General features: G+C 37.7%; 4 protein-coding genes and 1 long non-coding RNA gene across 9 annotated transcripts; 4 read left to right on the top strand and 1 right to left on the bottom strand.

Annotated features, from left to right (window-relative positions):
* The first annotated feature begins 35,163 nt into the window (after positions 1 to 35,163).
* Positions 35,164 to 36,399, top strand: rhol (rhodopsin, like). Its single transcript, XM_056240794.1, has one exon. It carries the CDS (start codon positions 35,229 to 35,231, stop codon positions 36,294 to 36,296), a length of 1,068 nt encoding a protein of 355 aa, XP_056096769.1. The 5' UTR covers positions 35,164 to 35,228; the 3' UTR covers positions 36,297 to 36,399.
* Positions 36,400 to 40,463: 4,064 nt separating this feature from the next.
* On the bottom strand, positions 40,464 to 186,440 carry magi1b (membrane associated guanylate kinase, WW and PDZ domain containing 1b). Its single transcript, XM_056240786.1, is given in 24 exon segments — positions 40,464 to 42,300; positions 45,609 to 45,747; positions 46,741 to 46,884; positions 47,317 to 47,404; positions 47,987 to 48,080; positions 51,231 to 51,434; positions 54,245 to 54,547; positions 57,438 to 57,630; positions 59,174 to 59,265; positions 62,207 to 62,450; positions 64,258 to 64,289; positions 75,834 to 76,469; positions 76,552 to 76,737; positions 78,393 to 78,509; positions 79,889 to 79,992; positions 80,949 to 80,973; positions 80,976 to 81,005; positions 84,474 to 84,509; positions 85,193 to 85,275; positions 86,281 to 86,497; positions 88,703 to 88,909; positions 90,444 to 90,563; positions 119,290 to 119,406; positions 185,620 to 186,440. Coding segments are annotated over 24 exon segments (4,884 nt in total). The 5' UTR covers positions 185,918 to 186,440; the 3' UTR covers positions 40,464 to 41,125.
* A 19,699-nt stretch (positions 186,441 to 206,139) lies between these two features.
* On the top strand, positions 206,140 to 221,518 carry phtf1 (putative homeodomain transcription factor 1). Of its 2 annotated transcripts, XM_056240788.1 has the most exons (19): positions 206,140 to 206,383; positions 206,414 to 206,508; positions 206,733 to 206,824; positions 206,912 to 206,968; positions 207,069 to 207,138; positions 209,197 to 209,355; positions 209,558 to 209,738; positions 212,194 to 212,317; positions 212,403 to 212,582; positions 212,660 to 212,908; positions 214,753 to 214,881; positions 215,097 to 215,366; positions 216,688 to 216,819; positions 217,410 to 217,496; positions 218,798 to 218,848; positions 220,395 to 220,550; positions 220,699 to 220,794; positions 220,878 to 221,003; positions 221,299 to 221,518. In XM_056240788.1, the coding sequence occupies exons 3-19, from the start codon at positions 206,795 to 206,797 to the stop codon at positions 221,317 to 221,319; spliced, it is 2,118 nt and encodes a 705-aa protein (XP_056096763.1). In that variant the 5' UTR covers positions 206,140 to 206,383; positions 206,414 to 206,508; positions 206,733 to 206,794; the 3' UTR covers positions 221,320 to 221,518. The 2 variants fall into 2 exon arrangements, with proteins under 2 accessions (XP_056096763.1, XP_056096764.1); XM_056240789.1 differs by lacking the exon at positions 218,798 to 218,848 and having other exon boundaries at positions 206,141 to 206,383.
* On the top strand, positions 217,823 to 218,688 carry LOC130075950 (uncharacterized). Its single transcript, XR_008805589.1, has 2 exons — positions 217,823 to 218,079; positions 218,110 to 218,688. It is a non-coding gene; the product is annotated as an uncharacterized LOC130075950 (long non-coding RNA).
* Positions 221,519 to 222,913: 1,395 nt separating the features above from the next.
* pfkfb2b (6-phosphofructo-2-kinase/fructose-2,6-biphosphatase 2b) lies at positions 222,914 to 235,292 on the top strand. Of its 4 annotated transcripts, XM_056240790.1 has the most exons (17): positions 222,914 to 223,075; positions 223,461 to 223,607; positions 226,769 to 226,894; positions 228,238 to 228,334; positions 228,736 to 228,802; positions 228,993 to 229,067; positions 229,169 to 229,225; positions 229,349 to 229,473; positions 230,386 to 230,593; positions 230,672 to 230,821; positions 230,908 to 231,012; positions 231,124 to 231,253; positions 231,513 to 231,575; positions 231,658 to 231,722; positions 233,244 to 233,438; positions 234,436 to 234,458; positions 234,967 to 235,292. In XM_056240790.1, the coding sequence occupies exons 2-17, from the start codon at positions 223,520 to 223,522 to the stop codon at positions 235,034 to 235,036; spliced, it is 1,644 nt and encodes a 547-aa protein (XP_056096765.1). In that variant the 5' UTR covers positions 222,914 to 223,075; positions 223,461 to 223,519; the 3' UTR covers positions 235,037 to 235,292. The 4 variants fall into 4 exon arrangements, with proteins under 4 accessions (XP_056096765.1, XP_056096767.1, XP_056096766.1 ...); XM_056240792.1 differs by lacking the exon at positions 233,244 to 233,438 and having other exon boundaries at positions 222,915 to 223,070; XM_056240791.1 differs by lacking the exon at positions 234,436 to 234,458 and having other exon boundaries at positions 222,915 to 223,070.
* The last annotated feature ends 3,886 nt before the right edge of the window (positions 235,293 to 239,178 follow it).

The raw sequence follows: 239,178 nt of genomic DNA, 5'->3' as shown, positions 1-239,178 counted from the left end.
ATAAAGCTACCACATTCGGTAAGACAAACGCAATGACAATCGTGATTATCTGTAAGAAATGTATAACACTATCAAAAACAATAGCATAATACAGATCTGTATGTTAGCCTACAGAATGAAATTTGCCAAATAACTTACTGGCCAGCTGGAAGACGGCTCATGCTGTTTAGTTAACCTTTCACAAAGTCATCATAAAAACATTAATTAAAGCAGTGTTTCTCAACTAGCAATCTATTCAGTCAGCATATTTGTGTTTGATCTGTGTGAATTACAGAAATATAAGACTTGCTAGACCTACTTTTTTCTATATTTCTTTGCACAAAACTCTCCAGAAAGTGCCATTTTCCCCCCTAGTGAGAGTACCCCACACATAATTAAATCCAAATTTAACCCCTTTATATATATATATATATATATATATATATATATATATATATATATATATATATATATGCCAAATTACATTAAAAAAAAAGGGTCACACAGCTTAATGTCCATGGGGAAATGTGGGTCCAATGCTAACCATTATTATAGCAAAATTCTTTACACAACACCCCGGACCTCACTAATTTTCAAACCCTGGTTACGGCCTTGAAAACACATTTGGAAATGGAGGCGCCCTTATATGGGCAGTAATGGAGTCTGGTTGTCATCTAGTGAAAAAGTTTGGTACTGCACCCAAACAAAATCTTACTGAAAGCTAATTTTTGAGATACCAACCTAAAATTTGAAACACAACTTGTTCAGATTTTTGACTTTTATTTTTTTTTGCAGTTTTAGAGTCGCCCATGTTTTGAAAATATATATTTTCTATAAAATATAAATAATTTAATTTTTTACATTGTACATTTTCATAAACTTAAAACTTCTATAACTTTTTTTCTGTTTCACTTTCTTATTTTATTTCACTTCTACAAAAATCTACCAAATGTCTTCTTTAAAACGAGACCAATCTTACGTCTATATTCCAAAGCATTCTTGAATTACAACCATTTAAGTTTGAAATGTGCATTTTCATGTATATTCAAAAAATTACTTTTAACATTCAAAAACAGACATGTTCAAAATCCAAAGCTTGGTTGTATTGGTAGTAGACTGACTTACTACAGCTGACTTTTTTCCAATACCTCCCATCATGTACAGTAGGCCTAATCAATTATCTTTTAGAAAATTTCTGATAATATAAGAAGTTTTTTTTTCTTTTATCATGTTTAAAAAGTTGTACTTCCTATTAACCAGACTGACTGTGAAATTGTGCCAATAGCTCCCTGTATGCACAGTACACAATTTGTTTTTTTATTGAAACATTAGGCCTACTGTAATTCACCTAAAGTTAATTTTCTTTTTTTTCTTTTCTTTTTTTGATGTCCCAAAGCTTGTGGGTAGGTTCCTAGTGACCAGACTGAGAGTTTGCGCTGGCGCAAGCTGTTAGTAAATCTGGTCTTTAAAGTCAAAATTTCAAGAAACAAGTTCAAAATTGCGAGACATATAGTCAAACTTACGATAAACAAAGTGGCAATTACGAGAAACAATGTCACATATAGTCACAGTTCTGTGGAAGTCACTTTGTGAGAAATAGTCATAAATTCAATTTTGAGATATAAGATATAGTGACCTTATAAGATATAAAGTCACAATTATGAGAAAGTAAGAAAATTCTGCTATACAAACATATGCATTTAGCAGACACTTTATCGCAATTATTTTTAACTCGGTGGCAGAAACAGGCTTCCGTATGTAATGTGTTTCACACTCAATAGCATCTCTTTTATGTTGATCTCAAACAAAATTATTTTTAGGCCACACCCTCCTACCACAGTGGTCTCTGGATTGTGCCCTCAGAATAAATTCCCAGAATATTGCATTAAAAAAAGCTTTCTTGGGAACTATCTCAAAATAGAAAATAGGGGCTGATTTTTAGTTGTTGAAATATGTCTATATCAGCTAGATGATTTTCATTTAGTGCTTAGAATTGCTGAATCTTCTATCACCGTAGGGGGAAATGTGTGTGTTTTGTCTTAATAAGCTTTTAAATATCAAATGCATAGGTCAGAGTGCTGACAGAGCTAAACTGAACATGGACACTTTCCAAGATCTAGAGCAGCTGCTTGGGGTCTTTTCCAAATTCAGACACTTCCCCAATTTCATACTGCTCCATGGAATAGGAAAACTACAGATTAAGCAAAGCAGGGATCCATCAAGATGTGCAAACAGAGATAGTCTGATTAAACTTGCTAAGGTTGGAAAGACCTTTTCTATGCCACTTCATAACAAAGCACATCTGTGTTTCTAAAACTCCTCTGCTCTTCCAAAAAGTAATTTGTTTAGACTCTTTAGACATTTTCTTTTGACCAAAATGGCCACACTAAATCATCATCTTGTAATGTATGAGAGAGCTTTTTACATATGGTATCGCTGCTGTGACTGACCATGGCGAGTACTTGGAAAAACGTGTGGGATTGGGCATCCAGATGGAGTCAGACAAACTTTGATTAATATGAATTGTTTGTGACAGCTAGTTTAAGAAAAGTGGTTGTATTGTTGATCTGAGCCTTCGTGGCATTGCATTACGGCTGCCTGACCCATCTCCTCACATATCTTCTCGTGTCAAACATAAGGACAACATGGTGACCTAATCACTCTCAGCTGTGATAGAAATTGAAAAAGATAACTCAATGCCCAAACTGCTTAAGCCTCCACGCTGATACAAAGCAGCTGGACAGAAAGAGGAAGAAGGGAGGGGAGCAAATGGGACCCACAGCATAACCACAAACTATTTTCTTTAGCTGTGCTTTATGTTCCTTGCACCAAACATTTAGTATCATTATTAAGGATGACAAATGCAGAGAGTCATTGGTAAAGATATATTCAATGACATAATTCTTATGATTATACATTAGTCTGCTTTGTGGGTTATTATAACATACGGAATGCAATGTTCCTCATATCAGTGCAGCTCTTAATTTCCTTCTGGTGAGTTCATCTTATTATTAAATTTAATGGCATTAATGCAAATAAACTGAAACCACTTCTTAAAGGAGAACTCCGGTCAATTTTAACATTGAGCTCATTTTTTTGTACATTTGGAGTGCTGTCAGTACAGACAAAAACGACAAAAATCGGTGTTGCCTACACCGTGTTATCCTCTTTTTAAAATTCGCACCCTGTTGACTTCAATGGGGCAAGTTCTAAACCTGCTTTTAGCCTCTTAACATCCTTAATGTGTCATTACAAGTGCACAGCCATGTGAGTGGTGTTATTAAGAGTGACCACGGTCAATCTGACTGCAGTAGATCTGAAAGATATTAATAAAAATGATGTTAATTCAGCCAGCTCACATACCTGTTTACTTCCTGGTTTCGTTCGAAGTCCACAGTAGTCGATTGTCGAGTTCGCGCGCGCGATCATTGGTAAGTAATATAACTAACGATCGCGCGCGCGAACTCGACAATCGACTACTGTGGACTTCGAACGAAACCAGGAAGTAAATACAGGTATGTGAGCTGGCTGAATAAACATCATTTTTATTAATATCTTTCACATCTATCTATTGCAGTCAGATTGACCGTGGTCACTCTTAATAACACCACTCACATGGCTGTGCACTTGTAATGACAAATCAAGGATGTTAAGAGGCTAAAAGCAGGTTTAGAACTTGCCCCATTGAAGTCAACATGGTGCGAATTTTAAAAAGAGGATAACACGGTGTAGGCAACACTGATTTTTGTCGTTTTTGTCTGTACTGACAGCACTCCAAATGTACAAAAAAATGAGCTCAATGTTAAAATTGACCGGAGTTCTCCTTTAAGGTAATATTCCGGGTTTAATAGAGTGGTGCAGGTATGACATCACTTTGTAGGCCAAAACGCGGAAGCGAGTTAGCATTTTAGCACTTCCGGTTCCATCGTCCCGAAGTCGATGGTTTTTTTTAATGGGATTTTGGTTGAATGGCTGAAATAAGGTCTGTGGTGACCACAAGCTCAAGACAATTTCACCTTTTATTCTACGGCCTATAATACATCAGTATTGGCCCACTTGTGATTTTTTTAAGCTGTTATGTGTCTTGAAAAAGGTGGTTGCTAACAAGTGGCTAAATGGGAGGACAGAGACAGTCAGGGAGATTAAACGCCATCACGATTAACGCGTAACACACGTACGCGGTGTAGTTCGTTTAACCTTTAGCTTGTTACCTCTGGCAACTGCATTTAGGCTTCAAAATTAATAAAAGTTGTATTCATCGGTGAAAATTACGTGGACAAAACATGCAAGTATGATATACTTTTGTTGATCGCAGAACTTGTTTTAAGCGATAATCCAAAAGCATGGGAAAACCCTATTGGGTTTTTGTCAAGTAAATCAGTGTGATGCTAACTGCCGGTTGGCCAACAAAGTGATGTCATACCTGCACCACTCTAAGTTAAGCTTAATTTAAAGTATTTGAGGTATAATGTTGATTACATTTTCAGGTTACAGTGAGGCAACTGAAAGTAAATTTTGGGATTTAAAAGCTGAATCATGAAACTTATTTTATAAAACACTTACCGGTAAATTACAGTTCAATTCAGGTTTATTTGTATAGCGCTTTTCACAATACACATCATTTCAAAGCAGCTTTACAGAAAGTGCATGAGTCCATATTACAATTTAGAGTGTTCTGTTATCAGGTAAGTTATGTATTTCAGAAATGTACATATAAAATCACAATGAGCTAATTGAAGTAATGAATACTTGTTTGTTAACAAATGATTATGACATTTAGAAAATATAGCATTGGTGCATGTTGATTCTGAGTTTGCGTCATCTGAAGTCTTCGCAGGAGTTGGCTCCGTCTCTTCACAGGTGTTGGGCATCTGAAGTCTTCATAATAGGCTGGATCCAAACTGGAGCTGACATACTCGCTAGTTACTTCAGGATGGGCATCCCAGGATAAAACAGAGAAGCAAATATAAAATAATTAGCGTAGCTGCTGTTCATAACATTAATCAAGGATAATCATGTGCATTTGATCTGATATAACTGTATAGGAAAATGCATTATATGAATGCTAGGCTAAAGAGATGCGTCTTTAATCTTTTTAATCTATTTAAACTTGGAGACTGTGTCTGAGCCCCGAATATTATCAGGAAGCCTATTCCAGAGTTTAGGAGCCAAACGTGAAAAACGCTCTCCCTCCTTTAGCACAAATAATACAAACTTTTTCAAAGAAGAAAATTGTTCACGTCATTTTTATGGTTGGTTTAGTGTTTTAGGCAGTACATTGTCATAGCAATGTAAAAAAAAAAAAGTATTTTTTTCTCAAATCATGTTAACATGCATATAGTTTACATATTATGGTTGAACACATATACTGGTCCCATATTATTTCCAATGTAAATGCCTCAATGTAAAAAGAAAACAAGGAGGAAGTCAAAATAAATGTTTGTGGTAATCAGCATTACAAGTGCTGTCAGTAAATCTTATCTTGTATATAGAATACTCCTTTAATCATAGTTAATGAGAAGCCAATCAGATTATGCCTCCCCATTTCTTACAAACAGGAAAACTCTTTCTCCAAACTGTACATCTTTACATCAAAGCCATGTGCCTGTATAGAAGGAGGAACCATGGGCCAATATGCCTGCCCTCTGCAGATGCATTGGCCTGGCCTTTTGTCATATCATATATAGCTAAAAATTCTGGGTCACAAACTCCATTCTCTGGTTGTCACTTGGATGAGAATGGCCAGGCCAGAGTCCCGCTGGCAGGAGCTTGGAGACCCAGGACTGACTGTGACTTCAGCCCCTCAGCGTCTGACAGGATCGCAGCGGTGCGCGCTGGGGCCCCCGCTGGAGAAAAACGGCAGCCCAAATTACCTCTACGCTCCTGTGTGACTGTGGGCATTCACTGAAAAGAGACCAAAGGGAGGGGGGAGCTCGAGATTCTGAAAGAGTAAGAGAGACATGCTGAGAGAAATCCTCCATATTTACAAAAACGTTTCAGAAAATTTCAGAACACAGTCAGATGGACAACCTGGCTGAGTTTCAAGACATCAATGATGATGATCATGAGCATTCATTCTTAGCATAAATTGTAACGTGGCTGTATGAACATAAGAAAATTAGTCATCTTTTGTGAAATCGTGCCTAGGCAATGCTTCTAATCACTGTGATTGACAGATTTTCAGTCCAAAACATCAGAAGCTGTTGTTGCATGTCAGATGATCCAACTGTTATAGACGGAAAGTTCCACAAACTTGAGGGAAACGTGCTTCATAATTGCAATCTGTTTGAGCTCCTCCTGGCATTATCTGAGAAAAACTTGCCTCATTAGTCAAGATCTCAATGCAAAATTATTTGAAATTATTACCTTTAAGCTTATCCTATTTTTCAGAACAGGAGAGACCAAAATAGATTTTATAATTCAAGACCAATAAATAAACCAAAAAATGTCCAAAACTCGGAAATGTCAGATCTTTCTAACATTAGCTTCTTCCACATCAGTAGCTCCTTGTAAAACTAACCTCACCCAAATATTTAAGACAAGACATCTTAGGACATTTCCAGAAGATTGCGTTAACATCTTCAGCCAAATCAAAAAGCTGTTCAGGTGATCAAGATTATTTCACACTAAACTTTTTATATTCCGCTATTTTGGGGGATAAGAAGCACCAAAAAGTACCAAATGTAGAAGCTGAAAATCACAATGGATCCTCTCTCTCTTTCCTAGCAGTAATGACATTCTGGCCAGATTGTTTTTTTGCGTATGTTTCAGTTGTGAACTGGATGACTGGAGAAGTACAGGAAATATCATATGACAACAGGCTGAAATTCCTATACTTGTATACCCTGAAACACTCATTCTTCAGGAAAAGGCAAGTAAAGCACAGTACTTTATTAAACAGCAAATCCTTTTGAGGCCAAAAACATTATATGAAACTCAAAATAATCCGTTTTTATAGTGTAAGCTTGGTCAGATATAAAAGGAATGCTGTTCTGATTAAAAGAAGCAAAAGTGGGAGGATGTTGTGCCCCATTAATATTAGTAGTATAAACTACAATCAATCATACACCCTTCAGAGTCTCACTGGGAAACAATGAGAGACTACAGATTGAAACATGCTTTTCAGAATATCATAATAACAAAGTCTTCTGAAAGAGTGCAAGATGCAGCAATTTGAGTGTGCTCATGAATGCTGAATTTCAGAAAGAGTGATCCATGAAGTTCACATGTCAAAGGTCCACATGCTGTGAGAGTGGGCATTATCCAGAGGTTAAGAGGCAAGTTACACTGATGTTGCATCAGCTACCACAAAAATAGTCATGTTCATACTGAAAGGAACACTATTATAAGGAACCATCATCAGACGGAATGGTTATAAGCACTGTTCATGTACGATTATAAAACATTCCCAGCTCTAATTTCTTAGCAATAAACTTTCTTACCATAAACTTAGCCAACCAAGGTGAATCACAACATTAAAAACTTTTATTTGAAGCAAAAAAGTATTTGAAAATTGGACAAAAAGAAAAAAAGACTGTTCTCTTAGGGGCTTTAGTGATCCCATTAAGCATTGTGCTACGATAGAAAAAAAATTAATAAAACTACTAACTACTTAAAGTTATTGATTATATCAAACAATACATTTTAAGTATATTATAAAATAACAAGATATATACAATTATTTAAGTATGTTGACAGCATATAGCTGTTACGCTGCGGCTGATGCAGAAGCAGGAAGCATGATCCACGTGCAGCAGTGTTTTTTATTAAATAAACTTGAACTAGACAAAGACTCAGACTCAGACTAGGGAACCGGACTCGCGGACAGAACAACCAACATACAACATAACAACATTAAGAACTCACAAAGACTGAACAGGGCTTAAATACAAAGGCAAACAAGATAACAAGGAGGCGTGGCTAATCAGAAACACCTGGGAAGACTAGAAAAACTACAAAGGACTACAAAACATGGCACAGAACAGGAAATAACAAAAGTCTACACAAGACAAGGGGAACACAAGACAGGAATCACAACAAAACCCACGCCGTGACAATAGCAGACCAACTCAATTACGCCATTCATGCTTCATTGGAGTGGGCTTTCCCTGCAATCACTTTAGGCATGATTTGTTTGCAACAACACAACTATCTGATTGGTGGAAATTTCTGTACAGAATCACGGGTAATGAAGTTTTTTTGCAAATTCAGCTGTTAAACATGATTATTTTGGAAGAAAAAATATATTTTTTTAAATACTGTGGGCTAATGGCTTCAACAAGCCATCGATTTGCCATCGATTAACAACCTCAGAACTAAGTTTTCCTAGGAAGAGTTAAGTTATTGTTAAAAAATCAACTTCTTTTTAGAGACAATGAATGGATTTTTACTTCCGGAATCTGACTGTTGCACTTTATGTTCACAGTGTCACTCCGTCGCATATACTCAAGCCTACGTGAGGTTGCTCATCGTGATCGTAGCAACACTGTGGAAAAATAAACCACAGAACTGGTATACCTTTTTGCACATTCCAGACAGGCCAGTCTGTGAAATAGTGTGAAGAATTTCAGTGACTCTTTCTTCACGTTACATCGTTACGCCAGTAGGTGGCAACAAGTGACTGTTTCTATGAGTGAGTCATTGAATCATTCATTCAGCCAATTCATTCAAACACACTGATTCATCCAGGAATGAAAAGAGATTGATACATTGATATTGACGTGCAAAAGTTAATACTGCTGTGACTTTGTTTGCAACAATTTTTGTTGGTGGAGCAAAAACAGACAAAGTAACTGGAAATACTGTGTCTAAAATGTAAGTTTACTTATTATTAACTTCTTGTTCATTGAACTGTTGTATAAAAGCAACATCACATGATTAATGGAGCAACAGAGGTAATGTGTCCATTAAGACTATAACCCAATATAGCAAGAATGCTTTTGTTTCAATACAAAGGGATTTTCCCCTCCTAATTTGTTGGTATAGTCATTGCCCAACAAAGAGCACAGTTTAGGCATGTTGCATTCACGTGGCTATGTACCTATTCATTATTAGACTGCATCTGGCCTGAAGAAATTGTTTAGGACAGGTAATTATCAACGATCAGGCGAAGGAGAAATTCCACAAATAATGCCGTTCTAATGAGGCTTTGAAACTTGGCAGGAAATCAAAGAGCAAATAGTTGCTTACCCCATAATTCAGATGACCCACCTAGTTCAAAAATAGTTCCTTAATAAATTCAGTCCTAAAGGTTTGCTGCTCATACTATATGCTGCAAATCCTAGGGGAAAAAATATTTTTTTTTAAAATTAAAGGCAGATTCTCTCTTGCAGCACACCACATATAGTCAGTCTACGAGACATCCTATAAGCCTTCAATTTTATTTCAGCTTTATTTTAACTCTTTTTACAAGGGTATGGTGTTTCCCCTTTGTAGTTTGCACACCAAATGCTATGCCAAATCCCTTCTGGGCTTGCGGTTTCCTGTGACTATCCATCTGTACCAGCTCTGCAATGGACTCAAAAGGAACACACAGATGAACTGATGTAAATTTGAGCTGCAAAGATACGTTTCATCTCCCAGGGACGTTATATTTGATTGGGCTGCTCATCAGCATTTGTGCATAGTGTCTTATCACATGCAATGCAGTCATGTTTTACTCTTTCTGAAGTCACAGAAAACTGTCATTTTGTGTCTTTAGAGAGGTAAAATGTTGCATTAGAAAATCTCAACTACCCTAATGACCTACTTATCTCTGTTAGAGGGAGGGGACCGAAAATGAGAGGAGCAGTGAGCTCAACGGAAGCTATAACTGATAAAAACATGAAAAAGGACATTCTGTTTTATTACTTGCTGCTATCAAAGCTGCACAAAGGAAGTTGTAGGATATCATTTAAGAGTAGTCTTTCTTGCTGCCTCTCACTTCAGTTCTAGCAACATGACCTAAAGAGTGATGGAAAGGTGCCATCAGGGCCGGCGATTGCTATAGGCGAACTAGGCGGTTGCCTAGGGCGACAAATGTGTTGGGGGCGCGGCGCGCGGGCGCCCTCTAATGTCGCCCTTGGCCTACTTCCCATTAATCACAGAATTAGAAAGACAAGCGAAACAAAAACACGTTTATTAAACATGATCATCCTAAGGCGCCCCCTCAGCCACACGTTTATTGTCGATAGTTTCCTAACGGGGGGTTACTTACGTTACGTTACGTTAAGTTAGGCAAGTGCTCAGCTGCTGGCGCGTTGATCGAAACCCTCTGATGCACAGGGACGAAAACGGAGAAAGCAACGAGATAAAAAGAAAGCCCAGTATAGAGGCAAGTCTTCTCATCTCAGCCATTTAGGTGTCAAACGAAACATTTTTACTTAGTATTGTGCACAGCACAGGCATGCTGACCATCGGGACTACCGGGAGCGGATTCTTTTCCCCCAGGATGGTAGAGATTCCACGTGCTTTTTGGGCCGATACATTATTCTTTTACTATTTATTTATTTTGTCTTAGTGGCCCATAAAACTCGTACATCGGCCCATTCGTTTTGTTTTGTTTTGTTTAATTGGCGGCGCTGGGTTACTTCCAAGTAACAAAATTAATTATGAAAGTTTCCTTTATTTTTCAGTGCATTTGTTTTACAATAGCTTATGGCTATTACTGTCATGGGATTAATATTATAACTATTATTATGTAGTAGTGTAATGTAGACAGACACTGTAACTAAAAGAGGTTTGAATTTTTCTTTGTTCAATTTGCACACTGAATAAGGGTTGGAGCTTTTAATTTTGAACTCTCAAAGTGCACCAGATTGATGAATTTACCATTAAAATGCACAAAATTTTCTTACGGGGGGCATACCCCCGAAACCCCCTTAGTCTTGTAGCAGCCTAATAGATTAGTAATAATAGTAGTGGTGGTAGTAATTGTAATATACTACAAGTTACATGGTCAGACAAAATGTATTTGTACAATGCAACTATGTAGGATGATAGAAATATCATTGAACGTTCTTTGTAGCATTTGTATGAACAATTTATTATACAGTTGAAGTCATAATTTGCTTGTTGAAGTTTTGGAGAGACTAAAACTTGGGGGGCGCAAAACTCAATCTCGCCTAGGGCAACCAAAGGGCTAGAGCCGGCCCTGGGTGCCATATTATAAAACATGCCACATATTAAATAAAATGGAAACCAAAGCATTTTCGGAACTCCTTTGTTTCAATAACTCTTTCTGGTGGACCATGGATGCAGGGAATTGGGGGATCTGGCTTGTATTTAGCATTTCAGTTCACCCTGAAGGTGTTCAGTGGAGTTCAAGCGTGGGCAGGCCAGTCAAAGTCTTCCACGTTAGACCCACAAAAGGGTCCCATTAGACTAAAAATGTTTGTCTAAGGAAATTGTTTGGTTGTATGCTTGATTTTATACACCTGTTAGTAATGAGTGTAGCTCAAATATAGCCAAAACCTGTTAATTATAATGGAGTGTTTACATGTTTTTGTCCTATTTTGAAGCACATCTTTACAAATGAATAGCATGTGATGGAAGATCAGAGCAATGTAGAGTCTTTAGTTATGTCAAAGCACTTATCCTAGATAATTGTGGTCATTTTGTTGAAAAGTCAGTGTATTAACTAGCTGCACATGGTCAGAGCATTTAATGGATGTTAAGGGCCATGCTGTTTATGCATGCTGTGAAAGAGACAATAATAAGTGTAAATGTCAGCCTTTGAATCGCCATTTCCGCATCAAGAACACTGCACGTAAAATGTTTGGTTTTTGTTCCTAAATTACACACCCCATCATTTTGTTATTCTTTTTCTAAATTGAGAATTTATTTGAAAGCCACAGCAAAACAATCTGGAAAGAAAATAGCCTGAAATGTTATAACTTTCCTTCCCACGTATTCCTGCCTCATTGTGGAAATAATTAGAAAGGGAAATAAAAGAAGTGTATAATTAAAAAAAAATTTTTTATTTCTCTAAAAGTAACTATAAACTAAAATACACCTGGTTAAGAAACCAACCAGAACTGTCATAAATTAATATTTTTATCCAGCAAGGATGCACCCAATTGATCAAAACTGATAGTAAATTTAAAATAAATGCTGTTATTTTGAACTTTCTTTTCATCAAAGAATCGTGAAATAAATTTTCACGGTTTCCACAAATATATTAAGCAGCACAACTGTTTTCAACATTAATAATAGTAAAAATTATTTTACATGAGCAGCAAATCAGCATATTAAAATGATTTCTGGATCATGTGAAATATATATATATATATACTGTGTGTGTGTGTGTGTGTGTGTGTGTGTTTATACATATTTAACATTGTAATAAGATCTCTCAATATTTATTTTTTCACTGTATTTTCGATCAAATAAATGCAGTGAGCATAAGAGACTTCTTTCAAAAACATTAAAATCATTTTTAAAAATGATTAAAATATCCCAAACTTATGAATGGAAGAGACATGTATTTACAATGCAGTTTCATTTTTGTTCATGCAGAAAAAAAAAACCTGCTCAAAATTTATCATTCAGAATCAGAATCATCATTATCATTCATGTTTATAGAACAGACTGGTGTAGCTTAGAAATGGGTGGGATGTGAATCCCTATTGGGATTGTGACTATCACCCTCCCATCCTGCCGAATGAATCTAATGGGAGATTACATCTAACACTGCAAACTTTCAGACTCAAATTTTCAACCAAGGCCAAGATAGAAAATGTATGAAGCTAATATCTTTCGTTTCTATTTGGCAGAGCTGCTTATACTGTAGCGAGTGATTCTCAGTAGGTCATACAGTGCGTGTTTAATCTTGAGGGACTTCCAGATGTGCAACTCAGCTCTTGAGGAAGCAGCTTTAGTTGTTTATGATTATATTCCTTCTCATCTCATCCTACAATACTTTTAAGGTTACATAAATATCATCCCAGTGGTTTGAAAAGTCAATCTTTGTGGTTTGTTTAAATAAATACTAAATTAAAGCATCCAGTCTTTGAGACATACCTAAAGTCTCTTGCTGTCTGAATACTCAAAAGAAGCCACAGGCAACATTTAAATGCCAAGACAGCAATACAGTTTTTATGAGAGCTGAGTTTTTAAATATAATGTTCTGAGATCACTACCATTAGTTTAATTTCCAGTGAAATTGTTGTGCAAGAAGATTTTTTTTAGCCACAAAGCATGGCTTTCTGCTTCATAAAATGTGAGCTGACTGTGTATATAGAGAAAAGCAAAGTGCATCATAAATAAAAAGGAATTACTGCATTTAGTGGAATTTGACCTATTTAACCTCTTTTAACACACTGATTCTTGTTTTTCAAACAGAACAATCAAAAGCATCTGGCTGAGCATATTTCTGAAACCCCACAGAAAGCCAACCTTTACAGAAAAGAATGGAAAAGATAAGGGGCTTAGTTCACAATCTCCCAAAACAGGTCGTAATATTGTCCTTGGATGTTTAAGAGAATCAACAAAACTGTTCTGAAATCAATATAAGGCAGCAACATTTCAACCATGACCAGAGGTACCAGATGACACCATATGGATTTCTGAGCTATTTTCCAACACATTCTCATCCCAAGGCGTCATCTAACTGACACTTTTGACCATGCGTCAACATGCCGACGCACATGGTACCCCTTAAGCGTCAATATGAGACGCTCATCCTCGGGCGTCATCTAACCGACGTTTTTTACCATGCGTCTAAATCCGACGCACATGGCACCCTTTCTTTGAATGATGCCACACTCTTTGAATGAGTGCTAACAGGCTTATATATGGCATCAGCGTCTTCTCTTTAGTAAAAAGAAAGCTGATATACTGAGTCAACATTCAGTCTAGAGATGGTACAGTAGAAACAACCTCATACTGGACATTTAAAAAGTCTGCTGCATTGGGAAATGTCAGTGTACATTTAAAATACACCTCATACTGTACACCTCTACTGTACATTTAAAAAGTCTGCTGAATGTTTTGTGACATTGGGAAATCAGTGTCTAAAACCATATGTGGTAATTATTATCACCACAGTTGATTAGCGCGTACGAAATGAAAGTAAATTCCCTGAGGTTCTGCAAAGAAGAAAGTTGTCCAGACATTTGCATGATGTGGGATGTTTGATGATGATTGATGCCTCGCAGCGACAGTGGTGCAGTTAGCAGAGGTGTTAAAGCTATTTTATTTATTCACTATATTAATCATAAATAACTTTTTATTAGTAATATTCCAGTTGCTGATTAATTCAGATCCAGAATAAAAGACTAGCAAAAAAGCCATGAAACGTCCACGCCAAATACTGGAGAATTTTGTAAATGGAAAATACTTTGGTGCATATAAGCTCAAAAAATTCTTCTGCTAATTGCAACACTGTCACTGCGAGGCATCAATCATCCGTAAATGAAAATGCAAAAAAAAAAAAAATGCATGCATTCATGCTAAGAAACATGAAGCTAAATCATTCCGCTTAGTTTTCTGCTACTATACTATGTGAAACTCAGTCACAGTTGCCTGCTTTATTCATTTTCCCATGAACTATTATTTCAATCAGAAGCAATTAGTGTTAGTGAATATCCTCTGCCTATATACATATACAGTACACACATGCTGCTCATCTGCTCTCTCACGCTAAAAGATTTGCAGAAACTGTGTGTCCCCAGGACATTTGGGTGCATCGCTTCAGTTTCCTTGCTTGCTAAGTATACAGTAGCTTCCAAACTTCTGCCCCAAAATCAGAAAAACGCTTTTAAACACTAATCCGTTATCATTTATGCCAACTCTGGTAGGATCATTATTCAAGTGAGTGATCAAAAGCAATTTTGAAAGGTCATTTATGCAGCACAGTCTATGATGGATGTGAGTCAACAAAAATCAAAGTTTCTCACTTTACTTAATACTGTCTTTTTGAATGATTCTTGCATTCTAGCATTAATGAAATACAGATGTTCTGTATTTCATTCTCAATATCAGAGAGAGGGGACGAAGAGGAACAAAGAAAATCAAAACCAAAACATTTTCAGATGCTATCTTCACCTTGATAGCCCTCTCCAGATACCCAGCGTACCGCACACAGAGCTCAGTGCAGCAGCACCTCATTTTGAACTTCAGATAGACACTTCAAACAAAAATAATCCATGAAGCACAGATATTTTGTCTCCCTAATCCATCCCTCCTGCAACGCTATTCAAAAATAAATAAATAATAGCAATCTTGTGCATAAAATATATAATATATATCACCAGTGATCAGTAAAAGAAAAGGAACTGTAAAAAATATATAGATATTTTGATAATTGTATTGAATTAAACTTAAACGTACAGAATTTAATTAAATTATTATTTGACAAAATTATTTAAATCACAAATTATTTTATTTTATTGACGGATGAAACAAACTTTTTTCTCACAGTATATATTACAATTTCTATTTGAGGAAATTAAAAAGTTTGAAAACATCAGCTCTAAAGCGGTTATACTTTGTAATTATTAAAAAAAATTGTAGTATATATCTGTAAGACAGGAATGTTTTGTCATCATTCTGAATCTGTCACGGTGTTGCACGGACGAGGAGAGATTAGATTAATTGAAGAAAGTTTTATTGAAGAAAACACACAAACAAAGATCCAATCATCTTAGATGAACAAAATGTTCCAGGATGAGTGTTGAGGAGTGCATTTCATGGCTTGAAAAACCGCTTCAGAGACATTTCACATATTCTTCTTCATCTTGTTTTGTAATTAAGAGTTTTAATTATAAGCCACCCTTAATCTCACAGTGTGTAACCACAGCCCTCAAACACCCAGACAGCCGAACAGGCCTTGAATTCTCCCGAATGTGAAGGAATCATCAGCTCCTCATTCACTACAACAGATAATCTGTCTGCAACACCCAAGCACTTTTGGGAAATATCAGATTACTAGTCTAGCGTTAAAACCATTACAGTCTATTTTACTGGGCTGTGATGAATAAACATTCAGGAACCACTTTTGAGAGCGAGAAAGCAGCGTGAACTGACACGGCATGATGAATTTGAATAAACAGATGTGTTTGCATACTGATTGGCTCCCAGCTATGTGTTCTTGAATATTAATTCTTCCTCCCTGCCGTTTCTCCGCTTGCATTGTGTGAAAGTTCTCCTGATCAACAGGACTCGACCCACGGGTGCATGCAGGTGGTGATTCAGTGAGTGTTCAACAGCACTGGCTCGGGTTCAAGGCAGGCTGCCTGGGTCATTCGGTGTTCTGGTTAACCACTTTAAATCAGCTGACATGCAGAAGGTTCAAAAAGCCTTTGCTGTGGGCTGTTGTACTTGCTGACTTTCTGAAAAGTAAGACATTTTTAACAAACAAAACACTGTAAGGGGCATGTTGAGTTCCCATGGCATCATAAAAAGCTTGCACTAGTTTCTGTGATAAGGAGCCACATACCGGTTTTCGCAAGAATTCAAAGAATATTTTTGGTTCCTTTGGGAAGGCCACAGGAATACCAGAGCTGTCTCAGGTCTTTTCTTTTCCGGCTTATCGATCCACTCTGAATGCACTTTCAAAATCAAAGAAATCAAGTCAACACTTGATTAACATACACTGTAAACCCGAATAAATTGGCACAACTCAAAAAATGTAAGGCAATCAGTTGCCTTAAATCAGTTGCAGAACTGACATATTTTTATTTTGTATTTGTACATTTGAATTGTTCTTAACTCGAAATGTTGGAGTACACTAATTCATACATTTAACTTAAAATTTCATGTAATCTCAATGTGAACACTTTTATTAGTATAAACTTAGCTAGCTTTAATTGCTAACATACTATTTTGTTAACATCTTAACAATAGTATGCTATACAGTAACACTTGCTGCAATATAAAGGTTTTATTTGCTCTCAAATCAAGCTCATGCACCACTTGTCACCATGATGGTAACTATCCTAAAACCAACATTAACAGAAATTCTTCTAAATTAGCATAACGAAACATTAATCATTACTAAATCACCCGCTTAACATTAATCTTGCACAAAAAAACATTGTATTACACTTAATTTTAGCATTTACTCTCCCTTTCGAGTGCCATCGGCAAAGCATGCTGGGAAATATACATCCCAGCCGTTTCAGTTAAACTTAAGTTCGTCTAAATTAAAAGAAATAATGGTAACACTTTACAATAAGGTTCATTAGTTAACTACCTTAGTTAACATGAACTAATAATGAACAATACTTCTTCAGCATTTATTAATCTCAGTTCATGTTAATTTCAACATTTACTAAGACGTTATACAATCAAATGTTGTATTTGTTAACATTAGTTAATGCACTATGAACTAACATGAACAAACAATGAACAGCTGTATTTTTATTAACTAACATTAACAAAGATTAATAAATACTGTAACAAATGTATTTCTCATTGTTAGTTCATGTTAGTTAATACATTAACTAATGTTAACTAATGAACCTTATTGTAAAGTGTTACCGAAATAATTTCATAAAACTCAAAACAATGAAACAGTTCAGTTTACTTAAAATATATCCATTCTGTGAACTTGAAAGAAAAAGAAAGTGCTAAATACTCATACAAGTTAATTTGACTGCACTAATTAGTTTAATTTAAGTTTTTCCTACTCAAACCAATTAAGTATTTTGAGCGTTAGGGTTTACAGTAGCTAGCTACACTCTAAACAATGCTGGGTTGTTTTAACCCAAATTTGGGTCAAATATGGACAAACCCAAATGTTGGGTTAAAAATTTAATTTAAAATTTTAACTAAAATTTTAAATTTAATTTAAAATTTTAACCCAACTTCAACTTTCACTTTCAACTGTACATTTTTTAATTACATTTTTAACCCAACATTTGGGTTTGTCCATATTTGACCCAAATTTGGGTTGAAACAACCAAGCATTTTTTGGAGTGTAGGTAATGATAAATGATTTTCTGGCACAGATGGTTTAAAGGTGGTCGTTTTTGGTCCATTGTATTAAAAATAGCAGAAGTTGGGCTGCATTTTGGAGACAATAATACCTCGTGTGTGTTTATAGTGTGAACTGCAGAATTCATTGTGGGAGAAGAGATGAGCAATAAAAGCATGTTTGAGGTTAGTGCAATTCAGAACTGCTGGTGCGGTTGGTAAAAGATGAGCACACTTTGCAGAAGGGTGATGTCAGAACGCAGCCACATTTCATGTCAAGAAGTGGGCAGTCAAAAGAAGTGACACACATAAACAAGTGTACTTCACTCAGCAGGGAAGGAGACAAACCACAAACTAAAGATTACATATCCAATTTGTGGCCAGATTACAAGTCCCTTTAGCAAATGTTAGAGAAAATGATTCAGATTTATGGATAAAGAGAGGACAGAATTGAAGATTAAATAAAGAAAGAGTCGATAGGAGGATATGCAGTCCCATCAAGAGCTTTTTAGTATGCTTTTTTTTCTTTATGCATCCGCCATTGTCACAGTATGTTGATGAACTCTCATGTGCAAAGAAAATGACAGCATAGGCTACGTCATATAATCAAACCAGTAAGTTTGAAAACAGCCGTTGCATTTTTATGACTGACAAGATGACTGACAAGACTATGGCAGAGTATTTAACAGATCCTGAGCATCATTAACAAATATTTTGTAAAATGTTAGGTAATGTATAAAAATGTATTTTCTCACCGTTGACATCCCTACCATCCCTATTTCATTGATCATGTCAATCACAGCGCTTATTGCCCACACGGCACTGAAACAAAACTCATCCTAAATCCTAACCCTACCCTGAACCTTAACTTTAGTATAGCATTGGTAGGACATCCTGAAATCATTACAATTCGACACGATTGGATCCATCCACACATCTTCTGAAGCCTGACCTTTTCTTGACAGGTGGGTTTTGTGACTGAGTTGACCAACAAAATCAACTGTGGGACTGGGTTTGCGCTCAACTGATTGAGAAAAAATAAATCAAGTTTAGCAGGGATCACACAGACACAAACCAACAGGAAGCAGGATCCCAGATAGACAGGTTCACTTGTGGAAAAAATGCTTGTGGAGAAGCACATCACTCTCATTCTCTCTTGCATCAAAAAAAATCCCATACTGAATTGCACTCAGAGAAATGGAAAAACTCTTGCTAAAATTCTGCCTCACTCTTCTCACAGCATCTTTCTGGGGCTGCTGTATGTCATTCAACACCACTGAATTATGTTCTTTGTTAAGAATGAGGTGTCTAGAGAGCTGAAAGAGGAGTGTGTGTGTGTGTGATATGGCGAGTGGGCCTCCAACAGCTGGCATTGTTGAGGTGGCAAACTCTTGGAATATCTCACTGGCATCTGTAAGTACGTGACAGCGTCTCTGGTAAAGCCTACAAACAGTTAACTTCAACTTTTAGTCACATACTGAAAAATGACCCACATCTCATTATTTCATGAAGTCTTGACATGCAAAGTTGCAAGTGCTCAATAGAGGCTTATCGTAGAAAATTCTGCACTTATTTATGTTCGTGTCTGTAAAGATGGTTAATTCCATAATAATTTAGCATAAGAAATTAAACTACTCCAGTGCTATGGTAATATCAGTGTAAGAGCTGGGCGTGTTCGTCTCTCAGACCTCGATGGCAGTGTGTTAATGCTTCTCTGCGTGGTATGAAGACGATTATTTACAAAAATCTTTGAAGGTAAAAAAAGAGACAGATGGAGAGAGAAAGAAACAGAATAAGAGGGGATGAAAAGAAGCAAAAGAAACTGATAAGAGCAGCCAGATGCCTCACAGGGAATTTCAACATAGTCGCTCTGTTCCAAAACCTAGTGAGCAGCACCGCTATCTACTAGCTATATAGGCAGCTGCCTTCGAGGTAGCATTCTAACTAAAACAGAAGCTCATAAGTCATCACTCATAGGTGGTTTGACGTGCTTTACATAGCAATAACATTGCATGTCACGCAAATAGCGCTCCACACAGGAGACTTGGCTGACAGTTGTTTCCAGCAAAGTTTGACATTCGAATTTTAAGCTAATCACATTTTGCTAAGCTAATGATAGTCGAATAAGCAAATGCACAGCAAAAAGAAAATTCGGAGTAAAACTACAGTGAACTATGATACTTTTAAAATATAATTTTCAGTATAAAATTAATGAAGGACCACTGGAAAAATGTGGCTGGGGTTGAAATTTCTCTGAAATGATTTTACATTGCTCTTTCAAAGTGAAATGTCCAGTGAGTGAAGCTAAAATCGAGTTTAGTTATGCACGTTGTGTCAATGTTTTATTATGCTGGTTGTTGTACGTATCATGGCAGTTTGGAAAGGAGATGTCCCGTGAGTGTCGCGTTTGAAAATAACGTACTAAACCTACTAAACCATAAACTAAACCTATACCGAACAAAGATTTTAACAAAAACAAACGTAAGATAAAACACATTTGCTGAAGCTGCCATGGCATTTAAGCTTACTTCTACAAGTCTTTGATCTGTTTTATTGTGACTTTTATAGGTCTCAACTGCGTTATAACAAGTGCAATGCTGTACAAGCAAGTTTAGTACGTCGGAAAAGCCATAGCTGCTTATGTAATGCAATTGTCAAAATGAACTACAAAACAAGCAGTATGGTAAAAGCATTTTGAAGTCATAGTAGGCCTATTGTGTAATGAATCACACAAATATACGTTTAATTGATCATTTGACCCTGTAGCTAATCATAATTTGTGTGAGCAGGAATAAACGTTGTTGGTATTATACTGCCATTTAAGCTGGAAACTACAGTGAATTGTATGGGTACAATTTTAATAAAAAAAAAAAAAAATGAAGTTTGTCAATTTTGATAAACACATGTTTTGCCAATGAGCCAGGGTTGTAATCAGTGGGGGTAACGCATTACAAGTAACGCGAGTAATGTAATCAGATTACTCTTTTCATTACAACTAGTAAAGTAACGCATTACTTTTAAATTTACAAGAAAATACTTTTTCAAATAAGTAACACAAGTTACTCTGTTTTCCTGTTTATTGACTGACACCTCACCTGTCCCCATGTTGAGAGAAATCGGGAGTGAGGTGCAGAGGCGTTGTGTTTTGTTTGAGCTGCGCCCTCTACTGGCATGATTATGCATTTCCTTCAGCCTGAGGAATTTTCCTTCAGCCTGAATTTCCCACCAATTCATTTCACTTTTGGTGGGAAAGGGCCTTTACAACTTTCAGTTGCTTTTTGTTATTAAAAAAACAAACAAGCAAGCCCAGCCCAGATGAGAACTACTAACACAAAAGTAATGTAGTACATTACTTTCCATAAAAAGTAACTAAGTAATACAATTAGTTACTTTTTAGAGAGTAACTCGATATTGTAATATGGTTGTAATATGGCAGGACTTATTCCTCCATAGTGCACATGTACATTATTTTGAAGAACTTTACGAATACACAAGTGACAAACAAAGTTGAACAAAGCTCAACTTTATGCAAATGTGCTGTGGTGTGTCGACAGTGATCTACTACTTGATCCTGCAGGAATGGCTACTGGCATAGCACAGAGTACACATTTGCAATGTTTTGGAACAGAGTGATAGTTTCCACTTGAACATTGTATATATAGTACTGTGTATAAAGAATAGCAGTACCATATTTTTACTGTGCACCTGTAATGTCAGAGTATTCTCTGTAACATGAACTGTCTTCTGCCTCTTTGAAACGGCTCTTTCTAGCTGGGCTGGCATATCTGTCTCCACTCAGCTGTATGCTTATACACACAAACAGATATAGTACGTCTGTGCTATTCACTCCATCGTACAGGCTGATAGCACTAACATCCAGGGAATGTGCTTTTACAACAACAGTCTCCCTTGCACTTACCTAATGGCAAAAGCAAGAACAGTGGGTTGTATAACATATCTGTTTCTCTTCCTTCACATGTCCTCTCGTTTTACTCATCCCTTTCTTCTCAATCTCCCTCCCTTTGTAGAAGATTCTGGAAGATTCAACAGTCTGGAAGACAATCCTCCAGGCTATGCACACAGTTATAGATCACTTTCAGACACTCATCATGACACCTACCCTCTTACAAAACCTCAAACACAAGCTCACACACAGACCACAACTCAAAACAGACATTCCAGCTAATTATCCGCAAAAAGCCACCGTCTCACATCTGCTCAAATGCAGCAGCAAAACTATGATTAAACTAGTGCTTATTGTGAGCTGTAAGAAATTGTTAGGCCAGTGTGCTTAAAGGAGACAAAAGTAGAAGCACTCTTGGCTGTAGTTGAATAGATTATAAAGAGGCCAAGTGTGTTGAAGAGATTATCCACTTGTGCATATGAACAGCACAGACCTCCCACACGCCGTTAATGTGAGTTTATTCATTTATTAATTTTCCTCAGACACATTGAAATGATACTCTCTGTCCTTGTTTTTAAACACCATATGTTTTGGTGCATTGTCACCATTATCATTTTACAGGAATCCCTGAACACATAATACTTCCTTTGGGAGCAATTACACATGTCGGACTTGTTTTGGGAAAGAAAAATATTCTGAAACAGAATGCAATCTGTTGAGAAATATTGTATTGAGTTTGTCCTGTTCTTGAATGCTAATGCTAGAGAACTTTTAAAAGTATTTTGCAGTGTATCGTGTGTAATTTCTGCTCTAGAAACACCAAACAGATTTTTTTAAAAACAATGACTATGTTTACATGCAGCCAAATTTCGGGTTATGGTCGGGTTAAGGTCACTATTCGGGTTTCTGAAACATTAGGGATAACCCGTTTACATGCGTGAGCAGAGAGAGTTAAGGCCAATTTATACTTCTGCGTCGAGTGTACGCCGTAGTGTACGGCGTACGCTACGCACGTAGGCGACGCCGTCATGAGCATTTATACTTCTGCGTTTAGGTCTGCGTTGCTCTGCAGTACAGCGCCGAAACGCTAGTTGGCGGCGGAGGGTTTTAATGTTCCACTGTGTTTAGATTCCTCGCGGCAAGAAGAAGAAGATTCCTCGCGGCTGTTTTGAGTTTAGGTTACTACAAGCAATGTCGACTGAAAGAGAGCAGATCATGTTGGAGTTGGAGCTTATCGAGGTGGAAAAGGTAATTTTTTTGTTTTTTTTTAACAGTTTCGCTGTACTTTCGCGGTGCAGAAGAACACGCCGGAAATACATAGGAGGAAACGCGATGCTCCCAAGCCGACCAATCACAGATCTTGCGGTCCGCGTCGTCGCGACGTGTAGTTACATTTTTGAGGAGGTGCGCGTCAGGTTACGGCGAAGGGTACGGCGTATGGTACGCGTCTGTGCGTATGCTACGCCGTACCTACTGCGCGCACCCGACGCAGAAGTATAAATTGGCCTTTAGGGCCCTTACATAGTCAACGCATCGGTACGCATACGCGTGCGCAAGGCTACACATCGCTACGCTTCGGCCGCCATTATGCGTCGATGCGTAGCCAAATGTGTCATCCTAGTTTTTGATACGCGACGCGCCGATGCACGCAATACTATGCGTTGTCGGTGGGGGCGACATTGCAAGTAATGTACATAAAAAGGTATATTATTATGTTTACAGAAGAAGAAGATTTGAATACAATGGCGGGCGAAGAGGAAAAGTTATGCGAGCTTGTTCGTATACATCCTTTGTTGCCGCCGATGTAAAATCAGCAATATGCACTCCTCTTCAGTTGCCATTTTGATCTGAATATTACGTGACCCGACTCTAGACTACCCCCTGCTGCGCGATCGGTGTATTGCATTTCACGCATCGCCGGTGACGCTTGTGTACTATGAAAAGGAGCGCGTCGCTCGCGTTGCTTGCTCGCGTTGCTCGCGTTGACTATGTAACGGCCCTTACTCCTGTATACATGGAATTGCAATATCCCGATGTAAACGCGACGCGCGGTTAGCGTCTGGACGTACGGACAACCTTAAGACGCACTATGCGTCATTTCCGATTCTTCTTCCTGTATCCAAAGACAACAACAACAGCAGCACGCGGATAATGAATAGTTCGGGGCAGATAGCGATCGCCTTTGTTTGCGCTTTGGTGCTGGTAACGTTACTGACCTCGCTCCAAAAGTATGCTGTGCTGCGTCTCGCCATGTTTACTTCCGGTATACTGCACGCGGGTTTTTGTATGCGCCGAGAAGTTTCTCTACTCAAAAGACCAAGATTCCTTGCGAATAGAACATGCACAGAACACACATCACTATGGGGATATGCCGATGCGCGTTTACATGACCAAAAATTATTCGGGTTAGAAAAGGGGTACCCCAGGTATAATATCCCGGTTTTTAAAATCCGGGATATGAGCATATTCGGGTTTTTGCCGGTGTTTACATGGCCGTTCGTGACCGGGTTATTGCTAATATCCCGGTTTTGAACGGGTTATTGGCTGCATGTAAACGTAGTCAGTGATTGTTATCAAAAAGTTTTCCCTAAACATTCCCGTCTGTCTGTCATTGGTCAAACAAACAGACAGCACCGCCCGAAACTCGTGCCATTGGTTAAGCCAGCGTTGCTGTTGCCGGGCTGGCCGTGATGCTCAAACAAACAGAGCAATGATGGTACATAGAGTCAAATTGTTTACACTTTTCAGGGAAATCAACCTATGAATGGATTACTTGCTGTCTCTACCGGAGGAAGTATTTTAATGGACTTTTAGCAAAGTATTTCACACAAAGCTGTAATGCTAATCAGATTTTATGTGCAAGATTCAGAAAAGTGAGTGGGAATTTATGCAACCCTTTCTCAAGCCCCTCTACGTTGTCTTCCCAGAACTGCTCCCTTCACATCCCTTTCCTTTGCCATCTTCCTCTTCTCTACTCGCTGGTTAGTTCCAAACACACTCAGTAGCTGCAGACGTCACTGTGCTCATACACATGCACAGAGATATGAGAGGACTCCGTCATTGGGCTCCTCTGCATCTGGGAAATGACGCCGCTAGAGCGTTCTTTCAAGGCATTGGCTATAACTCTACGAACAATGTGGATTTTACAATAATCTGTGTAGCATCAGTCTGAAACAATATTTGTTCAGCAGAGATGTGTTTTATAATAGCTATGTACTTTTGTGCATTGGTGAAGAAACAATAACACTGAACCCACTGCACAAATTAATAGCAAAATAGAACAAAGTTGCAAAATAAAAGCAAAAATAATAATTATGATATAAATGTTAGAAATAACAGCCATAAAAATATGTCCCATTTAAATTGAGTGTCAACTAAAATAGGAGACTGGGCTGGTTGTAACATTGGGTGCGTTGTAACACTGCCACCTCTTAGGAATTACACCAACGTTCAAAAGGGTCAGTAAGATTGTTATATTTTGAACAAAATGAATAATTCTATGTAGCAAATATGAATAAGATGAGAAAGTGATAGTAAAAAGACTTTTACTTTACTTAAAATTTAAATTAGTGCTGTCAAATCGATTAATCGCATCTAACATAAAAGGGTTTTGTTATATTATTTGTGTTTATATTATTATTATAATATTTATATATTATATATATATGTCTCTGTGTGTGTGTGCGTGCACGTGTTTGTGTGGTTATACACATATATATATGTCTAAATATATGCTCACACATATACACAAATATATATGTCTAAATATATGCTTGTGTGTGCATATATATGGTGGTGTATGTTCAAATAAGGTTTAGATATCATATTTGAGCAGACGAGAGGGTTGTTTTATGTATTTTTCAATATTCTTTCACACTTGTTTGATAAAAACCTTTACCTATTTTTTCTTTTTTTCTTAAATGGGATGGAGAAAGGGGTTGACATACAAATAATCTTGAACAAGTGTGAAATAATTTACCCAGTTTGTAGATTTCAAAAACAGCTTATATGGAAACAAATATGGAAACATTATGTCAAAGTTTGAAATAAATGTTTAACACATATTTAAAACAGACATTGAAACAAGACGTCACAGTCATCCCTGGCCTCCCCTTTTTAGTTCACAATTTTTGGCTTTACTCCTGAAATCATGGTCTACACAGAAATGCTCAGTGTATTTTAGCCACGGTTTGTGTGTATTAACAAGTGTGTAATAGTTCTATTTTTTGCTCTCACAGCAAGCATGCTGAATGAGATCTGCTGCTTGTCCCGAGAGGCGCAACCCAATGGCCTTTGTTCTACAAGGAAGCTGAGCATGCTCACTTGGTTTTTCCCACAGAACTGGGCTGATTCGGCCCTCATTACATTCACACCGGCTCCCCTCCCCTCATGTGCAACGTCAGAAGCATTTAGCCCAGTCACTTCCTTCTGTCAACCCAACCTATTATTATTCAGGACATCCTTTGAACACCTCCATATCCAGCATCCCTTCCTACCTCTTAGGTTTAACAATGTCTACAGGTCATGAATGGGATATGACAGTGCCATCCTAGCACAAGTGACCCCACCTCACTTTCATTGTGCAGACCTTATTCCACACGCCTCTCAGCAGTCCAGCATTGTCATATCAGAGACGTAATCATCCTGGGAGGATGCAACCTCCTCCCTACTAGTTCTCCTTACTGTAATAGCTGAAACATAAACCAGATCCATTAGCTGAAACATGTAGGCAGGCTCTGAGATGAATTTGTGGAAGGAAGTCCTGGCAGACATGGAGAATAGAAAGATCCGAAAGGGAGAGACAAGCTGCCTTGCCAATTGTCTCGAAGCAGGAAAGAAGAGAAGCTGACCATGCTTGATAGTGTTGAAGAAGAAAGTGGATGATTAGATCAAGGGATGAAGCACATAAATGGTGCGTCTTCTGGAGGATATTACCTTTCCAAAAATGTTATCTTCACCTCTCAAACTTGTGTGAAGACACCATACCTTACTGAGCTGGGCTGTGTTTCTCAAAAGTATCATAGGCCTACCCATGGCCTACGATCAACTTAGATCAACTGAGAAACGCAGCCCTGGTTGATAACATCACTTTGAAACCTGACTTTCAAATGTGTGCAGTCACAGATCTACCAATAAGGAAGTGTGTTAAAGAACATTTACAGTGGTTTCCAAAAGAGGGATTCACTTACAGGGCTTGTCCCAATACCCAGACTTGCTGTCTGTGCACTTGTCTACTAGCCTGGTTAAAACCACACCATTCTCGGTTGTATGAGTTATGGTCTGGCAAAGCGTCATAGACAAATCATTTCCAGAGGGGCGTCACCAACGGACGTCGCGGATAGACCTAAAACCAATCAGAGCGATGAAGGAGATGACGTATGCAGAGCGGCGGAGAAATGTCTCCGAGTGTTGTTCTTTGCTCGGTTTTAACTAAAAGGAAACGTTCAAATCGCTTAAAACAGACGTGATAGCTGATTCGAACGAGTGATGTTCGACGGCGGCATCCATCTTTGTAATGTAGGCTACAAAATTTGCTTCAAAATCCCAGCGCTGTCGTCATCGTGTAAAGCCCGCCCCAACGTTTCTGATTGGTGCCGCGATTTCGACGGATTGGAAATGGGCTTGAATGAGCTCTTTGCCAGACTAACTTTCAGAGCAAATCTAAATTTGCCGGAAGTTGTCTGGGTTTTCCCAGGCTACTTGTCTACATGACTTATTTCCAGAGTTTGACCAATCAGAATCAAGTATTCCAGTGTGCTGAGTAATACATAAATCCTGCACTATTTCAAGCTAAGTTGCTTAATCTGAATGATAGCATATCTCTCAAACATTGCCTCACTGCACAGTGAAGTGAATTTATTATTAATAAGATGTTAGTAAATGACAAGGATAATGTCCCTGGAAGTGAAAATTCAGTTGACATCTGAGACAAATATCTTCTGTAGTCATCTTATCTAACTTATCTAATGACAGTCTCCAGATATCATTTTTGTTCTTCACTGCCAAGACATTTTGGTCTGTTCTGCTCATATTTTGCTAGCTTATCACTTTTTCTGAGTCCAAACAGACTGTAACCGTTTCACTGTGACTGATTAATAAGCATTAGAGAGACCAGTTCAAAAGACCCCTACAGTCAGGCCAGTGTTATAAATGATCTGTACAGTGAAAGCAGTCTGGCTGATGGAGAAGTGAGTCTGTTCAAAAGCAAGCATCCTGAGGATTGACTGCAGACAGGCTTACACCTCTTTTATCAACCCCGTAGTCTGTTGTACGTCTAACACAAAGGTTGTAAACAAACACTTCTAGTCAACAGATTCCAGCTAAGGCATATTAGCTTGGTTACGTTTAGTCAATCAATTTAAACGTTATTGACTAAAAAATACTCTAGATTATTAAATCTTTTTACCATTTCAGTCTAATTTAGGCCTACACTGTACTTTTTAGTTTTTGTATGTTCAGTGCCAACTTCTAACCACATCTTGGGTAAGAATGACCGCGAAAGTGATCTCACCCCAAAACTTAAAAATCATTCCCAGAATCCCCCAAGCTAAGAAAGCAATTGTAAGTAGACGGTGTTGTTTTTTTGCGTGGTGACAATGTTCTGAACTAACTAAAGGAACACTGGAGAAAGCTCTGCTGAAACACCTGATATTAACAAACTTCTACCCATCATGCAGTTTATTCTTGGCTAATTTGATTTCGATTTCAGCAACCAAAATACACTAATGTTAAAAAAAATTGTTTTGATGTAATACACTAAAAAAATCTTATATGATCAATAAGTTATGACAACATGTTTTTTTTACATTAACTCATCAAAATAAGTAAATACTTTTATTCAGTAAGGCTGCATTAAAAGTGACCTTGAAGACATTTGTAACGTTAAAAAAGCATATTAGAATGATTTCTGAAGGATCATGTGACACTGACGACTGAATAAGTAATGATGCTGAAAATTCAGCTTTACCATCACAGGAATAAATTACATTTTACAATATATTAAAATATAAAACAGTTATTTTTGCAATAATATGTCACAATATTACTGTTTTTACTGTAGTTTTGATCAAACAAATGCAGCTTTGGTAAGCATGAGAGAAAATCATACCGACCCCAAAAATTTGAATGGTCAGCTCCTTTTAGTAGATTTCACCATGTTTGCAAAAATTATGCAGATATTCTTCACCAGCACAGAAACTGCACAATAAGTTTGGAAATTAAATCAATGCCTACTTATCACATAAACTAATGTTGACAGAATATGCTTACAATGTCAGAAGGCTTAAGTCTTGGTTTGTTTGACTGCTGTTTCAAAATGGGCAAATCTGTTTCTTATGCTAGTATTTCTCAACTGTATACAACATGGGGATTTCTAGCAGTAGGTGTCTGTCTCATTTGTGTATTTTCTTTGGCAGAGGGCAGCTTGATTTGTGATTGTGTTTCTCATGTGCATTGCCCCATGGTGCTTTTTGAGCTTTTTTTGAACCCAAACTCAGGCTCACAGAGCCCTGTTGAATCACAACATGCACAGCATTTTATTTCAGCATTCCACTTATTTCAGGATGTCTTACAGTGAGTGAGTGGATACAGACATAGAAAAGATAAATTATATAGATTCCAGTTATAGTCTGCAGTTTTCAACCTTCGATGCACAAATGTGACTTGGTGATGATAAATAATCTCTCTGACAACATATTATATAGTGACTTTAGAGTGTATTTACCCCCATTATTATCATACAATCCGTGCTGTTATTGTAAAAAAAAAGATTTGGCAGTCACCTGAAATACAAATAAATGAATGCTAAATAGAAATATATATTTTTTTAAAGCTATTAAAAATGACAAAAGCACATACCAAAATTAAACTTAAATCAAAAATTAAATTAAAACAAAAAATATAAAAATAAAAACAAACTCAAAATATAAATACTTTAATAGGCCTATATAAATAATACTAAACTTTTAATAAATAATACTGAGATTTTGTTATTGATTCTCCTTCGTCTTCGTGCTGTTTAGACAGCCAACCCATGACGGAAGAACGTACTTTCTAAAAGCGTACAAGATGGACTGACCGGCAGTCCTACTGGTATGCCTGGAGAGGGAGCAGCAATCCCTCGAGACCCACACCACTGGATTACTAGATCTGGAGTGCCTCACCAACTTCCTCGGTGAAGTAGAAATCGGTAGAAATGAAGGCACGCCTGCCTGGTGTGGGTCCTTGGGGGAATTTCGCAGACTACTTGGAGTGGGTGCTGATGAACTGCGATTCGCCACAGACCATCGGCATACACGTGATTCACCAGCACCACTCCTAATCCAGAGACCAGCCTGTCATCACCCAGCTGCACGGACAATGAGCCAGAGCCCACCGCAGATGGAGGTATTCAGCCTGCCGCAAGGAACGAGCCGGAGCCGACAAAAAGGACAGAGCTTGACAGCGCTCCCGAGCCTGACCCTCGACGATCGTCTGACCAGTCCTCCTAGAGTTCAAGGGAATTGAGTGGGCCCCCGTCCACACTCTTGGCACAGAGGGTGAGCTGCCACTGGACTTTATTTTTTATTTATTTTGATAATTGTTTTGAAGAGTATGATCCCCTGCCTCCTCTGATTCCACCCAGCATTAGTTTCCCTGTGCCTCCGCTGGTTCCCCCCTGCAAAAATTATCCTGTGCTTCCAGCATCCCCTCCCAGCCTTCCTCGCCCACCTCCTCTTCAGACCTCTACTAGTTCCTCTGCCCAGTTGCCACGGTCTCCCTTCAGCCCCTCGATTCCTCCTCTACCATCCCTCTGTTGTGTGGATCCATCTCGGGCCAGCAGTTTAACAACGCCATCTGGATGTATGGATCCCCTGGTTCCGCCTCCAGCCACTGATCCCGTCATTCCACCTCGGCCCATCATCCAGATACCTCCTCCCTCCCTCGGCTCCACCTGAGACCATCGGCCTTACTGCTCCACCGGGCTCCCTCGACCCTCTGGCTCCACCTCGGTCGGACATCGCCTCGCCTATGCCATGACTTGCGAGCCGTCTGCTGTGCGCCATCTGTCCACCCCTAAGACTCCGTCTGGCTCTACCCCTGCCCTCAGTCGCTCCGGCTCCACCTCAGCCCTCCGGTACCCTGGTTCCACCTCGGGGATTGCCGCCACGGCTCTCCCTCCCTCCCTCCTCAAATGAACTCTTTATGGTGTGAGGACGCACCTTCCGGGAGGGGGAACTACTGTTACAGTTCTAGTCTGTGTTTTGGTTCTGTGTTTGATTAGTCATTATGTTCACCTGTCGTCTCATTAATTCTATCATTAGTTCCCTTTGTTTGGTCCATGTATTTACACCCTGAGTTCTCCTTCATTCTCTGTCTGTTCTCGTCAGTGTTACGTTGTGTTAGTTTGGTTATATCTCTCTGATCTCCTGAGCTTTTGATAATAAATATTATTATACTGATTCTCCTTCATCTTTGTGCGATTTATACAACCAACCCGTGACCCAAAGCAGAAATTAATGTTAAGATGTTATTATAGGCAAAATCCTGGAAAACCTTGAAAGGAGTGTTTTTGAAGTCCACTGTGGCAAAAAATTCAGACAAATTGAGCAACTGGACAAGAAGAGCGATTGTCAGATCAAGAGGTCAGTTGCAACACTAACAGAGTTTCAACGCTCTGGCTAAAACTGGAGACACTATCCAGACATCAGTAATTTCTTTAACACTGCTCTTTGGGAGGGTGACTAGACTAAAACCTTTCAGAAGAAAATATTGTAGTCTGACAACACTAAAACTGACCTGAAAGCCAAATGTTATGTCTGGCACAAACCAAACATAGACTGACACCGAAGTACCACAATTGCTATCAAGTGTGGCAGAAACATGTTCTGGGCTTTCAGTGGGAGGAAGTGGAAAGCGTACTGCCATCAAAAGGGACATAAATGGTGTCATATACAGGCAAATATTTCTTAAAATCTATATAACAAAGATTCATTTCCATCAGGACAGCAATCGAAAACACATTAGGAAGCCCAGCCTTGAAAGTTAATGCTAATGGGAATGAAAAATTAAATCTAGGCTATGTGTTTCAGTCTGATATATTCTTATACATTTTTTTTAAATTGCTATATAAATTACGGACGGACGGACCACTTCTTTGGATGAGGGGATCTTTGGAGAAGATACAACCCAGAATGCGTCAAAGAAACAGCCTGTTCCCATCAGTTAGCACAAAAAGCTTTTGATCCTGAGGTATTAATAACAGAATAATATACAGCCGTGTAAGTTTTATCAAGAGAGCCAGCACTAAAGGACCAGAGAGAGAGAGAGAGATAAGAGTGCTGTTTAAGACACATAACACGGGAAGTTCTGCTGATGTGAGAAGAGCTTTGTTTGGTCTTTCGGTGTCACAGGCACAGATAATTTAATACACTACTGGAATGAAATAATTCAACTCCCCAGGCCATATTTCTCGTCAAAGTCAAGAACCCGATGCTGATAAACAGCCAGTCCTCCAAAAGCTCCAGGAGAGTGAAAGATTGATGTTTGAGAAAATACAGCATTCATTTCAAAGAAACTTGTGAGTGCAATGGCTCACACTCCAGTACTGCAGTTTTAGTTTCTCTGCATTTCGAATAAAAGTAAACGTACCAAAAATGCTAATCAACAATTATATAAAACTGAAGGACAAAATTTAACTAATTACAAAAAGGTGAATTTAGAAAAGAATAGAATAGAAAAAAAAATCGAAAAGTACAAAGTGAAGCATGTGAAATTATAATGACTTTGTCTAAGCAAACTAAACAAATATGTACAAGACATAATAGAGAAGTGGACTTCATGAATCCTTCTTTGGAAGCGATAAATCCAAGTACTGAATCACACCAGTTCAAAATTGTGACAATATTACATAAATTACATAATGATGAGTTCATATCTGGTGGAAAGGGATGGAAGTATTCTGCATACTCTTGCAGGGTTGCGTGTCAGCAGTAGAGGGTGTGACTAATGTGCCAATGAAGGACCCCTGTATGGGCCCCAATGTGGTCCATTCAAACAGCCCATTAAACTAAATATAACATTGCTGTAAACTGTAAAATTCTGTTTTGATCATACTTCAAATGTACTGTAGATCAATAAAATAAATTGTCAAGACAGATATCCACAGACAATTATAAACTGTCAATATAATCAATATTTAACATGATGACTTCATCAGTTTCTGGATTTTAGATATGCTCATTACAAAATAATAATGATAAAAAAGAACAAACAAACAAACAAATAAATAAATGGGTTCGCCGTGTAGACAAACTGCCATTTCAAATATTCACCACAAGATGGCGCATGGGAAGTTGTTGCCCAAGAAATGCACAGAGCGTTCATGCTGTCTCCTGACGTTAAACCTTTTTCTCATCTCATCTCTTTTTTTCTGTTGACGTGACACTGTCCCTTCATGGAAAAGATATTAAACCATATGAAATTATAAGCATATTTAGAATTTCCTTTTGAAAGAAATATGGAATTATAGCCTTCATATGTCCCCAGGGCTGAATATCAAGTCCTGACTAAATTAATTGCTCAAGTCAAATAATAAAATAATAAAACATCAGACATTATATCATAGTGGTCTTAAAGGGATAGTTCACTTTGATATTATTTTTTGGTATGTTTTAGCTTACCTCAAGGCCATCCAAGATGTAGGTGTCTTTGTTTCCGCACTCCGCAGTAGTTTCAATTTTGATATTTTTAGGTCAAACCGTTCTTGTCTGTCAGTCATCTAATGCAGGTCTACCACCTCAAAGAGCATGCACAGAGAAGTCGAAAATTAAACATGATTTAATGACTCGTAAATGTAAGTACAAATTGATGGCCTAAGACACGAAACGAGCGGTTTGTGTGAGAAAACGAACAGTATTTATATCGTTTTTACCTCTTGTAACCACAGCCACGTCCAAGTGATCTGAGGGCGTGGGCGCTTTGGTCTGCGAAAGTGACGGAAGTGATCTCTCGCGCGTGTACGTCACTCATTGTTTACACAGAGATTTCGGAAGTGTTACCTTGCTTTCACTGTGAAGATCTAAACATATTTAGATATACAGGAAATCGCAATGGAAGACGTTTTCGATATATCAACAGACAACGTTGAATTTTGTTCACAACCATATTTAGATCACTTCCGGCGCTTTCCGGCGCTTGCGCAGACCGAAGCGCCCACGCCCTCAGATCACTTGGACGTGGCTGTGGTTACAAGAGGTAAAAACGATATAAATACTGTTCGTTTTCTCACACAAACCGCTCGTTTCGTGTCTTAGGCCATCAATTTGTAGGCTACTTACATTTACGAGTCATTAAATCATGTTTAATTTTCGACTTCTCTGTGCATGCTCTTTGAGGTGGTAGACCTGCATTATATGACTGACAGACAAGAACGGTTTGACCTAAAAATATCAAAATTGAAACTACTGCGGAAACAAAGAAACCTACATCTTGGATGGCCTTGAGGTAAGCTAAAACATACCAAAAATTAATTTCAAAGTGAACTATCCCTTTAAAGATCTGTCTTAAAAATGGATGCTTCTCGAAAAAGAAATATGCTATAAAATATAACTTGATTTAAATATGCAAAATTAGGCTCTAAAATAAGAATATAACTAGGCATACATTCTAATAATATAATTTTAAAAATTCCCCAAAGTTTCCTTAAATAACATGTCTACAAAGTATCATTTCTAGACTATTTTTGACCACAACTAGAATTTAAGGACAATCCTGAAAATTAGAAACTGAATGAATGAACGAACGAACGAACGAACGAACGAACGAACGAATTCCTCTCATACTATAGAAATGTTCAACAGCTTTTGTTTTGAATTTAACTAATACCTCAAGGCACTTTAGGGTCAAATATAAATTATTAGCATTAAATCTACAAAATAGAAATCAAAACAAAAATCTTATTAACACTAGTGAATAACTTACAAAAGCAACATCAAATATAGAAAAGAAATCCTATACAATATAATAAAAAAATCTATATAATAAAACTTTCACTTTTATTTTTAACCTAAAATCTTTATGCAGAAAAAATGTCATGTATATTTTCATTTGTCTACTCTTAGACTCTTTAGTTGTGGAGTAAAATTATTAATGAATGAATATGTTAAAGATATACACTGAATAAGAAGACAACATGAGGTGTGTTGTATTAAATTTCTCTACACAACAACTGATCTGTTTACCCCAATTGATATAGACAGATTAAATCCACATAACCTGATCACACGATGAGTGTACTGGAAGTGTGTCAGTGCAGGCAGAGATTAACATAAGCATTGTCTAAACCATATTCTGCTGAGCAGTCAAATATGCTAATCTATAATCTATCCTATAAAGGCACCTAAACGCAGTGTGCTCACTTTCCCAGACCAAACAAACCTACAGCGAGGGGTGGAGAAACAAACCAGCGATCATGAATGGCACGGAGGGACCGGACTTTTACATCCCCATGTCTAATGAGACCGGCGTGGTGCGCAACCCATACGAGTACCCACAATACTACCTGGCATCGCAAGGGGCGTTTTACTGTGTCGCCGCGTACATGTTCTTCCTCATCATTACCTGCACCACCATCAACGGCCTCACGCTGTATGTGACCGTTGAAAACACGAAACTTCGAACCCCCCTGAACTACATCCTTCTGAACTTAGCCGTGGCTGACCTCTTTATGGTGTTTGGTGGATTCACGACCACCTTCTACACCTCCTTACATGGATATTTCGTTCTGGGACGTGCCGGCTGCAACATGGAGGGCCTGTTCGCTACCCTCGGCGGTGAGATCGCGCTCTGGTCTCTGGTTGTCTTGGCTGTTGAGAGATGGGTGGTCGTCTGCAAGCCCTTCACCAAATTTCGCTTCACGCAACTCCACGCCACCCTCGGTGTCGCCTTCTCTTGGACAATGGCCTGTACGTGTGCCATACCGCCTCTAATCGGATGGTCCCGCTACATTCCCGAGGGCTTGCAGTGTTCGTGCGGAGTGGATTATTACACGTTGAATCCTGAGACTGATAACGAGTCTTTTGTTATCTACATGTTCGTCGTGCACTTCTCGATCCCTCTCATGGTCATTTCTTTCTGCTACGGCCGTCTGCTCTGCACTGTCAAGGTAGCAGCCGCCCAGCAGCAGGAATCCGAGACTACCCAGAGGGCCGAGAGAGAAGTTACCCGAATGGTAATCCTCATGGTCATCGCTTTCCTAATATGTTGGCTCCCCTACGCCAGCGTCGCCTGGTATATCTTCACCCACCAGGGGAGTCAGTTCAGCCCCATTTTCATGACCATCCCAGCATTCTTTGCCAAGAGCTCAGCGCTCTACAACCCGCTCATTTACATCTTCATGAATAAGCAGTTCCGTCACTCCGTGATGTTAATATTGTTCTGTGGAAACGATCCATTCCACGACGAGGAGGAAGCAAGTTCCACCTCAAAGTCCAAGACAGAGACCTCATCCGTCTCCTCCAGCTCTGCATCTTCTGCCTGAGGGTCACGCTCAAGGTTATTTGCGGAATACACAATTCAACTGCCTGCTACCTGTGGCAGCAACTTCCCTGTAAGGACATATGGAAAATTCTGAAACGGCAGATGGACTTGTATACTAATATCTCGGGCGTTTCAATACAGCTCAGACTGTGAATGCTAGTTTCAGCCCGACGCAGTTATCATTTTCATGTCCTGCGCCACGTTGTTTAAATAGCAAATGCATTTGCGCCTATTTGTGCGCCCATGCGCTGGTCTGAAAACGAGGTTGCAAAACGTTGCTATTTCAGGCAACTGAAATAGATTTAAATAAATACGCAAAATTTGTTATTTAAAGGGCGCATTGATAATATGCGCCTATAGGCGAGTGCACAACACGTGGACATTCTGCTTATTACACTCACAGGGACAGCACACAAACATGCCAAATATTAAAAATAAAAGGATTACAATGTAAAAGATTATTATTGTGTACATAAAGATATGGTGAAATCCGGCTTGTCCAGTAGATGGGCTGCTTGCGAGCTTTAACCTTGCGCACGAGCAGATCCGTTTCCTCACTAGAGAAGCGTTCAGTTTTTCCGCTTGCAAATTCCGCCATGTAAAAAGCGAATCCGCCATGGCGCGAGTACAACTGGCTTCTAAAGGGAATGGGAGATGAGACTCTGATTGGATAATTGCACGTTACGCCCAAAACACAACCATTAAGAGAATAGAGACAACCCCTTTTAGACCATGTGCCAGGTGCGCCGACAATTTTTTTCGTCGTTGAACTAGCAAAAGTGGATACGGACATGCTCTAAGTGCACTTGCGCCCTGCACTTTAGACCACGTGCTTAGATGTTAAAATAGGGTCCTTGGTGTGCAAGAGGACCTGGGTTTAAATCCTGATTTTATACATTATATTCATAATTGGGATTTTATATATATTTTAGGTCAGTAGGCCTAAGATTTTTTTTTTTAATTAATAGTTTTATTTAGCAAGGATGCATCAAATTGATCAAAAGTGACAGTAAAGACTTCTACATTGTTACAAGATATCTTTAAAATATATATATATATGCATCATAGTTTCTACAAAAATATTAAGCAGCACAACTGTTTTCAACATTGATAATAATCAGAAATGTTTCTTGAGCAGCAAATCAGCATATTAGAAGGATTTCTGAAAACTAAATTCAGTTTAGCCATAACATGAATAAATTACATTTTAAAATATATTAAAATAGAAAACAAATTTAATTTGCATTAATATTGTAATAATATTTTATAATGCATAGATGTAATAATATGTAATAAAAATATACTAATATCATCAATTTTTTTGATCCGACAAATGCATGCTCGGTAGGCATAAGATTGTATATATTATTTCTATTTCTTTATATAACCCACATATAATCAATTTTATGAATCAGCATGAACGAATCAATCAAAATCATTTAGTTTTAATTAAATTGAGCAGAATAAACCGGCTGCGTAGCACCAGAATATCAATCAAGTAAATGCAAACATCATCTGAGCTGTACTGATCACTGCAAAAATTCATTCTCAATGTTATCTTTTACCAGCTGCAAAACAATGTGTGCTAAACAGGATCAAGATTTATACAAAGGTTTTCAGAGAATGAATTAAAGAGTCCCTTTCTTATTAAATGTAACTGGCAATGTTGGTTTTATACTTAATGTTAAACTTAATTAGACTACAATAACTAACAGTTCGTGGCAAAACTTTACCAAACAATGATCAAGGCACCATTGACACAATGACATCGACTGCCAAGTCAACTCTAAACAAATGCATGCATTTTCTGTCATGTATGTGAGCATGGAAAATAAACATTTAAAGTCCAATCAATGTTTCCATGATCACTTTTTTATATCACCGTTATATGGTTTTTGAACCATGCTCTGTGCAAACAAATGTCTATGAAACTCTGTAAAAATGACCTTGAGGTAACTATAGCAACCCAGAAACCTCCTACCCTCCCCCTGATGAACAACAGAATACAAATTCAAACCTGCATAAAAAGAAGAGAAGGGCACGAATGCTAGCATATATAGATGGATGGATAGACAGACTGTAAAAAATTATATGAGCAATAAGTTATAACATATTTTTATATCAACTCATTAAAATAAGTTAAGCAATTTTTAAATTTTCATTTTTTAAAATCAGTTTAATGTCATTTAAGTTGAAATGACTTAAATAGCCAAGTTGATTGTTCTTAAAAATGTACTAATAAAATACTAAAAATATAATTTACAGTGCAGACAGACAGACAGATAGATAACACCAGACAGACAGACAGACAGACAGATAGATAGATAGATAGATAGATAGATAGATAGATAGATAGATAGATAGATAGATAGATAGATAGATAGATAGATAGATAGATAGATAGATAAAGACAGACAGACAGACAGACAGATTTCTTTGCTTGGATTGAGATGTTGGGAAGTCAGCATACTTTGCACGGCTGTAGTCTGTAGCTTACGTCACTCCAATTCTTTTTCATTCTCCAAAATGTAGGCCTTCTATTCTTGGATGCCGCAGTGGGACTAAAATGAGGTCAAAATAACACACCAGGTAGCTCAACTAACACTCATTCCAGGAATGAATCAAACAAACACTTTTGTCTTGTGCCAGATATTAGAGAACTCTCAGGGTGCTTTCACACCTGCCTTGTTTAGTTCGGTTGAATCGCACTAGAGTTCGTTTTCCGAATTGGTGCGGTTCGTTTGGGTAGGTGTGAAAGCAGCAATCGCACTCGGGTGCGCACCAAAAGCGGACCAAACAAGCGTACCGAGACCTCCTCGAAGAGGTGGTCTCGGTACGCTTTCAAACGAACTCTGGAGCGGTTCGTTTGTGGTGAGAACGTGATCCGAACTCGAACAGACCCAACTGTCAGAGAACTGCGTATTTTTGGACTAAACCAGCTGCCGTAGTCAGCCGCGCTGTGTTTTATGGGATGAGGAATAATGTTTGTTGACATTTTGCACTAGCATGCAGCTCGCGGACAAACGTGGAGTTCTGAGGAGGTGCGACTTCGCCGCGTGCAGTGCATTAAAACATTTTGTTCAAGCCGCATCCTCGATTCATTATGAAATGTAATTGTTTGCCTAAAGTAATATACTATGACCAGGGATACTATCAGCCCACGCAGTCGTAGACTCTCCATAGTCAAACGCTGTCTGCCGGATTTTCCTCCTCTTTGTTTACTTCCGGGAGCTCTGGAATTTTCCCGCACGTTGATTCTGACCAATCGAAGTGCAGTTACCTCTGGCCAACGAGTGATGTGGATGTTGTCACGTGACTGCATTTTGGTTCGTTTCATCAACTCATCATCTGATTCGGACCAGAGCAATCAGTGTGGTGTGAAAAGGAACCAAAACGCCTGAAAATGATACAAAGTATCATTTTTCGCCCTTAGTCCGGACCAAATGAACCGAACTACAGGTGTGAAAGCACCCTCAATCACACATTGTTCTTCTCATCTTTTCATCTGTTAAAATCATAATTTCTACCTTTTAAAAGCTATAGACCAAACTGTGCCCGCATTAACTAAATAGTTTTAAGGCCTAGATTTTGTTGGGCAAACCTAAAGTAACTGAAAGTTTAGTAAAAAGACATAAACAAAGGTTTTAAAAACACTTTTCTGGATCTGTAATTTTTATGATCATTCTGTAAAGTTGTGTTGTTCAAGTTAGGACATAATAATTCCCTCTTATCCCAAACCAGTCTATCCCTACCAGGGCTGTAGTGGAGAACAAAGTACACCTGATGCGCTTCTCTTTTTATGCATTCACATCATTCTCTTTAAGCCAGAGAGGAACGCTCAGTCTCTTATTCATATGATAGCCCGAGAGGAGTCGTTCTCACTGGATTTTTAAAAAGCTGTCGACTCCGTGGGTAGTGTATTGAATCTCTTTTCCTTCACCTTTTGAACTGTCAAGAAGATAAAGAAGTCTTTGTTCTCTCCTCCTCTTTATTTTCCAGACATGTTGGCAAAGTGTTAAAGAACCCAGTGCAGTTAAACACCATCTCTATACCTCCCACACGCATCCATCTTGAATACATTTCACAGTCCAAGTTATCCTCCGCTCGATCAGCTAACTAGCCCATTTCCTCTTTGTGAGCATGATAATTATAAGAAAGACCATCAAAATGTGTATATATACTGTTTTTATTTTTTGAACATTATCATCATAGTTTTTATTTCATTATCCCTTCATTCTTTTAAAATGATCACCTCTGAATGTACACATACTGCAAACTGTCAAAAATATACAAACGAATGCAGGCTTGTGCTATACTCTGGTCAAATGTCTAAAAAACAGTGGCACTGGGGAAGAGAAAGAAAATAAAAGAGAGAAAAGACATTGAAAGTGTAAAGACATGCACAGTATATGTCTGAGCACCACATTGACTGAGCTGCTCGGTGCATGAGAGGGCTCTCTGTAACAGAAGGTTTCAGAATCGGACAGTAGTCCAAAAGGCTGTCCTTTGTAAAACAAAACAAAAGAAAAACAAAAAGAAAACACCAAGAATGGTACTGTTAGGCACATAATCGTTTTCTTTATACATAGTTGTCAAACTCTGTAGAACTGCTAGCAGATTTATAAAAAGGGTCATGAAAGAAACCAAAATGACACTTCGATGGAAAGAAAAGAAACCATTCTTCTGCTGTTGAGAGTTGTAAAGATGTTCAACCATGAGAAAACACCAGTTTTCAAATCAATAATTTAGTATCCAGGGTCTGTGCAGTCCTTGGATGAAGGCTCGTGTGGACAGTGGGCTCTGGGTATGGTGTCCTTCCTAGTCGACCCCTCAGATGCTGAGGTCTTTTGAGCTCTCTTTGTAGGCCTTCCTCCTCGGCTCAGGTACGTTGTTGTTAGCTCTACTGTAATTGGATCGGAGCGTGCTATAATACCCACTCAGCTGAGAGCCGTCCTCTTCCTCCTCCTCATCGCGGTATCCTCCGATGGGAGACAGGTCTCGACTTAGACTCCTCGTCCGGTACGAGTATGAAACCGGTGACTCGACTCTACGGTATCCATCCTGTCTGCCCCCACTTCTCACAGGGGAACGGCCCCTCAATAAAGAGTTGTAGTTCTGGAAAGCCGAAACCGAGTTGGGCGTCCGAACGCGGGGAAAGGTGCTGTCACGAGAAGCCCCACGGAGAAGGGTTGAATCGCGATAGGATTCAAGGTAGCTGGGTGGCTCTCTCTGTAGGGTGTTACCCAGACTGAGCCGGTCCAGGGATGTCGCCAGGAGTGGAATGCTCTCGGAGCGGGATGGAGGCTTCGGTGGAGGAGGTTCCTTTAAGGTCACATCCAGCACCTCGTCGAACTCATCGTTGTAGGGTTTATCTGAAGAAGCCGTAGGGCGTCTTGAGGGAGACTGGTATCTGGAGCGTTGAGGGGACCGGTAGGGAGATCTACGACGGTAAGGAGAACTGTGGCGATGACCAGATCGGTGGGGTGAACGCTGAGGTGAACTGTGTCTGCGAGGGGACGAGTCGCGATGATGCCGTCTATCTGGCGAGCGGCCTTGTCTCTGGTTGTATCGACTGTCCAAGGTGTTTTCGGCACTCCGAGCTCTGCGCCTGTCTGGGGAGCGGTGCTTCCGGTGGTGATGGTGGTTTTGGTTGTGGCTGCGGTGGTGGTGGTGATGATGCTGTGAGTCATCCGTGCTGGACCTCTTCTTGTCGCCCTTCCTCTTGTGAGGCTTTGAAGTTCCGCTGTCCTTTCCGTGACCCTTGCTCCTGCTTTTCTTTTCGGGGGAGCGGTGTCTGTGGTTGTTGTGACGGTGATTTGACCGGTGGCCGTGCTCCCGTTGGCCAGACTCCTGCCCCCTCCTGTCGTCATTACGTGATGATTTGTGAAGGTCTGGTGGATAGCTGGACTCCGATGGAGGGTGGGGCCGACTTTCGGGAGGAGCTGCGTTCACTTCCGAAACAGTTTGTGCACCGGCGCTGAGGCCGTTGCCGCTGTTGATGCCGTCTGTAAGATACGAGTAATTATGGGTGAACTCAGTTATTTGAACAAGTATCATGTTATGTGATGGATTGTGAATGTGTCTTTATCCTTACTATATTCCATGAAACGCTGATCTTGGTTTGGCTGTTACCATGACTAGACAACAGTGTCCCCATTAAGTACGTTTACATGCACTTTAAAAGTTAGATATCAGTTGAACTAAAACAATAATCAAGGCTGGAATCCACTACATGACTTTTGCCCAGATTTGCAGTCTGGAGGCAATGCTTGTCCCTGAAAGTCAGAGCCAGTCTGTATATTTTGGTCAGTTGGACTTCACGGGAAACTCATTTAGAGTACGAGGGGCACAGAGTCTGATTCGCTAGCTTCAGACTATGATTAATTCCAGTCAGAGGAAATCAAACATACAGTATTTGATATTTTGAGCCGATTTTAGAACACATACTGTTTTCATTTGTCGTGCATCTCCTAGCAACAAGGAGCATGTATCCGCATGGATTTGTTTTGTTTGGAATGACAAGTAAGTCTGTTAGTGTGAACTTCAGGCATTTAATGTGTGATGCCCACTTTTTGTTTTTAACCATTTTCACAGTTGGCAATTAGAGGATGATGCCTTGTGTATAAAATCTGTTCAGAGTTTAAAAATGTGTGCAGTGTATTCCAGCCTTTAGTCTTGTGAAGTCAGACGAACAAACCGAAATACGCTATTATAATTCAGCTTTGCCCAGCATGTGTACATGTTAATCTACAAGTGGTTACTACAATTGGCCTCTGCATTGTAAAGGCCATTGCACACTGAGTCCGAAATTCGCATCTGAAATTTTCGCACGTTAAAAAATAAATACGACCTGACGTTATGTCAATCACGCTTGCACACTGCCTCCGAAACTTTCGTCCAATATAAAAAAAATCGGATCGGGTTCGATTCTCTGCGTTTTTCGCATCCGTAGCAATCAGTTTGAATGGTGTTTTGACAATTCAGAGCCACCGAATCTCGAATACGAAAAAACGCATACGAAAATTTCGGACTCAGTGTGCAATGGCCTTAAGACAGAAGTGATGCATGACCTTTTTTCTAAATATTTGATTATGCATACTTGGACAGACAGATGATGACTGGAACTCGGCTATGCAAAAGCCTGTTGTGTCTGTGCATGTTAACGTACTTGGTGATTCTGTTTCTACTCTGAAGCAACAATTAAGAAAAGTTTTAGTGTTGATGCAGATTAATGATTCTCATTTGACACAAACTCATGCATTTGCCGCTTCTGTTCAAATTGATTTTGAATTATTTAACTCCAAACATAACGGACTGGTTTTTGATAGACATGTCTACATGATTAGAAAAAAAATGGATGTAACAAACCTGTGGCAAAACTTGCAGGCACACATTTTTGTTCCCACGACTCTTTTCTGAAGCAGTTTAAAACTAAGATTCTACATGTAGAAGCACTTTCGAGCTACGTATTTTATACATGCCTAAGATAGACAAGGATCCAAAGAGACAAAGAAAATGTACCTGTACCAGGTAATGGCTTTGGTGGGTGGCAAACGTCGACAAAAAAAAAAAGAAACGCATGACAAAAAAAAACAAAAAAAAACACCCAGTAATAACAACAAAAAATGCATTCATTGATGAGGTTTTCATTTTGTCTGTGGTGATGTTGGCAAACCTAAATGTAAGAATGAACCCACTCATTCAGGTCACAATGTCAGAAATGGCCACAGCACTGGCAATGCATTCTTGTGTAAATGAACTTGCAAGGGACAGTACAGTTGAGTGGAAGCCACAGCACAGAAAACTGCCAGAGATGTGATGAGACGGAACACGGGATCTACAAACCGTGGTCTGATTTTGGTAGAAAGCAGGCTCTCCTGTCTTTTCAGATCTCATACAAGCAGCGGCTTGGGGAGCAACCATCGCTATGGGTGGAAGGAAGAGCCCAGAACAACAGAAAAGAGTAGATAAAAAAGAAGAGAGAGAAGCATAGTATTTAGATCCCTGAAACAACAGTCGTGAGAGAGTTATGCTCTTTTGCAATGGAAACAGTGTTTATTTTATCAATTAGTCAAAGATAGAGATTGTCCATAAAACGCCCCCACCCTTGAGTGAAAAATCAACAGTAACAGAGAGAGCCGGAACCAAACGCGCGCGCACACACACACACACACACACACACACACACAGACACACATCCTCGCCCAGCTGCAAAATCAACCCAAAGACAGTGAGATGTGGATGCCGTAACAAGCTTATGTGCACAAACACACACACACCATATGAAGCAGTTTACATTGCAAACAGAAAGAAAACAAAAGTGGTGAGACATGGAAGAGAAAAATGAGAAAAACAAGTACAAAATGGTATAAAAATATACAACCTCACAGAGATATCATGTTGGTGCAGGAAAGGACACATTATATCACATTCTGAACTCGACAAAATACATGAATGAGCATCTTTAAATGGTCAAGACCGAAAACAAAAAAAAACAAAAAATAACTGTGGCAAATTAGTACATGAATTTTCCATAAATATTATGGAAATTGACAAGAAAAAAAACAAAACACATTTAAATATTCACTGACATCATGCGGCACTGACATTATGCTCAATAAGTGAGTTGCTTTCTGTCTGTAAATGAAAGGATGTAACGTCCGATAACAATCCGTTAGATACAAAAAAAAAATTTATAATGGAATGTGGAGTTTAGGAATCATCTGCAAAGTTTGCAAAGAAGCAGTTGACATGTACAACGTGCAAAACGATCGGTGAATATGTGGAATACAGTATTGTGAGTTTTCACCGAAACGGCTAATGATACCAGAATGCGTTTGTAGTCATGGAGTCTCTTTAAAGACCCTTCTCAGTAGCTTACATTCACCTTCAATAAATATCATAAATATGTTACAACTCACTGACATGGTCATGCCACCTCAATGGAGGGCATGAAGGAGTTTATCATATTTTTTTTCTCTCTGAAAAACAATAAACGTATATCCAGTTTTAGAAACGTTAATATTTCTGCCTCCTCGCTTTGCTTGTTTTTAATTCTTGTGAAGTGTTACGAAAAGCATGTGCCACAACCACCACCCAAAAGCCACATATCCCATAGTCCCCTAGGCTAGCCCAGTGCACAGAGGCAAGGGGGGCAACAGCAGCAAGAGGAAGGCCCATCACCCAGCAGGAGGTCAGAGGAGAGGACCAGTGCGCAGAAAAGAAGAGGTGGTGGTGTTGTCGACCCCCGCGGGGGAAACTCCTCAAGGTGTGAAGACAGGGGAGAAGGGGATGTTCTCGTAGATTGACCCACCATATTCTGGCACCGAGCCGTCCCCCCTCCTTAGGACCAGGTGGACTTTTCGGCCACCGCTTTTGATCAGTTCAATGGCACGGGCGTGCTTCATGCCCTTGGTGCTCTCCCCATTGATCTCCAGGATCTCATCTCCAACCTATGAAGAAATTAAAAGAGGATAAAAGTAAGGCAATGGTACCTATATTTTGCTGTGACATCCAGAAAACATCGTCATGCATATAGAAAGCTAAAGATGAAGAGGAAGGTAGAATTTCCTTTGTTCTATTTTTCCTCTCTGCCTCTGGTTATCTGTCAGCGCTCACCATCAAGGGAATACCGTCTCCACATAAGTGGGTCTTCGGCTGACAACTCGATGCGCTTCACAGAGTCGCTGTGTGTTGCTTTCCTCTCATCTAACTTGCAGAGCTTAGTACAGCGGCTGTGCAATTCATTTGTTTGCATTGGTGCTAATGGACAGTTAATCTCTCTATTTCTCATTTACTTTAAAAAGCCACATTTCAACATCACTTCTAAGATGACAATGGGGATAGAAATAAGAAGTGCTAGTCTGATGCAAGACTGGGTCCTGAGTCGGACAATGTGTTATACAGATGCTAACAGATGTTGTCGGTGGTTCTAACTGTGGAAGCAATAGTAAATTGAATGAAGTGCAACTAACTGTATTTATCGTGCATAGTTAGGGGAGCAAAATAAAAGTTTTAGAAAGTAATAAAAAGACACTGCTTGATATATTATTTGTTGTTGACAAGGCATTGTGTGCTAGCAAATTTATCTATCACTTTAGAAATTCATATAATATAATATAATGAACATTAAATTACCAACTTTTAAAAAGAAGAAGAAAGTGCTTATATATACACATATTTTGTTGGTGAGAAAGGCATTGCATCCAATCAAACTTCAACAGTAATAATATAATATAATAATTTAAATCAAATGAATATTTATTCATCTATTAATTTATTAATTATCTATCATAACTAATACTGGGGCATCTTGTTAGGTGATGAATGAATGAATGAATGAATCTAAGTTCAGATCACTCATGTTCAGATGCTGATTCTAATTCAAGTATGATTATATCCTAATATGTGTATCCTGATTCATGTCCAGGGTTAGCTGCACGCACCCTCATCTTTCCGTTTCGCACGGCTGCTCCGTCCTCTGCTAGTCTCAGCACATACAGGTCCATGTTGTACTCTCGACCCCCTCGAAGGCTGAAGCCAAAGCCTTTATTGTCCCTCTCCAGATCAACAGAGTAGAATTCAGCATCCTAAAACACAAACACATACACACCAAGGTCAGTGATGAATCTACAATTGTGCAGTTTTTTTTTCATCAAGGCTCCCATTTCAACAAAGGGAACATTAGCCACCAGCAGGAAACTAACATGTATTTGATAGTAACATCATCAGTAGAATAGCTTAAATAATTGATCTGGCTCTGATGGTATTTTAGGTAGGTGCAAAGGTCCGTCACGAGACACCAACGAACACATTCAAAGTCCAAAATCCCACCAAACAAACAGAGATTAAGAGAATCTCTAGTGTAAAATTAGTCGCAAAATCGCTTTGGTGGTTTAAACACTTTGACTCACTCAATCACTCTTGTTTTTGACAGTTCATCAAACTACTGGCATGCCTTCTCTCAGAGGGCAGAACATCTGAAGGAGACGGCAGTGTAGGGAATGGAGTGAGCGACGTACCTGATTTGAAGGTTGTGTCGGCGCAGGAGGGGGCGGAGCTTGTGGGGCTTTAAACTCATAAGACTCCTGTTTTGGTTTGGTGTTGTTTCTGGGAAGAAAAAAAAAGACAAACCTTTTGTAAAATAATGAGCAAAAGACTTAAGCTAACTGTTTTCCATTTTGATACATTTTAAAATGCAATTTATTCCTGTGATGGCAAAGCTGAATTTTCAGCATCATTACTCCAATCTTAAGAGTCACTTGATCCTTCAGAAATCATTCTAATATGCTGATTTGTTGCTTAAGAAACATTTCTTATTATTAACACTTTTGAAAACAGATAATTCAATGCATTATTGCAGAATAAAAGTATTAATTTCTTCTTAAAAAAAAAAAAAAAAAAAAAAAAAAAACTGACCCTAAACTAGTTAGCTTTCAGAAAAGCGCTGATACAAACTTTTAATTTATTATCAACAAATGCAATGAAGTTCATTCATTTTTAAATGTGACTTAAGTGTTCAAATACTTTCTGGAGCCACATTACATTTTTAATGGAGTGGCCTGATGTGATTTTCTTTCATAAATATATAACGAGCAACCATCAAGAATATTATACTTTACTTAAATTACTTCAAATTCCTCTCAAAATGGCTGTTTATTATTAAGTTCAAGTATGCAAGTGGGCATGTACCTTGGCTCAGGTGCAGTTTGCTGTTGAGGGGTGTGTGTGGTAGTTATGGTTGCAATCTTCTCAGCGTTGGTCAGCAGTGATGCATTGGAGGACTCTGCGGAAGGAACATCAGAAATGGTAAGGAAGATACAGAAGCCTCCACATCATTACCCATAATGCATGTGCAGTGTGTAAGCGTACCCTGTGGACCAAGTATCAGAGGCCCATTTTCCATACAACAAAACATTAGCACTAGTGCACTGTGCAAGCGCACTCCAGCTGGGCAGCACCCGCACATTTATCATTCTGGCTGTAGCTTTCTCCTCACAGATTACATTACAGCCTAATGACCGAATACCATGCAAAGCCGAACACCCAATTTTCCCCTTTTGTCTGTATTCTCATATCACAATCTGCCCTCGGATTAACAATTACAACAGCGTGTGTTGAAGTTCACCCAAAAAATGGATATTCTGTATCATGTATTTACTTTCATGCAGTTCCAAACCTGTATGATTTTATTCTTTCAATGGAACATACAGTAAATGAAGATATCCTGAATAGTGTTCATGCTGTGGTAAGAGTTTGAAAGTTTGAATAAAATTGAAAAACCTAATAAAGAAGATCAGATTTATCATGAATAATGACAACATTTTCGGTCTGGGAAAGTATTGCACAAGTCATATCTCATACACTACTGGTCAAAAGTTTTTTGAAAGAAGTCTCTTATGCTCACCAAGACTGCATTTATTTGATAAATTATTATTACAATTCAAAATAACTGGCAAAGCTTAATTTTCAGCTTCAGTGTCACATGATCCTTCAGAAATCATTCTAATATGCTGATTTGCTGATTATAAAGTACTGTTGGTGCTTACTTACTAATAATGGTTCTTATTATCAATGTTGGTTTTGTGGAAAGCATGATCATTTTTTCTCATGATTCTTTGATTAATTCAAAATCAAATATGGAAAAACAGCATTTATTTGAAATACATATCTTTTGTAACATTATAAATGTCTTTTTGATCAAATTCTGTCGCTTTTGATCAAATTAGTGCGTCCTTTAAAATAAAAAGCATTCTTACCCTACATTTTTGAAAGGTAGTGGTTTCCACAAAAATATTAAACAGCAGAAAAGTTTTTAAAATTGGTTATGATAAATATCTTGAGCACCATATCGAATATTATTATGATTTCTGAAGAATCATATGAGACTGAAGACTGAAGTAATGGCTGCCGAAAATTCCAGGAATACATTACATTAAAAAAAATATTAAAATAGAAAAGTTAGTGTATTTTAAATTGTAAGAATTTTACAATTTTACTGTTTATACTGTATGTTTGATCAAATAAATACAGTCTTGGTGAGGATAAGAGACTGAATGTTTAACAACATAATATATATATATATATTTTTGGAGCTTGACAGACTGTAGTCATTTGTCAAAAGGAAAAAAGCAGCTTAAACATTCTTCAAAACTTCTCCTTTTCTTCATTTGTGGGTGAACCACTGTACTAGTTTAATTGATCTTGGATCGTTTGCTTTGACTGTGTCGGCCTAACTCTTAAATCAGCTGTCACCAATGAAACGCAGGCTTCTGTTGCTTGCGCTCAAAGCTGCTTTAATTCCGCCCCACTGGGCAGTCACTGTGGGGGCGAGAGGGGACTTTGATGAGTGCACAGCCCGTGAATCCCACCGTCTTAAAATAGCCTTTCCCCACCACTCTGCTGGTGTTCTCTCTCTTTCCTCATCTCATGGTTTTATCTTGTTTTTTCTCCTTCCTCTTGTCTCCACTCAGAAAAGCACAAGAAATGCATAAATTATAAATGATGCATAAATTAAGAGCAGAAACCAGTAAGAAACCAAGACTACAGTTTAGAAACTGCAGTCAAGTAACATTCAGGGAAGCAAAAAAGAAAAACTGCCCACAACGAACCGTCTTCTCCCTCCTGTAAACACAACCAGACGTATACATCCACATTCTGACAATTTTGGAAATTCCCATAGTATGCCAGCGCTCTCCAATTAAAGAGTATGAAGAACTCATATGGACTCGAGTGTATTTGGCATCACATATTACAGTAGAGCCGAAACTTCACTGGAAACTTCACTTTCTTATTATTGCATGCCGCCTTCCCTCTGAGGAAAACACTCAGTATTGTGAACAGACACACTGGCACATGCATGATATACCATGAGCTCTTACACCATTGGCCAAAACTCACGTTTTTGAGGGGGAACCAGTGTCAGTTCTGGCTCACTTGGTGCCCTGGGTGAGATGAGACTTAATCAAAGAAAATAAAACACTTAGTACAACTAATTAGTACTTAGATATAGGTCAGAGGAAGAGGTTTTTTTTGGCATTAAAAGCAAAAAAATAAAATAAAAAAAAATCTATACATAAATACATTTTATATTCTATGAATATATATTTTTCTATAAACAAATATATAAACAAACATATTTTTCTCGCAAATAAAATATGTTCCTAAAACAATCCTTACCTAATTTCCAAAGATGTAATTTTTCTTAAATGTTGCATAAAAAACACTTGCTACTTGTCACGTCTGGTCTATGTTTTGCTTCAGTTGGACTTTGAGTTAGTTTTGATCGGTTCTCAGTTCAGTTTCCTGTGTTTTCTTTGTTTACGCTATTCTGTTGCCATGGTTTTCGATTTGTCCTCATGCGTCTCACCTGTGTCTTGTAAATGATCTATCTAGAGTCCCTAGTGTTTCCCTGTGTATTTACAGCCCTTATTTTCAGTGATTCTCCGTCCGATTGGTTTTTGAGAAGTTCAGAGTAATCTAAATGTTTGGCTATATTGATTTTTGTTATTTAATAAAGTCTGCAGCACATAGATCCTGCTGCAAGTGCAACCAATGGTGTCACTATTAAAATATCTGGGGAAACATTAAAATGTGTATGAGGCTTATGCACTGCTGTGTCTTTGTTCTGCAACCAACCTTGTTGGTGTGCCATCTGTCAATATTACAACAGCACAATACGAAGGCGTTCTGCCTCTAAGGTTATAAAAGCATGTTGCATATTCATTGTGTTGATCCCCTCACAGGTTCCTGTTCATTATTCTTCTTCTAATAATGCTGAATGTACCGTCTTCATTATTACTGTGAGGCTCGCGAGAGCAGTCTGCTGAGATGCCGTGCTATTACACATATTGCACACACCCACATGTCCAATATGTTCTCATCTCAGCTATGCTGTTGAGAGAAGGGAAAGAGAATGAGAGAGAGAGAAACTGACCGTCTCCTGGAATGATCCGCAGCGTCACCGTGTTTCCAGCCTCTTTGATCAGGTTGACGATATCCGAGTGGGACTTATTGGTGATGGAGCAGGCGTTTACAGCCAGGATCCGGTCTCCAACTTTTAGTTTCCCGCAGCGGTCGGCTGGGCTTCCCTCGATGATGCGACCTATTTTATGAGGCATTGCCACACATGCGTTTCCAGCTTTTGGCCAACAGTGATTGAGCATGTATGAGTTTGAATTAAGATCGTTGTGTTTGTTTTTTATTTTTGGTGGGGATGGAGAAAGAGAAACAGAAAGAGAGAAAAGAAAAAGAGAGAATGTGTAGGGGTTAATACACCAAGCCACCAAGCTAAAGTGCCAACATTTTCATAGAATGCCCACAGATTCTGCCCTGCAAGCAAAATAAACCTCAAAAGAAACTTGTGACAGATGAAAGCATGTTACTGTATGGACAGCAAAGGTATGGGGAGGGTCAATAGCACATAGGGAATCTGCTGAATTTGGCGATGTTAAAGACTTTCGGATGCATGCTAGATCACCCTGAGCATCGTTTCTGTAGCGTTCTTCAGATCCTTTGAATAATCACCACCACTTTTGAATTATTCGTTATGCAAAAAAAGGTGTAAACTCTTGAAATTCCCTAAGAGAACCGCATTGTACTATAACTCTGCCTGTGTGATGAATTATGAAAAATTACTAGATTAGGATTATTAAAATTAGCCTTTTGTGGTTTACTTATGCAGTGCACCCCTAAAGGTGCCGTTAGCCATTTTGCTCATTTCTGCCATTTTGCGGAATTCAACCACATGCCCTCCATTCAAAAACCCGCATTCCAAGGTTCGCAAATGCATAAAATGTTTTCCAGTCAGACAACACATTTCCGATTGGCTAGTTTTCTGATGCCAAAAAAAAGTCACATTGTAAACCTCCCTGACTCGTTTCTTTGCCTGTTTACATTTTAGTGCTGGCACAGAGACAGATGTGATGTCTCAGGAAACATATCTGCTAGGTTATATGTATACTTATGGGAACAAAAATAGCTTAAGGTGCCATTCACACAGAATGCGTTTTCTGTGTGAATGGAAACATTAGATGCAGGCCAGTGGAATGGCAAAAAAAGCAAGGTCTAGAGACGTGTTTAACTTTAAAAAAAAATCTTTTTACTTGAACACTGCGTTTTTATAATGCCCAATGTCGCTAGCCTGGGAAAACCCAGACAACTTTCGGCAAATTTAGATTTGCTTTGAAAGTTAGTCTGCCAAAGAGCTCATTCAAGCTCATTTCCAATCCGCCAAAATCGAGGCACCAATCAGAAACGTTGGGGCGGGCTTTACACGATGACGACAGCGCTGGGATTTTGAAGCAGATTTTGTAGCCTACATTACAAAGATGGATGCCGCCGTCGAACATCACTCGTTCGAATCAGCTATCGCGTCTGTTTTAAGCGATTTGAACGTATCCTTTTTGTTAAAAACCGAGCAAAGAACAACACTCTAGAGATGTTTCTCCGCCGCTCTGCATACGTCATCTCCTTCATCGCTCTGATTGGGTTTAGGTCTATCCGCGACGTCCGTTGGTGACGCCCCTCTGGAAATGATTAGTCTATGAAGCTTTGCCAGACCATAACTCAGTTACAACTGAGAATGGTCTGGTTTTAACCAGGCTACAATGTCACTAGCTGAGCAGAAATACATAATCATGTTTCACTTGGTCCCCTCAAAGTTGCGTTCTCTTTAGTGTAAAGGTTGAGGGGTCCACATGTCACTGTTTTCCATGTTCGTAGAGTTAGTTCATGGAGTAAATATATAGGCTATAATCTGTGTGTTTAACACAGCTTTTTAAAAATTGCGGGTTTTTCGAAATTGTGTTTTACATGCGTCCGGTCAATCAGTGTACATTTACGTCACTGTTAGTTCCTATAGTGCAGGTTTAGACCCTACTCTGAAGGAGGAGCTAATTTAGTTCCCCCAAAAAGGCGTTCCTAGACCTAAAATCGTTCCCAGTTCCTGCTGGATCAAGTGTACACTTACGTGAAGGTTGCCAACGGCGCTATTGTGAGTTTAAAGAGTGAACACGACGAAGGAGGATCTGAGTGTGTAAACATGGGATGTCATACTTCATTTGCCTTTTTACTAACTTGATCTCTCTATCAATTACGATTGTTAATATAAATAATGATGGCAAATGCTGTTGGCAACTGCTGAGATTAAATAGTGAGATTTGGACAATGTAAATGCTGTTTCACTAACTCGACAGCCATCTTGTGTAATGGAGACTTGTCTGGCTTTGGGAAGTAGAGCGGAAATACAGCCTCAAGAAGAGAGGGTGGATATCGACCCTGCTTCAGGCAGGCATTGCGAACACACTGCCTTTCAAAATAAGAAAATCACAGGACATGCAGATTGGCGTAAGGAAAATACGAAGAACCCACACCCACCAAAAAGTGAAAACCACAACCAAAGCACCATTCAGAGGCAAAAAGCTCCCAGAAGAATGTGAATCTCTTTTTTCTTTCCTCTCATTATAATATAAAAGAAGTGAATATGCAAATATGTCAATATGTGATTGCTTGTTCCCATTTATGCATTTGGCAGACGGTTTTGTGGGTATGTGATGTACAGTGCTATACATTTAGTAATTTTAAGTCCTTTCTGGTAATCAAACTCAAGACATCGGCATTGCTAGCGCCATGGTCCCATCAGCTGAGCTACAGGAACACTTGTTGTTGTTTTTTTACTAAAATCATAGGCAGATTAAATGTATTCTGTCTGGATATTTCATAAAAAAAAATACATAACACTTTATTTTACAGTGTCCTTAACAAATGTTACATGTACTTACCATAGTAATAAGAGTAAATTAATCCTACCCTAACCCTATAGTAAGTACATGAAGTTAATTCTTATTACTCAGTACTCACTTAAAAATATAATTACAATGTAACACGGACACCTTAAAATAAAGTTTAACCAAATGCATTAATGACTGTTTAACAATTCAACAAACTTACCGAAAGTGGTTCCCGCTTCAGGCCTCGACACTGACGACACAATAACAAATCCGAATCCTTCGTTCTCTCCTCGTTGGATCTCCACATCGTAGGGCTGGATGGCATTGGGGACCACCGTGTTGTTGCTGCCGCCTCCACCTCCGCTGCCGATCCCGCTAGTGGAGCCTGACCCGGAGCTGACCGTGTTGAGGGAGTTCTGGCTGCCCTGTGGCGTGCGCTTCTCCTCGGTTAGAGACGGGGCTTGTGTGCTGCTGTGGTGAGAGGAGGCTGGAGAAGGAGGCATCTCACCATCCACCTTTGCCACTGAGGAGGAAGAGGGTTGGGGGAGGGTTAGGAAGGTCGCTCTGAGAGATTTATGTTCTGCAAGTTAAGTGGAGAAACCACTTAAGGACAAGAAAAGGCTGGAACTCAATCACGTTTATAATCTACGCACCAAATATGCTTCTGAATGGCATAAGTTGGTTAAATATGGAAACTTTTTTTTTAAAGGTAATTGCGACTTTTTATCTCGTAATTCTGACTTTTTTCTTGCAATTGTGAGATCCATAATCATAATTGCGAGTTTAAATCTCACAATTGTGAGAAAATCTGAATATAAACTCACAATGCAGGCTTTTTTTCTCACAATTACGAGCTAATATCTCACAATTCTGACTTTATTTCTCACAATTGTGACTTTTTTTTCTGAATTGTGAGATATAAAGTCTGAATTGGAGTTTTAAAGTCTGGATTGCGAGATATAAACTTGCAATTCTGAGAAACAAAGTCTGAATTGTGATGTATAAACACTCGCAATTGCCAGAAAAAAAGTCAGACCTGTAAGCTAAAAAGTTGCAATTATCTTATTTTTTATTCTATGGCGGAAACAAGCTTCAGTAGTTAGGATATGCAATTAGATAAAAGCTAAATTTCCCTGGATGTATAAAATATCTTTGCTCTGCTCTTGTATTTAGGTAGGTGATCCTGGATAAGTGAACAAGGTTAACTTATACTTTGAAACCTGACATATGGGACTCAGAGCCCCGCATAGATTAATTAGCCAGAGTCAGCAGGCGTACCCTCATTATCATGTGCCATGAACTCTCATTTAAATAAAGTCTGTCTGATAGGAATGGATAATCAGGCCGCAAAATCTTGCATAATTCACAATTCCACTAGTCATGCTGGTCATTACGTAAGGGATGTAGAGTGCAACATGTAAGCTGTAATTAACACTTCCTCTGGAATTAACACAACGTACTGATATGAATGACATATGATACTGTACTATACTTCAGGTACAGATTATCGTTTCTGGTCATGAAATACTGCATAACTAATCCAGGACACAAAATGACACTGAATTATTAATACATAAAATGTACAATGTTGTTCAAAGGTTTGGGGTCAGTAAGATTTTTTTTAAATAAATACTGTTTTTCGCAAAGAATATTACAAAGGATTTCTATTTCAGCTGTAATACTAATAATAATAATATGAAATGTTTATTGAGCATCAAATGCACTTTTACAAGTTGATTGTACTGAAATGTGTGTTGGCAGTGCCTGTACACAACCATCATAAAATGATAAAAATCCATCCAGTGTTTTTGTTTTAATCTCCTTATATGTTTTCCCCTGCCTCAAATCGAGCCGTTCGAGCCTGTGACGCCACACGGTCGGACGCCCCTCCCGCGATTGTTGATTGACAGGAGCGTTTCAACACAGACCCGCCCTCGCTCGTGAGCGAGCTGTCAATCATAGTCTGCGCGGCGCGGCGATTGTTGATATGCTGGAGCACTGTCTATGAGCAGAATGGCGTCTAAGCGATTGTGGTGTTCTGTTCTTGGGTGTAATAACGAACACAGCAGTCATTTTAATGTTCCTAAATCCGAACCGCTGAAGACGCAGTGGATGAGTTTGTTTTCGAAGGGAATATTCCCCACGAGCAACGTCAATGCTCTCATGTTTGCGCGAATCATTTCTCACCAGACTGCTTTAAACGAGGATCAGTATAAAGCTGGTTTTGCTAAGAAGCTGCTCCTGAATAAAGGATCGGTACCAGCTATTCGTGTTCCTGCTGAACCTCTAGAAGAACTGAAGTGAGTGTAACGTTTTATTAAACTTTATATTAATATTTATATTAATCTTTGCAAATCGCTAGCTGCACGCTTCACAATGAATGCGTCTAAGGTTTACACTCAGGGTACATTACGGCATGTTTTCTATGTATGATGTTCTCAATATAATTCATAATCCCACGTTTATACTGAACAACGCGTTATGGTTATTGTGTTATTGTGTTACAAACGGTGTATGCACAGCACAGAGGGGCGGGGTGAGCAAAGCTCATTATCATTTAAAGTCATATGCACTGAAACGGCGTGCTGAAAACAGAGCTGTTTTTGACCAGGTAAAATAAGTGTTTTCTTACAAAACTAATGAGAATTTGTAATTAAAGTATATTACAAACTTTTAATTTAGACCCTAAAGAATCATATTAGCTTGTACAAAAATGGCATTATATGACCCCTTTAAGGATAGTGTGACACTGAAGACTGGAGTAATGATGCTGAAAATTCAGCTTTGGCATCCCAGGAAAATATTACAAATTTAAATATATTAAAATAGAAAATGTATTTTAAATTGTAATAATGATTCACAATACTACCGTTTTACTGTATTTCTGATGAATGCAGCTGTGATGAACATAAGAGGCTTCTTTAAAAAACATTTTAAAAAATCTTACCAACCCCAAACTTTTAAACAGTAGTATATAAAACAAAATAATTGAACAAATAGTTAGTCAGTAACTTTATAAGGAATGTATGGTTAGATTACATGCAAGAATAATAATTTAAATTTAGAAAATGTAAGTGACATCTACGGTTCAAATGCATGATCCAAATCAACCCAAAGTTTTCTTTTTCTCCACGTTCAACATACATGTTGTAAATGTCCTCCTTTAAGCCATCGAAACGGAAATATGAGCAACTAAATGTGGTTTACTGACACTGGCTTATCATCATCTCTGCAGGTGACCCATTGACCGCTTTCTCACAATAATGAAGAAGTATAAAATAAAGAAAAACAGCTAACATAATTCTGTTGTCACAGGGACAAAATATATGTTTCAATAAAAATGTAAAATACAGTTTCATGACTAGTAATAAGTCATTTTTCTCAACAATAATAATATTTTGGAGCCTGCTTACATCCATATCCAGTCTTGCGCCTCACAGTCAGGTTGACGTGACCCTGTTTTGCGGCTTGTTGCATGAGTTGAACGACTAGCTGATGGGATTTTCCCACAACAGCCGTTCCATCCACACAAATTAGCTCATCTCCTGATCGCAGACGCCCATCTTCATCGGCAGCTCCATATTTCACAATGTGGCCAATATAAATCTGTACAAACAGACACAAAAAGAGAGTTAACAAGAGTTTTGAAACAAATCTGTCTTGGCCAAACTGAACTTCAACCCTTGAGGTTCATCACTTTTCAAACTGTGTGTCGTGTCAAGGGGTTTAACTTCACCAAAACACTGAAATATCTGATTATTTTAAGTCTAATATTTGTGAAATGTTCTCCAAATAGTAAAACCTCTATGGATTTTTTTTTCATCCCTTATACCAGCCGAAAGGAGCAGTAATGTGGACAGCTCTGTTTCATTCTTCAAGAACTAGAGTCCGAGAAACCGGCTCATCAGTTCAAAGATGTAACGTGGCCTCATTAAAGGGAAGAACTGGTGGTCTGATAGATATATTCTGACTGATCGAGGCTGTACTGCACACATCAAAGCCTTTGTCAACCTACACACACAGGGCAGATGCTTTCACTGGGAACAAGTTTTGCCAAAAGCAGAGTGTTTGTAATGTGCACATTTCACATAGGAATGGGTATCATCCACAAGATGTGAAGACTGATTGTGAGATCTTGGCTATGCTTGGACTATTACATTTGGAAAATCGTCAAAGGGTCTATATTTGTTGGGTGACTTTGAAAAGTCAAAGAGTGTGAGTGTTTTTATAGACATTAGAAAAAATGAAGAAAAAAAATCTGTCTGGCATTATAACTAATTAATATAAACCAATAAATAATTAATGTTGTTACGTTTTTATAAAATATTATAGAAAAGTGACTATTAATATTGTTTTTGTTAATTGAAATAACCTAATATAAATAAAATATTTGATTAAAAACATAATTAGAAATGAGAAATGTTGCCTTTACAACTAACTGAAATAAGTTGAAGTATTAAAATTACTAAAGCTGAAATAAAAATAAATAAAGCTATATTAAATATTAAAAATCAAATAATGGCAAAAGTACAACAAAATTACAAAAACTAAAATGAAAACTAAAAATATAAAAATAAAAGCAAATTAAAAACATTATATATATACTATATCTATTGTATATTTATTATTAATACTATACTATATTTATGACAAATGGACAAATCCAAACAAGACAATAAATAGTTGTAGTAATGTTTTTTTATGTTGTGATGTTGAGTAAGAATTACTATAATATAATATAATATAATATAATATAATATAATATAATATAATATAATATAATATAATATAATATAATAACCTATATATTTTAGGTTTATGTTTTTTTTAACCAATTTTAACCTTCATCATTTCATTTTAAATGGCCCTGCGGTAAGACAAATGTGTTTAAAAGAAAATCCATGTAGGCAGTATGACAGCTGTAAAATAATTATAAAATATTTAGCTAAATTATATTTAAAATTGGTTTAGATGGCCTACAACGTCAAACCACAGGAAATAACTTTATGTCATCTACCCATAACCACGGCAGATTAAACTAATTCAACGAATAAAGAACTATAATAAATATCAATAAATGAACAAACTAATGAACACAATACTCGCAGAATTGCACAAATGAGGCCTGCACTCATTTCTTTGAACTTACCGGCTCGCCAGGTTCATTGCCTCCCAGGATCCTGAATCCAAAGCCGGTATCTTTTCTCCACAGGAAAATATCCTGCTCCTGGTAATCAGGTACTGAAAAGGAAGAAAAATAGCTTGAGACTGAGATCAATTCACCTGCAGAATGACGCACAAGCTTTGATTATCCCGATCCTGCCTCGTTCAAGAATGGCTGCTGGTTCAAGGAAAAGCGAACAATGTCGCTTTCATGATTGCATCTAGTTCACAGTCACACACATCTGGATTTTTTTCTAATTGGTTCACACCAATGAAGATGTAATATAATGACTACTCTGCTCCAATTTATTCACAATTACAATCCGATTATCAGGTATTTCCATCTGAGAAAATGACAAGCACTGACCCAAGTGCTTAAATCTATATTACAGATCAAGTGAAGCAGAAGAGAGAATCCAGAGGTCTTTTGAAGCAGATGTGCCCTTGAGCTTACACCAACGCCTGTGTGCCGTCTCCACCACAGCACTACTGTGTCAAATCAGTCAGGACAAGCACCAGCAGAGCTTCCCCCTCATTTAGACTTGAAGTCCTGCAGACATCAGCAATCTGTCAGGTTTTACATTATTGACCCTGTAGCTCTCCAATGCATCACATGATGTTCTGTCGGGGGACGCTTATGCCTGTGAAGTAAAAGAGAGCTGGAAACCGTGGCTCTAGGCAGCCTTTCCTGGAGATCTTTTTTTCAATTTGCTTACCTTTAAGAATGGGCTTCGGTTAACGTAAGCTAACAACAAATGCTCTGGATTTCTGATTCTGCTGCAAAGCTATTTAAATGCAACTGGACGTGTGGAGCAGCTGCCAGACACAATGACCTCTGTCTCCAGTCTAACCAGATGTACAGCAATTTACTGTAACAGAGGAAGTAGAATGGCTCCAGAGCCATTCAAAATGGCCGCTGCATGGGCAATTTTCCCACACCGTTCGATCTCCATTAAGAAGCAAGGACGGTTGTGGCAGACTCTGCAAATTGTGCATTATGGCATAGACCTTACATTCATTTGTGTTAAAGCCCCTCAATGCAGCTGCTCATTGAGTTTATTGAACTGAATGTTTTCAAGCTGGTCCAAAACCTCCAATCAAACGTCAATGATTTATCTCTCAATCCGTTCAAGGACCGCAACAGTCTGATTATGGAACAGGCTCCCATTTGCCGGTTCTGTTAAGTGACTCAAAAACAGAAACTTCAACCAGTGAAGCCTGATTTTCAAACAAATGATTCTAATGATTTGTTTCTTTTTAGTCAATCAAAAACATTAGTCTGACAAGTGTAATCCAACTCCCAAATTAATTATTTCATTGAGTTTTTAGAGAATCAAAAAATACTCTAACGAGTCAATTCTTTTTAGTATATAGTTTTAACTTTATTATTGAAATTATATCTTTTGTCTACATTTTTTTCCCCCATTAAGGAAGAGTAGTTAAAATAATTGTTAATGGAACTCTTAAAGGGGTCATCGGATGCCCATTTTCCACAAGTTGGTATGATTCTCATTCTTTAGGGTGTTCATGTAAAGTTTGTAATATAATTTGGTTAAAATTCCTAAATGGTTGTGTAAAACAACACCCTTTTTACCTCCTCAAAAACAGCTCTGTTCACAGTGACCTGTTTCGGTGCATGTCTCTATAAATGATAATGAGCAACTGCTTACCCCACCCCGCTCTTCCATGGAGGGTGTAGAATGGCTGAGGGCAGAAATGTGCTAATACGGGACAGTCCGTCAGTGGTCGTGGGCGGAGCATGAGCATTATGACATCATAGTGTGCTCAGAAAATCCAAACGGCCTGATTATTGAGAGTGTTTAGGCTTTTTGAGGATTAAAAAAAAGGAGTGAATGGATTTTTTTCATTGTATGGTGGTTGTGTGCACACACTGCAAAGACACATTTATATGCAAACACCATATAAAAGTGAATTTTGCATCCGATGACCCCTTTAAAGAACTGTGATAGTTAAGAGACGTCAGAACCAAATTCTGAAAGATTCCCATCCCTATAGTCCCTACATCCTCCTCCTTAAGGGACTTACTAATGAGAAACCCTAACAAAAACAGAGACAATGAAGACACTCCAAGTTAGCACAATTTTTCCAACCCAAACATCGGAGTGATCACAGCCTCTTAACATCCGCTGAAAGATATTCCTGTTAATTAGCCCCTCTGCTCTCTGGCACACATGAAAGTAGTATTGGATTCACTGTCTTCCACCACTACCAATTATATGCACATTTGTCAAAAGATGTGTTCTAGAGCGCGCTCGAGCGTGTGAACACACTGATGGCAGGGAGAAGTGTAATTGGTCAGAAGTGCCTCTGTGTTCATGTTGGCTTCTCACTGGCGGTGAGTGAGTAGGCAAAAGCAAAGTGAAGGAAATAAGGAATGGGAAAGGCTAATGAATAGCTTTGGAAATACAGATGACAGGTTCATCCGAACACAGCTCTCTGATCACAACAAACACAGGGGATTCGAACTGACGGCTAATGGTTTACATTAGGCATGGACAGCTATTTGGATACTGAAAGACTACAGCCGTGTTCAAAAGGATGTTTGATGTAAATGGAATTTTTAGCGGTCTCGCCACATTTGAAATGCACAAATTACTTAACGTCACTATTTAATATGCTTAATATTGAAAAACCATGAATATAATGTTTGGTTGAAAATGTGAATTTTGTTGATGTATAGATTGACTCTTAAAATTTGCATCAACTGTTAAAATCACATTGAAATATAAAGACAACTGACTTATTTTTAAAACAAACCAACCATGCATTCTTTTTGTTTACACCAAGGTTAGATCATTTTTTCACCAGCAAACATTTTCAATCCCCAAAATGTTGATCTAGATGTTAATATTTAGCTTAATGGCAAAGCAGAACAATCTAACAAGAAATACAGCCTGTTCCCAACCAACTAACCAAACCTGATATCCCAATACCAACCAAACATAAACCCAGTGATCCGCTGCCAAAGCACCCGCCACCAAAATCCCATATTACTTACGCCTACTTTCATACATGCTCCTGGATTGGGCCCAGATTTTAAAGGGATCTGGTTTCTTTTGGAGAGTTCCGTCTACTGGAGGGTCCTGGGGCAGGCTTGGCAGGGGCTGGGAGGGTGGAGGTGGGGCGGCCGACTCGTTGAGCAGGGCCTGGGAGGCGTGGAGGGGAGAGTCGGCGTGGATGCTGCGCTGACTGGACACGCTGTGCTGGGAGCTGCCCTGACTGTCCTTGCGCTCCAACTGTTGCTGAATGGGGGGAAAAAAGGAGAGGAAACATGAATAGAGAAGAAAAAAAGTCATCACAACATTTCCGGTGTCTTTAAGATGGAGTGAAAGAATTGAATAAATGGGGAGTAGGCAAGTAAAAAAAAAAAAAAAAAAAAAGGAAAGAAATGTGAATGAATGAGTTGAAGGACAGAATGACGCAAAACTCTCTTTACCATTCCGTCAGGATTCATTCAAGCCCAAGGATTATATCAAGGCATTCAAATATCATTCAACCTCACCCTCTCAACAAATACCCTCCAAGCAACTCAGAATTTTTACTTCAGTTATCACATTTTAAGATTTTTTCCTTTTATACATTTGTTATAGACCTTTTTTGGTTTGATTGCATTTTTTGAGTGCAGGCAACTTCAACTACTTGATTGACATAACATCTTTTGTTCTATGCACCTGAGAACTCACTGGCTCTTCTTTTTTGAGCGTATACAATTATTTTTAATAATATTAATATAGTAAATAGGCTACAAAATGAAAATGAACACTGATACTGACATAATAATGTAATATAATACACATTAAAAAGTGGGGTCTAAAAGTCTCAGACACTGAAACTATGCATATGCAAATCAACCATATTTTAGAACTTAGAAAACTGTAAACAATACAACATTAAAATGATTGATACATATGATTCTGCACTATAACTAGGTCACTAATCAAATAAGCAAATTAAAGTGACTGAAAAATCACGTGACTCCTTTGTACAGATGGTCAGATGTTCAAAGATGCTTTCTGAATCGTAGTCAAATTAAGCTGGATTAAACGATTATCAGGTTTTACCCAAACTTACAGCTTGAGTGCTGTGATAGTTGTCACCCAAACTGTCATGCTGACAATTTAATTTGTAATATTTGCGCTTTAATAATTTGTAAAGGAAACAATTAAATTATAAAATGCAAAATAGAAGCATTTTCACCCCATTGTATACTAATTATTATATTAATATTTAAATATTTTCAAACCATGTTTTAATTTAAAATGTTTATTCCAAGTAATAAATCATTACTTAACAATGACATGCTTCCAGAAGGGTTGGGTTTTTTAATGTTCTCTCCTCCACTAAGTCATCTGAAATTCTTTTTTAAACCCATGCACACAGCTCTACATCCTTTTGCATCCCAGCACAACTTATGAATCTGTATAGCAGACATCCAGAATTTTAATTGAAATTCAGCAATCAAAAAATCAAACCACAATTCAATAAGTAGCTAATAAATCCATCCAAATTATACAGAGGCCATTTGAGATTTGAAAGACGCTCGTCTGGCATTGGGGACTCATACAAGCATGGACTCAAAAACCATGGCTGCCATTTTAACAGAAGAACACTGATTATTGTTTCTACTGTCCACAAACTGGAGCTCAAACCCTCAGACCATCAACAGGCTGGTGAACACAAAAGATTAAAAATAAGCACACTTTTTTGCCCCCGAAGCTCCAAGGATGGTTTCGCTGTTTTCTGTAAATCATTAGTGGGCTATTACAGGATGCCCATGTGACCAATAAAATCAGCCCTCCTCCCAGGGGTGAACACCATCCTCCCAACCCCAACCACATGGTTTCACTGTTCACTGACAGAGTGTTTGCATTGAAGTGCATATCAGATTCTCTCTGCCTGAGCAGTGACATTGTAAAACCTCTTTTGAACACTAGACCAATGCCACAGACAATGAGCAAAAGCAATCAGAAACAACATGGAGAAGATTAATAATAAAACAATGGTGGTGAAGAGGAAAGAACAGACTGAGAATGAAACATCTGTACTCACCAGTTTGGGGCTCTTCTTCGCAGGTGCCACCCCTAAAGAAAGCGAAAGAGACAGAAATATTAATTGTACGCACACAAAGAGTTCACCTTCCCCACAGGCACAAATCTGAAAGTAATCCCAAGACAGATGGATGTCTCCAATCAGGGCGCGTGGTGCGGCGGCAGCCCCGTCTCTCTTTCCGTTTCTTCTCTCGTTCCTTTACTCCGACAGCACAAACCATAAAGAGGGCAGCGCGGACTATCCGCATCAGAGGACCGACCCCCATTACCCTGATTAAATGCTAAGCAGACCCCATGAACTTAAAGGTACAGTTCGGTCTTTCTTATGTAAAACACAAAAGAAGATATTTAACAGAATGTCCAAGCTGCCATTTTCCATAAAATGAAAGTCACTTCCATTGTACGGGCATTCAGCAAAATATTTCCTTTTATGATCTACGAAAGATTTGGAATGACATGATGCCAGAAATTTCATTCCAGGGAGAAAAAAAACCCTTTAAACCTACCAGACACTGTGCGAGAGATGAAGACAGAAAAAGAGGAGAGCGAAAGATAGAGAGAACGAAACGAGACACAGGAAGAGAAACAGAGAGGGGCTTATGCCCAGACAGGTGCTAAGCTATTACCCATGGAGAAGGAGTCCAAGATACTGAACATTAAATTATAGGCAACGGTCAGTTCCCCTCTTACTGAAACCATCTTCCAGCGTCCCTGCCCCTCGCGATGTTGTTGCCGAAGGATCCTGCATCTAGAGCCAGTCCTTGATTCTCCTGTCTTTTGAGCTTTTTTTTCTCTCCCTCTCTCTCTCTCTCCTTCTTTTTTGCCCTCCCCCTCCTTGTTTCGATGTGCATCACCCTCGCTCCGTCTTCATGTGTTTGCTGCTTCTCTCTGCTTCTTTCTCCCCGACGCGACCGTTCTCGTGCTCGCTTTACCATCGTACTCCCTCCTCCGAACACTGATTCCCTCCCACTTCTACGTGCGCTGATGTGCCATCGCCCCCTCCCACGCCTCCATCAGAAAGGCTGGGTATGACAGGCCATGCATACATTATGCATTCATACATAAATAAATAGATGTGAACGTCATTTATAATATAAAAAAAAAAAAAATACAGGAAATAGATGAAAAACTAATCTCGGTAAGATTCATTTGTGTGATCATAAGTTGTGATTTCGCACCTGGGATCCTGATCGGTCCTCTGATTCCAGTCTGGCCTGGAAATAAGGCTTCTTAATATGAAGCCGTTCCCTTGAGAGCAAGTCGTCTGCGTGTGAGCGCGCCCACGGTAACACACATGCGGACTCGCGTCATTTAAGCGTCCAGCCTGTCCTGAACACATCATTCTCTCTTTCAACAAAACGCTTCTACTCTTTATTCTGATACAACTTCAGGTATTCAATCGTCCTTTCCATTGCAAATTGACCTGCCCCATAAAGCCTTGCCCCCAACCTGACTCATTATCCCCAAAACAAACACAATCATCCTCTGCAGTCTTCCGCCTCCCTCTCTTCTCTATGCCCGTCTCCACTACACTCCATTAATTGTTAAAAGTTTCTGCAGCATTGCTACACTCCCTCTTTGCTAACACACTCTCTTCATTTTTCTCTGTATGTATTCACTTTAAATCTCACACAATGGTTTGTTTGGTAGAGCAATTTTTCTGAAACTTCTGACAATGGTAATTGTAATATTGATTTGACTAAACGTTGATAATTCTTATGACCTCAAGTGTACAATTTCTATTATATTCTCCCTGCTCAGACAAACTATTCCACAGTGGCACAGCAACAAGAATGCATAAAAAAACCCTGAATTAATCTATGCTATTTTATGAGTTTAAGAGTAGATCTGTGCGGGTCTTATTTTCTAACCCAGTTGAGTGTCTGGAGGTCGTTGCTTATAGAGGAGAGATGCTGCCTAATACCTTGTAATCAATCAATCCATTTCGCTTTACTGGGCACATAATGGCTTTATCTGAATCCCATAAAGCAGTGCTGCTTGCTGAATGAAAAGCAAACAAAGTGACCAATGCATTAAAAGTGGATGACTCTTATTGTGATTGCATGCTTAACTCTTGGACCTGTTTCAAATCCTATAGTCAAGCACTTTGAGGTAGTTTAAAGACCCTTACCATTTCGCTCCTCCTTCCTTCCCCTCCTTCCCCTCCCTTCCAGGACTGATACCATATCAGCTCAACATATGACATATCAGCGGAACATCAAAGAAACGACAACTGACTGAGATTAGTTATATTTCAGTTCTGCACAAAGTCGTCAAGAAAATTGGCTCATGTCCAAACTCAAATTAACAATATTGTTGGTGTGAGAGACTAAGCCAGTTAACAAAACCCAAGTGGCACGTGAGCTCCCTCCATAACTATGTTGAACATGCAGGAGTAAATCAGCAAGACTAGAGGTGACAGGTCAGTGGGAATCACGTCAGGCACAGAGGAGACTAATAAGAAGGTTTAGCAGGAGAAGATTATGGTGCACTGCATGCGCACATGCATGGGCATAAAGGCATGAAGAGAGCGAAGAGTTTGTACTGGACCCATTTTCCTCTGCTAGGCTGATAGGAACAGATTCTGATGGTCAGGACCATCTGTCAGTGATGTAGTCTGACACACAGAGGAATAAGAGACAGTCTCCCAGTCCCAGGAGCGGCTGCAGCATGAGTCTAGTGCGGAGAGTGTGACAGCAGACACAAAACAATTATCATGACTATTGTGTGCAGTTCCAAAAACTTGTCAGATCCCAATTTGGCAGCATTCTAGGGCATCACAAACAGTGAAGTCTGTTTAAAAAAGGTAGGCAATTTAATTAAGCTGCCTGCTGACAAAATTCTAAGGCAGCACATAAATCACATTTATGGAGAAGGGATAATTCACCCAGAAATGAAAATTCTGTCATAATTGAATCAACCTAGAATTGTTCCAAACCTGTATGAATGTCTTTCCTATGTTGAACACAAAATAAGATATTTTTAAGAATATGGGTAACTAAACAGTTTCTGGTCCCCATTGACTTCCATAGTAGGAAAAATACAATGGAAGTTTGGTTTGGTTACCAACATTCTTCAAAATATATTTTGTGTTCAACAGTGGAAAGAAATTAATTCAGGTTTGTAACAACATGAGGGTGAGTACATGATGACAGAATTTTTTTTTATTTTTGGGTGAACTATCCCTTTAACAAGTTCTGTGATAAATTCAAGATGGCGGAAAAAGTGTGAGAGATTATAAACACACTTCCTTCAACACTGAAAAATATCAATAAAAATTGTTCAGTGTAAAGGCCCATTCACACCAAGAATGTTAACTATAAAGTTAACTATAACGATAACTTTATTACTGTCCACACCACCGATCTGGATGATAATGTTCTGTTTAAAGCTCGCAGTGCAAATATGTTGTCTGCTGCTTTAAACACTCTGAAAGTGATTTCAGCAATATTGTCACTCCGTGTTCTAATATGTGTGCCATTTCCTATTCTAACATAGTTATTATTAAAACTTTATAGACGGTGATTATAAATACACTTACACTTAATTTAGTACTGAAAAGTATCAATAAAAAACCTTTAAGAATACCTAAAATATATTATTTTACCCAATATTGTATTTTGACACACTTTGAGATAAATCCAAGATGGAAGACAAAGTGAGAGAGATGTTAAAAAATATACTTCATTCAATACTGTTAAGTAGCAGTAATAAATTATTTAGTGTGAGATGGTGGACCAAGATACATTTTGGTTAACTTACTATAATTCACTCATTACTGGAAAGAAATCAATTCTGATCAATTGTTAGTTCAGCCGCTCATGTGAAGCGTTATTTGTGTAGTTGCTGCCAATGTAGAGCGTTTCAAATTGTTCTCATGACATTCCTTGTGAGTTACAAAATGCCCTAATACAGCTGCCTATGTAGGCTGCTCACTAGAAAACACAGCTTATGTGTGCATGGTTGTTGTGTGTACACTGGAATAGTCTTAACATGACATGGCCTTCAATTGAAGGTGACAGGCCATGAGGTGATGTTAAAATAGCCCTGTGCATACACCGATGCACACGCACATGCACACACAGCTCTGATGGCTATTGTACAACTTCCCCTCCATTGCTTGTGTGGATTCAGATGGTCCGCACAAACATGTCAATCAAAAATCATTGAAGGGTAACACATAATGAAAGAATAAGATGCAGAGTGGACTTGAAAACACCTGTCTGTCTCTGTCTGTCTGTCTGTCCTCACTGCCTGCTGGCATTTGTTACAGGAATGTGATGCGCCTGCATGTTTTGTGCAAGACAGACCCCTCCGCTTTATCATTTTAACAGGAAACCCCACCGCAAAGTGCAGCAGAGCATCGTCATGGAAACAAGGTGTGAAATCGTGCGATTGGTGGGTTCTATGCTTCCCCCTTTTAGCAAGCCAAAGGGTGAGCAGTCAGGGAGAAAACGCTCCCCACTACCATTATCTAAACATATTTTTCACCAAAAAGCTCTTGGTTTGATTTAGAGCCAGACGACTAATTCTTTTGGACTGTTGCTATCCCGAGTATTTGTCTGCAACACCATTCATGTTTGCTGTTGGACATATCAGCAAAAATGAATGCAAATAGTGCAACAAAAAAAACTTTGCTGGAATCCTTCCTTTAAAACATTAAATCAAGTTACTTTAGTGCACACCACCAATCATTGTTGTTTATCTTTCTCTCGATGTATTTGTCCAGCCAGAAAAGAGAAACGAGACTGCAATGTTGTTCCATGCTGAAAAGACCAGCTTCCATTCATTTCCCTGCTGATTTAATTAAGAACGATAAATAACGCCAACTATAACTGTAAAGTTTTAATAATCGTTCTAATTCATGTTAGAATAGGGCAGTCCACACACCACAACTATAACAATAACGACAGAGAAAATATATTGTTGGAATCACTTTCAGAATGATCGTTTCCAGATAATGAAAGATAAAAACTTTGAAAGCCACTAATTTTAAAGAGCTCAAGCATTTAAAACGACATACACCGTAAACACAGCTTGTGCATATTAAACAGAACGTATTGTCATTTGTCAGTGTAATAAATTATCTTTTGAAGTTGAAAATAAAACAAAACTTATTGGAGAACATTTTACAAGAAAATACCATCAGTCTTTATACTTCAAAATTACGTTTAAATAAATTGCTGTTTCTTTGTAATTAATAGTGAAATTTACTAGCAATTTCTGAGTAAAAATCTTTTTTTTTTCACGTAATAAAGTTATCTTAGGGTGGTTTGGTGTTAGTTAAAACATGCATGATCTTTCTTAAGAAGCTGACCAATAATGTCCTACTGGTTAAGCTAGTTAAGATGACAGTTGGGAATCAGCATCCATAACACAACATACATAATACACAACATACTTTGGTATTTTCTTATCTTAAGCCTCAACACACTTATTTGGATGCTTCGAGTACAGCAGCTAATGAGACCAGACTAGTTGATGGCTGTGTAGAAGCCGGTTTCATTACTGCTGGGGAAATCAAGATGTGTGCTGTCATGATTGACGTCTCATAAAGGGAGCGGATCAGATAGTAGTACGCACCTTTTCATTTCATCACGCTATCCATAACTGGAGCATCCCTCACTTTCTTTCTCAAAGCTTTAGATTCTGATAAATACCATAAGGAAGAATTGCAATGAGGCTAGAAATGGCCTTCTATATGTCGAGGCGCTAGTAATTCCGCACTGACGTAAATACATAAACACACACACACTTCAAGGAGACAGAATGGACCTTTGGGCCACTAACTCAAAGCCATGATGTATTCAGCTTGCAAACGCACATTGTGTTGAACTGATTACTCCGGGCATAACAGATGCGGAGTGTTTGCGAGCGTGACATTTAGACCTGAACAGCTGAGAAGCATCTAGAGAAAAAACAGACAGACCCTCATGGGAGGAAAAAAAGTCAACGATGGTTGACCACAGGTTGTCTTGTCTGAGCATCAGATAATTTCATTACGTTTGGTTCTTAATTAAAGGGGTGGTTTAGTATGATTTCACTTTTCTAACTTTAATTAATGTGTAATGTTGCTGTTTGAGCATAAACAACATCTGCAAAGATACAACGCTCAAAGTTCAAAGCAAAGGGAGATATTTGCTTTTAAAGAAATCGTTTTTTAAGGACTACAACAAACGGCTGGTATGGACTACACGACATTCCTCACGGGTTAGTGACATCACAAACCCTGAAATGTACATAAACCCCGCCCCCAGGAACACGCAGTCCATGTTGAGAAGAGTTGTAGTCGAGCACATTTGTGAGTCAGCTCAAACTGTAGCATCCGTCTTTTCACATGCAATAGAAAGTCACTCTGTGTGCATCTCACAACAGTTCCTATATGAGCGATTTATAGATTATCATGACAGAATATGCTAATTGAAGATAGTTAAATCCAATATCAGCAACATAAATTCATCAACAAACCATTCAGAGACGTCCTGTTGCATTCTACGTGTTGTCACTTTTTCTTGAGTCTCTCCATCCATCGTTTAAACATAAAAGGCAGAACAGTTTCTGTCATTTTAGTGTGTTTCTGAGGTAACCGGAGCCGCTAACACACACAAGGTCTTGAAACCCCGCCCTCTGTGTCGGGAGCAGCAGCTCATTTGCATTTAAAGGGCCAGGCACAAAACGGTGCGTTTTTGCTAACCCTCAAAATGTAACAACTTTAAGCTCATTTGCATTTAAAGGGCCAGGCACAAAACGGTGCGTTTTTGCTAACCCTCAAAAAGTGACAACTTTAACATCCTATGTATATAAAACATTTTCTATGGGGTATTTTGAGCTAAAACACACACACACACACTCTGGGGACATGTGAAAAGGGCATTATACCACCCCTTTAAAGGAATATTTTCTGAATTCAACAGAAGTTAAGCTTAATTTATGGCACTTGATTACTAGAAAAATACATTTCCATTAGTTAAAAAAAAAAAAAAAAAAAAATCTGGGTTACAATGATGCATATTTAATGGAAATGAATGGGCGCAATCCGTAAATGCTAAATAGTAAACAATATTTAGCTATATTAATAGTAAAAATTAAAAAAGCTTTACCGCTTAAATACACAAGTTTTATTTCTCCTTTTAAATAAAAAATTTACGTCATTCCCTTGTCCACTTCCATTTTAAGAGTCATGATTGTTTTGTGGTAAATTATTTATATAATTTATTTATATATTTTATTACAACTTAAAAAAAAATTAAACTTTTGTGTTAATCAACATTGCGCTACAAATGCTGTCGATTGAGCTTAACCTGTAATCGGCCTAGAGCAGTTCTTAAATAAAAACTGCTGTGTTATGGTGCAAATCTAAGTCTCCTTTAGTAGGCGTCTAGGCGAGTAAAATGTTCAAATAATAATGTAATACAGCTTTTAAGCTACCAACCAAACCTGCTGGATCAGAGGCACAAAAAGGGACACAAGTTACTGTAAGAGAGTTCAAAAGATGTTATACCATCTTTATATCTCACTCTCTCTCTCTCTCTCTCTATATATATATATACACTCACCGGCCACTTTATTAGGTACCCCATGCTAGTAACGGGTTGGACCCCCTTTTGCCTTCAGAACTGCCTCAATTCTTCGTGGCATAGATTCAACAAGGTGCTGGAAGCATTCCTCAGGGAGTTTGGTCCATATTGACATGATGGCATCACACAGTTGCCGCAGATTTGTCGGCTGCACATCCATGATGCGAATCTCCCGTTCCACCACATCCCAAAGATGCTCTATTGGGTTGAGATCTGGTGACGGTGGAGGCCATTTTAGTACAGTGAACTCATTGTCATGTTCAAGAAACCAATTTGAAATGATTAGAGCTTTGTGACATGGTGGAAGTAGCCATCAGAGGATGGGTACATGGTGGCCATAAAGGGATGGACATGGTCAGAAACAATGCTCAGGTAGGCCGTGGCATTTAAACGATGCCCAATTGGCACTAAGGGGCCTAAAGTGTGCCAGGAAAACATCCCCCACACCATTACACCACCACCACCAGCCTGCACAGTGGTAACAAGGCATAATGGTTCCATGTTCTCATTCTGTTTACGCCAAATTCTGACTCTAACATCTGAATGTCTCAACAGAAATCGAGACTCATCAGACCAGGCAACATTTTTCCAGTCTTCAACTGTTCAATTTTGGTGAGCTCTTGCAAATTGTAGCCTCTTTTTCCTATTTGTAGTGGAGATGAGTGGTACCCGGTGGAGTCTTCTGCTGTTGTAGCCCATCCGCCTCAAGGTTGTGCGTGTTGTGGCTTCACAAATGCTTTGCTGCATACCTCGGTTGTAACGAGTGGTTATTTCAGTCACTGTTGCCCTTCTATCAGCTCGAACCAGTCTGGCCATTCTCCTCTGACCTCTGGCATCAACAAGGCATTTCCGCCCACAGAACTGCCGCTCACTGGATGTTTTTTCTTTTTCGGACCATTCTCTGTAAACCCTAGAGATGGTTGTGCGTGAAAATCCCAGTAGATTAGCAGTTTCTGAAATACTCAGACCAGCCCTTCTGGCACCAACAATCATGCCACGTTCAAAGTCACTCAAATCACCTTTCTTCCCCATACTGATGCTCGGTTTGAACTGCAGGAGATTGTCTTGACCATGTCTACATGCCTAAATGCACTGAGTTGCCGCCATGTGATTGGCTGCTTAGAAATTAAGTGTTAACGAGCAGTTGGACAGGTGTACCTAATAAAGTGGCCGGTGAGTGTATATATATATATATATATATATATATATATATATATATATATATATATATATACATATGAAGACTTCAGATGCAAAAGCCTCTAAGTGCCACCTGAAATTTTCTTCTAAAATGATCATTTTTATCAGGCTCGTATATTTAAGTTCAGTAATTTCACTTTAATGACAATTAATAGGTAATTTTCATTGTCATTCAAGTGAAATAACTGAACATAAACATACAAGCTTGATAAAAATGATCATTCTGGCAGTAAGAGGCTTTTGCATCTGAAGTCTTCATATATACATAAACATTCAATTATCCAGAAAACCAGCAGAGCCAGCAGCACATCTCCTGGAATAAGAAATGTGTTTTAATAGGCCAAACATTCTGCAATTTTAAGATGTGAGTATATGTGCGTCTATATGTTTTAAAGTAATGAAGAGAGGTATTTAATGTTTAATTCTACCCATTAGATATTTCTTCGGACTCTACTCTAATTGGTAGGCCAGTGATGGGTGAGTGCTGATGAAAAGGAATATGGTGTGTGTGTGTGCTTATTTATGTGTGGTGGGATTTGTTGGCCAGCAATTAAAGGTGAGATGCGAGCACAGAGAATAAAACATTTCAGACACATTTCACAGGCATTAGAGAATGCCTTTGGTGTGTACCAGCATGAACCACTGAACTTGGATTACTCCAATGACAATTAAAGCGGTTTTAAATGTTTTTATCTTTTTACCCTAACCACCATATAATGTTAGTCAATGTATTTTGCACCAAAAAACAGTCAAAGTTTAGTATTAAATGTTCATTTCCCGCCCTTTCTTTGACCCTGAGAATTAAACATGCAGTTTTTTTGTAATATATATATATACACACACACACATATATATATATCATTTCTATTTCAAGAAAATATACAAATACATGGCTAAAAGCAAATATTATTATTATTATTATATTTGATTCATTTTCTTTTGGCGAGGCCAGTGAAAATGTTGGCAGGGCAACTATAGCAGAATAAAATACTTACTATTGATCTCTGGTTGTGCTTTAAAAATGCATTGCAATAGAGCATGTAAGCCACATATAAGCCAGATATAAAACAGGCCATTTCTGTCCTTCCATCTTATTCTGCTTCCAGCAGTTTGTGCATAAATTACGCTACAAGTTATGTGGCGTCAGGTCAGTTAGGCCATCAAATCCTGGAGGACAACTTTTTTTGCTTTACTGAAAATAGCTAGGCGGCAGTTCTATTGATGAGCCATAAAAAATAAGCAGTGCATATTCTTTTGTTTACATGCTGGTAACTGTCCCAAATGACAAATGGGGGCGTTTTAATACAACAGGCTCTGGCCTTGCAATTGGCATGCAGCAATTTCATGGCCCTGTTAAAAGCACTTACACAAGACAGATAAAAGCGCTTTCAATTCATCAAATTAATAATCCGAGTGGTAGGCTCTGACTGAATGCCCTGAAAACAGGCAAAACTGGAATTTGAAGCTCTGAGGTTCTGAAAGGGATTTGTGTGCAAAACTCTCTCAAACTGTAACTTTCTATGAGGATGAACTTCTTTCTTTAACAGTCAGATGCTGGTATTCAATGCTTTCTCTCATTTCACACATGCACACACGCGAGTCTCTCTATTCCTATAAATCTGTCTCTCTTTGTTTCTTTCATTCTCTTTTGCTGTCTCTGGACTGTAGAGACAGCGGATTTCCACCAAAAGCAGGTAACCTTGATATTTCTATCTCAACTTCCTATTCCAAAAGAGAAAAAGCTGAGTAGAAGTGTCAGATGGGGGTTAACAGACAGCTGATTTTGGTGGCCCTCGAGGGAAAAGCAGATGTCACAGACTTCATATTCATGATCGACACAGACCTCTCACCCGAGACTGTCTCTGTCTGGGCACTTCCCTGTCATTCTCTCTTCATCTCAAGTGCACAAGCTCTCATTCAGGAACACTGACTGAACAGCCTATTCTCTCACTCTTCCCTTGCTTTACACTCAAGTAGTAAGACTTTTAACAATCTCCATAAAGTCAGGTCCACATTGCAAGACCCTTTTCACATTCCCAGGCTTGGAACACCATAAGAAAACTATACCACATAGAGAAAAAGTGAGAAAGAAAGTGTACTAGATTTATAAAAACAGAAATATGTAATCAAAAAGGTCCAAAAAGCACCCACTTAAACAGGATACAGCCATATAGCAGACTTGTAAACCGACCAATCAAAGGTCATTATTTTACATTTAGGAGTGGCATTACATTTTAATATCAACTATTTTTGGGTTATCAGCCATTATGATCATTTAATGGTACTGGTCAGAATTGTATTATCGGTGCAACCTTAAAGGGTTAGTTCGCCCAAAAGAGAAAATGATCCCATAATTTACTCACCCTCAAGCCATCCTAGGTGTACATGACTTTCTTCTGTCAGCCAAACACAATTGGAGTTATATTAAAAAAATATCCTGGCTCTTCCAAGCTTTATAATGGGAGTGAATAGTAACTGAGATTTTGAAGCCCAAAAAAGCACATACATCCATCATAATCCATACAGCTCGGCTCAGAGTTCACTCTTCGGTTGGAATTCGACTCGCATACGGCCGATCCCCGAAAGCAAGTGATTAGAGTTTATAAATTTATAAATATGGATATTTTCTTACAAAAATGCATTGCTTCACTTAAGAAGGCCTTTATTATCCCCTGGAGTCGTATGGATTACTTTTTTGATGGGCAACCCTTTAATGATGCCATAAACCCTGTTGACTTCGACAAATAGAGCTAGTTTTTAAAATAAAATTAAAACATTAAAAATGTCTTTGTGAGCTCACCTCTTTGCACCAGCATGGTCACCTCACTGCCTTTGGGGCACTTGCTGAGCAAATCGACCACCTGATTGTGATTCAGGTTCTGCACGTTCCTCTTGTTCACCTCCATGATGATGTCCCCCTCCCTCAGGCCTCTGCATCGTGGGTAATCCACTATCTGCTTCACTCTCTGGCCTCCCCCAGAAGGGCTGTCCGCTATTGTGAAGCCAAATCCTTTGTCGCCCTTCTCCATATGGACAGTAATAAGCTCGGGCTGGGTTGCAATCGAAGATGCCAATGTCACCACGTCACTGGGATAACCGTGAGAGCCATTGGAAGCCACCTCCGCTGAAGGGCTATGGGGGCGAGGTGGGTCGCTGGAGCCGTTCAAACTACCACCGCCACCTGTAGTTTCGCTCCCGTGGCTGGAAGGCGAGTCATAGCTTTCTTTTCCATTGACGATGATGGGTTCCTTGTCCAGAATGGCCACAGAAGTCACCAGGCTAGTGTTGGGGTCATCAGGGTCAAAGGGTAATGGGTAGCCACGGCAGAGTTCAAGGTCGACCATAGAGCCGATAGGGATGGACTGGAAGATCTTCACAACCTGGGCGTGTGTGTAACCCAACACGCAGGTGTCGTTCACACTCACGATAACGTCACCTGAGAAAGCAAAACACGTGTTGGCCCAAGAACAAAGATTACAGCACACAGATGTGTTATGAGACCACAGTTTCAGATTGACCTGTTTCCATCTTTCCGTCCAGGGCAGCTGGTCCATCGAGCACCAGACTCTTAATCTGCAGGAACTCATCCGGTTCATCTCCTCCTACTACGGTGAAGCCAAAGCCACGTCTGCTCTTCTTCAGCTTGGTGTTAATGAATGTCCCCTTCAGTTCTGCAGGGTTCCTTGTGAAAAATGGCTTCCCTCCTGCAATAAGAAAAGCATTGCACAATTCATGAGCTATGGGAAAAGGTGAAGGTAAATCTGTTGGCCCCTCGGCATGAGATGATTATACCTCTGTGTATTAAAACAGCAAATCTCAAGAACATTTTCAAGAAGAAGCTGCACTACAAAGTTAACTTACCAACCATAGATAATCTATCTATCTATCTATCTATCTATCTATCTATCTATCTATCTATCTATCTATCTATCTATCTATCTATCTATCTATCTATCTATCTATCTATCTATCTATCTATCTATCTATCTATCTATCTATCTATCTATCTATCTATCTATCTATCTATCTATCTATCTTTCTATCTATCCTTCGTTCGTTGTCAGTCAACTAACTAACTGTCTATCCATCTTAACGCTTTATAGGCCTTAACTACACAGGGTCTAAACCACCTTTTAAAATTTTAATCTGTCAAGCCAACATTTGTGTTGACAAACCTTTTTTTACATTTTAGCATTGCTCTGTCAGAAAATAAATTAACAGTGTGTACTTCTCAGGATATTTTTGTTAAATAATCATGTTTTGCTTTATTATAGTTATTCAGGTAAATGGTCAAATGAATGTTAGTAGATGGATCAGCTGGTAATCAGTCCTAGATCAGAGCAAAAGTGACGTTAGTACAAGATACAAGAGAGAATGAGAGGAGAGAATAGAGGAGTGAGCAGAGTGGTGTGATCGGCAAGAGAGATGATGTGTGATCTGTTCATCATGGTCTGTCATGACAGAAGGATCAGAGAAAGCTGCAGAGATACCCTGAGGAGAGACACACTGCACACTGAATGCAAATGGCTGGACATGATAAAGATATATATATATGAGAGAGGGAATATATGATAGACAGAGCAACAGAGCTGTCCATAACAGTAAAATCTAAATGCACACAAGTACACAAAACTGCAAATGCAATGGGGTCCAAAAGTCTGAGACCACTAGTGAAAATGCATATATTTCTATTTTTCTATTTTGTGTTAATACAAATTTTTCATTACAAATTACATTAACATAAATATTGAGTGAAAAGAACAGAACAAATAACACTAATTTCAGAAAGTCTTAGAACAGAAATAATGCAAAAGATTTCAATTTTGAATCCCAGACTTTCTATATGGACTTTTATAAGCCCACAGTATATAATCCTGAACGTATCCATATGTATCCTAAACATTTTTGATCCAAGATCAGTTTTTTCCCAACATACTTGTTCTTTAGTGCATAAGCCTTGGTTGGAATTTAATGTGTCAAATCATTCAGAATATTTTGAAACGACACCATTTCTCTTCATTAATTCAACACATCCTTGACTTTGACCATAAAGCATATTTTGTACGTGACCCTAGAAAGCACCACAGAAATTGAATGAGTGCCCACATTAAGACACCAGAGACATGGCAAATGGTGTGAGGGATAATTCAATATCCTTCACTCAAAAAGAGTGTTTGCTAAATCTTTAAACAAGTGGCTTATCATTGGGTGTTCAAACAATACAGGGACGGAAAAGACATAGAGCTGAGGGAAGGGAGATTTGGAAAAAGTGAGTGAATAGTGAATGACCACAGAGGAATACGCCACATACGGGTGTGTATGTGTTTGTGTTACAAACAAAAAAGGAGGCAACACATACGTTTAGCCACCAGTTGGGGTGGTAGTGGAGGGGCGGTGCCGGGGTCTCTGTAAGTCTCTTGGTGGTTAGCAGCATAGCTCGCTAGCGGTGGTCCTGAAGAATGCTCCTCTATCCATTCTGAAAGAGTGAAGGATGCACTTCCTTTTTGTGTGTTTCTCAAGTCAGTCGCACTTCTTGCCTATTCAAACTAATACTGAGGCTGTGCAACCACCAGCTTTAGACCTTTACAGTCCCCTACGGTATCCTAACTTTCTCTGTGTAAAACTTGCATATTGTCAGTACTGTATCACAATGAGTGGCAGAATGAGATACTTGAACTTGAGGGAGAAGAAGTTATTAGGTAATCAAGAAAGCAATTTTCAGCTGAGTTGGCTGGGAACAAGACCAAGGCAACCTGCATTTCAGTAGAATTTTTTAGACCGTTTATAGAATGAGGTGCGATTCAAGCAGCCTTGAAAGTCAACATGAGCTCATAATCGACCCTATTCCCTTTCATAAAGAGAAAGTTACAAACCTGTATGATTTTCAGAATCAGAAACAGAATCAGTTTATTGACCAAGTGATCTTGAAATTTGTTGGGGCAGTGGAAATTCTTTCTTTCTTCTGTGGAACATTAAAGAAGAATTTTTTTATATTTATTTTCTTTTTGTGGAAGTCAATGTTCAGCAAAACGGTTTGGTTACCAATATTCTTCAAAATATCTTCTTTTTGTTTGGAAAGACATGAGGGTAAGTAAATGAAGACAGAATTAAAAAATTTGGGTGAACTATCCCTTTAAATAATACATTTTTTTTTTAAAGTTCAATCAACTTGGATGTTTAAGTCTTTTCAACTTAAATTACAAATAAACTGACTTAAACAAATGAGCCGAATCTTGTATAACTTATAAAAATATTTTAAAAAATATATAAAAAGTTGCTTGACTTATTTTGATGAGTAAAAGCAATGTAAAAACATATGTAATAACATATTGATCTTATCATTTTTAACAGTGTGGGGTTGATTATGAGTTCATGTTGACTTTTAAGGCTACTTTTTTTTCCAGAAAATTCAGTTTCAATCGAAAAATGTCATATTATAGAAGTAAAATGGGTTGCAATTAGCATTTCATATTGACTTTAATACCGGTTGCTCCTGGTAATTAACTGGGAAAGTCCTGATTTATATACATAATACAACAAGATTTAAATATATACATTACAAAAAGGACCACAACAAATACATTAATTCATCAAAATGCATGAAGTCATGTGTCGACTTCTCTTCAAAAAAAAAATCTTTTTACAAATAACATTTTCCAAAAAAAAAACTAAAGCAGTTATTTCAACAGCAATGAATCAGTGAAATGGCTAAATTGAATACATTAAAAACTTAAGCCATGTGATGAGTAACAGTTCCAAATCCAAAGCGTCAACAAAACTCTAAATGACAAACATGGACAATCACAAACTTATAGGAAAAGAAAGAAATGACGGCATGTTGGGCCTTAAACGAACCTTGGATATACCGCTCACCTTCAGCGGGCTGAGACTGCTCCAGTTGCTTCTTCCTTTTAGCCTCCAGAATTGGGTTCTCATACTGCGTCTTCCTGTTAATATGGCTGGGAGGTAGTGAAGGGGGGGGGGGGGGGGGGGGGGGGGGGAGAGAGAGAGAGAGAGAGAGAGAGAGAGAGGGAGAGAGAGAGAGAGAGAGAGTGAGAGGTGATGAAGATGAGTGAGCAGAGGACACAGTCAATAACAGAGTCAGAGGGAGAAATAGGAATTAGAATGAGAGGGCAGGTAAAGGTTGAGCAGAAGGAGAGCAGGTAAGTGGACGAGAAATAAAGTGAATTAATTCAGAGAAAAGGCAATAAAGATGGCTTAAACTATGGCTAAAGGCCTCTGCATTCATATAAAATTGAGAAAAAAGTATGCTATTCTCTCTCATCTTATGTGATTAAGAGCAAAATCTGTCTACTACACTAGGCTAGCTCAATGAACATGAATCAAAAGCCAAAAATAAAACCCCATCACCACATTTACCAAAAAATTACAGATCGCACCCAGCTGCGATCCAGGCTACTTTCCAAAAGGCCTGTGCAATTTACTAGGCAAATACTGCTCACAAACATACATAAACATCACCAAAGACAAAACCGAAAGGTTTCCTGCCTCGGAGGGTATTGCTTTGAAACAACATCAAAACATATGAATGCATTCATATTTATGCGCTATAAACCCAAGGGTCCCTCTGAAGGGGAGAGAGAGAGAGAGAGAGAGAGAGAGAGAGAGAGAGAGAGAGAGAGAGAGAGAGAGAGAGAGAGAGAGAGAGAGAGAGAGAGAGAGAGAGAGAGAGAGAGAGAGAAAGAGAGAGAGAGAGAGAGAGAGAGAGAGAGAGAGAGAGAGAGAGAGAGAGAGAGAGAGAGAGCCAGATTTCCAAAATGGTAACAGTAACAAAGGGTGTGTACAGCCTAAATGGAACAGGCACAATCGGAGGGATGGCAGCCGTCTCTTTTATGCTTCAGGGTGATGTCATATATTAAAGATGATTTGAAGGTAATATTGATGAGTCACTTACTCAACATAATACACCCCGTACACTGATCATCGATCTTCTCCCAGCCTGTTGGCAGTTCTGGAAAAGGAGCAAAACAGAAGAGATTTTCAGCTCATTGTAACTCATTTAATAAGGCTTTTATCAAATACTTTGTCATCTGATGTCTTGATTTTTCAAGCAATTAAAATTCAAGAGGCTTCAAACTAACAAGCCGGATATTTTAAAACTATAATGACCGAGCAGATTATATAATTATAGCATGCAAATTGAATATTAAATATCTGCTTTTTTTTTACATTTACACAACTGCGCTACAAAATGTAGGATTCTGATTGGTTGCCAGATGTTCTAAGGTATTGGTTATTGTCATACACTTTATACTAAACCACTGAATTATTTCAGTGATGTCAAAGAGTTATTTCTCCTGATGTCGTATTGTCTATATTATAAAAGAACTATAAAAAACGATTTCTCTGTCTCTGTTTCCAATAATGGCTTGAGAACCACCCCCTGCAGTTAAAGTGATGCTTCTGAATCAGTAACAGAGACTTGGTTGACTCATTCAAACTAGTAATAACGGCTTGATGCTGAATCAGTGTTCTACACTCAAATGCATTAAAGGATTAAAACATTAACAATGTTTAAGATACATGTACATGAGGAAAACCATGGTATAACGAAGAATAATTGATAAATGGAACACATACTTTTTGAAAGTGATGCACACTCCGCTTGCACTACCACCATTTTCAATAATTTAACAGTTTGTCATAAATTCTTTTGTGCAGACTGGATGATTCCCATCTCAAAGCAATAAAAACTTTGCTTCATATCCGAGGATCAGTATTAACTGAAACATCAGACTAAAGACGCAGAATACACTGTAACAGGATGAAGTGTGTATACAGGTCTGCCATTTGTCTTCAGGCCCAGGCCCTGATAAAAAATATTCCCTGTGATAATATTTACATAAAAAGCAAATGCATTCCCCATCATTTCCAAATCTCTTGCCCTGCAAACAACAAAAATCCGAACAGCTCCGAAAATTTCAGACAAAGGTTGACAAGTGTACAAAAACAACAGAAGATATTCAGAGATTTGACCGTGATGCTGTTAAAAGATACGCTCCATGTCTTCTCTAGAATAATCATAAAAAGGCTCTGCTGCATTTGACATTGAAATGTGCTTTCATGCATATGAAAATATTGCTTTTTTTTTTACCATAGCAACCCCTATTTTGGCAGAAATGTCGTAGTACCAGGGACACAGAGCTGCTGTATTAGCATAGTGCCTGCAGCACACAGGAAACTCGTCATCACACCTACCATAGAAAAGATATATATTGTGCGTGTGTGTGTGTGTGTGTGTGTGTGTGTGTGTGTGTGTGCTTTTGTTTTTGTGATATATGCGGACACAAATGTGTATAATGACATGCATATTACACTGGTATTACAACTTACACGTAATATATGAGGACATTACATGAGTCCTCATATTTCAAATAGCTTAAAAAACATAAAAAACAATGTTTTTTTTTTATGTAAAAATGCAGCATGTCTCCTGTGATGGGTAGGTTTAGGGATAGGGGCAGTGTAGGGGGATAGAATATACAGTTTGTCCAGTATAAAAGTCTTCACGCCTATGGAATGTCCTCATATATCACAAAAACACAGCTGTGTGTGTGTGTGTGTGTCTGTGTGTGTGTGTGCGCAAAGCAAGAACTCTATCTTTCCCAAGCAGCAGCAGCAGCAAATAAGACTGTCCTAATGAAATTATAAATGTCAACCAACACTAATTACTTACAAATAACGATCTAACGGTGAGTGATTCTCTCAGCAGCTTCCGCCTCATATATCTTCACTCCTCCTGATCTTTCATGAGTTTCCCATAATTAATCAACGAGTGTTTTTGAAATTTACACCATAGGATTTGCGCAGCTGTATAATAGACAAAATCATTGCTATGCTTGCTGGATAAAGGTGAAGAGTGCAATTTTTCCATTGTCAAAATAATAATAAAAAAAGGCTTAGAAAATTAATTTAACTAAGCTATTTTGTAGCTTGATTTACCCAAAAAGTGTAAGCACTGGGATTATCTGGTGCTTTCAAAACATTAGTTTTGTCCAGAATTACATATTACACATATGCACTATGTACTCTGCTATCTAGTGTATAAAAGTTTATATTTGTCATCCAGCATTGGAGTCGGAATCATCAGGGTATCTAAAGTGCACTTTTTCTTTATGAAATTCTCAGTGTTAACTCACTACTCACACTATTTTTACTACAAAACGGCGTAGAATAGTGTGTGTAAATATGCAAATTAGGACACACCTATTGATCTGTTCATTTGGAGGTTCAGACCAGACAAGCATAGCAACAGAGGCAACCAATGGCATGAGTTTGGGGGCGTGGTTATGTTTGTCTTTTAAATAATATAAACAGATACATGTTAACTAATGTGGTTAACAAATTAAACCTTATTGTAAAGTGTTACTTTTTTAATAATTAATTTTATGAGAAATTTGAATTTCACCCAACAATATATAATTTATAAATTATAACAATATATATATATATATATATATATATATATATATATATATATATATATATATATATATATATATATAAAAATATTTTATGTTAATTTGTGAAGAAGAAAGCGTAAACGCCTATCAATAGCAACTGCCTGACGGTACGGTGCGTCCTGTCCTTCCCCCACATCATTACTGCGACTCTACTGACAAATTGGCCATTAATCTGTTTGCATCCCATCTTCCCTCTCTACAGGATCAAGTCTCTACTGTGTGACCGGATACTCTCGTACCTACTGCCCACATCCCGCAGTCACGGCATCTATTTAATGGCTCCGATTTCTCAAATCAATAGCTATTGACCGTGCTCTTCCAATCAGCCCGGACACAAACACAGGCCTCCTCAAGGCCACTGCCTGCATCACCCAATCCGTTACTAATGATGAATCAGCCCTTCAATTACAAAAGGCACACTGAACAGCAGAGAGAGCTCTGCGTGCTGCGTGCTCTGGCGATGGTAAAACTGATTAAAGCAACAAATTATTCAATGATTTGACTGCCACTGTTAGCTCGACATAATAGTTTCGGATATCTTGAGCTATTTGCATGCATAATGAAAACGGAACCACTCCCAGCTGCGAGAGTCCGGAGTTAAACTCCAAACGCTTCAGCGGTAGAAATAGTAACAATGAATATTTCATATCATGCAGTGCCAATGACAACACAAATGAACCTTGTTTAAAAAGTAAAGAAATGTGTTTTACGATCATTCCAAAATGAATACCAAAAAACTAGATGACAGCAGTACTGAAACATGGCGGTGTATTGTGGGTAAAACGTTGCCCTTTGCACTGATCAACTGTGAGGTCCGTTTTCATAATCAGTTCCAGGATTTGAGCGAAAACAACCTAGTCCCAAAGCAGCACAGAAGGATCGATCTACCCCACAAACATGCAGCTTATATGTCTACAGGTTTAAAAATAAATTTTCCCTATGGAATTGTGGCCTACCTAGCTCATTGTCCAGTTCCTCTGTATGTACCCCTTCTGCTCGAGAGGGAGTAAAAGGGGAGCAGGTGTGCACAAAGTGGGGGCGAGAGAAAGAGAGGAAGGGTGTCAGAGAGGCAGAGAGAGTTAGTTGATAATAAAAAGCAAAATCACAGCTCAAAGCCTTACAATTATGCCACCATATTGCATAAACAGTGGAAATGTTTCATTAGTGGCATTTATTAATAGCAAAATGATCTGGATTATGTCAGAATCAATGTGAATTATTGTGTGAGATCTGAAATCATATTTGGCATAATCATAAAACCGCTCTGGAAATCATTTCAGATTCCACCACACAGGGAAATTGGCTTTAGAGGTTCATTATTCGTTTGTGTGAGGAGATTCAATACAATCCAGATACTAGTTGTAGCATTATATCAGCTGCCTGTCACATGGTGAGAGTGTCTGTTAGACACATGACAGCTCAAGAACGCCATCTACAGGCCATCACGAGATCACAATGGACAATGTGAGGCACTTATACAGTGTATGAGCCTGATTATTAAAACTGTATGTGACAGATATTATTTAAAATTTTAGATTTTCTACATTAAAAGCGTATGAACAACACCACAAAAACACTCACGAGCAAGCGTTATGAATGCATAATCTAAAAAGCACACCATGAAACTGATATTTGCACAAGCAAACCAGACAAAAACTCAACCACACGTCCGTACCATCATCTTCACATTCCTCCAGGGGCTTTTGAGGTTTGTCCAGGCATCGGGGGTCTATCCAGGATGTTGTCTTTGTGTTGTGGCTAAGAATAGATGCAGAACACAGACAGTGAGGCATTGTTCTAAGAGATGCCTTCAGAACAACATCCTGTGGCCTCTTTTCTGCATCCCAGCAGGCAGGAAAACATATACTAAAGATATCACAATGTTTGATACTTCCTGTCTTGATATCTGAAAAACCGCTAGAAGCAATTTCTAAACTTAAAATAAGAAACATAAAACCACTGCAGCCTAAGATATTTATAGTGCAACCTTTATCTATACATAAACATATCTAAATATACTAATAGTGGTCCCAAGAGGTATTTGAAAAAGACAATTAGGTTACACTTAAAAATGTATGTATTTCATTGCATTAGATTCAAAAGATCAAACCAAGTGGCATCTGCAAACAACTGATCTTCAAACTTTTCTCAGATATAATTTCAATTCTGTATGGAGGCCAAAATGTGACACTCATTTAAAAAAAATCAGTACATCTATGTTAAAAAAATCAACTGACAAATCTATCAAGCAATCAATTATTAAAATGCTGATAAATATATTAAAGAATTCACAGCTTAAAAAAAAAAGAACAATAAGTTCACTAATTATTAATGTAGAAGTAAGGATAAAAAAAATTTAAATATAGTTATTCTAATTTTTGAAAATTAAGTTACAGGTTTTTTTATTTCTCTATTGATTTTTCTGGTTTCCCTATTATTGATAAGATTTTTTTTAAACAAATTTTAAACCAATCATTTGAATTGGTTTAAATCCATTTTAAACAATTTAAACTTTTTTTCTAATTTATTTTTGTCTTTTTCTTATTCATTTATGTTTTTAATTGATTTAAAAAAAAAATATGAACTGATATTATGCCAATATAATTGCCTTTCAGGAGGACATATAAAATATCATTGCTACTTGGTTTGATATTTTGTTATATAACACAAGCATTCGTGCATTTTTAATGTGTGCAGAGTCCAAAAACTTTTCAAGGCCACTGTAAAAATAAAAGTGTCATGAAGATAGTAGTTGGTTCTTACTCTATAAAGTAGACCTCTCCGTTCTCAGTGTAGGCCATCTCCCAGTTTCCAGGCAGAGGCCCCAGAGGATCCTCTTCCGTGGGATAGCCGGGGTGTGTGTGTGTATTCTGAGAGCTCTCCGTGGTTGACGCCGAGGTGTTGTTGAGCCCGTAGGGTTGAACGTGATCGCGGGCGTAGGGCCGCACGGAGGGGTGGTCGTCCGGTTCACTCGAGTCTCCTGCATGCACACATAAGATTAGTACACAAAGACAAGACCCTCTCAGTTCAACATGAGGCTCTGGATGAGAAATGCATCCCAAATAAATGTGGCAATGTACTTTTGCTAATGCTAATGCTTTGGAGAGTGGCACCAGGCCCCCTCCCTCTCACTTCCTGGAAACTCTGCAGTGATCAAACACTATTCACACTATACTATACACAAATACCCATACCGACACATGGTTGTCTGACACTTTCCCACCCACACCAAAAATTGAAATTACAAAAACATCCCCTCAAATCAGAAAGAGTGTAAACAATTAAACACTTAACCTTCTTGGAGAGGTGAGGAATCTAAACAAAACGACTCTCAGCTAAATTGCATGGCCCGCCTGACTGAAATAGCTGCTTTAAATTAAACCTGTATGAATAGGACAGCTTATTGCCTATTTTAAATGAAGGGCCCTAGAATTAACTTGGATATTGAACAAAACATGCAATATAAAATAGTATAATTCCCTTGAAGTAAAATATGTGATTACAGCCTGAAGTATGGATTGGAAAAATGTCATAATGCTTACACAAACCAGCTTGTGGGATCAGGAGCAGAAATGTAATGTTTTTTACATTCATCTAGGGTGATTCGTTCACAAGTCGTCAGACTGTTTACACCTGGTTGTAACGTGTCTCAAATGCAACTTTGTGCTGCGATTATGCGACTACACAATCTTTCAAAAGTTTGGGGTCAGTGAGATTTTTAATTATTTACTAATAAATTAATACATTTATTTATATAATTTATCATTTAATTGCAGTAAAGACATTTATTGAATTCAAATAAACGTTTAATCCTGAAAGAATCCTGTAGAATCCTGAAAGAAATGGATTATGGATTCCACAAAAATATTAATCAGCAGCACAGCTGTTTTCAACAAATAATCAGAAATGTTTCTTGAGCACCAAATCAGCATACACTGTAAAAATGTATATGATCAACAAGTTATGACTACATATATTTTTAAATTGCTTTAACTCATTAAAATAAGTTAAGAAATTTTCAACTTTTTTATGTTATAGAAGATTCAAATCATTTTTTTTTAAGTCAGTGTAATGTAATTTAAGTTGAAATGACTTAAACATCCAAGTTGATTGTACTTAAAAAATTTAAGGCAGCAACTTTTTTTACTTTATGTATTTATTTATTATTATTTTATACAGCATATTAGAATGATTTCTGAAGGATCATGTGACACTGAAGACTGGCGTAATGATGCTGAAGATTCAGCTTTGCTATCACAGGTATAAATTACATTTTAAAATATATTACAATAGAAAACAGGTCATTTAATTGCAATAAAATGTATCTGATCCACTACTGATTTTAATGTATTTTTGATGAAACAAATGCAGTGAGCATGAGAGACTTCTTTTTAAAAAACATTACCGAACCCAAACTTTTGAACTGAATCTTACTGCATGTTAATAAAGCACAAAAAAAAACATGTTGGCTCAAAAGCGCTGCTTCCACATATACTCCCAATCTCACAGCAAACATGACATTTAGAAAGGAATGCACAATATAACTGTAGTTGTGCAGCTGTATTAACTGAACTTTAGATGTGTAAACCTCCAACTTGGCTGGGAAAATGTCTTTGAAGTAGTTTTAAAACCTTGTTTTAGCATAACTGTTGATTGACAGACGAATAGGCGGTCCTCACTGTTATCCAGTACACAACAGGATAGATCTGCATTTATAATACAATGCAATGTGGACATTCGCATTTTCGACTATCACCCAATATGTTTACAGCAATCTAATCGTATCACAAAAGCGTTAAAACCTGTACTTAGTGCTTCCCACTTGTGATCCGATCACAAGAATATCAATACCTCTCATCGACCAGCAGCAGCTATTGCATGCAGCAATCCATTTCATAGACAGATGGCTTCTAAGAACAACACAAAATGCAACCCATTCAATACTCTGATACAGAGTGCGAAAGTTGGCAGCGCATAACTGTCGGATCAATAAATAAAGACAGGGAGAGTCCATCTTGGTGCTTTCTAACACAAACAAAACCCCTCTGCCACAGCCAGATGGCGCTCTTTCCCCCTTCCTCCCTGAATCGTGATGGCGAAGGAAGAGGAAAGCAACAAAGAGGCATCACTCTTCCCTTCTCCCATGTGCCAGACGGAAACGCAAACACATCGGCTCACTGCTGACCTGTGAAGCTACTGTTCATTTCAGGAACCTCATCGTCATCCTCAGTCTCTGTAGGCACTATTCCAGCATTTTGCATCTCATTGTAAGACTTGGTGCGTCGTGGGGTTGACTGCTGGGAACCAGGAAGGCTGTCTTGCAGAGCATCGCCAGTAATCACTTTCCCACTAGGGGGCTGGCTGGGCGGCTTGGGTGTTCCATAATAGTTACCTAGGCAACAAGAGGATATTACCAGCATTCAGAACAGGAGGGTTAAAGGAAATGCAAGACATGATGATGTGGGTTTTTTGCAAATGCTCTATTATGAAAATGACTGCTTGTCTTCATGAAGTTGATGCAACTTTAATGGGAGATAATGGTATCAGTATGTCTGGACAATCAGGCAGTATTGTTTAAGGGTAATGAGCGTGCACAATGGACAGAGCTGTCTGTCTGAACAAAAGCACTCCACATCATTAAATGAGAGTGATAAATTTAGAATTCAGCCACGTCAGGACGAGGGATCAACCTTAATATTAATTAAGAGATTAATTTTGATTAAAAACAACAGCTGCACAGAGTAGAAATAAAATTTAAAAAAAGATGTTAACTATTAACAATGTATTTTCTTACGTATATACGTAGCATAGCCTATATTTTACGTATATCTGAAAATCTGGGATTAAAAATTCATAATATAAAAAATATTATAGTTAAAGGGTTAGTTCACCCAAAAGTGAAAATTGTGTCATTAATGACTCACCCTCATGTCGTTCCAAGCCCGTAAGACCTCCGTTCATCTTCGGAACACAGTTTAAGATATTTTAGATTTAGTCCGAGAGCTTTCTGTCCCTCCATTGAAAATGCATACACGGTATACTGTCCTTGTCCAGAAAGGAAATAAAAGACATCCTCAAAGTAGTCCATGTGACATCAGTGGGTTAGTTAGAATGTTTTGAAGCATCGAATAACAAAAACTACGACTTTATTCAGCATTGTATTCTTTTCCGGTTCTGTTGTCAATCCGTGTTCAGTGATCCTGCTGACGTGTTATCAGTGCGCCCGAGCTTCATTTACAGTCTGAGGGAGACGCACGCTGTAAACAAAACAATCTTCGCAAACAAGTCTAAGGATTTCGACACAGAGGAAGACTTTTTTTTTGCACAGCCATATTTATTTGAACCCGAATACACGGACACACCAGATACACGTCAGCAGCGTCTTACGTCATCAGCGTCACTGCGGACTCGTGAACGCGGATTGACAACAGAACCGGAAGACAATACAATGCTGAATAAAGTCGTAGTTTTTGTTATTCGATGCTTCAAAACATTCTAACTAACCCACTGGTGTCACATGGACTACTTTGATGATGTCTTTATTTCCTTTCTGGACAAGGACAGTATACCGTACATACATTTTCAATGGAGGGACAGAAGACTCTCGGACTAAATCTAAAATGTCTTAAACTGTGTTCCGAAGATGAACGGAGGTCTTACGGGCTTGGAACAACATAAGGGTGAGTCATTAATGATATAATTTTCATTTTTGGGTGAACTAACCCTTTAATAGTTGAAGTTTTTAATTATTAACAAGAATGTATTTTGTTACGTAGATATCTGAAAATCTGGGATTTATATATATATATATATATATATATATATATATATTTACACACACGCATACATACATGGAGTTTTTTTAATAATATTGTATATAAAGGCCAAGCAAAAAGCATGTTAAAACTCTATAGATTGCCATTTACCTTCATAAGATCCAATCTCCAACAGTGTCCCACTCTGTTCAAGCTTTAGAAAGTCCTCCACTGACAAAAAATTATAATCTACTCCTGGCACCTCTCCGTCACGAGGACTGCGGGTTGTACCTGTGACAAGCAAAAAAAGGAAAGATAACATAAGATACCGACATATGAAACTGCTAATTTATGCCCAAAACAACATATACCATCATGTCTATGATTACCACCTACATCAGGGCCAACAACAACCACATGCTACAGTCTACAGGCTCCTGGAAGCCAATCGCTGGCTGTGAATTCAGTGTGAGAGAGCTTTGCACAGCTAAAAGTGAAGATGTTGTAACACCTTGATGATAATTAGTTGTAGGAGAGCAAAGTGTGCCCCCAACCCCCACTGTATTGCTCTAACTACATATTAGATTAAAGTAGCTTTAGGGATCAGAGTCCATACGGCTGCTCTGCCTCCTCTATCACATTCCCTTAGACCCCGTTTACACATATTAAAATCCGTCTCGGGGAATGCAATCACGAGTTGTCAGTAATAAATAGGGTCCAAATGCATCCCAGAGAATGGTAAAAGACCAGCTACTGATCTATCAATCAACCATGCACTTAAACAAGAGTTTTAAATAAGGCAGAATTTAATGGATCAATTATGAATTAAAATGTTCATTAAATTTTTTTTAAAAATTAACAACAACTTCAAAACATGTGCCAGGATTTTCTCAATTTAATCTTGCTGTATTAGTGTTGGTTTCATGTTATTTTAAAAACATTTTATGAATTTCAAGAAAAGTTTTAATTTAATGACTATAAAAAATGTGGTGTAACCATCAAGTAAGAAGTAATCACATATTTTCCTTGCGCTTGAACACGTGTGTGAGATCTTAAAAAAAATATTTTCAACAAAGTTTTTAAAACCATTTTTATTCATTCATAAATATCATCGAGTTTTGGGGGAGTTGCACCACATGACATTTTACAACATGAACTAACCTAAAACAATTATAAAAAATGTACTTGTCATAAAAAGGACAAACTATGTGGTATTTTAAGAGACTCTTAATTTTGCCTGTTAATATCTTTTTGCAATCTTTTATTGTATGAAATAATAATAAAGGGTTATTAATATTACCTACTTGAGGTTTTCTTTTCAATAATTTTATTCTTTTAATGAGGCTTTATTTCATAATATCAGGACAATTGCATGATCCTAACATTTCTGATTTTATTCCTCCCAAAATATCTAAATTAATTTTAATACAGGTACGTATTGTATATTACAATTAATATTTTTTAATATATTTTTATAAATAAATTAATAAATAGTGCTGTGGCAATCAGGGCGGGGCCATGAGCTTTGGGAACGAAGCGAATGCAAATGAGCGTCAGCCTCAAGTCTCACGGAGGAGATCCGGAGGGATAAAAGGGGGAGTGACGACAGTGAAGGATGAGAGAGGACCAGGCCTGGACTTTTTGTTGCGTTTTGTTTATTTCTGTGCGGCAGTCATCCGTGAGGGGCTGCTGCTTTACTTTCATTTTGTATTTTATAATTAAAGTTTATCTTAAACGTTTGCAAGTCCCCGCCTCCTCCTTCCCTGAGGTTTAACATTGTACAAAACATAGTACAAAACAAGAGAGCGTCATGTTACTGAACCAAATACCTAGTGTGTAAACAGGGCCTTTTTTCATTCTATTTGAATGGACTCTGATAACCCTAGAGCATGTTTATTAGACATCATGATCAATCATAATATCATCCACACACACACACACACAACGCTTTTACAGATGTGAAGTGCATTTGCCCCTTGCATTGTAACTGTAATCAATATCTCTGCTGTCATAAAGCACATCTTTATCAACACAACTGTATTTGTTTGCACTTGGACACTGGCAGTGATGCTGAAGGTTAAGACGGTGGCCAGACAGTCAACGTGTGCCTCACACGCTCGTCCTGCTGTGTGCTGTATCTCCCCATCACTTGATGGAGCTGATGAATAGCTGATATAAATAGCACCCCGCGATGGGAGATGCTCTTTGGCAGCCATCTTAGTGACACTGGTGATAAATCAAAGATGTGATGATAACTCCGTTTTCTTAACGAACCTTGCTATGTAATATTCTCTTTGGTTTACAGGCTGTGTCTGCAGTGAGTATAGAGTAAAACACAAGCCCGGAAATGGATGCTGTTCAAAGCCTGTGTGTCACTTTAAAAAGGAATCAGGTCTTTTTGGCCATTTCATTTAGATGCAAACATCAATGAAACGTATTTCCGTTAAGCTTGTGATTGACAGGATCACAAAAATTCAGAGATGATTCTTAGTTCTTCAAAAACAGAAAACAGGCTATTAATGTTTAAGCATTTTTGTCATTTTCATTTCTCCAGCAGTCACAGAATGTCATTTACGTTCACTACCATTCAAAAGTTTGGTTTAGTAAAAATTTTTTAAAGAAATGAATACTTTTATTCAGCAAGGATTCATTAAATTGATAAAAAAAAAATACAGTAAAGAAATGTATAATGATACAAAAATCTCACATAAATGCTGTTCTTTTGAACTTCTTTGAATTATCAGAGTCCTGAAAAAAATATATCACGGTTTCTATAAAAATGTTAAGCAGCAGAACTGTTTTCAACATTGATAACAATATTTCTAGAGCAGCAAATCAGAATATTATAATGATTTCTGAAGGATCATGTGACACTGAAGACTGGAGTAATGATGCTGAAAATTCAGCTTTGCCATCACAGGAATAAATTACATTTCAAAATATATAAAAATAGAAAAAAAATATTTTAAATTGTAATAATATTTCACAATATTAATGTTTTACTGTATTTTAGACATAAATACAGCCTTGGTCAGCATAAGAGACTTTTTAAAAAACATTACAAAATTTTACCAACCCCAAGCTTTTGAATGGTAGTGTGTATTTATATTAATGCTAACACTGATCTAAAAAGTCATTGAAAATTTTTAACTATCTTGGGCCAATTGACTCTGTGTCTCGGAACCAACAATACAATATAGTCCCTCCGTCCCTTGTATGACAAACAGATGATCCTACATGCTATTGGCTGAGCCAGATCCACTAACCAATGGATTACTTAGAGCATCACACATCACCTTTATGCAATGACTCAATCACAGTATTGATGATATACACTCACCGGCCACTTTATTAGGTACCCCATGCTAGTAACGGGTTGGACCCCCTTTTGCCTTCAGAACTGCCTCAATTCTTCGTGGCATAGATTCAACAAGGTGCTGGAAGCATTCCTCAGGGAGTTTGGTCCATATTGACATGATGGCATCACACAGTTGCCGCAGATTTGTCGGCTGCACATCCATGATGCGAATCTCCCGTTCCACCACATCCCAAAGATGCTCTATTGGGTTGAGATCTGGTGACTGTGGAGGCCATTTTAGTACAGTGAACTCATTGTCATGTTCAAGAAACCAATTTGAAATGATTAGAGCTTTGTGACATGGTGGAAGTAGCCATCAGAGGATGGGTACATGGTGGCCATAAAGGGATGGACATGGTCAGAAACAATGCTCAGGTAGGCCGTGGCATTTAAACGATGCCCAATTGGCACTAAGGGGCCTAAAGTGTGCCAGGAAAACATCCCCCACACCATTACACCACCACCACCAGCCTGCACAGTGGTAACAAGGCATGATGGTTCCATGTTCTCATTCTGTTTACGCCAAATTCTGACTCTAACATCTGAATGTCTCAACAGAAATCGAGACTCATCAGACCAGGCAACATTTTTCCAGTCTTCAACTGTTCAATTTTGGTGAGCTCTTGCAAATTGTAGCCTCTTTTTCCTATTTGTAGTGGAGATGAGTGGTACCCGGTGGAGTCTTCTGCTGTTGTAGCCCATCCGCCTCAAGGTTGTGCGTGTTGTGGCTTCACAAATGCTTTGCTGCATACCTCGGTTGTAACGAGTGGTTATTTCAGTCACTGTTGCCCTTCTATCAGCTCGAACCAGTCTGGCCATTCTCCTCTGACCTCTGGCATCAACAAGGCATTTCCGCCCACAGAACTGCCGCTCACTGGATGTTTTTTCTTTTTCGGACCATTCTCTGTAAACCCTAGAGATGGTTGTGCGTGAAAATCCCAGTAGATTAGCAGTTTCTGAAATACTCGGACCAGCCCTTCTGGCACCAACAATCATGCCACGTTCAAAGTCACTCAAATCAACTTTCTTCCCCATACTGATGCTCGGTTTGAACTGCAGGAGATTGTCTTGACCATGTTTACATGCCTAAATGCACTGAGTTGCCGCCATGTGATTGGCTGCTTAGAAATTAAGTGTTAACGAGCAGTTGGACAGGTGTACCTAATAAAGTGGCCGGTGAGTGTATATATATATATGCTAACCTTCACTTCACTATTTGAAGAATGCAATGATACACCCTGCTCCTCAGAACAATAAATAGGAATCACAGCACTGTATATACACAACATAAACCAATGTCACTACTGCAAGTAAGGAAAAAAATATATCCACAAATATATAAATAGCATGGCTGTCACATGATGATATATTTTCTTGTTGCTAGGGACAACCCTTGAATGATTCAATCCCTGAGAGCCTCATCTCTGATTTCTGAGGCGATCAAACAATTTCATATCACACACTATGCCACAGGGAAGATTGTGCCACAAAAATGAATATGCCATGTCAAGGCAATGCACCTGTATGAAGGCATGCAATAGCTTATCCAGGTAAACAGGCCAATCAGCTTATTGCACTTGATGTACCGTTTCACGCACATTGCTTGAACATGCTGAGTTCCAAACAAAGTTGGATGTGGGATACTCCTACTTGATATCTCAGGCTTCTGACTAAAGGCCCTCTGTTGTCTAAAGTTTGGAGGATGTATAAATAAATGGGTTTATGGGTTGACAGCATGTGTTTGCAGTGATATGATACCTTTTAGACTTAGTATTACCTTTTTTGTCATGAATTATAGGAACATTGAGTCACTAATGCCTTTTGTTTGCTTTTAGGCCCCGATATTCTGGTGTGATGTCATTTTTTCCGAACAAAATCAGGCCAAGACAAAGTTAGTTTCAGGAGATTGAACCAAAGTGAACTTTCCAGGAAAAACCTCCGAACAACCATTGGTTGATGGCGATTAAGTTGGCGATTAAGTTGCTGTGGCTCTGAAGTACTGCCTTCTTTGATGTGGAAATCTTCTCCAGTTCATTTCTTCTGTTCAGGTCAGACATGAGAAAAAACACACTGGAGAGCTGATTCATTGTAGAAAACAAAGTTGTACTTCGAATTGAAAGCGACATTGTACATTTTTTCATGTTTAATACTGTAAAGCTACTTAAACGCATACCTCGGGTCTTTAGTGACCCGGGACGTTTTTCACTACCCTCCTTCTCATTCATTTTTTTTAAGTTAGACAACCATCTTAGGATTCCTCAATCAATTCAATATACACAATATAACAAGAAAACAAGAATAAAATTATAAACATTTATAAAATAACTTTTTTTTTCTGCAAAACAATAAGTGAATCTTCGATGATTGAATAAGTGCAATTCACTTGAAGTGATGTTTCACTGATAGTTTACCACAGGCAGAAAACAAAAGAATAGGAAGAATCAGCAAAACTTGAAATGGCTCTGCGATTTACTGTACTGTGCGCAGATATTTGTGTCACTGTCACTTGATGGTGGATCTTGTAAAGAAGCTGTCAGTGATCAAAATATTTATTTTGAAGATGTGGAAAATGATAGTGCAAATAAACAACAAATACATTTTGAAATAAAAATCTGCAACCAGTATCGGAATCAGCCATGAATTCATTGTGCATCCCTAACTGTCATCATTTCTGCCTCATCTTATATCAAACATTATGACTTTCTCTTCAGTGGAACATTACAACATGTATTCTCTTTTATGTTTTGGATCAACTGTCCCTTTAAATGTGTACATCTCCCTTCATGCCATAATGATTGAAACAACATGCACTTAATTTTCCGAGATCCATATTTCCAACACCAGCCAATGAATAAAAACTCTGACTTCAGTAATATTGACCGAAAATTCAGCACATGTGGCTTTTTTTGTGGAATTTTAATATCAATTCGACATCCTGTTCAGTAACTCAGTTCCATGACTCTTCCAGTCATTTTTTTTTCAATCATTTAAATAAAATTGACAAATTTATTGAAAAAAAAAAAAATCTACTCAAAAAAACAATTGTCTTACAAATCAAACAATGTTGTCTATATTACATAATAATAAAAAATACTATGTATTAAATTACAAAAACAAAACTACAAAAATGTACACTAATGTTCAAAAGTTTGGGCTCGGTAAGATTTTTTAAAAATGTTTTTGAAAAAAGTCTCTTATGCTCACCAAAGCTGAATTTTAATCAAAATTACAATAAAAACAGTAATATTGTGAAATATTACTACAATTTAAAATAGCTGTCTTCTATTTGAATTTATTCCTGTGATGGTAAAGCTGAATTTTGAGCATCATTACTCCAGTCTTCAGTGTCACATGATCCTTCAGAAATCATTCTAATATGCTGATTTGGTGCTCAAGAAACATCTTATCAATGTTGAAAACAGTTGTGCTGCTCAACTTTTCTTTTCTTTGTGTGGAAACCATGGTGCATTTTTTTTCAGGAAAAACAAACATTTTATAATATCATTTAAATCACTGTCACTTATCACTGTCACTTTTCATCAATTTCATGCATCGCTGCTAAATAAAGGTATACATTTCTTTTAAAATATCTTACTGACCCCAAAACTTTTGCATGGCACTGCACGTTTCGTTTACTACAGAAATTTCCACAATTTTATATCATGTTATTAATATTTTATTTATCTGCATGTCTTGCACACAATGTAAAATTCCTTGATATTTCCAGATTTTCCATGACTGTGGAAACCTTGAATTCAGCTGTGAATGGCCTTAAATATCCCTGGGTGTGCATGTGACATAAGCACACTGTGTTTAGCAAGAGTAAATTACAGTATAGAGTACATACACCTCTCTTTACAGAATTTTTTTTTTTTTTTTTTTAAACAAAGAAGACAACACACCTTGATGCTGCTGTAAATGTACTTATGCTAGACAACTGAAAGCTCACTGGGTGCCCGAGTGCTAAATGAACCAAAGGTGAGGAGCTCTGACAACAAACATCACAATCTGCAGCTGTTCGATCCCGGCCTACACACACTCATCAGTTGTGGGTCAGTGACTGTGAACAGAAGGGGTTACTGTCGCCAAATTGCATGATCCAGGGCCCAAAAGAGAAACAATTACCTAATGGGGGTTTACAACCCTCAGTTAAATGATAACCCCCTCTCACACACACACACACACAGCTGCAACAAAGGCTGCTGCTACATTGGCTGGTCACTGTATTTCCAAGCAGTATGTGTATGTGTATGTGTATGTGTATGTGTATGTGTATGTGTATGTGTATGTGTATGTGCAGCTGGACACAGTCTCTCTCCGGAAAAGAACAGTGGTTCCTCACAATGAATCAGCATCAGGAGTTCCCACAATGCAGCCTGGGAACATGCAACACGTGCATACATGCAATACATGCAGACACACACTCAAATAACAAATCTGCACCTAACTCCTAACTCAAATCTGCACTTGATTCTCCACTGAAACTTTACATTTTGTGATTGCGAATATATTTCAACAGGGAGATCTTAACGATCCTTGAGATTTCACATGTTTCACATTCTTTTCTTATAGAGATGATGGTAAGGCATCATCAAAGGGGTCATTTCATGCAAAACAGGATTTTTCCTGCATGCTCTTTTAATTAAAAAAAGACCTGGATAGACTAAAGCATTCAAAACCCAAAGAAACTAAGTTGCAAAAACAGGTCATTCTGTAACAGTCACAGTATTAAACACCCATGAGAGCATTAACATATTACCGCCCACATTTACACATCAACGGCTATTCAGTATTCAACATGGCCTGTCCTGATGAATGCAGTGTGAACTACACCAGTAGTTTTCATATGCAAAGTAGTTAGCCAATCATAACAAAGGTCATTTACATTTAGATGTCTTATACAAAAACAGCCTGTTTTAATTCTAAAGGTCACAGAGCGTGTTTAAAATGGGCAGGTAAAGTCAAATTCAGACTGTTTTGGTGCTAAATTTTTTGGCTAACATTATAAGTGGATGTGAGCAAAAAATATACAATAAAGATTAAATGAATCTCTTTTTCTGTGGTTTTCAGTGAAAGAAAGGCAGTCTCTTCTTGTTTTAGGTGTAGTCAAGGTCTGGCAGGTCTGGCTGAGATGTTGACATGCAGTCTGATTTTGGATCAGTCTGTCAGACAGTAATCCCCTTTAGACTCCATGTAGCTTCTTAAACCTGGCTGGGCTGTTGACTCTGCTTATGACTGATTCTGGATCGGTCTGTCATGCTCAATGGCATTTCTTACTCACTTTGAGCTAACATCAGTCTGTCTATACAGAAGGACATTTGGGTAAATATACAGCTTCCTTTTTGTCTGCATGGGGATTCAAAACAGTAGGTATCTTAAATGAAATATTCTCTCTGATTTGAATATGTAGAAATGTAAATTTCATTGTTTACTCACCCCAACAATTTTTTCCCCTTTTGTGGAAGACACAAAAATATTAATTTGCAATTACAATTGGGGATGTACCCGTATTAAAATTCTGGGTGATACGATAAAATCATAATTATTTGTCGAACAACCATTAAATACTCTATATTAAAATTCAACCCTATTTTGTCTAAATAAAATAAATCAATCGTTTTAAATGCTACAACTTTCTAAAGTACATTATGAAAAATAGATATCAATTTAGACCTTTGCTAAAGATTATATTTATCATTTTAGTTAAATTATTGTTTTGTGTTGTACAGTATGTTTTTGTTTAAAACTTTAAGTGAGCATTAGATGATGACAAAGGTAATATAAATGCAAAAATAAAGCCAACAAGCATAGAAAATTAAGTCAAATACCGACTGATATATAACCCATGCACATTAAGTGATAAACAAAAAAAAAAAGAATCTCTAAAATAGGCAGATAATCCATATGGTACCAATATACTGCTTCATGCATTCCGTTAATGGACGGGGATTGAATCATTCAAGCTTCAAAAAGGACACACATAGGTATAAGGTATTAAAGTATCATAAAAGTGGTTCCCATGCACTTTATTGTAAGTGTTCTGAAGCCATAGTTTTGTGTGACGAACTGAAGTGAGTTGAACAGGTTCAGTATGATTCGTAAACAAATAACCAGTTTTGTGAACCAGATCCAACGTTCCATTGCTTCATTGAACGCACCAAAATTATTAATTGAAAATCTTGTTCAGTCTGTCAAATGACTTCAGAAGACTTGGAATATAATTCTAGACTCATTTTATAATACTTTTATGGTGCTTTTGCATCAAAGCCTTTGCTTTTGAACAAGCACATTCTTTAAAATGACATCTTATGTATTCCATGGAAGAACCAAAGTCATACGGATTTGGAACGACATGAGGGCGAGTAAATCATGACAGAATTTAAATTTTGGGGGTGATTTAATCCTTTAAGTGAGCATGTAGTTAAGGACAAGGACAGATTCTGAGAGCTGTGAACGGAATAGAAATGAGTGCAGTGATTTGGCAGCAAAAATAGAGGCTCATTCATTCTTAATGAAAGACTGGTCCCTATTTTAAGGCATTTCTCCTCAAGTGTCTCAAATGACAAAGTTTCAAGATTTCTATGCCCCAAAAAGTAAATTAAAAAAGTATATAATTCATTCCACGGTGTGCTACATTGCTGAAAAGGGTAATGTTACAATTCAGCTGTTTCCATGCCAGCTCTGTGTCTTATTTTCCACAAAATGGAGCCTGATCTCTCTACACATCTTTGCATATGACATAAATACATTCTGTGGGTAAAAAATAGCTGCAATGTGAAGTGCAAAGCCAGCAAGGAACTTAAAACACCAAAGGCAGACATATTTAACATCACACATTCTAAAATACATCAGAAAAACAGCAATGCCATGTGCACATCCAGCACACAAACGGGCTCTAAAAATAGCCGTGTCTGATAAATCAGTTTATTTTCGCGGCTGAGGTTGCAGGAGCACTGCAGCACCCAGCGAGGTGTTCCTGAAGTTCAGGTTTCTGATATGACCTACATTCGAACTTCACTGCTGGAGAGCAAGGAGTTCATACTGGTATGGAACGACATGAGGATGAGTGAATTTAAATATTTGGGTAACCTAAAAACAACCCGACAAGAAAAGAACCTTAAGAGTTCTGCTCACCCAAGCTTCAACTTCCTTTTAACATCTCTTAAGGCCGTGACACACCAAGTCAACATCAAATAACTAATGGCGACGAAAGCTGACTAGAGTTGTCACCTTGCTTCGGCTGCGTCTCGGCCAAAAAGCTGTGCTTTAAACACACGGCAAAGACTACAGCTGACTGCCAACTAGCATGTGCGTTCTGTGTCAGTGTGTAAGGAAACATCCGTCTATATCAGCAGGTATCAATAGTCTATTTTCGTCATTCAAAAAGGGAAACCGAAACTAGGACTGCAGATATACAAACTGTAAACAAAGCAGTGCTTGCTTACCATTTGGAATATCAATCATGCTGATCAATTTCAATGATGTTGTGAAAATATTCACGTATTGGAATGCAAAGGTAAAATGACATAAAATTAGAACAGCCTTCTGTCTGTGCCGTCTTGATTTCTTTGCTAAACTCAACAACAGCCAATCAGAGCGATCTGTCTCACCGACAGCCCCGATGCAGATTCAACATGTTGAATCGGACAAACTGCCTCCAACATAAGCCAGACTAGAGCCGAGGTGTGGAACACAGGGGAACACAAAGCAGAAACAACGCACATTCACCTATAGCCCGACGTTGCTCGACGGCCGTGTCACGGCCCTTAAAGGTGTCCTATTATGCTTTTCCACTTTTTCAACTTTAGTTAGTGTGTATTGTTGCTGTTTGAGCATAAAAATGATCTGCAAGGTTTCAAAGCTTAAAGTCCACTCCAAAGGGAGATATTTTATTTAACAGAATCCACTTTCCAAGAACTACAACGAATGGCTTGTTTGAACTACAACATGATTTTTCCAGATCTTATGAAGTCACAATGGTACTCATTTAAATAATCCACACCCACTGAATAGCAAAAAAGGGGACGAGGGCAGGTTGAGCTGAATTAGAATGTTGTCGCTATGTCAACGAGACTGTTTTTTCCACATTTCCAAAACTAATTTTTTTGACCTTCCTAAGGCTGATTCTAAATGCTGTTCCTGAACATTATAACCCCAACGTTTATGGAGAACAGCTTGTTTTCTGTTGCTTTTGTAAGCTCTCGCTTTTGTAAGATGGTTCACCGCTCCTTAGGAAAATTAACCATGGTTTTGTGATCAATTACTGTTTGTATCACCTTAGTTTTCAGACAAATATTATAATTTAATTGTGGATGAAAAAAAACGAATCTATAATGTATAAGAAAATTTCAAAAAACACCACTCTAAAATGTCCTGCGAAATCCATGCTTGCAAAGTCCTCTTGTTCATTAACATTGTCAGGGTCTGAATCTAGCTCAAATTGGTTTGAAATTGACGCCATCCTCAATATTTACGCTAGAGAAGAACTCACAGTTATGGAGGGGCAGGACATTTCCCGAATACACGCTAATCGCTGCTGATCGCAACACACTGGGCCAGCTAACCAATCACAGCACATTTCGCATTTGGAAGGAGGGGCTTCATCAAAATCGGCATGTTCGAGCCAGACTGGGAAGGTAATGTAAAATGTTTTTTGAACAATTAAGCATGAAAATATACTATAGTACACCCCAAAAACAAAATGAAGACTTCGCAAAAGGGCATAATAGGACCCCTTTAAGCATCCAGCTTCACTGGCCCATATAAGAAAGATTCCCTGAGCTTTGTTGTCACAAAACAAATAGCTAAATAGCTATATGGAGGGCCTTCAAATATTGTGTTGGACAATTAGAGCCTTCGAGTCGAAAAGGTTGAGAAAATCTGCCACAGACTAACATTATTAAAAATGTGTGTTCTTTTTACTACAGGCCAATAAGAAACCAACTAGCAACCACAGAGAACAACCCTAGCAACCCTTTGAAAAAACTAGATTTTTTTTATTGGGGGGGGGGGGGGGGGGTTGCTCATGCAAAAGTTCAATGTTGCTAAGCAATAGCTAAGGTGTCCTGAAAGATTTTTAATACATTGTTATGAGATTACCAGGGTGTTCTCTGTGGTTGATAGTTGGTTTCTTATTGGCCTGTAGTAAGAAGAACACACATTTTTAATAATGTTAGTCTGTGGCAGATTTTATCAACCTTTTCGACTCAAAGGCTCTAATTGTCCAACACAAGATTTGAAGGCCCTCCATATAGGCTAAGAAATTTCAGTTACTTGTAGCTATATTCTGGTATTAAGCCCAATTAATTTTTTGGCTCCAGAAATTTCAAGAACTGTACGTTGGCCAATAAAAACAATACAATGTTCAATATAACAATAACAATGTTCAATATAAACAACAATAACTATTAAGGGGTGAAAAAGAAATATGATTTCAGTTACATCTTGATTCTTGTGTTTTTAACATTTTAATTTATATTTGAGTTTGATTATATTTGAGTTAAAATATTAGTAACAATTTATAAATTTTAATGTGTTAATTTAAGTCATCTTCACCAACTGGTCAATGGGATTCATGCATGTTTTTTTTTTGTCCAGCAGGCCGAGATCCAATTGCTTAGAAAAGTAAGTGCACACCTCTCTTCAACAAGCTGCAAGATTTCATGGAAAAAAGATCCAAACTTTGACGGATATATTGGATATTTTGCTCTCACAGTTGTATATACAATGGTCTAATTAAATGTCCTCTGCTATGAGAATATCTCTCCCCATTTACCAACGAGTTCTGATTAAAATGAACAAGAAGCAAATCATGGTTTTAAAACTTCAAAAACCCTGTTAGGAGTTTGTTCAAAACTCTAAACCTGAGTACGAGCAAAAGAAATAGTAACCCTTCAGTGTAAAACATTGGCAAATAGCACTGGCAGAGACACAATGGCACAATGCACACACAAAAAAAGCAGGCAGCTTTAAACCCGGATGTCGGCTTTAGTTTCACCTAAGTGTAACAAGGCTTTGACTTCAAGATGCTGGTCTCTGAGCCAACTTAATACTTTGCATGTGTGTATGCGCATACTAATCTCTCAATGAAGAAAAATCACAGTTGCAAAGTGGACAAAAATAGTAAGCCTGTATGATTCAGCAGTGTCTGATGACTCTTGTGCATAATAAGTACTAAAATTAGCATGTATCCATATTCAAATCCTTAAAGGTCAAGGAAAGGTGTGCCTCACATTGAAAACCAGCACCACATCAGAAGCCTTGGTGCATTAAATACTTCTTAACTGCATCTTGCATTTGTTCTAATGGCCAACAAAAACCAATCCCACACCAATAAAAAGAAACCTAAACACATAATAATTCATATACAGTAAAGTTTAAATGTTAATGCTATTTCTTAAATAACAAGGTGCCCTATTTACCCACAAAAGTTACTTCCTCTTATAGACACAAAGAAGTTTCATAGCTTCTTTGTTATCTTTCTAGGTCAGCTTTACCTCTCACAGCCACAACAACACAAATGTTACCTGGCATTGTGAAATTGGACATAGCAACATACTGTCCAGTTATAAAGCAGATCGAGGTGTTTAAGGGGACGTATTGCATTCCTGGAGAGCAATACTGCAGTAACTGGAGAGGCAATCAATCAGACGCAACACTTTAAGTGACTCCGAGCCTCACCGCCGTGATTCAGTTAGCGGTGTAGCGTAGGCTGTTGTTAAAGCATTTGGAAACGACTCATTATCATCATTCTAATAATAGTCAAGACTCTCACTATACCAGCATTCGGATGTTTCCGCATTTCCAAAGTTATTAAAGGGCCTTGTGGTTTTTGGCTTGAAATAAAAGCATAATTACAATATTTATACAACAAAAACTGGGTTCGTTTGAGATGCTAAATCTTCAGCGCTCTTCTCACAGAAGCAATTTCATGCATTTTCTGATGCCCTCCCAGTTAAATACATAAAAACTAATTGAAAAATGCTCTTGTACACTGGGAAGTATTTGTTCTGAGCTGAAGCTGTTATCTGCATGGCTTGATTAAATTTTTCATGAGCCTGACCCAGTGAGTAATACAGGCTGCTCTCTCTCTCTCTCTCTGTCGTTCTTCTCCTTCTTCCTTCTTTTTGCGCTCGTCATCTCTCTTTTTTTCCTACATGTGCTTCTCTCTATAATCTATAAATGAAAAGGCAATGACATGAATGAAAAAAAAGATTAAACAAATCAAATAAGTGGCAAAACTTCAAACTTGCCAGTGCATGTTGGCTTTGAGACCATATCAAACACTGTACATCATATACTAGCGTACTGATAAAAGTTGTTCTTTTAAGTAGACATACACATTTAAGAATTACAATAAAATCTAAAACATTCTTTCTCCTGTAGAAAAACGGATATTTGTACAATATTTACAACTCTTACAGTTTGTATAAAACATTTTTGTCCAATTAAATGCTCTCTAGAATGAAAATATCCCTCCCCATTTACCACTTACTTCTGATTAACATTTACAATAAGAAAATCATGTTTCACTAGCCTGGATGCCAGCCCGAACCCCGCCCACAACATTTTTTGGTCGGGAAGTTCGGTCTGGACTCGATCCATTGAGGAGTAATTATGATCGGTTCAGAATTAGTCGGGCCAATCAAATTGCCAGGGCGGGCTTTATACGATGATGGACAGATGATCTGCAGTTATGTAATCATCATGTTATCAAAGAGCGCTTGGGTTGAACTGGTTTCCCTCAAAGATGACTGCAGCTGGAGAACTGAGATGTATTCGCTATTGCGTCTGTTGTAAAATAAATCGACAGCGCATTCATTTTAAAAGACGAACAGAGAACTGCAATCAAGGCATTTGTCGATCGGGAAAGATGTGTTTGCCGTCCTTATACGGGATTCGGCAAAAGTTTATTTTATCAGCTGGCTCCGATGGTCACTAAGAAGATGGGACGCAATGAAAACCCTGTGGTCGTTGGTTTCTCCTTTGGTCGCACACTCGCACTCATGGAGGACCAAGTAAAGGAAGAAACACTCATTATTTTACTACTTCTTCCAGCGTGCGTGCAGTTGAGTTCTGTTGACAATGTGCTATGCAACTATATAGCTGACTTACTGCGTTGCTCTGATTGGTTGTAGGTCTATCCAATTGAGTGCAGTTTTATTTTTTTCCTGGTTCGGTTAAGACACGCCTCATAATCAAAGCCCTATGGAGCAGTATCAGACTCACATTCTGACTAGAATACGAGTATGACGAAGTCAGGCTAATGTTTCACAGCTGTGACATAAAATAATTGGCCCTTTAAAAAGGGAAAGGAGCCAATTGATTTAAAAGATTCAAAAAAAGAAAGAATAAAATAATTACATGCATACATTCATCAAATTATACACGCATGTTATTGTAAAATATGTTATTAACATCACACCTGGTATAAACATCTGTCTCAGCTGATCTGACTGATTTCATCACAGTTTTCTAAAGAAGGGTCTCTGGTTTTAGGACAACATAAACCACTGCACCACAGTACACTCACTTCACACAGACACAAAAGCAATGGTACTATCTTTCTGAACAAAGAGAGACTTGTATTCACTTTCTGAAAGGAAATCAATCAATTCTGAGTAATAAAGTATAAGTATATTTACATGTAATATGTAACTTGGGAACTGTAATATAAAGTGTAACCAATTAAAATAAATAAATAAATAGCATCTAGCTCTGTAACCTAACTTTCAGTTCAAACTGAAAGACTAGACCAGTTGTTCTCCACACCGGAATGAAGTGTGGCTTTGGATTCACATTGCAGAAAGCATGTTTACATGATGCATTTTTTCAAGGCCACAGTTTCCACCAAGATTGAAACCATGAGCAGAGCGCCAAATACCTTGTGGTATTTTCTCTGTAAAATAGTAAAACAAACAACGACTAAACAAGCAAAAAAAGTAAAATACCATTTTTAACCTTTGACAAGCTCCCTAAAGTTCTTTCACCATCTTTAGCCTCTGACTGACATGGACAAGAGGAAAGTATTTTTGAAATACAAAAAAAAAAAAAAAAAAAAAAAAAAACTTTGTCAGAAGCATTAATCAAAAGGCAAAGCACCAATAAATGGCATGTACAGGCCGGAGGCGACGTCAGTACTCAGTAGAGTTCAAAGGGATATAAGATATTGACAGTCCTGTCACAGCAGAGGCGTTTGAGAGGCTCTACCTTCTCTTCTGTGTGACTGATGCCCGCAAAGTGTTGACAGATCACTACAGATTTATCAAAACACACTGAGTGGCACAATAGTGTTAACAACGGTTCATATTATTCATACACAAACTATTTACTGGTTAATTATATGTGCACAACCAAAACATAATTAAAGCTATCAATGCAATCAGGAATATCAAAGCAATAAGAGACATTGCATTGCAGTGATTTGTCCATGGCAAAGGGATGTTCTTAGACGCAACAAACCAGAGTGGAAAAAACAACCATGTATACTTATAGCAAAAACAAACTGTTGTGATGTCATTTAGAACAAAATTAGACCAAAACACAGTCTGTTTGGAGTTTGTTTCAGGAGTTCGAAACAGCTTGTCAAGGCAAATGTTCTGGAAAAGAAGCATGGCAACTGCTAATAAACTATATTAATGAACTATATATATATATATATATATATATATATATATATATATATATGAAAAGTCCCCATAAAACATGGAAACCCAACATGCTTAAATAAATACATGAATAATTGAAAAAGTTTCATCTCTATTTCAAAAAGCTGAACAAAACCAATAATTCTTCGTCTTGTAATCAGCTGCCCCATTTTTTTTTTTTTTTTTTTTCTTGGACCAAGGCGCATCATGTATATATATATATATATATATACACACACACACACACACACACACACACACACGTAACCTCTTACCAAGCACACAAAAATACATCTTGTTAGTATGTCAGTAAAATAAATTTGCCAGAATGATTTTTACAAGAAAAAGTAGAGCGTTTAAAATAGAGAGAAAGAAAGTGAGAGAGGGAGAAACTTGGCATCTCATGTTCCCTGTTTTTGGGAGATCTGGAACCGGGAGACACTGGGAAAGGGAAGACTCAAGATTGGGAAAGGCTTGGGGATGTGCGCCCATGTTGATGTTGACAGCCAGCCCTTTCGGCTCACTGGGAGAGAGAACCATCTGTCCCACCAAAGGGTTAATCCACAACACAGATCCCCTATTCTAGCATTTTCCACCCCACATATTCCCATTAGCAAAATGGAGTTGCTTTCTGAAAGCATATCCCCCCTAAAAGACCTCCAGTTGGAGATCCACTTCAAAACACAAATCAAATCAAATCTACTCAGTCCGATGATGTCAGTGCCGAAACGACTGATCAATGTATCAAGACATGCCAAATAATGCTTTGCTGAAAATATTGATCAATGCTTTTGATGAGCTGAGTAGATTTGATTTGATGGAGTCTAAACACACTAAACCAAGCTTACAGAGGAACTCCACACACGGCCTGTTCCCGGCTTCAGTTTTACACGGCTCAAATCTTCATCTTCAAGTCATCTATTCTAGAGCTACGTAAGAGCGATAAAACACCAGCCTGCCATTTGTGAGCCAGAGAATTAAGCTATTTAACCTATAAACGCCACTAAGATACGGAGAACCCTGCGAAATAGTCATCGTTTCTGAGCTTTCATGAAAAGGCAAGAGAAAGAGAGCATAAGAAAGGCTTTCAGACACAGATACGGCTGAAGACAGCGGCTGCAGTGGAGAGACAGACATGGGGCTGGTGTGGAAGGGAGGGGGGCTGGGAGAGAGACGCCTGCCACACTGCTCAACTCCAAACATAATGGCCTCCAACACGTCAAGTGACCACAGCTTAATTCAACCTCCACTCGCTCAAGCAGACAGGCACGTACACGCACGCTCCAGCAGCGAACACGGACCGCGGCATCTCTGGTGCACCATTTTACCGTCCTCAACAAATCACATCCTCTCACATCCCTCAAGACGGTCACATATTCAGCTGCGTTCGCTGCGTTGCTGCTCCCGGCTTTCTGTCACTCTTTTCCCATCCCTCATTCCCCCACCCCACCGCCAAACCCCGGAAGCTGAAGAGTCCAGGTGATATTTAGAGGGGGGGGGGGGGGGGGGATGCTAAAATTACCTTAGCGGAGAACCTCGCTGCCGCTACTTCCAATGGATGAAATCCACTCAAGATTTTGCACAACCAGACGAAATCCAATAGAAAAGAGCAGAAAAATCCCAGAATCCTGTTCCAGTGAACATCAGGTGCTTGTTTCTCAGCTAGCGCTTCCCAGTCTGTCGTCCCTCCTCCTCCTCTTCCTCGCAATCTCTTTCTCTGTAAAGCGGTCGTCCAGCCCAGCGTTGAAGCACAGCCAATGTGAGAGGCTCGCACAGAAAACACCATCTGAGCTAAACGTCTTCAGGCTCACACTCATCCACCTCCGCCCGCCCGCCCACCTCTCTCTCTCTCTCTCTCTCTCTCTCTCTCTATCTCTCTCCACATCCCCCCTCCTCTTCCTCCTCCTACTCCAACACACACTTGCAGACAGATACACACATGGCTGCCGCTACATACAAGACGCACTCTCTCTAGCTCACTCAAGTACATACACAAATACAACGTGACTAAGGCAATCAAATGGTGGGCTAGGATGGGGATTAGAGGCTGAATGAGATTTAGCCGATAAAAATCAGGCTGGTCAGGCCAGCCATGTGTATGCATACAATACTATTGTTTAACTCCGGCAGGCCACTGGCCAAAATGTGGTCACACACAAAAGCCCCAATGTCATTCCCTCCTTTTATTAAGCCTCCACAAAAGGAAAAAAATAAACCCAGACAAAATTATTGATCAATGACAGGAGGGCTTTCTTTAGTCTTAAAGCACTAATTTAATGATTTGAAATCTATGATATTATTAGGGCCCGACCACCGATGGTGTGAGGACCCTCTTGGAATTGCTCTGTTTATTTACATTGGTGTTACTTGTGTTAATGTGAACAATTTACCAGTTTGATGTATTTAAAAAAAAAAAAAAAAATGTTTTCATAGGGCATTCAAAATGTAAAATGTTTTGCAGCCAAAACAACTTTTCTGACAATGTAATCATGGCCATGTGGGCGAGGAAACATAATCCACAATAATAAACCAATAATATCACAGCAAACAATCCGTGATTCTATGAAAGCTTAATGGATAAAAACAAGTCCTGCCTGACATTATTTCCCACTAAATATTCGGTTTCAATAAATTAAAAAAAAAGTTGAAACTAACACTGGACCTGACTGACTTTTATTGTATGGACAAAAACCCTGAGACATTTATATAAATATATTTATGTTCCACAGAAGAAAGTAAGTCAAAGGTTTGGAACAACATGAGGCTGATTGATGACAGAATTTTTATTTTTGGGTGAACTGTCCCTTTAAAAATTATATCGGTCTTTCCTTGGACTAAAATATACATATTGTTCTCCATCTTTCATTTGAGCTTAAAATTAACATGAACTTGAACTGTTGTGTCCCACAGAAGAAATATGATGACAAAATAGTAATTTTGGGGTGAACTATCCCTTTAAATATTTTTGTTGTCTTTTACAGGCATGTGAAATCTCATCAGCTTGGACTAAAATCCACATTTTGTTCCCCATTTTTCAATTGAACTGAAAATGTTTGTGTGAACTTGAAATTAAATTAAATTAAATTAAATTAAATTAAAGGGATCTGGTTTTGAATGGCCTTTTGACCACTAATAGCCACTCAATGAAATCACTTCCCTCATCCATCAAACAAGTCCCATACATCTCAAGCAAGTCTCTCAAACTCCCTCTCTTGCTTTCTTAACCCTCAAGTTGAATGATTACAGTGGCAAAATGACAAACACGCATCTCCAGATGAAACCCTGAGGAAATAGGCCAGAGGTAATGACAGAAACATAGTGTATCTTGTAGCCTGTGTGTGAGCTTCTATTTCTGGGTGGAGCTCAGCGTGAATCATCTTCTCAGCTCAGTGGAGCTGTGATTCGGATTTAAAGCTCACCTTTTACATAATATCAAACTTTCAACCGCTGAAGAACAGCGGAATTGCTTTGTTGAGTAAAAAATTGGAGGTGAAGCCCTTAGTGTGTATCTAGACTTCCATCTTTAGAGCTTTTCCATTTTGACTACATGATTAAAGGAATAGTTTACCTAAAAATCAATGTTCTGTCCTAATTTACTCGTGTCGTTCAAAACCTTTTTTTTATCTGTGGAAAATAGAAGATATTTTGAAACATCTTTTAATGAAAGTCGGTGGTATTCAGAGTTGTTTTGGACCTCACTAACTTTCATTGTATGGACAGTAACGAAATGGCATGAGGGTGAGTAAATGATGACAGAACATTCATTTTTACATGAACTATCCCTTTAATTTAGAAAATAATAGTCATTAATGATTGTGTTTAGGAAGGAAAGTATGTGTAGACACTGCTAGTGAGCACTAGGTTGAAGATACTTTAGTATTCCAGGAGTAATTCCAACCTTTGATTCTGAAGGACATCTAAAAAACTGGGAAACTTGCTGCAGATCCCTCAGTCCTGGTCTTTCTTGTTCAGAAGCAGCACATGAATGGAGTGGTATTTTAAGAGGCATTCTTCTCCTTTTGTGCCTCAAACCTCTTTTTAAATCCACCCATCCAAAGTAGTGCCCCCTGGATAGGCCTGATGCTGGTCTCTAGTTTGTCCACTCTCACGGTGATCAACACTTTCTGAGGGCGCTTTTGACTTGCAAATGAATTCAGAATGTCAAGTGCTGTGAGCAAATGGACATTTCAGGCCAAGAACAGACAAATCACAAGACTCGTCTACGCTCAACAAGGTGTTAGCCAAAGAAAACGTGGAACGGGATTTAGATTCTTAACATGCCCAGATTTTGACAAATTTCTCAGTATGCCGCCCACATATGCTTGCTCAGTGATATCAAGCTTGAGCTGACATATCAAAATGGAGCCTGGAAACTCAAGACGAACCCAAACAGAGGACTAGACCTACAAATAACACATTTTAAATAGGATTTTGTGCTAAACTTAGCGACATTATGCAAAAATCATTCCATCCAGACACAGACTGTCTGCTAAAACTCACTCGAATGTTGGTCCTCCCTACTGAGAGCCCTCGGCTCCCTGCAGGTATTATCTCTCTTCTGTCTGCTAATCGTAGCTGACTTGCGACCGGGGCGCTCTTCAGATCTACCCTGTCTCCGAGCCTGTGGTTGAAGCGCTTTGCTTGTCTGCAGACAGAGTGGTACACATGCTAAATGCTAATTAGCTAGCTCCCACAGACATCTGTGGCTGTGAATGCTATGTTAACACAATTAGCTAAATTGAATGATGCAAATTTTCGAGCTGCGCTTGTTTTCTTGCCTATTAGGCTGAAAAACATCAGATTTTTATTGAAATAATGAAAGTAACAAGCCACAGAATAATTTAATACATTCTCTAAGATGCAGAGATCTACCTAGCAACAATGTTTGTGATGCCTAATATAAGAAGACAGCATATGACTGGGCAGTAACCTGTCTGAGGTAGCATATGAGGGATCCACAGCACGCTCTGTGGTGCGAAGGGCAGTGACAAATTGAATTTCGCTGCACCGCTTCAACACTGGGCGCTTTTGTTCAGGTGGTGAGTTGATCATTGCTCATTACATCAAGGTTGATGGCCCTTCAGTGTACCGTACTCCCTCTGCCACATCATCATTCCATCACACAAACACACATATATACATGCGTACACACGCGTACACACGCTCACCAAGGAAAAATGTGCTCCTTGCCCCAAAGGGACTCCAGACAATGGCTTGCAAATTAATCATATTGATGAGAAAGTTCCTCAACTAGGAGCCATCTGTCCCTGTGAACGAGATGTGACTGAGGGGTTCAATCTTGCGCTCTTTTTTCGTATTCTTTCCCCTGACTCAACCCCACTACAACCCCGACCCCACCCCCACAACAACCCCACCCCCAATCCAACCCTTTAGCCTATATATGAGGCATCCACCGCACGCACTAAGCCTCATACATCACCCACAAACCCTCTAATCCGTTGCCCGCATCTCAGGAGATAGTGCGAAACGCGACCGAAAGCATGCAGAAAAATAAGACGGACTTGCCTCGCCACAGTGCAGCCTCCAGACGGTAATCCTTTCTTTCTTTCTGGCGAGAAAACGCAGCAGCAACCTGTCCTCAGCTGCAATCCTGCTGTCTGCTACCGAGCAGAAAAACAAATGGAGGGATGGAGGGAGTGAGAGAGCCAAAGAGGGGGTGTGGAGGGGGGTGTGTGGGGATGCAGGAGAGAGGAGGGGAGCGAGAGAGGGCAAGCAGGGGCTGGCTAACCACAGGGAGGCTTAAATAGACTGATAGATGAAGACGCGAACAGAGGGACTGAGAAGGAAATGTGAAAACACTAAGGGAGGGAGAGCCGTTCCAGCGGCATCTGTTATGTTGACGGTGTCGGTGATGTGAAAAGCTGGAGCGCGAAATGAGGAAAAGACAAAGGACACAGCTTTTTGTTCCTTACTATTACATCACAGGACAACAATCAGAGAACTAAAATGTACGCATTTGCCATAAAAAACACTTCATATGCACCTGTTTCTAGCTGTATAGTTAAGGTTTGGAATAAATATGAGATATGAAATATGAAAAACAGCATTTTTTTCAGACAAACACTCCGAGATACAGAATGAAATGTGCACTGGACATTTGTGCACAGCTCACATCAGGACATTTTACATTAGTAGCAGTTGGATATTGAAATGAAATGGATATTTGTCTGCTTTCTCATAAAGAAATGTTACAAGATACATTTGTTCATGTTTTATCGCAGGAGCCATGTCTGTAGGCTTGTATACACTGCATTTTTGTACATGGAGCAATTTCGCTGGACATAAATGTTCTATTATATATAACGAAAGAAACAATAACAACTATAATATTTTTCATTATTATTATTGTTAATAAATATCATTTTTATTGTATAAATATTTAAAAAATAATAATAATAATACTAAATACATCAATTGGCTAGACAGAAATTTAATTAAAAAGTTTTAAAAATACTAGTATTATTGTCGTTGTTGTTGTTTTTATTAATATTATTATTTCATATTTTCATTATATAAAATGTTTATTCAAAAATATTTTCATTAATGAATTATTTGAGAATCAAATAATCTGCTCCAGTAACACCACTTTAACTCAGTTCATAGTAACACTGACAAACTTTGTGAGGTAATAGACGTTGGTCAGGCTAGACGCACATAATGACAGCTGAATCTGCCTCTGTATCTTTAAATGTATTAGTGCCACACAGTCCTATCTCACGGTCACTTGCCTTCATTGTCACTCTTCTCCAGCCAGCCATTACACCCCCAACACAAACATACACAACACACACACATCATTATACACACACTCCCTGTCACTGGCCACCTGGTGAGGCAACTAGCTGCTCAGGCCATCAGTGCACAAAAGAGACAGCTGCACCCTTCCACATTCCTCATGTATAAGCACCAACTGACCCTCACACACACCCACCCTCACATTTACAAGCTCTGATCAATCTTGACTCTTCGCTGTCATGTTCACCAGCACCACATCATGTAAAATTACCAGGTAATTGACAGCAAGATACCAACTGCTCCATTAAACCTTATCCTAAGGGGGTTCGTAGAAGCATGTGAGACGTGCATCTTTTTAGTCTCTTTAGACTTTTTATTTATCTTAATATATAAAAGTTTTGGATCCGTCAGTGTTTTTTTTTTTAAAGAAAGTAATCATTTTATTCAGAAAGGATGCATTAAATTGATCAGTGACAGTAAAGACATTTATAATGTTTGCAAAAGATTTCTATTTCAATAAATTCTTGCCGACTTTTCAACAGTTGTGTACTTGAGAGGCAAAATTTGTGGTAAAAATCATACAGTATGCAACTAGCTGATTATGATGAGTTTTCCCACTGAAGTAGTTGATATGAAGGTAAAAAAAAAAAAAGCCATGTCCACATTTTGTACATCAAACATGATCTAGATAATCTATAGTGACCTAAAATTAACTCCAGGCACTCCTTTAATCTTATTTATCAACTTACAACAGATAAATACTGATCCCAAATCAGCATGAGCTGCAGTTATATGAATAGTCCCAAATGCTAAACTGCTTTAGAAGTTGATTCTGGAGCATCTGGACACATCCCCCCGCTCAGAGGTGGCCGCTCCAGTTTCACATTGATGGCCTCTTTCACACATCTCATCTGTCCTCAATGTCCACAATCTACATAGCATGCCTAAAGGTGAAGCGCGCAATTTCTAAACCAATCGGTCTCTATAACAATCCCAAACTCAACCCTCACCCCATCTCCCATTGTTCGACCAAACCAATTCTGTTTGGTGCCACTAGTGGCAGAAATGTCACACTTTACATTTAAACCAATGATTTTTGTATTTCAAGTTGCACACATATGGGTGGTTTTGATTTCTGGGAGGCTACGTCTGTGTATTTGTATCCATGAAACAGTGATGAAGTTGAGAAGAGAGATGGAGCCCACTACTTTGATCGGTACTTCCCTCCCATCTGTCCCTCCAGCTGTCTCATGTCTATCAATCACTCTCAAACACACTCAATTTCTGTCACATCAGCTAATGGATCAGAGTGTTTAATCGGAGACAGTCTACTGCAGCTTTGTTAAATGGAGAAAGGCACAAAACTCACCATCCAAACAGTTTAAAGCTAAGCGGTGGTAAGCGGTGGTTTCCTTTCAACTAGACAACATTGAGAGTGCTGCTACAAATATTACAAATTGTCACAGAGCACAGAAAAGTCAGCAAAGCTGTAGCAAAAATCCAGTCAGATGCCTTGCTGACTCTTACCTTACTCAATGCTAGAGTTTAACATTGTTGTCTTAGCGACTTGCTAACATCAAACATTGAAATAAATTGTCATGTCTTCTGCGCAGTAGAGTTTGCCGTTGGCATGTTGCTGCTAAGCTAACCAAGCAAACTCATACAACTTTGTAGCTTTGTTGTCTTAGTGACATGCTAACATCAAACTCCACTGAAATAAATTGTCACGTCTCCTGCACAGTAGAGTTTGGCATTACCATGTTGCTAAGCTAACCAAGCAAACTCATACAACTTTGTACATAAAATATACACAGCATTTACAAATAATGGCTGAAATAGCAATTTTACTTGGTTTGCACTTATTAAAAGTACAAACCAAGTGAACTTGTACACAAAGTACACATCAACCGATCACTGGGGTTCCTCGGGGTTTAGTTCTTGGACCCCTGCTCTTCTCCAAATACACTACATCACTGGGACCTATCATACCGGCACATGGTTTATCTTACCATTGCTGATGACACACAGCTCTACCTTTCATTTCAACCAGATGATCCCACAGTAGCTGTACGAATCTCAGGGTGTATTCACACCAGGAAAGTCCGATAGTTCACTTGCTTTGGTCCGGACCAATTATTTTTATTTTTTTGGTACGGTTCGCTTTCACACTGCTCTTTTTGCAAGTGAACCAAAATTTGTAAACAAAACCACACGTGTGCTAAAGTCGTCCATTCATTGGACACGGATTCTCAGGTAGGGAAATCAGGAAGTGCAAAAAAGGCTCAGCATGGAGATATTTCGTACTGCAATATTTGTTATTTTACTAATTTTGTGTTATTCTGTACAAACGCAATATGAAGAAACTGCGCAGAAGACGGATAAGGTATAAAGTTTTCATTCATAGAGAGGGGCTATGTTCACAGATTCAAATAATGAGATTCTTATTGTATATACTGCTAACAAGTCCTGTCAATGTTAACGCTTGCGATTAAGTTTGTCCAGTTTAACGCGGCATCATCCTTGTATTTTTTTGCATCTATGCGCGATTAGACTAAAGAGAACGCTCTGTATGTGAATGTCCTGATGCACACACTCATTCATTCATTCCATTCCAATGATGCACACACGACGCGCAGAAAGACGCGCAACAGTATCGTGTGGCCAGACAGCGCGCCGGAATGGAATTCTCTTTCGCACTTGAACAACAATAACACAAACCATTATGCCAAAATCTCCGACTACGGAAGCCTGTTAACTCAAAGGCGCAGTGCTTTCTTGCAATTGGGTCGGTTCATGTTCACACCGTAAACGAACCGTACCAGAGTTCGTTTGGAACCGTACCGAGACCACCTCTTCAGCTGGGTCTCGGTTCGGTTGTTTGGTCCGCACCCGAGTTCGATTGCTGTATTCACACCTGCCCAAAAGGTCCGCACCAAGGGGGGAAACGAACTAGAGTTCGATTCAATCGAACCAAACAAGGCAGGTGTGAATACACCCTCAAACTGTCGGGCAGACATATCGGCATGGATGAAAGAACATCACTTGCGGCTCAACCTGGCAAAGACTGAGGTTCTCGTTTCCCCCGCCAATCCATCTCTACAGCACGATTTCACCATCCAGCTGGTTTCATCATCTATAACCCCATCAAGGTCAGCTAGAAATCTTGGAGTAATCTTTGAGGACCAACTGACCTTCAAAGACCACACTGCAAAGACAGCTCAGTCATGCAGGTTTGCACTATACAACATAAGGAAGATCAGCCCTTTCCTAACTGAGGATGCAACACAACTTCTCGTCCAGGCCCTGGTCATAGGCTTAATTACTGCAATGCTCTTCTAGCTGGACTTCTATCGTGTGCAATCAAACCTCTACAAATGATTCAGAACGCTGCAGCGCGTCTCGTCTTCAATGAGCCCATGTCACACCTTTCTTCATCTCTCTTCACTGGCATACCAGATCTATCTTACAGATCTATCACAGGCTCAGCTCCATCCAAATCCACTCGCTCTTACGAGTCTACATCCCTACCAGAAGCCTACGATCGGTAAATGAGCGACGGCTCATGGTACCATCACAGAGAGGCACAAAATCACTCTCCAGAACATTTTCGTTCATTGTTCCTTGCTGGTGGAATGATCTTCCCGCCTTTATCCAGAATACAGAATCCCTGACAACATTCAAAAGACAACTGAAAACTCCTCGCTTCCATAAGCACTTAACCTCATCATCATTTTTCTAGTAAAACTTTACAATAAGGTTAATAATGGTATCATTAACATTAGTATTGTGTATCATGAACTAACTATATTAAAATATAATTTATACTCCGGGCTTCAGTGTCACGTGATCCTTCAGAAATCATTCTGATATACTGATTTTGTGCTCAAGAAACATTTCTTCTTATTATCAATGATGAAAACAGTTGTGCTGCTTAATATTTTTGTTGAATAGACATTTCTAATATAGCATTTCTTTGAAATATAATGTTAAAAGCATTAAAAATGTATTTACTGTCACTTTTGATCAGTTTAATGCATCCTTGCTGAATAAAAGTACTGACTTCTTTATTTTTTTTAAAAAAATCTTACTGACCCCAAACTTTTGATCTGTAGTTTATGTAAAAATTAACATTAACCAAGAATAATAATAATTGCTGTTAAACTATTATTGGGTGTTATTTCATGTTAGCTATTCCAATAACTGATGTTAACGTAAAGTACTATAGTAACATAAAATTTAAAAAAATGTCCTTGCAATTCATTCTGGAATTGTATTTCTTTGCAATGCATTCTGGGATTTACATATGATAATAACAAAAGAACAATGTTGCTGCCTACTTTTTAGAACAGCATAATGTTTTTTTATGAGAATTTCATCTATGATTCCTTAAAATGCAGTCTAGGTGGGCTAGGCTACTCACTAGGTTTTACAGCAGAGCTTTAGTGTCAAATCATTTAAATGTAACAGGTAGCAGCATAGCATGTATTTATGAAAAACTCAATAGACATACATGTACATCAAATTGTGTAAATTGCTCAAAGATACAGTATTAGGGGCCGTTCACACAGAACGCGGTTTTCCATTGCGCTACTTTTCCATTGTTTTTCTATGTGAACACGCGCTAGACGGACATGTATAACTGTTGCGCTCCCGTCTTGCATCTTTTGCAGCGTCTCGCGCACGTCACGTCATTCTAAAATCGCGGCGCTCACTTTTACGAGACCTTGCGTTTTTTCCCCCCCCATTCCACTGCCCGCGTCTCGGGTTTTTCAAAGCCAAAACGCATTCTGTGTGAACGAGCCCTTGCTGGTTTAAATGGCTACATTCAAATCTCTGCCAGTTTAAACAGATAGACATGCACAAGGGAAAAATCTATGTGGACTTCTAGAAACATCTGTTTTATAGAACTGAAGCACGTCCACTTGACTGCACGTATCCAATACTCTCTTCCTCTACACATACAAAAACACACACTATTTCATCACACTTCTCCAAGAACATAGCTGCCACCTACTCGATCGAAAGGAGGATTTCTGTGAATATTGATAGCGTCCTCATTTCCACTGCCTCAGTACAAACAGTCCAAGGCAAGCCATCACTTTGTAGCGCGCACAGCTTCTGCATATGAGGTTTAGCAAAAGAATATAATAGAGAGAAATAGAGCAACATATAGAAGGGTACAGTACAGAGAATAGACTGTCCACTGAAGTTGAGTGTTTGAAAGATAGAAAAAAAAAAAAAAAAAAAAAATACTCACAAGGCACAGCATGGCGGTAGAGGTTGTCTCGTATGGTTTGCTGAAGCTCGTAGTCGGCTGAGGATTTCGGAAACCTCTGGCTCAGGTAGTGCTTCAGGTCTTTATTGAGTTTATTTCCTGCAAAACAAAGGGCAAAACACACGTTAATGATGCTGAATCATAGGCAAACTCAGAAGATATCTGTAGTAGTGCCTAGTGCAGTTTGCTTTTGACTCATTGTTTCACTACCACTGGATAAAGGTTCCTGCTAGTGGCTAATGCTGCTAACAGTGTCTAAACTGTCTAATATAATCGGTAGCAGGTACATATTTGTTGTCGAAAGAGGATTCCTCAGCGTTCCTATAGTATTGCGTTAACAACACTCATAACACAGGTTTGTATCCTGTATTTATTGTATTGTATTTGGGGAAAATTGGTCTCAAATAGTAGGAGTTTAGGAAGTTTTTGAGAGCAAAAATGGAGCAAGTGGACAGCTATAAGAGATGCTAGTACGCGCATATACTGTAAACACTACTGTTAAAAAGTTTGGGGTCAGTAATATTATTTTAAAAGAAATGAATACTTTTATTCAGTAGGCTATGCATTAAATATTTTAAGGATGCATTAAATTGATCAAAAGTGACAGTAAAGACTTACTGAAATAAAATAAAAATAAACCAATAAAAGCTGTTTTAAATTTTCCATTAATCAAAAATTCATGAAAAAAGCAGTTTACAAACACTGATAATAAACTTTTCTTGAGCACCAAATCAGTATATTAGAATGATTTCCGAAGGATCATGTGACCCTGAATACTGGAGTAATGATGCTGAAAATTCACAAGAATAAATAACATTTTAAAATACATTAAAAAATAAATAAAAAATTTAGATAATTGAAAAGTTATTTTAAATTATAATAATATTTCACAATATCACTATTTTTGTTGTATTTTGGATCAAATAAAAGAAACTTCTTTCAAAAACGTTTGATTGGTAGTAGTGCATAAGCCATAATGGTTTACAATTGTGTTGGATGTTTGCTTCAAGTATGTCTGGTAACTATGTTTCTCAATATAATAAATTAGTAACAAAAAAAAACATTTGTAAACATTTTAATCGAAGAGCATGGGTGTGAATCTGTAATCCGTGAGACATTAACACGTAGTAGCACACCTCCATTCGCACTCATGGGGATACCTGGCTGCCACCTCAACCCAGTGCAAGCAATAGAGTGGGCCATGTGAAACATTTCCCACCCTCAGCTCCACCATCTGTTCAGAAGACACAGATCGCTTACCCAGCACCATTTCAAAGAGATGCCAATAGCCAAAAGCTGTTTATGTGTTAATGTGGTTCCGCTGGGTGCCCGCACCAATGCCAGATCACTCGCCGGCATTGCCTTCCGACAAACTCTCGATTTCTCACATGTACAAGTGACTCCAGGGATCTCCCTTTACCGGATTAATGGGAATATTGCATTTCGGGAGAATTTCTTTGAATGGATAGTCTCGTTAAGGCCTAATGATGTAATCAGTTTCTCAGTTTTCTCTCGCCAGCTCTGTAGTCTGTCGTTGATCAAATGAAACTGCATTTTTAAACTTCATGAACATACATAATTGATTGCAATGGTGATACTAAGGGCTGCAAGTCCTAAATGCCATCCTCTGTCCTTGTGGTTTTCATTCGAATGCAAACTTATGACATAAACAAGCATAGACTGTCTGGTAATAGTCCACTGTGAAGTTTACACCAGTCCGGGCTCATAGAGGGTATGAACAGCATTTTGCATCTTAAAATAACAAATGGAGACACCCTGCGATTTTCTTAAACCTACAAGCCGTGATCAAGATGTGGAGATTTTTCACAATAATTTCTAAGTGTGAAGCTAAACACATGTTCACAAACATCACCTAGACACTAAACCGCTGTGATTTGCAATGCGTTTCTTCCTGTGTGGAGTTTCGGGAATACGGGATTACCTTTGTACAACACACTGACTAAGATAAGTGTAGACTGGAGGAGTCTGATACCACGTCAGCACTTCTGCATTGAATTCTGGCTAAGAAATGAAAAGATAAATGGAACAAAAAAGTCCAAATTAACTACTTATGAGATCACAACAGTTACCAACTCAAAAGTCTACATCTCAGGATGAAAACAGCCTGTTCGATGTGGACAAAGCAAAATCAACATACACATGCTTTTACAAATGGGCACTTATAGCAATTTCCTTCCTGAAATAGATAATAATTTTGCAGAAACGTCAAACCATTTTCTCATATGATTGGAGGATGTGTTTTAGGTCTACTGAAACTCGCTGTCCTTTTTTTTTTTTTAATACTCTCTCATTTTTACTCTCATCAGTGTGTTCAAACATATAATAACCACAAAAATGTTTTGCAATATTTCATATTTTTGCAAAAATGAAATCACAAAATCCAGAGCATTTATGGATCTTTAAAGTCAGCATGAAATAGAAATCCGCCCTGTCAATTTTCTAAATGCATGTTATTGATCTTATTGTGAGTGATTCATCCATGCATATGTTTCATTTTTTTAATTTGACCTAATATTTAAATCAAAATGTCATAACTGGATCTTCCAGTGAAACAACAGATTTATTCTCTGGTGCCGGACTTCTCCAATCATTTAGTCAATTTAAACCCCGCCCCTTTCTTACAATTTACTGCAAGCTTGCATTTAGATCTGCCTCCATCCAATCAACAACCAACAGACAAAACCAAGTCTCTACCCTGCGTTGTTTTCTTTTACAATAATTTAATATTTAATAATGAATTGCCACAGAAATGCTTTCAATATTTAAGTGCGAGTGTATTTAATATGGTGGTCTACAAATCCAGAACATTTATGGATTTTTAATCGTTCAGTAAAATACACAAACATTTCTCATTGGTTTCTGTATTGAAATGCACAGTGAGGTAAAAATGTACTTTTAGCACACAGTTCGTGTTATTGCTGCCGTGTTGAGCAGGCTGTTCAATTATCTGTAGAAACAGCTCTGCCAGGCAATGTGCAAACTAGAAGGTCAGAAAAGAGCTCTTCTCTTCTAATTGAACCTCTGGAGGATCGTTTCTTAATCTAGCCACATCCAAGTCTAAAAATACATTTTGATGCGAAACCCATTAGACTGCTTTTTCAGAACTAAAACGGGAATTATATGCGAGTGTGAAACTTCCTGTTGAGTTGGTGTGTGCAGTCTGGCGTTGATGTTAGCGCCGCGGCATACCGCTGTGAATTAATCCCTGCAACAGGTTGCGAGTCATTACTCAAACCTACGGCAGCCAGACTACACACCCACCCCCCATCCATCATCACAAACTCTTTATTCCAATGCTGCTTAGTCTGACTCAACGCCAACAGTGGACTCCTGGCCAAACAGTGTTAAACCTGACGAAATCGGAGCTTCAGGACACGCGGACTGGGATGTGAAGACAGAGATGATAAAACAAAGGCTTGGCTTATTTTACGAATTTTTAATAAAGACAGTAATTGGGTTTTGCAGTACCTTACTGTATGTCACTACCACCCAGGTACAGTCATGGCCTGTTGGTTTGAGTGGACATTCACAACTAATGAGTACAAAATATTTTACTGGTATGTGAAAGTTTTATCGCAATCCCCATGTCTATAAATCTACAGCAGTGGTTTTAAAATTCAAAAGGGGCCGCCATAAATATGTTAGTAAAAACTAAAATGAGATAAATAACAAATGCATACAAATGTTTTATTCAAAGAGAACAATTACAATAGGCTCAGCTAAACATGCATTCATTCATATAGAGAATTAAATAAGGAATAAAATAAATGTTTCATATAGGCTACAAAACTTCAAATAAAGAAAAAAACTTTAACCGAAAATGTTTACCTTTTTTTTTTTTTGCTTCATCGGAATGGTACGAAATTTGGTAAAGGTTTTGGCACTTGCTATGTGAACACAAACACGCACACACAAAAAGCTTAAATGGTCCTGGAAAAATAGTCACTGTTTGACTTCTCACGGTCAAAAAGTGAATAAATGGATTATAACTACGGTTTCCGTTCATACTGCCATAGCCATGATGTAACCATGGCGACAGACGTGGACAACTGCGTAGTGCGTAACGTTTAGCGGCACGCAGTTCTTGTTTCTTTCAAACATAAACCATGGCAAGCAGACTTTGGGACAAACAAGAAGTAAAATGAGGATCAATATCCGTGTGGCGTTTTTGAGATGCCGAGAGCTCCACGTCCGCGACTAACTTGGACTCGACAGAGCTTCACGAGTCACGACTTGACAGCTTTATTAGACAGGTGAGCAAATGTAAAACAAATCAATGTTATACACTCACCTAAAGGATTATTAGGAACACCATACTAATACTGTGTTTGACCCCCTTTCGCCTTCAGAACTGCCTTAATTCTACGTGGCATTGATTCAACAAGGTGCTGAAAGCATTCTTTAGAAATGTTGGCCCATATTGATAGGATAGCATCTTGCAGTTGATGGAGATTTGTGGGATGCACATCCAGGGCACGAAGCTCCCGTTCCACCACATCCCAAAGATGCTCTATTGGGTTGAGATCTGGTGACTGTGGGGGCCATTTTAGTACAGTAAACTCATTGTCATGTTCAAGAAACCAATTTGAAATGATTCGAGCTTTGTGACATGGTGCATTATCCTGCTGGAAGTAGCCATCAGAGGATGGGTACATGGTGGCCATAAAGGGATGGACATGGTCAGAAACAATGCTCAGGTAGGCAGTGGCATTTAAATGATGCCCAATTGGCACTAAGGGGCCTAAAGTGTGCCAAGAAAACATCCCCCACACCATTACACCACCACCACCAGCCTGCACAGTGGTAACAAGGCATGATGGATCCATGTTCTCATTCTGTTTACGCCAAATTCTGACTCTACCATCTGAATGTCTCAACAGAAATCGAGACTCATCAGACCAGGCAACATTTTTCCAGTCTTCAACTGTCCAATTTTGGTGAGCTCTTGCAAATTGTAGCCTCTTTTTCCTATTTGTAGTGGAGATGAGTGGTACCCGGTGGAGTCTTCTGCTGTTGTAGCCCATCCGCCTCAAGGTTGTGCGTGTTGTGGCTTCACAAATGCTTTGCTGCATACCTCGGTTGTAACAAGTGGTTATTTCAGTCAAAGTTGCTCTTCTATCAGCTTGAATCAGTCGGCCCATTCTCCTCTGACCTCTAGCATCAACAAGGCATTTTCGCCCACAGGACTGCCGCATACTGGATTTTTTTCCCTTTTCACACCATTCTTTGTAAACCCTAGAAATGGTTGTGTGTGAAAATCCCAGTAACTGAGCAGATTGTGAAATACTCAGACCGTCCCGTCTGGCACCAACAACCATGCCACGCTCAAAATTGCTTAAATCACCTTTCTTTCCCATTCTGACATTCAGTTTGGAGTTCAGGAGATTGTCTTGACCAGGACCACACCCCTAAATGCATCGAAGCAACTGCCATGTGATTGGTTGATTAGATAATTGCATTAATGAGAAATTGAACAGGTGTTCCTAATAATCCTTTAGGTGAGTGTATAACGTTAGCTCAACATGATAAAATGTTAGAATATGGTCAGTATGTTATTCTAATGTTGATCTAGCTCACTGCTAGTTTTGTATAGCAAACGAACTAACACGTAGTATAACATTATAACTTCCAACACACATTTAAATGCCGTTTAGTGTGATAGTGTAACGTTAGACCAAGTGAAGCAGCGCTGCGTTACCTCACAAGTTTAATTCGTCTAATAAACTGACCTGTGTGAGTAATCCAGCACATGCGGGTAGTACGGTAGAATTAAATGTCCGTATTCCTTTATATCCGCGGGACTCGCGTGTGATATCTGTCTCTTTAGCAATCGCGACCTGCTTCATACCACTGTAATGTTAAAAAACATGAATGTTTGCACTCATCCATAAACATTATAAGATCCATCAGCTTGACAGCAAGTCCCATCATTCAGCTCATCACTGCGTCATCAACCTACTACGCCTTTGTTATTGTTGGAAAACTGCGCCCTCTTGTGGCAAAAAAATCGTACATAGTGTGCCTTTAATTTCATTGAAATAATTCTTAATTTTGACCACTTCTCGAAGAACACCAAGTCAATTTGGTATGATTTGAATGTTAAAGATCGGCAAACTGTTCCAAAGAGCAAAAACATGATGTAAGGAAGGAGGAGGCCCACTGTCTCTCTCTTTAAAGACCCCTGATCTGGAATATCGCCTCCTTTAATTACTGTGCCGTTATTTGGCCTGGTAAATACAAAAGGGGTAAAAAAATAAATAAATAATGTAGTGTACTGAAATGTTTAGGGTGTGTTTTTACACAGACCCATGCACTTTTTACAGACAGTGAGTAGATTACACGAGACATAATCTTATTATGTGCATTGTGAGTGATATGGAAAAGGCTTTAGTGCAGGGCAAAGAAAGTGTCTAAAAGCACCTTTTCGGGGAAACAAGTGTTTTGTGAAGAATATATGATTACAGCTTTTTTTTTAAACGGGGAGTGCAGCATATCTTAAAACCAATAATAACCACATTACTCGCACACAAAAAGCACAGAGAGAACCACAAAATCAACGTAAAAAAAGGGCCAACAAAATGACTCCTGAACATAAAGGAATGAACGATGTTTTCTAAGTGGATTATTTATTGTTTATTAAGCGAATCAGTTTTTGGAGCACCTAATTCATCTTGCAGCTTTCAAACTGCTGTATGATATCTGTTGTGCGGCCGGCGGTTCTGCTTCATTTTGCTGACTCTCTGCTGATTTATGCAGGCCCTCTAGACAGAAAATACAACGGCCCAATGGTGCACATCTTATCTTACGAGGCTGACTGTTTTTTTCTTGCTTAGTGTGTCCATAATCCTTGTGTGAAGATGACCGAGTAGCTGCACTGTCTTTAGTTTTATTTTTTTAACAGTCTGTATTTGACTCCACCATCCAAATACAGGCCAAGAGCTGGCAATTCAGAAGGAAAGATAAGTCTGTGTATATTAATGCTTGTGCGTCTGCTTATTGAGGTATGGGGGACACCATTTGGTGTCCGAGCCCCAAATCCCTCCTAAAACAGGTCATTAGAGAACAAATTGCCATGGAACCAACTGCACCTGGCAGGGATACCGATAAGCTCCCAACTGCGAGCACCCACTTAACACAGAGAGCCAAAGCATGCTGGATTCATTCCAGCGAATTTATCTGCATATAAGTGTGTAATACAACTGTCTCAGTTGCCAGGGTGTATCTTCAGTTACCCGCTGGATCTCAATGCCCATCAGAATAAACTAAAGCACGGTGTGTTTAGAAGAGATTACTGGATCAGACAAAGCATCCGCCGTTAAGAACGGCGAGATGAGAGAGAGAGTGAGCGAGTGTGCATGCGTGTGAATACAGGACCTGGTGCCACTCAGAAACATCACTGCCAGCTGACGCCAGCCCTAAGTTCTAGGAAAAACGAAATCCAGTAACTGAACAGAGTCTTGTTTTACTCACTTGGCTGTGGAGATGGAAAATGAAAGAACTGTCAAGATTTGCAAATTTCTTTGGAGTCGAAGCTATTTTCTGAACGTTTTCCTCTGCCTGTGCATGAAAGCAGGAAATGGAACTTGGTTCAGAAAGGCTCTTGGAAAAAGAAGAAGAAAAAAAACCATCTGCCTGACAGATAAGTGAAGAAAGTGTCTGACACTCAGACTAACCAGCAAGGTCCAGTGTAAATTCATGTTCCAACTTCCAATTCTGTATGAACCGTGTTCAGGTTAAAGGCAGATATGGAGCACCGTTTAACTTAGATAATCAAACAAGTTTGTTATCGTTTTGGTCTGTGATACTGCACGTCGCCAATTTGCCAACTTGCATTGTCCATTGCGCTCGTTCCGGTTGCGTGTGCTCAAACTGGCAACTCGTGTGAGCGCCGTCGAGTCTGAGGAGACACGACAATCTCCGATATTTTGAATTTGGACTGCAGTACCTATTTCTGTCATTCTTACAGACTGCACCTTTAATATAATCAGACAAAAACTGACCTTATTTTTGTTTATATTAACATATTTTGAAATATTTATTTTGTATGTATATGTTACATTGCAATTAAATACTATAATATAGTATAATAATTTAAAATATGTACATATAAAAAAAAAATTGGGCTGTCAAATGATTAATCACGATTAATCACATCCAAAATAAAAGGTTTTTTTTACATAATATATGTGGGTGCACGGTGTATAATTATTTTGTATATATATAAATACACACACATGCATGTATATTTAAGAAAAAAATATAATTTATATATAAAATATTTATATTTATATATAATATAAATTATATATAAATCTATATACATGAACATATTTCTTAAATATATACAAGCATGTGTGTGTATTTATATATATAAAATAATTATACACAATGCACCCACATATATTATGTAAAAAAAAACTTTTATTTTGGATGTTATTAATCACGATTAATCATTTGACAGCCCTAAAAAAAATATATGTAATTTCGTTTCCAATTCCAATTTCACAATCCAATTCCGGTTTACTTGAAATATATGCATACAAAAATAAAAGAAAACAAATATTGCAATTAAATACAACAAAACATTATATATATATATATATATATATATATATATATATATATATATATATATATATATATATATATATATATATAATTCAAACCACACTGTAGAGGAGACTTGATCATAGTTAACCATCATTTAAAAACATGCTCAAAGGAACCCTGCGGTCACACCTTAAGCCTGAACGTGTCGTCTAATGAGTCTACTCTTATTAGACATCCATCCCCTATACAAGATCAATCTGCTGACACCCTCAGCCCACTGCTCACACTCAACACTATCTAAACTATTAAAAGTATGGTTATAAGCATTATATTCAGCACAAATCGGAGTAATTGCGAAAAATATGCAGTCTCACAGGTTAAAAACCCAGTGGTGATTACATACGCATACAGTGGGACAAACACAACCAGAGAGTGTGCTGCTGCTCTAAGATTCTGTGGAAAAACAGGTATGAGGTCTGTAAACAGGCGTGTGTTTGGTATTCTGCTCTCGTTTCTTTCTCAGCTCTACACTGCCCTCTCTGTTTCCCTCCATCAAGCCTGGCCTGCATCACACTGGGCCCTGTCACCATGGCAACGCTGGTCAGAGCAGCACTCATCCAGCCTTGACGTTTAAGTGTGCCGCCCCCTACTGGTGGTTAATGGTAACAAGCACACACAATAACAGATAGGTAAACTATGGTTTACCATACATCTTTTTGGTGCCACATACAGCTTAAAAGGCAAAAAATAAACATAGCAAATTATGAGCTCTGTGATTCATTCCAAAGTTAAGGAAATAAAAAAAGGTCTTACTGATGCTCTTACTGGACATTGTACCCTGAAAACGCCCTTGATATATGAGCAAAATAACCCCAATTATACTTCACATTATATATATTATGCAATATTACAATTAATATTAAAGGTTTGGTACAGAATTTGAATTTTTGGGTTAAACATTTACTTATTGTCCAGACATACCAAACTTGGAAGAAGAAAATAGGCAGTTTGTTTGTATTTGTTTGTTTTTAACGTCGTGCTTAGGCTATTTTCAAGGCAAGAACAATTTATGGTAAAACTATATCAGGTTTTTTACAACAACAACAAAAATCTTTGGTTTAGCCAACAAACCAGTAAACAGAAACAAATCTTTCCCATACGCCTGTTAATCAATCAAACATTTTAGTCAAATTAATAACAATCCAAGGCAAGCCAATTAATTTTTGCATTTAATTTTTCAAATAATTTAATAGTAGGCCTATTATTGAAAAAAACTAAATAAGAATCCTTTAATGTGTTAATGTAGCAGTACCATTTAATATACGTGCAGTCACATTGTCACACTAACCTCACATTTATGAGGAGGAACATACTGCTTTACGCTGTAATTTATGACAATCGCAGCCTATCGCCATTCATCCAGAGGATTTTAAATGACAATACGAGATTTCAAAAAAAAAAAGACAGGGACACTTTACAGCCGCATCTCTTTCAAGTAGCAAGTGAAATTGTTTACCACATTCCAGATTGCTTTTATCGATTCCCAGCACTCTGGGCAGAAAATATGCCTCCAATGATTCATCTCAGACATGCAGTGTTGATCAGATAGAGCTGTCGTTTATATTAGTCCTCCTCTCTGACTGCAGGCATCGCATCAGACAGGCGTTTTAACTTGACTGGCCTTTATGGTTGTGTCTGACTACTCTTGGGGTTATCAGTGTGTTTTATGGGTGAGAGTGTGAATGGGTATGTAAATGCCTTAACATCACACAAAAGCACTGAAACAGCCCATTACAAGTTTATATCCATTACAGTTCAAAAGTTGAAGTATTAAGATGGAAAAAAATTAAACTTTTGAACTGTAATGCATTAAATTGATCAAAAGTGACAGTTAAGATATGTATAATGTATTACGGTTTCCATACAAATTTCAAGCAGCACAACTGTTTACACAGCATTGATAATAATAAGAAATATTATGCCAAATCATCATTTTAAAATGATTTCTGAAGGATCATGTGACACTGAAGACTAGAGTAATGATGCTGAAAATTCAGCTTTGCCTATAAATTCGATTTGGCTGATGATACTTCTTTATGCGAGTCTTTCATTGTCCAGAAAGCACTGAGAGTCTGAGTTTCTGCAGCAGGTGCTGAATGGCGCAAATCCAAAGAAATGAAAGTCAAAGATCATAACACTTTATATAAATGTTTTACCCTTGAAGTGGTCAGTCTTCAGTAGCAATAAAAAAGGGTGCTATAGTAAATGGAATGACAAGAATACCATTTCCAATGCATACTATTTTTGTCAAATTTTCAGTCTCAAATAATCTCAATAATTGTGTCACTCTTCTTTACATTGAAATGTAATAACAAAAAACATCATCCAAAATTGAAATTAATATTTAAAACATGATGGCAAATAGGTTATAGATTTGTATTTCTTTGGTTAACCTTTAATATTAATTAAATTACTTATTGCATTTTGGCATAAAATTACATCAGCACTTAAAACATAGCTTGACTCAGTTATTTAAATGGGATTAATTATACAATAATTAATATAGGCCTATATATGAAGAGTTCAGATGCAAAAGCCTCTAAATGCCATCTGACATTTTCTTCCAAAATGATCATTTTTATCAAGCTCGTATATTTAAATTAAGTAATTTCACTTAAACGACAATTAATGGGTAATTTTTCTTGCCATTTAAGTGAAATTATTGAACTTAAATATACGAGCTTGACAAAAATGATCATTTTAGAAGAAAATTTCAGATGGCATTTAGAGGCTTTTGCATCTGAACTCTTCATATATATATATATATATATATATTTTTTTTTTTAACTCTATCCAGTCAAGCATCAGACAACCAAATTAAACTTTCACGCCACCAAACAAATCAGACCCTTGATAGGATTAAGAGAAAAGCATTAAGACTCTGAACACCCGGTGCGAAGTAACACAATTAATTAGCACAGTCTATTAACACTGCTAGCTTGCATTCTAGGCTTGATGGGAACGGCTGGTAAAGCAGCTTAGCATCATTGTTTGTCTGCCTACAAATATTTCCTCAATTAGGGCAAACCTTGCATGTGCTTTAAGTCTACAGGAGTCTGGTTCTTTCGGGACATTAACAAAAGGAGATTTATAAGAGAGGCAGGATAAGTAGATGGAAATGGATTGACCTGGGTTGTATTTTACAGTAAATGTGCCCATCTGGGACCTTCTTTAACCCAAATTCTCTTTCCAGTAAATTCTGATATAAAATGTCAGAAAAATGAAAGCAGACAGACAGGTAGGTAGATGGAACACAAGAAGAATAGATAGAATAGGAAGGATAGATAGCATAGAAAGGATAGATAACATAGAAAGGATAGATAGCTAGATAGATAGACTGACTAGAAACGACACTTTTTGCACCTTCTCTACCCAAAGGCTTATTTTCAGCCAAACTGTGGCACAAAAAATGACTGGACTTTAACATACCGCTTACAGAAACTTCAGGCCCGATGTCTAATAAAATTGTGTTGTGTTTGCACTGCTGAGGGCCTATTCCTCACTCTCCTGCTTCCTGCCACTCTCCTTCCTTCTTCTGAACTCTCATGCCATCTTTCTTTCTCCTCTTTTTAATTGTTCCCTCAATCTATTCTTGTGTCCTTGTCTTTCTTTTTTAAATCATCTTGATGCATGTCTCACTTTCTTACACCCTCCGTCACACTGTGTCTCTCAGTTTGGGTGTCGCCGCACCACTGGGTTTGATTAAAGCCTCTGTGATATAACCCACTCTCACCCCACGCCGGGACAACAGCAGCAGGGCGCACTCACAAATCAATATGGCACCCCTCCACGCAACCAACACAGACTTCAGGGGTGTGGCACCACGCCAGCCATGATAACAAGAACACTACCAACCTGTCTCGCTCTCACTCAGCCACAATGATTTTTCATTTTGCTGATGCAACACAATAACTGAATAAAGCACGTGGCGTCCTCACGGAGCCCTCTAGGAGAACAGCTCTGTGACTAAGCAAACAGCAGCCAGCTGAGCCAAGACCACAGACACCATCTTAGATCTTTCCAAGACCGTCACTAGGGGGCATGTGTGAATATGGTCCAAAGTTGAAGTGGCATATTTATTTATTAACAGGGCTAGTTAATGTATTCTCGCCTGAGAATAATATACATGCAATGGTCGATTTAAATTCGGCTAAGGCATTTACAGAATTCGAAATTAAATTTATTCCATTCTGATATAATTATAAATAATCTGTGTTCAATACAAAGAGGTCTACAACACCTGGAAAATAATAATAATAATTAAATAAATAAATAAAACAATTAAACAATTTAAAATAAATAAAACATAATATAAATAAAAAGTCAAATTGAAAACCAAATACCAAAATAAATGTATAAAACAACACAACAAATAAAAAACCCGCTGAATAATGTAGAATAAATTGAAAATTAAAAGCTACATAGATGGAATTATCATCAATGAACAATTTTGTCCAGCTGTCGAGTTGATTCCACTTATAGGACCCCAGGGGGAGCTGTATGAAATGCCAGATAAAAAAATAAATAAAGTATAAAAACTGCATAATTGAATATTTACATAAGGTATATACTATAAGCTAGCATTTTTTTTTAACTAAAAGAATGACAAAGTTTAATTTCACAATCTATAGCTTTTAAATATGTAATCAAATTAAAACTTGAATGGTCATTATCAGTAAATGATAATGAACGGCCTTCTTAAAGGGTCATTTATTTAGAAATTAACTCCAGAAATGTTGCACAAAAGTAATTTTCAGGCTTTGTACAGTGGAACGAGAATAAACCATAACCTGTGAGTGAAACGCACTGGACACTAGCTAATTCATCCCAACACTTTCTGTTACCCTCACTGTTGTCATTCCCTATGGCTCCCCCTAACCGTGCAACCATTTAATGCTGGGATTTCACTCCCACAACCTTTTACTATCACTCTTATTCAACATCCAGACTTTTCCTTTCTCCATCCTACTCTTTTCCTGTCATTCTCTCATCCTCGGGTTGCCGTTGACCCTTGAGCAGATGGCCATGGCCTAGTTTCTGCAGCGGTGATGCTGAGTCACAAGGCCAGCAGGATGTTACAAACGTCAGAGAGGCAGGCAAGGTGAAGTTATCCACATCAGGGCCTCCCTCCACACGCCACACTGACTCCAGCTATATTTAGCAGCAGAAGCGCACTCACTCAACCCGGTCTACTACATTTAACTACACTCGGAGAGAGAGAGAGAGAGAGAGAGAGAGAGAGAGAGAGAGAGAGAGAGAGAGAGAGAGAGAGAGAGAGAGAGAGAGAGAGAGAGAGAGAGAGAGAGAGAGAGAGAGAGAGAGAGAGAGAGAGAGACTGATTGCATACATACATGTACATCATAAACACAGGCTTAGGCACCTTCCCAAACAAGTCTTTGGCACACTAATCTAACAGTGGCCCAAATGCAGCTTTGACCCAACACTCTACAACAGTGCATACTGTGGTGATTTACACAGCATACTAACTAGACCATACACAACTTTTATACCATTTCACAGCACTTATGTTTTTGTTGTGCTGCAAAATTAATTTTAAATTAAATAAATGACTCCAACAAACAGAATTATCCCAAAAGCACATTTAACCCAAATCGCATGAGCTATAAAAGAGAGCTTCAAATCCTAGATCAGTATAAAATCTAGTCTTAACCCTCTCTTGAACTGGCACATTAATGTGTGTTTGAATATGGTAGCTATAAAGTGCTTTTAACATGCATACTGTAAAATATCACACATAAATAGAAGTTGTAAACAGTCTTAAAAATACGTATGTCCACAATTAAGATAAGTTTTTAGGTTTGATAAGGTTTGAAACATTTTCATACTATTTTTAGGAAAAGCTCAAATCTAATTACATTAATAATAAAAAAGAATACATTTTATAATAATAATGTCGTGTGGTGTTAACAAATAAACATTTTAATTAATTTGTTTTTCCCTTAAATTTATTCCATTCTGATATAATTATTTAGTATATATAAATAATCTGTGTTCAATACAAAAAGGTCCTTGAATACATGTTAGTGTACACATCGTAATCACTTATATGTTTGAGTACACTACTGTTCAAAGTTTTTTTTTAAAGATTTTATTGAAAGAAATGAATACTTTCATTCAGCAAGGATAAACTAAATGTATCATAAGTGATGGTAAATACATTTATAATGTTACAACATATTTCTATTCCAAATAAATGGGTTCTATTTAACTTTCTGCATCAAAAATGGCCGCTGAAAATTCAGCTTCGCCATTACATGATTAAATTTGAAAATATATTAAAACAAAAAACGGTTACTGCAAATTATAATATTTCACGATATTATTGATTTGACTGTATTTTTAATGAAATGCTGAGCATAAGAGACCTCTTTCAAAAATATTATAAATAAACTTTACTGACCCCAAGCATTTTTTTAAAAACATTAATTATTAATAAATGAACTAACCTTGCCTTGTCATAAAAAGTAAAATTATCTGATATTTTAAGAGACATGCACATCATTAAAGATGTGTGTTTATCTAAGTATGTATTGCATTTTTAATGTATTTTTTAATAAATTAAAAGATCAGACCAAAAAATAGGATTGCATGAAATCCATAAAAACAGATTCAAGGTTACCCTAGAAAAAAACTGCTAAAATTTGTTTAGCATACAAAAACATTCAAAACATACTCATTGAGTAGCCAAGGGAATGTGAAGCACATGCAATTTTAATGCCTAGCCTTCCAGATGTATTTTGTTCCTAAATTTTCATGCTTAAAATATCAAGTGCCCATATGTGCAGAGTCTGTTAACGCCGTACACCCCGAGGGGCTTCGCAATCTGGGCCGACCAACCCGCACTGATACAAACAAAAGGCCTGATGCATGACTGTGCTGATCACCTGCGTCACATCAGACACTGCATCTGAAGTTCATAGTTCTTTTTCATATCCAACATCATTACAGGGCATGTTTTGAGAAGTTTATACGAATTCTCTAAAACATTACAAGTAAAAGCAGACTTTTAGAGGATTATCTATGCTGTAGTGGCTGCAGACTCACTTGTACTGTGAGGGAATTAATCATGAAGCTGGTATAGTGACAGCTTTCTGCAGTTCAGGCTCCTTCATTCCTTCCTTCCACTGCACTGTGACTAAACGCTTTCATGCTACATGTCATCAACCTCTTTATGAAACCAGGACCCGCAACAATAGGTTCCACACAACACCATCTCCATTTCAGTCCCATCTCCCCTCATTACAAGAGCCTCGTCGTTTTATCTTTTCTTCTCTGGAAAATATCACTTCCTCTTCTCCACCTGTCCTAAACAATATGCACATGTTCAGGAAGTGCTATGGAAATGAAGCACTGAGTGGGAGGTGATCCAGCCAGCGCAGCCCATATTTCACTAGGCAAAACCAATCAGTGACCTTTCTGCACTGGTTTGCATAGAGAGGGGCCCGAACATAATGAACCTATAGAGATGGAATTTAAATTTAAATCTAAAGGCTGCATTGATACTCGTTAATCTTTAGCACTTTATTGTGCCCTTCTCACTCCGAGATATCGACACACACCTTGTAACATCAGAATGTGAGTAGCATGTGGGAATCACCAGGGACTACACTTAGTTCAATTTTAAAATGATATAAAATTATATTAAATGTAGGGCTGGGAAAAAATTAATCGTGATTAATCGCATCCAAAATAAAAGTTTTGTTTACATAAAATATGTGTGTGTAGTGTGTATAATTATTTTGTATCTATAAATACACACACATGCATGTATATATTTAAGAAAAATGTGTTATTAATATAAAAAATATGTATATTTATATATAATATAAATGATGTATAAATATATATACAGTATATACATGCAAATATTTCTTAAATATATACATGCATGTGTGTGTATTTATATATACAAAATAATTACACACACTACACACACATATATTATGTAAACAAAACTTTTATTTTGGATGCGATTAATCACGATTAATTTTTTCCCAGCCCTAATTAAATGTAATAAAATTGAACAAAACAAAGAAAAACTAAATATTAAAAAAAAAAAAAAAAAAAAAAATCAGAAAACAAAGAAACACAACAACAGAAAACAAATTTAATTTAATTTAACAAAAACAAGAAAAGCTAAATATTTTAAAACAAAATAAAAACAGAAAACAAAACAGAATTTAAATTCAAAACAAAAAAAGTCAAATAAAAAGATAACAAAACAAAAAACACAACAACATAAAACAAAACAGAACACACAAACTAAACAAAAAAAAAACAAAGTAAAGCAAAAACATTATTTTAACAAGTATTGAACCCTGAACATTAAATTTTTTGTAATTTAAAAAAAAAAAAATGCCATGTTTATATTGACACAGTACAGTACTAATTTCCCCCACCTCTAATTGCAACACTGATGTGATGTTAGATTACACCTCAGCTGAAAGGTAACACGTGTTCGGAACACAAATAAATCTATGATTAATTTCATACCGCAGCTAATAGTGCTAAAGAGCACAAGCTTTGTCATGGAAGCATGCAGTGGGGCCATTGTATAGCCACTTTACTGCCGTCTAATGAGATGAAGGAGCTCATGCACAGAGAACCAGAGATAATGATGCAATTATCCAACAACTCCACCTGGCAGCGCTCCAGAACATCCAGACTCAACCCCACGCTCCACCGTCCCTCCCACATGCTAACAAAACCTTTTCAGTCACTCCTCCATCCTGCCCTCCGTGCCTTTAGCCCTGCAGCCACAAAACAGTCTGAGCCTCCACACATTGGATAATGGAAAAAAGACTAAACATTCAAATGAGCACAGCTTTCTACAGGAAACAGTGGAAAAAGATGATGGTCACAATAAAGAGCATTAATATACACATGCACAAATGAGGACCATATGTTCGATGAACCGTTTATGCAAGAACTATTTCTTTAGCTTATTTAAGGTCAGAGAATAAACCCATAACCTTAAATGTGAGATATTTTCCTGTATGTGCTAGACACATAAATGAAGCCTCAAATCATCCTTCCACAGGAGAAAAGCAATCGAACATTCGACATCACGGTTTCCACCAAAATATTAAGCAGCACAACGGTTTTCAACATTGATAATAATAAGAAATGTTTTCTGATGATTTTTGAAGGATCATGTGACACTGAAATGATGGCTGCTGAAAATTCAGCTTCGTCGTCACAGGAATACATTTAAAAATACATTAAAAAAATTATTATTTCAAAATGTTACAATTTTTTATGTCTCTCTGATCAAATAAACGGCTTGGTGAGCATGAGAGGCTTCTTTTAAGAAAAAACGTAAAAGAAAACATACCGAACACAAACTTTTTGTACGGTATAAATTTGACCAGATTTGATCAGACATATTGCTGTAGATGCATATCCATAAAGCCTTAACCCTGAGAAACCGTTTTATAACAGTGAATGTCTGTAGTCCCACGGTAACATCATGGCAACATAAGAACACCAGATCCCTCCCTTCCTCTAGAGAAGAGCTACAACCATCCCTCACTTTAATGCCTCTTCTTTCTCTCTCTCTGCAGATAAAGATGAGATCCTAACTAAGCTGTAAGCTCTTTAGCAGAAGTGCTTTACGCCACATTAAGACGTTGAATCTTCAACCGTCGCTTAGCTACTACTTTACCTCCTGCAGACTCTCTGACACGTACGCTCGTACGCCATGTGTGATCACATGCTATGTTAACATGTCACAGCAGATCAGCATTTCTCAGAGGCTCACACGCTAAACACATCCAAGTACTTCCAAAGTGACTGCGTATCCCAGATGCCAAAAAGGGAATACAAGAAGGTAGACCTCCCCTCCCCTTTCTCCAGATGTGCACAGGAGTGAAATGTGCTAAATCAGTAAAAAAAAAAAAAATTTTTAAAAAGGACTATTCGCCCCCACCCCGGACCACCTACAACCACCACACAACCTGTGCCAAATAGCAGAACTTTATACAAGGCTTCCAACACAAATGCTTAGGAATCCATTTTGGGAGTTGTTTTGGGATTAAAAGGCATCTTAGGCAACATCAACACTAATCCAGATATATTTGAAAACCCTTTTTTTTCTCTACGGTTTCGCCTTCCGTCCACTCTGAGGCTACGTCAATACTAATTAGCATTCATTTGAGAATGGCGTTTTCGTTTCAAAATGCTCTCCATCCACACTAGCGATTTAAAACTTCGGAAGATGCTTTTCATCTTACTGCGCATTCGTATAAACCAAGTGCCGCACAAGTCCGGAAAAGTGAAGCCAAAACGTTTCGATCGCCCCAAGGAGGCTGGATGCAGTATAGGTCATAAACCCAACCCTCTTTTTATGCAATCTAATGGTAGCCCACGTAAGACAAACTAAACAATCAAATTAAACTTTTTTTCCAAAGATGGTTTCGGTCTTTTCAGGTTTTTAATCACGCTGGTGTAAGTTCAAGTGTTTTTTTTTTTTAAATAAGTTTGGTTTTAGTTAGTTATTTGATGCTATAAAAACGGGAGTGTGACATCATGATAGCTGAGATTCACAGCTTCTCTGAGCAAAGTAGTTACTGAGGTGCCAACAGACTTTTTCAGGATTTTTGGAAAGAGATTGGGGCTTTAATTTCTACATTTCCATAACTGTTTATTTCACACTGACATGAGTTGTTCTGCAGTAAACTGTACTAAGCATACAATTCTGCAGGAGTGTGGCAGTGCCTTGATACCACGGCTCCACTTCAAGTTCACTACTGCGCGGACTCGGGCTTCATGTTCACTACTGCGCGGACTCGGGCTTCACGTTCACTACTGCGCGGACTCGGGCTTCACGTTCACTACTGCGCGGACTCGGGCTTCACGTTCACTACTGCACGGACTCGGGCTTCACGTTCACTACTGCGCGGACTCGGGCTTCACGTTCACTACTGCGCGGACTCGGGCTTCACGTTCACTACTGCGCGGACACGGGCTTCACGTTCACTACTGCGCGGACTCGGGCTTCACGTTCACAACTGCGCGGACTCGGGCTTCACGTTCACTACTGCGCGGACTCGGGCTTCACGTTCACTACTGCGCGGACTCGGGCTTCACGTTCACTACTGCGCGGACTCGGGCTTCACGTTCACTACTGCGCAGACTCGGGCTTCACGTTCACTACTGCGCAGACTCGGGCTTCACGTTCACTACTGCGCAGACTCGGGCTTCACCTTCACTACTGCGCAGACTCGGGCTTCACGTTCACTACTGCGCAGACTCTGGCTTCTGGCTTCACGTTCACTACTGCGCAGACTCGGGCTTCTGGCTTCACGTTCACTACTGCGCAGACTCGGGCTTCACGTTCACTACTGCGCGGACTCGGGCTTCACGTTCACTACTGCGCAGACTCGGGCTTCACCTTCACTACTGCGCAGACTCGGGCTTCACGTTCACTACTGCGCAGACTCTGGCTTCTGGCTTCACGTTCACTACTGCGCAGACTCGGGCTTCTGGCTTCACGTTCACTACTGCGCAGACTCAGGCTTCACGTTCACTACTGCGCGGACTCGGACTTCACGTTCACTACTGCGCGGACTCTGGCTTCACGTTCACTACTGCGCGGACTCGGGCTTCACGTTCACTACTGCGCGGACTTGGGCTTCACGTTCACTACTGCGCAGACTCGGGCTTCGCGTTCACTACTGCGCAGACTCGGGCTTCACGTTCACTACTGCGCAGACTCGGGCTTCACGTTCACTACTGCGCAGACTCGGGCTTCTGGCTTCACGTTCACTACTGCGCAGACTCGGGCTTCTGGCTTCACGTTCACTACTGCGCAGACTCGGGCTTCACGTTCACTACTGCGCAGACTCGGGCTTCACGTTCACTACTGCGCAGCCTCGGGCTTCTGGCTTCACGTTCACTACTGCGCGGACTCGGGCTTCACGTTCACTACTGCGCAGCCTCGGGCTTCTGGCTTCACGTTCACTACTGCGCAGACTCGGGCTTCGCGTTCACTACTGCGCAGACTCGGGCTTCACGTTCACTACTGCGCAGACTCGGGCTTCACGTTCACTACTGCGCAGACTCGGGCTTCTGGCTTCACGTTCACTACTGCGCAGACTCGGGCTTCTGGCTTCACGTTCACTACTGCGCAGACTCGGGCTTCACGTTCACTACTGCGCAGACTCGGGCTTCACGTTCACTACTGCGCAGCCTCGGGCTTCTGGCTTCACGTTCACTACTGCGCAGACTCTGGCTTCTGGCTTCACGTTCACTACTGCGCAGACTCAAGTCTCGAATCAGCACAAGATGTCAGCGGCATATTGGGACATTGGTGGCTTCTCTTATCTACAATGGAAGAGAGTGAAGGTGCATAGTTCATTTTTTTTTACAGTCTATGGTATAAACAAGTAAAAAAAGCTCATTGAGATGATACTGACTATTATTCACATGCTTTTCTTCTGGCACGATCATTTTATTAACTAAATCTCTCACCTGGTGCGTTCAGGTCGCACTCAATCGCCACTCATTATATGGTCTAAAATGCAATTGCCCTCATGATTTGCCACAAGACAGCATTTGCTTAGAATCAATTTTATGTCATCTCTGCAGGAATTTAATATGAAAAAAGTATAAAGTAACATGGATCTTTAGCAAACTGTGAAAGTGAATAGCACATAGCAGGCACATATAATTGTATAGATATCTATTGGTACAATATGCATCACATGACTAAACATGCATCATCGTTAAATACCTCAGTTTTCACAGTCAATGCCACACTGTGAAAAAAGCCATTTTGAAGTTCATCCTCAGTTTTCGCAGGACATTAACACAGTCTCGGTGTGGACGGAAGGCCAAAAAGTAGAGAAAAAAATGTTTGCAATTGTATCCGGATTAGAGTAGCTGTAGCCTGAGATGGCGTTTGTAGCTTTTTGAAGATGCTCTCTCAAGTTGATAAACATTAAAATGCAGTTTTTGTAGTGTGGACTGTGAAAATTGAGGTATTTGAAAACTGACGCTTTAGTCATGTGACATATAACGTACCGAGATATCTCTGTTAAAACCGCTATGTGGCTGTTAGCTATGTGCTATTCACTGTCACAGTGTTGCTAAATATAACTGTTACTTTGTATCTTCATATTATATTCCTTCAAAGATGACAGAAAAATTGCTCACATTTGCTGTCCTGTGGCAAAACATGGGCAATTGCGTTCTAGACCAGACATGGAATGGCGACTGAGTGCAACTTGGACACACCAGTAAGTGGTGAGATATTTTGCTAATAAAATGATCATGCCAGAAGAACAGCATGAGAACTTTATTATGTCTGGTCTCTCTGTATCATCTCGGGGAGCTTTTATTTTGTTTTATGCATGCACAGTAAGATTATTTTAGTGTTTTCTGACATTTCCATATAGACGAGTAACTTGAAAATGCTAGTGTGGACTGGACAGAGAGCATTTTGATACAAAAACGCCGTATCCGGATAAATGTAGCCGTAGCCTTAAGCAGGTGCAACTTTAATCTTGTTTTCAATCCAGATCGTTTCAAATAAAATCTCTCTTGCCAGAACATATATTTTTCAGCACTCCATCTCAATCAGCACCCCAGCCCTCTGTGTGTTTGTGGATAAAAATGGAGTTAGACCTCCCCAGTTGTGTGGCAAACTTACAGAAAGTGTAATTCCACTGAGAGCCATCTGAGGTGAACACAGAAGAAATGGGTTGGTAAACCAGACAAAGATCTAATTGGGTAGAATGTGATTTTTTACAGCATTGACACAGCTGTGAGAGAGATTACAGGGAGATGGGGCTGGGACTGAGGGAAGGAAAGACAAACTTTCCAGGTCTCTCTCATTCCACACTGTCAGCACTTTGGCACACTTGAGATCTCTCTACCTTTTTTTGAGCCTCCGAGAACCACAACCTCTCCTCACCACCAACACCCTTCAAGACATATTTTGCAAGATATATTTTAATTCACCTCAGCAGTTTCATTTGGATTGTGTTGCACCTTTGTTTAAAGAGATATTCCATGCAACAACAAAAAAATAACTAAAGGGACCTTATTGTAAATTTTTATTTTTTAAGTAGCCTTTTATGCTCAGCAAAGCCGCATTTATTTGATTAAAAATACAGTAAAACTGCAATACTGTGAAATATAAAAATACGGCTATATTTTTGTCGAAACTGTGGAACTGTGGAATTTGAGGAGCATGTTTTTGAACTAGAAATCTTTTCTAACAATGTCAAATTCTTTACGGTCACTTCGATTCATTCAGAATTCTTGCAGAATAAAAGTAGTAAATTATTTTGAACAATAGTGTAAGTTCACACAAGCTTACACAGAAACATCTGAGCTGTGCTCTAACAATCCCATGCTCTGTTGTTTAAAGAGGCATGTCAAAATAACTGGACTTTTCCTTGATCTTTTGAGTTAGAGTTCTCTGTACTCTAAAAACTTTTAAGAATTTTAAGAATTTGAATCCTCATAGTCAAAGAGGGCATAAGTCTCGGACATGCAGCAGCAAAAAAAAAAAAAACATTTAATCAGAGAAAGAGAGAGAGAGTGGAAGATTGTCATGTAACACAAAAAATGACTGTTTATGGTGCAAATATATTTGGCAAACATTTGTGACCTGATCCAGCAAAATGAGTCACAGTGACCCAAATTAAAAAATTGAGATTTTGGTATTAATGGAAAGAGGAGACCATAAGCTTTCAATTGATATCCTAGTCAAAGTCATACCTTGAATGGTTGTAAAGATGTACACATTTGAATTATGGTCGTCTGCCCTCTTTTTCCAATTGAAAACCTGAGAAAATCGATTTTAAAGTTTTTTGCCCGTTTTTTGTTGATATCTTTCAAAATCCATTACATTTAAAGGGATAAACTATATTTTACAGCTTAATTTGACCAAAGAAATTAATATATAAATGCTATTAAACCAGGCTGAAGCTCAAATTATTTTAAAAAAAATTTATTTGAATAAATAATTTAACAGTAGGCCTACCTTTTACAAAAATGTACTAAAATCAGAAAGATTGAACAGAGGTGCTACATTTTTGCTTGAGAGAGAGGGTGTGTGTGTGTGTGTGTGTGTGTGTGTGTGTGTGTGTGTGTGTGTGTGTGTGTGTGTGTGTGTGTGTGTGTGTGTGTGTGTGTGTGAGAGCATTTGTGTACATTTCTAAGCTTTTTGATTGGTTCTATACAACGTGTAACACCATTTAAAGAGCAGAGATAGTGACATTTCAGGGGATACCCGGGAAATGCTCAGAGGTGACGAGAGGAGTTGAGAAAAGCAATGTTCATTTCCAGCGAATTTAGTAAAACTTTGTACACTTTAATAGTAATTTAAATACCTTTACTCAATTATCTGGACTATGAAACTTTGGGAGATTATTTTTGAATGTCTGTTCTTTGAAATTAGCACAAAAAAAAAATCTATTATTTCGTTGTTTTTCCACATAATCGGCCCATATCTTAAAATAGAACGTTGCGACTTCCGACTCATTTCGCCAGATCGGGTCACATTTTAAGTGAAGAAAAAAACATGATATTACCCCGTTTAAATTTCGAAGAAGAAAGTGTTTATACATTTAAACATAAGGAGAAAGTGGAGGAAGTAACGTGACATTTGAACACTAGTTCCTGTGAACTCTGAGTGCATTCTGTGTGTGTGTGTGTGTGTGTGTGTGTGTGTGTGTGTGTGTGTGTGTGTGTGTGTGTGTGTGTGTGTGTGTGTGTGTGTGTGTGTGTGTGTGTGTGTGTGTGTATGTGAGGCCTGGTAAACCCTACGTTATGGGGACAAAATGTCCCCACAAGGATGGCAATATCCGAAATCCTTGTTCGTGTGGGGACATTTTTTGGTCCCCATGAGGAAATCAGCTTATAAATCATACTAAGTGATGTTGTTTGAAAATGTAAAAATGCAGAATGTTTCCTGTGATGGGTAGGTTTAGGGATAGGGTTAGTGTAAGGGAATAGAATATACAGTCTGTACAGTATAAAAATCATTATGTCTATGGAAAGTCCCCATAAAACATGAAAACACAACATGTGTGTGTGTGTGTGTGTGTGTGTGTGTGTGTGTGTGTGTGTGTGTGTGAGTGAGTGAGTGAGAGAGACCAACCAAACGTGTGTGTGTGTGTAAGAAAGAGAAAAAGAAGAGAAGTTTGACAGTGTGTTTTCTTTGATCCCATGGAAGTGAGGTCTCTACAGAGGGTAATTTCATGGCTTATCAACTCCATTTACAATTCTTGCTCATTGATGACCTGAAATGTCAACTTCAATCGAAACCATGTGTGCCTGCGTGTGATAGAGCGAAAGACTGACAGTCCCGTCAGAAAACAAACCAGAGCACACACTCAGAGTCTAATATTTCATGTAACTTAAAATGAGAGGTGTAATATTAGCCAGGCTCTCCAATGGCATCCATCTGTTCTCTTACAAAAGCTTTCATGCACACTGTTAACATGAACTTTTACACTATTATTTCATTAAAAGGTGTTCTTTTCATTTTTAATCAGCATGCTGAATACGTTAAGTGTGAGAGACATGGCGGTCGATCACACGGATGTGAAAAAGCACGGAAAGATCACTGTGGCGACAGCGCAGCGGAGCGGAGGCTGAGGAAATGAATCTGTCATGCAAACAGCGAACGAGCCCCAGTGCCTGACAGCGTTCCTATGATCCCAACAAACACCCTGAAGGGACCCTGGGAGGGGCACTGCCATCAAAATGCAATAAATACCCTAAAGAAAGATAGCCTATTAGCTATCTTCAAGAATGGACATGTGTCAGAACATTACAATAATATTAATATTTCCTCGTCAACATGAGAATGATGGGGGGAATCACACCAATCAACATTCAACGGCCTGATAGATGGACTGCTTGTCCGCACATGTCACAAGACTCAAAATCATTTCAAGAAAATCTCATAACCTAATTGGGGTTTTTAATTCATGCAATACAGAAAAAGCAAGCTGGCACTCAAACCTCAAGCCCTAAATCTTTGGTATATTTTTAGAATGAGAATTCTATAAGAAAATTTAAAACGAGAGAAAAAAAATTATATATATAATATTGTAAACATAATATAATTATAAAATATATAAATATACACAATTACTCAAATAGCGTCACTGTCTATGTCTATATCTTTCGATATGTGCCGCCCCAACTTTCTGTTTCAACCGTAAATATGTCAACACAGGAAAGAAAACTGCATTTGTCAAGTTATTTCTTTCCTAGAAGATGCAGTACAGATGTTTTCAATACATCAGTCATATTTACATTAACATTTATTCATTCCGCAGATGCATTAATCCAAAACGACTTACAAATGAGGAATACAACAAGAGATTGGTCTCAAATGAAGAAAAAGAATCACTCCCTGTCTCATGCTCTGAGGAGTATTTTCTGGGCTAAAGCTTTTGCTCTGTGATGTCATGTATACCATCTGACTACACTGGGTGACGTTCCGCATGGCGTGTTAGGAGGGCACGGGAGGGCCGTACACACACAAACACACACGAAAACATTTCTAAGTCAGAGAGACAAGGGGGCTGTGGTAATGTCATACCCATTTGCTCAAGCAGGGCAGCTGAGACCCAGGGCAGCGATCCTGAGTTTATATAACCGCCCTCCCCTCTCCAACAACACATGCCTCACATGCCAGGATCCGACCCCGCCTATCAGACGTGCAGAGGGAGGAAATACAGGGTTATCTCTCGGGCCGATCTCCTGCGCTGTCTTATGTCCTTAACCTTCAGTTCTAATTATGCTAAGAGACAAAAAGAGAGAGAGAGTGAGCGAGACAAAAACAATGGCCCTTAGTTTTGATGGGAAGGCCATTGTGGAGGCCATCTATCTCGCAATCAGATGTGAGCTCTTTCCTTTTGGTCTGATTAGGAAGACAGCAGGCTGTAATGACCGGCAGGGATGATCGTCTGGCCCAAAGAACGGAGCAATCAGATCAGATGCACACCGACTCAAACAAAGACTGAAATTTCCACACTTTTAAAGTCGGTATTAAGCGGAAGTTGCAGTAGTCTTTTCTTCTCTATAGAGCTTATGCACCAGAGAAATGACCATCTTTAGAATTCTGAGTCTGAACTTCCGTTTTTGCGGTAGCTCTGTATATTTCTAGGCATCACTGTTGAAGAGTAATTAGCTGGTGAAGTATTGTAAAGTTAAGGAAAGTTATCGTGAGCATTGTAATGTTTGAAGCGGATGTCATAACAAATGTCAGAAGACTGAGGAGACACAAACCGGAAGACAGGACACAGCGATGAAAAGGGGCGGGGCCACATAAGGTCTAATGTGAAGTATATCTGAGTGAAACGGCTTCAGAGAAGAGAAGAGATGTCGCTGCAAGAGGGAGGAGAAGTTATTTTGTTCAAAGATTATGATGTGCATGGATAAATCATTTATAATAAATTCTGCAGTAGTCCATAAACATAAGAATGGTCAATTTTGAGTTCATGGTGACTTTAAAAGAAACTGCCCGCCACAGGTAAAATTCAGAGAGTTAAAATTCTGTGAAAATAAAGATAAAACATCTATAAATGGGGGGGGGGTTCAAAGAATTCTCCTGAGTAGAGTAAATGCACAGGGGAAAACAGAGTCCTTTAGGAAAAACTAGCAAATTTCATACAAGTTTGTCCATTAGCACGTTTAAAATAGTTAAAATTCTTATGTATTACAATGTTTGTGTTATGTTGCATGACCATGCAGTGTTGCTATGGGCAAGTAAAAAATAATAATAATAAATTAAAAAAAGAAAAGAAAAGAATTAGTTGAAAAATAAATTTGAAGACATTTGAAGAAACATTAGAAGAAATATTGCCTTGGTGACTAACTGAAATAAAACAAGTTTACATTAAAATAATACAATGACTAAAACTGAAATAAAAATAAAGCTGAATAGAAATATTAAAAAATTAAAAACTAATAAAAATTACAAAAACAAATTACAAAATGACTACGTTTAACGACTTAAAAGTATGAAAATTAAAGCTAATTCAAAATATTGTATCAATACAAAAAGTTCCACCTATTTCAACTTAAAAATTTAAGTTCAGTTTCTGCCTTGAACAACAACTATTTTGTTGAGTTAAAGTAAAGTTAAAAAATATGTTGCCATGACTTATTGATCATATCTTCTTTCTTTTACAGTGTAATAGTATAGAGCATTAAGACTTTTCATGAGTTACTGCAGTTTTGTTTCCTTTCTTTCACCTTTTTTCCAAATGTCACCACTCAAAATGCTAATTTAGTTTCACTTGATTAATTTCAGTAACATTAAACAGCTGAGAGGAAAACAATTATATATAAAAGCTTTTCTTTCAAATTACCATCAACATGGGGAACAGGAGCACCATTAATAGCAGCCATTAACAATTCATCACAGGACCTTTTCCAACAAGGACTCTTTTTTTGATGAAGGCGCGACTCCTGGTAAGTGCTGAGAATGCAAAAATGGTCTTACAAGTGACATACTACTCAATGTATCTGAAATTCACATGAATTAGTAGTGGGTGGGTATATTGCCCCATCAGACTTGCATAAACGAGCACCATATGCAGTGAGGGCTTTTAAAGAGGCAGCAGACAATTTAGCACAGTGCTGACTAAGTTCTTCGAACTGGAAATGCTACCGGAGCAGTAAAATTGACCGCTATTTTACGGGTTATTGTTGCCAACCTGACCACTAATTTAGCATTAGATGAGAGACAAACTGGAGACAAGTTTTCTTGTATCTTAGGTGGCAGATGTTATACACACATACACACACACACAGACTTTATAATAATCACTATAAATATATCAATAAATATATAATAAATATATCGGTTTCCTTCATGAGCTGACAGATAAAAATAAATGGATAATGACAACATCTTGAGTTAAAAATGATAGTAGAATCTCAGCTCTCTTAGCAGCATTAGATCTGAATCCACTCTGACTGACAAAAAGATTTTGGAGAGGAGAGCTGCAGGGACGGGCCAGTTTATGCCCAACATCATCCTCAGAGACTGCAGCTAAAACCTTACAGAAAAACAAAAATGCAGAGAGCAGCAGGATAAGAAGCGTTTAGGGAACAGGGTCAAAAATACAGAGACCTAGGAGAAAAGCAAGCATGGCCTGCCGTTCTTTTTAACCACTGAGAAACTTCTTCTTCAACTCATCCGGTAGAGAGAGAGAGGGACTGCAGATGTTTCGGTACAATACATGGCAGTATGCCACAGCCTGAGGGACATCCTTCAGTGCTAGCATTGTTTGCAGCTTGACCCACCTTAACCCATCCCACGAGAACATGATCCAGCGCCTTCAAAAACACTAAATCTTTACTTTATAATTTTAACATTATAGAAGACAGGGTTACAACTCAATTCTGAGTGGATGAGCCATGTTCAAAGGCAATGTAAATAAACCGCTTTTTCAAATGAAAAATTATTCAAATGGTTGTACATCAATATTGTCAGTGTTCAGTAAAACGTTCAATTATTATTATTATTATTATTATTAACAGAACATTGATTGATGTGATCATAGTGAGACCATTAAAAGATTCTTATTTCTAAAAGTTTCTAAACTTTTCTAAACATTTGTGTATGTTTGCACGTGTTCATGAAATCATGTGTAACCGCATGAAGAGATTACATTGGTTTGATATTAATAAGATGTAATGAGAAATATTTTATATTCCTGAGAGGAAGAGAGAATATACATTCCGAAAGCATGCACATTATAGCAATTAGTAAATTAGACCAAACTTCTAGTTCCCTGAAGGTGGTCCAAGCACAAAACCACTGAAAACAACCCCTCGGATGACAAGACCTCCACTTTAACCATTGCACAGCCCAGAATCTGTTCATTCATTCCCTGTTTGACCGTGACAGAACAGGCTATTTTCTGTGACCCGTTTCAGCTAATTATTTTCAGGCACAGATAGCAGTGTTTAAATATACTTGGCCCAGAGAGAAAGAGCAGAAAGAAGAAAGAAAAAAAGAGCAAGAGAAGGTTCAAACGGTTAATAAAACGCAGCCAAAAGTTCCACTGCCTCCATAAAAAAAAAGAACATTTCCATGAGCTGTCCTTTACTGAAATGTCTGCGAACAGTCAGCTTGAGGAATGCCAGGGTGTGCCGGTCTCTCTGGCTCTGTTTGAACTCATAACAGCAAAGGTGTCGATGGAAACAAAAGCCCCAGTCTGGCCTGTTTCTCAGAAGAACAGTAAAATAAACTGCGGAGGCAAGCGTGCGTTGTGTACATTTGTCTCTTGAGGTGCTGTGAGGGGAAAACCTGAGAATATTTTCTCTTCACAGTCTTCTGTCCAACATCTCAAACCTTAGGAACCCTGATAATGAAATGAACAATACTGTGGGCCAGACGGAGTCCCCCATGCACCATTTCATGATCACTAGTGTTCTGTACTCTCTCTGGCTGCAATCAAGTCATTAAAACCTACTAAAACAACAGTTATACTGTCTTTTTTATTATATGAAGACCTTTTTTTGCTTATTAACAAACCAATATACACTCAATAAATCATAACAGAAATGTTGTGGGGATTTCAAGAATTATCAGAATACGAGTAAGCAAAACATAAGCAAAAATATTATCCTGAAAAATGAACCAACAGTAAAAAAATATATAGTTTAGAAGAAGTTATATTTTATATAGTAGTAGTGTAGTAGTAGTAGTAGTAGTAGTAGTTAGCCTGGCTAACGTCAGACCACGTCTCATTGAGATTGAGACGTGGTCTGGGAACCACGTTCATTTTCTTGTATTTGAGGCGTGGTTTACGAATGCCCAGAGCCGTTTATTGGGTTCTACGAATGTCTATCAAATGCGCCTGTACGTAGCTCATAGCCAATCGTTTCAATTATACCAGATGACGTATGTAGAGCGACGGAAATTAGACGAGGAAGACGACGATGTGTCAGAGATTTATGTGCACACGGTGGCGTATTTATCTAAGGCTGCATCGAAAGGTAACTTCGCGTCTGCTGCCATGTTTGATCCATAGGTATAAACAAACTGCTTCGGTGTGTTGCATAGACGTCGTCATCATCTTGCTGCTCCCTCCCCATTCTGTGATTGGTCCCCTCGCTGAGGCAAAAATGTGGTCCATGGTATCCAGACTGCCTAGCAGCGTGAATAAAATCGCGCTGCGCAAAGGCAGGAAGGGGAAACCCAGGCTAACTAGTAGTAGTGGTAGTAGTAGTAGTAGTAGTAGAAGTAATTCAGCACTTATCTTTCCATCTTTCTGATTTTGCCATGCCAAAATAGCATTGTCTCAGAGACATGGTGCAAAAACTTTCCTCGCAGTAAATCAAGAGATTCAAACAATTAGACTACCGTAACCGCGTTGAGCTATATAACAATGATTCGTTTTCTGTCAAAAAAGCACTGTAAAAAACAATTTGTTGAGTCAACTTAAAAAACTTTGTTACCCCGCTGCCTTAAATATTTTTGTCAACTTGACAATATATGGTGTATGTGCAATTGTATCAACATGCGTTTTCTAGTTGAAACAACAGTTATACTAGTTAATTCAACTTTTAGCTTAGTTGAGGACAATTAAACTTAAATGTTCTTGTTGTCTGGACAATTTCTACAAATTTAGTTGTGTCTACAAAAAAAAAAAAGTTGAAATGGCAATTATTTTTTACAGTGAGGTATTTAAACAGTTGCTCACATGTCTAATAAAACACAATTTATCAAAGCGTCTTTGGTGGTTCCATGGTTTCTATGGAAGTAAAAGTAGAAGGGTAACGCGGAAGTGACGTCACTGACAGGCGACGCAATGACACGGGCCATTACACTGGTTAAAATAGCTGATTTCTCTGGATTTAAACATTGTTGGAAACATTTGGGATAATGTAAGTACACAAGTCAACAAAATATATAACACTAGTGGTTTTTTGGATATTTTAATAAAAAAATCTTACATACTGTGTCTTTAAGAATGTCAAGACTTCTGTAAATCCAAGCTCAGATTTTTATATTTTATAAAAGAAATAGGAGTAGTGTTTGCCCAAAAAAAACAACAATGCTAAAGTGTTGTTAGCGAATATTGCTATGCGGTTATTATGGCAGTTCTGGGTGGTTTCTAGGTGGTCTCTTAGTTTTTGCATTAACAGTTGTTCAGTTTGGTTCTGTACACTATACTGATGAAATCACTGAGTAAATTTGGTCTGAAAGCAGTTGTCACTCACGTTAATAACCGCTTTTTGTGTCTGATGGCACAGTTACTGCAGGAAAGAGTGAGAGGCAGCAAGAGACTGAGAGCAGACGGGGCTCTAGACGTGATGGTTGAGTAGATACTAAAGAACAGCTCTGAGCCTCTTTCTCAGTGTGTGACTGTAAGCAGAGTGGGTTATCAGTGATAGTGCTAAAGCAGGTAGGTAACAGCACTGATCACTCCGCAGGGAGCTGGACTCGAGTCAGATGTCTCAGGAATGGACTAAAGTACTACAACACACTGACTAATCCACTTCCTGCACTGTAAACATGCTCCATTGCCAAATCCCTTTAAGATACCCAGGTGCTAAAAGCTACATTTAGAGATTGTGGGATTAATTTAATGAACAACGTACATCTACACTACCGTTAAAAGGTGTCGCAGTCAGTATGATTTATTTTAAGAAATGAATACTTTTATTCACAAGAACACATAAAAATGATCAAAAGTGACAGTAAAGACGTGTATAATGTTACAAAAGAAGTAAATGATGTTCTTTTGAATGTTCTATTCATCAAAAAAGTTTCCACAGAAATATTTCTTGAGCAGCAAATCAGCATATTAGAATGATTTCTAAAGGATCGTGTGACACTGAAGCCTGAAGTAATGATGCTGTAAATTCAGCTTTGATCATAAGAATAAATTACATTTTGTTTACATTAAATAAATGCAACCTTGGTGAGCATAAGAGACTTCTTTCTAAAACATTAAAAAAATTGAACAGAAGTGTATATATTTTGCAAAAGGTAATAAAAGAGTATATAAAAGTCTTTATCTACTCTTAAACACTTTTTTTTAAACCACACATAATGTGAATTTACTGTGTGCATCTACATCCTGCTCCAGAACTGCATATTCCGGACTGCACCACTTGAGATCCATATTCTGAAGAATGAAACTCCTTGATGAAGCATCAAACACTGGACTTAAGAGAACCAAGAGGCTCTTATGGAGCCAGATCAGACTCATTAATAATTCACGCAAAAAATACGATTCACACATGCGTAGACAATTTCACATGCGTGAAACCTAATTCACGTACACACAAAAAAAATTCACGTGCGTGAAAAAAAAAAAATATTCACAAAAAGCAATTCACATGCGCAAAATAAAATTATATATTCATAAAATACATTTCACAAATGCAAAACACAATTCGTAGATATACAACTGTGCACAAAAACCTTTGAATCTTTAAAATGTACGAGTGTGTCCTTGAATTTGAATGTGCAAATCGTCATTCACATACGAATCGCCTTGGATGTGTGTGTGTGTATTTTTGAGACTTTCCTGGCAGCGCTTACTCGTAAAACAGAGCAGTCGTACTCTTCAGCCAATCAGATTTAAGCTTATCAATCGACCAATCAGTATCACATGAGGGCGGGCCTATCTGTATGTTACGTCATCAGCTTTCGACCAGTTCATGGCTGAGCAGAGGTAAGTGCAGTTACTCGTTCATTTCGGTGTTAACTGAAGTTAAAGAAGCTTGAGATCAGTTGATGCAATAGTTTATTAACTGCTGTTTAGTCCACATGTGAACATAAACATTTATTTTTAGTATTGATGGATTTTCATGTCCTGTCCACATTCAACTGATGATAATGTATGTAATGACGTGCATATATAGGAGACATGTTTTGTTTTAAGCATCATATATTATGTAGTTTTATTGTTTCAGATTTCCGAGACAGATGATGTATGAAGTTGCAGACAACCAGTACTGTGATCTTACCATTCCTACTGTAAATCTTTGAAAACAGTCATGTTGCAAGCCAACCATTTTGACAGTTGTTTCAACAAGAGGTTGAAAGTGATGCATTGTTACTGTATTCATTTGTCTCCTGCGGACTATATGTACACGCTCTAGGAATACAGCCCTGCTATGCATGCATTATTAAATGTTCTTGTCAGAATGAAAAGATTCAAAGACATAGTTCAATTTGATGTACACGTTTTATTAATTTTAACGTTTCCGAAATTCTTTGGGAATAAAATGTATATAAAATGACTTGATCATGATTAATGTTCCTGTTACATATGAAGATCATGAACATTCAGTACAGAGAAATATATATCTCTTCCAGAGTTGTGAGATCCAGTCAGAGTCTGCTTTGCTTTTAAAGTATATAAATATAAGTGCAATACATCAAGTGAAAAGTGAACAAATGAATTGTGTTCAATCCAGTCATCAGTAGACCTCTCTGTTAGGACATATCAGATTTTGTCCTGATATTTAAAATAGTAAAAACCTATAGTACGAGAGGTGCAGACAGAGGACGTGGGAAATTAAGTGATGGTATTTGAATAGAGTTTACTGAGTAATCTTAGTCGCATAATCTTAATTGCCTCTCTATGATAAGTACCTTTGTCTTATCAGCACAAAATCAGATTTGCCTATTTTACTAAGCAAAGTAAAATTAATGCTTCACAATATTGTCCTGTGAGACCCTAAGATGACAATAAAAAACCTTATTTAAAAACCTTAAGATGACAATACAGCACAAAACATAAGGAAATGCATGTTGAATATTGGTAACACTACAATATGGTACAATAACATTACTTAATGTATATTAACTAACCATGAGCAATACATTTGTTGCGGTGTTTGATAATCTTTGTTAACGTTAGTTAAAAATATAGCTGTTTATTGTTACTTTACAGTGCATTAACTAATTTTAACAAGATTTTAATTAAGTATTAGTAAATGCTGAAATTAACATTAACAAAAAATAATTAAAGGCTGTTTACGTGCAGTTCATTATTAGTTCATGTTAACTAATGAAACGTTATAGCAAAGTGTTACCAATTAAGACATAAAAACAAAAGTATAAAAGAGAATAAAGAAACAACATGGATTAAGATGTTTGTGACTGCTATCCAGCTGTCACACCAAAGGTGAGTAATCCTGAAAAATGCAGGGAAACAAGTGTTAATAATAATTTAACAACATACACAAATAGCAAATAAACACTGGGTGCTCATTAAATAGGTCTATTCACCATTATAAGAACAATTTTGATGAGGCCAGTGCTGAGAGAGCTAGGGTGGGTATTGACCACAGATGATTGTTTTGCAATCATTAGCGTGATGATTGTAGCTGAGAGCTGTCTTTAATACAACAAAACAAGCATCATCCTTCTTCATTTTTGACACGATATGGGACATCTTATTACAACAACACTTGCTTACATCAGTTAATAGTTCATAAACTATTGCTTCAACTGATCTCTAACTTCAGTTAACACAGAAATGAACGAGTAACTGCACTTACCTCTGCTCAGCCATGAACTGGTCGAAAGCTGATGACGTAACATACAGATAGGCCCGCCCTCACGTGATACTGATTGGTCGATTGATGAGCTTAAATCTGATTGGCTGAAGAGTACGACTGCTCTGTTTTATGAGTAAGCGCTGCCAGGAAAGTCTCAAAAATACACACACACACATCCAAGGCGATTCGTATGTGAATGACGATTTGCACATTCAAATTCAAGGACACACTCGTACATTTTAAAGATTCAAAGGTTTTTGTGCACAGTTGTATATCTACGAATTGTGTTTTGCATTTGTGAAATGTATTTTATGAATATATAATTTTATTTTGCGCATGTGAATTGCTTTTTGTGAATACGTTTTTTTTTTACGCACGTGAATTTTTTTTGTGTGTACGTGAATTAGGTTTCACGCATGTGAAATTGTCTACGCATGTGTGAATCGTATTTTTTGCGTGAATTATTAATGAGTCTGATCTGGCTCCATAGCTCTGGCTTTGTGTAAAACCCCTCAAACATGAATTTTCCACTCACGCTTTTGTGGAAGCGAGTGACAAAGCTCCAGTTGAGTAAACAGAGCTCAAAGCTCTCCTCCTGTGTCAGATTGTTAGCACTAAACCGTGCGCTACCCACAAGTGGATTAATTTAATACTAAATTCAAAATAGACAGCATATTTCTATTGCATTTTCAATAGCAAATCTGATAATCATGTATTGTTATGTTCCATATAGTAACCGCAGGACATTTTGTAAAAAAAAAAAAAAAAATTCTTTTTAATAATAATTAACTGACCACCAACATCTGGGGCCAGATTAACAATTTCTCATAAACACATTTATTTAATTAATTTCAAAGACATTTAAATATTTCTTAGACAATATCAATACAATACAAATCGGTATAATTTCCTATTTTCCTAGTTGTTACTACCAGAAAATGTTATCTAGGGGAACACAGCACAGTTTCAGGCATGTGTAGAGATTCCTAAACCTGAAAACATTTCAGATAAAATCCACATCAAGTTTCATACATGAGGCCCCTGGTGTGTATTCTACATTTACAAATCATTAACCCTGACAAGTGGAATGAGAAACAGTACAGTTTAGATAAGCTGTTTATCTTGAGTCAACAGGAAGATTTCCAGTCTTGGCATCAGTGCCCAGAGTCTGACCCTCTTCTGTATCCAAACCAAACATTAATGGATTGAAAAATGCTGCTTCCTCCTACTCGACTCATAATTCAATTCATAATCCAGAACTTTGGAGAGATTTCTAACAGAAAGCCCTTTCTATCAGCCATCAAACATTATGAAGGAGGCTTACATCAAGAGCATGCTGGCTGTATAGGAATCAGTAGTGCTTTAACTTTTCTGGTACAATTGGATATTGAGATGTGCGAAATGCGAAGCTTAAAGTTGCGATGTAGTCAAGAGGTCAAGGGAATTCATAAGGAGGGATTTTGTGGGTGTATGAATAACAAAAACTACAGATAGGGTGCCGTCTATGTGGAATGATCTTGTTTCAACCTGTGATAGTCAAAGTAACCCCTAGCCATGTGTGCTGGAGATAAAGCATCCCACAAGCAACAATTAGTGCCTGGTGCGGCTCATGCAGGATACAGAAGGCCAACTGCTGGTCACGCAGCAGGCATGTGGAGCTTTCCTTGTTCCTGAGTTGGAGTTATTAATGATAGATGCATGGAGAGACGTCCCAGTGGTCGGACAACTGCAGCAGCGTGAGCTTAACACCATGACGCTGGTCAAGAGCTGATAAGGCTGGGCAGTCCTCCATGTACTTTCTCCATTAGTGGTGCTGACTAAGCTGTGTGGCTGTAAACTCTTTCAACAGTGAATATTGGATGGAAACGCCAACCAGGGAGTGGACAGACAGAGTCTTAAACAAAGACAGAAGAGATTTAATTGTGTTGGGAAACAAAAGACCAAACAATGCAATCCTGAACATGTAATGGATTCAACAAATCAACAGGGGTGGTCCGAATATACGGTTTAAGTTTTAAGATTTAAATTGAAGTATCTTGTTGCAGAACTAAAGAGAGCTTGTTAAATTGTAACTGTTAGCAAACATGTTTCTCAGTGTGCCATTGGTTAAACAAATAGATAGCCTCATCCCAAACTCATGCCATGGGTTGAGGCGGTGTTGGTTAAATCTACAAATAGCTTGTTTATTAGTTGCCTCTTTATTATTATTATTATTGTCTCTATATTATATGTAATTATATAATATTAACCTAGAAAAGGAGAAAGTAGTATTTTAACACATTCAGCTTTAGGTATCCATTTGAACATATGTTTCATTGATTAAACCATTAATTCATTGGATAAGTTATTCCGTGCTGAGATATTGTCTCATTGTGAGAAAATTATGAGAATTGTGCCATCAAAAAATGTTTTAACTGGAAAGTTCCACCTGTCACAGATACTGGGACAAATCCTTTCAGAATCATTATCCAGAGGAAAGCAAAATGCAACTATCAGAGACATAGGCCTAGATGCTTTTATTTTCTTAAATCTAAATGAGTTCTAGAGTTCAGGATTGAATTTTTAATTAGATCTCAGTTAATTACTGGTGCATTCAACTAATCTCACATGTGGTTCATCGCAAATCTTCCCTCTAAACATGAATCTCAGGCTATTTGATGCAATCTGTGATTAAAGATCAAAACAATAAAGCCTCTTCTCCACCTTGAGCCACTTTAAAGACAGGCAGTTTAACTGACAACTAAATCAAAGATCAATATTTTAGCTTACAAACAGAACTGCAAACATTATAGTCTGTCCTGAGTAAGATCATCAAGATGAAAAGTGAGACAACACAATGTTTTCGGGGGGAAAAAGAGAGAAAACACGAAAAATAAGAAATTATTAATGAAGTATTTCTAAGTCATCTAAAGTTCTACTTTATATTTTCTAAAAAGACTTGATAGAAGGAATCAAAGACATTCATAAATGCCTGTTCACACCAAGGACGATAACTTTGATGATAACAAAGATATAGTTCGAAAAGCGTTCTAAATATAAAAGAATAGCAGAGAAACAATATAGTTGGTATCACTTTTTTTCCAGCTAATGAGCGATAAAATGTTATTTTTTAAGTTACAGCTAATCACTATCCACTATTGTCCACTGGTGTGGACGCTAATATAGTAATCATATATAGTTATTGTTCTTGGTGTGAATGGGCCTTTAACATATTGTATGCTTTAGTATCACTGCAAGTACATTGTATAAGCATTTACATGAGCAAAATAAAGTGCTAATGTGTGTCACTGCCTTCAGCATAAACCCCCACTGCTCTGCTGTCCGTGTCTGTGCAGCGAACACATCACATGTCTGACTGTGGAGATTCGTGTCACTTGACATGAAATAAAGAGGCAAACAAATGGAGAAAGAAGTCAAGCATGAATCTTCCTCCATCTCAGCTGCTCTCAGTTCATTTGAGTCCTGCTAGCACTCTGTTCTCCGTTACAAGCCTAAACCTGGCACAAAAGATGGAGTGTCTTTGTGTGTGTGCAACCTCGTGATGGACATTCTTTGGAATACTTCAGCTGCTGGACACATTCCAAATATCCAACAAAATCATCTGCTATGTGTTTACCAGCCGACAGACAAAATATAGTTACAGATGGACCATTTCTTGAAAAATAGCTTCAAAAAATACCCGTTGAACACAGCATTATATTGTATATGTTTGCCAATTAATTAAACATAACTTCACAAATCTATAATTACTTAAATAAATGGAAAGATCTCTGTGAATCCTCAAAGTTCTCAGCTATAAGTGAAAAATTCAAACAGCTTGGCAAACAAATCATTAAGGTAACTATTCAAATTGTCCTGAGCTGCAGCAACATTTCCTGGAAGTATCTGAAATTTTTTGGATATACAACCTGATCTAAAAAGACAAGACACAAACAAAGAGCATCATTGGACAAGAGGTATGTAGGGAGGTTTAAAAGTGGGGTATTAAATGCTTAAAATTAGTTAGAGTATGCTGTTTTGAGAAAAAAATGAAAACCATTTTTTGGAAACTGATGTGAACACTTGATTTTAAAAGTTAAAGTAAAAAATGTTTGCTTGAAGTAAAGTTAAAATTGCCAACACCTGATATTTGTGTGTGCTGCTTGTATAAGCAGTATATATTTACTGTCCTCTGAAAATAACTCAACAAACAGCCATTATTGTCAAAATAGCTGGCAACAAAAGTGAGTACACCCTAAGTGAACATGTCAAAACTATTGTTATCTAGCACTGCCTTAATCCTCCTATGCATGGAATTCACCAGAGCTGCACAGGTTGTTGCTGGGATCTTCTTCCACTCCTCCATATTGACATCACGGAGCTGATGGATGTTAGAAACGTGGCGCTTCTCCGCCTTCTGCTTGCGGATGCCTCACAGGTGCTCAATAGGGTTCAGGCATGGCTCCAGTACTTCATGCTCTTGGACAGGTTACTTTCAGCAAACTGTTTGCGGGCTTTCTTGTGAGCCAGCTTCAGAAGAGGCTTCCTTCTGGGACGATGGTCATGCAAACCGACTTGTTGCAGTGTGCGGTGTATGGTCTGAGCACTGACAAGCTGACCTTCCGCTTCTGCAACCTCTAAAGCAATGCTGGCAGCATTCATGCGTCCGTTTTTTGAAGCCAGCAACTGCACCTGACGCACAGCACGAGGACTCAACTTCTTTGACTGACCTTTGCGAGGCCTGTTACGAGTGGAACCAGTCTTGGAAAACCTCTGTATGACCCTGGCCTGTACTGTAACTCAGTTTCAAGGTGTTACCAATCTTCTTATAGCCTAGGCCTGCCATCTTTGTTGAAAACAACAATTCTAATTCTCAAATCCTTAGAGAGTTATATGCCATGAGGTGCCATGTTGAACATCCAGTGGTCAGTATGAGAGAATTGTACTCCAAGCACAAATGAAACGACGTACAGCTATTATCACTTAGGGTGTAGCTACTCACTTTTGTTGCCAGCTATTTTGACAATATTGGCAGTATGTTGAGTTATTTTCAGAGGACAGTAAATATATACTGCTATACAAGCAGCACATCGACTATTCTATTACCTGACTATTCTATAACCGCAGCTATGCAGACGACACACAGCTCTACTTAGCCCTATCGCCTAACGATTACAGCCCCATTGACTCAGTTAAACAAAGACAAAACTGAAGTCATTGCGTTTGGAAACAAAGATGAAGTTCTCAAGGTGAATGCATACCTTGACGCTAGGGGTCTAACAACTAAAAATCAAGTCAGGAATCTTGGTGTGTCTCTAGAGTCAGACCTTAGTTTCAGTAGTCATGTCAAAGCAATAACTAAATCAGCATACTATCATCTGAAAAATATTGCAAGAATTAGATGCTTTGTTTCCAATCAAGACTTATAGAAACTTGTGCATGCTTTCATCACCAGCAGGGTGGATTATTGTAATGGACTCCTCACTGGCCTTCCCAAAAAGACCATAAGACAGTTGCAGCTCATACAGAACGCTGCTGCCAGGATCCTGAGCAGAACCAGAAAATATGAACACATCACACCAGTCCTCAGGTCTTTACACTGGCTCCCAGTTACATTTAGGATTGACTTTAAAGTATTATTACTTGTATATAAATCTTTTAATGGGCTAGGACCTCAATATATTGCAGATATGCTCACTGAATATAAATCTAACAGATCACTCAGATCATTAGGATCACATCAGCTAGAAATACCAAGGGTTCACTCTAAGCAAGGTGAGTCTGCTTTTAGCTATTATGCCAGCCGCAGCTGGAACCAGCTTCCAGAAGAGATCAGATGTGCTCCTACAGTAGTCACATTCAAATCCAGACTCAAAACACATCTGTTTAGCTATGCATTTACTGAATGAGCACTGTGCCACTGTTCGTCCGACTGTTTTTACTGTACTTTATTTTTTATTCTAAACTGTTTTAATTATTCTTATTTGTTTTGATTAGTTTAATTTCTTCTATGTAAAGCACTTTGAATTGCCATTGTGTATGAAATGTGCTATATAAATGAACTTGCCTTGCCTTGCCTTGCCTATTCTAAAATATCTTTCATTTCTATAGTATTGTCCCTTGAGAAGATATACTAAATATAGATATAGATCTAGGACGTAATAAATAATCACAGTAAGATGTCTACGAGCAAACCTCTTCACTCCCATTTACATGCATTATTCTGATTATTCACTAAGAATTATGGTTACGGTTATTCACATACCCCAATGCACAGTACAAATGATAAACTCGCATACATTGTGTTATATATAGAAGATATAGAATGTTTGCTGAAATGTGAGGGGTGTACTCACTTTTGTGAGATACTGTATATATAACTATATTCCAACGCATTCTCACCCCAAGGCGTCACTAAAATGACAATTTTGACCATGCTTCAATATTCGACGCTTTAGGCACCCTTTAGCGTCAGTTACATGACGCGATCCTAGGGCGTCATCTTACTGACGCTTTACCTAAGCGTCAGTTAGATGACGCGGGTAGGTTTAGGTCTGGGGTAGGGTTAGGATTAGATAGCGTCATCTAACTGACGTTAAAGGTAAAGCGTCAGCAAGATGACGCCCTAGGATCCCGTCATGTAACTGACGCCAAAGGGTGCCTAAAGCGTCGAATATTGAAGCATGGTCAAAATGATTCCCAAGGCGTCAGTTTCATGACGCCTAGGGATGAGAATGGGCTGTATATTCAGTGAAAAGCTGTTAACTTCAGAGAAAAAAATAGATGAGCACATTTAACCTTCAGCAATTAAGTGCACAGCACTCATAACAAGCACATTACTGATTTCAACTGTAATGTCTTACTATTGGACAGATGTCCAAAATCCACCCTAAAGACATGCACCCAATGCTACAAATGTCCCATTAATTGCCAATGTAACATCCAGGATGGCTGACGCGGTTTATTCAGGGTTGGTCTATTAGTTGGCTTGACATTTGCGGACTAAATTTATCACTAATTGCTTTTTGGCGTTTCCAGAGCCATTACAAAATGCAAATAACTTTGCCCACAAATCAAGACTCCGTCCCTCAGAGATGACAGAGGGCGTCTTGAGTGCAAATTGATTTGTTGTGCTCACAATGCGCTGTGACATCAAAATTCACAGATATCCTTTGTCTGTACCTTGCATGTGCTGATATGAACTGCCAGCCACACAAACGTTGTCATGGTGATCAATTAAGTGCCTTGACACCTTTAAGATCATTAACATTAATTCCGGTCCCAGTGAAGTGTATCATAACGACGGCAGACTTCTGGGGGCGGGGCTACAGGACAGGGCGCTGATCTGACTGAGACCCCCAGGAGAATTTGGAGAAATGAGCGCACTGCCCCACCCCCTCATCTGTCAAACTCACACAAACAGCCAATCAGACAACAGCACAACCTAAACCTCCCCACCTACAATCATTTATATCACTAAAGGAAGTGGATGTTAATCATTTTACAACCCACAAATAAACTATTCGGACATGCTTCATCAGTCTTTCTCCACAAGCCCATCTGGAACAGGCCACTTAGCCCCATCTACACCTCTGTTGGGCAAGGAAGCCGTTCAGCTGGTTTAAATCACTCTCGCACTAATAAAGTTTACCATCAATTTAGAATTTATATTGTTACCGAATTATTTAAAAGGGCTAAGAATTATCAAGGATCCCACAATACAGATGTCAAAAGAGGGAACAATACATATTGCAAATCTGTGGTTAAACTATTCAAACCAAATATGTGAGTACCGGATATGTGAGTACTATATATTATATTATAAAAGTATGCTATATTATATTATATTATATTATATTATAAATCAGCATATTGGAATGATTTCTGAAGGATCATGTGACACTGAAGACTGTAAACAATAGAAAATCATTTCACAATATTACTATTTTTACTGTATAAGCACATAAGAGACAAAAACATTAAAACATGTTTTTCTTTTCAAAAACTCTGGAAAAGAAAAAAGCTCACTCCAAATTCTTTTTTGCAATGTTTTAATGCCATACTAACTATCAGAATTTTCACTCAAATGAGAGAATAAAAAGTTCACTATCTTTATTAGGAACATATTTTGATGCAAATATCATGAAATGTCAAAGCCTTGAAATATGCAAATACAACATTAATATTAATACCTATTTTAATTAGGGATGCCAATTTAACATTTTAATCTAGTGCGATTCATTATTTTATAAAAATATGCAACAAAAATTTACATAATTAACCATGCCCCTTAACCCGTATGTAAATTCACTAATGAGGAATTTTGACAACACGACTGACAGAATGATAAACTGATTGTGTAAAATTAACTGCTGTGGAGTGCAGGCCAGTGCTTATTGTCAATGATATGGACATAAACAATGGTATTTTTCTAATCGATGCTTGACTTGTCTGTCACAATAATGTCATGTCTTTGAAATATCTTCATATTGGGGCTTTTCTCAGCAACTACTACTGTATATATATATATGCATGTAACTGATTAATTTGATTGATATTATGTAATTAATTCAAATAAAGGGTTTCATCTGTTTATCAATATAAATTAATATATCACTCATGAGTGTTGATGTCCATTGTCCATGAATACATGAATATATTGCAGTATATTGATGGTCGAAAACATTGAAATGAAGACATGTTTAGGCACATCACAGAATAAATCCTAACTGTCTTTAGAAATGTGTTTTGCATTTGACGCAAGTAGATTAAAACAGTGGCCAGTAACACAATGTATGCGAGTTCATCATTTGTACTGTGCATTGGGTTATGTGAATAACCGTAACCATAATTCTTAGTGAATAATCAGAATAATGCATGTAAATGGGAGTGAAGAGGTTTGCTCGTAGACATCTTACTGTGATTATTTATTACGTCGTTACTGGAAATCACATTATTGGTGCACACATGTATGTAAATGTAATGTTTAAACAGTATCATATACAAGGCTAACGATCTACAATGAGCATTTTTCAATTTTTTACCCTCCAAGTAATAAAACATGGAAGCAGTTATGATTCATGCATCATATGTTACACTCAAAAAGACCCTAGAATTAAAGAGAGAAAATGTTCCTTCCTTGCCTTCAGGACACCCTTTATTTGACCCTTCAAAACCCATTACAAATATGTTTTGTGTTTCCCACCACCTACAGTACATGGACAACAGCACGATTATGAATTCTGACTTAAACCCCCAAATCCAAGCAGAGGCAAAGCAAAGCACAATAATGAAGCTTGTCAGCTCCGTCCACTATCCTCAAGCTAAGTAACTTTGAACTATGAATCCTATTTTGCATAAGCTTTATGTACATCTGTTCACACCGTTCTGATATAGTAAGCTCACCATTATGCTTTGACTGATGACATTTTTGAGCGTCATAAGAGCTGTGTGAGTTAAATGTTTATTTTATGTTGTCTTTTTTTATGAAAAAAGAGAGACAAAACCAGTGATAAACACAAGCTCTGATTCACTTCACATTTCCTGTACTGCACACAGAGATAATAAGTAAGCCCGGGTTTATGTCCTCACCCCTCCAAAATGTCAGAGCAGTATAAATACAATAAATGTTCAACAAACTCCAGTGGTCAGAGTGGTTTTACTTATTTCACAAGGATTGTTAGTAAACACGTGTTTTCTGCACGACCATGAACCAGAAAGAAAATATGAACAAAAGAACAAGTCAATCTGCTGAACCACGTTGGAATATTTCAAAGAACATGAAAACAAAGCAAAACAGAGTTATTATTAGAAGAAAACTGCAGTGATGTAACGATAAGAGTCAGATGAAATTGAAGGCTGATGTATCGTAACTGTAGAAACTGGAGCGCAGACAGAAACCGGCTGTAGAGAAGAAGTCAGACGGGCCAGAAACTGACAGACTGAATTTTTGAATCATGACATCAGACCACACACATTCCCCTGCAGCAGGTTCATCGACATGTGTGGCACTCTTTCACTTTTCTCTTTCCCTCCACTCACTTTAGATCTCGTACTCTTACTGTAGCACCACATCAAAGATCGCAAACTACTTTTATGGTTTAGCCCCTCTCCATACCGGATTTGCCAACTCATTCTTCATCACACCTCCTTCATAATTCACTCCTGCTTATGATTTAAAACTCAACATTGTGCATGATTCATCGAGCACCTTATTTATCAACCTCTACCTCTAAAACAACTTTCCTTTTCAGCAGTCACCTTTTCATTTCACTTTGATCTCATTGAATAATTTGTTTTAATTGGAAATACATCAGATCATGGAAATACATTTTATTCACAGCCCATTTACTGTTGACGTGTGTCTTTTCAGCTCATGGATTAGGATTTCATAACACTGAACTAGTCTAATACTAAAAGGTTTCTCGTATCAAGCTCTTTTTAGTTTATTTGGCGTACGGTTTGAGAAGGGCTTCCCCCTAAACTCTTACTAAGAGCTTTCCAAGCTAGATAAACGGAGGATATACATTACAACTGACCTGAAATACCAACAAAGCCATAACTTCCCATAAATGGAAGTTAAACCCATTCCCTGACAAAGGAAAAGCTTTTAGGCCACTAAAAGCCAGACATTAAACTCTTAATAACAAGGAATGACGGTAAAAAAAAAAGAAAAAGAAGAAAAAAAGGAAAATATCTTGCAAATCGTAAAGGGAAATATCTGCCACGCCTGGTCAACAGAATTGACAGTAGGATGAGAAATGCAGTGTGTGAAGAAAGAGAGCATGTCACATGTAATCTATCAGCTGTATTCATTCCCCCAGTCCCACTTTTCTATTAATTTGAGATTCTGGACTGAATCTGCATAACTCTGAAAACCACTGAGAGAAAAGGAAGATTACACTAAATAGGTATAACACTTTTTCTTAACTTTCATGACGCAACACATTGAAAGCGAAATACTGCGGGAAGCAACAAAATCACAGCCAATCAGAAAGCACAGTAAGCAGAGCAAAAAAGTATGATTTATAACTACAACAATCATGCACTACCGTTCAAAAGTTTGGGATCACTTTATATGTAAAATATTACTGTATTTATCATCAAATAAATGCAGCCTTGCTGAGCATAAGAGGCTTCTTTCAAAATTATTTAAAAAACCTTGCAGACCCCAAACTTTTAAATGGTAGTGTGTATATAGTTAGGACACAGAGTGAAAGTATTTTCCTAAACTCTTAACATTACAGACAATCGTTCATAGTTAATTAACAAATACTTAATATTAAAACAGAATTGTCATTTTTGTCTTAAATAACCCAGCATGCAACTTGGTATTCCCTCACAGCCGGAATGATTTTAAAAAGCCCAAGCTCATGACATTTGTAAACAGAAGATAATAGCAACACTGTCTGCTTAGTCTAAAGGAGATCAGCTAGAAGATCATTAGCTCTGAAAACACACTGACATTCCTTCAGCAACGTAGTTTGCTCTCCTCCCTTCCTCTAGTCTAACTTGTCATTCCTTCAGAGTGATAGTTTTTCAGCTCGCTTCCTCATTCCTTCTCCATCAGGCAGGAAGATAAGATGATCAAAAGGAAAAATAATTACATTTCTCTGTCTAGAGGTATTAACTGTAGCGAGCAGGACGTGCACATTTGTGTGCACAGGTTGTATGATCTACAGCATCTGGTGCTGATTTAGTGGCAGTAAGTTCAGTAATGCACCCTTTTTTCAAAGGCAGAAGAAAGTAAAATGACCAGTGGCCACATCTATCCCAGAACACACTGCAACAAGCTCAATGAAACCAAAATCCAAGGTGGCAGATTAGATGGGTGAAATATCCATTAAAAACAAACTTAGGGCATGTGCATGAATGAAGTTATCTGTATATTGTGTATGCATGTGTACATAGGTATGTATATAGTTAATAACTGCAGAAGGAATTATAACTTTTGTTAGTTTTTTGTTTGCATAATGAAAATACGGAGGATCTTCAGATTTAATTTCAGTTAAGTTTATCTGTACTCTATATATTTCTCCAATAAAAAAAGATAAATAAATAAAATAAATAAATAAAACTTAGAGTTTGCAATGGATATTTCGCCGATCTAATCTAGTCGCCATCTAGTTCACACACACACAAAAAAAGACAGAAAAAGGAAATTGTGTCTTCATTTACTCACTCTTATGTTGTTCCAAACCTGTATGACTTGAAACAACTTTTTGTAGCATTTACTTTCAATATATGGTCATTTTTCAAGACATTTTTTCAAAAAATCTTCTTTTGTTTGTGAAGCTGATAAAGATAAATAAAAATATTTTTAATACTGAATACTTTTTATATCAGATTACCCATTCAGAAACTGTGTAATATCATATTGCCTTCGTTTGTGACTAAGTGGAGCTTAATGCACTATGTTAAAAAAAAAAAAAACTGAAATGATCTGATTTCAGGTATGAAGCTCACGCTGCTGTTGGAAGCACAGGTGTGTGGGTAAGAATCCCTCAGTGGGTGGTGGCCGTCCCGACTGGAGGGGTGTATGTGCCCATCTGGCACAGGCAGGTTCTGATGCCAGTTTGTGCCCACTAATTAGTTGTTTACAGCCCATATTCTAAAATTATACCTTTAAAAAAAAAAAAAGCACTTCGTCCTGCTTTTCAGATCCCCATGTGTTCTTGGACTGGCCAGTTGAGAGAAAGACAGAAAAACAGCAACAGAACAAGACACGAAAACAAAAGTATATAAAAAGAAAAAGAAAGACAAAATGCAAGATGAAGTTCAAACGAAACTTTAACTTGAGCTTTAAGAAAGAACAGATAAAGTTAAAGAACCACACAAACAAGAACAACAAGAAAAAAATATTTTCTTCCACACATAAGATTATTATAAAAAAATTTTTTACATTAGAGACTAAGATATAAAAACAGCATAAAAACAAAACAGAAAAAATTAAGAATGAGAGAGTGTAAAGTAAGATAGCCTGTGAAAGACATAGCTTTTTCTCATAGCTTTGCATACTAAACCATAGGCTTTTAGATACAGCAGGATTCAAAGGTCTGAAGCCACCAGTTAAAGGGGTCCTTATGCCCTTTTACAAAGTCTTGATTTTGTTTTTGGGGTGTACTAGAATATGTTTTCATGCTTGATTGTAAAAAAAAAACACATTTTCTTCCCCATATTTTACATTATTACAGCTCCTCTCCCCCCAGTCTGGTTGAACACGTCGTTTTCGATGAAGCCCAAATGTGCTGAGACTGGTTAGCTGGCTCGGTGTGTTGTGATTGGCAGCGATTAGCACGTGTTCGGAAAATGTCACGCCCCTTCATAACCGCTGTCTGTCTGTCGTAAGACTGTCATAATGAACTGTCATAATGAACAGTCTTACAAAAGCATGGGCTTACAAAAGCTAAAGGAAACACTACATCAATACTTTATTGTTAGTTAGCAGCCTAGCGGAGGCAAAGCTTTGCCCTTCGTTTACATCATATCATAGCTATCATAGCAACTACACAAAGCTTATAATTGGAACTGTTAATAGAAAACAACTACAAATAATAAGACATACATACAAGTTGTGATCCATAAATAACAGATTGTCCCGACAAAATGGGAATGGCTTGGCTACGTCTTTCAGGAGAAGCTTTTGTGCATATAGAGCCGGTAAGTCCCGCCCCTTCCGCTTACCCCGCTGGACCTCTAGGTTGAAAAATCGTCAATGCAAGTGAATGAGAGAAAATAATTATTTTCTAATCCCGTTTGAATTTTGCAATGAATGTGAACATATGTTGTCTGTGAATTTTTTATATAATTTTTCGTGTAAAGAATGCTACAATTTAGCGGGTAGAATTTTCATACGGTTAGACTTTGTGTGAGAGCACTTTGTGGACTACAACTCTTCGCTGCTTTCGACGCGTTTGATATACGTCACCACCACTAGCACACGGATCCCGCTAAACATGCCTTTGTTTGAATGGTGACATTTGGGTACAAAACACACAGTCATCTCGATCTAATTCCTTAGATTATCGCATCGTGATTTGTGGAGGGAAAATGTGTTATGCGGTGACGTCAAATATGCGACGTGTAGTCTTTCTCGTTATGTCTATTCCACAAGTGCTAGCCAAAGAATCATACAATATACTGTCAAACTCGTTGCATGAGAAATTATATAAAAAATTCACAGACAACATATGTTCACATTCATGGCACAATTCAAACGGGATCAGAAAATAATTATTTTCTCTCATTCACTTGCATTGACGCTTTTTCAACCTAGAGGTCCACTTGGAGTTTTACGGATGGGCGGGACTTACCAGCTCTATAGCCTGCATTGTACTCTCTTTTGGAAGCTGTTCTCCGTAAAATGTGCAGTGCACAGACAAACGTTGAGGTTATAATGTTCAGGAACAGTGTTAAAAAATACATTTTAACCTCTCCAAGTTCGTCAGCCTTAGGACAAACCTTTTCTGGGGTGTAAAAAAACAGCGACAACAACTCTTCCTCTTCTCGCAGCCCAACATGGCCTCACCCCTTTGTTGAGTGGTCCCGGGAACATGGTTTATGTAAATTTTAGGGTTTGTGATGTCACCAACCCAGGAAGAAGCTCGTTGTAGTCCCTACCAGCCATTTGTTGTAGTCCTTAAAAAAGCGATTTCTGTAAAAGAAAATATCTCCCAGTCCATTTGCATTGAACTTTGAGCGTCGTAACTTTGCAGATGTTGCTTATGCTCAAACAGCAACATTACACACTAACTAAAGTTAAAAAAGTTAAATCCTAATCAAGGACCCCTTTAAAATCTGCGAGTATATTTTGAGAGAATTAACATCCTGTGGTGATCAGAAAACACCCAAACAAGAGATGCCTTAATAACCAACACCCACCCAGAAAACAATAAACTCTGCTGTACTGTTGTGGTAAGCCAGTCTCAAAGCATGATGCACTCTTATGCTGATGTTGAGTGTTATTTGGGTCTAGAGAGTGAGACCCAAATAACAAAATTTGAGAGAGAGAGAGAGAGAGAGAGAGAGAGAGAGAGAGAGAGAGAGAGAGAGAGAGAGAGAGAGAGAGAGAGAGAGAGAGAGAGAGAGAGAGAGAGAGAGAGAGAGAGAGAGAGAGAGAGAAAGCAGGAGGAAAAGATTATACAGACAAATAGCTTCAGAAGACACTACTGAGAATGCAGCACATCAATCACAAGGCACGCACACCGACAACAGCAGACGCTCTCATACACACGCACAACATGACCAAACACCCAAACACACCAGAAAGAGAATACACTCACTTAACAGACACAAAAACCATGATGTAACACCCAAACACACTAGAAAGAGGAAAGCATTTGATATGTCAGTGAGACAAAGCACAGCAATGAATGCCTTTTCTGTTGAACACAACCTCTTACCATACACACCCATATACATACACTTAAACTAGAGCCTGCATGCTGCTTTAAGGGGCATTCCCACTGGGAACCTACAGAGTAGACCAATCCACAACCCCAGTGAATTATGGCGGCAATATCTACTGCCTTCTGCTCAAGGGCCTGACAGCTTAATGATCTCTCCCACTCACGTTTTACACAAACACACACTTCATGCGCACACGTCAATTACACTACACACCACAAAGAGCAATCGTGATGCCATCCCCTCCTCGCTCATAAAGTATCCATTTCCAATAAGCTCTATGACATATGCCCGATAGTAAAAACAAAGAGTCACTCTACTGTTACTGTACACCACAGCACACACACTTAAAAATACATGAGTGACAAGAGCAAAGAAGGAAAGGGTAAAAGAAAAGAATGGAAAAAGCACAAGAAAACAAATCTTGGGGCCTGTTCACACCAAGGATAATAACTCTAAAACGATATAAAGATATTATATTAACTATATAACGATAACAATAAATATATAGTTCTAAATATAAAAGAATAGCAGAGTCCACACTACAACTATAATGATAACAGCACAGAGAAACAAATATCATTGGAATCACTTTCAGAGTGTTTCAGAGTTTCTAGCTTCCATTTTTTTTCCAGAGCTTGAGCATTTAAAGTGGAAGACGATAAAACGGCAGCGTGGATACTAGCCCTTTCACGCGGTTTAATATTCTATTAATATTCTATTCTGGCTGAATATTAGCAAGAATAATATAGCTAATATACCGTCCTTGATGTGAAGAGGCCTAAAAAAGGCACAAAGAAAAGCAAAACGAAGCAAATAAGCAAGATAAAAGCAAGACAAAAGCAAGACAAAAAGCAAGAAAAGAAATAGTAAAAGAGAAGTAAACTGGAAAAGAGAGAAAACTAAAGAACGGGGGGGGGGGGGGGGGGGGGGGGCGGGGGGGGGGAGGAAGGCCAAAAGAAATGAAAAAATAAGATAAAGGTGACAGAAAAATGAGTGAAAAAAAGTTTTTTAAAAAAAGAGGGAACGAAAGTGCAAAGACAGAACAAAGAGAAAGCATGAAAGAATGCACAAGAGAAAGAAAGGGCGAGCGAAAAAAAATAACCCAAACAATAATCACTAAAAAAGAAAGCGAGAGAAGAAAAACAGTACGTGCTGGGTGAGAAAAAGAAAAGAAAAAAGAAACTGTGAAAGAAATAAAGACTGATTGCGAAAGAAAAAAGCTTGCAAGAATGAAAGAGCGAAAGAAAGAAAGAACAAAAGTGTGAAAGAAAAGGAAAAAAGAAAGAAAGAAAGATCAAATTTACAAGCGAACGAGGGTAAATATGCAAACCAACAGCGAGAGAGAGAGAGAGAGAGAGAGAGAGAGAGAGGTGAGAGAGAGAGAGAGAGAGAGAGAGAGAGAGAGAGAGAGAGGAGAGAGAGAGAGAGAGAGAGAGAGAGAGAGAGAGAGAGAGAGAGGAGAGAGAGAGAGAGAGAGAGAGAGAGAGAGAGAGAGAGAGAGAGAGAGAGAGAGAGAGAGAGAGAGGAGAGAGAGAGACTTAAATAATGAGGGGATGGACACATGTGTATCTCCAGGCAGACAGCAGCAGCATGTGACTCATTACAGACAGAGGCTGGAAAAGAGCCTTGTCTTCCTGTTACAAAGTCACCATAGTGAAAAACAAACTCAGCTCTAGTGAAGCACAGAACAGATCGAAATGAACTCAGGTCAATAAACACAGACATTTGGGGAAGGAAACCACAGTGGGACAGGTAAAACTAAACATTTCTTGATTTCTGCCTCTGGTATTCCAGGGAAAAGCCGCACAGCGTGGCTCACAACACACACACGATGACTGCACATATTTGATTCATGCTTCAGAGAGCCGACAGAGCGGGCGGCAGGGAGACAGACGAGCCCAGTGAAGGATGAAAAGACCTGCACACATCCTGCTGTTGTATCAGAGAGACGAAACACACACCCTCCTCCGGTTCTGCTGTCTGCGTTACACTGGCCTACTGGAGGCATCTGCATTGAGTAAATACTACAACAACATCTAAAGGTCAAAACAGTCCTCCAAACAATGGCCTCATACCTTATAGTAGAAAAATCATTGTGTTTGGATGCTAGTTCTTCACTTAAAATGAAATAAAATCCATACAGAGATGTTCCTGCTTGTCCGCAAAACCATCTCACTCATTAAAAATGTTTTTGCATGGAACTTACAAAAGCAAAACTCACAATTAAAAGCACCGCAAATTCATGGCTGGAGACTTGAGAAAGGAAGTTCAACATAATATAATTTTCTCAGCTCTGCTTTACAATAGGGCTGTTTGTGTTTGAAAGGCATGACATCACACAGTCAAAATGGAAGACGCCTCCAGCGGTGTCCTTTCCAGACCTGCATGCCCATTATTTTTGGTTTCAAAACAATATCCACACATTAAAATCCATGCTCTAGTCTATGTATATGCATATATATGTATATACAGTATATATACAGTTTATATGATATATATATATATATATATATATATATATTTGGGCTGTCAAACGATTAATCACGATTAATCGCATCCAAAATAAAAGTTTGCGTTTACATAATATATGTGTGTGTACTGTGTATAATTATTTTGTATATAAATGCACGCATGTATATATTTAAGAAAAATATGCTATTTATATACAAAATATTTATATTTATATAAAATATACATTATATATAGGCTACATTCAGTCTATATATACATGTAAATATTTCTTAAATACACATGCATGTGTGGGTATTTATGTATTAAAAATAATTATACACAGTACACACACATATATTATGTAAACACAAACTTTTATTTTGGATGTGATTAATCGCGATTAATCGTTTGACAGCCCTAATATATATATATATCATTTTGTTTTACTTTGATATATATTTTTTATTATAAATAAAAATTATAATTTTTTATAACGTTCTATGTATTCTGTTTTAATACATGATGAGTCATTGTACAACATTGAGAATCGATGGCCAAGGCTCACTAAAGGAAAGGCTGTTTGACATCAATCAGTGTATGAGTCCATTAAGACCCTATGGTGGGCCACAAAGCCTCAAATCATGTGACCGATGACTGTCCACTCCTCGCATCAATATATGAGCCTCCACGCGGGTGGGATTACAAAGAAATTGTGCGCTGATGTAATGGTGGTGCCGTTGTCTTTCACAATCCAAAACCTTCTGGATTCTAGAAGCAGAGATGTTCTTCTGTTATATAATCACAAAAAAAATCTCATCATTTATTTTCTGCAGAAATTCTGCAGTGTTAATATGCTAATGTCCTGAACCTGCTTTCCCCCTCTAGAGTATGAACAAAAGCCCTCATTAATATTTCAGTGATTTTAAAGGGTTGGTTCACCCAAAAATGAAAATTCTGTCATTAATTAATTAATTACCCTCATGTCGTTCCAAACCCGTAAGACCTTAGTTCATCTTCGGAACACAAATTAAGATATTTTTGAACAGAGTATACATTATGACGTTCTGACATAGAACCAGGAAGTGCTGCACTGTTTACACTACATCAGCGTAGGAAAGGGACGTGGAAGAGAAGAGATTGTTGAATAAAGGCGTTATTTTGAGGGGGGTTTGCGCACAAAAAGTATTCTCGTCGCTTCATAACTTTAAATGTTGAACCACTGGACTGTAGTCACATGGCCTATTTTAACGATATCTTTACTACCTTTCTGGGCCTTGAAAGTTGCAATGGCGTTGCTGCCTATGGGGGGTTCAGAAATCTCTCGGATTTAATCAAAAATATCTTAATTTGTGTTCCGAAGATGAACACAAATCAAAGACAAAAGTCAAACTAGTGTAAAGATTTACAAAACTACTTCTATGGTCGCATGCTCATGTTTTAAGGAATAATAACATCAAGATGATTTTATTCAGTTGAGTAAAAAATAAGCCACATTTAGTGTTATCTAGATTTCATTTTATCTATTGATTTTAAATCTTCAAATGATCTTAAAATGTAACTTGAAATAAAAGTTAAATGTAATTATTAAAATTAAATAAAAGTATAAACATTAAATTAAATAATTATTAATATTAAATATGAAATTACAATTATTACAATTAAATTAAAATTATTACAATTGAAATGAAATGTAATTATTAAAATTAATTAAAATGTAATTTTATTTAATTATTCAAATTTGATTTAATTATTATAATTAAATAATTTGAAGTATTAAAATGTAATTTAATTATTAAAATAAAATTTCAGGTCAAAGTCCATCTCATCCGATCTGACATGGTCATCTAACCCACAAAGATCAACATATGGTGTAATAGATTGTGCAACAACGGATATGTTGAATTGAACCTGTCATTATGACACTTGAAACAAAAAAGGTTTGCTTCCTGAACCTACTTGCACCTGTTAACAGGTGGAATGAAGATATGTGTCGGTTTCACCCCAACCTGTCTGACAGGTCCCGCCCAGAGAGCAGGTGTGTTACATACACAGTCAGTCCACAGTTTCCTGGTGGAGCAGTTTTGTAATCTCTGGTATTCAGGATTGAATGTACAGTAGTATGTACTCCCCACTACCTCCATTTGAGGCTTAAGATTAAAGGATGAGCCCGTGGAATTCAGTGGTATATATTTAAATGTTTAAGCACAACATCTTAGCAAAGTGTATCTGCTTCAAAGGCATTTTGTAGAGTGCAGCTTCCAGAACAAGATATGTGAACTATAAAGCACAAGAGACAAAGCTAGGACAGAAAACCAGAGATAACGTCAGAAGAGACTGGTCAGACGGGATTCCTGAAGTTCCAGAGAGCACGTAGCGCAAACAGAGGGCATGGAGACGGATAAACATCCAGCAGAACATTCTAGAGCTCTTTTACTGAGTGTTAAGCAAACAGGTGAAGTTTCTGGCACTGTGGATATTTTAGTCAACCATTTCTCATTTATTTGCTTTAAGAAGCCAAACTTCATCTTGACCCTCCTCAGAATCAGGTATCAACTCAAAGAAATAAACTACCCTAAGGTTTGCCCAGAAACAAAGTCTAGGACACACACAGCAAAAAGTGAAGAGGAAAACATATGACAGACACAAAAAGGTAGGAAGTAATGGAATCAGGAAATGATACTGAGGAAGTGACATTGGTCAGGGCTAAACAGCAGAAAGGGCTCATCATGTTGTCTTTGACTGGACTTAAAACTTTCCCAGCATCTGTACAAGCGCTGCAGTATCTGAGTCAGCAAACAGTATTAAACTGAATGCAGCTTGTGCCAAACATTTTCCCCACCTCAGCTCTTGAACTTTACTCAGGGTGTATTTCAGCAAAGTAATAACAAATTGACTTACAACTGACAACAGACTTAGTTATAGCCCTTTAAACATCTAAAAGCCTCTACATTATTCATTATGCTAGCTCTATATATGGATTTTTACATTTTTGTACATCAAAAATTTATCAACACTTATTTATGAGTTGCAGAACAATATTACAGAAAAATAAAATCAACTGATTGAAAAAGAATAAGTGGATAAATAAATTAACTAACATTTAAAAACAATTATGAAGCTATTATTTTAGTGCTGTCAAATCGATTAATCGTTGGGATTATTTGAATCTATCATAAAAAGTTTGTTTACATAATATATGTGTGTCTGTATATATATATATATATATATATTATTAATGTATATCATATATGCGTCGTGTGTGTGTTTGTGCGTGTGAGTGTATATATTGTGCGTGTGTATATATATATATATAGCCTACAATATATACACAGTATATACACATTTAATCATATACACAGATTACACACACACATATTATGTAAACACAAACTTTTATGTTAGATTCGCTTATTCACAATTAATCGATTTGACAGCACTAATATTTATTGATTATTGGCGCTATTTAAGGGACAGGAAATTATAGGGGAGACCAAGAATGGGATTTGGACACAATGCAGGCCAGACTCAAACCAGAATGTCTCATATGAGCACCAAAGCTCAACGTGACCAGGATTATTATAGTTAATTTAAATCCAATTCACTTAGCATGCATGTCTTTGGACTGTGTGGGGAAAGAAAACGCAAACTCCCTATACAGAATGATAAGAAGGATACTCCTCAATGATACAGATTATAGTAATAAACCACTAGGCCAAAGCTCCAACAGAGAATGATATTTTTATACATATCTGGCAGGACTCAAACCTAAATTTCCCATATGCGCACCAAGGCTCAATGTGACTGGAGCACATGTGGCTAACCACTGGCTTCAACAGAGGCCTTTCTTAATGTACGAACAGATGAGGTAATGCGTGAAACTGGATGTTTACTGACACACAAAAAATAGGATGCCAGTGTGCAAGAGGGGATGGAGGGATAAAGTTAAATGAAAAAGGGAAAAAGGAGGCTATGCGATGGGGACAGAGAAAATGAAGCGCTGAAAAGAGTGAAGGAGAGATGCTGCAGTCTGCACTTTCCAAATAAGGACAATGCGCTCCACAGAGACATCTAATTCCAATACCTGGCAACAGGACTTATTCAATTAGGTAATGTAGGAAAGAGTCTGCATGTGTATATGAGCCCACCGATGAGATGAGGTCAATGTAAACTTCTCCAAACAAAACATGCTGAGAGAGGGTAAAATATAAGCAGCAGAAAGCCTTCATAAAATGAAAGATATAGTTGTCATGTCGTTCCAAAACAGTATGCAGTTACTTTTTCCCCTACAATGACATACGATACATTTCATAACGATCACCTCTATATAGCTCCAAAATGGACAAAAAAATCATATAACTATAAATGTCAAGTCTTCTGAAATTATACGATAACTTTGTGTGGGAAACAGACCAGAATTGAATGGCTGAATCAATCGGATTTGTGAACTAGTTCATAGGAAGAAGCATTTACCCAGTTGATTAGTAAAAAGGTCAAATGTCAGCTGTAAAAAAAACAACAACAAAAAAAAATACACATTTTGAAAGTCATGTCTCAAAACCTATTTTGAGAATGACCTCTAAAGGATCTGAGAAATGTGCAAATGTGAGAAAGAACTACAAAAAAACCCACTCAAATTCTCCTCCCTAATCCCAGTGACTCCTAAGAATCAGAATTTGTCTCCGTCTTTGTAATTGACCTAAGAAGAAAAAAACTTCAAAGTCTGAACTATTTTTCCCACCACAAAAAAGCGACAGATGGAGAGAATTGGTTCGTCATGCCTCTTCCTCCCTTCCTCTCAGAGGTGCTGAAGACAACTTTGTTTTCCTTCCATATGTAATGAATGAGAAGAGGTCTAAAGCATGATGCTAAAGAGGAAAAAATCTTCCTAAATGAAAAACAGACAGAAAAAAACACCAACTGCACCGCAAGGCAACTTTAGCCCTTTAGCTTAGCATAAATTATTCCCGCCCAACTATCCACCGAGAGCAAAAGAGGTGCAGATTCAAAAAATGGCTACCAGACTTCAGGAATGGCCTCCTTTAAAGCTGTCGGTGCAATTACAGGGTATGCCAGTAAATCAGTGCCATACAGCCTAATTTAAACTTACGCTGCTATATTAAAGGGTTAAGAATAGCATCAAACGTTAAATGCACCACCCTCGTCTTCACGCTTGAAGTTTCTGCCATGAAGTTTGAGGAAGAGAGATGGACAAAGTAGAAGTGAGAACGCAGAATGACTGGTGGTGGTACAACAATATTTGAAGCAATTTTTAGTTTTCGTTCGACATTAAGGCTTGTACGTCAGCCTGATTATGTTTGCACTTATATTTGTTTCAGTTTGCTGTATATTTATTTATTTGTTTGTTTATCGTTTATATTTATGTCCTACATTTTAAGAATATAAAATAAAATAAAAAAATAAAATGTATCTAATCCGAATTTAGCAACAGAATTATCCATTTTATTACATTAGTATTAACATTTTGATTCTTTGTTTAAAAAAAAATATATATATATATATATATATATATATATATATATATATATATATATATATATGTTACCTTGCCAAACATGTTTATTTTTTATAAATAATTTTATTTTTTAGTTTGCAGCTTAAGTTCCAAAATAAAATAACTAAAATATTTTTTCAACAGAATATCAGAAATGGTTATGGTTACTTAAATTATAAACAACTGCATTGTGATATATCCCGTCACATAGTATAAAATTACTCAAGCCAAGGCTTAAAATTAAATTAAAATTTAATTAACACAGATAAGATATGACAAATCGGACCAATGAGTGTATGAGTGGATGACAAAGAAGAGAGAGAAATTACCCTGCTGACTTACTGCAGGCAGAATATGATGGATCTCAACAGACAATGTGTGCATGTGTGTGTGCGCGTGCGAGCGCCTCTGACCCTGTCAATTGGGACGGCACTGTGCTCACGCGGTCACATAAACGCCACTCAAAATCACAACACCATGACTTCAGTTACCATGGCGAGAGAGAAAGCCATGAGAGACACAACAGAACAGCATGTAAAGTCTAATTAATGAAGATGAACAGTGAAAGAAAGCGATTAAAAAGGTGTTGATAAGAGGTACAATGTCTCTCTCTCACACTTACACACAGCAATAAAAGACACAAACAAGGAAAAAACTGCACAGAATCCAACCCAATAAATTAGTACAAGATTGCACACACCCTAATTTCATTGAAAAACAAAATTGGGGACAATGACAGCAGATGCCCTGTACAGTGGCTGTCAGGAAAAATCCTACTGTAAACATATGGCAGCCTCACCTCAACAGCTGCGTTCTGTCAAACACACACACACACCCCTCCTCCATCCCACCATAAACATGCTAACAAAAGGCATCAGGACGGTTTAGACAATCGACATGCTCCAGTCATTACATTCGGCACCACAAGTGTTTCGAATCACGCTGGAAATGTTGCAGATGTAGGCTTTCGCAATTCAAATTGAAGATCTGATTTGTTTGGAAATCAAGAACGGCGCATTACTGTGTGAGAAATGAATTAAAAGCATAATGACTGACAAGAAGTGACAGAAAAGGTTATTTACATCGGAGGCGGAATGTTCCGGGAGGGTTTGTTGTGGGAGTGATTCCGATTTCCTTCTGTAAATACTAACACATGGTTATTAAATTCAATAGCTTGATCTGTTTTCCCTTCCGAAAGTGGGGTGCATCCTTCCACGGGTGGGTGTGTATGTGGTTGGGTTGTTGTGTAAGTACCTCCTGTTGAAACATCAGTCTCTGTCTCCGAACCAAACTCCTTTTCAAGCAAGTTTTTTATTTTATTTTTAGTTAAAAATAACAACATTGCCAGCCACAGCAGTTCCTAATTTTGAGAATAGTATACTGATTGTACGAAGCTAAAGGGAACTTTTGAAATCTATATGACATTCATGTGCATCAAGACACACTATTGATGTCTATAGAAAATCAGAGAACAAAACTTAATGCATACATTTTAAATCTCTGGAATTAAGCATTTTGGAAGAAAACGTACTTGAAAAGAGCAGGAGCAAAGTGATTAGCTCATGCATGGCTCTCTTACATGAAAAGCAACAAGAAAAGAAGGCACCAAAGAAGGATCCATGGGCAGCCGCCGACCATTTCGGACACCGGAGTGGCACAGTGTGTTGTATGTCTGCTATTGTTGACAACAAAAGCCTGTCTAAATCCTCTTGAACTAGTCTGACCCCCTCCGAACTCTCTGCGAGGCACCCCATGCTCTTTTTCTTGCCGTCACTCTTTCAGTAATAAGGCCGTACGAGAAGAGGGAGGGAAAGAAAAGGCCTCTTCTTTAATGAGATCTGTGTATTCAGACCCCTGGGCTTTGGCTGAACAGAACCGTGCTGTAAAAACACATCGTGCTGGACACACACAGCAACCTCTCCAGAGACCCTGGAATGATAAAGCATAACCCAACTGAATATAACAGGGTATTCGATTAAAAGTTCCTTTATAGTACAGACAATCAAATCTAACAGAGTTTCAGTAGCCAATATGGCTTGTATGCTATAAGCAATGTGCACTGCAGGAATACCTTAATAAGAAATAATTCACTAAACTAAACTTTACATTTGAGCCAGACAAAGACAATGAAGTGGATGAGTGTTCATGAACCACAAAACACTAATTGGTTGTCTTCTGGAATATAGGGAAAGATTGACTATTCACACCAGGTCAGGACTATCCCGAGGTTAAGTTCAAGTTAGTGCCTGTGTGAGAGACTGATCTGAAATTCATCAAGAAAAGAGGGCAACGACAGCAGAGCCGTGGCTATGCATGGCTGATCAGAACATCTGATGTGCGCAAGTATGTTTCTGCAACGTTTCTCCCTGCAGGAGAAACTATCAAATCGTGCTTCTCTGCACTAACCATAGTCTCTCGCAGACGTCACTTAGAATAATATCATCTGAAGGATATATTCTCCAGGATTTTTCCAACTTTCATCAATGTCCAAGTCTGTAGTGTGTGATTTCAAAGCAGGGTTGGGAATCAATGCAATAACAAATGTTTTCCAAACATTGTGTATTCTTTCTTCCTCAAAATTAGAAAAACAATCATCGAATCAGAATCATTCATTTCTTATAATTCCCATCTTTAAACAAGAGTTTCATTTGTCATAATGACTGCAAGATAGGCCAGATTTCAGCAATAAACAGGGGTGCACATAACTTTTTTGGTCTAGTTCTCAAGGGAGCACCTGGAGATTCTGCTTGTTACTGTCTCACTTTGCGCGGCACACTTATCCTGCAAACTGTCGTCATCACTCACTGCTCTCCTCACCATCTTTTCTCTCGAACATGGTAGATGATGATGTTTTTTGTTTGTTTTTACATTGATGACGCCGAAATATTTCTGGAACAGCTGGAATATTAGGCTGCTGTCACTTTAAGACCAAATGCACAGACCGAATATACTGACACACATCCGGTTTCTTTCTCAACTGATCACTTATGACATAACCGAGAGAATACTTGCCGAGACGGGTATTTTGACATAATTTTTTGTATGTGTCCGTTCAACCCCAAGCAAACAGGACCAGAGATGGAGAAAAATCCATCTCCAGTAACTAAACTTTTGAAACTTTTGACTCCCAGATTAACAACTGACAGATTCGAATTTATTCAGCCATCCAGCAGCAAACGAGTAATGTTCTAACAGCCATCACTCACTACACGCTTATCTGCTCATCTTTCACTTTCTTTCAGTTCTTGTCTGACTAATTGATCTTCACTGGCCGAATAGAGACTGACTGTGACAATTAAGTGCCACACTAATGGAAAATTGGAGCAAAAAAAAAAAAAACATTCTTTCATAAGCACAAACTTGCATGGCTTGCTGGATGCCTTGACCGTGACGTTGTGAAACATGTGGGGCAGCATCACTGACAATGCTGAAAGGTGACAAAAGCTTTAAGAAAAGGATTGCAATGATTGCTTTAACATAACAATAAACATAAATTCTATTTAAGCTCAGATTAAACTGAAAAAACAACATCCTAACAGAGAAAGGGACCAGATAACATAAGAATGAGAGAAAAAAAGATATCAGATTTCATAGGGTTTAAGTTGTTTTGAATCAGTATGTTTGAGTATGTAAATGTGATATCTTGAGAAATGTGACAGGCAAAAAAAGGACGAAAGAGTTTTATCTAAGAGCCACCCCAAGCTTTCCTCGAGACAGGTAAGCTGTTGACACATCACTGAGCACACACACCAGCCCCAAGTATCTGACATTCAGCTGAATGTTTGCTCATTGCTTTGGTAACCGGGGCTTCAGATGAATGGAAGTAGTCACTATAACCTCCAACACTCACACGCACGTACAACAGAAAAAAACTTAGGTAGTGTCACCTTGGAAATGTAAAGATATAAAGATACAGATGTGAGAAAAAAACATCACAAGTGTGAGACATAAAGCTGTAATTGTGAGATAAAGAAATAAAGTTAACTAAGAGAAAAACTACACTGCATTACAGAATTAAAGAGTCAAAATTATTGTAATATTGTAAAATGTAAAGTCACATATCTAAAAAAAAAAATATTCGCAATTCTATGAAGAATTTGAAAAAAAATTAAGTAGGAATTGTGCAATATGTCACAATTGTGCGATATAAAGTCAAAATTGAATTAAACTGTCAGAAATGCATGAAATAAAGTCACAATTCCGAGAAAGTCACAATTAACAACACATTTTGCTTCATGTCATGCATCACACACACAATGTGGGTCAGCTTTTCAAACAGCAAGCAAGAAAGCAACAGTTTCAAGAGTCTGAGAGCAGAGGGGGAGATCTCAGATAAATCTCACCGAGCACATCGCAAAAAAAAAAAAAAGATTTGCGCTCCACAACATCAAGAAAAGCGGTCCTTTCCTATCCAATCATGGTGTACAACTCCTTGTCTATAAGAAACACAAAAACGCCTTCCTGAGTTCAAATTCACAGTTCCTCAATAGTGGCACGATCTGAACTATCTCAGAACTGTTTCAGTTGTGTTTACACAGGTTAGCAGGAAGGTAGATCCCCAGGAACAGGATTAGGCAACCCTGCCTTAATCGTAATGTACACAAATTGCTGTTGCATAACCATAGGTGGATGGACAAACGTGCGGTTGAGATCATTTGGTTATTCATTCACTCCTTTATTGTCCCTTCCTCTTATTGAAGCACTGAGAGAATGGCTAGCTGTCCTTATTGTTTTAAGTTGTTCCGGCTTACCGACTGTGATAGGAAGCAGAGTGGGTTCCTCTCTTTCTCCTGAAGAACACAGATGTTTAAACTGAACTCAGGAAAAGGAAATAAACACTTCCACATGAAATCTACCCACTGAGGCCTCCACCCTCCCTTCAGCTAATTTACACTGCCGTAAATCTATCAGCCGGCCATATAAAAACCTACAATATGTATATATGAAATGGAATTGTGTTTGATATATGTGAAAAGCATCAGGACTGATATTTGACAGTGCAAACAATAAAAATGGTTGCGGAACGTTAAGGGCACAGCCTGATGTGATCCAGATACTAAATAACTTCATGCTGGTAACCCCTTGACCACTGGCTTAATGGCATTTCACAGTCCCCTTTCTAATGGTTCAGGGTAGATTAGCATGATCCCTGTGCAAACTGAGGCTGTGAACATGCTAAATACATTACACACACACACATGCATTTTCTCCCCAGGCATTGCCTAATCCAGCTCGATGTCAAATCCCACACAGAAGCACCCAGACAGAGGGATGTAGAGCAGTGTGTCATTCTCCCCTTCAGAAAGCAGCTCAGATCTAGGATCAGCATTTGTTTACAATGAGCACAGACATGGGAGAAATCTGATACAGGATAAATTGTCCTACTGTGAAATGCATCATGATAACAAGTCAACGGTCCATCTGGAGTCTGGACGGACATTGTATGCACACATTTGCAGCCCGACAAAAACTTGGCATGTAAGAGTTTTCACACAAAAAAGAAAAGAAAGAAAGATCTTTTGATTTGAAAATATCATTTAAAATACATAGACTATTCTTATAAATCTACTATTTGTATTCATGTTTGTTTCATATGGCCTGAAAAATTATAATACTATTTTCGGTTTCAAAAATTACTCTAAAAATGTCATGTGGTATAACCATCAAAAAGTAATTTTCCTTGAAACTTGAACACATGTGACTCACTGAACACATCTTAATCAATATATTCTAGGGATGCACGATATATCGGCATCATATCGGTATCAGCCGATATATGTTCATTTTTAATGTTATCTCTATCGGGCCGATAAATAATGGATTATTTCCTTTAGCTGAGACGCTTCAGATGATCACTGTTCGCCACTTCAAAAAAATGAAAATACAGTTAAGCGCAACATGTGCAGCGCAAGTCTGTCATATAAGCTACATAAAATTATAATGAGAACATTATAATTGTGTGCTTGGGACATGGCTTTTAATGGTGAGACTTTTGTTTTTGTAATCAGGCTCTCAAAAGTTATTTAAACATTTGGATTTAAATTTATCTGCCAATATATCGGTTATCGGCTTTCAAATATAAAGAATTACCGGTTTAATATTTTCCAAAGTTTCAAAATATACTTTTCAAAACATTTCAGAATTTGAAAAATGACATTTATTATGTTTTTGGGAAGCCACACTACATGATATTTTGCAACCTGAACTAACCTTGCCTTGTAACTTTAATTTGCTGACAAAACCGTTTCAAATATTTTAATTCAGAATAGCAAAACATGCCCATCATAGAACAGATCAATTCAAGTCATTTAATTGAATTTCATGTCGTTGATTGACCTGTGAATCTTTTAACATTTTCCCCACTTTAAGACGTCCATAACTACCATCCCATGTAACTTTCGACTCAACGCCGCTGATATTTTCTCAGCTGAAGAGGCTTGTTCCATCAATCAATACAAAAGCGTTGAAAAGGTATTCCTATTACATATTACCTCCAGAGAGAGCTGCCGGGGCACAAACCGTTAGTGAGGTCACCACAGGACTGAGAGTCTTAATGTAAAAATCAATGAAGATTAATGAGTGAATTTGTTGTGCGCTGCATTAACTGTGCCGAAGGTTATAGATGGGCTGTGTGCTCATGATTAGACACTGCATATAATAATGTCCCACACAAACGAACAAGGCAACGTGAAGACCAACAGGTGCTTACATGAACAAGAGTCTTGGTCCACAAGAAATGCACTTCAAGCTCAGCTTAATGCATTTCATATCAATTATTCATCCTACAAGTCTGAAGAATGGGAGAGTTTGAGATCATCAGCTTGTTGAGACAAAAAAATGACTTTTTGTTCACAAAAAAACTCACAGAAACACAGATGGCATTTGTTGCCAAAAACATTTTCATAATTAAGGCTGGATACAACAAAGAATTCCCAGACAGCATGATAGATTATAAACAGTGAAACTCAACACCAGAATGTATATGAGGAGAATGTGTATGAGAGAGAGAGAGAGTGAGAGCGAGAGAGAGAGAGCTGGAGCCTGGCCCAGTGGTGCTCTGGGAATGCAGTCCGAGTTGATTGGCTGGTTTCCTGATATTGTCTGAAGTCATTTGGTGAAATAGGCAGAAGCATAACTCAAACCATGTGATGAGGCAGAGCCCTGTGGGGAGTCACCACCGCTTCAGCACAATAGACAGTCTGTAGTGCCTTTACCTGGGAATTACGGTTCACTCATCAACTCCTCATAAAGGACTCAAGTGAAAAAAATAACGAATTGGCTTAGAAATGTGAAGAACTGTATCACATGTGATTTTATTTAATGAGTCGTGCTTTAAACTTATCAAAGCTACAAAGGGTGTTCAGCATTATCTGGCCTTCTGTGAAATGGATTTTGTCAAGTTACACTTATTTCAACACTTATTTCATTCGTTCCTTCTGAAGTTAGAAATGCATTAGGCTACAAAATGCATAAATGTAATGGCATAAATAAATAAATAAATAAAAACACTTCTACTACTAGGCTACTGCTGCAGCTCAGGGCTTTCCTAGGGAGACACAACCAAGTCATTTGAATCGACCCATAAAAAATTGGAAGGGGCCAGGGAATTTTAGCAACAACCAAGGTATATTATGTAGTTATTATTATTGTTGCAGTGTAGTTATTTAGTATGGTTTCAAAAAAGAAATAAACCCATTGGTTATTGGAAAGCAATTCCTTGATTGGTTGATTCCTTGATGATTTGTTTACAGGAAATGCATCACATGGAAAAAACAAAAGTGTGGTCAAAGCACTCTTCTTACCTTGCCTCACAGTTTTCAACCTAATAGGTCCCTTGCAGTTCTTGATCACTGTCAGCACATCATATAGAGGCAATCCAGAGACAGAGAGCGTCTCCACTTCCAGAACTAATTCCCCCTCGGACACTTTCCCATTTCTGTACTGTACGGCATTCCCGTTAACGTGTCCGATATAGGCGAACTCCCCATTCTCCGCACCGCCGAGCAGCTGCACGTTCAACTCGCCACGGGCGTCCTTAGAGACCGTGCACTCGTTAACTTTGGTGGTCCAGTGATTCTTTTTCTGTACCACTTTGGACATGATGAATCAATCAAATCCGTCCAGAAACAAGTGGTTCCGCTGACAGACGAGAAAAACGAAATAGTTTCATAGAATTAAATATTCCTCGCACACGCGGTAAAGTTTCTTTTCCGTCCCCTCGGTCATGAATGCAGCTTCCTCGCAGCCCAAAAAAAGAAAAAGAAAGAAAAAACAAAATCAAGCCATTGTCCGGCTGTTCACTAAATTAAATTCCCGGTCCGACCGCTTCCCTAATTAGCCTGTATTGTTTTCCTCATCTTCTTAACATCCTTCCCCCTTTAATCCTCTTGGTTGCGCTCATCTGCTTGTGTTTTAATTTCATAAACCTCTTTAACTACACTTCTTTAAGTCTTACGCTTAGTTTAATATATTCTAAAACACTTCTAAGTACAATTCCCGCAGCTTTCCTTGGCGCACAGACTGTGTTGGTGCGCGTTTCCTCCTAGTTCACTGCTCCTTTAAACAGGTAAAGCGTTGACGTCTGTTTTGATATATTTCTCCTGTCCTGTTCTGCCTGCTCGCGACCAGGGATGGAGCGAGCGTAACGTGCGCGCATGCGCACTATTTCCCTTCGGACTCTTGAAGGGAATCCTCTCTGCGCCCGTCACCAGGTCCTAAAGCCCGTCCAAGAAAGAATTATATTTACGAACCTATGCCGATTTCTGTAAACTCTTGATTAAACGTCTCTCACATTATAAATCGTCCAAGTGCCGGCAATAAATAAATACAAGCATAAACATGTATAAATAATCGCACCTGGACTGTATTTAAGGCTATAATCAGCATATAAAATGAATTGATTTGATAACATCTCCAGAATCAAAGTACTGGGCCTTAGCCATACATCATGAAAGATTTCCAAATGTAGTTTTGTCTTTGTTATGTTTAAGACTTGCTGTTTATAAAGACAGGAATTGTTTCCTTGCTTACACTCTTGCACAACAAGTTTTGTCGGGTTTACCCAAATTGTCGGTTTGTGTAGAAATTGAATGTTTCATCCCATGAATCCTTGTTAATCAGGTTCAACCTGCCTATCATGTCTATTTTTCATGTATCAAGCCCATTCATGTCAATGTCTAAGATTTTAAGAACGTTGACACTCTTGTAACACAAATAGTAATTTGATTTTACCAGATGTAACAGTAGGCTGAGAGCAGTCATTTTTACCAAATTATTATTGGATTTAAGATTTTCACTGGAATTACTGTAAATTTGCTGTATCCAGTAGCCTAGTAGTTAACAATATTATTTATAATATATATTAACAATACAAAATTATATAACATAATATATGATAAATATTAATATATATATCATAATATATGATAAATATTAATATATATATCATAATATATGATAAATATTAATATATATATTATAAGTGAAATAATTTTATAATCTCTATTCTATGTGTATTCTATGTATTTTCTGTTTTGTTTTTATGTTCTCGTTATTTATAACGAAGAACAGGGTGCAAGTTAATGGGGTATAGATATTCGAAACAAAGAAAAACAATTACCGGAATTGGATTGGCATCATTATCTGCAAGGCTGCAGTATGGGTATTTGTATATGAAAAAAAGTGGACATCCAGTCATTGACCTGTACCAAAATGATTAACTTGATGAATCATTCTATAACTTTTTATTTGTAAATGTATGCTATGTTTCCAGATATTGAAAGTCCCTTTTAAATCACACTCTGCATTTCTTCACCTCTGTCCCCTTCTCATATATGTCAGCAGTCAGTATATTTTTCCTGCATGTGTTTGTCTGACACCAAGTCACAGCCTGACACGTGAAGGGCCGTCGTCTGGATCAGATGGGCTTCGCTGTTCACCTTGGGAAAAGCAAATGAGCTCTCTGATCCTAAAAATAACATTCAAAGTACTCCTTCTCCCTGGAGACGCCAACCATTGGCCTGGATGGGACAGGAAACAGAGTGCTTTTAAGCTTAAACCGTGTAACTTTTCCTCCAATCATCAGCGGAGCTATCAGACGCACGCAGCGTTCATGCCTGCTGCATCTGGGATCTTTGAATGATGATGTAACTCGTCTAACACGATTTCACTCCTGAAATAATCATGAGCAAATTTGAAGTGGTAACTAAATGCTGTTTGGCTCCAAAGGCACAGCTAAAACCTAATGTCCCTCTCATTGAAGTCGCCGGCCTGCGCCAGCTGAGACTTAAACCTCAATTCACTTGCATGTTAAAAGCGCTTCAATGGCGTATTGAGACTTCCTGATTCTGAAAGGAAGTGAGGAACATGGCATTCACCTGATGTGGAAGTAGAGTTGTTTATTTGAGAGTGCAACTTAGCAACGTCTCTCATTTTGCCAGTCAAATCCTCTATGACCTGAGAGAGGACTTTCTCACCGCTGGCCTTCTACCACAAACCTCCCTGCCAGAACACGTCATTTAAGTCAGAGGCTGATGCACAGTGACTGTGACCCCTGTCTCTCCTTTTTTCATTTGATTCCATCTGTCTTTCCATTTCTTCCTGCAAGCAGCCCCTACTGCAGTGTGTGAACTATCTGTACCCTTGCTCTCAGTCGATGAAATTATGAGAAACACGTTTATCAACTGACCTACATATTGTATATGCAGCATTACTTCTCCACAAAATACTATTGTATTTTAATAGACTCTGATGAACTCGAACAATTTGGTTTCTGCTTGTTTAGTTTTTTTAGTCTCTAATTGACAAATGTATATGACATTACTCATGACTATTGATTGTGATTGTACTTGTTGCAATTGTTTAGTGACAAGCATTGCTATCAACATCGAACTTAATGGATATATCGTGTGATGTATTGTCTGACTAAACAGATGACACTGATAAAGGTCATTGTCTCAGAAAAAAAAGGATATTCAGCTTCATTTCAGTGTAATGCAGCATAGAAAGGGACACACATTTTAATTCTACAACACAATAAATCTCTTTATGGCTTTGCAAAAAAACTTGTCTCTTTTACTTTCATGTTCATTGAAAACAAGAAATGATCTTTCATGTTCATTGAAATCATTGTCAAATATTTCTCTCTTTATTTCCCTGATCAATTCATTATAGACTGCATATAATGAATTAGTCATCCTAATAAGACAACTGTTAGGTACTGCGCTGAAACACGGGTGGAAGATCCAAATGCAGCTTTATTAGGAGGAATCCATAATCGTAATAAAACAGGCAAGGTCAAACCCACAGGGAAAACCATAAAGATAATAACAAAGGTCCCAGACACAAGCAAGCAGTGAAATCCAGGCAGACCAAGACTAAGACCAAGACCAAGACCAAGACCAAGACCAAGACCAAGACCAAGAGCAAGACCAAGACCAAGACCAAGACCAAGACCAAGACCAAGACCAAGACCAAGACCAAGAATGCAGTGTAACATAAACAACACAAACACTTTGCAATGAGTGAATGAACACACAGGGTTGTAAATATAGGCAAACATAAACGAGATAATGACAAAACAGGTGGCAGTAATCAGAACACGATGAGTCCAGGCAATGGGTTATGGGAAATGGAGTTCCCGTTGGTGTTTATCGGGTACTCCAGGTGTAAAAACAACTCTCCGTGCTTCAAGTAAAGTTTTTATTTTATTTTTAGGTCGTACATGTGCTTCTTTAACGGAATAATTCACTCAAAAATCAAAATTCTCTCATCATTTACTCACTTCACTGCCTTTTGTTCATCTTCGGAACACAAATGAAGATATTTTAAATATTCTCTCATAATTTTTGTCCATCTATTGAAAGTCCACGAAACCAAAATGTTTAGGCTTCAAGAAATTCAAAAAGACCTTGTAAAAATAATTCATATTGAGGAATTTAATCCAAGTCTTCTGAAAAGACTCAGTCACTTTATATGATGAACAGATTTAATTCAAGCTTTAATTCATATATAAACGCACATACATAAATAAACTACATTAAATAGGGTAAACAGAACCTCAACTGTGTTTGCTTCACAAGTGATTTTCATTTATGGGTGAACGAAATTTAAGCTTTTCACAAATCTCAAGGCAAGAAACTTGCATAGCGTATACAGATTTTGTACCACATGCCATGATGTTCACTAGTTCAGTGTTTAGTCATTGCTTAGTTTTTGGCATTGCGAGCAGTATGTCCTGATCTGTAATACCATGCGACCTATTAACCTCTTTTTGCAGGGAGAGAGAGATAAAGAGGGAAAACAAACATAAAACTGACATACCGATTTTGTGTAATCTCCTTTTCCCCTGACTCAGTAAATCTCTCATACTCATAATATGCAAGGAAATAAAAAAGTACACATTTTTGACTAAAGTAGAGCTGAACAAGCTGTTTCGGTTTGCCTGTTTCAAGATTTTAGCTAAAGCCGAAATCTTGACTGTTATTACGCCTCTTTTCACGTGTTTGCTATTAAAGACACTATAAAAGGATTTTAACCCCTAAATAGCTGAATTGCACTTTTTTATAAATATTTATAAAATTGTGTACACACTCACATGACAGAATCTTGTCATATTATTGGCCTTGTAAATTAAGTTTTATTTTACATGGAGCGGATCACCTCATGTTGAGATCACACGACCTGACGAAAAGTTGCTTTATCTCAGTATCTTTTGCTCACTGAATAAATTAATAATGGCTGACTGCTAATACACAATGACACTGATGTCGTGTTCAATGAGGCTGAATCCACACCATTAGATGCCATAGCCATGTTACAACAAATAAAATTAAATAAAACTCAGTGCAACTGAGTAATTTAATAACATATTTTAACAAAAATGTGAAGGTTTTGTGAATCACTTTTACCGGAAACAGGCAACAGTGACTATTGTCAGTTATTATTTCGTGTGGTCATATACCATCATATGAAAATTAAATAAATTGTTTATATTCCATGAAATGTAATACGGTGAATTAAAATAATATAGCTAAATGAACATTAATGTGATATTATGTATTTACAGTGTCCAAGTAAACGCATTCATTCTTGCTGCATTATCTTTATTAACTAAACCAGGTGACTGGATACTCAAATCTCTCTTTCTTTGCTCTTCCTCTGCCTTATCCTTTGTCTTTCTTTCTCTGTGGCTGCAATCCTGTTCATTAGCTTAATATGAATGCACTCTGAGTGCTATCCAATTGCTGGAAAGTACCATAAAACCCTTCAAACATCCGTTGGTCAGAATATGATCCCTTAAAACTCTTCAGTGGGTGGATTAAAAGAATCTTTTTTTTTTAAGTCCAGTTTGAGTTTTGGATTAGCTTGAAATGTTTCACTGTATCCTTCTTTGAAAGTTATTATCAAAACACAGTTAAACCTAAAAAAAACCTTATTGGAATTCATTGGCTACTAGATGAAAAGAGGCACTTGAAAAACTTCTCTATTAAACCAAAAATGGTCCCTTTACAGTGATGTGCAATGTATTCTAAATAAACTGTCACTCAAAGCATGGATGGACATTGCGAATCAGCCTTGAAAGGCTTTAAATAAAAGATGGATGAATAAAAGGCTTTTGTTCTGCTTTAATTGAACCTCTGTCCTTGCGAACATGTCTATGTTTGATCTTGTTGACTGTGTGAAGAGGAATGTTAAATGCCTGGATGGGAACTTTGTGACCTTGCTTAGACTTTGACCCTGGGAGTGTGTTTATGTGCACAGATGAGAAAATATTTTGTGGGTCTGCACAACTCAATCATGTGACATTCTCTGTTCACCATATTTCTTTGATAATCAACTCAGGTGTTTTTATGTCATTCATGTATTCATTTATTCATGCTCCCATTTTGTTGTTTTGCTTTGTACTTTTTGTCATCATTATCAATGACAAATTAAATTAGCAGGTGAAATTTGTTCCTGTGCATGTACATGTTGACAGGATTTAAAGTGATCCTATTATGGTTTTTTTAAAGGTTCCATAGTTTTGTTTCTTCTGTCTCTTGGTTAACATGTATCCAAGGTCAAAAACACTTTAATTTTCTCATAATATACATTGTAACATCCCCTCTTCTCTCAGTGTCTAAAATGGTTCGATAAAGGTTTATGTCTCTCTAAACCCCGTCTTTCCGAGAGCCTACTGCTCTGATTGGTCAGATGGCCCAATCTGTTGACTGGTCCACAGTTTACAGTGCGTGTCGGAAATAAAACATTGACCATTTCTGAATTTCAGCTCCGGATGCTTCCTCAGCCCTCGATACACAGCGAAAAAAACAGTAACGAAGGTTTAAGCTTCACCATACCAATTCGAGCCTGAGTCCTCATCCTTTGGAAGTGCATGCAAAGTGGATTTGCTGTCACAGCGCAAAAAAAACACAAATTTGTCGGCAACACGAATCAAAGTCATCCAGGCCCCAGTCAAAGTAGGTGTTGTTTGCAGGCAGCAAATGAAGAGACTGGCATTATGCAAATTTGTTACAAACGTATAGGAATTAAGGCTGGAGTTACTGAGGACTCGTTTTCAGGCAGTTCAGAATCAGTTCTTTCATTTGGGAGACAATAACTCCATTTATCGTGCACTATGATCTTTGAAACTGTATAGGCCTATTTGAAACTTGATGCTAAACTTTATAACCTTTTATTTTACACTCCATGAAAAGTAATATCCAAAAAACTTTACATTTTGGGGTGAACTGTCCCTTTAAGTGTATTTGCTTATATCAATGCTTCAATTCAGCTTTGGCTTTTGCTCCTCACCACCCACTTTGTGGGGCTTCTTGTAAAGATTCCGCAGACCACAGCTTTATAAGAGCACCTCCTGCTCTCTTATGTGTATAGTATGTCTATGTGTGTCTAGGAAGCTCCTGTAGAACTTGGGACAGCTCCCAAACATGCATGCTGTTGGCCCCATATCTCTTTATGGTTCCAAGTGTCAGCTTCCTCTGAGACTGCAGGAATGCTTTGAAAGTGATGTGGAAGGATGAGATTCATTCTGGTGTGATCAGTTTCAATAACAATATTAGGCTACCTACAAAAAACATTGCATTTTTTAGCCTTTCCTCCTTTTTTTGGAGCATGAGTGAGCAAGGACATAATCTCGACTGGCCCATGAGGTAGACACAATATCCTGAATGTAATGAGGACTTTGTAACCTTAAATGTGAATTTTGCAACCTTATAAAAGGGTATGGGAGATTTCACACACACACACACACACACACACACACACACACACACACACACACACACACACACACACAAAATTTATATAGGCCTCATTGAAGCAAATGTGTCTATAAAGAAGCACATTTGTGGAAAAGATTAAAAAGTAACTCTGATCAAGGTCCAGATCACTCCCTCTCCACACTGCTGCCTCTAGTGGCAGATATCTTACTCTAGTCTACATTAAAACCCTCTGGGGTCTGAGGTGTTTTTGGGGCCATTTGGATGTTCTGTGATGCCCTTACATTTGTGCTTTTTTCAGTTATTTATAAACATGTTAATGGCAAAGGTGTAAATTCACTCTATATAGCACAAACAGGGCTACCATAATCTGTGAGCAACTTGTATGTACATTGTTTGTATTTTTAAGAGAATATTGTTTATGCGTGGTTATTGAAAAAAATTAAAATGAAAGCTGCTGAAATAAGACCACAAAACAAATACTAAATATGTGTCCACAAGACTTTTGACAAATGGATGTTGACGCTTCGAGTTCTGGCTTCAAAATGATCTGAAAATCATCCTTCCTAATCATTCACATAAACCAATAGATTGTTTTAAATTGTGAAAAACATTTTTTTGTTTGCCAAGGCAATATGCAGATGGGCGGAACGGCCCAACCCCTATCATGAATATTAAGTGGTTCTCAGACAGTGACCCTACATAATAATGAGCCTTTCATTCAGGGGTGTCACACAAGAAATAATGCAAGGACAATATATATATATATATATATATATATTGTCATTGCATTCTTTCTTGTATATATATAGCCTAAATATATATATATATATATATATATATATATATACACACACACACACACACATATATATATATATATATATATATATATATATATATATATATATATATATATATATATATATATATATATATATATATATATATATATATATATATATACAAACAATCAAAATATAAATGAAAGCCAAAAGCACATTTTTAGTCATACCTGGAAACAAATTCTAGTCAAATGCTATATGGGCCATTCTACAGAATCTTGAAAAGAAAATAGTCTTTTTCCATAAATGTCTTATAAAGTATTATTTTTTAAAGTAGACCAATACAATAAAAATAAACCAGTCGCATTTCAAAGTCGTTCGCGAAATGACCGCCAGGTGGCGCAAAGGGACATTTATCAAAACGTAAGTGGGGCTAATGTCAATTAACAGTAAGGATGAAATTCTACAAGTTATGGTAATTTGCAAATAAGCCTACAACAAACATTTATTTTTAAACAAATATTTTTAAATATGCAACATGCACGTTTAAACAACAAACAATACAATCTGAACCAGCGCTTCTGCTCCTGTATTGAGACATGCAGCGCGTTGCAGTTACGATCCGGGTTCCAGTGGCCTTAATACATTCACGGCTTTTTAAAATGTCACAAAGCGTTTTGAGATGGTTTTGAATGAAATATTGAAGTTTATAATTAGGGTATTTTGGCACACCACGCCGAGTGGCTATGCATTATTCTAAAATCTGGCTTTATTCTGGCATGTTGAATTAGAGTTTGACAAACGCGGCGGCGCGTTCATTTGAATTTATTTTTCTCATAACAGCTAAAAGAACTTACTGCGTAATTGTTGGTCATACAGATAAGATATCATCTTTTAAAACTGTAAAAGGTCTACTTTTATTCATGTAGGCTAAAGTAGGCCTACACTCACAGGCTAACGACAAAACGTTTTCTCGCTCATGACAAACAAACGTTTGGGCATTTCTCAGTGAGAAAATTCATAGCCGAGTGGTAGAACTTACGGTTCGATCATCAAGATGACACGGGTTCAAATCCCGATCAAACATGGTCTATTGTAAATTTTATATTTATTAATGCAGAGAGATTTGTGTAGCTCTAAAACTCTGGTACACCATACAGTTTTTTGCTTATATTTATAAAATAAAATTACCATGCATTTCCATTTTACACTAAGGAACAATAGTATCCAACAGAACGACTTTGCATCTGTACCAATCGTATGAGGCCAATCGTAATTTCAAAAGCAGTTCTGTAAAAAAAGTAATTTTATATATATAGCCAATATATATATATATATATTTTATTAGGCCTATTATTATTATTTTTTTGATTCCCTACAACCTAGAGTTTTTAAAAACATGGTTTTAAGTAAAGTGTGATTTGCCAGGGGGACGGGGATTTCCTTCTGGTCTAAACATCCCTGCTTCTGCTGAATTATTTGAATCCCCACACCCCTCCCTCCACAGTAATCAATGCTATAGGCTACTTCACCAATAGACCATATCAAATATAAAATAGAGATATGCAACAGAACAAGCACGTTTAAACAACGATAAACAATAAAATCAAAACCAGCGTTTCAGTTGTCCATAGTTCAAGTGGCCTTAATGCATGCACGGCTTTTCAAAATTTCACAAAGCGTTTTGAGATTATTTTGAATGAAATATTGAAGTTTATAATTAAGTGTTTTGGCAGACCACGCCGAGTGGCCCTATGCATTTTTCTAAAATCGGGTTTTATTCGAACTTTTGCTAACGACAAAAGTTTATCTGTCGTCTCTGTCTCCGGGAACTGCGCGTCACAAAAATGAACCGAAAGCCACTTCAGCTCAGTCACTATAAGAAATCGGCTCTGTCTAATGCCTTTAAATGTCTAAATATTCAGGCTAATAAATGTTATCTGATTATGTAATCCATATGAAAACGAGAGGTACAGAGGATCTACTCAAACATGTAGCCTATGTAAGCGCTTCCCAATGAGAAAATGACAAGGGTGAAAATCTCGCTCTAATGAAATGTAGCAGGCTAAATCGCCCTGAATTAAAATGTAAAAACAGATCAAATAATGTATTTGTCGAAATGTTGCGATATTGTTTCATTTAAGTTCATAATTATTCTATAGGCCTACATGTTATTTAATTTAGCAGCATTACCACGAAGCACCGTGGTTCGATATTTATTTGAATAATAAAAAAAATAATAAAAACTTAATTCACAAATTGCATGCCTGGTTGAAAGGATCCAAAGATCCCTGTAGAATTTAATATTAAGTTGAACATTTTGTTCATGACAACAAATGAACATGCGTTTTTTCAGATTATATTTAGTTTTGCTTGGAAAAAGCTGGCCCAAACCAGTTTTATTTCATCAATTATTGAAATAATGAAATATTTAGTAATAAACTTTTATGACAGAAATTTCACTAGGCTACATGTAACTTAAATCATTTAATTCCTTCATTATCAACACTGTCTAGAATAGCGATTTAAGTGTGAATTACGACTTCTCTTTGTGTTAAATCAGCCTCAGACTCCGATAGCCTGTGGGGGGTTGGGGGACAGTTCAGTGCTGTGCGCGCAGGACAATAGGCCTAGGTGTTAATGTTCCTCTTTCATATGGAGAGCGAGGGAGACTAAATAAACTTGTTAAAAAGAGATTCAGCGCGAGAGAGGCAAAGAAAAACGCATGTTTTAATTTAATTATGTTGCTTTGGACAATTTTCGTTTTGTAGGCCTACTGTTTTAATTGTTTAATGTCATTTATTTGGCAATACAAATTTAAAATGTCGCAAGAATAATATTAGCCTAGTGTTTCTTATTTTGCATCGCAAAAGAAATAAACTCTAAACCCGATGCAACCCTGTTTTAAATAAAAAAAACACTTTATTTAAACCTTGAAATGTTCGAACTTGGTTTCAAACTTAAGTAATTTTAGTGTTCTTTTACATTACACAATAATTTAGCAGACTAAAGACGAGCTTCTTCATTTTCATTTTCTGATGCAATCGGCTGACAATCTTCCTTCATCAGTTTGTGTCCTTTGTGCAGCGGCTGCGGTTCTACTGGAATGTAGCAAATTTATGTTGTAATGATAATTAAACAAAACTCTTGACTTTAAATAAGTAAACAGTTATAAACAGTTAGCTATTTAAGCATCAAGAAGGTAAAATATAAACGCTGTTGGCCAACATCGGTTAACAACATGTATGCCACATTGAGATTCGATCTCGGGTCGATTGAAGCTCCCTGAAGCTCGTGTTGATGCGTTGATCACTGAGCCACCGTTTGTACGCTGTTAGAGTTAAAGTCTTATGCTTTTGTAAAGCTTCATTGATGTAGCCTAAATGTTTTTATTGCAATGTTTTATGTTTTCATTATTTATTCAATTTCATTTCAGTATTTCAGCCTAATTTCAGTATTGTGGTAATGAATTATTTTAACTACGTTTCACTTGTTGAATTCATCTGCTACCAGCTTTCAATCGCTCTGAATGAGCAGCAGATTACGCATTAGAGAGAATAAACGAACACTTTTCAGAGTCTATGATTGTAGCGCCTCTTAGCGGTAAAAGGTAGCAAATACACCCCACATTTTACCGCCGCGGTGGAACGGCTGATGTGGGCGTTGTCATGGCTTTCCTCTACATTTGCGTTTGAATAGCGCGCGTTCTCCGTGGGCGTGTCAGATTAACGCGTAATGAAGTGTAATGAGCTGGGGAAAAAAATTCTGACAGCACTCTCTTTTCATACAGATTACATAAACTGAGAATATTTGTTTTTTATATAAATTACTTCATTGAAAAGAAGAGAATTCAAGCTTCATAAAGAAAAATCTCTCGTGCCTGTGTGACAAGTATTTGCAGAGTTAGAGTTAATTTTTCGGACGCGTTTCAGAATGGACTGCACTGACAGAGAGAAGGCAAAACTCGCATCATGTTTATTTTTCTTCATTTGACAAAAAGCACAACACTTTGTTTTTATTGTGAGTATACAGAAAAATAATATACACTAAACAGGATCGACTGATGTATAACACTTACATGTAAGATTAAAATCAACAGAGTATTTTGAGTCTCTTTTGCACTGATAAGAAAAAAAGTCTGCCTATCGCGCCGGCGCGATAGCCGACCCCAGGGGGTTAAACACCAATGGTGATTTGTTTAAAAAAAAAAGGTATTGTTTAGGGTAGACTAACATTAGATGACAAATAATCTTCTAAGTGTGGCCCTGGTGTTCAGTTTGTCAAGTAAGGTTCTCTTTTAAGATTGCATTGTGCACCAACGGTTTCCGCTCGTGCTCATTGATTCTGTATCTGGATTTTATCATTTTAAATAATGAAATTGTTCCTGACACACTGTATATAGCAACTAAAGTTCAAAATGGGTTGGACAGGCTCTAAGGCGCAGTGAAATAAAAACAGGACAGTATGTTTGATAGCTTTTATAAATAGTTGAGCAAAGGAAAAAGGAAAAATATCTGAGATATCTGCGGTATTCCAGGCTTTCAGAGACTCCTGGACTTACAAACTGTGTCATTATTTTCCAAAATTAGGATTCTTTTGTTGTTGTTATTTATTTGTTTGTTTGTTTAAAGTACTTTTTCAGCAGTATTTTTTATAATATAATATAATATAATATAATATAATATAATATAATATAATTAGTGCTGTCAAATTGATTAATCGAGATTAATCACATCTAACATAAAAGTTTGTGTTTATCTAATTTATGTGTGTTTTTATATTATATATTTATATATATATATATATACACACAGACACGCACACACACACACATATACATACAGTACAGTATATAATATATATATGTAATATAAACACATACAAACTTTTATGTTAGATGCAATTAATCGTGATTAATTGATTCAACAGCGCTAAATATTATATTATATTATATTGTTCAACAATTTGTTTTGTTTTTTTAAAGAAATTAATATTTTTATTCAGCAAGGACACATTAAATTTATCAAAAGTGACATTAAAAAAGATTTATAATTTTACAAAAGTGAATTCTGTTCATTTTAACTTTTCTATTTATCAAAGAATCCACAAAAATACTAAGCATGAATAAATGTTTTCAACATTGATGATAATAAGAAATGTTTCTTTTAGCAGCAAATCAGCATAATGATTTCTGCCGGATTGTGTGCCACTGAAGAAGACTGGAGTAATGACTACTCAGACAGTCAAAAACATAAAAATAATTCACCAAACTTTTTAATAGAATAGAATAGAATAGAATAGGGCCTTACATACCATGAAAATTGAGATGAAAAGAGCTAGGTACTCTGTTCACAAACCATTAAAGGTCCGGATTGCCTCAAGAGAAGAAGCGTTAAACTTTTTACGGAACTTTTGGAGATAACCTCTAATTGCTGGCCCACATTTATAGGTCTTCAACAGAGACAGAGCCATTATAAGCGCTAATTCCGGATAAAGGATTAGCCAGCTAACGCTAGCACATAATTTATGCTAATGTCTCTTGCATGTGTTAAAGTGCACTTTGAGGCTCTGTGTGGCAGAAAGTCTACGTTTCTTTATGTGTGAGCTATAATGCAGTGTTGGCTGAAATCCAGATGAAAATAAGGAAAGTAAGCATGTATAAAAACATATATGCCAGGATAAAGGGGCCATATAGCTAGTTGTTACAGTGCCACGAGTCAGTTCAAAACGTATAGTTTCAGGGAGTGCAAGACCAGAATAATTCAAAACAGCATCTTTCCAAAATAACTTTCAGAAGATGCATGCATTACCGGAATTTAGCTATATAGGCCGACTCACAAGGAAAATATTGTTGAAGTCTTTTTAGAGCCTTGCTCTTTCTCTCTCTCTCTCTCTTGCTCTGCTTTGCTACATTTACTCTATACCTCAGGCTTAACTTGGCACATTCAATTACATCTCTTAGTCCACAGTACGTCATTTTCTGCTTGTGATATGATTTGAGGAGTACAGGGTGAAATATAGGCTGTAAAAATATGCATAGACACAGTCACAGACATGGACGTACATGGACAAAATGTACATGGACGCCATTCGTTTTCATAACACTTATGGAAAATTTCCATATGGACCTGTTCTTTTACTTATGAAGACAGTTCAAGTCAACATGAAAACAAAATAAACCTTTTTGATTTTTAATACTTTTTATAGTTAACAATTAATTGGTGAAATCCAGTTTCATTTTTTTTTTTTTTTTTTATTGACTATCTTATTTCACTCAAAAATATGATTTAAAAAATACTGTATTATTATGGAAATAAATATGTGGTTGTGAATGCGATTTCAATGCCCCAGCACAATTCCGTTTGGTGCCACTATAGTGGCCGAAAAAACACAGACTTCACCTTTAAAGATGGCATGAAATGGAAGTTGGGATAGTCCTTTCATCCGAATAGAGTCCAGTAGTCAGGATCCGCAAGTAAAAACTCCATTCGTTTTCACCATAGGGAAATTGATTTTGAACAGTAACTTAGAAACCTTTAAAGACAGACTGAGCTATATCCAGGGGGTATTTGTTTCTGCTGAAGCCATCAGCCCACATTATTTTTAAATTTAAAATTGTTTTTTAAAATAATAATGATTAACAGTGGAATTCCTGGTAAAAAAAAAAAAAAAAACATTACCCATGATGCTGTACAGAAAATTACACCAATCAGAGAGTGAAAAAAAAATAAACACATGCCAAAATATCACTTTAGCTTCTCCCATGAAGCACTGCCAAAGTAATGGAGTTAACCGATCTACACTCTCAAAATACTTCAATGTTTGTATATACATGCATATTTTGTAATTAACTAAAAATATATTGTTTTTACATATATAATCAACATTTGTAAATGAGTAGTTTTATATTTCTCCATAGCATATTTGATTATGCTGTTCGCAATGCTTCATGGGATTGTAGTTCTTTCCCTTACTAAAGCCGTTAAGTGTCTTGAACCGCCCTTAGCTTCCTGTTTCAGTGGAAATTACTTCAACGCATCATACAAAGCTGCGGGTTTCAAGGCACTTCAGTTGGCCTTTAAAGATTACTACGGTGCATGAATAAAAAAAAAATAATGATGTGCAGGGGTAAATTATATGTAATAAATACTGCATATTGGCCATTTTGATTTCATTGTGACTTTAATCTCATAATCTTGTGACTGTGTATATGTTTATTATATTCTATTATTCATTATTTTGTGCAAATACACATGTGCACACACTCCTAGTTATATAACAGAGGAGAAAACAAAGTGATCCATGTCAGCGAGCAGCTAGTAAAGCGTGAGCTTTGTGGGCCAGGGTGTTGTGAGCACAAAACACTCTGTGCTTCTTCTGCGTTGGATCATGTGTAAGAGAGAAAGAGAGCAAAGGGTGGCAGAATATTCTGTTTTCCTGTCATTTCCTCTGTATCTGTATGTATGTATGTAATTGTACCCGAGGCAAGCTGTGCCTGAGAAGCAGATGTAGAAACTAAGATTAGGGAGGTGACATGCACTAAATAAATACTCATAGCCAGCTTGTCAAATTTGTAAAAGCATGTAAACAAATCATATCATTATTTCTGTTCAATGAAAACTCCAGTCTCCAGGCTCAGTATTTTTGCCTACACGGTTACTTGGCTTGGACTGAGATGAAAGAAAGCTTAGGTGTGTATGTAACATACTGATGAGATGACCAGACCTGTGGTCGACCCACAACTGACAGTCATGTTTAATTAATGTAAGAAAAACACAGAGTTTAAAAATTGCTATTACCACCTCTTACTTGACCGTGCCATGAATAATAAAACCCCCTTTTGATGATGAGGTCTAAAAGCACTGGACAGATATACATGACAACTAGGAAATACAGTGAAATCATCTATCTTCTTCAACCGCTGGAGGTGAGATCTGGCTTGCATATGAGTCTCATTAAGAGGGGTCTCGCAGGACATATGAAGTTCCCCAGGTCCCAGTATTAGTGGACTAAAAAATCGACTGAGACATTTCATATAATACCAGTCAATAACAACCTTACTGAGGCAAGGGAAATCAGAGAGAAACCTCACAAAATGAAATCTATAAGCAGGATACACTGCGCTCACGTACGCGCCCACGGAGCACTGGGTAATTACTCCTGGACAAAATAGCAGGTGATCTATGGGCATATTGAAGGCAAGAAACCATTAGTGCATTCAAATGACAAAACACATGTAAACAATCTGAGATTTCCTACTAGGAACTTTCACAGTAATTTAATGGTAAAACTTCCATTGCTCGATTCAAATTACACAGACAGAAGAACCACATGTCATCAAGTTCTTCATACTGAATGCATGGTATAAAAACAATGTTTTAACAATAATTATATTGTTAGTTAACATATAAATATAACATATAAAGTTTTTTGGTCTTTCATATTGGAGGGGTTCTGCTGATAAATGGCATACTTCTAATTAAAGTATTAATACTACTGCTAATAAATTAGAACAAATAACACAATTAATGTTTATAAATAAAATATACTTATAATAATAATGATACCAATAAATGGCATACATTTACTACTATTACTGCATGTTTAAATATATAAAAAAAGTAATAATTCTTAATAAAACACAATAAAATATAGGCTAATTAAAACTGTAAATTATCTATATTATGTTAAAAGACGGTGTGATGATTATGTTTAAAAGATTAAAAAGGTCTCAAAATGTAAAAAGTCTTAAAATCAATCAAAGCCATATAAAAATGTTGTACAATTTAAACTAATTAAGGATTAAAAAACTGATTTTCGTTTTTCCTTGGAAAAAAAACATCTGAATGTGCAAAGTACTTTCTAAAGACAGACCCAAGTATAGCCTATATGCTTTGATTAGATATAGACATATAGATAGTTTATATTCATTCTTATTGTTATATTGACTCCATGCAACAACACATCCATGATTTGGTAAGTGAAAGCCATTTCTGTTTATGTATTTTGTCCATTTAGTTAATCCTTAAACATTAGCTTTTATGCACTGCAGACTTATAGCATGGTTCAGATAATAATCACTGTCAGCAATTTGTCTCTGTCATAACTGCTTCATGTAATTTCTTTTTGTTCATATGACATTATGGTGTCAAACTAGTTCTTGTGCTGATTACTGTGATTATTCTGCATGTCCTTCATTATAAGTTGCTGTGAAACTATTCAAAGCATTGTTCAAGGAAAGTGACATAACCCATCCAAAAGAGTGTGGGTGTAGGAGTATATTTATATCACATGTTCTGTAGACAGTCATCACAGTAACGCAGAACTGCAGGTAGTAAGTAAGCAATAAGGTACGAGAGGCTGTGCTGTATCGTGAATAAGTAACGGCTGGAGGGCGTTGTTAGGCACGACGCGAAGCGGAGTGCCTGCAACCCCTTCAGCCGTTACTTATTCACGATACAGCACTTGCCTCGAGTACCTTATTGCTTTTATAAAACGGTTGCCACACAATAAAAATATTAAAGCCGAAAAATATGTATCTATGCAACTTTCATGAAGTAAAATCACTAAAAGCCTGCCTTCCGCTGGAAAAAATAGTCCCGGAACGTGAACAGCAACAGAAGTTACATATATTATTTCGCCAATAGATGGCGGCAAAGACTGTCTTTATGAGTGAGTGAGTGAGTGAGTGAGTCTGTAGAGAAGGCTTTTGAAAGGACTCGAACTTGTGATCACGGAGAAGACAGACGCAACTGACAGATGACTAACGTTATGCACGGAAAACCCCATGACTGTTAAAAGGACAAAATATGCAGCGGACATTCAAACGCATTTTTTTATTATGAATATAGGACTGACCTGAAGGAAAAATGCTACGTCTACTGTAAATGCAGGTACACTCGCTTACTCGATCTCTCACAATGCTCTGCTCTAGCTTTAAATGAACAATATCAATGAGATGAAACATCTGTTTAAGTTGCTAAGAGTGGTTGCTAGGGGTGTTGTGTAGTGATACATAGAACCGTTGGGTGAAGCGGTCATAGCCGTGTTTTATCGTGAATAAAGCCAAAAGCACGAGATATATCCAGCTGCAGACCCGCAGCACCACCAGTTTCAGAACCCCAGTGCCAGAACCCCAGCGCCAGAACCGGAAGTGAGGGAGGGGCGGAATTATTTACAATGACACAAGCATGGTTATTTTTGCAAGTATTTGAAAATATTTAAAATTGTTGCACCTTTTAAATAATATTTAGGGTATGTTTTTATTACACAGTGAGTCACTGCTCCTTGTATGAACTATAACTGGTATGTGACAAATAAAGAGCAAGACAGCGCTCGTGTTGTTTGAAGACGTGAGAGTGCGCGCGCGCGGCCAGGGCTCTCTCTCTCTCTGCTCTGCCCTGTCATGCGCAGCAGTCATTCTATTCTACATCACTCACCGATCAAAATAGGCTTTGGCGGGACACAAATTTGCTTTGGCGGCCGCCAAAAAGCGGACGATCTGACGGGTTTTAGAAGATTTAATACAACCTGAAACTAAAAAACAGACCCGACCTCTATTTGAGACCGGCCTTTATTTACCCAGACCTGCAGCCACACCAGGCGTGTAAAGGAGACAAGTACGGTACATTTTTATTGTTTCTTTTAAAACAATGCCGGATTTTCTCTCTCTTTTTAGATTTTTGACATTATTTTACATAAAGAAAAATGCATGCTGCACATGTTCTTGTGAAATAAAGTATATTTTATATAAAATGACCATAAGTTTCAAGTATTATTTTTCACCATCATGATCAGGAAGTAACTCTCATAATACAATGAAACGGATAACTATATAGAATTATATTACACAAAATCAATGTTTTAAAATGCTTATTGTACTATACCTTAATGTATCATTATAATACGAATAAAGTGTGACGTTTCGTGTGTAAAAATGCCGTTTCGTGTCTAAGCAAATTACGCTCCAAAACGTTAGGTGGCGTTACTCGGTTTAGAACGTAAGCTCCGCCCCTCACTTCCGGTCCTGGCGCTGGTGTTAGAACGTAAGCTCCGCCCCTTACTCCCGGTTCTGGCGCTGGGGTTCTGAAACTGGTGGTGCTGCGGGTCTGCAGCTGGATACTATTGAAAAGCACAGCTATTGACCAATCAGAATCAAGGATTGGAACTAACCGTTTTATAACTAACAATATTAACATAAAATTATTGTTAGCTGCAGTCATTTTTTATCCAATAAATTCAAGATCAGAGTGGAAAAGCCTGTGAACAGTCTGATTGTCTTGATTACAGACATATGACTTGATTTCAATGAACACATATTATCCAAATAAAAGTCAACACCCATCTTACGATTTATGCTGTTAATTAGGGTCAAAATATTGCATTTGATTAGGAGCAAGCATATGAATTATAGAAATGAGGGGTTCGTTTTTTGCTTGAATGGTGTCAACAGATGTTAAATAAAAAAGGGAATGAAGAGCCTTGAAGTTTAAAAAGTGATCTACTCTTCTTGATCTCAGGTGAAAATAGACAAAGCCGAATGAATATTCTCATTAATCTGTTGTGATGTAATCTAATATAGTTAAATGCTGACATCTAATGGTGAAAATCTGGCAGTACATTCTCGTGAGACTTTGTTATTGTGGCAGCTAGCCTACTGTTACTTTTCTCAGCGCGGATCAATGGATCAATCACAGTCATTTGTGATTACTGGCATGTCATTTTGTTATTTTACAGAGACATCTAACGAGAATTTCTATTTATATGTCGTTACATTTTTGTATAAAAAAGTTTGTGTACGTTAAAAACGGTTAAAAAAGGACTAAAAATAACACCGGGTTAAGGGTTAAAAACACACTCTGCATTGTTCAACAAATGAAAAAGAGCATGTCTCGTCGCCAACAATCTGTAACTTTCTGCTAACTTAAATCCGTAAGAGTGCAACCGTATTTTTTGTTTTATTTTTTCAAGTAGCCCACTACACATAAATAATTAAATAGCACTTTTCTGAAGAAAAAAAGTTTAAAATGATGTATGCTCACATGAAAAGAAAATGAAGTGGGGCAGGCTAGTATTGGTTCAATGTTGACTCGATGACCGCTCGGACCGATTAAGACAGATTCATCATAAAGATTCGACTCAAAAGAACGACTCGTTTACGAATCAGACTAATTGCATATAGCATATGTTCTATGAACATTCGACCTTAAAACTGAAATGAAGCATGATAATTATTTTAATTTATTTTATTTAAGACTTATTACTGAAGTTTATTTTGTACAAAATACAGTTCCGCCTCTTTACTTTTGATGTGACGTTGGTTGTCGTCGCTTGCTTCACACAAACTTTCAGGCGCTGATGAGAGTGGGAACTTTAACAATCACTTCTCTTTTACAAGAAGATCTTTCTATCGTCGATCAGATTTAACCGAATTGATGCCAGGGTGGTTTGACACTAAATAAAGTTATCTCACAACTTTAGACTGCTGTTTTTTGCATTTTAATGATAAGTTTATGATGGAGCGTCAGATAGTTTCGCCGTAGTAGGGGGCGAGGTTTGTTCAGGTAAGTTAACGTAACTCAACTAACTAACAGTTAAGTTACAACATAAACATCTGAAAATGTTGACAAGACTCAACACGCGCTGCTGAGGAATCGTAGGCAGGCAGACACCGAAAAAAGGGCTCCAGGTAAGTTTAATATTCTATAATTTTCCTTGAACTTAGCCAGCAACTTTACCTGTAGAGATCTTTATCAAATTCTGTCTAATTAGGCGACTCTTTAGCTTTTGAAACAGCCTTTCTCATTATTTGCACTTGATGAGTCGCTTCCTATGTTTGTTGTTCCTTCAAGTGCGAGCAGGAGTTTCCTTTTTTACTGTAAGCGATGATATAATTCGAATATCTCTTTCGAGGAATGAAATATTCTGTGATTGACATTACTGCCTGAGATGACCTGACCTAATGTATTTCAAACATGGCAGGAATAGCATGGTATCAGAAAAAGGTGAGCCTTTCTACATCTATCTTACAGTAAGTTAACAGATTGTGAGTGGAAAGTGGTTAAAAGTTCTCTAATGATCTTGTGTCAAAGATTGGAGCATATGATCAGCAGATTTGGGAAAAATCACTGGAACAGAATGAGCTCAAGGTAGTGTGGCAGTTTGTGTTTGCAGCATAGATGTGGTTCTTGAATATTGTGTAAAATGTATGCAATCAGATGTGTGAAACCCTGTTCCTTTTTTGAGCAGGGCTTTGGAAGCAAACCTAAGAAGACTGGCCATATCAAGCCTGACCTCATTGATGTTGACTTAGTGAGAGGTGAGTTACTATCAAGTTTAGCATCTGAATCTATTGTGATCTATAATTGTTATAGGCTGTCAGATCATACCTGTACTGTAAAAATGCATGGAAAAATCAGGCAGCGACGGTTGCCAGAAATTCACTGTAAAAAGTGACATTGTTTCAGGAATCACAGGATGACATTTTCATGCTTGTATGTTTTACAGTTTAAAACCATATATTATAATTAAAATATACAATATAATATATCAACTTATTTCAACTACTAAGTTAACTAAAGATAATCAAGTGTAATGTATCATACAGGGGCTTCTGGGAAAACCCTGTTTCAATTTTCAGTGGAAATGCATAGTTTTAACTATAGTATAAATTAAAGGTAATATATTTTTTTAATTTACTGTAAAATTACACTACCGTTTAAAAGTTTGGGGTCAGTAAGAATTTTTTGGAAGAAATTAATACTTTTATTCAGCAATAACACATTCAATTGATTAAAACTGTCAGAAAAGACATTTGTAATGTTACAAAAGAATTCTTTTTCAAATAAATGCTTTTCTTTTGAACTTTCTATCCATCAAACAGTCCTTCAAAAAAATGTTTCCACAAAAATATTAAGCAGAACAACTGTTTTCAGCAGCATATTAGAATAATTTCTGAAAAATCATGTGACACTGAAGACTGGAGTAATGATGCTGAAAATTCAACTTTACCATCACAGGAATAAATTAAATTGACATTTGACATTTAAAAAAATATATTCAAAAAGAAAACATCTATTTTAAATTGTAATAATATTACTGTATTTTTTATCAAAATCTAAGTCTTTGTGAGCATAAGAGATAAAATCGTAATCAATAAAAAAATCATACCAACCACATACTTTTGAATGTTTAAATGTTAACCCTCTGGGGACTAAACCCTTTTTGGTCCGTTTTCTCTATTTTTACATTTGGGCTTATAAACCATATGTAATGGAGATGGATCACTATGTGTTTGGTATCTATGGATTCAGAAGACCCTAAGATAACATAAGCATGCATGTAATGTGTTTATAAAGGAAGTATGAGTGAAAAATGTACTATAAACTAGAGAATTTCAAAAACGGAAATTAGATTTTTCTCATTTATTTCTGAAAATCACACATCACACAAAAATAGTGAACAGTCTTTGAACAAAAAATATATTTGTCAAAGCCTTTGCTTGACAGACGTGTAATTGTTAAATAAAATGTGTAAAGAACAATGAAAAATGTAACTTTATTTACAAATAGTCCCAGGCGTTTTTCTTAGGAATGCTTAGAATTTTCTAAGCAATGCCTTCTCCTCGTCACTCTCCAGTAATTGTTCCAGAGCTTGTTCCACCGTAAATCGTTTACTGCTTGCCATCATAAAAGTGCTAAAACAATAAATAATGCTATCATTTTATGTATGTGTGTATATATATATATATATATATATATATATATTGTAATTGTTCTCTCTCTCTCTCTCTCATATAAATCTCTGATAATCCGCTCCGTAAGCCTCCGTTCGCTCTCTCTCCTTCTCTCCATTCAACGCTGTTTGCATCATATCCCTAACTATATAGTACCACCCCTTGCAAGGCTACAGAGTCCTCTGATTTGCTAGAAAGGTCATGGTAACCTTCCTCTGATTGGGTAAGAAAATATTTCTCCATTGGCAATTTTTCAATTGGTTGTTGTTCGCGGAATCTGCCAAACAACATCGATTTCATTGGCCTTTTACATAGTGGTATTGCGCAACAAGGAAGGGTGTATATTTACAAAGCCGGGTATCACTGTTTTCAGCGGAATCTGAGGAAGACGGTAAGAAAGACCGCAGAAGAACTATCATTAATAGTTTTTAAGATAATTACACATTTGTAAAAGTATGCCATTTTGGGCGGTACCGCCCAATCCGTCCCCAGAGGGTTAAATGTCACTGTATAGATTACAGCAACTAAAAGGTAAATAATGAATAGGGTTTTACTTTTACATTGTTACATTCTTTTCCTATAAAAAATGACTACAGTTTTTACATTGATGCTGTTTTTGAACTAGTGTTTTTACAACTGCAGGTTCCACGTTTAGCAAGGCCAAACCAGAGAGCCCTTGGACCGCTCTGACTCGTAAAGGCTTGGTCAGGGTCCTCTTCTTTCCTTTCTTCTTTCAGTGGTGGATCCAAGTCACATCTAAATGCATCTCCACCCTCATCTTGGTTCTGTATTTCCTTCAAGGTATGCAGTTTTTCTTCTTTTCAGCAAAGCGATCACGTGGACATAAAATGTGCATCATGTGTTTTAGTCTAGTTTCCTTAGTCATTCTTTGAATATTTCAGATTTCGCTGAGAGATTATACATGTGGTTTTCCATTGGAAATGAATTCAACTTAAAATTCTCAATATGATGTCATGATCTGATGGATTTGTGTTCATTGCAGTGGCAGGGGCTGTATTGTATTTTGAGGTACCAGCAGCCTGTGCCAGTGAGGTTGTGGGTCCATTGTGTCTCATGCTGTTGTTGGGTACAGTACACTGCCAAATAGTATCCACAGAAACCTCAAGAAGCCCGGACAACAGCCCAGTCCCCAGCCGGACGGCCAGCCCTGTTCGCAGGAAAAGGTTAAGCTACTACTGTGTCAGATTTGTGAGAGACTGACTCGGAGCCATAAAGGACCAAGTGTTTTTTTCTCTCTCATCAAATGGCCAATACATCTAATCTTCTGCAAGGCTGGCAGTTTAATCAGCAGTGCCAGTGTTCAGCTGACACTAGTGGGTCAATGACAAATAAGAGTGTCCACAATAAAGAGTTCCAAGTCCACATGTGCCAAGTTCTTAGAAATGTACTCATTGTATTCATGTTGATGTCATCTGGTTTTGGAAACCTTATACCATTTTCATGAAAGATTTACATTTAATTGCTCTAAAAAAGGTTGTAGTCAAGTAAAAAGTAATAACACGTTTTTCTTACAGCTTAAAATCTTTATTTGAAAAAATATAAAAATATTTAAAAATATATAATACATTTTAAATATATTTTTCAAGGTAAAAAGTTATATAAGTGTCAACAATTATGAATTCATAAATATGACTAGTTTTTTTTTTAGAGTTGCACCAATTTAAATTTTACAACCTGTCATTTCATCAAATTATATATTTTAAGAGACTTATTGGGTGCTTCTCATTTTTAATTTGTGCATCCTCGTTTCCTTTCCTTGCTCCCTTTCCTTGCGTTTTAGCTCCGCCCCCTTAGGATGCAAGGGAAGGATACACATGTGCCATTCTCGCTCCTCGCGATGCAATTAGAGAATTGAGATGTCCTCCAAGATGGCTCGGTACGATCTGTTTTCGGGTCACGGGCTGGAGGAGCGAGGAAACGAGGAAGTATCAATTTGAGTATTGAGAAGCACCCATTGACCCTGACACATAGGGTGCTTCTCAATATCCCTACTCGTCTCCTCGATCCTCCGTCCTCCATCCTATGACCCGGAAACCGATCGAGCTCAGCCATCTTGAAGGACATCTCAATTCTCTAATTGCACCGCGAGGAGGCGAGGATTGAGGAGTGAGGAGGCTTCCAGAGGAGCTATGAGCGAGGATGCACAGTTGCATGCTTTGCGGAAGTGTTTTACCGACTAAACGTGACGCACGTATAAATTCTCCTCCCCCTTCACGTCGGTCACAATCATTTTAATTTATACTTTACCATTGCAGTTTAAATAAACCACACATCTCACATATTTCAACAGGGTATCTTGCTTTATTATTATTTATTACTAATTTCTTAAATAACCAAACTTCAACAACATAAGGGCAGATCCTTTGAGCGCTGCTGATGACGCAGTGAAGTGACGCTCGAGTGATCAAGTATTCCAACGTATAAAAAAAAAATTTCATTCGATTCCTCTGTCCTCATTTTCTTTCCTTGCAGCCTTCCCTCGCATCCTGCAGGGGGTGGAGCTGAGACGCGAGGAAAGGAAGCGAGGAAAGGAAACGAGGATGCACAAATAAGAATTGAGAAGCACCCATAGTCATGAGTATCTGCTGGGTTCCTCTCTATTACATCATATCCTGTTTTTTCTTTGTTTCTGCATGTTTGTTGTTTGTTGGCTTTAGTTTGGCAGTCAATACATATATATATATACACTACCGTTCAAAAGTTTGGGGTCGGTACGATTTTAAATACTTTTAAAAGAATTCTCTTCTGCTAACCATGGCTGCGCTTATTTGATTAAAAATACAACAAAAATCAGTTATAGTATTAAATATTATTCCAGTGTAAATCAGCTGTTTTCTGTGTGAATATATAGTAAAGTGTAATTTATTCCTGTGATCAAAGCTGAATTTTCAGCATCACCAGTGTCAGTGTCTTCAGTGTCAAATGATCCTTCACAAATCAGTATAATATGAGGATTTGATGCTCAAGAAACATTTTTTAGGATTCTTTGATGAATAGGAAGTTCAAAAGAACAGCATTTGTTTGAAATAGAATCTTTTGTAACATTATAAATGTCTTTACTGTCCTTGATAAATAAAAGTATTGATTTCTTTCCTCCAAAAAATAAAAAATAAAATTCTCACTGACCCCAAACTTTTGAACGGTAGTGTATATATACATATATATATATATATATATATATATATATATATATATATATATATATATATATATATATATTAGGTTACACTACTTTTCAATCTTTGTTTTTAAGAACAATTGTTTTTTTGTTTGTTTTTTTCTGTTTGTTTTTTGTAATGATATCAGGACAAAAAATCTATAAAAATTATTTTCATTTCCAAAAATAAAAACATGCACATAATACAAGTTCTCAAGTCATAGTATGAATGGATTACATTTTAATTTATTTTTGGATAAATTAAATTGATCTAACAAATTGCACTGATGTCATTGACTCTAGTGTCAGAACAGGCACCAAATTTGATATATCATACTTCTAATATTATATATTATAAAACAGATAGGTTCTGGCTTCTGTTTGGTCAATACTGTATTCTTTTGATCTAATTCAATTTGTGTCTTGACGTGTTTTAATTTTTTGTTGCTGTTTATTCATAGACAGAGGAAGAGTCGAAAAGCAAAGAGGTCTGAGGATGAGGGCAGCAGAGAGGAAGGGATAGTAGAACTCAAACCCCAGCAACTTAAAGACAACAACCAGCTCTACAGATCAGAGAAGAGACTGGTAAAACACTTTCCTTTGAACTGCACTTTTTGAAGAGTCATGAACATCCATGTTTGTGTTGATTGAGATCCTGTTGGCTTTGCAGAACTCCCTGAGGAGGCCTCTGTATGGGGCTTCTGAAGATCTCTCCAGTGAGGAAGAGGAGGCAGATGAAGCAGAGCTGCAAAGAGAGAGACTCTTCTCATCAGCACCTCCAAAATATGCCCGAGCACTCAGGAATAGACTTCACAAAGTCCCCAAGAACAATTCGCCACCACAGACTCAAGTGAGTATCTGAAAACCAAAGGCAAAGATCTGTAAAATAGTTCAGAATATTCATTACCATTGTTTGATTTCATACAGGGAGACAGTAATGGGATGCCAAAAGCCACCACAGCTCTGCCACATGAAGTTGATCTTCTGCGGCCTTCACAGGGCTCGCGTCCAGCCTCTGACACAGATGATATGTTATGGGAGGAGCTTCTGCATGATCCTGACTCCGCCTCCACAGGAAGCAGTGACAGTGGGGAGGAGGAGCATCACAGTCATAGCCACTCCCTCCCTCTGCCCAGCATCACTCTGACTAGTGATGAGGATGAGGCCTTACCGCAGGTGGGCTGCAGTTTTACTGTAAAAAAATTTAAGTGACTTTTCACACTTTGCTTAAAGGGATAGTTCACCCAAAATGAACCAATGAGGTTCATTCTCATGTGTTACGCAGTGCGTTTAAACTTCCGCAAGAACCAGTGAGGTTTGTTCCCGCGTGTCAAGCAGGTTCGGTATGTTCGCTGATCAATGTTGTGAATAAAACTATAAATCTGTTCATCATATAAGTGATTGTGTAGTGAAGTTCACGCTAGAAGTAACACCGAAGCACCGACAGCCACTTCTTGTGTGGGTTACACAACACACTTATGTCACGTGTCAGAAGTTACGTCCCTCTCTTGATCACTCGTATGACAGCAGATTGCAAACAATGATTTTTTTTTTTTTTTTTTTTACTTTAAAAATATTTGTATTTTTCTTACACACACTCATCACTTCACTTCAGAAGACATTCATTTATCCACTGGGGTTGTATGGATTACTGTCGTTGTGTGGTTTTTCAAGCGGCAGTCGAGTGGCAACCATTTAATGCCATTAAATGGACTCAGCGATGGATTATTTTCCTATAAATCTTTGTTTGTGTTTATCTGAAGAACGAAAGTCAGGGATGGTATGAGGGTGAGTAAATGATTAGATAATTTTCATTTTTGGGTGAACTATCCCTTTAATGTATTTTTAACCCCTAGTAAAGACCACTTTAAACACCTCCAGTGCGAATTAAGATTACTGTGCAAAAAAAAAATATAAACATAAATTACACGTAACAAAAAATAATAAATCCAAAAAATAAAAATATACAATCTGCTCCACTTTACTGCAATAATGTGTGTTCTATTAATTCAGCCAAGAGGTCAAGCCGTGGCTTATCGATCTTCTATTGGTTAGACGTCTTCACGTGATACGAAATCTCAGTCCACCAAACTTGAACTTTGGAGCATGCCGAAATGTGAAACTTCTCTTCATGAGTCTCCCGCATTCGCATGAGTATGAATGGAAGTCAATAGATCTAGAAGTGTAGTGTGACCACCCCTTTAGAATATACAAGTAAGTTGTTTAGACAGGCAACAAATCACATACTAAACAATAATTACCTAATTAATTATTCATGTGCTGTGCACAGTTTGTATAGATACTTTCATGCATCTTAAATTGTGTCTGTCTGAAGGCAACGATTAAAATGTCGAACCACAACAGCAAATGCATTTAATTTCCATAGATAGACCAGCGATTCTGAGCACAACCTCATGAATATGCCAATAATAATGTTAACCCAGGGTTTATTAATGTGTAGTGTGAAATTTGTAAATCTAACTGCCCATGATTAGCTTAATTCAGGATAATGTTAATATTTTTCAAGATTATTTTGCCATGTCATAAAAAGATCATATAATCTGATATTTCGAGAAATTTATTGAACTTGACAGTCAATAGGTCATGATATAATCTCCTTCTCTTTTTTTATTTCTTTTTTTTATTCTGCATGTTGATTGGGCCACATTACTGGTTCTCCAGACAAATTTTTTTTTTAAATATTAGTATACAGTAAAAAACAAAAAACATTGTTGCTGTAATTTTTCAAAAATTATTTTTTATTCATTATGATATCAGGATAATTGCACCACCTTGACATTTTTAACTTGATGTCCCCCAAAAAAATGTCAAAATGAATTTTTTTTTTTTTTATTACAACCATGCTTATCATAGAATAACCATTTAAAGTGTGGAATTCATAACTGGCCTTAATTCCTTTAATTTACTAGTGTTAACAACCTCATTACACAGCATATAGGTGGCATAGAAAGGACTCTGACTACATTATTAAATTTGTTCTTAATTGAATCTCCCTTTAGCACCAGTTCTCATGGCTGCAGGCTTGTCACCCCTCCAAAGACCGCGTCAGTGCCATAATCTGGGAGCAAGGAGAGTGTAAAAAAGCTGATATGTCCGTGCTGGAGATCAGTGGTATCATTCTCACACAAGTAAAGTCCTTCTTTACCTCTCTGCCTTGTTTATTTCTTCTTAAGTAGATTAAATTGCCTGGAAAGGGAAGAGAACTTTTTATTCAAATTCAATGTAAACATCTCCATGTAAGCCTTTGAACACTTACTGTTTTAGAGATTTGCATTAGTATTTGCATTTCAGAAGTAACAGGTCAATATTCTGTTAACTTACGCTGAATGATTTCTGTTTCCAGGTGAAGGTGGTTGAGCAAGGGATGGGTTATCTTATTTTCGGCAGCTTGGTCACGGCCTCACTGGCTCTGCTGCCATACTGCTTCAGACTGGCACAGAAACTGGATGTTGCCAATCTCAATTCTGTTTCCCTCGAGGAACTTCCAGCAGTGGCCATCGGCCCGCCTTGTGCCTTGTCTTATGCGTTCTTCATCATCACCACAATAGAAAGAGTTTTCCTCTCTGGACTCTTCTTCTTCATGATGTGTGTGGCTGAGAGGACGTATAAACAGGTGAAGATGAAAATGACTTCTCTTCAATTTGTATGTTGCATTATGTTCAGTTCTATATTCTAATACATTTTTTACATTTCCAGTTATATAAATGGGTATTAGCTGATGCAGTTTGAGCTAACATGCATTAACTAATGTTAACAAATTGAACTTTATTGTAACGTGTTTTAGAGCTGCACGATTCTGGATAAATTGAGAATCACAATTTTTTTGTTCCAAATAGAGATCACGATTCTCCCACAATTCTGAAAAGACAACTAACATGTAATTTACTAGAGGTTCTGACAAAATGTTAAAAATGAGTATTTAAAAATGTTTCATTAATTCAATTACTCGCTTATAAAGACTTCACTTGTTTCATTACTGGATGAATCAGCGTTTTTGAACGAATCTCTTGAATGAATGATTTTATGACAAAAAAAATCTAATTAATTTGTCGCCACCTAGTGGCGTAACGATGCAATCGATACAACCGTTATTTGAAGCAACAAGTTACTTTTAAAAGTTGATTTGCTCCATTTTCAACCTTAGGCATCAGTGTTTATATATGCGAACTATACATTTTTATCCCTGTACTTCTGACTAGTGGCAGCGCCATGCGCAGATCTGAATGTTCTGGTGAGCTTTTGTCAAAGCTATAAAGGTCAACTAAGTAACTTTTTTTACCTTAACCGAACAGCTTTGGAGTCATTGTAATGTTTATATTACTGATTTCGTGTTGAATGGTGGTCGTCTCGCACCCCCCTGGTGCCTGTGAGCCGCAAAACCACCCTTGCAACTTTGGGCTGGCGAGCCACCGGCCTCAGTGTTAGGAAGTATCGTGTGATATCAGGTCTCGCGAGGTAACGAATTGCTTTACGGCAAAAAACAGATCTGATAAAATTTTGATAAAATGAGCATCAAACAAAAATAACCCGGCGCCGTATACATGTGGTGTTGGGCGCGCGCAGCTCTTAAAGGGGCCATACCTTATTTCCACTAGTTACAGCGTCCATCCTACTGAACAGGTACCGGTGTACAGGGGGAGAGGATCCAGCCATGAGTGAGAGCCATCTCTGCGTCAGTGCTATTCACGACAGTACAAGTACTCCACAGCGACTCTAGGGGTCGCTGTTTGACAAAAACGGAATTCCTACTTAGTGCTGCTTTAATAGACACTGGAGAATTGTTGTAAGTTAGGAATAAGATCATGTGGGTGTTTGAATCGAGATTGCAATCTTTTAACAATTAATTGTGCAGCTCTAGTATGTTTACACGACAACAATGTACTAAACACGGAAACGTTTTTCTTTGTTCTCAACAAATGTGATGTCATCCACAGCGCCTTTTATTTGCGAAACTTTTCAGCCATCTCACATCTGCACGCAAAGCCAAAAAATCAGAGATTCCTCACTTTCGGCTGAAGAAAGTACAGAATATCAAGATGTGGCTTTCACTTCGATCATTCCTGAAGGTATCCTCTTCCTGCTACAGTTTACATGCTCAATATATCAGTACCATATCATGTGTTGATATTACCAATATCTTTTTTATTTATCAAACATATTAATATGATATTTATTAATAACAGTTACATTTTTACATTTACATTACCTTTCCTGTCATCTAATGCTCACATAATGTTAATCTATTAATAATAATTTATTAACCCCTTTAAATGTAATCTTTATCAAATCTGAAAATAAATATCTTTGTTTTTGTATACAGTATAATGTTGTTATGCCTAAACTCACTTGTAGCATTGAAAATGACTGATTTGAGTTTTTAGTGTTTTAAGTTTTCATTAATTTATGCAAGATAGTTTAGAATTTTAATTTCAGCCAAAACATGAAAATATTTGTTGTCCTTTATAGATCTAGGGGTAAAAGCTTTTTGTTTGCTTTTACATGTTAATCCAAGTCTGTTTATATAAGCACAAATGACAGTGAATGCGTGTTTCTGCTGGCTGTCACATGTGTACACCTGTTGTGTAGTGCAGTTTACAGATACCTAGTACATATTATATGAAGGTCAATTTAATAATTTCTTTGTTCTATTTAACAGAGACGAGGCCCTCAGCGCTCTGTTGATGTCATTGTGTCATCGATTTTCCTCCTGGCTTTGTCTATTGCCTTCATCATCTGTGCCCAGGTCAGCTATTGTTCTACTCCACAATGTTTTTGACACACCCCTTAGGCATATTTTTTTAAGCTTTGCTTAAAAAAAAAAAAAAAATACTATTCCTGTTCCATCTGTACCTTCAACCCTTAATGCATGAATGTTTCGCCAATCATTATTACATATTCGGGTCTTTAGCGACCCGGATCTATATCTATTGCAGATGGCTCTCTAACTGCTGCAAAAAAAAACTCCTGATATATGAATAACAAATTAAAAAAGAATAAATGAAGCATATTTCGTTAGCGTTTGGAACTAAGAAGAGTTCAATTTGAGCAAATAATAGTTACCATGAGCTCATTTCCCATTACATTCAGCATCTGGCTCATATTCTCAAACATATTCTCAAAGCTATCATTTTCAACTTTTTAAAAATAAATATTTTGATCAATGGCAGCTTCTTCGCCAGATCCACCATCAAGACAGTGACACTAATATTTGCACAAAGTATTTGCTCTGCAGTAAAATGCTGGGCCATTTCAAGTAGAACACAGATAGAACAAAGAAAATAAAAAGTGCTTTAAGTTGTTCAGGGAGGTCTAACAGTAGTATTCAGGTAAGAAATACCTACACAAATTGAATAAAGTAATCAAATGTAAAATAACAGTGCATAGTCTTCTTTTTATAAACCCTTATTAAAGTTACTCAGTCAAGAGCAGTCAGTGATTTTCTCTGTATCTTTTGTTGTTTGAATTAACATTAAGGACTCAGACAGCAGCAGCAAGTTTAGGCTACTGTCACTTTAAGAACTAATGCACGGATAGAAATGCGATTTTCTCCCAACTGGAGAAAAAAACGACTGTTTAAATGAATACAATATATTTTTTTGTGTGTATTTATCCTTTCATGTGAAAGAGAACTCAATTCAGCACTGGTATGCTGTGATAGGCGGCTTTCGGTGTGCGCGCTTCATGAAAACCGTCCCGAATTGAGTTCTCTTTCGCGTCGTCTTGTGCTTAAATAGTTTAAAATTTGAAATTGGCAAAACGCGTGCAAATGCATGATAAAGCTGTCCCGGGCCCTTATTGTCGAGCCTTGTATTATTGTACATTTCTTTGGGCCTGTTTACACCTGGTCACTTCATGTGTTTTTACTGATCGGATAGCATGATGATCTGATTTGTTTAAACAGTTCCATTTACACTTGGCCATGTAAATGCGTCTCCTCCACAAAACGAATATAAATCCGATGTTCAATTCCCTCGCTACATGCAAATCTAACGATTTCACGCCAACTAAAGTAACAGATATGAGCTGCATTTTATTTATCATCAGCGAATTTCAAGATCAAAGACAGCAATAGGAGAGAGAGCGCCATCAGCACTGGTAAGATAATTTAGTCTCACTACTTTAATGAAGATGATTGTGTGTTGACCGTCTGCGACTTGCTTTCAGTTTCATTTGCGGCAGTTTGTCCGTTGCCTCGGCTACTCATTTGTGGCGATTTACACTTGTCCAGTTTTGTTTGGAATCTGTCTTGGACAACCTCCCGAAGTGGTTTGAGTTATCGGATTTAAATCCGTCTCGGAAATGTTTCGAGGGGCATTTACACCTGGTCTATTCACGATCGGAAAGCTATCCAGAGAAAACGCATGAAGTGACCAGGTGTAAACAGGCCCTTTGTGTTTTCCCCGGAGTTTTCCTTGACATCAAATGTGAAATTTATGCATACAATCGTGCTCATAAGTTTACATACACCTTGCAGAATCTGCAAAATGTTAATGTTATTTTAACAAAATAAAAGGGATCATACAAAAATGCATGTTATATGTTTATTTAGTACTGTCGTGAATAAGATATTTTAGATAAAATATGTTTACATATAGTCCACAAGACAAAAAAAATAGCTGAATTTATAAAAATGACCCTGTTCAAATAATCGACATCTGTTTTTTGTTTTTTTGTGATGGTTGTTCTTGAGTCTCTTGTTTGTCCTGAGCAGTTAAACTGCCCGATGTTCTTCTGCAAATTCTTCAGTTTTCCAGCATCTTTTGCATATTTGAACCCTTTCCAGCAGTGACTGTGTGATTTTGTGATCCATCTTTTCACACTGAGGACAATTGAGAGACTCAAACGCAACTATTAAAAAAGGTTCAAACATTCACTGATGCTCCAGAGGAAAACACAATTCATTAAGAGCCGGGGTTGAAAACTTTTTGAATTTGAAGATCAAGATAAATTGTACTTCATTTGTCTTCCGGGAAATGTGTTAGTATCTTCTGTTGCTTCTGAAGTGCAGTGCTAAGAAAAAATCATATTTTAACTAAATAAGAAATTTGGACATCTTCATCCTATTCAAAAGTGTTCAGGCTGTTAATTAAAACTATTAAAAATCATTTTAATGTTGTTCATTGAATTAAAGCTAAAATAAAATATAAAAATGTAAAGAAAAAAACTTAAACTAAAACAAACTGAAATGGGGGGAAAAAAACGTAAATAAAATAGGTTTAAGCTGAAGTATTAAAATGACTAAAACCAAAACCCGAAATAAAAATAAATGAAAGCTAAATAGTAATATTTAATGACAAAAGCACAACAAAATGACTAAAACTTGAAATAAAATATTTAAATGAAAATGTATAAATAAAAGCTAACTCAAAATATTTATAAATACTATAATAGTATATAAATAATAATATAACACTGTCACTCAGGTTCTCAAACTTAATATATATTCTGTCATTTGGATTTAGTAATGTCCTGACTAGTTGTGTGTGCCATAAAGTCATCTTCAGAGACATAAAAGTGATTTCAGGTGTTTATATAAGGTTAAGTATCATATTACTGTGCTTGTTAAATCTTTTCACAGTTTAAAGATTTGACTGTCTAATATAGCAAAGGAAACGGGAAGATAACGGTTGTTGTGTTTCAGCTTTTGCACAGTCATCACACATTCCTGGACTCCGAGACCAACTGGGAGTTGATGATCTGGTGTGCTGCTCTCACGGTCTTCCTCCTACGCCTCGCTACCCTCGGAGCAGAGACCAACCGAAAATATAGCAACGCTTCTGTGCTTCTGACTGAACAGGTGAGATAAAAATCTCAGCAGCACAGAACAAAGAGGCAGTATTGTTCAGAAACAAGTGAACCATTCACACGTACGAGAGGCCGTTCAGCGAGGCCCAAATAAATACGGTCAACGTTGCTTACGGCTGAGCTGTGCGTTTCTTTTTCAGATAAACTTGTATCTTAAGATGGAGAAGAAACCAAACAAAAAGGACCAGCTGAACATAGTGAACAACGTACTGAGGCTGGCCACGAAATTATTAAAAGTGAGACCATTAAAAAAGCATAATTCATTGGGAACAATAAAAACATGCTTTGCTTTGCATTGACCATCATTTGCTGCTTTCAGGAATTGGACACTCCTTTTCGCCTGCTGGGTCTGACGGTGAATCCGCTCGTCTACAATATCACAAGAGTGGTCATCCTGTCAGCCATCTCAGCTGCTGTCAGCGATTTACTAGGGTTCAACATCCGGGTGAGAGGAACATTTGCACTCTTATGTACAGTGGTTATCTGCACCTGTTTCCTGGGTCTGTTTTATTGTCCCGCTGAAATGCAGATGTCTGTAATTATCTTGATGATCTGTTTTTTTTATGACTTAAGTCATAAATGCATTTGTACTACTTCCTGTTATCAGGACAGTTAGAGTTGCTCACTCTTTATAGTGTTTGACTTTTATCAGACTGGTGTTTATGCTGTACAAAATATACAAGCAATCTTTAACTAACAGGTTTAACAATGTCCGTCATGTGTTTTTTTTTTTTTAACAGCTCTGGAAGATTAAACCTTGATGTGATGCCTTTACACTGCCAGCGTCTTAACACTGGGGCCAGACAGACTCTTAAGTGTGCTTGTGCACAACCTACTAAATGACCAAGTTATCTATTAAAAACTGTGCAAATCTACTGACCAAACTTATAGATTTCCTCAATACTCTGTGCCTTCAGCCAGACTGAGTAAACCTGTGTTCAGCTCAACCTTGTTGTTGAGTTTTTTGTAGAATCATTAAGCACAGCCTGACTGCAGTGGGTTTTCTTGATGCACTTGCTTAAGGTAACTACTTAACAGCTTGCTGTTATATTCCAACCAGTGCTCACTGTTTCTCATAAATGTATCCTCTGCAAGTGTATTATCTGGTCTGGAAGCAACCACTTAAATCAGAACCACTGTGTGCCTTGTGGCCTTGTGCCTTGTGGATAGTTGCATATAACAGTACTTTTAGATAAGCTATTTATGAGACATGGATTTGTCAACTGCTGAATGGGCAATTAAATGAAAGTCTTGACTTTTTAGAAAAGGGTACTGAAAAATTTGCACACTGAAGCTTTTGGAGGAAGCACTTTTTATTGGCATTGTATTAAAATAAACAAACCTTTCTCTGAAAGTCATCTGTAATCATCAATCCTTTACCAAATATTTGAGTTTGTGGTTGGGGGGCACATATAAAACTTAAATACCATTGAATTACAATGTGTTTCTGACGACTCAAAGAAAATCTTGATTCCTGGCCATTAAATATGCCCCCCAAAAATAATGTTTATATATATATGTGTGTATATTTTGTTTTCATTGAATTATCATTAATGGAAAAGTGTGGATTCAGTGATTTTACTGCTGTACTTTTTATACTGCAATCATTGGCAAGCGATATTCTGTATTTCGTTTGTGCACATATCTTTTTAATGAATCAATCATAAAAGCTATACGTATGATTAATATGTAAATTACAAATGAGCATTATTAAAACATGTTTAATTATTATATTTATTTAAGCTGTCTTTTTCTATATTATTATAAAAGCATCTTATGGCTTTAACGTTATAGGAAAGTATCGAGAACTGACGACAAATAAGTTCACCAATTAACAAATGGGTGATTCAAATGAATCGAGTCACTGAGAAGAATCAAAATCACCATCAGAGCACGCTGTAATGTTTGGTTAAGGGGATAGTTCAACCAAAAAGGAAAATTTTGTCATCATTTACTCACCCTCATTTTGTTCCAAACCTGTATGAGTTTCTTTCTTCTGTTGAACACAAAAGAAGATATTTTAAAGAATGTAAATCAAACAGTTGATGGCACCGATTGACATCGATAGTATTTTTTTCCTACTAACTATGGAAGTCAATGGGTGCCGTCAACTGTCTGGTTACAAACGTTCTTTAAAAAACATGTTTTGTGTTCAACAGAAGAACGAAACTTGTACAGGTTTGTAACAAAATGAGGGTGAGTAAATGATGACAATTTTCATTTTTTGGGTGAACTTTCCCTTTAAAGTCAACTGAGTTTCAGTCCACATAGATAGACGACGTGCTGTCATTCTTTTGCAGGTATTACGGTAAGTAAAAGGTGACGTAGAGACACACCTTCACTCACGCGCTTGGCGCTGGTTGCCATGGAAGGTTATCAAGTGCAAAACCGGCTGGGAGGCAAAGACACCCTGCGGCCTGAGCAAAGACATTGAACCTGCCGGTCGGACCGGCGGATACAGGATAAAATACGGACCCCGGGGTTGAAGGGGTGACTAACTTATTAGGACGCAGTAAGGTCTCACGTTTTACGTGTCACGTTTTAGTCATAGTGCTTTAATGTGTCTGTTTAATATATTGATTCTACGGTGTTATAAACGTGTGGATTAGACCATCAGTGACTGATTGTTGTCAAACCCTCTGTTTACGGTTATGACGTAACATGGTGTCCTCAGCATCCTCTTCTCTGTTGTGACGTACGCGACATTTGTTGTTACTGCGCTGCGGATGACTGAGAAAATGACGATGTGGCGAGAATAAAAGATGCATGTCAATGAGTAGAGCATAATTGTATAGGGGAAATGTTTTCAATTTTCATTTTAATAAACCCATATCGTCGTTTTCACTAACGTAGGTTGCGTATAGTGTCTTTATTTCGCATTTTTTTCCTCTTCTCTCTGCAGGTGCACTGTGTTTTTACAGTAGGAAGAGCGAGCGAGTGATTAAGTCTGTCAGATTCAGTATGTCTGCGTGGCTGCAGCAGGAGGCTGGTTCAACCAGTTCTGCTGAACCCAAGAAATCAGAGCCCAGAGGCCAAGAGAAGAAATGCTGTAAGTTATGTTACACAACATGAACATGCTTTCACATTCCACAAGATGTTGTTTTGAATCCCAGTTTAAACCAGCTTAAGGTGGTCAGATGGTTAGGCTGGTCTGTTTTAGTATGGTTTGAGGTACTTTTCAGCTGATGAGAATGTTTCCCACAGGCCACATAACTGTTTTGTCCCTGGCCCAGTAACGTTAAATGTAATCGACGGCATGAATCATATCACAGTTGCCCTTCTTATAGTGCCAGCTGTCACTGAGGCTGCAAAACAGAAGTTCACTGTCGGTCTAGATTAGAAATGTGCTTCCCTTTATTTAGATATGCATTCTCTGTTATGCTGGTTTCAAATTGCAGATCAAGGTAGAGGCACATTTGTTTAGGTTTCTTTTCCCAGTCATCAAATTGCTGACATGAGGTCATGTTCATTGTTGGGGGTAACTCATTACAAGTAACTTGAGTTACATAATCAGATTACTTTTTCATGTAACTAGTAAAGTACTTCGATATTTTGTTGTAAATTGAAAAAGTAACGAAGTTACTTTTTCAAATAAGTAACTCTAGTTACTTTCACATTTATTGACTAACAGCTCTCTACTGTCCCCATGTTGAGAGAAATAAATTGAGGAGGTGGTGTGTGCGCTGTGGAAGCATGATGGTTATTTAAGTTCTAGACTGAATTAACATCCATACTTGTAGAACTTGCACAAAACATTCAATATTCATCAAAACGAATAAAAACAGTAAAATGCAGAACTTTTGTAATTAACTATATTAAATAAATTACACAAATATACTTTATTTATTTAATCTCACTTTATTAACCAATGTCTTTGCTGCTGACCTTCAATGATCTAATTCAACCATACTAATAAGCAAAAATTACTTTATATTAGAGTTAGAAATAAGAGTGTTGAACTTCCTTCTCCTGTATCCCATTGTTCCAGAATGGCAGCACAGCTGAAAGGTTTGTTTGAGCGGCGCCCTCTACTGTACAGGCGTAACTAGGCATTTCCTTCAGCCTGAGGCACACTTTTGGTGTGAAAGCCAAGGGCCTTAAAGGTGCAGTATGTGATTTTTAGCGGCATCGAGTGGTGAGGTTGCAAATTGCAACCAACAAAAGTTACGGTGGCCGACAGGAAAAGATGTCGTCGTCAGAGACAGCAGAGAGTAGCCAAGTTCAGCAATGAGGTTTTTCTACAAAGATAAATTAAGAAATTTTGTTTACTTTATTATTCAGTAAAACGATATGTTATTGCGAATATTAATTGTTACTTTTTCTTCATTGTGTCAGTGTTTTATTCGGAAGCTATTTGTGTAATAGCTTCCTTGCACGAAGAACAACATAGTAACGAAACGTGTTTGTCCGTTTAGGACCACTGTAGAAACATGTCGGCACATTTCAATGTAAGGGGACCCGCGGTGTATGTAGATAGAAGTGGCTCATTCTAAGGTAATAAAAACATAACGGTTCATTAAGTAAGGTCTTTATACACCACTGAAAACATATTTATGTATATGATATTGCATTTCTGTCAACAGATCCTCCTAAATATTACACAATGCACCTTTAACATTTGCCAAAAATATAACTTTTTTGTTATTAAAAAACAAACAAGCAAGCCCAGCCTAGGTGAGAAAAAGTAACGCAAAAGTAATGTAACACAATGTCTTTACACATTACTTTTCATAAAAAGTAACTAAGTAACGGAATTAGTTACTTTTTTGGGGAGTAATGCAATATTGTAATGCATTACTTTTAAAAGTAACTTTCCCCAACACTGGTAATGTTTTCTTCATACCTAATATGTTCATTATTAAACAAAAAATCCAGGGATTTAATTTGCATGTGGTATTCTTTTTTTTATCCTTTGAGAAAGAAAAAAACATACCTAGATCTTGGCAGAAGATCTAGGCAGATGTCTGTTTGTTTAACAATGGTCTAGAAAGAAATGTAATGCTCCAAAAAAAATTCTTTTTAAATGTCTTTATGTGACGGTAAAGACATTTAAAATGTTACAAAAGATTTATATTTCCAATAATTGCTGTTCTATTGAACTTTCTATTCACCAAATAATTTTGGAAAATGTAATCTGTTTCCACAAAAATATTAAGCAGCAAAACTGTTTTCAACATTGGTAATAAGAAATGTTTCTTGAGCAGCAAATCAGCATATTAAAATGATTTCTGAAGGATCATGTGACACTGAAGACTGGAGTAATGATGCTGAAAATTCAGCTTTGCCATCACAGGAATAAGTTACATTTTAAATAACTTATTAAAATAGAAAACAGCTAATTCAAATTGTAATATTATTTTACGATATTATTGTTTTTACTGTATATTTAATAATAATAAAAACAGTCTTGGTGATCATAAGAAACAAATTACGACCTTGATACAAGGTGTCAAAAGTCTCAGAGTTTCAGGTCTTATTTTGTACTGAAGTAGTGGAAAGTACTAGCCTGGTTAAAACCAGACCATTCTCAGTTGTAACTGAGTTATGGTCTGGCAAAGCGTCATAGACAAATCATTTCCAGAGGGGCGTCACCAACGGACGTCGCGGATAGACCTAAAACCAATCAGAGCGATGAAGGAGATGACGTATGCAGAGCGGCGGAGAAATGTCTCCGAGTGTTGTTCTTTGCTCGGTTTTAACTAAAAGGAAACGTTCAAATCGCTTAAAACAGACGCGTTAGCTGATTCGAACGAGTGATGTTCGACGACGGCATCCATCTTTGTAATGTAGGCTACAAAATCTGCTTCAAAATCCCAGCGCTGTCTTCATCGTGTAAAGCCCGCCCCAACGTTTCTGATTGGTGCCGCGATTTCGACGGATTGGAAATGGGCTTGAATGAGCTCTTTGCCAGACTAACTTTCAGAGCAAATCTAAATTTGCCGGAAGTTGTCTGGGTTTTCCCAGGCTAGGAAAGTACCATAAACCACAAACGTGCAAACATAAACTCATACATTCTGACATGCATCAGGCATAAAGTAATTGTGTTGTTTGATTTTATGTAATTTTTGGTGCAGATGCAGTTGGTGTTGGTATGTGAAATTTTAGTATTTTATATTTGGCAGATTATAATTGATAGTACTGGAGACCATAACTTCCTCCAGTCCATGATGTGCTGTTGACAACGTCTGTCTGTTTTTTGTCTGACCACAGCATGGGCGTCTTACATGACAAACTCCCCCACGTTAATTGTCATGATCGGCCTCCCTGCCAGAGGCAAAACATACATGTCGAAGAAGCTCACACGCTACCTCAACTGGATAGGAGTTCCCACAAAGGGTGAGCGGGCAGCTGGATTTAGACAGTTGCGACATGTCAAATGACACTCACTATAAATATCATCTGTCTCCTATTTTAAATGCTCCATTTAGCTCTCAGCTGATCATTTCTATCAATAGTCTATTAAGAGGTTACATTTTAACTTGCATTGGCAACCAACACATTTAAAGAGGACCTATTATGTGGTTTTTTTACATTTTAAACTTTCTTTAGTGTGTAATGTTGCTGTTTGAGCATGAATAAGGTCTGAAAAGTTACAAAGCACAAAGTCACTGCAAAGGGAGTTATTCTCAGATCAGTAAGCAATGATTCTGACCTCCCTGAAACACCTCGATTGTAGTCTTGAGGTTCCTTCTGGGAGCGAACACATCACAATTTATCCCTCATTTAAATAATTCCCATCCAAGGCATACGCAAAAAAGGGCGAGGCCTGGTAGAGTTGCTTTAATAACAGGGCTGCGTCCAAAATCACAATCTCTTGAGTAATTACTTCACGACCGCTAAAAAGTATGTTTTATATAGTATGTCTGGTGTAGTATGAATGTAATCTGGACATACTACATTCGCCATGTTGTCATTATCATGTGACCTACCAGTGTCAGTTACGTCCCTTCATTGCCATTCACAAATTCACTCCCGTGGCCTTGTGGGATAGTAAAGTGTCCATCGTATGCACACTTAAGAATCTCGTCGGAAGAAGTAGGTCATCCACGTACTTTTTGCCTACTCTTTTATGAGTATTGTGAATTCGGACATACTATTCTGTCACATACTGTTTTTTCGCCTACTATATAGTAGGGAAGTATACGATTTAGCATTCAGCCCAAGTGAATCAGCCTCAAGTTAGTGCTTACACCTGAGAAGCTGAAACTTGCTGTTATGTTAAGGGGCGTGACATTTCCGAAACACACTCGAAGCGGTTGACCCATCACAACAAACTTGTGGTCCAGCCGACCAATCAGAGCACATTGTGCTTTTTGGTAGGAGGGCTTCATAGAGACAGGAAATAAACAGCGTTAATGACAGACTGGGAAGAGAGGTTCTGCAACAATGTAATATATATAAAAAATAATGTGTTTTTTGAACATTCAATCATGAAGACCTATTCTAGTAGACCCCAAAAACAAAACCAAGACATAAGGCATAAAATGGCTTCTTTCAACTCAATCTCTCTTGAGTGCATCATGACCCACAATACAAGTGTTTTAGTCACTGTAACTTACTTTACATCTTTACATACAGAGTGATATCACCATGATGCATTACAGTTGTGCAAAAACTGATCAAGAATGTGACAATGTAGAGATTAACCGTCATTCCTTGTTTATTGGTTTATTGTGCAGTGTTTAACCTTGGTGTGTACCGGAGGGAAGCAGTTAAAGCATACAAGTCATATGATTTCTTCAGACATGACAATGAGGAAGCCATGAAGATACGGAAGTAGGATTATATCTTTTGTGTGTGATTTAATGGAAGAGTTCCCCCCACAAATGAAAGTTCTGTCATTGTTTACTCACCCTCATGTTGTTCCAAACCTGTTAGACTTTCTTTCTTCTGTGGAACATGAAAAGAGAAGTTTACTTTCATACAATGTCTTGTGTAGAAAAGTTCACAATATTGTTTATAGTGTATATGTAATAATAATGTATATGTTTTCAGTAAACCAAGAAACTAATGTGACTAAAGTAAGCCTGTTAGACTAATATGATGGCAGAAGGATTAAGACATTTCCTGAAGGTTACATCAGTGCATTTCTGACAGGATTGTTTGTGTTTTTCCTGAGAACTGCTGAATTAAAAAATATATATATATATATATGGTTATATTTGCATCCCAAACAGACAATTTGCCTTGGTGGCCCTGCAAGATGTCAAGGCCTACTTTAATGAGGAAGGTGGACAAATAGCTGTAAGGTTTTACCTTTTTCTGTGTTCACATCAATTATTTACTTTAATGTAGTGTGGAATGTTATTAATTTTAAGAATAGCCTAATAATAAGATTCAGATTATATATATATATATATATATATATATATTTGATTAATACATAGATAATTATGTGACATTGTCCTCATTCTTTTTTATTTTTTTATTTTAGGTATTTGATGCCACAAACACAACCCGGGAGAGGCGTGATCTTATATTAAATTTTGTACAGGAAAATGCATTCAAGGTAGCCAAATGTGCAATTTAAACGTTCATAAGATGAGTTATCTTTGTGTGGAAGTGATATGTGATTATCATTTTCCTATTTCTGTGTGTTTACGTTTGCAGGTGTTTTTTGTGGAGTCAGTATGTGATGATCCAGAGGTTATTGCTGCAAACATCCTGGTATGTTGTGATGTTTGGTTTGCACTTCATTAAACTGATGGTATAATGATTACAGCAACATAGCAGTATTACTGTTCATTATCTTTTCAACAGTTGTCTCTTATGTGCCTTTTGTATCTTCAGGAAGTCAAGGTTTCAAGTCCAGATTATCCAGAAAGACACAGAGAGAGAGTCATGGATGATTTCCTGAAACGCATCGAATGTTATAAAGTCACTTACCAACCACTAGATCCTGATGAATATGAGAAGTAAGAATGATTCAAAAATCAAACATTATTTTTGCATATCTGAATGTACATACATTTTCTTTGGAATAAATCTTCTATTTTTCCTTCAAATTGCCACAATTTCGCTATTTTAAAGGTTCCTACTTTTGTTTTTGGAGGTCTCCTACAATAGGTTTACATGCATCCAAGGTCAAAAAATACTGTAATTTTCTCATAATATACATTGCAGCATCACCTCTTTTCTCACAGTGTCTAAAATAGTTTGATAAAGGTTTCTGTCTCTATAAAACTTCTCCTTTCCGAGAGCCTACTCTGCTCTGATTGTCAGATGGCCCAGTCTGTTGTGATTGGTCTACAGCTTACAGCGCATGTCGAAAACGAAATGTCCATTACCATATCTGAATTTTCCGGAGGCTTCCACAGCACTTGTACACACAGTGATACGAACAGTAACAATAGCGTCGGCTTGACCGTATCAATACAAGTCCTCATCCTTTGGAAGTGCATGCAAAGTGGATTTGCTTTCGCATAGCAGAAAACAGCGTCTTCTCGACATGTCGAAAACACAAACCAAACTCCTCCAGGTCTCCTCTAGGTCAAGTAGATGTTGTTTGTGGGCAGCCAATGAAGACCATAGGCTGGAAGTATGCAAATTTGTTACAAACCTACATAGGTTTGTGCAGGAATAAGACTGGAGTTACTGACGACTCATTCCAGGCAGTTCAGAATTGGTTCTTTCGTTTGGGAAACAATAACTCCATTTATCATGCACTTTGATCTTTGAAACTTTGCAGACCTTTTACATTCACAAACAGCTGTATTACACACTAAATGGAAGGTAATATCCAAAAAAGCATAACAGGGGCACTTTGAACGTTATGAACAGGAAAAGACAAACTTAAAATGTACTCTTTTTTTTTTTTTTTTCTCCAGAGACCTGTCCTTCATCAAGGTGATGAACGTGGGCCGCCGGTTCCTGGTAAACCGTGTTCAGGACTACATCCAGAGCAAGATTGTCTACTACCTCATGAACATCCACGTACACTCGCACTCCATCTACCTCTGCAGGCACGGAGAAAGCGAGCACAACGTCCAGGGCCGCATCGGAGGAGACGCTGAACTCTCCTCCCGGGGGAGACAGGTCTGAACTCATTCATTGCTGCCTTTATAGTGGTTATTCATCAGAAGATGCTTGACTTTCTCTCTCCTTTGCGTGTAGTTTGCCAGTGCCCTGCGTGGGTTCATTAAGGAGCATATTAAGCTCTCTGACTTGAAGGTTTGGACCAGCCAGTTAAGGAGAACCATCCAGACGGCTGAGGAGCTGGGAGTTCCCTATGAGCAGTGGAAAATCCTCAATGAGATAGATGCCGTTAGTATGCCCAGGTCCCAGTGGAGATTACATGCAGTTTAGATGTATTGTATGTTCATTCATCAGCAATTTTTGCTCTGAAACAGGGTGTATGTGAGGAGATGACCTATGAAATGATCCAGAACACATTCCCAGAAGAGTTTGCCTTAAGGGATCAGGACAAATACCACTACAGATATCCAGGAGGGGAGGTACAGCATGTCATGAACTACTCACTTTGTTAAAGTTCTTCAGATTATGTCTCTCTGAGACATATTTCAAAAGTATTTCAGAGTGTTTCAAAATGCTCTCTTTTCTTGTAGTCATATATGGACCTGGTTCAGCGACTGGAACCTGTGATTATGGAGCTTGAGAGACAAGGCAATGTACTAGTCGTCTGCCATCAGGCGGTTATGCGCTGCCTACTAGCTTATTTCTTGGACAAGAGTGCAGGCAAGATGCATTTGCATTTTGAAAAGAATGCTAAAACTTAAAAAAAAACTGCCTAATCTTTGCAACTGTATATATATATATATATGGTTATATTTTTATCTCACCTTAAACCACAATTTCAACAAGACGATATTATTTCAATAATACCATATATATATATATATATTCAAGACCATATATATCATAATATGCAACAACAGTGATCAATACATCACAGAAATGTACATCAACTGAAACCTTTTTTTATATTTTGTCTCAGATGATCTCCCCTATTTGAAATGTCCCCTTCACACAGTCATGAAGCTCACTCCTGTTGCCTATGGTGGGTTGGACAGTTGTTTCCTCACTTTTGCAAACACACACATGGAAATTCTGTTCACAAACGATTTTGAATTATGTTTTAGGTTGCAAAGTGGAAATGTTTTATCTGAATGTGGAGGCAGTGAATACACATAGGGACCGACCACTGGTGAGTCCACATCTGTCTCTGTGGTGTTCTCTCTTTCAGTATGAAATATTAATGGAGGTAATTAAATATTCATTTTAAAATAATTGGGGCCACATTTATCTCTCAGATTTTAAATGTTTTAGAAACTTATGTTTCTACTTAAGCATGCTATGTTTCTTATGGTACAGCCTTGGAAATCTTATAGGCTTTCTATTGATTGGGAATTACAATTTCATCACTGCATGTTTGCCGTCTGTGATGCTTGTTTTTCTTAGATAATGTTGGTTAAAGCATTTTTCTATCCACAGCATCTGTGATGTGCTGTCAATTACCACAGGAAATAATTTTGACTCATTTTAAACAAATTGACTAATTCATCCTCCTGGAACAATAGTCCCACTTCTACTGCAACTTTACAGCTCAAAAACTGATGCAAGTTCTTTAACGACACATTTGTTTTTAAACCATGTATGCCTTGCCTCATAGACTTCTACTCTAAACAGTGTAAAATGATTCAAATGGTTTTCGTTTAAAAAAAAAAAAAACCTGTAATTAAATAAAATATCATATAAATATCAGATGGAAAACTTAAATTATAATTTGAACTAAAACATTATTAAAATATAAATATTATCTATAAACTATTAAAATGACAAAAGCACATGGCAAAATTACTTAAACTAAAAATCAAATTGAAAACTGAAAGTATAAATTAAAAAAGTTGATTCAAAATATGAATACTAAAATGACAATGATTCTAAGGGCATCACTGTAAATGTATTTTTTGTTATTTTTAACTGAATGATGGGTCAAAGTTGTTGTCTATGGTTAATTGTTAACCCATAACACTCTTTAAGCTATGTTCTGTTGTTTAATCAAAACTGTCAGTCAAATGGTTTGATTAAAAATCTTCTTCCTCTTTTGCTTATTCACCTCATCAGAGTGAGGATCAACCGTCCCCTGTATATGTTGATGATTTACAATATTTGTACAGATGTAATATAGCCTAGAGTTTTGTGTGTAAATCACAGTTATGATGTCTCAGCAGCCTGTGGTTGTAATGTAACTCTGCGTTTGTGTTGTGAGTTATGCTTATCCATGTGTTGAACGCTCCATTGAACGACATTGTGCTGATGTTTTAGAATGTTAACCTGAAGTAATTTATCATACTTTTTAGTCTGTATATATTGATTGATTAATGTGGATTATCTTTGGGAATACTTGGAGCTGTGGAGACTGAAGACTGATGTGTCCTGTTCGCTATTGAGATGTGTGCTAAAGGTCTTTAAAGATGAGCTATATGTGTAGGCCAGCGATGTCCAAACTCGGGCCTGGAGGGACGCTGTCCCGCAGAGTTTAGCTCCAACTTGCCTCAACACACCTGCCTGGAAGTTTCTAGTATACCTAGGAAGACTTGGGTGTGTTTAATTGGGGTTGGAGCTGAGCTCTTCAGGACAGTGGCCCTCCAGGAGCAGGATTGGACACCCCTGGTGTAGGCGGTCTCTCTTTTTAACCCAGCCAGTCTCTCCCATCTCAAACCAGGGGAAAGTCAGACGAGACTCTGCCCCTCTGCTGCTAAGGCGGAATAGTTACACCCCACTTTCCAGTCATGACCAGGTTAAGCGGCCCCGTCTCTACAGCGCTGGCAACCGGTCCTGGCTGCCCCTCACCCCCTCCCCCACCGCCCTGCACTTCCCTGACACACCAGACGGGGCGCTGCTGCTTCAGCAAAGCCAAGTTAGTGTCAGAATCTGAAGCCCTGGGATATTAAATGGACTCGATTGACCCAGTGATGTCCTGACATGAACCCACCCTCACCCTGGTGTTCTGAATCACCTGTGAATGTCACACCCAGTACTGTTTGTGCTAAATGCATGAAACCATTTCAGTTTGGCAGTCTCCTCTATTTTGTTCCTTGTTTTTTATGTAAGAGCATGTTCTTAACTCCTTGTTCAGCTTGAGCTTCTTTTTTTGTTTTGCTGTATGGGTACATGCCACAGGCCATACAATATCCATAACTTACCAGCTAACAGTTCTAATGTGTCATTATCCGACATATATACAACAACAACATATTTATAATATGTTACAATATTTACAATTACAACAATTATTTTTCCTTAAGAAAATCAGTCACTTGTTGCCAATATATTTAATGTGCTTACAGGAATAGTTTCCCCAAAAATGAAAATTGTCATCATTTACTCATCCTTTCTCAACAAAGATTTTTCTTTTCTGTGGAACATAAAAAATGTATAAGAATTTTAGCTGCTCTTTTCCACACAATGAAAGTGAATGGTGACCAAAAATGAGTAAAAAGTCATTTTAAAATCATACAGTAGGCATATTCACATTTCACAAAATATTTGAGGCTGTATTACAGAAACTTCCTATCCTAATTCTTGGCTTCTCAAGTTCTATTTGCTTGTGAAATTACCATGCTTAATAGATTCTTACTCATTAGCTTTCATTGTATGGAAGCGAGCAGAGCAACATGTTTTATTTCATGCAGAAAAACAAAAGTCTTATGGGTTTGGAATGACATGAGGGTTAGTAAATGATGACCTAATTTTCATTTTTGGTTGAAAACTGATGTTGTGCCTGAGGAATCAATATTCCTTGTCCAAGTTTTACTCTGAACATGCGAATTTGTCCATGCGCTTCAGTTGTCTTCTCCATATTTGTCTCTCCTCTTCCCCCTTCATCCTTCATCCTTCTCTCTCTGTTCTCACAGTCTCGTGTGGTTGGCAGTCATCTGTGAGTATATTTAATCGATATGTGTGATGTCACAAACGTACCGTATGTTGATTCTTGGTTGTCTTTTCTGCCAGCTTTCTTATAACCTGCATTTATGTTGGAAGATTCGATCACAATCATGTTTTTATATGTGTGTTTGTTATGACTTGAATTATGTAACTGTTCAGAACGCAGCAGAATCAGGTTGTCCTGTGTTGTGACATGTCTTTCTTTGTAGAGAATTCTGTTTACCTTTTCAAATGCTTAAACAAGTTATTACACCAAGTCAAATAGTAATACACTGCAAGCATATAGATCCAGGATAAGCATGAGTTTTTTTTCTTTTTTTCTTTATAAAAAAAAAGTAGTTTGAATTGTCTTTTAAATTGAAATCTAAAGGGGCCTATATATTTTCTGAAGGCAGTGACAGTATTTTTGATAAATATTATAGAATTTGATACTTAACGATACTGATACTCCTTATATTGAAGTTTAACTTTATCTCTATCTCTCTCACTTTTTTTTTGAGGACTCCTTGTGTGAAGGAATCAACTTTGACTGCCCAGACGAAGCTAATGACTGTTTCCGCTTCTGAGTGAGATGGGAGAATTTCCAAAATCCTGCATGACACTGAAACTTTGCTTTTAGACTCCCAACCTCCTGCTTGCTTTATCAGTGCTAGGACTACATTTCCCATCAACCCCCTGCATGACAAATCCCCACTGAATGATGGAATGTATATGAATGATATGAATATATATATTTATGACCCAACAAAGAATATTTATTTTAAGCGATAATGCCTTATTGAAGATTGAACAAAGGAGAATCCTCTCTATGATCCTCTTGAATGTTCTCTGATTCACAACGTGGGTTGTGCAACTGATGCTGACCTCCATACAGACAGAGTCTGTGTTGCAACACAATGTTGTTTGCAACGAAGCATTTTCACAACTATTACAACATCTTCATATGTATACCATAGTCAGTCATCATCAGAAAGAAGACAAGCCTTATTCAGGGAATTAATGGAAGAGAGATTTGATATAGATAGAGCAGGAGCTTTTCAAGGTTTGTTTTGTGGCTTCAAGGAATGCACTAACCAAGAGTACAATGAAATATTCTTTTGTCTTGCACATTTTCTTAATAAGAATGATATTTATGGGATATTGTACAAAGTTAGCTACTCGTGTGATATTTTTATAGAAATGTATTTGTGTGTCGCACTCGCATTATGTCAAAATGACAGGGATTTGTCGGATTCAGTATGTAAAATGGGTATATTTTATAGGTAAGGTCACCGCTGATGATGCTAGCAAATATAGTTGTTTTTATTAAGGTTTTGAATGTAATACTCTTTAAGCTGGTTATGCGTTTGTTAAAACTGGAAATACTAGCTTAACAAGTCGTTTTATATTTCCGTGTGAGGAGCTGCACTATTCTCAACAGCATGTCATCAACCAATGACATTGGATAAAATAGTTGATTGATGCATAAAATGCCTTTTGATGGTTTAATGTTAAGGCAAAAATGTCATGGTACTGTTCACTGCGACTTTCCTTTTTTATTTTACATGTTTAATCACATTTTTGCCTCACTGCATAATTTGAAATGAAGGTGTGACACATGTATTTTCAAAAGTAATTCCATGTGGTCTGAAATAAGGTTATAAATGCTACATGCATGCACAATAATTACAAAATACATTAGCAAAATGCTGCAGAATTGTGTTCAAAATAGCTAGAATGGAGCATACATGTCACGACTTCACGTCAACTTTTCAATTTCATGTCAACTATGATCAGTGTCCAGAACATTAACACCATCAGCACTTGTTTATGTTCGTTATGTTTGTTCAACCCAGCTGCATAAAATAGCAAAAATCAAGGTCCAGTTAAGGTATCCACGCATGCATTGCCCTTAGTGACTGCTGTGAGGGCACAGTACATATTGCACACCATGTGACTTTCAACTGTTATAAATGCTGTACAATGGCAATGCAACACACAATATACAGAAAAATATATTATATTCAGACCGTAGAATTTTGCCTGTAACAATGCTGTTCTCAAATACATACAATTAAACAGCTCCTGTTATGTCATACTTCTGTTATTGTGCAAGTCTTATTTTGTGTGTTTGTTTGTGTGTGTGGCCGTGACAGTGGCATGATAGCCACCAGATGGCGCCCAAAGACTTAACTTATGAAGTCTTTTCTTGATGAAAGACAGATAAGGATTTGTTACATTATAGTTAAGCAATTAGAAACTATAGCCTAGTGTGAATTTTGTCGCTGCTAAAGTGGTTGTGTTCTGCAAATGCTTTGGTTATAAAGGACACCCTCAAATACCTCATTTGGTTCTTAATAAAATATTTACGTTAAAATTGTATTTTATGGAGAAAATTAAGTCAAATCCCTGACCAAAGCGCTATACACAACAAACATTCGCCAGGACCGGAACTTTTGTATTAGGCTATAGACGAATATTTTTATCATCACCGTTCTTGTAATCAAATGTTGTTCCATTATACTCAAGTATTTGTTGTAAATTATCTGTCCTAAATAACATTTGCCAGTGATATCCAGCCTCGCCATTGCACTTCATCTATAGGCCTATCACAGTAGTGTGACTGACAGAAATGAATGGTTGCACCTGGAACACACACAAACACACTGCCTCTCGGTGTTACATAACCCTGATGGAGATAGAGGAGAACCACAAGAGAAGTATTAACTTCTTGTCACTGCAGGTAAAGGAAGAAATATCTAAAACGGCCATGTTTACAATGCCACCTATTCTGGGTGCAACCATAGCCTACTCTTCCTCTTGTTTGTCTGCTTAGATGCTAAACGTAGGCTATTGTCTTTTGAATGGGGCGGGGGGGAAAAAAACAAATCCATTGACTCTCTTTAAAATGAATGTGTCAGTATCATTTCATGCATCAGTGAGAGCTGAAAAGTGCAGGTGCTTCATAAGAGCATGTTAAAAAGCCCATGAAAACTGTTTGAGGTTTCACTTCAGCATAGTGTTCCAGTCTGACCACAATAGCACGGTTGTCCTATCTAGGGATGATTACATAGATCAACTTTCTGTTATTTATTTTTCCTCTCTTTTCCCCCACTTACTCTTTCTCTGCTTTCCATCTGATTTGTTTTTCCATCACTTTGTAAAGCTGCTGTTGTCTTTCAAATGTGTGGTTGTTGCAGACAGGTAATTATATACTGGCTCCTTGAGGTGCACATAAGAATCTTTTGTTGGTCTTTTGTGTGTAACTACCCACCGAGAGTCCAACAGGACTGGTTTTGCTCAATGTGTCTATTAGAGTAATGTTATATAAAAAAATAATATTATTATACCAATACCTCTTTACATTGGCTCACAATGAAGTATCAAATTCCTACTAAAGCATAAGGAGTGAAGATATTGTCAGTGAAAATATTTAATATTATTGATCAAAATATTGGCCACACGAGGTCTTTAAGTTTTGTATTAATAATATTAAATGCGCAGAAAGTGACAACATTTGGGGGGGGGGGACAATATTTGTGTCTTCCAGATTTGACACACAAATTAAGACTTGCACAATAACAGAAGTATGACATAACAGGAGCTGTTTAATTGTATGTATTTGAGAACAGCATTGTTACAGGCAAAATTCTACGGTCTGAATATAATATATATTTTCTGTATATTGTGTGTGGCATTGCCATTGTACAGCATGTATAATAATTTATAACAGTTGAAAGTCACATGGTGTGCAATATGCATTATATGAGAAGAAAGACATACAAGATCCATTCAACCAACCCAGTGTGAGTCAAAGGTCACTAAAAAAAGTATTTGACCAATCAGAATCAAGTATCTCAGAGAACTATGCAATAATAATGATTATTAGCGCCTTCTCTGAGGGTTGTGGCAATTCAGGTTCTTTCCCACCCTGCTTGCTTTCTCTTTCTTTGCTTTTTCTTTCAGTCTGACACACTGTGAGTGAAGGATATCAAATTCCCCAGAAAGCTCTCGGACAGGTGAGCGCTGCTTTGGGTGACCTCCATCTCTCACATTACGGTGCTAAACTGCAACTCCCTGGTGTTCTCGATTACATGCGTGCACACACACACACACACACACACACACACACATACACACACACACACACACACACACACACACACACGCACACACACACACACACACACACACAGGTGTGATCCTTACACATCATTCTGTTTTTGTTGTCACAGAGTATCGTACATCACTAAGGTCAAGAGTATTAAATTCCAGTGCCTTATCATACAAAAGTGTTTATATATATCATGCCCAAGTTAGCATTTATTTGATAATTAAAATACAGTAAAACAGTAATATTGTGAAGAATTATTACAATTTAAAAGAACTGTTTTCTATTTTTATTTATTTTAAAATATAATGTATACCTGTGATGATAAAGCTGAATTTTCAGCATCAGTTTTCAGTGTCACATGATCCTTCAGAAATCACTCTAAAATGATGATTTGCTGCTCAAAAACATTTCTTATTATCAATGTTGTAAACAGTTGTGCTAAATAATATATAGATATTTTTTGTGGAAACTATTTCTTAGGCTTATTTGATGAATATAAAGTTCGAAAGAACACCATCAACCTAATGTAACCAATTTAATGCATACTTGCTAAACAAAAGTAGCCTACTAATTAATTTTAAACAAGTTAGTTGAATGGATCTTGTATGTCTTTCTTCTC

Source organism: Rhinichthys klamathensis, unplaced genomic scaffold, assembly GCF_029890125.1.
Source record: "Rhinichthys klamathensis goyatoka isolate OS25496 unplaced genomic scaffold, OSU_Roscu_1.1 h1tg000613l_1, whole genome shotgun sequence".
NCBI lineage: Eukaryota > Metazoa > Chordata > Actinopteri > Cypriniformes > Leuciscidae > Rhinichthys > Rhinichthys klamathensis.
Note: the sequence above shows the minus strand (reverse complement) of the source record. Positions and strands in the feature narration are given on the sequence as shown.

Coding starts and splice junctions, on each gene's coding strand:
- phtf1 (XM_056240788.1), top strand. CDS start 206,795: ATGGCAGGAATAGCATGGTATCAGAAAAAG. Junction 212,583..212,659: donor ATTCGCCACCACAGACTCAA/GTGAGTATCTGA, acceptor GATTTCATACAG/GGAGACAGTAATGGGATGCC. Junction 220,551..220,698: donor CTGTGCTTCTGACTGAACAG/GTGAGATAAAAA, acceptor TTTCTTTTTCAG/ATAAACTTGTATCTTAAGAT.
- pfkfb2b (XM_056240790.1), top strand. CDS start 223,520: ATGTCTGCGTGGCTGCAGCAGGAGGCTGGTTCAACCAGTTCTGCTGAA. Junction 231,013..231,123: donor ACAGATATCCAGGAGGGGAG/GTACAGCATGTC, acceptor CTTTTCTTGTAG/TCATATATGGACCTGGTTCA. Junction 231,576..231,657: donor GCTCACTCCTGTTGCCTATG/GTGGGTTGGACA, acceptor ATTATGTTTTAG/GTTGCAAAGTGGAAATGTTT.
- rhol (XM_056240794.1), top strand. CDS start 35,229: ATGAATGGCACGGAGGGACCGGACTTTTACATCCCCATGTCTAATGAG.